The sequence below is a fragment of the Physella acuta genome, unplaced genomic scaffold (genome assembly GCF_028476545.2).
Source record: "Physella acuta isolate Inbredline_101_S28 unplaced genomic scaffold, ASM2847654v3 ptg000544l, whole genome shotgun sequence".
Lineage (NCBI taxonomy): Eukaryota > Metazoa > Mollusca > Gastropoda > Physidae > Physella > Physella acuta.
Window position 1 is genome coordinate 934,289 of NW_026732063.1, and position 288,358 is coordinate 1,222,646.

Sequence of the window (288,358 nt, forward strand, 5' to 3'; positions counted from 1 at the left end):
GGTTTTATAATTCTCTTCTTGTAGGGTAGATATCCGATCTGAATGTCTTTTAATTTCATCAGTTATACTGTCTGATTTATCCGTGTGATCTTGCATCTCTTTATTTAATGTGTGTAGGTTGTTTTCATATGTTTTTATATCTAGAGACAATTTCTCTAGTGTTTTGTTTGACTTGGTTTCTTTTTCATTTAAACTTTCAATTTCTTTGTTAAGCTCCTTTACTTTGTTATCCTGTTCATTCATTTGTTTTCTAAGATTTTAAAAATTCTGTTTCTGTTTTTTAGTCAGTTGTTCAATGTTTACCCCCATGTCACTCTGTTCTGTTACAAAGTTGTCTCTCCATTGTTTTATTTTTGATATGTCATCTGTAGACTTGTCATTGGCGTCTTGTAGAGAAGATGTGGCTGTCTCTATCTGCTCAAGTCGACTCACAATTTCTAATACAATAAAACAAACAAAAAAGTTATTCGTAAGTAGAAGAAAATAAGACATACGTTTTTACATTTTAAGTTTTAGAAAAACGTTGTTTTAGTTTTAAAATGGTGTTACCTGCTGTTGATGAAACATGTTTAGTAACTTGATGTTTTGATTCACGGAGGTCACGTTTTTCTGCTGCTGTAGTTTGTGGTATTGACTGAGATAATGAAGGCGTATATCCCTCGACATCTGTGTAGTCTTTATTTTCATCTTGATGATGTAAATGAACAAACTGATATTTTATTACATATTAAGATAATGGAATATTTCTTGTTTTATATTTGAGTCATTGTCTTTCATGTTTCATATCTTATTTATGATTGATGTATTGTATATTTCTTACGTTCTTTATGCTTTTCTTTTTCTAGGAGTAGATGGATTTAACATAGATACACAACTCTTACATTTATTATATTTATAGAAAATTTACTTACGATTGATGATGCCGCATTTAATAAACTTAAAGTAGCCGAGTCTAGCTCTTGATGTATTTCTATGTAGGTGGAGTAGGGATCTTCATATTCATCTTCTTCCATCCAAGTCTTACTTTTTTGTACCGCCTTCTAAAAATTGTATGATTTTGTTATGAAACGTGTTAAGCGTTTAATATTACTTAAACATATCCTTATAGTATAACAACATATGTAGGCTATGTCACCGCATGCATGCATACATATTTTCAAGTGCACATACACACATGTGTGCACTCATGTGCAAGCATTTATGTGTACTCTTGTGTGCATGCGTGAGTAAACATCAGACACAATATTTGGTTTAGCTAACACACACAAGATTTGGTTTAGCTCACACACACAAGATTTGATTTAGCTCACACACAAGATTTAGTTTAGCTCACACACACAAGATTTGGTTTAACTCACATACACAACATTTAGTTTAGCTCACACACATGATTTGGTTTAGCTCACTCACACAAGATTTGGTTTAGCTCACACACACAACATTTAGTTTAGCACACACACAGAAGGTTTGGTTTAACTCACACACCCGTTTGGGCAGACAATGCGGGTACTAAACGCTGTTAAAAATATAAAACAAATAGAAATAATTATGATATTTTTTAATGTAAAACAAAATACAACACAAGCTAAACTATTGTAACAAGAACGTTGTGTTCGCCAATGTGTAGCTAGATCCTTTCATATTTCCTTATAATTTTTTAGTTAATGAGCAGAGTTAGTCTGGGCAGATTTAACCTGAATTTTTTCATATAACTAATACATCGCCGTGTGTCAAAATGCTATGCGCTATATTGCACGATAAAACTGTGTACATCCTGCTTTTATTTCTGGCTTTGATTCCATAGCATTTGTTCATATAAAGAACAGAGTACAAGGCAGCACTTGTTTCATTTAGTAATTTTTCTCCTAGATGAGTATTTGTCCCTGGTTATCGAGCCTAATTTAGGAAAGGGACCGGAATCGCGACTTCAGTGAATGCAATAATGAGATCCATTACTTGAAAACGGGAAAATTACATAGGGGTGTGACGCCATAGACCCATTAGACATAGCGTCGTTTAATTTGTTTGTGTTTGGTATAGTATTAATTTTAAAATTAAAATGAAAATATCAAATAAAACAGACAAACATGATTTATATTTGTTGAAAGTCTCATCTAAAGTAGACTTATCGGAAAAACTTATATGATTGTAAACATTGGCTGTAGATTTGATTTTTACTACAGCTGAGCTTTTTGATTTTGCGATGTAAGGCTCTGTGCTAACATACATATACATACAAATACATATACATGAATATACACACACACACACACACACACACATATATATATATATATATATATATATATATATATATATATATATATATATATATATATATATATATATATATATATATATATATATATTTAAAATTTATTAATACGTATTTACTTGATAGCTAAATAGACGTTTTAATTATTATATGTGTTAATGTATGTTAATTTACAGACACAATGTTACTGAATACAAATTTAAAAAAAAATGATTCTAACACGGAAACTATTTTTTTTTTCAAATTAAAGGCAGTAGTGATCAAAATGACAACAGTTCTTTGCAGTATAATAATAAAAAAATTCTTTAAAATTTATAACAAATTAATGTTTTTAATACAAAATACAAATGTTAATGTTTGTTAAGTGAACTCATTCTAACAATCTTTTTTAAATAGTTCATAATCATGTAGTTCCAGGTATAAGTATATTTTTTTTAACAATTAACATGAAAATTATGATTAGACCATACACCTAGTGCTCACATACTGATAAAGATATTTAAACAAATCAATCTTATAGTCTATTAGAGATATGAACTTAGTGTCGTCAAGTATGACACATTACTGGTGTGCACATTGAATAAGCTAGAACTCCCAAATGATGACTAAACAAACAACATATAAACCACTTAAGTTTGTGCGGACATGTAGTCTACACACATTGTAAGATGTTAACGTGCGTATAACATGTTGGTTACATCTTTTATTGTTTTGAAAATTTACCATCCACCATGTTTACTGTTTTACTTCTATAAACGAACGATAGTAAAACTACTGTAGAGGGATAAAGCTGCGCCTTGATCTGCGTGATACACTTCAAGGTAAAGTTCTTGACCTTTCTTCATGTCAACAACCACTGACCCAGCAGCGCTAGTGTCGGCACATTTCACTTCTATAGACTTACACCACCTGCCTCCAGCCACCACACCAACTTTAATCATTTTATTTTGACATTCATGTAGAGTCACACAGACAAGATATAAACCATCATGTGGTGATAAAAATTTTCCTGTTGTTTGATCAAAATTTTGACCGTTAAATTCACGCACTTTACCAAAACTTGAAATAGTTGATCCATTACTGACAAGTGTGTGATCACCAAGCGCCACATGACAAGCATATCTGTTACATACACGTGACTCTGGAGATTAGAAAACATATGTTTGATAAACATGTTTAATGTTACACGTAGCCTACATGCTAAGCTCAGATTGTTAACATGCTTATTTGTTTTGGGAATTTTTACTGGGAGGGGGGAGGGGAAACTTAAATTAGTGAAGGATTGGTCACTCGCTAAAGCATTTATTTTCTGTGTAAATTATATAATTGTTTATTTCCGTAAGGAGGTGGGGGCGGATGATGTGCTTCGGTCAGTGCACCACCCGCCCCCCTTCAGAGAGATGCCTAAGCTAAACACTGAAAATACCTAAATGAATTAAAAAATGTTGCCAAAAACAGAAAACAAATATTAATCCATTTTATTTTATCAAAAGTTGAAGTAGGGATTATAATCCATTTATGTTTACATTATATCTATAAAAATACTATTTGAAATGATTAGTTTAGTACCGTCCTCAGTTATTCTCTTGTAGGCCTACTTGTCAGACTATAAAAACAATACCATACATTATTTGGATAATTAGTTTTTATTTTTTTAAATAATGGCATAATCAGGTGGATATGAAAAAAAACCCACAGAGTTACATTATCATTCATTTAGATTTAGTCCCTTTCTCTTATAGCACAAGTTCTTAATATAAGAAACATAATGGAAGAAGATGTGTTCATTAAAATTAGTTTTAAATAAACCGGGAGCGATCTCCCCTAAACTTTCTCGAATATTCTTCTATAAAAAAACAGGGGATTGAAACTCGGGATATAGACATGAATTTTAATCCATTTTAAATACTTAAACTTTTTAAAATAGAATAAAATATCGTAGAAAAAAGAATTGCACACCTGTGAACGCAAAATAAAACGTGCATAATAGTGCGCAATATTATTAGTACTTTTAAAATTTACATTCGTTTTTTGAGAAATCGGAAATAGCATAAATTAGTACTTTCAATCAACGGAAATTACTCTAAATTTGAAAGAAGCCAGAGAAATAGATCTTTTACTTGCATGTGAAATTTCATTTATCTATCTGAAACAGTATTCAAGTTATAGGCTTTTAAACAATTCAAAGTAGAAAAAATACCATTTCCAGTTATCGGAAATCACTGAAAAGTTGATACGGATCTACGTTTTTGACAAAATACGTATATATGAAATTTCATCAACCTAGCTGTAACGGTACTCAAGTTATCGTGTTTAAACACACACACACACAGACAACGGACAGAATTGCAAAGTCCAGTGTTTAAGACTAGATAACGCATAAAACTACAAAATGTTTATATACTTGTATTTATAATTTTTGCCTGATTAAAAGATGTCCTCTATACTCCGGATGTGATGAATGACTGAGGAGTAAAACGGTGAAAACTGTCAAAATTTCATGTTATTTTTGTGCACGATTACAATACTTTCTCTATACTTCGTATATAAGAGAAAGTAAAAGGGCTCTGTAAATGTCTTACTGTACTGTGGTAGACCACTGTAAGTCGACCCCCGACATACCAGGTGGTGTAATGTACCAGGTGAGGAAACAAACACCTGACGGAAACCCACGGGTCTAGAGACTGGCACTATGGGTGAGTGAAATGTTCCATTCTTTATCAGGTTATGGTCTGTCTGGCTAACGAACATCACGTTATGGTCTGTCTGGTTAACGAACATCACGTTATGGTCTGTCTGGCTAACGAACATCACGTTATGTTCTGTGTGCTAACGAACATCACGTTATGTTCTGTCTGGCTAACGAACATCACGTTATGGTCTGTCTGGATAACGAACATCACATTATGGTCTGTCTGGCTAACGAACATCACGTTATGGTCTGTCTGGCTAACGAACGTCACGTTATGTTCTGTCTGTCTAACGAACATCACGTTATGGTCTGTCTGGCTAACCAACATCACGTTATGGTCTGTCTGGCTAACGAACATCACGTTATGGTCTGTCTGGCAAACGAACATCACGTTATGGTGTTTCTGGCTAACGAACATGTGCAAGGCGGGTGGGGGGTAGGAAGTAGAGAAAGGAGAAATATTGAACAGAGGTAAGCAAAAGTAAATAAACTGATGACAGATCGGTTAGCATCGATTATTCTACATCAAATTAATAGTTCCGTAACATGTTTACCACAAATAGAAAACACTAGACTACCCGTTTTCTAGTTAGATAACGGTGTATTTCGGGGTCATCCATAAATGAAATCACGTCTGTCACTTTTCATCACAAAATAACCAGAACCCACATTAAAAAACGCGTCCCATCTCAGACGTTTTTGTCTTTTAAAAACACTGATTTCATCTAAGCATGGGTCTGACAACATTATCTCTTCATCTGATGAGGTCAACTTTACTTCACCTGCCCAGTGTCCTACCAACTCAGATCTATTTTTGTCTTTGAAAACACAGATTTCGGCTGAGCATGGGTCTGACCACACTATCTCTTCATATGCTGACGTCAAAGGTGAACTTTGCACCTACCCAACAGTACTAAAATATCAAACTATATATAGAGAAAAATGATAATTCCATGTAATTAAGTGATTAATTTGAGTGTTAAATAGTCTTTTAAGAAGTGCAAATCGAAAGTTTGATGGAGGGGGTGCAAATCTCTACGTCTATGGGGGGTGACACCATTAAATGCCGCAACAGGTGACACCCAACCTCGCTACGCCACTGCCTAATGTGCTAACCTCTTAGGTGTCTAGGCTCGTGCTCTCGAGTAGGATTAAAACTTATATATTTAACGTTTAGTCATCGTAAGAATCTACACCAATCGGCCCAAGAATTAGATCTATAATTATTTCAAATTAAATGTTATCTTAGATTAGTCCATTGCATAGCTAAACAAACAAAGATTTATATAAAATAATGAAAGTCTGAAATAGTTTAGTATAGAAACTCAGAAACTCGTTATTATCTAGATCTAGATTTCTAAGACTGGTTTGATTAAGTCTAGTTGTTTTTGTAACTCTTGCTAGATCTCTAGAGTCAACTCTAGATCTAGACCCTAGATAGATAGATACATCGCTTGTATTCTTAAAGCTAAACAGCATAGATTTATATCAAGTATTTAAGGATTAAAATAGTTTAATAAAGAAACTCAAAAATGTTATCTGATTTTAAAATGAATTGTATTTTTAAATAAACAATGTTGGTTTGACCTACATTCAAGGTCTAGTTCTATAAATAACTTTCTTCGACAGCTGATGCTTATAGATTCTAGATCTAGTGAAATTTATTGTATAGGTCTACTTAAATGAAATTTGTGTTGAAAATTGATATTAGTGTTGGAAGCTATAGAGCTATAGCCGACAGAAAATTAGTTTTAGAACGTCTTAAACGTTAAATTGGGCAATGAAATATTGTATTGAAGCTGCCGTTTATTGTACTAAAAAGTAAACAATTCATGTGACGTCACTACTCACTCTAAGTAAAGTAGTTGTTTTGAACTTTTAAAATTAATATGGTTAATCTACCAATGAATAAATCAATAAATTATTTAACTTCTTTAAATAAATGTGTGATTAACAGTCTGACAATTAAAATTGTTCTCTACCTACATACTATTTTACAGCTCTACACATAGTGCAGATTCTCTCTTGTAGCCAATCGGACAAACAAAAAAAAAGCAAAAAATAAATACTCAAACTTGTAAACAAACTTCAGTTTTAGTATTATATAGATAGATTTACCATTAATTCATTATTGTTTTAAAATAATTCTTTATTTATTTTCATATATTTTTTTATTTTTTAAAATCACACTTACCGATCAAATGAACATTTTTTGACTACTTTGAATTAGTATTTTCAATATTGTCAGCCTAAATTAAATACAATTAAAATTATATAAATGAAATAATCACATAGTTACGTATGACATACAATAGCTGAAAAAAATTGGAAATGGCTTGTGAGAATACAAAATAATTTAAAGCTATTTATAAATCTAAATTAATTAACGTAAACAGAGGGTATTGACTGGACAAATAATATAGTGTTAATAGCTTATGCATAGATTTATTAATGTTGCAAATAATTTTAAATAAATTTTTTATGAACACACCTTTTTTATTCTTTCTTCCCTAGCTTCAAATTTCTGGTTAAAGATTTGAATGAGTTTGTCAATAGGCATCAATCTCTGTTGTAGGAGTTTGTACATCACATTGTGCTAAATGGATTATTACAAATGTGACTACTTCTATTCCAGATTAAAATTGCAGACTTAAAATAAGTTTCAAAATCAAAAGTATTACTGGTGAGAAAATTCAATTAACTAACTTTTAATTACATGTTACAATTCGGTTATAATGTACGGAGTTGGTAAACCGTTAAGTAGGTGTATAATTGTTGACACGCTTAATTAGAAATTTAAATGTGTACCTTTGATTGTGTTTTATCTGTGTGATCTTGCATCTCTTTATTTATTGTGTCCACTTTGTTTTCATATCCTTTCATATCTAGAGACAGTTTCTCTAGTGTTTTGTTTGACTTGGTTTCTTTTTCTTTTAAACTTTCAATTTCTTTGTTCAGCTCCTTTACTTTGTTATCTTGTTCAGTCATTTGTTTTCTGAGGTTTTTAAAATTCTGCTTTTGTTTTTTAGTCAGTTGTTCAATGTTTACCCCCAAATCACTCTGTTCTGTCACAAAATTGACTCTCCATTGTTTTATTTTGGATATGTCATCTCTAGACTTGTCATTGGCGTCTTGTAGAGAAGATATGGCTGTCTCTATCTGCTCAAGTCGACTGACGTCTTGTAGAGAAGATATGGTTGTCTCTATCTGCTCAAGTCGACTGACGTCTTGTAGAGAAGATATGGTTGTCTCTATCTGCTCAAGTCGACTGACGTCTTGTAGAGAAGATATGGCTGTCTCTATCTGCTCAAGTCGACTGACGTCTTTTAGAGAAGATATGGCTGTCTCTATCTGCTCAAGTCGACTGACGTCTTGTAGAGAATATATGGCTGTCTCTATCTGCTCAAGTCGACTGAATACTTCTATAATATAATACATTTAATGTATTCAAAGTATTGATATTGTTTAGTTATTAAAAGAGCCTGGTACGTCGGACTCCCAAGTCCCCTACATATTAGCGTGGGGGAGGAGAGGTGCAAGACTGCCGGAAACTAATAGGGGTTTGCTCTCGACCCTAACCAGATATCTTGACTTTAAGCTGCGGCCTTCACGTGGCTTCGGAAGAGTACCACTAGTCGGACCAAGCTCATGACCTCCCTAGTGGGATGGCTAGTGGTAGCCAACAGCAGCTAGAGGTTTTTGATCTGGCCGAGTGGAACTGCTGTATGCGTTCGGCTCTTCCGAAGAGCCTGGTACGTCGGACTCATAAGTCCAAGACTGCCAGGAACCAAAACAGTCCGCCGCCAGATTCTTTTGACTTTAAGCGGAGGCCTTAACTGGGCTTCGGAATAATGCCACTGGTCCGACCACGTCCTCCCTAGTGGGTGCGGAATGGCCAGTGGCAGATAATAGCAGCTAGAGGGTTTTGATCTGGCGGAAAGCCCCCCACGATCAAGCTGGGTACCAGGCGGTAGGACGACGTCCCTCGTCTGGTGGGTGGGGAAGGAAATCCCGGTGAGAGCCCACGGAAGTAGCGACCGATGTGTGGGAAACTCTCTCGGGGTTTGCCACACTGAGGCCTGCCTGGCTAATGGAAGTGAACCTTCTGAGCCGGTCTCCGTATCAGGAAGGAAGTTATTAAAAAATACTTATTCTTTGAAGAAATTAAATTTTAAAAGCATTTTAATTTGTTTTAAAAATCGTTAATACCAGATTGTATTTGGTTTGATTCATTATGATCACGTTTTTCTGTTCCTGTTGTGTGTGGTGTTGACTGAAATAAAGATGGCGTCCCTTCCTCGACAATTACGACATCATCTGGTTGATACGGAGCAAACATGTATTGTATTATTAAGAAATCAATTATGTAATTAATTTGGTAACTAACTTTAAACTTGCTATTTTAGTTGAGTAATTTTGACATATATATATATATATATATATATATATATATATTGTCAGACTTATGTATGGTTTATTTATGTGTGCGTGTTTGCGTAGGTGTTAATTCACATACACTGTTACTCACTAGAATCACAAGAGCGGTTTTTGTTTCGAGAATAACTGTAATTTATTTATTTTTTACCTTGAAACAAAAGTTATTGGCAATATCTTTCAAAATATTTACAAATTCATAAGATGGATTAATTTTTTTTTAAATATATCTCACACATATTTAAGTTACCAAGTGAACTTATTATACTGTTTTAATAGTTCATTTTGTTTGTCCGAAAATGCGGATTTCAATTTTATAGTTTACCCACAAAAAACTAGGTTTTGTTTTTTAACAAATACAATGATACACATATACATTGAAACAAAAGATTTAAAAAAAAACAGATGTATCTTATGTGTTTATTGTGGTCACGTACAGCATGTTAATTGGTGATCACATTGAATTAGTTGGAACTGTATAATTATGACTAAAAAAACAACAATATACAAACTATTACATTTTTTATAGACATGTTGTAAGCTGTTAGCGTGTGCTTAACATGGTGATTATATATATATATATATATATATATATATATATATATATATATATATATATATATATATATATATATATATATATATATATATATATATATATATATGTGAATTTACCTTCCACCATGTTTTTTGTTGTACTTCTATAAACTAACGATAGTAAAACTACTAAACCAGGATAACTTTGCACCTTGATCTGTGTAACACACTTCAAGGTAAATTTCTTGACCTTTCTTCATGTCAACAACCACTGACCCTGCAGCGCTAGTGGCGGCACATTTCACTGCTATAGCCGTACACAACCTGTCTCCAGCCATAACACCAACTACAATCTGTTTATCTCCCCATTCATGTAGAGTGACACAGACAAGATATAAACCATCATGTGGTGATACAAATGTTCCTGTTGTTTGATTAAAATGTTGACCGTTATATTCACGTACTTTACTAAATGTTGAAATAATTGATCTAGCACTGACAGGTGTGAGATTATCAAGCTCCACATAACAAGCATATCTGTAACATACACGTGACTCTGTTGATTAGAAAACATGTATATGATTTACATGATTAATTACACAAATACTCTGACTATTTGGTCTATAATATTTGTGAATATTTTGTCTTATCATTAGTTTATGGTAAACAACCTAAACATAAACATAAACTCATTATATTACATTGTATGCAGTTCAGAATGTATGTAAACAAGGTAAACCGAAATCAAATTATTTTTAACAAAAAAAAATAATAAAAACGTTTTAAAAACAAGCTTTTATGTAATAATGCATTAAAAAGGAGAAAATAAATTATAGACTAATATTTAAATAACTATAAAGAAAGTGTTGTTCACTTTAGTATCTTCTAGCGTACCCGTCCCGTTGCGTTGCCGCGGGAACAGAAGAAAGACCGACGAAATATATAAGACGGGTTTCATCCATGCGTTACCAATCCTGTATTCTTAGACGCGTGACCTTGTTTTCTAAAAGTGAGTTATTTAAAATGTAAACAATGCCTGCGCTTGGATCATAAATATCGGGACACGGGTTTACCTACACTTCCGCATGAAAACGTTGAGTGCACATTTATCACTCATCGAAATAATAAGGTAGAACACACTTTTTAACGATAAACCCATACATTTAAAATGATTAGAATGATAGAATTCGATGATGTTTTTCAATATTTTAAAAATTTAAGTATGATTTAATTCAAGAATTGTGTTAATGTTTGTGATGTTAAAAACATATGTAGCCCATTGAACACCGCTGAAAAACTCGACTAAAACAAGTTCACTATTTCTTAAAATATATGTTTAAGAGGGAGCTATGTTTCCCTGAGTTGTAAGTCACAAACTAACATTCTCGACTACGGATACAAAATAATTTTTTTGTTTATGCTGAAGCACATTTTGATTCATTTTTTGGATTGTTTTATTTTTTTTGTTTTAAAATTCTACTCATATGCTGCTACAAATATCGTCTCCCTTATGTCGGAAGCCAATATGACGGGAGCCACTTTCTCACGAGCAAGTATGTCCTGAGACTATTTGTCGGGAACCAATATGTCGAGATTCAATTTGTCGGGAGCCTATATGTCGCAAGTCAAAATAATGGGAGCCCATTTGACGGGAGCTAATAAATCGGGGCCTTTTTGACGGGGCTTTTTTACTGGTTCGTTTTGTCGGGGGTCGATTTTACGGGGTCATATTAACGGGGCCGTTTTGACGGAGCCGATTTGTCCCGAGCCGTTTTGACAGAGCTACGTATTACACTTGTATTAAACTTGTTGGTCGGTAAAATTCTGTTGGGACCCTCCTTAAATCATTCTATAAAAAATGTAAATATCTTAATTTAAGTAATTTTTCGCACTCTTCGTATTTTACCCAATTTAAAAAGAAAATATATAAATAAATACTTTTTATTTAAAATTTTAAAAACGTCTTATAATGTTTTAGTTTTCATAGTAATACACAACCGTATGTGATTTTATATTTTCAACGGATTTCTTCTTCCAATTAAAGATAGTTAGTTATGTAAATGCATATGTTTAAAATATCAATTTTTTTTTCGTTTTGCATATGACCATGCTTATGTACTGTGTTGTAGCAACAAGATCATTTTTATTTTCTTACGTATTTGGCAATAGTTTAGCTACGGTAGCGTTTCATGGGGCAGTGGTAATGTGATGTCACAACAACATTCACTGCCGTTTTAATTAATAATAATCTTATGGATAAAGTGCTACAGAAGCCCGTTATAAAGGCACTATCGGTGAATATTAGAAATCAAATATGTATATTTTATGATAAAAGAAAGTGCGTATAATGATTTTATTTTTATTTCGGTATGCCCTATGTTAATTATAAATTTATATTACAGATGTTTTTAACTCCTGTCTTTCACCGAACTTAGTTAATTCGCCTTTTTTAAAATAAAATTAACCACGAGAACAGTAAAGTGAGATATGTGATATTTTATAAAAGCCCTGGACTGAAATGAGCTGAGTACACAATAAATCCATGTTTACTTCACCTGATCATTCTATCGAATAAAATAAAATTAAAAACGCAGTAGTGGTAATTTATTCTTGGTCAACGTTTGGAGGAAATGAACCGAGGAAATTGCCAAATTGGAAATAATCTGCACGAAATGAAATTTTGTTTTCGTTATTAAAACTATTTATTGAAAATAAAATATCTACACTTACTTATTGTTTTCAATTCGTTTGATCTAGTGATCATATCATTTTCTAACGTTGCAAGCTGAATAAAGAAAAAAATGTTAAAAAGACAGTTCACCAAAAGTAGAAAGACGAATATATATATATATATATATATATATATATATATATATATATATATATATATATATATATATATATATATATATATATATATATATATATATATGTTTTTTCTAAGTTCTGGTTAAAAGTTTGTATTAATTTACATAAGGCTATTAGTTATTTATACAGGTAAAACGCATTTCAGGATATATATATATATATATATATATATATACATATATATATACATATATATTTATATACATACATATATATATATATATATATATATATATATATATATATATATATATATATATATATATACATTTTTATATATATATATATATACATATATATATATACATATATATATATATATATATATATATATATATATATATATATATATATATATATATATATATATATATATATATATATACATACATATATATATATATATATATATACATATAGTGGACATATATATATATATATATATATATATATATATATATATATATATATATATATATATATATATATATATATATATAGTGGACAGTTGTGAGATGTGGGGCAACTCATTATTTTGATAATTTTGGACCATTAACTTGTCATTTTAACGGAATAATTTTCATCTCTACAATCAAGTAATTAAACTGCATTTTATTTAACCATGTTTTTTTTTACGTAATTACATGACAGTTCCACTTCTTTTTTTCACCGCCCCACATCATACCAACTTGAAGTCTTTACAATTTTGTATCAAAAACTTCTGTATTTCCCTTACCAATGTAATAACGACCGTGTAGAACCTTATACGATTATATACATAAGTGATAGGAAAAAGATTAGGTTTATTCTAGACAGATAAAAGAGAAACGTTTATATATATATATATATATATATATATATATATATATATATATATATATATATATATATATATATATATATATATATATATATAGAAAGTGTGTATGTAATAATTTAAAAATGTATTTGCTGTTAAAATACAGAGAAATTGTTAATTATTTTTTCCATATATCATACCATTGTCTTTAATTGTTCAATCTGGTTTTCGCTGCTAGCAACGTGTTCTTTTCCAACGTTTTGTAAAACACAAATCAATTCAGAATGGCTGGCTACAATTCTTGCAATATTATCTGACTCATCTGTGTTGACTTTCAACTTCTTCTCCATTTCATTCACATTGCTTTTGACAGTTTCTATATCAATATTAACTTGTTCTAGACTTCTGCAAGTCTTTGCATAATTTTCCATTAAAATCTCAATTAGCTGACTCAACTCACCAATTTTATTTTCATCTTCTGTGCACTGCTGTTTTAGGTTTAAATAATTTTCTTTTTGTTCATCGGATAGCTGTTTCATTTTGATCAATATATCACTTTGTTCAGATGTGGATTTGTCTCGCCAGTCGTTAATTTCTGGTAAGCAAATGCTTTCTTTATTTTGTAGCTCGTGAATTGTATCGTTCTGTAAATTCATCTTCTGTTGGAGGTTTTTAAATTTCTTTTTTGTTTTTTTCGTCACGTGAAGTATTTGCTTATCCATGTCACACTTTTCTGTTACAGACTGTTCTTTCATTTTTTCTGTCGCTTTTTGTAGAATAGAAATCATGTCCTCAATATATTTAATTCTATTTTCTAAAATGTTTTCTTTCCACTGTTTCATTTCTGAAAGGTCATCCTCGGTTTTTTGTTTTGTATCTTTGACTGAATTTAACTCTGTCTCAACATGCTCAATTCTCTTTTCTAAACTTGTGTTTTCCTTTTTATTTATTTCTGATTTTTCATTTTCGTTTCCTTGATGGTCGTTTTCAGCTGACGTACAAGTTGTGTCCGTCAGATTTAATTTCATTGTTAAACTTCGTCCACAGTCAACTTTTATTTTGAAAAAAAAATTATTGATCAGATACAGATGAGAAATGCATATATATATATATATATATATATATATATATATATATATATATATATATATATATATATATATATATATACATTGTATTTAAACGATGGTTGTTATACATATTTTTTTTATATTTGTTTTTAAAATGTAAGGTATATGTATATTTTATAAATCAATGGTTAAGTTTTATTGTGTTGTGTAGATAATGTATGCAAGCGTAACAAAATACAATTGTTTGTCATTATTATGTATGCAATCAAATAAACAATATTTTATTATTGTGTCTTACCTGCTTCATGTGTTGCTTGTCTTTTCTTTAGCTCATCAAGTTTCTTTTTTACATCTGTGAGTTGTTCCAAACATCATTGTATTTTATTTAAAAAATGAAACAGTAAAATGGTTAGACCTATGAATATATTATTGTATACCTGTATATTTAGAATACAATACTAATGTTTTTCGTGTATTTATCTCTATTGAGTGATTTTTTCAAGAATTACATTTCCACATTTTAATATAAAATTACCTGAAATAATTTTGTTATGGTCCAGCAGTGCAGAATTTGTTTTCCTCACCAGAGCAACCACTTCTTTTATTTCGTCTATGTTTCCTTGAGAATAATTTTTTATACATTCCTCTGTTTTCAAATTGACCTTAACAGAAGAGTTTAGCGCACAATAATGCAGAATTTGTAAATTTAGTTTTTAATTAAAAAAATAAAACCATGCTAAATTATTTTAAAATTAGTTAATAGTCGTATTACAATTATTAATAATCGTATTATTTGTGAGCAGCTATTTTGTTTAAACAACGAATAGCAAATATTGTTAACGCTGATGACCAAATTTACTATTTTGTGTAATATTATAATACACGCTCGTGTTCCCAGTGAATAGATAAGCTACTTCAACTAATATTATACGTACTAGGGTTATTTAAAAGCAAACCTGTTGATATAGTTTCCTTATTTTTCTTTCTAGCTCTTTATTTATGTCCACTAAATGTTCCAAGAGTTTATTTAGGTCTTTTTTAGCCTCAGCCATCTACACGAGTAAAATAAATATTCTTTATTATTTATGTGGATGATAGATTATAGAAAGCGATTCCTATTTAAAAAAAAACAAAATAAATATAAACGATTATGCTGTAGTATATTATTTTATAACAGCGTAATTTCCAATCAATTTAGGTGCTGCGTATATCTAATTAAATTAGTGATTAATTTTGTAATTAACTTAAATATAAAAGGAACCTACCGTTTGATTTTGCTGACCACAACTTGCAATTAAGTTCAAGTTTTGTCTAGTGTCGTTCTAACGTTTTACCAGAAACTATTATTCTGTCTGAAAAGTATGCTTAGTATTTTTATTGTTTTGTAAAATTTCTATACTATTTATCTTGATGATTGAAGTTGTTCAGTTTGAAACTTTAAAAATTACGGTTACATAAAATGTTTTTTGTGATATGTTGTACAAATGAAAAAAAAATAATACCACATTTAGAGTTGGACAAATACACTGTAAATAATTATCCGTACGAAAATAAATTTAAAAATCAATTTATAATGTATACACATCAAACTCTTCCTGTGTATATACTGCTTATACTTCAGCAGTGTTGAACCAACTAATAACACACAGCTAAATGTTGCAAACGAATGATCTAAAAAGCGCTATTGGCACGTATTCAAAGACCCTTGTCGATATTAAAAGTTATCGATTTTTTAAATGTATGGTATTACAGCTTAAGTTGGTCTGTATGAAATGTATTCTTTGTTGTTAAGACATGTTGACAAAGAACGCCTGAAACGTTGCCTGTAAAAACTAAGTAGGTCACTAGCCTATGCAATCCAAACAGCACAGCGTAGCAAGTTATGTATTTAGCTTAGAACTTGTTTTAACTAGTTAATACCGTAGTTAATGCTTAACTAAAATTAATATAATTTTAATGAAATAAAAAACGTGTTGATATGTGTGACGCTGCATCCAACCTTGCAGTGATAGTTGTTTCAAGTTACTTACAAGGCCATATAAGAGACTTCTTATAATTTTTAATCTTGTATCCAAGAGAAACATTCTTTCTGTCTTGTAGCAAATAAGATTGTTTTGTTAGCTTGGATTAAGGAACATTTAAGACAAAACATGTCGCGAATACAAATCGGCATAACTCGAATGAAAGGTTCCATAACACGTAACTGCTCTTAAAAATATATCCTGCAAACATCTTAGTACAAAGAGACATCAGTTTTTATAACAAAAAATACCTTTTTTCAACCCAAGAACTAAAAGACAGCCTGGTCGTAAAACATATAATTACTAACGCTTAAATACCCGAGCTTAGAAACCTGATCTAATTAGGCTCGTTAGAGACAGTAGCCATTCTAGGAACGATAACTCCCAAATTAAACAACTGCTGTCTTGTAGTTTGTTCTTGGTTTGAAAAAGGATTGGATGAAAATCCAGAAAAAACAAGAAAGCGCTACTCTGCCAGACGTGTATCTGTTGTGTTATATTGTTTTACAATTTTTAAACTAAGTTACAACATCTATAGTGTATAAAAAAAATTTTTTTTCCATAAATGTTATTTTATTGACTTACTGTTTTAGTACAAATAAAACCGATCTAAATGCGAGATTAGTCTATGTGTATATATGTTAGAAACGTTTTCGACGTCTAAATTTCACTAACATGTGATATGATGGTTTTGCAAACGCACATTATACATGATTTTTTAACTCATGTCGATAAAAATTATACACAGGTTTAGAATATAGAAAATGTATATTGCCCTATATTTAAATATACGTGTACGTCTTTATTTCCGAAAAAAATTCTGACAGAAATATGCCTTTTTAAAACTTGATAAGAAGTTGAATGTAACCCCTATTTACGTGTTACGAATCTAACTTTCTATTTCGTTTCTATTTCGTTTACAATTGTTAGAAAAGGCATAAGAAGAAATTTATTCTCGGTTTTGATTATATAATGGGACATCGTGGCCTAGCCGGTAGAGAGCTGAGACTATTAGCTTGAAAGTTCCAGTCAGTAGAACGTCCCCGATTCCACCTAACTGTGATGGGCAACTGACACACGTTAAGAAAGTAAAGGAGGCTGGTAATGTGTTGACCACACTAAACACTCACACTAACCGAGATCACAAAAAGAAGTGAAATCTACTTTATTTGCCTTATGGAACTTTAATATCTACTTACTTTTGTTACCAGAAACTATATGAAAAAAGTAGCCCTTCGTTGTTTTTTTCAAAGCTGTTTAATCCTTGAGATATAATGGCATCTAAACTACAATAATATTAGATAATGGAACCATTACATTACCAATAATAAGAGATAATCACATATTGTTACACAACTGAAGTTGAGACAAAAATATAAAAATCTGTTGTTATTCTGACGTGAATATTGGTAAAAATATATCAGATTCTTACAAAAAACGGGATTATAAGGTTGATATAGATTTCTAGTTTCTTAAAATAATCAAATAGGCCTACCATCTGTTAAAAAGCGATAACTACACCTGATAGAAAATATCTTGGACACACCTATACCCATGTGGGGGGTTAGCGGGCAGGTGTGCTGAGCAAGGGCAGTGGTCAGGATAAAAGGGACCAGCGATGGGTCTGTCCGATAAACTTTTAAGACATAGAACGAGTCACATGGTCGATCTAGCCCGACTAAACAGTCTAATGGTTGTGGAACTCCAGCTGACCGGGAGGGAGGGGAAGAGGCGGTGCACAGTTAGGGGTGGAGGTCGTAAACAATATGGCGATACAATAACATTAGTATCAGAACAAAATGTTTTAAAGGTTTAATAATACCGGTCTAGATGTAAATAATACGATAAAAAACTACGCCGAGCGTTATAATTATAAAACAAAAACATCGAAACGATGGAGACAGTACACTAAAGATTATTAGTGTGTTTATACAAGATAAGAACTCAATTTTACAGTCTGACAATAGAGAAGCCACTGGCTGCGTGTAGCATGGCTTCATCATCTGCTCCAGTCACTTTAAAATATAGCTCTTCCCCTTTCTTCATTGCAACAATGGTTGATCCAGAAGCCGAAGTAAAAGCTGATTTTACAAAAAAATCTTTCTGTAATATTTCTCCACTGAAGACGCTCACTGCAATCCGTTTATCTTCTTTCTCCTTTAATGTTACAATAACTAAATAAAAACCGTCATCTGGTGCTACAAGTTTTCCTGTTGATCTATTGAAATGGCTGCCGTTATGTTCCTTAACGCCATAGAACGTAGAAATAATTTCTCCAGTGGTTACTGGTGTGTTGTTGTTTAGGTGGATTTGACAGGAGTAAGGCTTGCATACTCGATCCCCTGTTAAAATTATGTATAACTGATTACTGCATTATAAAACGGCATACCGAATAAAGCTTATCCAACATCTTTTAACTAAATGGGTCAAATGCCCACATTTATAAAAATAGATGTTCTACATTTTCAAATATTTGTTAATGTATCTTATTTATCTTAAAATACATATTTTACTGAAGCATATGTAAAAAGATGAACTTTTGCAAGAATGGTTATTTTGATGTTATTGGTAACATTTAATAAATTACTGGAAACAATGATGTTTACCAATACTATCCCGTATATCAGATCATCGCTGTACTAATTTACGTCAGTAAGACACGTTTTAGTACTGGATCTTTTATTTTCTTATCACGATTTCTCCTTAGACAACACGATGTACAAAGTGTAGGTCAGCACGAGGGCATTGAGAAGATATCAAGCATTAACTTTAAAAAAATTAAATTGACAAAGCTAGGATAATTTTGGGAAATTGCCAACAACAGCTATAAACATTAACAATAACCCTAAGCCTGACACTGACCTTAACCCTGACCTTGGACTGACCCTGGACTGACGCTGACCATGACCTTGACCCCAACTATAACTCTAAGCCTAAAACAATCACAATCGCAATCCATATCCCTAACTATCCATAACCATATATGCCTACGAGGGTGGGATAATATATGTGGGTAATAATTTGGTGTCTAGTATAAAACAAAATAACCGGCGAGGTGGTTTGGGGGGGAGGGGGGGAGAAGATTGTTGATTGACACAGAGGCAATAACCAGCACACCGAAGCAGATAATTGACTTTAAATTATTGTATTTTCCTTAGAGTTATTTAAATTTAAATTTAATAAATATACGTACTGACTTCTCGCACGCCATTTGATTTATTCTCTAAAGATGCAAGCTATAATTAAAAATAATATGTTAATTGGACTGCATTTAAAAAGTAGAAACACACAATTTGAAAAAAAAATCAGTGACAAAATTTTAGACTCTCGCTATAAGTATTGGCAACATTTGCTAAAATCTAATATATATATATATATATATATATATATATATATATATATATATATATATATATATATATATATATATATATATATATATATATATATATATATATATATATATATATATATATATATATATATATATATACATATATATATATATATATATATATATACATATATATATATATATATATATATATATATATATATATATATATATATATATATATATATATATATATATATATATATATATATATATATATATATATATGTATATATATATATAAGTCAATTTTATAATACCTTACCATTGTCTTTAGTTTATGAAGTTCTTGTGTGCAGTTAGCTACGTTTTTCTTTTCTTCTTTTTCTAAAACAGAAATATCCTTAGATTGGCTGGCAGCTATTTGTGCAAATTTATCAATTTTATCTGAGTGGTCTTTTAATTTTTTATTCACGTCATTCATTAAATGATCAACTGATTCTGTCACTTTATTATTTTTTTCTAAACTGCTGTGTATTTGCGAATCTTGTTTTCTGGAGTTCTCCATCAGTTGATTGTATTCTTGCGTGTCTTTCATTGTTTTGATGTTATTTTCTTGTTTTTTATTGAGCAGTTGATTTATTTTTATCACCATATCACTTTGTTCAGGTATACATTTGTCTCTCCATTGCTTTATTTCTATTAATTCTCTATCTGCCGCCCGCATTGAATCGAGTAACAACGCCTGTGTTTCTTCAAGATGTTTTATTCTCTCTTCAAAATTTTTCTTTTCCCGTTTCTTTCTCTCGGATATGTCATGTTCTTTAGCCTGGTTTACAATTTCTGGTGAAAACATAGCGTCAAGAAAACGTTGTTTTGACTTTTCTAAAACGTTTTCTCTCCACTGCTTCATTAACGGTAAACAATCTTCAGTTTTTTGTATTGATGTAAACGGTATTTCAATATGTTCTTTTCCCTTTTTCAAACTGCCGTTTTTTAATTTATGTATTTCTGATGTTTCTTTTTCATTTTCTTGTGTTTTGTCTTTTGCTAAAATACACCCAAATATATATTGTCATTTTGTCCTGAGACAACAATTATTTTATGAAAACTAAAATCACTGTTGACAAGAAAGTTATAACGTTTTTTTTAAAAAAAAAGCTTGTTAAACGGACATTAACTTACGCATACACATATCTATACCATATCTAAACAATTAAGTACTATAGTTTTGTTGTTGTGTAAATGAAATTCGTAAATATAAGCGAAATGTAATTTTTTAACAATAGTGTTAGAGGTGTAATCCATCAAAACTCAACTCCCACGTTAGTCTTACCTTTTTCATTTGTTGCTTGAACTTTCTTTAGTTTATTGAGTTTCTTTTTTACATCTGTGTGTTATTAAAGAAAATTTTAGTATTTTATACGACCAATGCATCAATTATAAGCAGTGTTAACAAGAAGATGCTATGTAGTAGCCTATTAGCACAATCAGTAAAATGCTTTGTATTAATTAAGGGATTTAGGAATATACTTAATTTATGTCTTTATTTTTATTTTTTAATAAAAAATGAGAAACACTATTTCATGTAGTAAGTATATTATCATACAGATGTTTTGTAAGAATACGAACAACGTAAAACAAAGATTTACTATGATGGTTGTAAAATTCCATATTTAAATTTGAAATTACCACTAATTTTGTTTTTATGATCCAGCAGTGCAGAATTTGTTGTTCTCATCAGAGCAACCACTTCTTTTATTTCCTCTATATGTCCTTTAGACTGAGATTCAATACATTCGAATGTTTTCAAATTGACCTGATCAAAAGTGTTTAGAAGAACACATTAAATGAGATTATTTTCTACAAACCATTTTTGTTGGTAAATTGATCACTTTTTTATTTTTTAAAAATACGATTTTAATTATAAAATTGTATACATAATATTCATATGTAAAACATACACGTTTTGTGCTACATGGAATTAAATTGCTGCAACGAAAAATTGAGCTTTTAAAACATAGTTTTTAGCTAAATGAAAAGTGTATACAAAAGGTAGATATTGTTAACTCGAATAGTTAATTAACACCATTTTAATCTCATAAATTACCAGGATTTTCATTAAAAAAGGAAACGTTCGTAGATTAAAATTATAACGTATGCGGATTTAATTTTTTTAATGTTCATAAAAATAATTACTTGTTCATTTAATTTCCAAATCTGTTTTTCCAACTGCACATTTATCCCCAATAAATGCTCTAGCAGTTTTGTCAATTCTTTCTGTTTAGGTTTACCTTCAGCCATCTGCACTAAAGATATTAATTTACATGTGATAAAATGTGTATATTCTACAGGTTAACTAATAAGATAATTTTCTTTGTGATTTTAAACGTCAACCGGCTTTTGGAGGTTGTGGATTGTGTGTATGTGTGTGTTTGTGTGTGTGTGTGTGGTTAGGATGGTAGAGGTGTAGGAGTGATGGCTAGGATGTCGTGGTACAACTAAGATATACTCAACAAACACATAAGCTATGCATTAATTACATAACTCTATTAATTTGTCTATAACACTTTAATGTTGCATTGTTTTGACTTAAAACATATAAAGCATAGACGACATGTTATGGGATTTAAAGATGTTTAAGTGTGAGAAGTGGACTATGTTGTGTGAGTGGGCAGATGAGTGGTGGAGGCGTTAGGTGAGTGTTTTGGTTGAGCATGATTGAAATCGTAAGCATCAATATTTTACTGATATTCATAAATATAACAGTTATTTAAGAATGGAAGTGTCCTGACAGAGAGAGAGAGAGAGAGAGAGGGAGAAAGAGAGAAAGAGTGATTGTGTGATTGTGTGTGTGTGTGTTAGGGTGTGTGTATGTGCATGTAAACATTAGGGTCGGAAAGATATACTAGACGGCGGGCAGTCTATTTTTATTGTAGCCTTCATGACGGGAACGTCTATTATTGGCGTCTAATATGATGTAACATTACAGTGAAATCCAAATTTTCCAACTTTATGAGACGCCTGGACAAATCATGATCATGAAATGTGGAGCAGTCTTTGACTTATAAGTCAACTAACTCCTCTAAATTGTAACTAACAATTATTTTGTAGACAATAATATGGAAAATGAAATATAACAAGCGGGATATAATTCCCAATTTGAAACAAAAAAAAAACACCAATAAAACAATTTAATCAGCGCCTCCTATCGTCTTTGTTATATGTGAACTATTCATTACGGGTGTATGTTTTATATAATAAACTCTCTTTACAACTAAAAATAATTCATACTTTTTTATGATTTATATTGTGTAGTTATTTAGATTTTGAAAAAGCTAGAGTAATTGATAATTTACCAAATATAATGTATTGTTTTTACTAAAAATAAGTAAAACATTGCATGCAATAAAACAAATAAAAAATAACTGCACCTTAATTGCTTTATTCTCGTTCACTACTAGAGCACAGACGAACCTTCAAATACCAATACACACAATTTTGCCAATCTAAGTTCCTAATAATAAGAACTGGCTCGTATTCCAACTAGTTGGTCGATATTCAACTTATTCAAGAAATTATTGATTTTGTAAAGGGTAATACTGAAATACACCAACATGAAAAGTTTACCTGTACAGCCAAATCAGCGTTCCTAACATGAATAACATTCACAGCTAAAAATAAACTGGACTGTGTAGATTGTTTGGCTGTTTATACTAGACAGATTATACTGGGCTTTTTATATTAGACGGGTTAGACAGGGCTGTTGAGCTAATACTCTGGGCTGTTTAGAATATACAGGTTTGCCTTAGTTATTTAGAATATAGGCCTACATGTTAAGCCGGAACGTTTAGATTATTCAGGTTAAGCTGTTACTCTGGGCTGTTAAGATTGTACTTGTTAGGCTTGTATAATTAGGCTTGGCCTTTTGGATTATACATGTAGTTTTTTTCAATGTTAGCCTGTATCAACACAATAAACTTTCAAAAAGACCTACTCGCTAAAACGGCTGTCGCCCGGTGCGGCTCTTCGTGATGTCTACCCCCCCCCCCCACCCCCAAGAAAAAAGTATATAAGTATATATATATATATATATATATATATATATATATATATATATATATATATATATATATATATATATATATATATATATATATATATATATATATATATATATATATATATATATATATATATATATATGTGTGTGTGTGTTTGTGTGTATGTGTGCAGGTGTGTGTGTGTATATTGGCCTACAAGGGCTATAATTTAAATTTATGCCACATACGGGTACATGTATGTGTATAATCTTTATTCTCTGCAGATTTAATAATAACGATGTTTCTCTATAGTCTGCTAATAATATAATCTTTATAGTTAGCACTTTTGAGCCGTGGTGTCACTCCCTATCCTCTTGTAATAATTGTCGATTTGTACTTAAATGACTATTTAACGTTAATTAGTCTTTACATGATGTGGCAAAAATCCTTTTTACTTTCTCGTATATACGAAGTATAGAGAAAGTATTGTAATCGTGCACAAAAATAACATGAAATTTTGACAGTTTTCACCGCTTTACTCCTCAGTCCTTCATCACATCCGGAGTATAGAGGACTTATTTTAATCAGGCAAAAATTATAAATACAAATATACAAACGTTTTGGCGTTTTATGCGTTATCGAGTCGTAAAAACTGGACTTTGCAATTCAGTCCGTATGTCTGTGTGTCTGTCTGTGTGTCTGTGTGTAAACACGATAACTTGAGTACCGTTACAGCTAGGTTGATGAAATTTCATATATAAGTGTTTTATCAAAATCGTAGATCCTGAACAACTTTTGAGCGATTTCCGATAACCGGAAGTGGTACTTTTTCTACTTTGAATTTTTCAAAAGCCTATAACTTGAATATTATTTCAGATAGATAAATGAAATTTCACATGTAAGTAAAAGGTCTAATTCTCTATCTTCTGTCAAATTTTGAGTAATTTCCCTTGACAAAAAGTACTAATTTACGCTATTTCTGATTTCTCATAAAACGCATGTAAATTTATAAAGTACTGACAATATTGCGCACTAATATGCACATTTTGTTTTGGCGTTCGCTTGGTGCGCAATTCTTTTTTTTCTTCTAGAATTTATTCTATTTTTTACAAGTTTAAGTAAACAAAAATCATGTCTATATTCCGAGTTGCCATCCCACGTCGTGTTATATTAGAATATTCGAGAAAGTTTAGGAGAGATCACTCCCGGTTTATTTTTCCTAGTTCCACCACTGCTCTTCAACCTTTTCTTAGGATGAATAATGTTGCGGAATGTGATAGAAAAATTCTTCAATTTTTACTTTCTCGTATATACAAATAATAGAGAAAGTCCTGTAACCTGCTAAAAAAAAATCGAGATTTTTGCAGATCTCGACGTTTTACACCTTCCTGAGTCGGAAAAACATAGTTTTGCAATCTTGTCCGTATGTCTGTGTGTATGTATGTGTGTATGTCTTTGTGTGTGTTTGTGTGTGTGTGTGTGTGTAAACACTATAACTTGAGTACCGTTACAGGTAGGCTGATGAAATTTCATATATAAGTATAACATGAAAATCAAAAATCAGTTTCTATTTTCGGGCGATTTCCGATAACCGGATGTGGAATTTTTTCTACTTTAAATTTTTCAAAAGCCTAAAAATTTAGTAGGCCTACTATTTTCAGATAGATAAATGAAATATGACATGTAAGTAAAAGATCTAGTTCTCTGCCTTCTATCAAATTTTCAGTAGTTTCTGTTGACAGGAAGTAGTAATTTACGCTATTTCCGATTTTTAAAAAAAAAACGCAAATTTTATTTGGCGTTCTTTTGGTGTGCAATTTTTTCTACAAGATTTTATTCTATTTTATAAACTTTAAGTATTTAAAATGGATTAAAAATTATGTCTATATCCCGAGTTGCCATCCCCTGTTGTTTCATAGAAAAATATTCAAGAAAGTTTAGGGGAGATCACTCCCGGTTTATTTTTAAGGGTTTACAAAACAGAATAATGGAATATCAATTTTTACATAAAATAAAACTGATATACTTATGAGTGGACAGAGAAATTATATGCTTTTTACAAGCTTTTATTTAACTCACTTCCTCTGTCTGTCTTGACGGAAACGCAGGAGTGAAAATTCGGACAGTTCTACTTGACCGATACGATTCACAGTTGGCACGTGGGTCAAGACATGAAGACAATGCAATCTGAAACTAAATTTGACTTAATTGGATGCCTAATTAATTTTTTATGAATTAATAAAAATTTGGACCGAATTAGTAGGCATGTCTAGCCAACCACACCACACGCGTCATCACCTTCAATAGCTGCGCCATCACGTAATGGCTGCGTTCGAAAACCATTGCGCGCCTACTGAACGTGATGTTCCTTAACATTAGTAAAGGTATCCAATAGATACTAAAGTGACCCACGCTTTTCTTTATAGTTATTTAAATAGTAGTCTATAATTTATTTTCTACTTTTTAGTGCATCATTATGTAACAACATGAATTCTTTGTTGTTGTGGGTTAGCTTTCATACAGGAACACGAGCAACAGTGGCAACTTCAAATGACAACTTTATTTACACTATGTACAGATAAATCCGTGGTACATCCATATTTGAAGATCAACTGATATAGGTACAAATAATAATCACGACTCCAAGTCATGGAGACATCTTACATTCACTGCCATCGTTCCAGTCCCAAGTCCTAGCACACAACACCCGTTCACCTTTTGCTCTCCCTTTTATTCACAACTTTCTCTCCCCTTACGTACATGAGCGATCTCACCCAAAAACATGGATAAACACATGAGGATCGCTCAGACAGTCCTTCCGCTAGCCAGGTACTCTTCATTCATGCAACTTCATGTAAAACACAATATAATAAAGATACATAATAATACAGTCTGTGACACGTCCCCCCTTCGAATAAAATTTTGTGTAACAAAATTTATAAATACAATATTAGTAGGGCAGGATCATGTGCCAGACAACAAAAAAATTTTTATACATCTCAAAAAACATGGAAAAATACATTCTTTGTAGACTAATGCACAAGCTTTATGTGTAATATATTCAAATATGAGAAAGAAAAACATTTTAATTACCAAGTAATTGTATAAACAAGACAAATGAGTTTAGTGAATTACCAAACTATAATACATAGTTGAAATTATCAAAGACTTAATTCAACTCATGAATTAAATAATTATATCCTATGTAGTAAAAAAAAACTTCCTTATCATCAAGGCATGTTATTACGACGCATGATTAATATACTTTGTTGTCTCCCCTAGTTGACCCATTTCAGACAAATCTAGGTCACAACACAATCACATTCTTGCCTTACACAGGTATTGACTAATACACAATACATCATTGAGACTTCCGTCTTATTGTTATGCGGAATAAATAGTCTCTAACTTTTATTTATTTACTTTATTCACTGTTAATTAATAGTATAGAATAGGTTTAACATAATACAGTTTACAATCTTTTGAAATAGTACACAATTTATATTACTGATACAAATTGTTTGATATCCATATTTTACAGTTACAGACTGTATAATATTAATAAACTGTAAATTGATAATGTATTATTATCCCAATATTTTTATTATAAATGTTGACTTATGTGGTTTAGGGTAGGCTCAGTTTCTGTACTGTCAACATTTTGCCGAGACAAAAAATCTGCTACTACATTATCCTTCCCTTTTATAGACTTAATTTCATACTGAAAATCCAGCAGAATCAATAACCATCTGTTTATCTTGCTGTTGGCTATCCGTTTGTTGTTCATAGCTAACAATGGCTTGTGATCGGTGAGGAGAATGAATTTTCTTCCTAATAAGTATTTCTGCAGTTTGGTCATGGACCATACAATGGCCAGACATTCTTTCTCTACGGTTGAGTAGTTTTGTTCCGTTTTATTTAGTGATCTACTCAGATAAAATATGGGCCGTAGTACCTTTTCCACTTCTTGCATTAAACATGCACCCAATCCATAATTTGAAGCATCCGTTACCAGTGTTAGTGTCTTCTCAAAGTTAGGGGCAGTAAGCGTTACTTCATGTTCAAAGTACTGCTTTATTAGCTGTAAAGCATCCTGACATTCTTTAGACCAATTTATTGTTCTACTGCTGTCCTTGGTAATTAGCTGTCTTAGAGGTAGAGTTATATCTGAGTACTTGGGTATGAATTTGCTGTAGAAATTAAATAGACCCAATACACCTTTGACTTCTTTCTTGGTTTTAGGTATTTTTAAGTTGAGAATTTTATTTGTGTTTCCGTCAGTAGGTCTAATTTGATTTTTTCCTACTTTGAATCCCAAAAAATCCATTTCTTCATTTGCAAATTTTAACTTTTCAGGTGCAATAGTCGCGCCATGCTCCCTTAATTTTGTTAGTACCTCTCTAACTGACTGCATATGTGTCTTGATATCCTTAGAATGAATACGTATGTCATCTACAAAATGTACTACATTCTTTATATCTGCCAGCATTATTCTCATAAATCTGGAGAATGTTGCTGTTGAATTTACTAGGCCAAAAGGCATAACATTCCACTCAAATAATCCTTCATCAGTTGTAAACGCTGTGTATTGTTTGGATTCCTCATCCATACCTATTTGCCAAAAACCTCGGTTTAAGTCCAGATGAGTGAAAATTGTTGAGTTCCCTATCTCTTCCAATAGTTCATTTGTATCTCTCAGTGGTTCTGCGTCTATTTTCGCGATTTTATTCAAATCTCTATAGTCACAGCAAATTCTTACTTTTCCATTCTTCTTTTTTACTATCACCATTGGTGAAGCTACAGATGAATTTGAGCGTTGTATTTTGTTAGTTTCGATCAAATGATTTAATTCTTTCTTCACTGCTTCTCTGTATGCATAAGGTACTGCATATTGTTTCTTTTTGAAATTAGCATCCTTGTTTTATTCTATGACATGAGTAATTGTTCTTGTGTAGCCAGTATCTTCAGTAATGACATCTTTGAATTCGTTTAATAACTGCTGTAGTTCTTTTCTGTACTTCAGCGGAGTAATTTGCTGGATTTCTTCTTCTGTTTGAATTATGTTCGCTAAGGTAGGTTGTTCCTCTATAATTACTACGCTAGATTGTTCTTCTATTTGACGTTTTGGCAGTTCTTCATCACGACCAACTTCCTCATTTATGTCAGTGTCATGTGTATTAATGTCCTCCATCACTTGAGTTATCTGATCAGGCATGTTATCGTATTTCCTCAGTAGATCAACATGTACTATCTTTATTGTGCCTTTGATGTCCACAGCATAATCTACTTCGTTCACTTTCTTTTTAATCACAAATGGTCCCTGCCATAATTTGACCCCTTTTCAGGTAGGTAGCCAAACATAGACATTGTCTGTCTCCTTTAATTGCCTGAGGTATCTATTTTTGTTTTTCAATTTTCTCTGTCTACCTGCCTCTCCCTCCGCATTTTGTTGAGCAGATTGTAATCCATATACCATTTTGCTTTTCTTTTCAGTAATGAACTCAAAAGTATCTTGGTCAGTGATTTGAGTGCCAAGTAATCTATCATTTAGCAACGAAAGCGGCCCTCTTGGATTTGATCCAAACATTAATTCAAATGGCGAGTACCCCGTCGCGTCATGCACTGTTCCTCTATAGGCGAACAGTATCGCCGGAATATACTCATTCCACTCCTTAGGATGATCTTCTGTAGCTTTTGCTAGCATTACTTTGAGAGTCTTACTCCACCGTTCACACATACCGTTTGCTTGCGGTCTGTAGATGGTCGAGTGTACCTGAGTGATCTTCAGCAGCTTTGTTAATGCATTAGTCACATTAGAGGTAAATTGTTTGCCGTTGTCTGACAGCAGAGTTTCAGGAAAACCATATCTTGAAAAAATGTCTAATAATGTAGAACATATAGTTTCGGATTTTATATCCCTTAGGGGTATAGCTTCTGGCCATCTGGACGCCATGGCAACGTTCAGGGATTCACACCCCCATGAGCAGTTGTCGGCAGAGGAAAAGCTTGTTATTAAAACGTTTTTTATGAATTTTTTACATGGTATTTGCAATATCTGTTAACTAAAGTAAAATCTATTTTGCCGCATTTATTCTGTTGAAACGTGGGAATACGTAATAAACACGCTTTGATATTTAAAATTATAAAAACTATTAGAGTACTAACATAAAATATGTGACGTCACATCCAACAAGGCCGTGGCTGCGGTATCCAATTCTTGTAATTGCACGATGTAGCTGACAGATGATTGGTCAGTTTTTTCTTCTAGCCACGCCTTACTTTTTGCAACAACCTGGTGAAGGTAAAAAACGTGAATATTTTCAACTGGCCACGTGTTGTTGTGCTGTAGTTCGAAACTGGTTATTTTGTGTGCTGTAGTTCGAAACTGGTTATTTTGTGCTGTATTTTGAAATCGTTTATATTGTGCTGTATTTCTAAACATATCTTGTGATGTATTTCTAAACATGTGTTGTCATGCTGTATTTCTTAACATATTTTGCTGTACTGTAGTTATAAACATATGTTGTTATGCTGTATTTCTAAACATATCTTGTCGTGATATATTTCTAAACATGTATTGTCGTGCTGTATTTACAGTCTTCCTTGTGTTGTAATTCTTTGCAAATGCACTTCGTAAAACGCTTATCGTCACATGTCTACATTATCCTGTTCAAAATGCATTTACGCTTTTAAGTGTTACGATATTTTCTTAGTTGATATAAACTTACATTTTTCATATTTCCTATAACAGGTTCCAGAACTTGTATCTGTTCTTCCAAATATTTCACGTGTTCTGTTACAAGCTTGACCTGAATTCCTGAGGGCATCTAAGTAACAAACGTTTAATATTTCATACATTTTAAACTATGTAACAGTCATACAATTTAAATAATGATTTTTCATTTAAATCCAGCCTAAAAAGTGTTATAAATCAGTTGTTTGTGTCTATATTATCAACGGCTAAGAATAATAGCATCTGGTTAATTTACTTGAATTGCAACTATGTCTATGCCCATAAAGTTAAGTATATGAATACGTAAAAGAGTTTGTTTCGAATTCGTTTTGTTTGTGAAATTTGCATCAGCTAAAAATACTGTTCTATAACACCGATATGTGAGCTCTACTACAATATAATTTCCCGTTTTGCTAAAAATATACAGCTTGGTTTTCTCGAATTTCGGTTTCGATTGCTATCCTACAATTAAGTGACAAAATTTAACTGTGAATAGCGTAAAAACTCTATGGCAAAGTACTTTTGTACAAAAACGACTTGCGTATTTGTCAAATAAACGATTATAAAATTGAGGTTAATACATTTTTTTAAAATTTAGAGTACATTTTACACAAATGGGTTACTATAGGCATACATAAATATTCATAGTAGATTTTATGTTATTTAAATATAGTAACTTTATCCATCCGTTTTAAAACAAAATAGTTTGTTTGAAGTGTACTTCTTATTCCATGTAAAACTATGTAGATTAGCTTTACCTTAAAATGATAATTTTGACGAATCAAAGTAGGACTAAGTATCATGAGCAAAAACTCTTCCTTTTTCAAATAATATCGGGTGTTTGAAAGTTATCTCCCTTTTGTAAATGAATAAGCTACTTGTAGATCAGCCACAACAGAAAATCTATTTTATTGAAACAACATTATATCGATAGGTAAGGGAACAATTGTAGATAGATTTCACATTATTTTAATTATTTAAATATTTAGTCGATGTGACTAACGTAGATGAAGGTAACATGCGAACAAAAAACCGCGATATGTCGATTCGGGAAAATGCAACATTGAGTTTAAAGCTAAAAACTTCGTTTACGTGACATTTTTGTCTCACAGTTATAATATTTCACACTCTCCAGTGTTTTATTTCTGATATGTTATCTGGCGACTTGTAGAGAAGATATGGTTGTCTCTATCTGCTTAAGGCGACTCAATATTTCTGTAGCATGATAAAACAAAGTGACAATATTATCTACAAGATAAATGGCCAATTTAGGAAAAATTAAAATAGCGTCTTGGTTTTTGTTTTTTTCTGTAAACCGAACTCAAGACCAAAATCCACACAGCAACTTTAAATTTAATTGGAAACGAAAATGGTAATTGAAAACTGATTTTTATTCGGAATCAATATTTCGACCGGATCCGCTAATTTAGCCAGATACTGAAGGAGACAGAAGAAGGAGAAATTTAATCGGAGACACAATATAATTGGAGAGGGATTTTTATCCAGGGAGATATTAAACCAAATACGGAAATTGTACTGGACGGATACGGAAATTTACTCAGAAACGAAAATATATAATAATATACGGAACAATATCGGCACTTTTACCGGATCCTTAAATTAAGTCTGAAATCAAAATTTAGATCCTAACAGGTAACAAATATAATAGAAACGGAACTTTATCAGGAACCAGAATTTTAACTTAATCCGTACATTTAGCCGGAAAACAAAATTTAGCTGGAACGATATGTAACCTGAAAGTAAATAAAAAATATAAACAGCCATTTTATCCGGTAACGAAATTTAACTGAATACGGAACTTTATCCGGAAACGGAATTTTAACTTAATAGGATTTGACTAAAATCGGAGCCTTTATAGGTACGAAATTTATCTGGAAACAGAACTTTATTCGGTTGAGTGGAGGAAATTTAACCTGAAAAGAAACCCTAATAATCCAAACCTCAACCGTAATCCGAATACTAACGCTTATAATATATTACTTTTTCGGTATTTTTGTGCATCAATTGCTAAAAATAAAATAAAGTAAAATCCGATTTATTATTATTTGTATCCTTTTAAATTTTTAAATTATCTAATTTATTAATATTTTCCGCCCCCTTTTTATTTCAGACGAATAAATGAATACTAAATATTGAATGCATTTTATATATTTTAGTCATCAAAATATAAATTTATAAAGATTTCATAAACGAATTTAGGTTGGGTTAGTATTACAATATTCACAGTTGATTTTCTTTCTTGCTAAAGTAGAGTTAGGTCAGTTTAAATGGGTATTGTACAAAGTTTAGATTGAGATTGTGTAAGTATTATTAAACCTAGAAAAAGTAACTCAACGTACTTGTTTATTAATACTTTTTCTTTAAAAAATAATTTAAGGTATACACCCTTATATTTTATTTTTAAAAGTTGTCTTATTTAAAAAAATTGTTTAATACCATCTGTGTTTGGAACTAGTTTAGTGACTTGATTTGTTGATTCACTTTGGTAACGTTTCTCTGTTGCTGTAGTTTGTGGTGTAGACTGAGAGAAAGATGGCGTTGGTACCTCGACATCTAAAGGCTCTTTATTTTCCCCTGTTGAACATTATACCTAACTTTAATATTAGACTGAATTAATGCTTTAATTCTTGTTTGTGAATGCCATATTGGTGTAGTTTATATATTTGTTCGTGAAGGCGGACGATTGGAGTAAACATTTAATTTTATCTCTTAAAAGTAGTATATTAGGTCACTTTTGGAGCGTATTCCTGGCGGAGGTGGGGATGTGGAGGAACAATGACATATAGTAAAATACTCGGGAGCAGGATGCGCGGGATGCGCAATGACATATAGTAAAATACTCCCAGCCTGGCGCATCGGGATGTGGAGGGTGGGTGAGCAGGATGCGCAGGATGCGCAAAGACATATAGTAAAATACTACGCCAACTGGGGTTGGCGGAGGTGGTGGGGAAGTAGGTCACCTTTTGGTGACCTTGTGACGTAATTAGTAACATTATGACGTAATCATTGACCTAGTTACGTAATTTTAATGTGTTTTTAATGAGTTTTAATGAGTTTTTTAAATTTTTAATTAATTTTTGACCTAGTTACGTAATTTAATGCGTTTTTTAATGAGTTTGAATTTAATTTTGTAATTTTAATTAATTTTTATTAACGAGTTACGTAATTTGATTATTTGTTTACTTTTTAATTATTTTTATTTGTTGTTTACTTGTTGTTTAATTTAATTACTTTGTTTTTAATAAGTTTAATTAATTTGATTTTTATTTATTTTGTATCTAGTTACGTAATTTTAATTTTATTTTATAATTAGTTTGAATTTTTATTGACTAGTTATGTAATTTAATTACTTTGATTGTTTAATTACTTTGTTTATTTGTTTATTTAATATATTTCTTTTCTTTGTTGTTTACTTGTTGTTTATTTGTTTGATATATTTCTTTTCTTTGTTGTTTAATTTGTTGGTTTGTTTATTTGGTTGTATGTATGTTTTAAATAAAAGACTAACACTAGCGTGGACTTTGTATAGGGACCATTCAGCAACACAACGAACGGTTACCGAAAATAGAACATCCATTTAACCACATCTGTTACTTATCGATCCGGGATCCTTTGTTCTTATCAAACACTGGACAACGGGCGCGTTAATATTGATTCCACCCACGGACCATCAAATGATGGCCACGCTGCGCGGTTTTTAATGGGTATTATATCGATCGCAGCCGCTGGCCCATTACAGCTAATTAAATTGGTTATGCTTCACCGAGTTTCCCCGCTCGATTTGACGGGTCATGATGATTTATGTGGGTTCGCGACCCGATCACAGCAGGGGTTCCGCGTTTAATTGAAAGAGCTAAGTGGTTAACCACAAAGCCAGCGTTAAGTGTGGGAACACCTGTTACCACGTTAATCGATTTTTCCCCCGGTTGGGTCCCGTGCTTTTCACTAACAGTTATACGGACAGTATCATAGGTTTTTTGTTTTCACCTAGGCAATGTTTTGTTGTTGGTTGGTGTAGAGTTTATACCAGGGTCGGTGAAGTTTTCACCGAGGTTGGTTTTGAACTCGGACCATGCATGTTTAGGAATTGCTAGGTGTAGAGTTTATACTAGGGTGGTATGGTTTTGGTTTCACCATGGCTTGGTTCAAAGTTGATACATGTATGCTTTGGAGTTGGTAGGTTTCAAACCTGCCTCGGTGAAATTTTCACCGAGGCAGGTTACACAGTTGATACAGGTATGTTTTGGAAGTGTTAGGGGCCGAATCCATACTAGAGTGGGAAGGATTTTGTTTTCACCGAGTGATGTTGGTTCACGGATGTTTTGGAAGGGGTTGGTGTAGAGTCTATACTAGGGTCGGTGACGTTTTCACCGAGGCAGGGTTCGAAGCTAGACCATATATGTTTAGGAATTGTTAGGGGTAGAGTTCATAATAGGGTCGGGGGAGTTTTGTTAACACTGAGGCATGTTGGTGCATACATGTTCTTGGAATTGTTGTGGGTAGAATGTATACTAGGGTCGGTGAAGTTTTCAACGAGGCAAGATTATTTGTCTTTACAAGTTCGCTTTGTACTTGTGTGTGTGTGTTTGAGTGTGAGTGAGTGTGTGTGTGTGTGTTTGAGTGTGAGTGTGTGTGTGTGAGTTCATACTCAGGTCGATGAAGTTTTCAACAAGACAGGTTTCAAATTCGGTCCAGCCATGTCTTAGAGTCGGTTGGTGGCTGGTTTATACTAGGGTCGGTGAAGTTTTCCCGATGCAATCTTGTTTTTGTCTTTACAAGTTCGTTTTGTGATTGTGTGTGTGTGTGTGTGTGTGTGTGTGTGTGTGTGTGTGTGTGTGTGTGAGAGCTTTTTGGTTTGAGTGAAAAAGTTTGGTTTGCGGTGTATAACAGATACCGATGTTTTGACCGCGTAGGACTTCAAAGTTGGATGGGAAAGTTGTCACACCTTTTAATCAGCTATTACAATAAATCACAAAAGATCATTTAAATGAATTTAAAAATTTTATTTACTTAAAACAACTCCTGTGTGTGTGTGTGTGTGTGTGTGTGTGTGTGTGTGAATGTGCAGCCCGTACAAAAGGACAGTCTGGATAATGGCGTCGATGTTCTTCTTCTACCACATCACCCATTTCCCAACCCCTCAACGTATTCAAACAGAAAACACACTTGACAAGGTCGCCAGGTCCAATGAAGATAAAACCATTTTTAGCCAAACTGCTAGGGTCGACCGGGTAGACGTCGGACCAACACCCTGAAAATGTTTGCAACCTTTCCTCTTCATCATGGAACCTGATGTCACTGTCCCTGTCGGAAGTTGGGTTGGGTGGTGGTGGTGTCTCATCAAGGGGTTCAATAAAGGTTCCACCTATAGGTCGCTGTACAAACACTCTCTCATAACCTAGATTCATCTCCCCTTGATTAGTCTCATGAAAGGTACTGATCATCTGTACAGGATACAATCTCACTTCATCTGGCCCAATATCAAGACCCGTTTCCGTTTGATCCGCCATTCTCGTGCTCTCACTGGAATCCCATCCACAGCACTGAAGACAAAAACATTCACCGGACATGGTATAGGGTTCTTATACTGCGGTGTTTATAGTATTCCCTGAATACTGTTTTACCACAACTGGGTGGGCTACCGATCAATACCGTAAAGAGCTGTTTCCAACTCGGATCCCGTATTTTAAATGGTTCATTTTGATTCCAGTCATACATCTTATACACGATACCGAGTTACATAACTTTCAGGGACAAGTAACAAAACAATAACTTACATCAATCATTTAAAAAAGACCGTTTATATAATAAGTTTTTTATTGAATAAAAACAACCCCATCAGCATACAGTCATGGTTCTGTCTTATTTACATATTTACAGTAAAGTCTCGTTAAAGTCACGGTCGGTAAACTAAAGGTCTTATATGTCTAGGGGAGATGTTGTCACATTGTCTGCGTCTACTTGTCTTTTAATGTAAAAGTAAGAAAGTGAGTTTCTGTGTTGGGTGTAAGTATATATCCCCGTGTTGTATGCTCTGAACCCTGTGTTTGTCCCACCACTTGGTTCCTTTGTTGTGAGGACCTGCATGAAAGATTCTTTGCCTAGTGTGTTGTGATTTTTAGATAATCCCTTGGTTGATGTTTTATTATACTCGCCAAAACAGTGGTACGTCTTGCTACATAAAGATACCATCCCATCCCCTTCATATTCTAATTTAAACAACCCCGGTGTTCTCTTTTCATAAATTTTCCTAGCCCTACACTCTAGACAATGACTATCTACCGTGCCTTTGCCGCTTATAAATTGTGGTCTATGTGAGTCGCATACTTCTGAGGGGAACCATTTGTCGTAAATGTCAAAAAACTCGTGTTCTAGTCCCGGTCTTACGGCTTTTAACAAGTCATCGGTACTTAAGGCTAAGTATAAACTGTCCGTGTCCATCTCACATAGCTGAAAGTCGGTTCTATCTATATATTTGTCTATAAAGTCAAAATAAAATTCTAACATCCTAAGTTTCGCGTACTGATAAACGAAAAAGCCTATCTGAAGAGGGAGATCCCAAACTATCTTCTTTTTTAACGTTTCTACTTCGTAAACAGCGTCGGTAAGTTTTGTCATTTTTTTAAATCGCGGATTATTAATACAATCCCCTATATCCCTAGCCCTACAGTAGGTCATGTCCGCATGTCGTGTTTTATCCGTCAAAGTTTTACCGTATGCCGCGTTTCCTAACAATTTCATTGTTTCACTAGTTATCGCGTATTTGTCGTCTATGTCCCCCTTTCTTCGCGCGTCTGAAACTGTATCCCCAAATGTCTTAAAACATGCAATTGGATTATATTCAACGACTTGATAAATTTTACTGACTACCAACCCATGATTTAAATACCACTTTAAAAGGGGGGTCGCTAATAAAATTTTCTCCCCTGTAAAGCTACCGATTAAAGTCCGTCTACCGCTAGTTAATAAGTTGTTATCGATCGCGTATTGTCTCATAAAAGGTCCGATGTCATCGCGCGTAACGTCCGTATTTTTAAAAATAGGTGTCATCTCACTAAAATGTGCTCTTAAACTATCCGGTACTTTAATGTCGCATTCTATCAGTCCAAAACACGAGTCGTCTAAAACAGAATCGATGATCTGTTTTTCAGTCAGGGGCCATTTCTTACCATAGGTCGGTGTCGGTGTCTTTTGTGATTTGTCAATAGAGTTTAAATAGTCTTTAATAGTTGGGTTCATTTTTTTCTGGTTCCCCCACTCACATTCCCACATTTCTACGACTTTAACGTCAACAGTCTCGGTAAGGTACTTCGTAATTTCGTTTGTCTTTTTAAATAACTCAGTCAAGGGTCTGTTACTAATGGGGTTTACTGTTCTGTCTTTAGTTAAAGGGCAGTCAGGGTGTCCATGAAAGAGGCAGCCATGGAACTGATAAACGGTTCGAGTGTTCGCGTCCCACCCGTCTACTCTTATATGGCGAGATCCTAAGCTAACTTCGCCCCCGTTAAACGCGGTTTTTAAAGTTACCCCCTTTGTTTTTGAAACCCACGATAACCACTGAAAAGCCTGTTCCCCGTAATGATTCGTTTTACGCGGTCTAAACCCCTCCTCACTATTTCTAATAATCGGAAATCCCGTCGGCATTTTTTGCATTAAAGACCATAAATAAAGCGCGTTCGCATCGTACCCCTTAATTGCCTGTACCACCTTTTTACTATTCCCCCTAATGAACGTTTCACCCTTTTCGTGATGTCTATGAAAAATAATGGAGGGGCCCCCTACGATATTATTTCGGATTGTTTTATGTAACTCTGATTCGCGCTCGGAACACAAAGAAAAAGAAACGTTTTCGGGAAGTGTTTTGAATAAGTATTTTAAGGTTACCCCCGGGACAGAAATCGCGTCTTTAAAAATATCAACCCCTAAATTTTTGTAAAAATTAGTTTGCTGCTCGAGCGCTTCGATAAACGGTTTTACATCGATATTGTTATACCAAATAAGATAATCTTTAAACGTTTGCATCCCCTTCTCTACCCAAATTTGGCTACACGTCGCGTACTCCTCGTCTGAAATGTTACAATTTTTTAATGATGAAAAAAAGGCTGAATGCGGAGGTAAAGACGTTTCATCTAAGACGGCTAAATTTTTGACATATTCGTACGGAAAAAATCCCTTGGTCTCTTTAACATTATATGCGGCGAGGTATTTACTATAGCTAAACCCTGGTGCTAGATAATTAACTATATCTAAGAACTTTAATTTATTTGTTGATATACACATAAAATTATTATTTCTTTTAACTACATATTTAAACGGTGTTTGTTTATCTTCTACGTCGTCTTCGTCATCGTTACAACTAGCTCTAGGTCCCTCCTCTAACCCCTCTTCTGTGTTTGAATAAGCTAAAAAGTACTGAATAAAATACGGCTTAACGAGATTTATATCATATTTTCCTGAATTAAACCCTATAACCGGCATTTGTCGCAAATACTCGTCTAATCTACCGCTAAGAAAGCTATCAAACCCTTTGTCGTTCGACTTATTATCACTACCCCTAGCTTTAGGTGGAAATAACTTCCTGATTTGCTTAAAAACAGGCTCGAACTGTTTTTTCAAAATGCCATAAGCTGCCTCGGCGATTATGTGGAGTCTGTCAATAACTCTAGTCACTAATTCTTGAGGGTCACCAGTCGAAATAAAACAGATGGGTTCGACGAACCCATCTACGTTTGAGGCGACAGAGCAAGACAAAGGCACGTGTTTGGCTACGCTTTTTGTAACTCTACCTAACGGGGGTAACTCGGTATGGTCGAAATAGCATTCGAAATCGTAAGTTGCTCGGAAGGGATAAACAAAGTTACTATTTACAACTACCCCATAGGACGCTAAAAACTCCCAGATTGTTTGGTGTGTCTGATAAACCCCTCCCTTATACCTATCTACGGGTTTCCCCCCATTACACCCTTTCACGTGTCTGTTCAATTGTTGAACGGTGGGCCATAATTTGTTACACACAGAACACGCGAAAGAGTGACCCGCCCCACCTATATTATTAATGTACATAAACTGATTTTGAAAAAATAAAAGGTATACAGTCTCCCTAAACCTATCACTACTTCTAAGTTTCGGAGAAAGGATCTGGTCTTCGTTAAATTCAAAAATCTCGATATTTACACTAAAACATGACTCTAAGAGGGGAATTTCAACCAACCTAACCCCGCTAAAATTATCCAAGGTCCCGAGACCTTGGTGCGCTTGCCACTGTTTCGCGAGATTTAATGTTGGAATTCTAAGATCTCTTGTGGGTGCTCCTAAATGTCTGGCTAAACATCTAAAAAAGGAGAAGTTGTCTGTGTAGGGTTTTAAATTCGAATCCTTTTGTAACATGTTAATGGCGTGATTATGTTTAATAAAGTCAGGAATGTCTGTAAGAAGGCATGTGGTTGAAGGTTTGTCTGTGGTCGGGTGTAAGTCTACCGCATCTCCCCTAAGGTCGTCTACAGGAAAAATAGTGGTGTGTGAATTAAGGTTACTGTCATTGTTAGTCTTTACGCGTTTGTTGTTTGATATGTCGTCATACGTCGTGTGTCGTTTTAAGGAGTTAGTGTTGGTCGCAGTGTGGTCTGTTTGACTCGCTGATGGGGGTTGGACAGTATGTGTGTCGGTCACAGATGTGGGTTGGTGTGTTTGTCTATCGGTCACGTATAGTGGTTGTGGAGTTTGTCTAGCGGTTGCTGATGGGGTGTCGGTCGGTGATGTTTGGTTGCTGTGTGCTTTCTTAAAGTGTCTTGTTAAATTACTTAGTAGTGTAAATACTTTCCCGCAAGTTGAACAGGGATGTCTCTGACGACCGTGTGCAGAGTCGTGATGTCTTGTCAAAGCGTCTTTGCGAGTGAACACTCGGTTGCAGATCTCACATGAGTAACGAGTCATGGCTGGATGGCTGGTAGGCTGATCGGCTTCCATTATTGATGAAGTGTCTAGTGTGTGTGGATCAGTTGGCTGCTTGGGTAGGTCGCTGGCTGTAGAATAAAAAGAATTACATAAAATAAAATACATGAAATAAAAAACATACTTAAAACAAAATTGAAAATGAAAGGTACCTATGGGGTGGTTTGAACTTCTAAGCTGAACGTGAAGTTAACTGTATGTGGAGATCCGAAGTGGTGTAGTTGGATGTAGTTGGATCTTTGGTTCAGGGGATGCCTCGGGGCTGGGTAGGTAGCTCAATAGGGTCACTGGTTGTGTCGATGAGTCGGTTGTACACTAAAAAGGAATACAGTTGCCTGCTTATTTAGATACATATTTATTTAAAGGATATGTAAAAGATAATTCATACTATTAACCTTACCTCGGTGTACGATACAAAATTAAATTAATTAATTAAAAGGTATTTTAATAGGGTTAGCACCCATAAAACAAAAGTACTATTAACCTTACCTTTAATGTTAATTGCGAAGGTTCTGTAAACAGGCACACAGGTTGCGGTCCGTGTAGGGTTAGGTAGATGTGATGGTTGGTAAAGCTGGCGTGGGTTTAGTCTCAGGAGTCAACAGAGGTCGCAGGCTGGATAAGTCGCGGTGAAGCTTGATTTGAAGTCCGAAGTCGAAGTGTTTAGAACACAATTTTCGCGGTCATTTATACGATTGCTCAGCGTAATTACACCACCAGCTGTCGCACAACAGCTGTTGCATAATGACCTAAGTGCTTCGCGGAAAGCCACTTAATGTACGTCGTTAATTACCATACCCCCCGGTGGGATCGGGTCGCGAACCCACATAAATCATCATGACCCGTCAAATCGAGCGGGGAAACTCGGTGAAGCATAACCAATTTAATTAGCTGTAATGGGCCAGCGGCTGCGATCGATATAATACCCATTAAAAACCGCGCAGCGTGGCCATCATTTGATGGTCCGTGGGTGGAATCAATATTAACGCGCCCGTTGTCCAGTGTTTGATAAGAACAAAGGATCCCGGATCGATAAGTAACAGATGTGGTTAAATGGATGTTCTATTTTCGGTAACCGTTCGTTGTGTTGCTGAATGGTCCCTATACAAAGTCCACGCTAGTGTTAGTCTTTTATTTAAAACATACATACAACCAAATAAACAAACCAACAAATTAAACAACAAAGAAAAGAAATATATCAAACAAATAAACAACAAGTAAACAACAAAGAAAAGAAATATATTAAATAAACAAATAAACAAAGTAATTAAACAATCAAAGTAATTAAATTACATAACTAGTCAATAAAAATTCAAACTAATTATAAAATAAAATTAAAATTACGTAACTAGATACAAAATAAATAAAAATCAAATTAATTAAACTTATTAAAAACAAAGTAATTAAATTAAACAACAAGTAAACAACAAATAAAAATAATTAAAAAGTAAACAAATAATCAAATTACGTAACTCGTTAATAAAAATTAATTAAAATTACAAAATTAAATTCAAACTCATTAAAAAACGCATTAAATTACGTAACTAGGTCAAAAATTAATTAAAAATTTAAAAAACTCATTAAAACTCATTAAAAACACATTAAAATTACGTAACTAGGTCAATGATTACGTCATAATGTTACTAATTACGTCACAAGGTCACCAAAAGGTGACCTACTTCCCCACCACCTCCGCCAACCCCAGTTGGCGTAGTATTTTACTATATGTCTTTGCGCATCCTGCGCATCCTGCTCACCCACCCTCCACATCCCGATGCGCCAGGCTGGGAGTATTTTACTATATGTCATTGCGCATCCCGCGCATCCTGCTCCCGAGTATTTTACTATATGTCATTGTTCCTCCACATCCCCACCTCCGCCAGGAATACGCTCCAAAAGTGACCTAATATACTACTCTTAAATAACCACCCTTGCAAAACATTTAGATTGACACATATGACGATAGCATGTTAAAATATATTTTTTACTACAATAGGAGATAAAATACAAAAATGTAAATATATTTTAATCTTATTGTTGTCCAATTATTTACTTGTAATCTTTGCCGCTACATCCAACAAGGACAAGGTCGCTGATTCAAGTTCCTTGCATATCCCGATGTAGGTCAAAGAAGGGTTGTCATTTTAATCTTCTATCCAAATCTTACTTTTATCTACTGCCTGATGAAAGTAATGAAAATAGAGTTTTTAGTTTAAAATATCTGTCAGTCAATTGTATACAGGACATACCAGTTTAATTTTTTCACATATGTTTAAACTACAAACAACTATTGCTTTCTTTTTTCATACTTCCAATAACAGGTTCGACAACTCGTATCTGTTCTTCCAAATATATCATGTGTTCTGTTACATGTTCGACCTCAATTTTAGATGACATCTTGTAAATATATAGAACTCACTTTTTAATCTTTCCCACAATTATAGATGACATCTTGTAAATAGAGAACCCACTTTTTAATCTGTTCTTCTTTTGGGTACCAAGTACACAGTCGAGATTTGATAAATGTATTTCTTACAGAAGCCTCAAAATAATAGTCAACATATTGCATAGACATAACTGAACAGATAACTAGAACACAAACGTTTATTACTAATTTTTTCGCACTTGTCCTATGGTTTTCATTTTAGAAAACTGCCATAGAGATGAAGAAAAAGATTCAAATAAACACGTCCTGCTTATAGCTATGTTTAACATACCAGATGATAAAACGTAATTAAACACAATAAGAGCTTTAGTAAAAAATTATACTCAAAGCACATAAAACTTTAGTGACCAACATTCCGACGTAAAGCATTGTTGTGAATTATTTAATACGAGAAAAATGGCCCGTTGAGGAAGGATACACCGGGCGCTAGGTTGATAGTGCTGTCTCTTTTCTCTAAACTAAAACCAACCCCCCCCCACACACACACCACCCCCCCCCCACCCCCACCCCCCACCCCCCCCCCCACCCACCCCCACCCCCCAAAAAAACATGTCTACCGTCCCATTCAGCGAAATATAATTATATACTTTTTCCAGTGTCCGCCCCCTCCCCGAAAATTCTACCCCCGCCCCCGAAAATTTCAAGTACCCCACCCCTCTCCGGGGAGGAAAAAGTCTGAAAGAAACACTGGTGTCGCGCTTAGCCACTACGCGAAGAATTGCATTAAAGAAATTGCGAGAAAACCACTTTTAAGATTAGACACATTAATTAGGCGGTAATTTTATTATAGAGTATCGATGAGGAAACCACCCCACCCCACCCCCACACCCCCCCCCCCACCCCACACCCCCCCCCCTAACCCCACCCCCTACTCCCAAAAAAAACATGTCTACCGTCCCATTCAACGAAATATAATTATATACTTTTTCCAGTGTCCGCCCCCCTCCCCAAAAATTCTACCCCCGCCCCCGAAAATTTCAATTACCCCCACCCCTTTCCGGGGAGGAAAAAGTCTGAAAGAAACACTGGTGTCGCGCTTAGCCACTACCCGAAGAATTGCATTAAAGAAATTGCAAGAAAACCACTTTTGAGATTAGACACATTAATTAGGCGGTAATTTTATTTTATAGAGTATCGATGAAGAAATTTCTTTTGAGTTGGGAAGGGGGAGGGGCTCAGACGTTCTTACGCGGGGGGTGGGGCTTCGCCCCTACCCGAAGAATTGTATGAAAGAAACTATTCACGCAAACCACTTAGATAAGACAAAATTTCCTTTGTATTCAATGTTTACTCTCCGGTTTGAGATTATTTTCTACTCTGCTAAATGTGTCGACGTCATACTTCGTTTTTCGAAATACTATGCATGTTTTTAATTTCCTTGTGTTTTCTATAGAGCGTTCTTGTCAGACAGAGCGTTCTTGTCAGATAGACAAACAGACAGTGAAACTATTAGTATTAATTTTACTCTGGTGTATAGGCCTACATATCTGGGTAAAATATGTCTTTCAAACAGTTTATAAAAAATGTATCTTGATTGTTCAGGCAAATATGTGAAATGTAAAATCATAAAAGCGAGATTACCCTTTGTGCTGTGTTAGTTTCACTAGCAGTCCATAATTTAAATCAACACATGAAGTCACTAAACTAAGTCAGCAACAAGCGGGTATGGCATGTTAAAATTGAAATAGAAAAAAACTATTTACATTTCTTCAAGAAAATTATTCGATTTTAAAAAAAGGTTAACCTTTTTTTTTATATTAATTTTAAAATATATCACAGAAATAATCAGTCAACTGGAGCTTATAGAGACTACTTTAGTTTCTTAACAAGACACACAAGAAAAAGTTAAAGATGACATATCGGAAATAAAACAATGGAGGGACCACTTAAATAGAGAACAAAGTATCATGACTTCAAACATTGAACAGATAAGTGGAGAACAAAAACAGAACTTTAAAAAACATCAGAAAACAGTTAAGTGAACTACATAACAAAGTAAAGGAACTGAACAAAGAAATTGAAAGTTTAAAAGCAAAAGTCCAACAAAACAGTAGAGAAACTATCTCTAGATATGAAAGAATATGAAAACAACTTACACAAAATAAATAAAGAGATGCAAACTTACACATATAAATTCGACAATATAACACTAGAGATAAAATTCATTCTAAACAGATAGTTTCTTTACATGAAAATAATAAAACTATATCAGTATATTACAATCTAAGGTAATCATTAAATCAAAGGTAATTAACTTTGAAGCAAATTTACATATGTTCACCATATAACACATACTACCTTTCTCTCTATCTCTCTTTCTCTCTCTCTCTCTCTCTCTCTCTCTCTCTGTATATATATATATATATATATATATATATATATATATATATATATATATATATATATATATATATATATATATATATATATATATATATACATATATATATATATATATATATATATATATATATATATATATATATATATATATATATATATATATATATATATAGACATATATATGTATATATACATATACTTACGCAGAGATACGTTGAAACTCTCTTCTGGTTTGAAAAAATTGAGTTTTAAAATAGCTCATTTATGCACGCTGAAATTATGATTAGTGTACCTTCTTATCCAGCAAGTCGGTCAAAATATTATGAAACAGGAAAACGTGATGAGTCATGATTTCCGGTGTTCGTTTTATTCTTGTTGTTGTTACTTTCTCGTATACAAAGTATAGAGGAAGTATTGTAATCGTACCAAAAACTCGAGATTTTCGCAGATTTGGTCGTTTTACACTTTCCTGAGTCAGAAAAACATAGTTTTGCAGTTTTGTCAGTATGTCTGTGTATGTGTGTATGTGTGTGTAAACATGATAACTTGAGTGCCTTGACAGCTATGTTGATGACATTTCATATATAACTATTATTTTAAATTTGTACTGTTGTGTCAACTTTTCAGCGATTTCCGATAACCGGACGTGAATTTTTCAAAAACATTTTACTTGAGTACTGTTTTGTGACATCACAAAAAATGGTAAGTAACTGGTAAAAAGCGCCCCGACCTTTCCAAATCAGGGAGGTAGAGGCGCTTTTTTCTGCAACGCGAATAGCTATATATAGATCTAGGCCTAATTTGAGGAGGAAGCGAAAATTGATAGTTCGTCCTCGGCACCGAAATAGATCGCTATGCGTTTGTATATTATCATGTCTATAATATTATTACATTTATTAAATCATTAGGTACGAGCCGGCCCGCGGCATAACATACGCCGCTATTTAGTTGTTGTTTTTTTTTTTCTACTTTTCAGTAATACATAATTTGTGAATTCGACAGTACCAACGCTGCCACTGAAAATATTTCTTTAAAACACTATAAGTAGCTAGTTAAGGACGATAACCCTCCCCCCTCCTTCCACCCTCCCCCCTCCTTTAAAGTTAACTCCACTTAGTTACCCCCCCCCCCCCTACGTTTAAAAGCGTTTCAAACTAAATTATCTGCCCCTAATAGTCGTCACTAAACCCGGATATGTTTGTAAACATTTAGAGTGAACACAACTCACCAGACCATGTAGGGGTGGGGGTGGTAGGGAGCGCGTTTGCAGCTTGTTTTCTAGCGTCTCCCAGAAGAGAATTATATATATAGATTCTTAAAAATGGCAAATACACATTTTTGCGCCCCCTATGGATAGCGCCCTAGGCGACCGCCTAATTTGCCTTATAGGTAGCACCGGCCTTGGCTCTACCGCTAGACTACTCGATCCTATTACATGACGAGAGCAATTTTCTTTGTAATTGCCAGCAGTGATCTACACTAGCACAGTGATATATTCACATAGCTCTAGTTTATATTTCAGTGGGAGGTCGTTTAATTTAGAAAGTCAACAGAAAACTTGAATTGTTTGCCAACATTTTACCTGTCCATACTTGTCCATTTTAAGCAACCCAATTACACCCCCCCCCCCGCCCCCAATGTATGTAAGTAAATTTAATAGTTCTCTATAATACTAATTCATATTATTGTGTTTAAATATCTCTAACGCCATACTAATAATGTAGATACATACATATATATATATATATATATATATATATATATATATATATATATATATATATATATATATATACTAGCTGCATCCCGTGCTCCGCCACGGTAAATCTTTTTTAAATGTACCAACTTGGGAACAGAACAAAACTAAACACAACACAAACGAACGCAAAAAAAACAAACAAAAAAAAAACGAAAAAACAAACACAACACTCATAACATAAACACAATTTTAATGCAATCATAAAGGCATATTGCTCACAGTCTAGCCCGTAGCGCCAAATCGCGCCCTTTCCGGTGATTTGCACCCCCCTCAAACTTTCGATTTGCACCCCTGTTCCCCCCCCCCCCCGCCCTAAACCTTTCGATTTTCACCCCCCCCCCCCTCTCATGAAATTTTTTCCAACCCAATTTGGCGCCCCCTAAGGTCGGCACCCGGGGACATATGCCCTCCCCTCGCTACGCCTCTCGTATAAAACCCCTAGCTTGTCCTCAAACCGAAAGATAGAATAATAATTAGTAAACAGTATAAATAATAGGCAGTATTTAAAATATCCGTGTTTTACCTACAATATTTCACTTTATCCATTCACGCATTTTTTTTCCAGTACTTTAAATTTTAAAAATTTACAATAGAGATTCATAACTAAAACCATTGCGCACCTAATGAACGTGATGACGCGTCTATAATAGTGCTGAATAGTTGATTAAAAATTATAAGTAATAAACAGTAGGGCCTACATTCAGTGAATAAAATAAATAAAAGATTGCCTTTTATCAATCCATGCTAATTATAATTTTCTAACAATAATTTTCTCTTACACATCCACATAATTTGCATTCACATTTTGCTAATTATATTATTGCTACACTAATTCCTTCTATGACGAACGTATATTTGCATTCACATTTTTTATTAGCGTGAGTTTAATGTATTTTTAAATTACCTCCTTTGTCAAAATTAGAAAAGAGTTAAATTCATTTGATTTTTCTAACCTACAGTTATTATGTTATTAAAATGTATCCACTTTTTCTAGGAATATTAACGAAAACTATATTTGACATTGATCCTTTTAATATGTTTTAGCAATGTGCGTGTATTTAATATTCTCTTTACGTTATGCAAAATTGTACAAACAGTGGAAATTATAAAATAGCTCTATGCCACTATATAAACAAACCCTACTCTAATACTTATAATAAGACACTGCGGTGCACTGAAAAGCACAGCATGGTGCGCAGTTTACTTTTATAGTCCCAAAATCTATAGCGATGACGGACGGACGGAAGGAAGGAAGGAAGGACAGACACAGCCCGCTTATATTATAGACCTCCTGCATCCCGTGCTCCGCCACGGTAAATTTTTATTAAATGTACCAACTTGGGAACAGAACAAAACTAAACACAACACAAACGAACGCAAAAAAAAAAAAAAACCAAAAAAAAACGAAAAAACAAACACAACACTCATAACATAAACACAATTTAAATGCAATCATAAAGGCATATTGCTCACATATTGCACCCCCCTCAAACTTTCGATTTGCACCCCTGTCACCCCCCCCCCCCCGCCCTAAAACTTTCGATTTCCACCCCCCCTCGCATTTTTTTCCAACCCAATTTGGCGCCCCCTAAGGTCGGCACCCGGGGACATATGCCCTCCCCTCGCTACGCCTCTCCTATAAAACCCCTAGCTTGTCCTCAAACCGAAAGATAGAATAATAATTAGCCATTTTTTTTCCAGTACTTTAAATTTTAAAAATTTACAATAGAGTTTCATAACTAAAACCATTGCGCACCTAATGAACGTGATGACGCGTCTATAATAGTGCTGTATAGTTGATTAAAAATTATAAGTAATAAACAGTAGGGCCTACATTCAGTGAATAAAATAAATAAAAGATTGCCTTTTATCAATCCATGCTAATTATAATTTTCTAACAATAATTTTCTCTTACACATCCACATAATTTGCATTCACATTTTGCTAATTATATTATTGCAACACTAATTCCTTCTATGACGAACGTATATTTGCATTCACATTTTTTATTAGCGTGAGTTTAATGTATTTTTAAATTACCTCCTTTGTCAAAATTAGAAAAGAGTTAAATTCATTTGATTTTTCTAACATACAGTTATTATGTTATTAAAATGTATCCACTTTTTCTAGGAATATTAACGAAAACTATATTTGACATTGATCCTTTTAATATGTTTTAGCAATGTGCGTGTATTTAATATTCTCTTTACGTTATGCAAAATTGTACAAACAGTGGAAATTATAAAATAGCTTTATGCCGCTATATAAACAAACCCTACTCTAATACTTATAATAAGACACTGCGGTGCACTGAAAAGCACAGCATGGTGCGTAGTTTACTTTTATAGTCCCAAAACCTATAGCGATGACGGACGGACGGAAGGAAGGAGGGAAGGACAGACACAGCCCGCTTATATTATAGACTAGCTGCATCCCGTGCTCCGCCACGGTAAATCTTTTTTAAATGTACCAACAGAACAAAACTACACACAACACAAACGAACGCAAAAAAAAAAAAAAAAAAAAACAACGAAAAAACAAACACAACACTCATAACATAAACACAATTTTAATGCAATCATAAAGGCATATTGCTCACAGTCTAGCCCGTAGCGCCAAATCGCGCCCTTTCCGGTGATTTGCACCCCCCTCAAACTTTCGATTTGCACCCCTTCCCCACCCCCCGCCCCAAAACCTTCGATTTCCACCATCCCCCCCCCCCCTCGCAAATTTTTTCCAACCCATTTTGGCGCCCCCTAAGGTCGGCACCCGGGGACATATGCCCCCCCCCCTCGCTACGCCTTTCCTATAAAACCCGAAAGATAGAATAATAATTAGAAAACAGTATAAATAATAGGCAGTATCTATAATATATAGGCCTACAATATTTCACTTTATCCATTCACGCATTTTTTTCCAGTACTTTAAATTTTAACAATTTACAATAGAGTTTCATAACTAAAACCATTGCGCCCCTAATGAACGTGATGACGCGTCTATAATAGTGCTGAATAGTTGATTAAAAATTATAAGTAATAAACAGTAGGGCCTACATTCAGTGAATAAAATAAATAAAAGATTGCCTTTTATCAATCCATGATAATTATAATTTTCTAATTATAATTTCCTCTTACACATCCGAATAATTTGCATTCACATTTTGCTAATTATATTATTGCAACACTAATTCCTTCTATGACGAACGTATATTTGCATTCACATTTTTTATTAGCGTGAGTTTAATTTATTTTTAAATTACCTCCTTTGTCAAAATTAGAAAAGAGTTAAATTAATTTGATTTTTTTCTACCGTACAGTTATTATGTTATAAAAATGTATCCACTTTTTCTAGGAATATTAACGAAAATGATATTTGACATTGATCCTTTTAATATGTTTTAGCAATGTGCGTGTATTTAATATTCTATTTACGTTATGCAAAATTGTACAAACAGTGGAAATTATAAAATAGCTCTATGTCGTTATATAAACAGACCCTACTCTAATGCTTATAATAAGACAATGCGATGCACTGCAAAGCACTAAATGGTGCGATGTTTACTTTTATAGTTCCAAAATCTATAGCGATGACGGACGGACGGACGGACGGAAGGAAGGAAGGACAGACACAGCCCGCTTATATTATAGATATATATATATGTATGCATATATATATATATATATATATATATATATATATATATATATATATATATATATATATATATATATATATATTTATATTTATATTTATTTATTTATTTATTTTTCCTACGGAAGTTTTGGTGTCAGTATTTAATGTTTTAACCATAAAGCTTTTTAAAAAGTGAATGAAATGATTGTTATGTTAAACTAATGTTTAAGATGTATGCTTTAATTATTTTAGTGCATGTTTTTTAGCGCAATTTCCATTCTGGAGAATTGCGTTTATTAACTCGTCATTTCTGGGAATGGATGGATGAATAAATGAATGTATGGATGTATGAATGTGTGTCCGGGCTTTAAGTCGTATCTCCTCCTCAACGAAGCGATATCGATGACTAGTTCCAAAAGCAATTATGTTAAGCAAGTTACGAGAATAAACATAGGCCATAAAAATTCCGGGTTTCTTTCATGGATTTCCAGGAAAAGCCAAAAAACCTCGAAAAATTGCAGTTTTTTGCCCATATCTCGGCAACCAGACCACTTAGCGACTTGAAACATGTACCAATCGATTCCTGCCATAATTTAGAACCATATTGCCGAAGAAAGTTTTCAAAAATATCCTCTCGTTCGGTCACAAATTTTAAAATTACATAAACACCTACAAACCGATCGTTCTTCTAGCTTGAACGCACCCCAGCATTATACGTCAGAGCTATTTTTAGATAACATAAGGAAATTGCGCATAAATGTCACGAGACTTTTTTAATTAACTTGTTTTTGTTTAAATATTTCAATAAACCAAAGTATGATGGAACTTTATAAGTTGTCAGTTCACAACGAGTTAATAGAATTATGTTTTCCACATCAGTTGTTTACTACAGAGGTACCGTGACTTAATTGTATAGTGAACTAGCGCTTCGTATTGTTCTTACTTAAGTAGGGCCTACTTTTAAAGGACACGTTTTTGATGTACGTTTAATTTTTACTTGGTTTTTCCAAGGTGTTTCCATTTACGTGTAGACGTCACATGCTCCCGAAGTTAGATCTCCTGTGCACTTTATTTATTTTTTTAAAAACATGTGATTATGTATTGAGTAGAAAAGCAATTATTTCATAAAAGTAAGAGGTTATAAAGGGATCAAACATTTCATATAGTCAACACACCCTAATGTTTGTTCTACTCAACAGAGACACGTGTACGTAACAGGTACGCTTGCTGTATCACGCTGGAAGATCACACATCAGTTGAAGGATGTGAAGTATTGTCACACTTTGGTAAAGTACGTGAATATAACGGTCGGCACTTTAATCAAAGAAAATGAAAATTTGTCTCACCGCATGATGGTTTATATCTCGTCTGTGTCACTCTACATGAATGTGAAGGTCAGCAGGTTAAAGCTGCTGTGATGGCTGGAGGAAGGCGAAGGACATAAATCGAAGTGAAATCTGGCAGTACTAGCGCTGCTGGGTCAGTGGTTGTTGACATGAGGAAAGGTCAAGAACTGTATTTTTACGTGATACACGGTTATCAAGAAGCTACGTTGTCCTGGCTTAGCAGTTTTGTTATCGTTAGTTTATAGTGTTTATAGTGTTTATAGTGTTTATAGTGTTTATAGTGTTTATAGTGTTTATAGTGTTTATAGTGTTTATAGTGTTTATAGCGTTTATAGCGTTTATAGCGTTTATAGTGTTTATAGTGTTTATAGTGTTTATAGTGTTTATAGTGTTTATAGCGTTTATAGAGTGAGGTACCAGTAAAAAAAAAAAAACAACGGTTAACATTAACATGTTTTTCTGCTCCCGTTGATTCAACAACCAAGTAGTCTGAATGAATGTGTTGTGTGTCTCTGGATTCTTCCTTTCCATTATAATATTTCTATCCTGACTTATCATCGACTACTTAACCTTCGTAAGAGTGAGCACGAAACTATATACGTTTTAAAATTTAAAAGCAATCTAAAACAACACTTTTTTCATTTCACATTATTTTATTTAAAAATGAAAATTTCATTTATATTTGTTTTAGTTCTTACTTTCTCACTATTAAAAAACAATGGATAGGCTGCTCATTAGTGCATTTATATTTAAGATAAAGTAATCACTCCAAACTAGATAGTAATGTTACATTTTTAAATTATATTAATTAATTTCACTCGGTTTACAAATTCTGTTTTTATTACACTAATCTTCAACAATTAATCAGCACTATCAGCACAGTGAAACATTAAATAATTCAACAGACTTTGCAACTGAGATTGTAATAACTCTATTAACTAGTACCTCATGTAGCTAAACCATTAAAACTTCTAATATTATGTATTAAATCCAAAAGAAATGAAAATAAAATATCATTGTTTTTATTTTTAAACGAGGATTATGTTTATTATTCAAAACACTTGTAATGTTTTTTTTCTATTTCGCTAAATAAATGTCGGTTAAAATACGTCGGCTAAAAAAGGTGTTCAAAACTTACATCAAAAGAATGTTTAGGTACCGCCACCAACATCACTTTACATTTTTTAAAGAATAAATAATTTTTTTAAGGCAATTTCTCTTATAAAAAAATAAAAGCTAAATTTTAAAAAAATATAAACAAAGATGTTTTTATGCTTAAAACTGTGTTGAGTATCAAAATTTTCAAAATGGAATTGATTAAGAATGCCTATTTGGTTATATATTTTTAATTCAAGTGGCTTTCTGGCATTTGTCGAATTCGGGCAAGTGTCCATTCGGAAATTCGGCCTTCGGGCAAACGGCAGTCGGGAAAACATCCGGCTCCCGTCTAAAATTATGCACTTAAACATAACAATACCAGGTTTACACATGAAAAATATTAGGTACCTCAAAATGTGAGCACCTATACTTTACAATTAAAAACCTGGAAATCTAATGAGAAATGCACACGTAATCGGATATTGTGATTACAGCTTGTAGTAAATACCTCGGTAGTTGGTCCTTGTTCAACATACAACAAAACAGCTTAATTAATTATGTTTATTTACGTCTGGTTCATGGACCTAATCTTTAATTTTATAGCGACTGATTAGCGAAGCAAAAAGAAATCATATTCTAGATCTAGATGTCAATTCACAGTTTAGACATGTTGACGTTCGTGTTTCTTATATTAATTGTTGAACAGTGTCCATCTGAATAAGTAACAATGCTAGTATGCTTAATGTTATAATTAACTCTCTTGTGAATAATGTTGATAATTCCATAGTGAAATATATTTAATAAATAGTTAATGTCTGATAATTAATTAATCAACTAAGATATTGCTTTATAAACTTGTTATTAATGAGGAACAATAAATAGAAATTTTATATTTATGTGTTTAAACTAAAACAAATACTATTGAGGCTAATGTAAGAAAAACGTTGTTTCATTTTGCATTTAGTTCCTTTAAATGTCCGTATACTCCATAAATTAATTAACAGTCTTAGTCTTGGCAGATTTAACCATAATCTTTTTATACACGTGGCACAGTGGCATTCTGCGTTGTTACAGTAGAGGGTATGTCTACCCTCAGAATGTAGTATTGCTTGTGAACATGTTATCCGCTCTATCGTACGCCGAACTGCAGTTGTTTGATATTGGAGTTGTCTCTCCTAGAAGAGTGGCTGTCCCCAGCTAACGAGCCTCCCCTGCCCGAGGGTTCGAACTCGAGACTTTTTCGGTTTAGCAAACATGAGCTTTACCGACTCGACCACGCCGACCATCGGCTGCCTTTATTTCTGGATTTTCTACCCATAGCCTTTGTACATCCAAGAACAAACTACACGACAGCAATTGTTTCATTTACTAGTTTTCTAGGCTAGATTTGGCGTTGCCTCTGATTATCGAGGCTAATCTGGCAGAGGGACCAAACAACGGACCTTAGTGTAAGTGTAGGTGTCAGCTCTTACCTGAACACGGAAGTGGAGGTGTGACGACCTTGACCCATTACATATTATGTCGTTTAATTTGTTTGAGTTTAGTACAGAATCAATTTACAAATGTTAACACATTTTAACACATTTCACAAACTACTGTAGATCTGTATGTTATAAATGTTCAAACAGTTTAAAAAGTCGTATTATTTATTTTATTCGATTTTAAGGTTACTCGCGATGTATCTTTTTACCTGCCTTATGTTTCTTTCGTTTCTTTATGCTTGTGTAACTCAGGAGATGATGTATGTATAATTTAGATAAGTCAATCGATAGTATATAGATTCAAGTTGATTAACGGTTATGTTGTGGAGTTCGCAAATCAGTTATAGCAGTATGTCTAACATATATACTATGTATATATATATATATATATATATATATATATATATATATATATATATATATATATATATATATATATATATATATATATATATATATATATACTAGCTGCATACCCGTGCTCCACCACGGTAAATCTTTTTTAAATGTACCAACTTGGGTACAGAACAAAACACAATACATGATCAACAAAATTATGATTGAAATATCAAAACCAGACACAATAGTTTCAACTCTTAAGATCGGGAAGAGTGATAAGTGGGCAGTCGATTTCTGACCAAACGCTCCGTAGAAGGAGTTACCCCATTACAGTGATCTTGAGATCGGTGGGGAAACTTACACCTTGTTACTACAACTTAACGGTAGGAGATCTATATGCCCCGTGCGTGGCACGACCAACCACGGACCGGCCGCCTGCCGAAGTTCGTATGTAAGGTAAAGGGACAATATATCATTAGACAACGATGGTAACTATTTTGACAATGATCAACTTATAGACGACAGTGAATATGTGTCAGACGACGCCACAGAAATTGAACTAGCCCAAGAACCAGCCCAAGAATTAACCACGGTCATAGCCCCAACCACAGAAGTTGAATGGACAACAGTTCCGGGAAGGAAGAACAAGCCTCCACGGGAAACTAAAAAAGATAGTTTACGAAGCAAAGAAAATGAACACATTATAGAAACCGATACTATCCAGAGCCCTACACGGCCAACCCCAACCCAACATGCAAAGCCCGAAAGGACAGAGCCACGACAAAAAGGAAAACATTTACACCCCCTCCACTAATTCCAAAACAGACTAAGACGGACCAGGTATTAAAGCAGTGTAAGTATCCTTACAATAATAACCCTCAACATACAAAGCTCAAAATACGTAAGACAATTAATCGACAAACATAAACCTGACTTCATTCTATTACAAGAAACTAACTTTGAAAATAAATACACAGCAGACAAATTCACTCACAAATTAGGGTTAACTCAAGCACACCACAGCTACAGTCTACTTATCACGGGTAGCGGGTCAACAATTTTTAACACATCAAACAAGTTCAACATAACAGACACGCACGCCGACTCTTAAGGAAACTTTGCAATAGTTACAATCGACGGACAAGAGGGAAAACGATGCATAGTCAATGTACACGGGCCACATAGACCCAAAGACAGTAAATTTTATGAAAACCTGAACAATTATTAACTAACAGATACAACCAACATGACATAATTTTGTCCGGGGACTTCAATTTCTTGGAAGACAGATTAGACATTTTAGGACCAAAAGAAATAATTCGAAACCGCTTAACCGCAGACAAACCACACGCCGACTCAATCAACAAATTTAAAACATATTTCAATTTAGTCGACACATACAGAGCGCAATATCCACACACCATACAAAACACCTACGGAAGTAACACATCTGGGAATAGATTCCGTTTAGACAGAATTTACGCCCCATCGCACATGAAAATCAACAAAGTAAAACACGTATTCTCAACACTACAGTTTAGCGACAATACAGCAATTCTGACAACTTTAAAATATGAACAAACACAAAACAAACCAAAACACAGCACATACTGGAAATTCAATAATAATTTACTACTACTAGACGAGCGCTACATCAACACTATAAAAGACATAATACAACTTTACACGCAGTCATCACCAAGATTTAACAAAATCCAACAGTGGGAAGATTTAAAGCAAGACATTAAGCGGGTATACAGTATGCATGAAGCATCAATAGCGTAAGGGCCCACATAGAAAATAAACTAGAAAAAAAATAAGTATACTTAAAAGAATCAACAACAACAAAAAACAAATAGATTCAATAGAAGCGGAACTTTCTAAAATACAAGAGCACAAATATAGAGGAGCCCAAATTAGAAGTAGAATAGAACAAATAGGCTCAGAAAATCCCACACACCACACCTTAATTTTAGAACAAAGCTTTCAGAGGGCAAAACAAATCACACATCTCAAAGACAAAAATAACCAAGAGACGACTGACCCTGAAAAAATTCAATCAATGCTTAGAGACTATTATACGCAACTATACAAGTTCGAAGAGACAAACACAGACATACAAGACAAATACCTTAAGTTTATTAAACCCCTACTTGACAGCGACAAAATTAATATTGACACCCCTTTTCAGTCAGTCGACATAACCAAAGCCATACTCTAAGTAAATTCAAATAAATCACCTGGACCGGACGGCTTGACAAGCGTATTTTTTAAAGCCTTTTCAGCCTATCTAACTCCCCTCCTTTTAGCTACATTTAGAGATATGTTTCTGCTAGAACAATGCCACGAAAATGTCAACAGATCATACATAACATTAATACGCAAACTCAAAACCGATCCTAAACTAACCCAAAACTATAGACCTATTTCTCCCTTAAACACTGATTACAAAATCCTAACCAAAGCTCTAGTCTCCAAAATTGAACAACACTTGCATAAAATTATGCATGTATATCAACAATGCAACATCACAGGTAGGAACATACAAAATCACAATCACTTAATTTGAGACATCATCCACTACACACACGAGAAAAACACACAAGCATGCATACTCAGTTTAGATCACGAAAAATTCTTCGACCGGGTAGCTCACAAATACCTTTACAAAATCTTAGAAGCAAACAATTTAGGACAATACTTTACGACATGGATAAAAACAATCTATTTTAATGCACATAGTCACTTACTGATAAACCATAATATTTCCCAACCTTTTAGAATAAATAAATCAGTCAGACAAGGTTGCCCCCTATCTACTATCCTTTATATACTTACACTTGAACCCCTGTTAGAATGCATTAGAAACACTAGAGACATCAGAGGAGTCGACATTCCAAACCAATTAAACAAACAAATTCTAGCGTACGCTGATGATACAGCATTTACTCTCCAAACCGAAAAATCTATCATTCTAATAACAGACACTTTCCTCGACTTTGGGCTGGGTAGCGGGTCAAAAATTAACCTAATGAAAACCAAAATTTGGGACTTGGACGTTGGATTAACAAACCAAATTACCCACTTAACATGATAGGTACCAACAAACTAAAACTTTGCGGCATAACCCGCTACAACAACCCACACACCGATAACGATGATGAATGGAAACAAGTCTCAAGCAAAATTCAAAACACCATAGCACTTTATAAATTTAGCTCAAGAACAATTTTTGCTAGGTCATCTATAATTAATAGGTACGTAATCCCAAATATTACCTATACTATATAGCCACGGCTAAAACAATCCCAAAGCCAACAATTAAACATCTGAATAAAATCATTAGAGAGCCATATTTCAGACCACGATTTCAAACATTAGCCACATCACGTTAGTACAAAACAAACATTATGGAGGAATAAACCTGCACGATATACAGACCAAAATCAATACATTCAGACTAACACACATTAGCAGAATAAATAGTCAACCAAACTTTCACCCTTTAGCTGACTACTTTATAGGCATTCAGCTCAACAAACTTACAAAAATCAATACTACAACTACACATTACATAGGAGGAAAACACAGTCCCTTTTACACAGAATGCTTACAAATATTAATAAACCGTGAGTGATCTCCCCTAAACTTTCTCGAATATTCTAATATAACACTACGTGGGATGGCAACTGGAAATATAGATCTAGACATGATTTTTATTTACTTAAACTTTTAAAAATAGAATAAAATCCAGTAGAAAAAAGAATTGCGCACCAAGCAAAGGCAAAAACAAAATATGCATAATAATGCGCAATATTATTAGTACTTTATAAATTTACATGCGTTTTTTGAGAAATCGGAAATAGCGTAAATAAGTACTTCCGGTCAACGGAAATTACTCAAAATATGTCAGAAGGTAGAAAATTAAATTTCTTACTTACATGTGAAATTTCATTTATCTATCTGAATTAGTACTCAAGTTATAGGCTTTTGAAAAATTCAAAGTAGAAAAAGTACCACTTCCGGTTATCGGAAATCGCTCAAAAGTTTAAACGGATCTACGATTTTGATAAAATAATTATATATGAAATTTCATCAACTTAGCTGTAACGGTACTCAAGTTATCGTGTTTACACACACAGACACACACACACACTCACACAGACAGAGAGACACACAGACATACGGACAAGATTGCAAAATTATGTTTTTTCCGTATCAGTGAGGTGTAAAACGTCGAGATTTTTAAAAATCTCGATTTTTTTTTGCACGATTACAAGACTTTCTCTATACTTCGTATAAACGAGAAAGAAAAACAAAAGAACGAAAAACTTGTTCACGAAAATCACAATACATCTACAAAAAGTTAGTGCAAAAACTCTCAAACCCATCATACAATAGAATTCAATGGTGTAGGAAATTCGCTCTAACAGACACAAAAGACACCTCCAGGAACCTACACCTCAAAACCATCACACCCAAAGCTAGGGAAATAACAGACTCATTTGCAATTCAACACCCCTAGCAAACCAACAGAAACCCTATTGCCCACTATGCAAATAAAACACACCAGAAACCGAAACGCACATCTCTTTTTTTATTTAGAATGCCCCACCATACAAAACATGAAAAAGACGCTTGAAACCAAAATAACAAAAAAAAAAAACAAGTCTTTCAACATCGATATAGTTACAACAAAATGCCTAAACGACTCGACAATGACAACACTAAAACACATATACCATAATTAGCAACACCCCAACGTAAAGAACATATTACACTGCATTGGCCACCTGGCCCGCCTAATCTAACCGACACATCCCCTTTCATCACACCCTCCCCGCCCCCGCCCCTAAACCTCATGATCCCAATATCATATTGCCCCCATAACTGCATCCCCTTCGTCCCCTTAACCCCACCCCTGTGTTGAAATACTATGTTAAATACTGAAAATGACGTATTATCCAAATACATTTCTAACAACATTAATTTAACTCCCACCCTTCAACCCCCATGTCCCCATCTTGTTTCGCATCAATTATCATTTGTCATAAAGTTTCCTATTGTTGCTTTTTGTGTATTGTTTTTTTTATACAGCTTACAAACAAACATTGTAAAGCCATCATTTCTCTCTATTTTACTATTATCATATATGTAAGGTACTTTGGTCCACAACGTACAAAATGACCCCAATGACCCCTACTCTTTTTGTATTCATTTTGTTATCCCCAAATTAATACTTACAGTTGTTTTGTTAACTTTACTAACTCTTTTATGAGAACACTGTTAACCAATTTTTTACCTTTAAAACTCCACTGTATCCTCACACCGCGTGATTTGTAAAAATCTCGATTTTTTTTTTTGCACGATTACAATACTTTCTCTATACTACGTATATACGAGAAAGTAAAAACAAGTAATTTAAAAAAGTCTAGAGACAATTTTAGCGCAATTTCCTTACGTTATCTAAAAATAGCTCTGCCGTAGCGTAAATCAACAGCAGGGTTAGTAAAACCATTGGTTAGTTATTAAAACGTTTTTTATTAATTTTTTTTTCAGTATTTTACATGTTTTATTTACAATAGAGTAACATGACTAAAAACCATTGCGCGCCTAGCTACCGAGCGTGATGTCGCAGATATTGAACGTGATGGCGCAGCTATAAAACGTGATGACGCGTGTGGTGTGGTTGCATAAAATGCCTACTAATTCGGTCCAAATTTTAATTAATTCAAAAAATTGTTTGTGACCAAACGAAAGGATATTTTTGAAAACTTTATTCGGCAATATTGTACAAAATTATAGCAGAAATCGATTGGTGCATGTTTCAAGTCGCTAAGTGGTCTGGTTACCGAGATATGGGCCAAAAACTGCATTTTTTCGAGGTTTTTTGGCTTTTCCGGGAAATTCATGAAAGAAACCTGGAATTTTTATGGCCTATGTTCATCCTCGTAACTTGCTTAACATAATTGTTTTTGTAACTAGTCATCGATATTGCTTCGTTGAGGAGGAGATACGACTTAAAGCTGCGGACACACATCCATACATTCATCCATCCATTCCCAGAAATGACGAGTTAATAAACGCAATTCTCCAGAATGGAAATTGCGCTAAAAAATAAAGAACTCAAGTGTTCTAATGTTAATTACATATTTAACACGAATAATGTGTTTTATAGTTTACAAATCAAAACATATTCAAATAAAATGATATTGTCCATACAAATAGAGCAACGGTACATACAAATCAGAGTTATGCTATATTCTATAACGTTATTAATATACTATCGTTGTTGTCAAGTAGAACACATACATAGTGATAACAGTAAATCAATTGGTACTATTTATGATGATTAACCAAAACAAATCAGAAGAGTTTTTATAGACATGTAGTCTACACATATAGTAAGTTGTTTGCGTGTGTTTGGAGAATTTACCATCTACCATGTTTTGTATTGTGCTTCTATAAACTAACGATAGTAAAACTGCTGTAGCCGGATAAGGTTGCGCCTTGTTCTGCGTTAAAAACTTGAAAGTAAAGTTCTTGACCTTTCTTCATGTCAACAACCACTGACCCAGCAGTGCTAGTGTTGGCACGTTTCACTTCTATAAACCTACACACCCTGAATCCAGCCTTCACAACAACTCCAATCAGTTTGTTTTCGTTTTCATGTAGACTGACACAGACAAGATATAAACCATCATGTGGTGATACAAATTTCCCTGTTGTTGGATTAAAGTGTTTACCGTTATATTCATGTACTTCCTCAAAGTTTGAAATAATTGTTTTAATACGTACAGGTGTGGGATCAGCAAGTTCAATATAACAAGCATACTTGTTAAATACACGTGACTCTGGAAAATAAAATACGTGTATTATTGACATGTTCACACATACATGCTAAGCTCTGACTATTTGAACTTTATAATGTAACTTTGTCTTGTCATTAGTTTATGTTGTAACAGTATTTGTATTAGACAATTATACTACGAAAGGGGAGGGGTCTGTTAAATGTTTGGTATAAAAACAAAAAGGAATACAATAATATAGACATTTGATTTGTTGAGGAAGTTATAAAAATTCACATTAATATTTTACATCAAGTCAAATGTAAAAAACCTAATTTGGTTAAATAACACTAATGTTAAAAATAGCATTAGAGGGAAATAACTGTTTTGTTTTATGTTATCAGGCTTCATGAGTATATTGGGAAAACTATTTTTAAAGACTAATATACAGTGCATTTATATATATATATATATATATATATATATATATATATATATATATATATATATATATATATATATATATATATATATATATATATATATAGTTTTACTTTCTCGTATACAGAGTATAGAGGAAGTATTTTAATAGTGCACAAAAATCACTTGCAATTTTGAGTTTTCACCGTTTTACACCTCAGTAGGCCTACTTCATCATATACGGAGTATAGTAAACTTATTTTAATCGTGCAAAAATTAAAAATCCAGATTTATCAACATTTCGGCGTTATGTGTGTATTCGAATCGGAAAAGATGGGTTTGCAATTATGTCCGTGTTAGTGTGTGTGTGTGTGTGTGTTTGTGTGTGTGTCTGTAAACGCGATAACTTGAGTACCGTTACAGCTAGGTTGATGAAATTTCATATATAAGTATTTTATCCAATTTTGTAGTTCTGTATCAACTTTTCAGCGATTTCGGATAATCGGAGCTGGAACTTATTCTTCTTTAATTTTCCAAAAGCCTATAATTAAAGTAGGCCTACTGATTCAGATAGATAAACAAAATTTCACGTATAAGTAAAAGAACTAATTTTCTGCTACCTATCAAATTTTGAGTAAGTTCCGTCGATCGGAATTAGTAGTTTATGCTATTTTCGAATTATCAAAAATGTGAAAATTAAATTATAAAATACTAATAATAGTCCGAACTACTATGCAAATATTGTTTGCAATACATTTGGTGAGCAATTATTTTTTCTATTCTTTTTTTAAAAAGTTAAGTAATTGAAAATTGATTAAAAATTATGTCTATATCCCGTGCTGCAATTCCTCTTAGTGTTATATAAGAATACTAGGCATGCTGCCCAGCTTCGCTTAGGCTTTCGAAAACATTGAGAATTTGAATGCTTAATTAATTCGCCCGAAGGTCGGTCTACGACCTCAAGAGTTATGAAGAGGTTCCTCCGTGGACATTTTTTTTTCGATTTATAGCTCATATAAGGTACCGGTCAGTCGAGGTCAGTTTTGACCCCCACATCGTAGACTTTTCGGCCAACCGGCCCCCGTGTTCTGTCGCACCAAGGCAAGATCATGCCAAATTTGAAGCGCCTGCGGCGCCGGGAAGTTCCCTATCGGACACCCGACAATCTAGATCTAGATCTAGATTCCTAAAAGAATTTTTTTTTTAAAGTTTAGCCCGAGCATAATAAAAAAGAATAAAAAAGAATACATTAACCAAGTTGACTTGCTGTGTCTCGATCCCGCACCACCTGCGTGGTTTAATGTACACTAACATCTCCGCTATTAAGGCACCTTATAAAATACGGAGAATGAAACACGTATTTTAAAATCTTAAATTACGCGAATATGCATATTCTTTCAAATTAATTTTTTATCCCAAATTAGCCAGTTCCAAACAAAGATTTTGTATAAAATAAATAAGTCTTGAAATAGTTTAGTCCTAATATAGAAATTTATTTTTGGAATTGATTTTAGAGAAGTTAGAGTCTAAATCTAGATCTTAGCGTCTACGTCTAGATCTAGTTATTGCGTAGATTTAGATTTAGATTTAGTCTAGATCTAGAATCTCTAGATCTAGAATCCAAATACATAAAATAAATTTTATGAGTTTAGGCCGGAAAAATTGTATTGTATACATTTCATAGTGTACGTAGATCTAAATCAAATTTGAATGAAATAGTTCATTTCTTTTCATTCTAAACACGGCAGATGACGTCATTAGTTAATGTATAAGCAATAGTGACGTCACAGTTTTATGCGTTCTTTTTCACATATATTAATGCTTTTCCGGTTGCATAAATAATACTGTTTCTCTACATTCGAATACGCCTTTAATTTTTATTTTTCTTCTTTAACTAAAATTGTGGTTATACATTTAAAACATCTAACATATTATTTTCAACAAAAGTCCGTAAAAAGCTCTTCATATATCGCTGCCGATTCTGACGTGATGTCCGGCGAAAATATTTTGCGGACAGACAGAGAGAGAGAGAGAGAGATGTGCGAACGTGGGGATTTATATATTAGGATTCGAGGAGTTTTAGGGGAGATCACTACCGATTTCTTTCAGTATGTTGAAACTAAGAAATAATAATATAACTGTGCATAGTGAATATTTTTTGTAAACGAGAAGAATATCAGGTATGTCATGCTTTCAAACTGAGGTTGCTGTGCTGACTGATGTTGGAAATCAAGGGACTCGCATTTATGTGACACTCCACCAATGCAAACACTGCTAACTTAACATATCAAGTATGTTTCTGCCACTATTTTAAATATTATTATCTGTATGTATAATTACTTATCGGTTTATAAGGTATCTGATTTAGATTTCATTTTGAAGTAGAGTTCAACACCTCACGATTAAAGACTACAAGGTGGTAAGATTTTTACATTATTTACAATTATTTCAATAATCACATGAAACCGTAGTTATTAAAATAGTTGTAATTTAAAAACAACTCACCGAATTTTTCGAAATCTCCCGTTAAGTTCAAAACATCTTTTTCTAAAGATCCAAGCTGAAATACATTTTTTGTACAGTAACACGCTCGGGTCGAAAATAGATTAACCTTCTGTTATATTTAATATAATTTCAGTGTATATATAGATTAGGTTTTCATAAGATACCTTAAATGAGAATAAAAAGCATAATGATTAAGTGATAGATTTTTTTTACGTTAGTTAAAATATATATACAACCATACATTTTACCTTTTTAATATTTTTCGCTCTTATCTCCAAATTTTGGTTGAAGATTTTAATCAGTTTGTCAATGTGCATTAATCTGTTTAGCAGGAGTTTGTACATCACACTGTGCTAAATGACCAAACATTGAAATAGCCCATTTTCAAAGTTTATAAAAGAAGCAGAATGTGCAATAAAATGGTTTTAAAATCAGCATTAGAGTTAAACCGTATTTTACCTAACGTCGTCATGAAATTTGAATCATGTTAACAAGTATGTGATTAAGTGTATAATTTTGTACTAGAATAATTGACAATTTTAAAGTTTACCTTTGATTGCACCTTCTCAAGTTTGATTGAGCTTGCATCACTTTCCTCTTGTAAAGATACAATCAAATCAGAATGTCTTTTCATTTCTTTTGTTATACCGTCGGTGTTATCTGTGTAAAATTGCATCTTCTTGTTTATTTTTTGTAAGTTGTTTTCATATTGTTTCATATCTAGAGACAGTTTCTCTAATGTTTTGTTTGACTTGGATTCTTTTTCTTTTAAACTTTCAATTTCTTTGTTCAGCTCCTTTATTTTGTTATCTTGTTCACTCATTTGTTTTCTGAGGTTTTTAAAATTCTGTTTTTGTTTTTTAATCAGTTGTTCAATGTTTACCCCCATGTCACTCTGTTCTGTTACAAAGTTGTCTCTCCATTGTTTTATTTCTGATATGTCATCTGTAGACTTGATATTGGCGTCTTGTAGAGAAGATATGGCTGTCTCTATCTGCTCAAGTCGACTCACTATTTCTGTTGCATAAAAATATAAAGTTAATTGAAATATGAATTATTTTGTATTAATTCTTATATGCGTCTTCGTTGAAGAAATATTTTTAAAGATACACTAATATATTCTTCGTGTTTTTTTTCTACGTCGTTAATAAATAGATTCTACCGTCTGTTTGTTGAGCTTGTTTTTTCACTTGATATTTTGATTCAGTTCGGTCACGTTTTTCTGTTGCTGCAGTTTTTGGTGCAGACTGAGAAAAAGATGGCTTTGCTACCTCGACATCTACGGGCTCTATATTTTCACCTGTTATATATGTATATTAAATAAGGAAACTTTAGTATTTCACTTTTAAGTAATGGTTTAATTCTGGTTTTTTAATTACATGTTTGTGTATTTCATACATATTTACTTTTGTAAGCGGATGATTACAGCAGACATTTGATTTCATATAATAAATTATAACGCGTGCAAATCACTTAGAATGTCGTACATTCTGATAGCTAGTTAAACATTAAATTATGAGTTATACTTGGTCCCACATTAGGTGATCAAGTATTTACACGTTGTGACCATTTTTAAAAATTCTATTGTTGTCTAATCATTCACTTATAATGTGTGACGCTGCATCTAACATGGCAGTGGTCGCTGATTCAAGTTCCTGGTATAACTCGATGTAGGTGATAGACGGGTTGTCATTTTTATCTTCTATCCAAATCTTGCTTTTTTCTACTGCCTGATTAAATAGAGCAAATACATATTTTTAGAAATGAAATACTTGTTATTTCCTTGTAATATACCTTGTTGTAAACACTGAATATTTAAAAAAAAAATCATCGCTTACTCTTTGCAAAACTCCAATGACAGGTTCTATCAGTTGCATATGTTCTTCCAAACATTTCACTAATTCTGTAACATGTTTGACCTGAATTCTGGAGCGCATCTTACTTTTTAATTACTTTGTTGTTTCAGATATCTAGTACACTGTTGAGATATGTTACATTTATTTTACACATTAATCACAGTACGAGATTTAGCCAAGGTATTATAGTGAGAGAACGTGAAATATATAAAACATTGAGAAATATTTAGAACACATACGCCTAGTACCTTGCACATTATATTTAATTTAGTTGTATTTAATTTTAAAGCCAAAGAAAAAAGATGTTGGAAAACAAAAGGAAATACGGGTATAACACTGGCATTTTTAAGGACTCTCTAAATTAACTGATTTTAAGCTCCATATTTCCAAGAAGTTTCAGGTCTTACAAGAGCTAATAGAGAAAGAGACGATTGAGGAAAAATGGGAAAAAATAAAAACATATTTACATTAACATGTGAAGAAGTGCTAGGCCATATCAAACGGCAAAATAAGGAATGGATTTAGATACTCTGAATATAATTGAAGAGCGAAAAGGGAATAAGTCAACATTAAACAACAGTCGTACACAGGGCTGCTAGATTAAAAGCACTAGAAGAATACAATGAAACAAACAAAAGTGTCAAGAAATGCCTAAGGATAGACAAACGGAGTTATTTGGAACTTCTGGCAAGTGAAGCGGAAGAAGCACTGTACCATGGTAATATTAGGGACATGTACAATACAAGATATCTGGGCCAGAGAGGCTAGTGGAGATCAAAGATGGAAAGATAATACCTGATACGGAAGGACAGAGGAAGAGATGGGTAGAAAATTTTGAAAAACTATTGAATAGACCAATACCAGAGTGCACCTTAGGTATAGTACCAGCTATAAGTGATCCCACTATAGACTGTAACCCACCTTCGAAAGAAGAAATACCTACAGCTATAAAGCAATTGAAAAATTGGGTGACTCCAGGAATAGATGGTATACCGGCAGAAGCACTGACAGCAGATATAGAAACTAGCACCACGCAACACACTCTTCAAGAAAATCTGGGATTATAAACAATAATCAGAGGAATGAAATAAGGGACTACTCATAAAACTTCCAAAGAAAGGCGATCTTAGTGCATGCTCTAACCATAGAGGGATAACACGTTTGTCCATCCCATGCAGTCTTCAACATAATATTGTTAAACAGAATGAAGGAAGCGATAGACCCCCAGCTTTGAGATCAACAGGCGGGCTTTAGGAAAGAAAGGTCATGCGTAGACCAAATTGCTACCCTGCGCATCATCATTGAACAGACCCAAGAGTAGAACTTATCTCTATATTAATTTCATAGATTATGAGAAGCCCTTTGATAGCCTGGATAGACAGTCAATGTGGAAATTGTTGAGACACTACGGGGTGCCACAGAAAATAGTCAACATTATTATGTCTTCATACGAAGGTAAAGTATTGCCTTGCCAACAGACTTCGGATTCCTTTTCCAGTACAGACCGGAGTAAGGCAGATTTACCTACTTTCACCATTCCTGTTCCTGTTGCCCATAGACTGGATTATGAAGATGTCAACAGAGAAAACGCGAAACGTTATACAGTGGACACTGTGGAGCCAGCTGGATGACCTGCACTTTGCTGATGACCTAGCCCTTCTTTCTCGTACACAACAGCAAATGCAGGATAAAACCAACAGGGTTGCTAACTTTTCTACATGCCTGTGCCTGAACATCCACAGAGGAAAAAGTAAAGTTCTCAAAGTAAATGCATCAAACAGCACCCCTATAACATTGTCAGAACAAACCGTAGAAGAAGTGGATAGATTCCCCTAACTTGGAAGTATTTTTGATAAGCAGAGTGGGACAGAAGCAGAAATAAAAATAAGGATGGTCAAGGCAAGAGCAGTCTTCAGCCAACTAAAAAATGTTTGGGGTTCTGGTGATTTAATCCTTGGAATAAAAATCCGGATCATCAACATACTGATAAAACCTTTTACCCTATGGACCTGAGACATGGAGAATAACTTCAATAAATAAGAAGAAAATACAATCATTTATAAACGCATGCATCAGAAAGATCCTGTGAATTAGCTGGCCTAAAACCATCAGAAATATTGATATATAGCAACTGCTAGCTGAAGTAGAGATCCTCCAGATAAAATGGAAATGGATTGGCGACACACTAAGGAAGCCTGTATCCAGCATAACAAAGACAGGCCCTCACCTGGAATCCACAGGGCAGGAAAAGGAGAGGTAGACCAAGAAAGACCTGGAGACGTGACCTGGAATAAGACACCAAGAAGATTGGATACACCTGGGGACAGTTGGAGAGCCTAGCCCATGACAGATACGTCTGGAAAGCTCTTGTAAACGGCCCATGTCCCAGGATGGACGACAGGTAAACCTAACCTATTCTAATTTAGTTATATATATATATATATATATATATATATATATATATATATATATATATATAAATAAATTATTTCCTTTTTATATACTCCAAATTTGTCACATGACTTGCTCGTGTATACATTTTGTAAAAAAAAAAATACATTTGTTATTTTATAGGTTTTTTTTTCTACGTAATCAGTTGTTATCATTGTAGATCAACTGACAAGGACATGTTGTTAAAGTTCAAAATAAAAAATGTCCGGCCTTTTGTTCTAAATTACCAGTTTATTAAAAACTTTTTAGTCAAACTCACCAAAACAGAAGTGTTTCCCGATAAAATATACGGCTAGAATTAACGTACGTTAAAGTGCTAGTGATGCACCAGTTGTGTCGGTGTGTTAGTGATGTAAATTTTAATTGTTTATACTGTGGGACAGTGTGTTAATGACCAATACGATGTTAGTGTCTTTTTTTTCCCTCTGGAGGGTTATTGGCCAGTATTTAAAAATAAAACGTTATTGTTTTTTGTAAACTAAATAAACTTTAACTCAAATATTCATATCTCACAAGTTATATTTCAAATTATACTTACAATTTACAATTAATTATTTAAAACCTTGGAAAATCGTAACTCTCAAGTAGTAAATACAACAATTACAATTTGATTTTCTAGAAACATTTGTTACGTGTAAACACAGATAATATCGGGATTCTCCGTTAGGCAGCAGTCCACTGAGATCTGGAAAAACCGAACATAAAACTGAAAATGAAAACAACGAAACGAAAGGTAAGCTCAACGTAGGCCTACCAACAAAATAAATGATTAACAGCTGTAGCTGGTGTCAACTGTAGCTGAGCTATTGTTCAGCCAGTTGAATAGATAGGATGCAAATAATTTATTTTGAAGAAGTGATTGTGCAGGTATTCACATCAATCGTTGAACTAAATGAACGAATTTCTGGAAATGTAATAATTTCTGGTGCTTACACGATACTTTTTGCAAACTCAGAACGATCATTAACGTTAAATGAGAAATACAAATCAAGAGTTGATCTATAGCGAAAATACTACTTGTATCCATTACGTTTTCTTAGACAACGTGATCCATTTAACATCACTTCGTCCGATTTATTTCAATATATATCCAATAATATTGTACAAATAATGTGTGTTTTAGATTTAAAAAAAAAATTTTAAAAAATAGTTGCGCCTTTAAAAAGAGTTTAATTTAGTACTTATTATTATATAATAAGAAACATCTCAAATAAGGTTAGAATAATTTTACATCGTTACTATATGTAGGGAAATTTGGCCCAAATGGTACTATTGGTTATTGCCAGAAAGCATATTTTTTAACCAAAATTTACTATTTTATAACATTTGTGAAATAAGTACAAAATAACATCCGGTTTTACTAAACCCAGAAATATTCAAATACAAAATTACAAATAATATAATAGTAATTCACTAAACATTATTATTTTCAATCAGATTAGTATAGTCAGGGTGATGTGGTGAAAGGGGATGTTAAATTATTTAATATAAATTAAAAAAAACTAGGTTATATTCCATTGTAATAGCAAGTAAAGTGTAATTAATATCACCGTTTAAAAATAGGCCTAATCAGTCTAGATAGACCTCTGACTATGGGGTCATCTATTAACGATGTCACATTTTGTCCACCCCCCCCCCCCGGCCACTCTCTATGGTAACAAAAGCCAGACCTCCCCCCAATTCCCCAAAAAAGAAAACCTAAGCCAACAACCCACCCCCCCCCCCCGACAGACATACACACACACACACACACACACACTGCTACTTTGTTTTAAAAGCAGCGATTTTTAGAAAATGTTTAGACCTATCGGCTTTTCCAAAATTTAATGTAGGCCTATTGATGAATTATTTTATAACAATTTATAAAACTTAATGTTAATGCTGACCTTGTAAAGTGTTTAAAGTACCCACCAGAACTCTCTCGATTAGAGATGACGTAGTCGACTCTAGCCCGAAATCCGAACCCGACACTTTCAGGTTATCACATGACATTCCACACGACCACACCGTTCCAATGTTAAAGAGTGAAGGAGGTAACGGTATCGTTCAACCTTGGTGTGAGGTACTTTAATTTGTGCTTTCACTAAAGAAGCTACCAATGTATCTTTACTTGAGGCTAAGGGTGAAAATTGTATTAGTTAGCTAAATTTTTGAACCAGTTCCATGTTCACCTTAATTATGCTTCAGCTATGATTTTAATTAAAATGGAAATATCTTCTAACAAATCTACTATAAATCTAAGTTATATAACATATCTTTACAGCCGCTTTGTAGATAAGTTTGTCAGCTAATGCGGGAATTAAAAAAATATGTCGGAAATGTTTGTGTCATTGTCTATTTAAAAACAGATTTCATATATTAATATGTTATCAAAATCGTAGATCCCATATCAATTTTTGAGCGATTTCCGATAACCGGAAGTTTTACTTTTTCTACTTTGAATTTTTCAAAAGCGTATAACTTGAGTACTATTTCAGATAGATAAATGAAATTTCACATGTAAGTAAACAATTTAATTCTCTACCTCCCGTCAAATTTTGAGTAATTTCCGTTCACCGAAAGTCCGCTAATTCCGATTTCTCAAAATCTAAGAATATTGGACAAAGTTTAGGGGAGATCACTCCTGGTTTATTCATTAAAGCATTAAATCTTTCTCTTTAAAGCAGGTTCATTTTCTAGGGTATTTGAAACAAATCTGAATAAATTGATTGAAGCACCAAATGGGATTCAAAAGCCCAGAAATCTCCTCTTTTAAATTTTTATTTATCTCACAATCAGATTCATCTACCAAACTGCAGACATTCTCAAACATGGCAATATTTCAAAGATTTATTTTTCTTCGCCAATTTCGCAGTATTGATAAAAATGCCATAGATTATCATGAAAGGAGATAATATTTGTTCAATTTCTCTTAATTAAAGTTCAGGGTAAGCTTATATTGATGTTCAAATATATCTGCTATGTATGATACTCTTTCCAAGCACTCTTTGTCGATACATTATATCAAAAGTTCTTGCTTCCCTTGCACTTCCAAGAACAACCTGATTTCATCGTTCAATTCAAAAACACGATAACAACATTTCCTTTTGACAGCTAGTGTACTCTAGTGTAGAAAAACAAACCTTCGTGAGCTTTACTCATGTCTTTGCACAGTACTTGAAACAGATGGGTGTTAAGGGCTCCAGATTTAATATAATTTACGATTTTCATTATCGAATTAAGTGCCTCTAGCAATAGAGTCGGAAAAATCTTGCTGGCGATGGCATACCGATGAATAATGCAGTGAATTCCCTTTGGTTTGGGAACTAAATCTTTTACTTTTTTCTGAAAGCCTTATTTGGACCCAAACATAGATGACGCACCATCAATAAAAACACCACCGCTGTTTTCCCATTTTATCATCAAGTTTCAAAAAATGTATTTATTTTCTCCATTATATCTTCACAAAATTGCAACTCTTCTTTGCTATCGTCTGAATTTATAGATTTCACAAAGACAAGCAACTGCGAACAGCTTTTAATTCATCAACTTGAAAAACAATTAATGATGAAATTTTATTTCAATCAAAATTTGTTCTTTAACATTTACGGACATGTCTGCTATAAGCCGTTGAATACTATTATAAGACAGAGATATTTGTTGCATCTTTACTGCATTGGAATACCCGATAATTAATTTCACCATATTCAGCATACAGGATTCGATGACATTTTCTCCTATTGTGTTATTTTTTGCTTGGCATTTTCTATCGCGACTCCATATGATGCTTGCACTAATGCTGCGTTTCCTTGGTAAAAATTTATGTTCTATCAAGTCTCTGAAGTTTACAACTAGCTTAATTCCGATGGAAGAACGCCATATCTTTTTTGGTGTGCAAAGAACGACTCTTCTAAAACTAACGTTTTAGTTTTGAAGGATTAATAGATTCATGGCTGAGAACAACTATTTGCAGTATGCATTGTTTGTTCTCTATTCCATTTCTAGTGATGTTAGTAAAGCTAACAGTTTGAGAACGAATGTTCTATGGGGTCGTCCATACATGACAAGGGTAGTTACTATTTAAAAAATGTAAAACAATCATGTCTCACATGAGTGATATTTTGTACGAACACAATTTCTAATGCAATAACTTGTAAAGTGTACACACATTTTAGGTTGAAACTCGAGAAAGTTATGTTTTAAAGCTGTTGAAAGATTTCAAGACCATTGGTAAGTTGAATGATAAACATACACAAAATTGTGAACGGGCACACAGACACTAGTGCAAATGTTTATGATTAAACTCTTACATATACTTTCTAACAGAGAACCGAGTATGTCAGCCCTACATCTGTCACATTCACCTGGACAACAACACACCAGTAACTACTGGATCGATTCTTTCAATATTTTTCTGTGTGTGGGAACCTAACGGCAGCCATTTTAATAAAACCACAGGAAAACTTGTAGCACCAGATGATGGTTTCTATCTTGTAATTGTAACGCTGCAGGAATGTGAGGATAAACTGATTATAATGAGTGTGTACAGGGGTGAAGGATTGTATAAGGAAATTCTTGTCAAATCAGCCAACACATCTGCCGCTGGATCAGCTATTATAGACATGATAAAAGGCCAAGAACTTTACTTTAAAGTGGCCCAAGCTGATGATGGTGCCAAGCTACAGTTAGGAAGTGGATTTACTATACTTAGATTGTAAATTTAATCATGCTTATGAAACAAGTAGTTTATCATTTAATTCACGCCTCATCATTTTCGATTGTTTTTAATTATCCAATGTTCCTATATTCTATGCATGTGCATATCGTTTCAATAGGTAGGTTTAACTTTTTCTGGCAGACATATTATAGAGAAATGTGTGAACACACTGTATTATAATCTACACTTCATTTTTTGAAAACAAATGGTTTAACATCTTTTTCGGTTGCATTTCAAAATACATACAATTAAACATACAAAGAGTTTGTGTTTGATTGTTCTAACATAAATTAGTCTTAAGACAATATAAAGTAGCAATGAATCGCATGCCATTGTAAAATGAACATATACATCATAAAATATTATGTCTTGTCAATTCAGTACGTTTATGTAACATATAATGCTTGTCGCATATAGCTTGCAGCACCACTTTCTGTCATGGTTTAGTCATGTCAAGATTTAAAGATGTACATGAATATAATGGTCAAAACTGTAATCAAACAAGATGATAGTTTATATAAGTATAAGAGAAAGTAAAAATTGTCTAATTAATGCAATTGAACAATGTTGTTTTTTTTTTAAAAATAGACTAGTTTTTAATTAGTTTTAGTAGTTATTTTTACATGCTATAGAACGCTTTAGGATATGGGTTAGTACGAAAGTAATATATTTATATGTGTAGTGATAAACGCATACATACGTTGCAAAATGTTATTTTAAGACGTAAGAAAAAATAAGATGGGCGAAATATAAACCTAGCCCTATTAAAATCTCAGTATCCGCCTATGTAAAAGTTCAACAATCAGGTCCCTACATCCATTCCTGTATAATTTTTCAGATGATTTTATATAAAATGAACATGTATGAGTGTATGTTAATTTTGACCTTGTGAAGTGTTTAAAGTACCCACCAGACCTTTCTAGATTACAGCAGACGTAGTCGACTCTAGCCCGAAATCCGAACCCGACACTTTCAGGTTATCACATGACATACCACACGACCACACCGTTCCAATATTAAAGACTGAAAATGGTAACGGTCGACTTCAGCATTGATGTGAGTTACTTTAATTTGTTTTTTCACACGCGATGCTACAAATAGATCTTTATGTTTTAACTGGGGTTTATGTTACCCGCAGTTATGCAGTGAGAGGGTATACAATACTATTATGTTCCTCTCTAACCAATATTCGCTCGCATTTACATGCCTGATCAAACACATGACATAACACTTTACTTGAGGCTAAAATTGAACATTTTATTAAGTAGTTAAATTTTAAATTCAGTTCCCTTTTTTCACCAAAATTATGTTTCTACTATGTTATTAATAAAAATGGAAATATCTGTCAATATATCTACTATAAATCAAAGTTTTTAAATAGACCTCAATTACCGCTTTTAGTTAATTTTGTCAGCAAATGCGAGAATAAAAAAATGTCGGAGATGTTTGTGTTATTGTCTGTTTAAAAACATCGCTATGTATACTGCCACATTTTGGTGAAGTCAATTTCATCGCATCACCGATTACATGTACATAACCTGTAATATGTGCATTGACATATAAAAATATTCAAGATAAATCTGCCGAGCTAATCCTGCACTATTACATATTGATATAAAGTAAGAAGATTGGAGTTGGAGTGCAAGCAAACTTAACAAAACTATATATATATATATATATATATATATATCAGCCGATCAAACACTATTTTCTATGAAAGACTCAATGAAATTATCAATGACAGAGTCAATGATAAATACCGCTCTCCTGTATTTTTCTCTCGAGAAACTCAATGATAAAGCGTTAGTAGTTATAAAGAGAGAGAGAGAGTTTATCAAAACGGAAATAATTCAACTCGTTTAATTAATAAAGCGTTAAACGTAATTATTAATTGTTAATTTCTCAGCGATTGATACAATTGTTTAGGGACAGTTAAACTATTTTTTAAAAATATAGATCCTCGATCTTCATTCATAATTTATTAATTAAAATAAGATTTTTTAAAAATAATTAAAACAGGTCTTTGTACTATATTATTAAAAAAAAACTAATGAATATAATAAATAATTTTGACTATTTCTCTTTCTAAACCTATCGAATATCTTTTTTTTTTAAATGCAAGGTAATCTTTTATAGAACCTACATGATTAACTTTTCTTCTAATAATAAAAAAAAACTCTAAATAAAAACCATTATTCCTACAAATATTAGAGTAGTCTCCCTTGACAGTTTCTATTCGAATGTATTTTGTGTTAATTTTCGTTATGAAATAGTTGACTTTAAATTAATTATATAAGAAAACAATCTATCTCTGTGTATATTTATTTTAAAAATATTACAGTAATTAGAATAGGTGTTTCTGGTTAAATAGCAATTATTCTCATTCTAAATCTTTGGCTATCGAGTTTCATGGGTTTTTAAATTTAAGATTATGAACACATTGGCTTGACGAAAATGATTATATACACTTAAATACATACTAAAATTTACTTTTGTTAATAAACCTACACTATTTTATGCACACATACAAAAAAGAATATTTTAGCGGCAGTTACAACGTCAAAAAAAAAAGGAAACTCCTTTATACTGAATAGTTCTATGTAACAACAAAAATGTAAAAATACATAGTCCTAGGCAGGAATAACGGTAGGTAGGAAAGTAGGTAGGAAGGCAGCAGCGCAGGCAGGTTAGTAGATAGGTAGGTACGTAGGCAGGTAGTTAGGTATGTAGGTAGGTGGGCCTAGGTAGGAAGGCGCCTCACTCGGTATAGTGAGTGATTATAGTAGCACATCATATTCATAGCGTTTCGCAATTATTAAAACGAACAAAGTTACCATAGTACTCACGGGAAAACCCGGGGAGCTAAATAGAACCCTGCCGGGGCGCCACCAAATCGAATTTTTTTTTCGCAGAAACCACCACAGGGGTATTAGCATTCGCTTCTCAAATTTGAATGACAAACGAATGAGATCTTTGGTAATGCTTAAACAAACAAACCCACATATTCGTTTTTTGGGGCGCGGGTTTGTCCACACTGCCGCCTAGACGCACCAAGGCTCATTGTATGAAAGCCTTGAGTGTACGTTAATCAACCTCTGTAATAGTGAGGTAGAACACACATTGGCGACTGCCCATGTGTTAGAGACGCGTCCCTTGGTGCTCCAGGGAGCCACTGGTTATACTTCCGCAGGGGCGCCCCTAATTCGGTTTAATTATAAAATGCCGTGTGCCACCGTGTCCCTATTGTAGGGTGCTCTTTAAAGAGGCACTTTCGGTAGAGCCCGGAGCGCTCGCTGTCGCCAACTGCCAGGGCGCCGGTGCGCGCTCATTATTCTACTTAGTGAACATTTATAGTAACCCATCTAAACCGTAGTGTCGCCCGAGGTGGGTCTTGGCCGCTCTGGGCCATTCAACCGCCGGGGAGCTGGCGGTTGAACCTGGTGTAGTTTATCATTGAATCTCAGAGGCGTAGCACCATTCCTGGCGCCTGGGGAAAAATTTTCAATTTGGCGCCCCCCCCCCCTCCCGCCGGGGACAAACTTTCAATTAGGCGTCCCCCCCCCCCCCCGTATTTTTTAATATTTATAATGCAAAACTGTAGCTAAAATGAGCTTTAAAATTTTTCCCACCCATTTTGGCGCCCCCTAGGGTTGGCGCCCGGGGACATATGTACCCCCGGCCCCCTCGCTACGCCTCTGCTGAATCTAGTATTACCTATGACCGCAATTGGTGAGATAGCCCCTCTGGATTCCCCTCTGGATTCTGGGCTCACAGTCGTATAATGAGAAAAATCGAACCCTCCCAGGGTGCCACACTCAAGAATTGTTTTCTTTCTCGAAACCCTTTTCACCAACTCCCCAAAATTTTATGACTCTCGTACGAACAGTGTCAAATTGTATCTGGCTTTTATTTTTATGGAGAAAAATTGCATTGCTTCCTGTCAGAGACCCCAGATCGAATGGGGCGCCAAAAGGGGTAGACAATTTTTAAAAAATCCTCATTCTTCAGTAAAATTTAAGAAAACAAATTTATACATGACTGATATCCTCAATTATTTTATATAGGGGAGTGTATGTAGGGATGGGCGCCTTTTTGCCAGCGTTTGAATAGGGTTGGCACAACATTGATAGTTCGCCCCGGGCGCCGGAATAGGTTGCTACGCCTCTGCTTCCTGCTAGGGCGCCGCCCTGGCGAAATCTTTCCGGGGGGGGGGGGGGCGTGCGGACACTGTTAAAAGTATATATTTTTTTCTATATAAATTCCGTTTCGTTCGGGGGTGGGGGGCTCTGCTTCGCCCCCCCCCCCCCCCCCCCCCCCCCCCGAATAGATTCCTGGAAAAAACTCTGTTCACAAAGTTTTATGGCGATCCGATGAAAAAGATGTAGTAATTCATATAGGACAAACAGATATACATACTTTCATTTCTATAAATATAAATAGATATATACTTTAACTAGTGTCCGCATACCCGCACCCGGAAACATAGTCACAATTTTCTTTGTTACATTTGAACGCTTTAGGTTAATCAATATTAACTAAATTGAACAAGATGCAACAAATACAGTTAACCAAGAAATTGAACAAGTAAAATTCACGTTATCTTTTTATTGTTTTTAGATATAGAGTAGTAAAAGACTACTTACAGGTCCTAACTCGCGACGAGGTACACATTTGTAATAAAACACAGATGGGTTTTGCAGTACAGTGGTTTATTAAGTCGTGGACAAGTGATTGCGCTTATCTCTGTTGAGTAGCTATGTATTCTGTCCTATATTAGACACATTTGTAAATATCTGTCACAATATGGGCATAGAGATGATATAACGATAGCTTATCTTTGCAGACGACGCTTAACGTTGGCATCGACACCACGGCCTACAAGTTGTTTGAAGTCTCTAGATTAAAACTACTTTTCTCTTTTATGTGCCTACTAACCACATCACATGTATTTGTTCTGAAAGTCTAAAAACAGAGGCACCAATATATCGTCTAGACGTGTGATGTCTACAGATTAGGTATTTTGGCAGTTATCTAAGCCCTTGCCTGTTCTGACTCAAAGCCTTATTCTTTCTCTATCGACGCCTCGTGTAACATGAGATTGGGTTTTTAAGGCGGCCTAAAGCTTTATGTTGTTCCTTTTTGAGTATACTAGATTAAAAACTAACGTTTTCAGATGCCTAAAGATGTTTAACCACTAATTAATCAGAATAATGGGTCAAGATTTCAATTCTTGGTTTTGGGACACGTTAGTTGTCGGGGTTGAACTAATGTCGATAGCATAAGGACTGTACCTTGATGCGGGCGTTTTATTTGTTGCCCATCGTAATAATTGAATGGTTGATGGGACTTCTTAAAGGGTTTGATTTGCCGTAATGTTAATGATATCATGCATGTGAGGCTTTTGTAAGAAGAAAATGCGTTAAAACACTTTTTAGTTACGCTTTTTTAAAAATAGGCTTATATTTTACGACAACATAATCGTAATGAACAATAAAATGAATTTAAACAACTTTAGAGTACACCTGTTTCGACTAACATGAATGTTATTCTTCAAACTAGTAATGTTAAACGTGTCTTTTTCGCATTTTCGACTTATAAGCAATACACTAAATTCCGATAACGTCCATATGCATACAAGCAATGGCGTAGGCTAGGAGGGGTTTAATAGTGATTTAATAATGATACTTTCTTAACCCTCTACTAGACATCATGTTTGGTACCTTGCCCCCGGCAACTGGGTGGATTTGGATTACACCCAAGTTTTACTTCATAGTAAATGGCTTCAGTTTTAATTATTGGAGTTGGTAGCAACATTGACACAGTTGAAGGTATTCAGAACAAGGTGGCCAGGAGAAATCACATTAATTAGTATAAAATTTACCATTACTAACAATAGGCCCTACTTAATTGTTTAATGTTGCTGGATATTAAGCCTGGTAGGTATTTATGTTTATTAATTTGTACAGAAACAAAAAAAGGATTCCCAAACAAAGTTTTATTTTTCAGAAATAAAGAAAATGATACAAATCAATAAAGAACAGTTTTCAAAGAATTTGTATAAAAGTAATTATTATAAAATAGGAATATAGCATTGCATAGATAAAAATAAAATACTTGACACAAACAATATGAGGAATATTTTTTTATCAGAGAGGAGAAAAATATATGATGTAGTTTGAAAATAATAATGTACAGAATGTAGCTTTTGCAGATTAAAATGAAAATTCTCATGCCTATATAATTTATTGAGTAAATGAAGCAAGGCCCAAAACACTAGGCTAAATACTATGCATGGGACAGGCATTGAAAACTACAAATTGCACAAAGTGAAGGTTACCCTATATCCACAGTAAAGATTTATGGCTTTATTACCTGCTTGTAAAATTGTTAAGGAAAAAGTGAAGTATTGTTAACGGCACATGTTGCCATTTTGTGTGTTCTGGGAACATGTTGCCATTTTGTGTGTTCTGGGCACATAATGACATTTTGTGTGTTCTGGGAACATGTTGCCATTTTGTGAGTTCATGGAACATGTTGACATTGTTTGGCTGTGTTCTGGGAACATGTTGCCATTATTTGGCTGTGTTCTGGGAACATGTTGCCATTTTGTGTGTTCTGGGAACATGTTGAAATTATGTGGCTGTGTTCTGGGAACATGTTGACATTATGTGGCTGTGTTCTGGGAACATGTTTGTTTCATTTTTAAATATTATAATAAAACATTTTTAGAAATTCTATATTAGGAATTGTGTATATATATAAATTTATATATTTAATAAGACAATTGGAGGAATTATAATAAACAGCAAAAATGATTCAAATAAGTTTAGAAGTATTTGGCTTGATGTCCCAACAGTGAACTGTATTCCGAGCTTGTTTCCCTAGTGATAACCCATCTTTTTTGTGCCACCCTTCCAATCAAATATCCAGCTTTTTCTTGGCCTGTATCATAATGCTGGTTATAGACTTGCTTGATTTGTGTATCACAATATGATTTTGAATGTTCTTCTGTAAATGAAATAAAGACAAAATATTTTGAAATATTCTTTTGTGGAACTAGCAAGAGAAATACATTACAAATTTATATTACTATCTCTACTATTTCTTTACTATAACTAATTACTTTGAAAAGATAAAGCACTGAACATGATGAATAACAAGAAACAAACATTATCAGCAAATATTATAGATTTAAAATTGTGTTCATTCATATTGAAGATTAATGAAGTAGACTATCAATATTTACCCTCTTGATAGCTGATTATTTGATTTAATGTCTTTACTTTAAGCTTACACATCAGTCTCTGTGTGGTAAAATATGAAATAATATGCTTCAATAAAACTGTTTCAGTATATTAATTATATTAGATAAGTACATAGTTTTAAGCTCTATAACAATATGTGTTTCAATTATCATTCAAATATAATACCCTCTATGTTGTACAACTCACTGATTTATTAGAATTTAAGAAAAGACAATAATTAATAAAATATTTTGGATTAAAATCCATTATATTTATTTTAACATATAATGCTATCTCTTGCTATAATAATTACTTTAAAAAATGGGTTATGCCTATAGTACAGTTACCTGAGGATGAAACTAGGCACAGTGTATAGTCCACGGAGATTGATTAATATCCCTTGTAATTGAACATCAGTTGTAGTTATGAAATCTGGATGGCCAAACACACACTCATAGTCCTGAAAAGCAATTTACACATAGGTTAGCAAGAATATCTCACAAATTATTAAATTAAAGCTAACCCCTATTTAGTGCAATCCATCAAAGTAGTAGCATTTTTGTTAAGTTGTAGACAAAATACAAAGTAATGTTTGTTCTGTGATTTACATACTTTTATAAAATAGCAATATATATATATATATATATATATATATATATATATATATATATATATATATATATATATATATATATATATATATATATATATATATATATATATATATATATATATATATATATATATATATATATATATATTCATTGTAAATTTTAGTTATGTCTTGCTATTAAATTTATTTACTCGACTGATCTAAACTCACTTTATTTAAACATAATATAGTGGATAAGTATAGTGATTTTATTATTCAGCAATAAATAGCAGGCCTAAAAATTTTTAAATAGTAACGTTTGCGAATGAACACATTAAATTCTATGTATTTCCATTTCTATGTCTTTCCCAACTTGATGCATATTACTAACCAAGCATTAAACTATAGTCCTAAACCTGACTCTAATTATCATTTATCGGACAACCTGAACCTTTGCGATACCATGTTATAATATATTATTTTTAAAAAGAGCTTACCACTAATTACTAAAATCAATTGTTTTTAGTATTAACTGAGCCGCATACTATTTGCTCCTATTCTCATCACCAGAAATCCAGTATGTTGGCAAAGATTAGTCTCTAAGTTCCCTGCAACCTCCTTCCTCTTGAGTGCGGAAAACACTGAAATTATTAATCATTATTTCATTATGCCTAATAGTTTAAAGGTAGTATTAAAGTAGTACTAAATAGTACGAGTCTTAGTTACTATAGGTCTAATGATAATTATTATTGTGTATGCTTACATGCTTTAAGTTTTATGCACAATATTGGTATATAATATATAGTCTATAGTATATAGCCTAAGCTATAGAGTATATAGGCCTATAAGCCTAAATATAACAGCAGCTTGAATAATGCTCATTAGCATGCATTCACTATAAACTATAAAGATAAACAAATATTTCAATTTAATTTAATTATAACTAATAATAGTAAATAGGCTTTTTTCTTGTGGTAACAAATTTAAAGTATAGGGCAGTACAGTTATAGTATAGGCCTACTAGATTCTATATTTAAGTATGTGGGCTTTTCATTCCAATGCACCACAATAGATACCACACATGATCAAGCTGGACCTCTGATCTAAAGATTTAATAATTGGGCCTAACAAACAGTGAAACTACAATAAAAATCATGTAAATTACTAATTTAACCTTCTTACCTCCGCTTCTCTAGATCTAGATCTAGATACTAGATGGGTTTTCTTTTTATGCAGCCGTATGATTAGATTCTAGAATCTAGACTATATTCTAATAAACATGAAATAACTAATAACCAGAACACTAGATCTAAATTTCTATATTCTAAGAAATATGTATTAAACCTATAGGCCTAATATTTATTTTAAATTCCTATGCGATGTGTCGTGAACTGTAGGTTTCATGTTATTTTTGTAATGGCGGAAATCAGTTTAAAATTTCGTTTCCTTCCTTTTGTTATTCTATTTATAGATTCAAAAGTCGGAGCAATTATCATTGAGTTAGTCGGCTGATCCACACAGGAAGTGCGGGTATATCTATTAGTTACTCAGTGATCCGATCATTGACAGATACAGAGATAGCCATTCGCATGGGGTGATATATATATATATATATATATAGAGAGAGAGAGAGAGAGAGAGAGAGGCAGCCGATCAAACACTATTTTCTATGAAAGACTCAATGAAATTATCAATGACAGAGTCAATGATAACTACCGCTCTCCTGTATTTTTCTCTCGAGAAATTCAATGATAAAGCGTTAGTAGTTATAAAGAGAGAGAGAGTTTATCAAAACGGAAATAATTCAACTCGTTTAATTAATAAAGCGTTAAACGTAATTATTAATTCTTAATTTCTCAGCGATTGATACAATTGTTTAGGGACAGTTAAACTATTTTTTAAAAATATAGATCCTCGATCTTCATTTATAATTTATTAATTAAAATAAGATTTTTAAAAAATAATTAAAACAGGTCTTTGTACTATATTATTAAAAAAAAACAACTAATGAATATAATAAATAATTTTGACTATTTCTCATTCTAAACCTATCGAATATCTTTTTTTTTAAAATGCAAGGTAATCTTTTATAGAACCTACATGATTAACTTTTCTTCTAATAATAAAAAAAACTCTAAATAAAAACTATTATTCCTACAAATATTAGAGTAGTCTCCCTTGACAGTTTCTATTCGAATGTATTTTGTGTTAATTTTCGTTATGAAATACAGTTGACTTTTTAAATTAATTATATAAGAAAGCAATCTATCTCTGTGTATATTTATTTTAAAAAATATTATTACAATAATTAGAATGGGTGTTTCTGGTTAAATAGCAATTATTCTCATTCTAAATCTTTGGCTATCGTGTTTCATGGGTTTTTAAATTTAAGATTATGAACACATTGGCTTGACGAAAATGATTATATACACTTAAATACATACTAAAATTTACTTTTTACAAGCTTTTATTTAACTCACTTCCTCTGTCGACAGTCTGTCTGTCTAGATAGAAACGCAGGAGTGAAAATTCGGAAACTTCTACTTGACCGATACGATTCACATTTGGCACGTGGGTCAAGACATGAAGACAATGCAATCTGAAACTAAATTTGACTTAATTGGATGCCTAATTAATTTTTTATGAATTAATAAAAATTTGGACCGAATTAGTAGGCATGTCTAGCCAACCACACCACACGCGTCATCACCTTCAATAGCTGCGCCATCACGTAATGGCTGCGTTCAAAAACCATTGCGCGCCTACTGAACGTGATGTTCAGTAGGCGCGCAATGGTTTTTAGTCATGTAGGCCTAACTCTATTGTAAATAAAACATGTAAAGTACTGAAAAAAAAATTCATAAAAAACGTTTTAATAACAAGCTTTTATATAATGATGCACTAAAAAGTAGAAAATAAATTATAGACTACTATTTAAATAACTATAAAGAAAAGTGTGGGTGTCTTCCTTAACATTAGTAAAGGTATCCAATAGATACTAACGTGACCCACGCTTTTCTTTATAGTAATTTAAATAGTAGTCTATAATTTATTTTCTACTTTTTAGTGCATCATTACATAAAAGCTTGTTATTAAAACGTTTTTTATGAATTTTTTGTTAATAAACCTACACTATTTTATGCACACATACAAAAAAGAATATTTTAGCGGCAGTTACAACGTCAAAAAAAAGGAAACTCCTTTATACTGAATAGTTCTACGTAACAACAAAAATGTAAAAATACATAGTCCTAGAGCACACTAACACACATATATATACATATATATATATATATATATATATATATATATATATATATATATATATATATATATATATATATATATATATATATATATATATATATATATATATATATACGAAGATATATGTGTGTGTAAGTAGGATGTGTGGTGGGTAGACAGGCGGGGTGGAAGGAAAGCAGTTTGGCAGGAATAACGGTAGGTAGGAAAGTAGGTAGGCAGGCAGCAGCGCAGGCAGGTTAGTAGATAGGTAGGTACATAGGCAGGGAGTTAGGTATGTAGGTAGGTGGGCCTAGGTAGGAAGGCGCCTCACTCGGTATAGTGAGCGATTATAGTAGCCCATCATATTCATGGCGTTTCGCAATTATTAAAACGAACAAAGGTACCATAGTACTCACGGGAAAACACGGGGAGCTAAATGGAACCCTGCCAGGGCGCCACCAAATCGAATTTTTTTTCGCAGAAACCACCACAGGGGTATTAGCATTAACTTCTCAGATTTGAATGATAAACGAATGAAATCTTTGGTAATGCTTATACAAACAAACCCACATATTCGTTTTTGGGGCGCGGGTTTGTCCACACTGCCGCCTAGACGCACCAAGGCTCATTGTATGAAAGCCTTGAGTGTACGTTAATCAACCTCTGTAATAGTGAGGTAGAACACACATTGCGACCGCCCATGTGTTAGAGACGCGTTCCTTGGCGCTCCAGGGAGCCACTGGTTATACTCCCGCAGGGGCGCCCCTAATTCGGTTTAATTATAAAATGTCGTGTGCCACCGTGTCCCTATTGTAGGGTGCTCTTTAAAGAGGCACTCTCTGTAGAGCCCCGGGGCGCTTGCTGTCGCCAACTGCCAGGGCGCCGGCGGGCGCTCATTATTCTACTTAGTGAACATTTATAGTAGCCCATCTAAACCGTAGTGTCGCCCGAGGTGGGTCTTGGCCGCTCTGGGCCACTCAACCGCCAGGGAGCTGGCGGATGAACCTGGTGTAGTTTTATCACTGAATCTCAGAGGCGTAGCACCATTCCTGGCGCCTGGGGACAAATTTTCAATTTGGCGCCCTCCCCCCCCCCCCCCCTCCCGCCGGAGACAAACTTTCAATTTGGCGTCCCCCCCCCCCCCCGGATTTTAAAAATATTTATAATGCAAAACTGTAGCTAAAATGAGCTTTTAAATTTTTCCCACCCATTTTGGCGCCCCTAGGGTTGGCGCCCGGGGACATATGTACCCCCCCGCCCCCCTCGCTACGCCTCTGCTGAATCTAGTATTACCTATGACCGCAATTGATGAGATAGCCCCTCTGGATTCCCCTCTGGATTCTGAGCTCATAATCGTATAATGAGAAAAATCGAATCCTCCCAGGGTGCCACACTTAAGAATTTTTTTTTTTCTCGAAACCCTTTTCACCAACTCCCCAAAATTTTATGACTCTCGTACGAACAGTGTCAAATTGCATCTGGCTTTTATTTTTATGGAGAAAAATTGCATTGCTTCCTGTCAGAGACCCCAGATCGAATGGGGCGCCAAAAGGGGTAGACATTTTTTTTTAAATCCTCATTCTTCAGTAAAATTTAAGAAAACAGATTTATCCATGACTGATATCCTCAATTATTTTATATAGGGGAGTGAATGTAGGGATGGGCGCCTTTTTGCCAGCGTTTGAATAGGGTTGGCACAACATTGATAGTTCGCCCCGGGCGCCGGAATAGGTTGCTACACCTCTGCTTCCTGCTAGGGCGCCGCCCTGGCGAAATCTTTCCGGCGGGGTGGGCGTGCGGACACTGTTAAAAGTATTTTTTTTTCTATATAAATTCCGTTTCGTTCGGGGGTGGGGGGGGGGGGTCGATAGACTTTCTTCGGGGGGTGGGGGGGGGATCTACATGGACTACCTACAGGTCCTAACTCGCGACGAGGTACACATTTGTATTAAAACACACATCTAAGACTCAGTGTTTCTTCCAGACTTTTTTCTCCGGGGGGCGGTAGACTTTCTTCGGGGGGGGGGGGTAGACTTTTTTCTCCGGGGGGGCGGACACTGTTAAAAGTATATATTTTCTATATAAATTATATAAATTTCATTTCGTTCGGGGGGGGGGGGGGGGGCGGTAAAAAATTTTCGGGGGAGCAAAGGCTCCCCCCCCCCTGAAGAGATGCCTGGTAGAAACTCTGTCTAAGACATTTTCCATTTAGGTGGGTTTTGCAGTACAGTGGTTTCTTAAGTCGTGGACAAATGATTGCGCTTATCTCTATTGAGTAGCTATGTATTCTGTCCTATATTAGACACATTTGTAAATATCTGTCACAATATGGGCATAGAGATGATATAACGATAGGATATCTTTGCGGACGACGCTAAACTTTGGCATCGACACCACCGCCTACAAGTTCAAATTCGGTCCTTCAGAAATGTTTGAAGTCTCTAGATTAAAACTACTTTTCTCTTTTATGTGCCTACTGACCACATCACAGTCATGCATTTGTTCTGAAAGTCTAAAAACAGAGGCACAAATATATCGTCTAGACTTGTGAGGTCTACAGATTAGGTATTTTGGCAGTTATCTAAGCCTTTGCCTGTTCTGACTCAAAGCCTTATTCTTTCTCTATCGACGCCTTGCGTAACATGGGATTGGGTTTTTAAGGCGGCATAAAGCTTTATGTTCTTCCTTTTTGAGTACACTAGATTAAAAACTAACGTTTTCAGATGCCTAAAGATGTTTAACCACTAATTAATCAGAATAATGGGTCAAGATTTCAATTCTTGGTTTTGGGACACGTTAGTTGCCGGGGTTGAGCTAATGTCGATAGCATAAGGACTGTACCTTGATGCGGGCGTTTTATTTGTTGCCCATCGTAATAATTGAATGGTTGATGGGGCTTCTTCAAGGGTTTGATTTGCCGTAATGTTAATGATATCATGCATGTGAGGCTTTTCTAAGAAGAAAATGCGTTAAAACACTTTTTAGTTATGCTTTTTTAAAATAGGCCTATATTTTACGACAACATAATCGTAATGAACAATAAAATGAATTTAAACAACTTTAGAATACACCTGTTTCGGCTAACATGAATGTTATTCTTCAAACTAGTAATGTTAATCGTGTCTTTTTCGCATTTTCGACTTATAAGCAATACAGTAAATTCCGATAACTTCCATATGCGTACAAGCAATGGCGTAGGCGAGGAGGGGTTTAATAGTGATTTAATAATGATACTTTCTTAACCCTCTACTGGGCATCATGTTTGGTACCTTGCCCCCGGCAACTGGGTGGATTTGGATTTCACCCAAGTTTTACTTCATAGTAAATGACTTCAGTTTTAATTATTGGAGTTGGTAGCAACATTGACACAGTTGAAGGTATTCAGAACAAGGTGGCCAGGAGAAATCACATTAATTAGTATAAAATTTACCATTACTAACAATAGGCCTTACTTAATTGTTTTATGATGCTGGATATTAAGCCTGGTAGGTATTTATGTTTATTAATTTGTACAGAAACAAAAAAAGGATTCCCAAACAAAGTTTTATTTTTCAGAAATAAAGAAAATGATACAAATCAATAAAGAACAGTTTTCAAAAGAATTTGTATAAAAGTAATTATTATAAAATAGGAATATAGCATTGCATAGATAAAAATAAAATACTTGACACAAACAATATGAGGAATATTTTTTATCAGAGAGGAGAAAAATATATGATGTAGTTTGAAGATAATAATGTACAGAATGTAGCTTTTGCAGATTAAAATGAAAATTCTCATGCCTATATAATTTATTGAGTAAATGAAGCAAGGCCCAAAACACTAGGCTAAATACTATGCATGGGACAGGCATTGAAAACTACAAATTGCATAAAGTGAAGGTTACCCTATTTATTGGCTATATCCACAGTAAAGATTTATGGCTTTATTACCTGCTTGTAAAATTGTTAAGGAAAAAGTGAAGTATTGTTAACGGCACATGTTGTCATTTTTTGTGTTCTCGGCACATGTTGCCATTTTGTGTGTTCTGGGCACATAATGACATTTTGTGTGTTCTGGGAACATGTTGCCATTTTGTGAGTTCATGGAACATGTTGACATTGTTTGGCTGTGTTCTGGGAACATGTTGCCATTATTTGGCTGTGTTCTGGGAACATGTTGCCATTTTGTGTGTTCTGGGAACATGTTGCCATTTTGTGTGTTCTGGGAACATGTTGAAATTATGTGGCTGTGTTCTGGGAACATGTTTGTTTCACTTTTAAATATTATAATAAAACATTTTTAGAAATTCTATATTAGGAATTGTGTATATATATATAAATTTATATATTTAATAAGACAATTGGATGAATTATAATAAACAGCAAAAATGATTCAAATAAGTTTAGAAGTATTTGGCTTGATGTCCCAACAGTGAACTGTATTCCGAGCTTGTTTCCCTAGTGATAAACCATCTTTTTTGTGCCACCCTTCCAATCAAATATCCAGCTTTTTCTTGGCCTGTATCATATTGCTGGTTATAGACTTGCTTGATTTGTGTATCACAATATGATTTTGAATGTTCTTCTGTAAATGAAATAAAGACAAAATATTTTGAAATATTCTTTTGTGGAACTAGCAAGAGAAATACATTACGAATTTATATTACTATCTCTACTATTTCTTTACTATAACTAATTACTTTGAAAAGATAAAGCACTGAACATGATGAATAACAAGAAACAAACATTATCAGCAAATATTATATATTTAAAATTGTGTTCATTCATATTGAAGATTAATGAAGTAGACTATCAATATTTACCCTCTTGATAGCTGATACTTTGATTTGATGTCTTTACTTTAAGCTTACACATCAGTCTCTGTGTGGTAAAATATGAAATAATATGCTTCAATAAAACTGTTTCAGTATATTAATTATATTAGATAAGTACATAGTTTTGAGCTCTATAACAATATGTGTTTCAATTATCATTCAAATATAATACCCTCTATGTCGTACAACTCACTGATTTATTAGAATTTAAGAAAAGACAATAATTAATAAAATATTTTGGATTAAAATCCATTATATTTATTTTAACATATAATGCTATCTCTTGCTATAATAATTACTTTAAAAAATGGGTTATGCCTATAGTACAGTTACCTGAGGATGAAACTAGGCACAGTGTATAGTCCACGGAGACTGATTAATATCCCTTGTAATTGAACATCAGTTGTAGTTATGAAATCTGGATGGCCAAACACACAGTCATAGTCCTGAAAAGCAATTTACACATAGATTAGCAAGAATATCTCACAAATTATTAAATTAAAGCTAACCCCTATTTAGTGCAATCCATCAAAGTAGTAGCATTTACAAAGTAATGTTTGTTCTGTCATTTACATACTTTTATAAAATAGCAATATATATATATATATATATATATATATATATATATATATATATATATATATATATATATATATATATATATATATATATATATATATATATACATATATATATATATATATATATATATATATATATATATATTCATTGTAAATTTTAGTTATGTCTTGCTATTAAATTTATTTACTCGACTGATCTAAACTCACTTTATTTAAACATAATATAGTGGATAAGTGTAGTGATTTTATTATTCAGCAATAAATAGCAGGCCTAAAAATTTTTAAATAGTAACGTTTGCGAATGAACACATTAAATTCTATGTATTTCCATTTCTATGTCTTTCCCAACTTGATGCATATTACTAACCAAGCATTAAACTATAGTCCTAAACCTGACTCTAATTATCATTTATCGGACAACCTGAACCTTTGCGATACCATGTTATAATATATTATTTTAAAAAAGAGCTTACCACTAATTACTAAAATCAATTGTTTTTAGTATTAACTGAGCCGCATACTATTTGCTCCTATTGTCATCACCAGAAATCCAGTATGTTGGCAAAGATTAGTCTCTAAGTTCCCTGCAACCTCCTTCCTCTTGAGTGCGGAAAACACTGAAATTATTAATCATTATTTCATTATGCCTAATAGTTTAAAGGTAGTATTAAAGTAGTACTAAATAGTATGAGTCTTAGTTACTATAGGTCTAATGATAATTATTATTGTGTATGCTTACATGCTTTAAGTTTTATGCACAATATTGGTATAAAATATTTAGTCTATAGTATATAGCCTAAGCTATAGAGTATATAGGCCTATAAGCCTAAATATAACAGCAGCTTGAATAATGCTCATTAGCATGCATTCACTATAAACTATAAAGATAAACAAATATTTCAATTTAATTTAATTATAACTAATAATAGTAAATAGGCTTTTTTCTTGTGGTAACAAATTTAAAGTATAGGGCAGTACAGTTATAGTATAGGCCTACTAGATTCTATATTTAAGTATGTGGGCTTTTCATTCCAATGCACCACAATAGATACCACACATGATCAAGCTGGACCTCTGATCTAAAGATTTAATAATTGGGCCTAACAAACAGTGAAACTACAATAAAAATCATGTAAATTACTAATTTAACCTTCTTACCTCCGCTTCTCTAGATCTAGATGGGTTTTCTTTTTATGCAGCCGTATGATTAGATTCTAGAATCTAGACTATATTCTAATAAACATGAAATAACTACTAACCAGAACACTAGATCTAAATTTCTATATTCTAAGAAATATGTATTAAACCTATAGGCCTAATATTTATTTTGAATTCCTATGCGATGTGTCGTGAACTGTAGGTTTCATGTTATTTTTGTAATGGCGGAAATCAGTTTAAAATTTCGTTTCCTTCCTTTTGTTATTCTATTTATAGATTCAAAAGTCGGAGCAATTATCATTGAGTTTGTCGGCTGATCCACACAGGAAGTGACCGTATATCTATTAGTTACTCAGTGATCCGATCATTGACAGATACAGAGATAGCCATTCGCATGGAGTGAGAGAGGAGAGAGAGAGAGAGAGAGGAGAGAGAGAGAGAGAGGGGGGGGGGGTGACAGATAAAGATAGTTATATATAGTGTGTTAATTTACTGATTCAATGATACTGAATAAAAGAAAAAAATAGGTTTTCAATATAGAAAATATGTAATCTAATTTTTAATAGAACGAATGCAATAATCACAATAACAGTTGCAGTCAAAATAAATTTCAATTTTCTTTGCAAACTCAAAATTTGGATTAGTGATTTAATACGTAAAGTAAATATTGATTTTGCCTAGTAAACCAATTCAAACATTTTTATAAAGTTAATTTGATTTTTCTCAAAGTTCTAGATCTTAATTACATCTTCAACAACAAAAATACGTTTATGTTTAAAACATCAAATGTATGTATGTAAATTAATTTAAATGATTTTGACCATACACCTAACTCTTACATACCGGGAAGATGGTGCTGGCTTTTATTTATCTATTTATTTATTTATTTATTCAATTACGTTAACAATAGTAGGCACGAAGGCCTTTTTTCACATTGGCCGTTTTAGAATAAACAAATAAAACAACAAATTAATAACAGCAATTAAAAAAAGCTATTGCATAGTAACGACATAGCAGTAACATATCATTAATAATGTGGAATGAAGAAATAACATAGTTATAATAAAAAATGAGATAAAATAAGAATATAATAGATGAATGAGAAATATTTGCACTGAGTCAGTTAGAGAGGTCATTAAATAATTGCTGTTTTAGTTTAGCTTTGAATATATTTTCAGATCTAGATAGTTTTATTTTATTAGGAAAATTGTTCCACAAAATAGAACCAGAGTAGGCGAAGTTGTGATTTTGGAAAAAAAAGTTGTATATGGGATCGGTAAATTAAGACGGCGATTTAATTTTATTTTAAAAGAATATACGTCTGATAAGTAAGAGGGGGCTGTTTCGTGAAATATTTTGTATAAAAAATAGATTTAGTATATATTATCTTTTTATTTAATGAAAGTATATTAGTTGTAATAAAAGAATCCAGACTACTAGACAAGCCAGTAACCAGTTTTATTTTCCTTTTTTGTAATGCTAGAAGAGGACGCTGCTTAGTTATAAAGCTACCGCTCCACACTACAGAAGCATAATCCAACCTAGATTGAATAAAAGCTTCATAAAAAAATTACATAGAACTGCTTGATGATAAATAGACACATATCATATAAACCATTCAAGTGTTTGTAGACAAGTATTTTACAGACATAGTAAGTTGTTAGAGTGTGTTTAACATGTTGGTTACATATGTTATTTTTTGAGAATTTAGCATCCACCATGTTTTGTGTTGTACTTTATAGACTAACGATAGTGTTGTACTTTATAGACTAACGATAGTAAAACTACTGTAAAAGGATAAAGCTGCGTCTTGATCTGCGCGAAACACTTTCAAGTAAAGTTCTTGACCTTTCTTCATGTCAACAACCACTGACCCAGCAGCGCTAGTGTCGGCACATTTCACTTCTATAGACTTACACCACTCTTCTCCAGCCACCACAGCGACTCTAATCAGTTTATCTTCCCATTCATGTAGAGTTACACAGACAAGATATAAACCATCATGTGGTGATACAAATTTTCCTGTTGTTTCATTAAAATGTTGACCGTTATATTCACGTACTTTATAAAATGTAGAAATAATTAATCCAGCACTGACAGGTGAGTGATCAGCAAGCTCCACATGACAAGCATATCTGTTACATACACGTGACTCTGTTGATTAGAAAACATCTGTATGAATTACAGGTTTAATTTCATAAATGGTGTCATCCATTTATGACGTCCACAAAAATTTGGAATTTCAGCAATTTTTTTTTTACTGAAGATGCATTTGTGTCTGTCTAGCTATTAACGAATATATAGGTTAGGGTAAATTCACTAATCAACGTGACGTCATTTCATTACTCTAACACAACTTCACGCTACCCATGTTCCATAATAAACCACCTCCGCCCTTTAGTCCTAATTGCGCCGACCGTGAGCCCTACACAACTGACCAAGCGAGTATATTATACACATGCTATTATTTAAATATCTTACTGTAAAGTGATCATTTGTAGTTTTTTTAAATCTATCTATATATATATATATATATATATATATATATATATATACTAGCCGTCCCGGCCAGGCCCTGCTCTGGCATCTGTGAAAAACCTTTCTATTAAAGACCATTACCTGTGTGTTTAGTAATCATCATAAACCCGGCATTGCCCACCCAAACCACAACCAACCAAAACAACAAAACGCAAACATAACGCTAACACAATTACAAATACAAAAGAAAATAAAAACCTAACAACAAACCCAACCACAATCACAAACACCAATACAAACACAAATAAAAAACAAACAAAAAAGCAAACGAAAACAAAAACCTAACAACAAACCCAACCACAACCACAAACACTAATACGAACACAAAGAAAAAAACAAACGAAAAAGAAAAAGAAAACAAACCAAATCCAAACGCAAAACCAACCAAAAACACAAATACAAACCCAAAGAAAAAAACACAAACAAAAACGAAAAAAGAAAGAACAAAAACAAACCAAATCAAAACGCAACCACTAACGCAAACCCACCTAAACACAAAGAAAACACTAACGCGAACATAAACGCCCGGGGCGGAATCACCTGTTTTAGCTTAATGAACGACTATGGTGGCCGGAAAGAACCGCAACGGAAAAAAGCGCAACGGAAAAAAGCGCTTTTTTCCGTTTGCGCTTTTTTCTGTTTGCGCTTTTTTCTGTGTGCGCTTTTTTCCGTTTGCGCTTTTTTCCGTTTGCGCTTTTTTCTGTTTGCGCTTTTTTTCGTTTGCGCTTTTTTCCGTTTGCGCTTTTTTCCGTGTGCGCTTTTTTCTGTTTGCGCTTTTTTCCGTTTGCGCTTTTGTCTCTTTGCGCTTTTTTCCGCTTGCGCTTTTTTCTGTTTGCGCTTTTTTCTGTGTGCGCTTTTTTCTCTTTGCGCTTTTTTCCGTGTGCGCTTTTGTCTCTTTGCGCTTTTTTCCGTTTGCGCTTTTTTCTGTTTGCGCTTTTTTCCGTGTGCGCTTTTTTCTCTTTGCGCTTTTTTCCGTTTGCGCTTTTTTCTCTTTGCGCTTTTTTCTGTGTGCGCTTTTTTCTCTTTGCGCTTTTTTCCGTGTGCGCTTTTTTCCGTTGCGCTTTTTGTTTTGCGCTTTTTTCCGTTGCGCTTTTTTCCGTTGCGGTTCTTTCTGGGAACCAACGACTATAGTACCCCAACTTATTCATAGTCTTTTGCACTCACTTAAACGAACGCGCCTGTTTCAATTTAATGAACAATTATAATACTCCAAGCTTATCCGTTAAATACCTACAACATTTGCACTTGATCAATCCCCGCTAATTATGTAATTATTTTTTTTCCCAACACCAAAACAAAGTAATAAAAAGTAAATTCTTTTCCACTAATGCAATGGTTTTATAAAGGGAAGTAATTGTGTTTTCCTAATTTATCAAAGGGAAGTAAGTGCTATAGGACTAAAAAAAGAAATAATTAGAGATGATATTTTTTTAAAACTTGTGTTTAATGAACATGCCGAAAATTATTACTTTCAGTTTGATAAATGAAAATTATTTCCCAAAACTTTCAATATTAATTTTTTAACTCATAAATTTAGACCACAAGGACTTTAATTATCTAACACTTAAATCCATCGAAGTATGTCAACGACAAACAAACAAACTTATTACATGTTAGTTACATACAGAATTGAGCTTTATATATTAGATATATATATAAAGCAATGTATGTGTGTGTGTGTGTGTGTCTGTGTCTGTCTGTGTGTCTTTTATACACTTCCACGCCTCTTATCACATCGCCGTCGAACTTTGGGATGTTGTTGAGAATATTCCTGGGGAGGTTTCAGCGGGAAAAAAAAATTAAAATTCGCAAGGGTGGCGCCCCGGCAGGGAGCGATTTGTTTTTTCTCTATAAACGGTATATAAAAAAATAAGAGTCGATTGCAGATTCACACTGTTCATCCAATCGCCGTAAAACTTTGGGGAGTCGAGTAGAGCAATTCAGGGAAGGGTTCTGTTAAAAAAAATCATTTTTAATTTCGCAAGGGCGGCGACACGGGATGCTGCAATTTTCCTCTATATACGGTATATAAAAATAAACGTCGATTCCGGTTTCACAGCGTTCATCCGATCGACATCAAACTTTGGGGAGTTGAATAGAAAACTCCAGAGAAGGGTTCTGCAAAAATTCTTTATTAATTTCGCAAGGGCGGCGCCTCGGGAGGGTGCGATTTATCTCTACAAGTGGCATATAAAAATAGTGATCTTGCATCTCTTTATTTATTTTGTGTAATTTGTTTTTATATTCTTTTATATCTAGAGACAGTTTCTCTAGTGTTTTGTTTGACTTGGATTCTTTTTCTTTTAATCTTTCAATTTCTTTGTTCAGCTCCTTTACTTTGTTATCTTGTTCACTCATTTGTTTTCTGATGTTTTTAAAACTCTGCTTTTGTTTTTTAGTCAGTTGTTCAATGTTTGCCCCCATGTCACTCTGTTCTGTTACAAAGTTGTCTCTCGATTGTTTTATTTCTGATATGTCATCTGTAGACTTGTGTTGTGTGTCCTGTAGGGAAGATAGTGCTGCTTCAATATAGGCGAGTCTACGCTCTAGGTCAGGATGTTCTTCAACTGAGGATAGTCGCAAATATAAGTCTGTAATTTAAAATGTCCAAAAACTTGAAAATTAGGGTGTTAAAAACGAATTTAAACCAAAGTATCAATCGTACATTGGTTTACAAAATACAATACATGTACATATTTTAAAATGATATCCAGTATATGATGCTATTAAACGTGTTTTACCAAAACATGATATAATATACCAGCTGTGTGTTGAACTTTCGTGATGAGTTGTCTTGGTGATTATACGGATAGTAATTCTGCTGTTTAACTTGTTATATCAAACATAACTAAGACATATGTTTGTCTTTTGTTTTGAGTTGTCTTGTTGATTCTACTGTTAGAAATTCTGCTGTTTAACGTGTTATATAAAAAAAAACTAAGACATACCCGCTGTGTGTTGGACTTGTGTGATGAGCTGTCTTGTTGATTCTATTGTTGCTGTTGTCTGTGTGTCAGACTGTGGTAAAGATGGCGTTGGTTTGTTGACATCCACGTTAGCCTCGTCTGGTGGATTGGGGTTCAGAATTTTATTTTAGTTACAGTTCAATGAATAATGTTTAATTGTACATACAAAATTTCTAGTAAGCTGCAAAGTGTTTTAATTTTTTACAATAATTTTTTTTTCAAATTTAGACAATCAAATTTTATTGAAATTATAATTCGTTTAAACATCTAATCTCTTCCATCTGTTAAATTTTCCAGGTCTACATATTTACATAATAATTTATTTTAAATTAATTTACAAACTAATTTATTTTCAATTGAACTAAGAAGTAAAAATCTAATTTATAAATTGAAAGAGTAACATTAATTTTTAACCAAGGCGTTTAATAAAAAATCATATAACATTCTATTAAGTTATTTCTTTCTAACTCTTTTTATGAATAAATAAAGTACGACAGTTGATTTCAAATTCTAAATGTTTACCATATTATAAATTATCAATGTTAATAATGTGTTAGTGTTAATAACTTAGGCCGGATTTATCAACGTCGCAATTTAACTTTTAATAAAATTACTACACGTATACCTTCGTAATTCTTTTTTCCCTAGTTTCCAAGTTCTGGTTAAATATTTGAATCAGTTTGTCAATGGGCATCAACCTTTGTTGTAGGAGCTTGTACAACACACACTGCTAAATGAGCGACGATCACAATTGACAATGTATACATTTAACCATTTTTATTGCATAATAAAACTCACAGAAAATTAAAATTGAAATAAATGGTATTACTATTGCTATAATTAAAAATTTAAAGTACATTAACTACCCTTCAGAAAAAGATTAGTGTAGAAAATAATTAGCAATTTTAAAGTTTACCTTTGATTGCAACTTTTCAAATCCGGTTGATGTATTGACCACGATTTTATTATGATTTTCTTGTAAAGAAACAATCAAATCAGAAAGACTTTTAATTTCTGGAGTTATACTGTCTGTTTTATCTCTGTGATCTTGCATCTCTTTATTTATTTTGTGTAATTTGTTTTCATATTCTTTTATATCTAGAGACGGTTTCTCTAGTGTTTTGTTTGACTTGGATTCTTTTTCTTTTAATCTTTCAATTTCTTTGTTCAGCTCCTTTACTTTGTTATCTTGTTCACTCATTTGTTTTCTGATGTTTTTAAAACTCTGCTTTTGTTTTTTAGTCAGTTGTTCAATGTTTGCCCCCATGTCACTCTGTTCTGTTACAAATTTGTCTCTCCATTGTTTTATTTCTGATATGTCATCTGTAGACTTGTGTTGTGTGTCCTGTAGGGAAGATAGTGCTGCTTCAATATAGGCGAGTCTACGCTCTAGGTCAGGATGTTCTTCAACTGAGGATAGTCGCAAATATAAGTCTGTAATTTAAAATGTCCAAAACCTTGAAAATTAGGGTGTTAAAAACGAATTTAAACCAAAGTATCAATCGTACATTGGTTTACAAAATACAATACATGTACATATTTTAAAATGATATCCAGTATATGATGCTATTAAACGTGTTTTACCAAAACATGATATAATATACCAGCTGTGTGTTGAACTTGTGTGATGAGTTGTCTTGGTGATTATACGGATAGAAATTCTGCTGTTTAACTTGTTATATAAAAAAAAACTAAGACATATGTTTGTCTTTTGTTTTGAGTTGTCTTGTTGATTCTACTGTTAGAAATTCTGCTGTTTAACTTGTTATATAAAAAAAAACTAAGACATACCCGCTGTGTGTTGGACTTGTGTGATGAGCTGTCTTGTTGATTCTATTGTTGCTGTTGTCTGTGTGTCAGACTGTGGTAAAGATGGCGTTGGTTTGTTGACATCCACGTTGTCCTCGTCTGGTGGATTGGGGTTCAGAATTTTATTTTAGTTACAGTTCAATGAATAATGTTTAATTGTACATACAAAATTTCTAGTAAGCTGCAAAGTGTTTTAATTTTTTACAATAATTTTTTTTTTCAAATTTAGACAATCAAATTTTATTGAAATTATTTTCGCTTAAAAATCTAATCGCTTCCAGGTCTACAAATTTACATACTAATTTCTGTTAAATTGAAACAAGAAGTAAATACCGAATTTATAAATTGAAAGTGTAACATTAATTTTTAACCAAAGCGTTTAAAGAAAAATCATATAACATTCTATTAAGTTATTGCTAACTCTCTTTATGAATATATAAAGTATCACAGTTAATTTCAAATTCTAAATGTTTAAAATAATATCAATTATAAATGTTAATATTGTGTTAGTTCTTGGTATATGTCAATCTCTAAGAAAATAATATGTTGTGTGATAGTGGATTAAGAGAGAAATTATATCCCTTAACAATGTTATGTCCCATTTGTTTTAGTTAAATTGTAAGACAGTTTTTTGCGTTTTTCTCACACCAAACTTTTAAGCTACATGACAGCAGGCTTAGATATTTTAAATTATAAAGTGAATTAAAAAACTGACCTAAAATATGTGACGTCACATCCAACAATGCCGTGGCTGCTGTGTCCAGTTCTTGTGATAGCTCGATGTAGCTGACAGATGATTGGTCAGTTTTTTCTTCTAGCCACGCCTTACTTTTTGTAACAACCTGGTGATCACAAACGTAAACATTATTTCAACTAGCCACGTTTTGTATGGCTGTTTTATCAGAACATGTCAAACGTAAAACACTTTCAGAGGCGTATCCGGGTTTTCGTTGTAGGTGGAGAGAAAAGAGCACAAAAAGGCGCCGAATTTTTAACACGTTCAATATACGTATATTATATATATATATATATATATATATATATATATATATATATATATATATATATATATATATATATATATATATATATATATATATGTAATTACTAGCTATATGTCATTACTTCGCTATGATGTAAAATAAATTGAAAGTAGCACTCTGTAGAAATAAGAAAAAACACAATGTATGCCGACAAAACAAAAATTGTATCAATCTAAACAAACGAGAAAAATGGCCCGTTGAGGAAGAATACAACGGGCGCTAGGTTGATAGTGCTGTCTATGTTCTCGGTAATTTAATTTATACAAAATATAGTCATAGGCATATCCCTAAACCATGCACCTAATCTCATTCATGACAAAAGTCGCATTTAGAGTTTCTTTCAGGCAACTCTACTTGGGAGGAGGGGGCTTCGCCCCCTCCCCCCCCCCCCCCCACACACTCCAAAACATGTCTACCGTCCCATTCAAGGAAATATAATTATATACTTTTTCCAGTGTCCGCCCCCTCCCAGAAAATTCTACCCCGCCCCCGAAAATTTCAAGTACCCCCACCCCTCTCCGGGGAGGAAAAAGTCTGACAGAAACACTGGTCGCATTTGTAGATCATACAAACTAAAGGAAGAATCTGGGCGGGGCTTCGCCCCTACCGGAAGAGATGCTTGGAAAAAAACTGCACGCTAAACACTTTTTAGATTAGAAAAAGTTCCCCCCTCCGGGGAGGAAAAAGTCTGAAAGAAACGCTGGTGTCACGCTTAGCCACTACCCGAAGAATTGCATTAAAGAAATTGCAAGAAAACCACTTTTTAGATTAGACACATTAATTAGGCGGTAATTTTATTATAGAGTATCGATGAAGACATTTCTTTTGAGTTGGGGAGGGGGGGGGGGGGCTCAGACGCTCTTACGCGGGGATGGGGCTTCGCCCCTACCCGAAGAATTGTATGCAAGAAACTCTTCACGCAAACCATTTAGATTAGACAAAATTGCCTTTTTGTTCAATGTTTACTCGAGAATCAATGACGTCATATTACTGTGTGCACTCTCCGGCTTGATAATATTTTCTACTATATGACGTCATACTTCGTTTCCGTCTGACTGTTCATGTTTTTAAATTGCTTGTGTTTTCTCTAGAGCGTTCTTGTCAGATACATAGATACACAGATAGATAGATACACAGACAGCGAAACTATTAGTATTATTAATAAGTGAAATAGGGGAAGTAATCACTCTCTTAATATAAATATGTATATATCTACACATGTAATTATAAATGTCAAAACAAATAAATAATCACTTTAGAATATAATGAAATTGTTTAACACTATACGTGTTTTCAAAATGTTTATGTCTATAATCAAAATTTAATATATCGTCATCATAAATGCTAAGGTAATACAGCATAATGAAAGTTTTTAAAATAAGAGTTGGTATAAAACCACGCTTTTCGATAGAGTAGAAAAACATTCGGAATAACAGCCTACATTTAACTAACAATCGGTCTTTTAGTTCAGACCATATATTTTTAATTAACTACTCCTTGTTTGTGTTTTTTAAAGATCATTTTTAACATAGTGATAGGTATAGGTTATATCACTGTATTGATCACACACCTTTTTACTGGTAATTGCAAAAACAATGTTCACAGAGTTTTACGTTTAAAAAGCTAATTTTCTGGCGGCATAGTACTTAGGTACATGATTAAGCGTTTTTCTACATGTACTTAATAGATCAGTTCGGGGTGGGTTGGGGGTGGGGGTGGGTTTAACTTCATTCACCACTGTTCGGTCACTTTAGGTCAATTATCCAACTCAGTGTATACCTAGATGTGACATTAATGTCGCTCTACACAATTGTGGTGGTGAGGTGTGTATATGGGGGGGGGGGGGAGATAACCAACTCAGAGTGAACATGGCGTCAGTTTTTAGATGACTGTTCTAAACGTACATATATATTACACAAATATATATTACACAAATAAATATTACAGAAATACATTTAAATAAGTAGCAGTGGTATTATGACCATATTTGTTTTACAGAGAGGTCCATGGGGAGGGCGGGGGGTTGTAACTGTTTCATATACTTTGTAATCTTATTCACTATCGCCCAAACTGTAAGAATACTACTACTTCATCGTGATGACGTTGTTGGCCTTGTTAAAATTTCACCACCACTAAGCAGTTTGATCATAAGTAAATTTAAATAGAGGTGCCACATCAGTTGTATTTGTTTCTGTATTGTAAATTTTAAAAAAATTAATCACACGATTCAAACTGTATATATAAAGTAATTATGAGTGAAGTTTTATGTATAACATTTTCTAATTCAATTATTCGTAAGCAAATACATTACACAGTTGCCTTAAACTTAACACTCCTCTTGCCAAGTGGTACTACCCGTAGAGGTTTTTAAACATTGCAATGCATCGTAATGGTTATTTTTAAAATGGTAAACTGATGCAGCTGTTAATACGTGTTGTAAACGTAGACACTACTAGACTAGTACAATAATGCTTAACTGTTGCATGAAAAGAAATCTTGTGGTTTACATAGATGTGCCGACCAAAAATATCATTGTTTAAAACTTTGAGTTTAAAAAGTTTCCAAAAAGGCGCCACTTTGCTGAAAATGGCCAGAGGGGGAGCTGGCGCTCCCACTGCTCCCCCCTACGTACGCTACTGAACACTTTCTATCGTCTAAATGATATATTACTAAGTAGGCTTATATAATGTTTAAATCTTTAAATAGTATATTTAAAAACAATATATATATATATATATATATATATATATATATATATATATATATATATATATATAATTTAATGAAGATACTAGGGTAAGTTTATTTTACTTTTCAAAAATCTGTTTTGTGTAATTAAATTATTTAAAAAAAGTTGTTGTCTCAAAAGAGCACCCATTAATATTAAAATTAGTAGTAGCCTTAAAATGTTTTAATCTTACATTTTTCATACGTTCAATCACAGGTCCCAGAACTTGTATCTTTTCTTCCAAATATTTTATCTGTTCTGTAACAACCTTGACCTGAATTCGTGTAGGCATCTGGTTTAAAAATAGAATCTTCACTTTATACATTTTTTTGCTAGTCGCATAAGTCAATGTGATAAATCATAGATGACAGAGACATTTGGTTTACTAACAAGGGTTAAAGTGGAGGATATGTTTAGTCTCTTATGCTTATGACAGATGTGTTGAAATAATTTATGTTTCATGAAACATAATTGCATTGTAAAAAAGGGAGTAGAATGACGTTTATCCGTGGTTGTTACGATCGTTGATGCAGAGATAGGTGTAAACATTTGCAGACGTGTGTGTTAGCATCTGTGAAAATATACATTGCCACCCCCCCCCCCTACAGCATGACTGCTATAACACAGCAATAAAATATCAAGGTGTGATACCAAGGTGTGATACCAAGGTGTGATACCAAGGTGTGATACCAAGGTGTGATACCAAAGTGTGATACCAAGGTGTGATACCAAGGTGTGATACCAAGGTGTGATACCAAGGTGTGATACCAAGGTGTGATACCAAGGTGTGATATCATATTTAGATACCAAGGTGTGATACCAAGGTGTGATACCAAGGTGTGATTCCAAGGTGTGATACCAAGATGTGATACCAAGGTGTGATACCAAGGTGTAATACAAAGGTGTGATACCAAGGTGTCATACCAAGGTGTCATACCAAGGTGTGATACCAAGGTGTGATACCAAGGTGTGATACCAAGGTGTGATACCAAGGTGTGATACCAAGGTGTAATACAAAGGTGTGATACCAAGGTGTCATACCAAGGTGTCATACCAAGGTGTGATGCCAAGATGTGGTAAATTAATTTCAGCAGTTGTTTTACAAGCTATGGATCGCTAGCAGGATATGGGTTAGTAGGAAAGTAATATATTAATATTTGTAGTGATAAAAGGTGTACATTCCTTGTAAAATGTTATTTTAATACATACTAATACTACGGAAAATTATTAAAAAAACAGGAGTAAACTCCCTAAACATTAACGGTATATATTTGTATATTACCATAAGTCGGAAGGCACTTTCAGTGCAATCGGGCGTTAAAAAGGTTTTTAAAAATTTATTCTTAAATAACTAAATAGGCCCTACAGTATAACAGTAGAATTGTATCACAAAAGTGCATTTGCTCAACTATCTAGTCTGTAATAAGTCAGATGTCTAAAGTTTATCTATCAATAACTTTTGGTTTGCTAAATGTAAACTTACATTTGACTGAATAATCCTAAGTTCTAAGCTGTTTGACACTTGATTTATTCACTCCACTTAAACAACAAAAGTTGCAGCCACCGTGTAGTGTTGCCTGTTTTATTTGTACTTTGTAGTGACCCGTTCTTTGGCTTAATTTCTTATCATTTATCTTAGTTGAATATAAACACAAGAACATCGAATCGTGTTATTGTGCAATCATTGTCTGATTTTATCACTTACATCTGCTCTAGTTTAGTTATGATAAAATAAAACAGTATATGACTGGTTATAGTCTGTTTATAAACTAAATTGGTTGTATGTCAGCGATACATTTCTCTGCATTGTACAAAGTCAGCGTAGAGTAAATAACAAGCAAATAAGATGGGTGAAATATAAACCTCGGATCTAGGCCTTTTAAATATCAGTGGACGCCCATGTTAATGACGAACCATTGATATGAAAATTGCTAAAAGCGATACCAATTTAACTGGGTATTTCTACAACAAAAGAGACAGCAATGGCTATTAATAAATATACAATTAGAGATAAAGTTTATTAGGCTCACCGTGAATAATAAAAAAAATATTTCCAAAACAAATAAAAATGTTAAATTTGCAAAATACAATTATATGTATCAAGTATAGAGCAATATTTGTGATTGTCAAATCAGTTTTACTGCATCCATTTTTTAATATTTTCTTATTAAGGACTAAATAATATTACAAATACACATTGGAGAACTGAAGTTTAAAAATATTTATGCGGAACCTGCAGAGGCGTAGCGATGGGGGGGAGGGGGGTACATATGTCCCCCGGTCGCCAACCTTAGGGGGCGCCAAAATGGGTTGAAAAAACAAATTAAAATGTTATTTTAGCTTCATTTTTGCATTATAAATAGTTTGATGGGAGGGGGGGGGGGGCGTGCAACATCGAAAGTTTTAGGGGGGGGTGCAAATCGAAAGTTGAGGGGGGGGGGTGATAATTGAAAATTTGCTCCCGAGGGGGCGCCAAATTGAGAGTTTGTCCCCGGGCGCCGGAAAGTGTCGCTACGCCTCTGGGAACCTGATAATATTTCTGCTTCCGGATCAACTGTAGTTTCGTTGAAGAAAGGCCAAGAACTAAATTTTCAATAATCAAAATCAGCATCTTTCCTGCAAAAAAAGAAGCGTTTTCACTATTTTAAGAATTTAGCTGATAGGAATATAGTTGTTTTTATAAACCAAAAATTTAAAATCGAAATATAAACGGCATCAGTTGTACATTACCATTAGGGTTGATTCACACTATGAGCTTAAAATGATCTTTATTCACTGAAGAGGTAACGGCGTGGCTATGCGATAGAGTAAAAAGCTGATAACTCGAAAGTCTCAAGATAAAATCTGGATCCAGTAAGTTCAGCGTCCCTGATTCTGCTTAGCTCTGATGTCCACCTAACGCTAAAACTAAATCGTTTTTACATATGCCGAGGTCAAGAAATATAAGAACTCTACTTTGTCGGCCAAATGGATCGCTATGTGTGAAGATTATTTACTTTATACACTAAATATAACATGGTTGTTTAATAACTCTACATAGCATTACTTTTACTGCATATAATATTAATAATGAATATGGTCTGTCTGGCTAACGAACAACACGTTATGGTCTGTCTGGCTAACGAACATCACGTTATGGTCTGTCTGGATAACGAACTTTGTTTAACAAGTTGTTATGTCCATGTAATGGAAAACCAGAGAGTGAAATATTTAGATAAATGTGAGAGATTGAGGGTAGAATATTGAACAATGGTAATAAAACAAATAAAACATTTAACGATTAGTTATCATTGCGAATTATATAATAGCTTTTACTATTGTTACATTTAAACGAGAAAATCAAAAGGTAGAATTGTCATTAAATTACAATTATTATATACATATGTTTTAAAATATTTTGTTTTCAAAGCAAACTTACCGATGAGATGAAAATCGTTAGATTACTTTGAAATAGTATTTTCAAGTTCACCCAGCTAAATAAAAATAAAATATATAAATGAAAGAATCACATATCTACAAAGGCTATCATACACAACTGGTCTACCGATTCCATAGATTATGACAACTTGTAAGAAAAGAAAATGATTAAACGTATATATAAACGTATTTTCTTATTTTAAGTATTAAAATTATTTTTCTGCAAATTAAAAAAAATAAAATAATGGACATATAATAACAGACTTTAACTGAGTAATGTAGGACTGATCGGTGTTGTAATTTATTGTTTATATCCCAGGTTCTGGTTAAAGATCTAAATCAGTTTCTCAATGGGCATCAATCTTTGTTGTAGAAGTTTATACACAACACTGTGCTAAATAGATGATTTATACATTTAACTATTTTATTGTATATTAAAACTCACATACAATTAGCGTTTATATAACCTTTATGATCATAAGTTAGGTTAGTCAATTTTAAAATTTACCTTTGATTGCAACTTTTCTAATTGGGTTGATGTTTTCACAAAGATTTTATTATTTTCATCTTGTAAAGAAGCAATCATATCAGAATGGTTTTTAATTTCTTCTTTTATAACGTCTCTTACATCTGTATTAGCTTGCATCCCCATATTTATTTTGAGTAATTTATTTTCATATTCTTTCACATCTAGAGAAAGTTTCTCTAGTGTTTTGTTTGACTTGGATTTTTTTCTTTTAAAGTTTCAATTTCTTTGTTCATCTCCTTTAATTTGTTATCTTGTTCACTCATTTGTTTTCTGATGTTTTTAAAGTTCTGTTTTTGTTTTTTATTCATTTGATCAATGCTTACCCCCAAGTCATTCTGTTCTGTTACAAAGTTGTCTCTCCATTGTTTTATTTCTGATATGTCATCTTTAGTTTTTAGTGTTGTGTCTTGTAGACAAGATATGCTGTTTTCTAGAAGACCCAGTCGGGTTAAAAAATGTAACAGCAATGGTTCAAACAGAATAGAATAAGATTAATGTTTGTACATTTCTTATTCTATTTTAAACGTTTTAACTTAGCAAATACAAAATATTTTATACCAGCTGTTTGTTGACTTAGTTTAGTGACTTGTTGAGCTGATTTATTTTGGTCACGTGTCTCTGTTGCTGTAGGCTGTAGTGTAGACTGAGATATAGATGGCGTTCTACCATCTACACCGCCAGGCTCTTTATTTTCACCTTTTGGTAAAAGTATACATAATAAGTTGAATTTAAATTACAATTATTTTCTCTTTTAAAACAGCAATTGAGATTCTGGGGACATATAATAGGAAACAAATTACGTCAATAATATATTTCTCGAGCTTATATTAGATAATTGGCAATATATAATATATGATCTTATATTTTATACTGGAAAAGTAAATAAATTCGTATATTTATCTAGAGATGGTATGGGAACTCTCGCTTTAAACTAGTTCTTTAGTTCATAACTGATAACATAATTTAGACAGACTTATTGTATTCAATGTTTACTTAAAATGTTTGAAGCTACATCCAACAAGGCCGTGGTCGCTGATGCAAGTTCTTGGCAAAGCTCTATGTATGTGATAGACGGGTTGTCATTTTTATCTTCCATCCACGTCTTGCTTTTTTCTAATGCCTGATGATATAAAAATTGTCAAAGTAGTTAAAACTATGTGGCTGCTAAACGTAACTTACTACTACCTACATGCTAATACACGAAACAACATTAAAACAATTCAACTGTAAAATATGAATAATGGCTCACATTTTTCATCAAGCCAATAACAGGCTCCATCAATTGCATTTGTTCTTCCAAATATTTCATCTGTTCTCCAACAAACCTCAGCTGAATTCTGGGACGCATCTAAATAAAACAAATATAAGATTAGTGTCTTTAACTGTCAGGTTAAGTGGGTAATTTGGTTTGTCGATCCAACGTCCGAGTCACATGCTTTTGGTTTTCATTTGGTTAATTTTTGACCCGCTAGTCTGCCCAAAGTCAAGGAAATTGTCTATTATTAGAATGATAGATTTTTCGGTTTGGAGGATAAAGGCTGAGTCATCAGTTTACACTAGAATTTTGTTTGTTTGTTTAGTTTGGTATGTCCATTTCTCTGATATCTATTGTTTGTCTAATGCATTCTAACAGGGGTTCAAGTGTTAGTATATAAAGGATTGGAGATAGGGGGCAACCTTGTCTGTCTGATTTATTTATTCTAAAGGGTTGGGAAATATTATGGTTTATCAGTAGGTGACTATGTGCATTAAAATAGTTCATTTTTATCCATGTCGTAAAGTATTGTCCTACACTGTTTGCTTGTAAGATTTTGTGAAGGTATGTGTAAGCTAACCGGTGGAAATTTTTAAAGTCTAAACTGAGTATGCATGCTTGTGTGTTTTTCTCGTGTGTAGTGGATGATGGCTCAAATTAAGTAATTGTAATTTTGTATGTTACTACCTGTGATGTTGCATTGTTGGTCTGCATTTATTATTTTAAGCAAGTGTGGTTCAATTTTTAAAGATTAGAGCTTTTGTTAGAATTTTTTTATAATCGGTGTTTGTAAGAGAAATATGTCTATAGTCTATAGTTTTGGGTTAATTTAGGATCGGTTTTGGGTTTGCGTATTAATGTTTGGTATGATCTATTGAAATTTTCGTGGCATTGTTCTAGCAGAAACTTCTTCTTCTTCTTCTTCTTCTTCTTCTTCTTCTTCTTCTTCTTCTTCTTCTTCTCCTTCTTCTTCGTTCTTAAATGAGAATATGGTGGAGGATTTAGACAACATGTCCAACTTCCTGAATAAACCGGACTGTGGTCTCCAGATCAGCAGGTGCCCCATATAATTTTTCCCTGAGTGGGGTGAGCCGGGGCCAGTGTCTGACTCGCGCCTGGCTATATAAATGGCATTCCATTTCTCTAAAGATAGCTAAAAGAAGAGGAGGAGGGGAAGTGGGGGGGGGGGGGGTGTTAGGTCGGCTGAAAAGGCTCTATAAAATTTGCTTGTCCAAGTGAGTTGTTTGCGTGCAACTTGAGTTTTGTTTTGGCTATGTAGTCTTTCTAAAGGGAGTTTCAATGTTAATTTTGTCGCTGTCTTTAAAGGGTTTTATAAACTTAATGTATTTGTCTCGCGTAAATGTGTTTGTCACTTCGAACTTGTATAGTTGCGTATAATCTTATATGTATATAATAAACCGAGAGTAATCTCCCCTAAATTTTCTCAAATATTCTTATATAACACTACGGGGGATGGCATCTCGGTATATAGACATGATTTTTAATCAATTTTTAATTACCTAAACTTTTTTTAAAAAATTGAATAGAATCTCGTAGAAAAAGAATTGCGCACCAAGTGAACGCCAAGAAAACTTTGTATAATGGTGCGGAATATTATTAGTACTTTATAAATTCACATGCGTTTTTTTGAGAAATCGGTAATATCGTCCTTTAGGCGGAAATTACTTACATTTTTACAGAAGGCCAAAAATTCAATCTTTAACTTACATGTGGAACTCCATTTATTTATATGAAACAGTACACAAGTTATAGGCTTTTGAAAAATTTAAAGTAGAATAAGTTCCACTTCTGGTTACCGGAAATTGCTGAAAAGTGGATACAAAACTACAAATTTGATTTAATACTTATATATGAAATTTCATCAACCTAGTTTTAACGGTACTCAAGTTATTGTGTTCACACACATACACACACATACACACACACATACACTCATAGGCCCTACTCACACAGAGACATACGGACACGATTGCAAAAGTATATTTTTCCGACCCAGGGAAGTGTAAAACGTCGAGATTTTGCACGATTAGAATACTTTCTCCATAATTCGTATACGAGAAAATAAAAAGCAATGTATGTCTCTGTGTCTGTCTTTTATGCATTACTTTACCTTTCCTCAGCTCGCCATAAAACTTTGGAAAGTTGTTGTGAAAAAAATTTCAAACTCGCAGGGATGACGCCCCGGCAGGGCGCAATTTGTTTTTTTCTCTATATACAGTATATAAAAATAAAAGTATAGTGCGGTTTGACACCGTTCAACCGATCGCCGTCAAACTTTAGGGAGCTGATTAGAACACTCCAGGTGAGTCTTCTGTAAAAACTCATTTTTAAATTCGCAAAGGCGGGGCCACGGGAGGATGCAATTCTTCTCCATGTACGATAAATTTAAAAAAAAAATATTAAAAGTCAGACACGGTTCGACACTGTTTTTCAGAGTGCCATAAAACTTTAGGGAGTTAATGAATACTCCCAATGTGGTTTCTGGGGGGGGGGGGGAGGATTTAAATTTCGCACGGGCCGCTCCCGGTAGGATGCAATTTGGCGCGTTGGTCTTTCTCGCGAGTGCTTTGGCGACCACGTTCGTTCTAAACAGTGTGATAGACAATGGATATGATGGGGCGTTACAGTCGCTCACTAAATTGAATCAGGTGTGTCCCCGGCGCGATGTTAGGGTGCGATTTGGCTGCGAAAAAAAATCCAGTTTCTGCCCCCAAAGGCTAAAGGCCCTGTGATAGATTTTTAAAAATGTGTTTACTTTTAAATAAAACACTTTTAGAACATAAAATGACGCGTCTAAGAATATAGGATTGGTAACGCATGGATGAAACCCTTCTTATATATTTCGTCAGACTTTCTTCTATTCCCGCGGCAACGCGCGGGGACGAGTACGCTAGTTGTCTATAAATATTGATTGAATATTTTTCGGGACAGTTGTCTCTTGGTTATTGATGTCTATGAGATGTGTGATTTGTTTTGCCCTCTGTAAACTTTATTCTAAAATTAAGGTGTGGTGTGGGGAGTTTTCCGAGCCTTTTTTTCTTTTCTACTTCAAATTTGTGCTCCTCTATATTTGTACTCTTGTATTTTAGAACGTTCCGTCTCGATTGAGTCTATTTGTTCTTTGTTGTTGTTAATTCCTTTAAATATACTTTTTTCTAGTTTAATTTCTATGTGGGCCTAACGCTGTTAATGCTACAAGCATATTGAATAGCTATACGCTTAATGTCTTGTTTAAAATCTTCCCAATGTTGAATTTTGTTTGATTTTGGTGCTGATTCTGTGTACAATTGGATTATGTCTTGTATAGTTTTGATGTAGCGCACGTCTAGTAATAGTGTATTATTGAGTTTCCAGTATGTGTTGTGTTTTTTTTTGTGTTTGTTCTTTGTTTAAAGTTGTCAGGACTACTGCATGGTCGTTAAACTGTAGTGTTGAGAATAGGCGTTCTACTTTGTTGATTTTCATGTTCACTGGGGCGTAAATTCTGTCTAGACAAAATCTATTCCCAGATGTGTTACTTACGTGGGTGGTTTGTAAGATGTGTGTATATCGTGCTCTCTATGTGTCGACTATTTTAAAGTATGTTTTAATGTTGTTGATTAAGTAAGTGTGTGGTTTGTCTGCGGTTAAGCGGTTTCGAATGATGTTTTTTTTTGGTCTAATTAAAGTCCCCAACCAAAATAATTTTTCCAGGTTTTTATAAAATTTACTGTCTGTGGGTCTATGTCGTCCATGTACGTTGAATGGGTTTAGTTATCCCCTTGTCCCTCGATTGTAACTATTGCTAATTTTCCTTCAGAATTACTTCACTATATAAAAAAATACAACAGCGGGAATTTTTTTTTTTACTTTTTAGTACTTTGTTGAGGTATCGCGAAAAAATGATTACATAAATAGCGGGGATTGATCAACTGAAATGTGGTAGGTATCATAAATACTGCCTTTCATTTATTTTAAACACTGAACGTACTGTTTACTAATTATTATTTTTAATCAAAGACAGTTGACGTAACAAAAGACATCTTTATTCGGGAACTGGAATACCCGCTGGTTGTAAATGTGTCTTTTTTTGCGCACTTAGAGGAATTTGTTTTTGTCCGTCGCACCAAACATGATGAACGTCGTCTTTTCTTTACCTACCATAGTGCGTACGATTTTAAGCAGACATTTTAACAGTACTTTAGCAGTTCAGTTTTTACAACGTTTTCGATTGTAAAGGCAAGATCGAAAAACAATTTATTTTAAGAGCTATGTTTATGTTTTATAGCTTCAACGTTACCATAAGATGACATTGCTTTGCACTGCAAATAATTTTTAATCAATAACAGTTTGGAAAAAAAAACTCCTAAAGTCCTCTGTGTTTACTTTTTTCTTTCCGTTTGCAGATAAGCTTGGGGTATTATATTCGTTTATTAAAATGAATCAGACACGTCCTTCGGCGCCCGGTAGGGTTCGATTTGGCGCCTTGTGCTATTCTGTTAGCGCTTTGGTGCATAATTTCGTTTTTAATAGTGCGATAGACCATGGGTAAGAAAAGTTACTATATTCTTTAAGTGAATCGAATCTGGACAGGGTGCTACTTGGCGTCCCAGGCTTCTTGTGTGTGCTATGGCGCCGACGTTCGTTTAATTGAGCGCATACAACTAAGAATAAAATTGCTTACTATAGTCTTTTACTAAGCTGAAACAGTCGGTTTTGCCGGAGCTCCAGAAATGTACGATTTAGCGCCCAGGTCTGAACTATGAGCAGTAAGCTTTTATGTTTGCATTTAAGTTTGTGTTTATATTTGCGTCTATTTCCATTTTTCTGAGTTATGTTTGCGTTTAGTTTTGCGTATGTGTTTCTATTTGTATTTGTGTTTGCCTTTTTTGTTAGCGTTTGTGTTTTTTTGTGTTTGTGTTTGGCTTTGCGTTTGTGGTTTTGTTTGTGCTTTGCGTTTCTATTTGTTTTGTTTTTGTGTTTTTGTTTTCTTTATGTTTGTGTTTGCGTTGTGGTTTAGTTTGCGTTTGCGTTTTTGTTCGTGTTTTGTTTGTGTTTGTTTTTGTGTAATCTTCTTTTGTGTTATATTACTGTTTTTGTAATTTTTTTAGGTGGTTGTCGTTAGGCTTAATTCGAAAAGTAATATATTTCCTAAATCCGAAAAATGCCGGGTACATGCTGATTACTAACCACACAAGTCATGGTCTTTTACAGATACGTTTTTCATAGCATAGAGGCCAGTACAGGGCCTGGCCGTGACGGCTAGTCAATATAATTATAAAATTATATATATATATATATATATATATATATATATATATATATATATATATATATATATATATATTGTTACGACTGTGGGGGCGTATATAGCAGGTGTAGGGTTGACAACAGACGTGACCCAAATTGAACAGGTCTAGATGGAGACAATCAACGAGGCACGTGTTAGAATTAGATTACATTTACGGACGACGGCATCAATGGGGGTAGGTGTAGAAGACACGTATCTAGTTGGCCTGGGTGACCGAAATGGGGATAGTTTATTAGCAGGGTCTGACAATTTAATCAGGTACCCCAGACCTGTTGGCGAAATGTAAATTAGGTTAGGCTTGAGTGGGAAGTGTTGGTGCATAATTAGCCCCGCACCTGGACATTCGTAGTCCCTTATTTAAGGAGGGGGAGACGGCAGACTGGGAAAACTCACGGACACTCACGAGTCACACACGGACTGTCTCGGATAGCTAGGTTTAGAGGAGACAGACATGGGTCCTATCTGTGAGCTAGTGAAAAGCCACGACATGTATTAGACCTAGGCTAGGCTAGACAGTTAGGGACAAGTAGGGTAGTCGTACTAAGGACTTTAGTTGTTGTAGCTAGTTGTGTATATTTCTGATTGTTGTACTTTGGTGGCGGGTTAACTCTAAGTGTTGTAATGTGTGGCAATAAATAGAGATCACCGAAGTTGGCGTTTATTTATTTTTATTTTCTTCTTCTTATTTACGATTTCCTGACTAGTTCGAAAAGATTAGAGAAAGGGGTCGTAACAATATATCTATATCTATATCTATATCTATATCTATATATATATATATATATATATATATATATATATATATATATATATATATGGAATCTAAGACTTGATTTATTTAAACATTATTTGTAAGCAGTTTATTTAGGAGCATTTGCATTTAAAGGACATTGACTCAACCTTATATTGTTTATGATTTTACAGTTGCCTAACCAATATATCTTTGTAAAAATAAAGCTGGTGTTAAATTATGGTGTTATGATAAACGTTACTATTTTAAAATGTAAACTCAATTTTGACTGCAAAATAAAACAAAGATCTCAGTTGTTTTTCCCTTTGTTTTAGACACTCTAGTTCCAGTAGTAACAAACTGTTGCTCCGCTTCAATGAACAAAGTGTCACGTCAAGAACACAAGTTACCTCTACTGTGTAGTGATGCCTTTGTTTTATGTTTACTTTGTACTGACCCGTTCTTTGGCTTAATATCCTGTATTTTATCTTCCCAACTGTCACAACAAACGGTACTTAACTTTATCTCATAGATGCAGTCATGAAAACCAACCTTCACAAAAGACGGTGTGATGGATTATATCTGGTAACTGCCACGTTACAGGAGACGGGAGATAAACAGATTCGAGTTAGTATGTTAAAGGGAGATAACACCTTGCAGAAACAAGATTTTGTAAAATCTGCGTACATATCTGTCTGTGGCTCATCTGTAATTTGTGTTAACAAAGAAAGGAGACAAATTATACTTTAAAGTTTCTCAAGTAGAAGTGGTAACTACGCTGCATTCACCTAGTGACTTACATATTATTTTATTGTTAAACGTTAAACCGTCTTCTTAAGTGAACAAAAACTAATGTGTGATAGACAGCTTCAGTGTTTTATATGGGAGTTTTGTAGATTGTTTAGGGCTTAGTATTTGATTGTCAAAAGTAATGGGTATAGGTAAATGGAAAGGTAAAGATAGTTATCACATAGACATAACAATAACTGACAAGCTCAGAATTTATGGAATAACCTATACCAGCGATCCCACAAAAGACGACCAGGAAACTTGGGCCACACTGAAAACAAAATAAATCAAAATCTGGAAAAACACCAATACTGCAATGCAACCATTTTTGCCAGAGCTGCAATAGTAAACAGATATATCATTCCAAAAATAATTTTCATAGCGACGAACTCTACAATAACCAACTCATTTTAAAAAAAAAAACACATTAGAGAGTTCATTTTCAAAAACACGATTCGAAATATTAGCCACATAGTTTTAATACAAAACAAATTAAATGGAGGTATATGGCTACACGATATTCATACTAAAATAAACACCTTCTGATTAAAACGTCTGGATATAATAAGGATAGAACCACATTATCATCCATTAGGACAATACTACATAGGGTTAAACATAAAGAGCATTTTAAAATTAAATTGGAACAAAAAGTGGTGTAAGAGGGATGATTCTGAACAAAGTAAGGCACAATATTTTATGGCTAGTGATGGGGATGGGGAATTGAATGACTTACAGTTTGCTCTAATGACTTCTGCCGATGGAATTGAGACAATTAAAATTAATGATCCAAATTGTGTTTGGGCTGACATATTTAGAGCGAATTTTCCTGATGCTAGTGATTGATTTTTAAAGAAAAATAACTGAGGTAATTGTCAAAGAAACGACTCTCTAAGATAAGATATGTATATATCTATATATATATATATATATATATATATATATATATATATATATATATATATATATATATATATATATATATATATATATATATATAGATAGATAGATATATAGATATATATATATATATATATGTTGATGAGCCATGTTGATGGTACTGTGAGGGGGTTTGTTTTATTAATATAAGTGGGTTGAGGAAGCTTTGACATAACAATTCCAGAGATATTATACTTATGATAATGATAAGTAATGATAATATGATACGTTCTTTTGATGTGGCATGATGATTACACTGATATGATACATTCGTTTGATGTGGCATCACACTAATGTTATGAACTAATGATTTCTTTAATTACTTTGATGGGTTTTGATTGCTTTGATATAGTATGTTTTGATGTGATTATGTTGATACTTCTCTAGGTTGATGAGAATCTTAATTTGACCTGATCCATGATGTGGAAATACTATGTTTTACTATGATAATACACTGAATTGATTTTATTCTAGGTTGAGAGAAGTCTTTATGCAATGTTGATTTGCCTATATCATGTGTTGATAAGACTTTATCCTAATGTTGTATTACAGGAGCTGTGGGATCCAGTGCCATGTTGATTAAGCTAGTTATATTATATGTAAAGATGGGAACAACCACAGATGTCCACTAAATGGTGGCACTGGGGGCTCTGTTCGCCATTGCAAGTTGTGTTGGTTTATAACTAATGTGGTGTTTGATTGTTTTATTATAGCAACTTATGGGAAGAAATGGACTATGTTAATGTGACAACCTAGATAGATTTCTGAATGTGATGATGGAGAATAAACTAAGTATCAGTTGGACAGAGATTCCAAGAGAAACTATTAGTTGAATGTCAGTGATTAAAATAAAGTTGTGCGGGAGTAAAATTACAAGATGTAATGTATTAATTAATTAGGACTGGGAAATAGAATGAATTTCCATGTATATAGTACCTAGCTGATATTGTTAGTTTAAAAATATGTCTGACTTTGTGAAAGTGTTAGAAGCTAATGGGATTAGCTTCAATGGGAGGGGGGTAATGTTATGATGAATGTTTTAGATCGATATTAGCGAGAGTGCAGGTTGGTGCGAAGAGGATATTGAACACATTGGAATGATGACACAGCTTGAAAGATAGTGACGTATTAGGGTAGAAACTTGGTTGCTTGGTGTATGTGTGTGAGTTAGTCTTATCTTGATCGTCGGTGAGAAAGGACGTATGCTGACTGGTATGATTCAAGTTGGGATATAGATTCGTGAGATATAAATGTAGACACTAGAATAAAGAATAGGAAGAAGGAGTTATTGAGTTCGTCTTATCTATGAATGCCATCTAGTCGTCTGAATGTGAAATAGCCTCATGGTTGCTTAAGGTTGTAACCTCTCTACATGGTGGTGCAGCTTAATTAAATGGTATTGAATCGAATCAAGTGACTCAAACCACTCACTCGGCGTAACATTTTTTTGTTACGCCGAGTGGCAACTGTTTCTACCGCTGCTCCGCCAAATGTTTTATTTATAATAGAGTTACATGACTAAAAACCGTACATGTCTACGAAACGTATCTGTCAGTTAGAAGTGCCTGCAAGTTTACACGGGCGTTTCGATCTAGACAGACTGACAGAGGAAGTAAGTTAAATAAAAGCTTGTAAAAATAGGACCTATTCGCGTAAAGGGTATCTAATTTTACATTGGTTAGTCTGTGCCAATATAGCTAAAATTGTAGTAGAATGGCTACCATGCGGGTGGTACGGGATCGAGACACACCACGACAAAGGTATTATTTTTTTGTTTCAATTTTTTTTTCTTAAACGTGAATGATGAAGTTGGCTATCGGGACCTCGCGGGACACAGGGCAGGTGAAGTAGAGTTCACCTGGGTTTTTTTTGTCCTCAGCATATGAATGGACAATGTGGTCGGAGACATGCTCGGCCAGAATCGGCCGATAATTTTATAGGATTACTACAAGTTTGACTATTTCTTTTGGAGATTAAATTGCAGCAATAAAAACTGCTTTAAGTATAGTTTTAGAATTAATGGTCTTACTGTTGCAAAAATTAATAAACTGACTTTTAATTTAATGTACAACTTGTTTATAAAATGTGTAGTATATAAACTTGTCAGCAAATGTACACCCAATTAATTAACAATCTTAATGTTTACCTTGAATTGTAACTTCTCAAATTTGGTTCATGCATTTGCCATGGTTTTATATAATCCTCTTGTAAAGAAACAATTAAATCAGAATAACTTTTTATTTCTTGTATTATACTTTCAGTTTAATCTGATTTTGCATCTCTATAGTTTTTTCGTGTAAGTTGTTTTCATATTCTTTCATATCTAAAGACAGTTTCTCTAGTGTTTTGTTTGACTTGGTTTCTTTTTCTTTTAAACTTTCATTTTCTTTGCTCAGATTCTTTACTTTTTTATCATGCTCGTTCATTTGTTTTCTAATGATTTAAAATTATATTTTTCTTTTTTAGCAAGTTGTTCAATGTTGTCTCTCCATTGTTTTATTTCTGATATGTCATTTGTAGACTTGTCATTGGCGTCTTGTATAGAAGCTATGGCTGTCTCTATCTGCTCAAGTCGACTGACGTCTTGTAGAGAAGATATGGCTGTCTCTATCTGCTCAAGTCGACTGACGTCTTGTAGAGAAGATATGGCTGTCTCTGTCTGCTCAAATCGACTGACGTCTTGTAGAGAAGATATGGCTGTCTCTATCTGCTCAAGTCGACTGACGTCTTGTAGAGAAGATATGGCTGTCTCTATCTGCTCAAGTCGACTGACGTCTTGTAGAGAAGATATGGCTGTCTCTATCTGCTCAAGTCGACTGACGTCTTGTAGAGAAGATATGGCTGTCTCTATCTGCTCAAGTCGACTGACGTCTTGTAGAGAAGATATGGTTGTCTCTATCTGCTCCAGTCGACTGACGTCTTGTAGAGAAGATATGGCTGTCTCTATCTGCTGAAGTCGACTCAATATTTCTATAGTAATACATGATAAACAAATTAAATTATTCTACGTATTAATTGTGTTTAGTAAATCATACATACTTTATTTGTTAAAGAAGCTAAGACATATTTGTTTACATCTTAAGAATTAGTTGTTTTAGTTTCTAAATATTCCATACCCGCTGTTGATTGAACGTGTTTAGCGACTTGGTGTTTTGTTTCACTATGGTCACGTTTTTCTGCTTCTGTAGTCGGTGGTTTAGACTGAGATAATGATGGCTTATATCCCTCGACATCTACGTTTTCTTTGTTTTCATCTTGGTGATGTAAATGAACAAAATAATGTTTTATTACAGAACGTGATAATGGGATATGTATTGCGTAATATTTGTGTCTATTTCTTTCACGTTTCATATATTACTTTTGTTCGGTGTATGATATATTTCTTACGTTTGTTTATGTTCTTTCCTTAGGTTAGTAGTAGATAGATTTAATATAGATTCACAACTCTTACATTTATTATAATTATACAGCCTTGTAAAATAAATTATGATTTTGTAATGAAACGTGTAAATCGTTTAATTTTAACTTATATAGAACTGTCCTTTAACTACTTTTGATCTTAATTTATGAATCAATAACATCGCGTTTTCGCAATGTGCCGATTACGCGCTAAAGGCACATATCAATAGCACTGGTCATTTCATCTGAGCGATGTATGCTAAGTTATTTCCGTTTGAACGACGCGCATTGTGAATTTCTCATACTTGTGGATTTCGGCTACTTTTATCAACCGTACCTAGTAAAGTTGAGGTAAGTTGCTACTACAAGAAATATTTTTAGTTGATTAATTATTTCTTATTGTATATACACAATAAAAATTACATGTGAGTTTTACTTTGGAAAATATTAGCAAATTACGGTTTGTCGCGATTTCGCGACATCCGGCATTATTGCATAAAATAGAGCTTTTTTGTAAAAACTGGTGTTACTAAAAAAGGGTTGATCCCAATGTACAAATGACGATTTATCTTATCCAATGTGAATTTCAACATATTTGGATTGCATATATGCAATATATATACTATCTAGTGGTGTTTATTTTGGTGGGAATTTAGAGGGAATTTGGAAAATTTGGTGGGAATTTCGAAAATTTGGCATATACGCATAATCATTTGTTGATTCCAGTTGTTTGAGTCATTTTAATTTTTTATAAAAAGGAACTACTACATTCCTAATTGAGATTTTTTACTTGTAGGAACAAAAAATTAAGCCATCATTTTTTTTATTGTGGACTCCAAACTAGAGCACCGCCATTTAAAAGTGATGACAGCTGTCTTAGTGACAGTGACAGTGAAGATAACAGACCTAAACCAGGCAACTACTCAACTGATGACAGCAGTGGTGATGAGAGTACGCATGTCATAAATAGTGATGATGATTCTGACAGCAATAATGATGCACTAAACAGCAATCATGGTTTAGCCTACACAAATCGTTGTGTAGCATCCACCAATCATGGGGCATCTATCACCACTCATTGTGCAACTGCCATCGATATTTGTGCAACCGCCATCGATCACGCGCAACAACCAGCACCAGTGCTACACGTGCAATTGTTCAACATGCTGCTAAAGCAAGGGGGGTGGGGAAACGGCAGACCTTGCAATGGAAGACTGTACGGCAACAAAACTCTGAAAAAAAAGTGTTCCAGCATGGCTAGGTGCACTTCCAAATGCTGATGGTATCAAACATCCAGTTCAGTATTTCAGAGACTTTTTCGATGCTGACCTTTTGGACATTATCGTTGTAAAAAGTAATCTGTATTGCAATCAACTAGACCCCCAACACGTCACTAAAAAATAGATCACTCCAATTCATTGGGATAGCAATATATATGAGCATCATACACATGCCTAGATCAAGAATGTACTGGTCTAGTGAATGTCGTGTGGCACAAGTTACCGATGTGATGTCACGAGACAGAGGTGAGCAAATTAAAAAATATATTCATTTCAATGACGACAACAACTTGGCTGCAAACTATAACGCTAACAATGATAAATTGTTCAAAATCAGGCCGATAGTTGATGCCCTTCTACCAAAATTTCAACAACTCCCACAAGCTCAGATGCTTTCCATTGATGAGCAAATGGTGCCGTTCAAAGGGAGATCAAGCTGGTTCTCTTCAGTTAATCTTTTTGTAAGTTTTGGGAACGATGCAGCATAATCGCGTGTTCAGCACAGACTTAGAAATGAGAAAGAAAGGAAGGGGTACACACGAGGAGAAAACTGTTGTTGTAGAAGATGTAGAAATCAGGGCAGTAAAATGTTTTGACAAGAGACGTGTAAACATTGCAAGTACCTTTGCCAGTGCACAACCAACTTCAATTATTGAAAGATGGGACAGAAATTGAAAAGAAATGTTGTCATTGAATACCCCAACATATATCAAGCTGAAATACACGTTTATGGATGCCCTTGATGCACTCATTGCTTACTACAGAATACACATACAATCTGAAAAGTACTACCACAGATTTTTTTTCCATTTTGTTGATATGGCCATTGTAAACAGTTCGCTATTATATCGAGGGGACTGTGATTCATTGGGTATTGTTGTGCAAAAACAAAATATTTGCTTTCTTTCAGATCTGCATTTGCGCATGCCCTTTGCATGCCAGGCAAAGACATGTCAAAAAGAAAAGGGGGAGGCCATCATTTGACCTTGAAAGGGAATTTGAAAAAAAGAAACACAGAGGACCAGCAAAGCCTATTCCTCTTTAGGAGGTTCGTTCTGATAACATGAGTCACTGGCCAGTAGTTGATTCTGCAAGGCAACGATACAAACTCCCAAACTAAAGAGGTCAAACAGTCAGAAAATGTGCAAAGTGCAATGTAAACTTGTGTTTGAGCAAATATAAAAACTGTTTTCTTGAATTTCACAAGTGATTATTCATCGACATGTATGTCCATTTGTTGCTTGTATTATTTTCTATTGTTTTTGTAATCATTTGATTGAGTAGTATATGTCAATAAAAAATCCACATATTATTTTGTTTTTTTTTTCATCAAAAGGTCCATTTGTGCCTGATGTCGCGTTTTCGAGACATACCCAAAACTACATCGAAAACATGCACAATCTTCAAATCAACTATTTCACATAAATTCAGTAACCATTTGATATATAAACACGGCAAAAAAATTCTAAATATATTCAGGCATAAAGGGGTTAATAATCAATTGCTAGATTCATAACATTCATGACAGGTTCCAGAACTTGTATCTGCTCTTCCAAATATTTATTGTGCCGTGTAACAAGTTCAACTTGAATTCTGGGTCGCATCTAACAAAATAATTCAAAAATTATGATCGATATATTGACTAATTATCTTGATTAACACGACAATTGTAAAACAATGCAAAAACTAAAACCGTTTAGAAAACGTTTATAGTTTAAGTCTAAGTAGATTTAATTTTATAGCATTATTATTCACAAAACAGCTTCATTTTGTCAAAGGCTTTCTTGCTGATTAAATATCTGTTTAAACGTATTATTCTATCATACGTATTTCTTTGATAATCATTGTTAACTTACTACATAAAATTAAATTTCACTCTTTACTAAATAAATGTAAGCAAGTATGCCTATTTAGTAAAATTTAAAAAAAAAAGAATATAATGGGAATACCCGATGTTATAAAAATACTTTTGTTAAAGTAAAAAAGATGGCGTCAAGAGACGACACGTACTTGAGATAAATTTAATTTATCAAAAAATCACATCTATTTATCTGTAGCACTTAGAATGTCATAATTATCTCAAACGAAGTATTAATCTATATTTTTTTAACTGAAACAAATATATTATATACGAGCCGACCCGCTGCGTATCATACGCCGCTATTTAGTTTTTTTTTCTACTTTTCAGTAATTTATAATGTGTGAATTCGACAGTACCAATGCTGCCATTGAAAATATTTGCTTAAAAACACTACCCCCCCCCCCCCCCCCATGTGAAAGCAGCTTCCTCTTAGTTACCTCCTCTAAGTTTAAAATCGTTTCAAACTAAATTATCTGCCCCTAATAGCCGTCACCAAACCCGTCTCTGTTAATTTAAAATGTAAACAGAGTGAACACCGCTCACCAGATCATGTGGGGGTGGGGTGGGGGTGGTAGTGATAGTGATAGAGAGAAAGAGAGGGGACTGCAAAGGCGCGATTGCAGCTTGTTTTCTAACTGATCCCAGAAGAGAATTAATTATATAGATATTCGTCTCATATTTAATTTAAGACAAGTAGTTTAAATAAAATGTGCTGCTTATTCTAAATAGTTTTCATGTTTCTTGTTGCCGTTACTGTGTATAGATAAATTTGATTTTATGTAGATGATATTTTTACACTTACTTTATAACTTTTGGAATATGTTTAGCTTGCAATAAAATCGGTCTTAAATTGAAAGTTCAAAAAAGGGAAATCCTAATATTGCCTAATACGCTGACGTCACTTTACAATTGACAGAACTGTTGTTTCTCTACTTTGTTAACACATTTGTTTAGGCAACATTTGTTTTGGTGCACAGAACATCTCCTGCTATATAGATCTTAGTCGTCAAATGGTTATTAAACTTATTCGGATTGGAATTTGTGTTGGGTAGAAAATAAAGTCCAGGAAAATGTCAGACATAAAATCTATTGTAAGGCTGGCATTTTATGCTAATGCTATCGTCAGATCAATATTGTTTTAATAAATGGTTGAGAAATGTGTTAAAATATGCTATAATTATTCAAGATTAATCAAGATTATTGTATATCTATGCTTGCTTTGAAATATATTTTGATCATAGTGAATATTTAACCTGTAATCTGACAGTAGGGACTATATGTGTCATTTAGATCTTAGTGATATATGTCTTGCTGTACTCTGTGTTGTTTATATCTATTTACTAGTCAAACGATATACAATTATAATTACGACAATTAGGGGTTCTGTTCTAAGATTGTATAACCTAAAAGATGATGTTAATGGTGGTGCCGAGAAATTGCTGGTAAGTTCAAAAATACCCTTACCACAATATGCAATTTCTGATGGGACAACCAATTTTTCCGATTACAATACGGAAACTCAAATGTATGTGTATTTATAATCAGCTAAACAATGTCACTCTAAGGTGGGTAGAAGGTACTGTTTGTAGTAGTGTAGCAGTGTACATTTTAGACTCTGTCAAGTACACCAAAAAATCAAATAACGCAACTAATTTAAGTCTACAAAATGAACAAAGAAATCACATAACATATTTTAGTTCTAAATAACGCAAACGACAGTGTTGGTACTGTTTTATCTGAGATAAAGTATTAAAAATGATGTGTTTAAATATTTAATTTCTAGTGCTTGGATGCATGTCGAATGCTGATTGGCTCAAGGTGACTGCTTACGTGCTTGTTATCAATGTTAAGTGTAAAAGTAAGTTCACTTTATAGAACTGTAGAATAAAAGGGTTATAGTTTGATTGCATAGGGATATTTGTTGAACGTGAACTCTTTATACCTTTTGGTACCTATATGAATCGTCTTATTAGACTCTACGGTAGTGCTATATTGACGCACCTGCGAGTAATTAGTATCGTTTGTGGATTTTCCCTTAATTACTGTGCTTTTCCTTTTAACAATCGCTTCATGAAATGATGTTGTTTTCGTTTTGATTTAGATTATAATATAAATAATTTCAAAGTAAACCTTAACTGCTTTTGGCTTGAAGGTTTTGGCTTTGAAGGTTTTTCTGAGGAGTACAAACTACTTAATCACTTCAAAGCAAATTACGACTAAACTTAATTTTTTTTTTAATTGTGAATGCTAAAATAAAGAAATTATAACAAGATTGAAATTAATTATGATGGATTTAATGTTATTCCGAATTTTTAAAAATGCACAACAATATTTTTGTAACCTGAGTTTTATAATCTTTTATTTAATTTTTCGAGGGATTAGGGCACATCGTTTTAACTCAGTTTTGACAAACGTGTAATGCAACGACTATGTTGTCGCACATTCATATAGCGTAATTTGGACTATCTATTATCACCTTATTTTGATCTTGAATTAATTAGTTAAAAGTAATTAAGTTTATCGAATTAATAAAAAGGGAGATAACAACACAGCTTTGGCAACCGATTCTAGCGCTTGAGGTTAACTATCTGTTCTGTTCCCCTCATTCTAAAAAATAAATTCTTTAGTGTATTTAAAGTGCCGTTTACTAGTTACTGCCCCTGTAACAAAACCACATGAGGCAATATTTAAGTCTATATGTAAAGACTTGTAGCAGAGTATTTTATTATACAATTATCTAGGGTCGCTCAGGAGCTTTTCGTTTTTTTTTATCCCACCCGCTTCCCGTTGCTATGTATAGCTGTCATTAAGGTAAATCTGTCAATAACGAATCGCAAGCTATGAGAGGTTTTAATGCAAACGTTTGTAGTTGTAGGCACTATGCATTGTTTACATTATGAAGAACTAACAAATACTGTAGGTCTTAGTAGTGCCGCTCGTGAGCGTTTCAACCCCAGCTTTCTTTTCTCCACCATCCCCACCCCTAATCACAATACTTAGTAGTCAATCGTAACATTTCATGACGTATGTGTGTCTTAGATGCAATGTCCACTGACAATTGTTAGCCTGGCCAATTTTGTCTTTAGTTATTTTAACTTACATGTATGAAGTATTTCAGTGTAATGCTGTATGTGCATTGGCATTTTACTTTGTTTTAATAAGAAACTAATTTTTCTACAGGCCAAAATAGTGCGTGCATTTAATGGTTACTGAGGCTGATCTGGTTACTTTCGGTTAAATTATTGTTATGAACGTGGTTCAGCAGAACAAATATTTTGTAATATCATTTCTTCTGTTGACAATAATAAGCTTTTAATTTTGAAGTGAAAATAAGAAAATAAATCAAACGTGCTTATTTCAATAAAAGCAATGGTCGGCCCCCTAAATGATGCGATTTGGCGCCCTGGTCTTTCCGTGAGCGCTATGGTGACTAAGTTCGGTCTAAACAGTGAGATAGACAATGGATAGGATGGAGCGTTACAAGCGCTCAATAAATTAACTCAGGCGTGTGCTCTGGCGCCCTGGTAGGGTGCGATTAGGCTGCAAACAAAAATGTCTGTTTCGGCCCCCAAAGACTCACATGGGCCGCAAAGGCCATGTAATACGTTTTATTTTAATAATAAGAAAAATTAACCAATGTTAGATTATCAACTGGGATGTTTCTTTTTGCCCGTAAAAAAATCCAGTTTCGCCACTTTGCGAATGATGCAATTAGCATCTATTTTTAGATAATCAAATCAGAAATTGAGATCGAGCATCTAAGAATAGACCATTAGTAACGCTAACATATTGTACCAGTCACACTGATGTTTAAAACACGTCAAATAATTTGTTCACGTGTTAAATAACAAATTCTGTTCATTTGTGTCACTTTAGTGAATGACGCAATCTGCATAATTGTTACCAGGATTCAATTTGGCACGATGGCGCCTGTTAGTTTTAAGGAGCCACGGGTCGTACGCCACGTCTATGCGGTAGTGTAATCGAAAGGGGGGCTCCTGACAGTGCCCATCTACTTCTCTGACACATGGGCGGTCACCGAAGTGTATTCTTTCATATTATTTCGGTAAGTGATTAATGTACACTCAAGGTTTTCATGCGGTAGTGTAGGTAAACAAGCGCAGGTATTGCTTACATTTAAATAACTCACTTATAGAAAACAAGGTCACGCGTCTAAGAATATAGGATTGGTAACGTGATTTTCTTACAGTTTCTAATACTGTTGACTCTCTACAAGCTCCCTAATAAAAGTCAATAGTATTATCTAATCAATAGTAATATAACTTTTACTTCGGCGCCCCACGTTTTTGATCGCTTATAGTAGAGTGATCGCTTGCATTATTGTGATGTATAGCATTTATTTTCTATTTTTTAGTTCAATCAGAAAACGTGGGTTTTTAAAAACTTTTTTAATGATTATTATTTTCTACTTTTTAGTCTTTGTCTGTTTGCATTAAAATCTTGCTATCGATTTTATCTTTTCACTTTCTTTTGAGTAAACGAAGACAACTCGTAAAAAACACGTTGTGTGAATACGTTACTGACTAGAACACATAGATTTGAACCCGTGTCGAGTGGGATAGCAATCGTGTGCCCAACCACTCGACCATATCGTCTCCCCCATACTGGCCACCAGTTGTTACGGTTGTTTGTACACAAGCACCGCGTGAACACTACTCAGTAAGCAAAGAGGGAGAGTACCGAACTTTGTTTTCATCAAATTACAGTTACTGGGTTATGTCCCTTTTCCCCCCACGTTTTTACTACAATTATATAGCACCCTAAAATGCTCAATAAAATGTTTCCATGGATCAATTTAGTAATAATAACAATTGAATATTCTAATGTCATCCAAAACAAAGCTTCCCTGAAAATTTCAGCGCGCTAGCTAACTGGGAAGTGCCAGAAATTTCGATCGCAAGATTTGATTGGAAAGACAGAGACGAAAGCAAGTTAAAGAAAACGTGGGAAAATGGTTGAACTTCCTTGAATTTTTCGCTATTAGAGTCACTATGTTTTAACCAATGTCTGCAACACGGCGAGTAATTGTATTTGCATACAAAGCTACATTTTCAAATAGCTTCGAATTTTCTGTGCAAAGCTCCTCAGCCACCTCCATCAAACATTTATTCAGTGGACAAAAAGATCGTCGCGGGCCGGATAAAATGACCTCGCGGGCCGCACACGGCCCGCGGGCCATAGTTTGGAGACCTCTGGATTAGATCAGTCGGTTGGATTAGGGACAGGTAATAATTAGATCAATCGGTTGGGTTAGGATTTAGTTGATTAAATACCTGTTTTCCATTTTAAAAACGGCTACATTCGAGTACCTTTTTATATTTTACACCTTTTTTTATGGAGACATTTTCTTTACGGAAACAAGATATTTCAAGTTAACATTTACATCTGTTCGCCACCAATGTCAATAAAGACAAATAGATGATGTGAAATCAAGTCTAAGTCCACATGTTTACAATCATTGAAGTAGTTCTGTCTTCTTTAGTGTATGTTACCCGTGTGTCTTTTTTAGCCTAGCTGCAAATGTAAATCATTTTTGTCTTTTTTATTTATCATGGATCTTAAACTATTATTGAAATTATTAGTATTCACTTATATAATTTAATTTTAATTTTAAAATTTAATGCTACACCAAACACAATCATTATACAACACAATGTCTAAGGGGGCTATGAAGTGACACATCCACGTCATTGTCCCCGTGTTTAGGTCCATTTTCCAGATTAGGCTCGTATCTTGCACTGGGAATCCAGAAAAAATATCAGGATAAACCAAATTTTAGCCGGCCATAGAGCGCATAGCATAATTACAAGTAATACTAAGTGATGTTGAAAGACACACACTCTAACTTACCAACGAATAAAGCCGCTGTGTGAAGGGAATTTCAAAGATTTTAACTTCAAAATGACTAACACAACTTTCCTCTTACATTACTTGAGCTTTAATAGTGCTTAGAGCCAGCGTTGTCTTCCAACACGTGTGTGAGCTAAAGCAAATCGTGTGTGTTTGAGCTAAACCAAATATTGTGTGTGTGAGCTAAACCAAATCTTGTGTGTTTGAGCTAAACCAAATCTTGTGTGTGTGAGCTAAACCAAATATTGTGTGAGTGAGCTAAACCAAATATTGTGTGTGTGAGCTAAAACAAATCTTGTATGTGTGAGCTAAACCAAATCGTGTGTGTGTGAGCTAAACCAAATCTTGTGTGTGTGAGCTAAACCAAATCTTGTGTGTGTGAGCTAAACCAAATCTTGTGTGAGTGAACTAAACCAAATCTTGTATGCACGCAAGCGGTGACACACATATGTTGTTATACTGTAAGCAATGATTAGGTGCAGTATTCTAGACGGAGATATAAGCAATGTTTGTACTTTGTATACATGAGTAGTATATTAGGTCTCTTTTGGAGCGAAGGCGCAGGCGCAGGCGGATGCGCAAAGGATATATAGCAAAAAACTCGGATGCGCAGGCGCAGCCTGGCGCAATGAGATATAGTAAAATACTCGGGATGGGGATGCGCAGGCGCAGCCTGCCGCAACCTGGCGCAATAAGATATAGTAAAATACTCCGGATGGGGATGCGGATGGGGATGGGGATGGGGGTGCGGATGGGGACGGGGAGGATGCGCAGGGATGCGGATGGGAAGTAGGTCAGTAAGTCAGTAGGTCACCGCCGGTGACCTTGTGACGTAATCACCGCAGGTGACCTAGTTACGTAATTTTAATGAGTTTTTTTATTAGTTTTAATGAGTTTTTTTTTAATTTTAATTAATTTTTGACCTAGCTACGTAATTTTAAATATGTTTTTTAATTAGTTTTAATGAGTTTTTAAAATTTTAATAATTTTTTTATTAACGAGTTACGTAATTTGATTATTTGTTTGTATTTTGTATGTTTATTTTTAATTAGTTTAATTTTTTAAATTTTAATTTTTAATTAGTTTTGTATTTTTTATTAACTAGTTACGTAATTGGATTTTAATTTTTTAAATTTTTAATTTTTTTTTTTTTTTTTTTTTTTTTTTTTAATTTTTAAATTTTGTAATTTTTATTTTTATTAACTAGTTACGTTATTTGATTATTTGTTTGATTTCAAATTGTTTAATTTGATTGCTTACTTGTTGTTTATTTGTTTGAAATTCATTTTATGTAGTTTGATTTTAATTTTGTTTTTTACTTTAATTACGTAATTAGTTTGATTTTTAAAATTTAAATTTGATTTTAATTTTTTAAATTTTTTAATTTTTATATTTTATTTGTTTATTTGTTTATTTGTTTGAAATTCATTTTAATTAGTTTGATTTTAATTACTTTGTTCAATTTATTTATTTGATATATTTCTTTTCTTTGTTGTATGGCGTTGTTTAAAATAATCTACTAACGCTAACAAAAATTGAACATTCTTTCTCTCGACTACAAACATCCATTACCAACACCTGTTACTTATCGATCCGCCCGTTTTTGACAGCTCAGTTTGATTAATGGCGGGTTCACCGAAGCGACCACACCAGGGGGTCTGGCTAATGCTTCCCGGCGCTGCGTGTTTTTGAATGGGAATGTATTGATCGACCCGTGTCGAATGCGTGTATCCATTAACCATCAGGCGACAGCTGTGCATCAGTTGTGCAACAGCTGGTACCACACTTTCCACTAACACTTAAACGTACAGTGTCATGGGTTTTTGATCGAGTAAAGAAATAATATTGATCGACCCGTGTCGAACCCGTGTGTTGTATGTAGTTGGTATATCCATGTTTTGTTGTTGGTTGGTGTAGAGTTTATACGAGGGTCGGTGAAGATTTCACCGGGGCAGGTTACAAACTAGGACCATCCATGTTTTGGGGTTGGTTGGGTTAGAGTTTATACTAGAGTCGGTGAAGTTTTCACCGAGGTTGGTTTTGAACTCGGACCATGCATGTTTAGGAATTGCTAGGTGTAGAGTTTATACTAGGGTGGTATGGTTTTGGTTTCACCATGGCTTGGTTCAAAGTTGTTACATGCATGCTTTGGAGTTGGTAGGTTTCAAACTAGGACCGTGTATGCTTTGGAATTGAAAGGGGCCGCGTCTATACTAGAGTCGGTGAAGTTTTCATCGAGGCAGGTTACAAAGTTGGGACATGCATGTTTATGAATTGCTGGGAGCAGAGTTCATATTAGGGTCGGGGGAGTTTTGGTTTTACCGAGGCAAGTTTTAAAGTTGATACAGGCATGTTTTGGAAGTGTTAGGGGCCGAGTCTATACTAGAGTGGGAAGGATTTCGTTTTCACCGAGGCGTGTTTCAAAGTTGTTACATATATGTTTAGGAATTGTTAGGGGCAGAGTTCATACTAGGGTCGGGGGAGTTTTGTTAACACCGAGGCATGTTGGTACATACATGTTCTTGGAATTGTTGTGGGTAGAATGTATACGAGGGTCGGTGAGGTAGGGCCGGGGGAGTTTTGTTAACACCGAGGCATGTTGGTACATACATGTTCTTGGAATTGTTGTGGGTAGAATGTATACGAGGGTCGGTGAGGTAGGGCCGGGGGAGTTTTGTTAACACCGAGGCATGTTGGTACATACATATTCTTGGAATTGTTGTGGGTAGAATGTATACTAGGGTCGGTGAGGTTTTCACCTAGGTAGGTTTCAAAGTTGTTACATGTATGTTTTGGAGTTGGATGAGGGCCGTGTTCATACTAGGGTCGGTGAAGTTTTCAACAAGACAGGTTTCAAATTCGGTCCATCCATGTTTTAGAGTTGGTTGGTGGATGGTTTATACTAGAGTCGGTGAAGTTTTAAACGATGTAATATTATTTTTGTCTTTACAAGTTCGCTTTGTGATTGTGTTTGTGTGTGTGTGTGTGTGTGTTTGAGTGTGAGTCTGTGTGAGTTCATACTAGCGTCAGGGGAGTTTTGTTTTCAACAAGACAGGTTTCAAATTCAGTCCATTCATGTCTTGGAGTTGGATGAGGGCCGTGTTCATACTAGGGTCGGTCAAGTTTTCCTGATGCAATATTATTTTTGTCTTTACAAGTTCGTTTTGTGATTGTGTGTGTGTGTGTGTGTGTGTGTGTGTGTGTGAGAGAGAGAGAGAGAGAGAGAGAGAGAGAGAGAGCTTTTTGGTTTGACTGAAAAAAGTTTGGTTTGCGGTGTATAACAGACACCGATGTTTTGACCGCGTAGGACTTCAAAGTTGGATGGGAAAGTTGTCACACCTTTTAATAAGCTATTACAATAAATCACAAAAGATCATTTAAATGTATATAAAAATTTTATTTACTTAAAACAACTCCTGTGAGTGTGTGTGTGTCTGTGTGTGTGTGTGACTGTGCAGCCCGTACAAAAGGACAGTCTGGATAATGGCGTCGATGTTCTTCTTCTACCACATCACCCGTTTCCCATCCCTTCAACGTATTCAAACAGAAAACACACTTGACAAGGTCGCCAGGTCCAATGAAGATAAAACCATTTTTAGCCAAACTGATAGGGTCCACAGGGTAGACGTCGGACCAACACCCTGAAAATGTTTGCAACCTTTCCTCCTCATCATGGAACCTGAAGTCACTGTCCCTGTCGGAAGCTGGGTTGGGTGGTGGTGGTGTCTCATCAAGGGGTTCAATAAAGGTTCCGCCTATAGGTCGCTGTACAAACACTCTCTCATACCCTAGATTCATCTCCCCTTGATCAGTCTCATGAAAGGTATTGATCATCTGTACAGGATACAATCTCACTTCCTCGGGTCCAATATCAAGACCCGTTTCCGTTTGATCCGACATTCCCGTGCTCTCACTGGAATCCCATCCACAGCACTGAAGACAAAAACATTCACCGGACATGGTATAGGGTTCTTATACTGCGGTGTTTATAGTATTCCCTGAATACCACGCCTGGGTGGGCTACCGATCAATGCCGTAAAGAGCTGTTTCCAACTCGGATCCATCGTTTTAAATGGTTCATTTTGATTCCAGTCATACATCTTATACAGGATACCGAGTTACATAACTTTCCGGGACAAGTAACAAAACAATAACTCACATCAAAAATTAAAAAAGGACCGTTTATATAATACGTTTTTATTGAATAAAAACAACCCCATCAGCATACCGTCATGGTTCTGTCTTATTTACATATTTACAGTAAAGTCTCGTTAAAGTCACGGTTGGTAAACTAAAAGGTCTTATATGTCTAGGGGAGATGTTGTCACATTGTCTGCGTCTACTCGTCTTTTAATGTAAAAGTAAGAAAGTGAGTTTCTGTGTTGGGTGTAAGTATATATCCCCGTGTTGTATGCTCTGAACCCTGTGTTTGTCCCACCACTTGGTCCCTTTGTTGTGAGGACCTGCATGAAAGATTCTTTGCCTAGTGTGTTGTGATTTTTAGATAATCCCTTGGTTGATGTTTTATTATAGTCGCCAAAACAGTGGTACGTCTTACTACATAAAGATAACATCCCATCCCCTTCATATTCTAATTTAAACAACCCCGGTGTTCTCTTTTCGTAAATTTTCCTAGCCCTACACTCTAGACAATGACTATCTACCGTGCCTTTGCCGCTTATAAATTGTGGTCTATGTGATCGCATACTTCTGAGGGGAACCATTTGTCGTAAATGTAAAAAAACTCGTGTTCTAGTCCCGGTCTAACGGCTTTTAATAAGTCATCGGTACTTAAGGCTAAGTATAAACTGTCAGTGTCCATCTCACAGAGCTGAAAGTCGGTTCTATCTATATATTTGTCTATAAAGTCATAATAAAATTCTAACATCCTAAGTTTCGCGTACTGATAAACGAAAAAGCCTATCTGAAGAGGGAGATCCCAAACTATCTTCTTTTTTAACGTTTCTACTTCGTAAACAGCGTCGGTAAGTTTTGTCATTTTTTTAAATCGTGGATTATTAATACAATCCCCTATATCCCTATCACTACAGTAGGTCATGTCCGCATGTCGTGTTTTATCCGTCAAAGTTTTACCGTATGCCGCGTTTCCTAACAATTTCATTGTTTCACTAGTTATTGCGTATTTGTCGTCTATGTCCCCCTTTCTTCGCGCGTCTGAAACTGTATCCCCAAATGTCTTAAAACATGCAACCGGATTATATTCAACGACTTGATAAATTTTACTGACTACCAACCCATGATTTAAATACCACTTTAAAAGGGGGGTCGCTAATAAAATTTTCTCCCCTGTAAAGCTACCGATTAAAGTCCGTCTACCGCTATTTAATAAGTTGTTATCGATCGCGTATTGTCTCATAAACGGTCCGATGTCATCCCGCGTAACGTCCGTATTTTTAAAAATAGGTGTCATCTCACTAAAATGTTCTCTTAAACTATCCGGTATTTTAATGTCGCATTCTATCAGACCAAAACACGAGTCGTCTAAAACAGAATCGATGATCTGTTTTTCAGTCAGGGGCCATTTCTTACCATAGGTCGGTGTCGGTGTCTTTTGTGATTTGTCAATAGATTTTAAATAGTCTTTAATAGTTGGGTTCATTTTTTTCTGGTTCCCCCACTCACATTCCCACATTTCTACGACTTTAACGTCAACAGTATCTGTAAGGTACTTCGTAATGTCGTTTGTCTTTTTAAATAACTCAGTCAAGGGTCTGTTACTAATAGGATTTACTGTTCGGTCTTTGGTTAAGGGGCAGTCGGGGTGTCCGTGAAAGAGGCAGCCATGGAACTGATAAACGGTTCGACTGTTCGCGTCCCACCCGTCTACTCTTATATGGCGTGATCCTAAGCTAACTTCGCCCCCGTTAAATGCGGTTTTTAAAGTTACCCCCTTTGTTTTTGAAACCCACGATAACCACTGAAAGGCCTGTTCCCCATAATGATTCGCTTTACGCGGTCTAAACCCCTCCTCACTATTTCTAATAATCGGAAATTCCGTCGGCATTTTTTGCATTAAAGACCATAAATAAAGCGCGTTCGCATCGTACCCCTTAATTGCCTGTACCACCTTTTTACTATTCCCCCTAATGAACGTTTCACCCTTTTCGTGATGTCTATGAAAAATAATGGAGGGACCCCCTACGATATTATTTCGGATTGTTTTATGTAACTCTGATTCGCGCTCGGAACACAAAGAAAAAGAAACGTTTTTGGGCAGTGTTTTGAATAAGTATTTTAAGGTTACTCCCGGGACAGAAATCGCGTCTTTAAAAATATCAACCCCTAAATTTTTGTAAAAATTAGTTTGCTTGGTTTCCCTTGGTCTCTTTAACATTATACGCGGCGAGGTATTTACTATAGCTAAACCCAGGTGCTAGATAATTAACTATATCTAAGAACTTTAATTTATTAGTTGATATACACATAAAATTATTATTTCTTTTAACTACATATTTAAACGGTGTTTGTTTATCTTCTACGTCGTCTTCATCATCGTTACAACTAGATCTATGTCCCTCCTCTAACCCCTCTTCTGTGTTTAAATAAGCTAAAAAGTACTGAATAAAATACGGCTTAACGAGATTTATATCATATTTTCCTGAATTAAACCCTATAACCGGCATTTGTCGCAAATAATCGTCTAATCTACCGTTAAGAAACCTATCAAACCCTTTGTCGTTCGACTTATTATCACTACCCCTAGCTTTAGGTGGAAATAACTTCCTGATTTGCTTAAAAAGAGGATTGAACTGTTTTCTCAAAATTCCATAAGCTGCCTCAGCGATTGTGTGGAGTCTGTCAATAACTCTAGTCACTAATTCTTGAGGGTCACCAGTCGAAATAAAACAGATGGGTTCGACGAACCCATCTACGTTTGAGGCGACAGAGCAAGACAAAGGCACGTGTTTGGCTACGCTTTTTGTAACTCTACCTAACGTGGGTAACTCGGTATGGTCGAAATAGCATTCGAAATCGTAAGTTGCTCGGAAGGGATAAACAAAGTTACTATCTACATCTAACCCATAGGACGCTAAAAACTCCCAGATTGTTTGGTGTGTCTGATAAACCCCTCCCTTATACCAATCTACGGGTTTCCCCCCATTACACCCTTTCGCGTGTCTGTTTAATTGTTTAACGGTGGGCCATACTTTGTTACACACAGAACACGCGAAAGAATGACCCGCCCCACCTATATTATTAATGTACATAAACTGATTTTGAAAAAATAAAAGATACACGGTCTCAATAAACCTATCACTACTTCTAAGTTTCGGAGAAAGGAAATGATTTTCGTTAAATTCAAAAATCTCAATATTTACACTAAAACACGACTCTAAGAGGGGAATTTCGACCAAACTAACCCCACTAAAATTAGCCAAGGTCCCGAGACCTTGGTGCGCTTGCCACTGTTTCGCGAGATTTAATGTTGGAATTCTAAGATCTCTTGTGGGTGACCCTAAATGTCTGGCTAAACATCTAAAAAAGGAGAAATTGTCTGTGTAGGGTTTTGACTGTGAATCCTGTTGTAACATGTTAATCGCGTGATTATGTTTAATAAAGTCCGGAATGTCTGTAAGAAGGCATGTCGGTGAAGGTTTGTCTGTGGTCATGTGTAAGTCTACTACATCTCCCCTAAGGTCGTCTACAGGAAAAGTAGTGGTGTGTGAATTAAGGTTACTGTCATTGTTAGTCTTTACGCGTTTGTTGTTTGATATGTCGTCATACGTCGTGTGTCGTTTTAAGGGGCTAGTGTTGGTCGCTGTACGAACTGTTTGGCTCGCTGATGGGAGTTGGACAGTATGTGTGTCGATCACTAATGTGGGTTGGTGTGTTTTTCTATCGGTCACTAATGTGGGTTGGTGTGTTTGTCTGTTGGTTGCTGATGGGGTGTCGGTCGGTGATGTTTGGTTGTTGTGTGCTGTCTTATAATGGTTCGTTAAATTACTTAGTCTTGTAAATACTTTCCCGCATGTTGTGCAGGGATGTCTTTGTCGTCCGTGTGCAGAGTCTTGATGTCTTGTCAAATCGTTTCTGCGGGTGAATACCCGCTCGCATATGTCACACTTGTTACGGGTCATGGCTGGGTGGCTGGTAGACTGGGCGGCTTCCATTATTGACGAGGTATCTACTGTGTGGATCAGTTGGCTGCTTGGGTAGGTCGCTGGCTGTAGAATAAAAAGAAAGTAAATACATAAAATAAAAAATCATAAAATAAATAAAAAAATAATAAAAAAAAAAAAAAAAACATACTTAAAACAAAAACTAAATTGAAATTGAAACGTACCTCTGGATTTGAACGTCTAAGCTGAACGTGTAGTTAACTGTATGTGGAGATCCGAAGTGGTGTAGTTGGTTGTAGTTGGAACGTTTGGTTCAGTGGATGCCTCAGGGATGGGTAGGTAGCTCAATAGGGTCAGTGGATGGTTAGTAGGGTCGGTTGTACAGTAAAAAGAAAATTCAATTGACTACTTATTTAGATACATATTTATTTAAAGGGTATTTTAATGGGGGTAGTTTCCTTAAAATAAACGTAATATTCACCTTACCTCGGTGTACACCACAAAAGTAAAGTAAATAGATTCTAATAAGATTTGATTAAAGGGTATTTAATGGGGTTAGCTCCCATAAAGCAAAAGTAATATTAACCTTACCTTTAATTGAATAAACACGCACAAAAGATGTGGTCCTTGGAGGGTTAGGTAGATGTGATGGTTGGTAAAGCTGGCGTGGGTTAGTCTCGAGGGTCAACGGTGGTCTCAGGCTGGATAAGTCGCGGTGATGCTTGGTTTGACGTCCTAAGTCGAATTGGTTTAAAACAAAATTTTCGCGTTCCTTTATACGGTTGGACGGCCTAATTACAGCACCAGCTGTCGCCACACTTAACGGTGGCTTCGCGGATACCCCTTGTGGTGTTCGCTTCAGTGAACCCACCATTAATCAATGGTGCGTGACAAATTTAATTAGGTGGGCTACCATAACGGTGGCTTCGCGGCTGCGATCGAGAAAACCGATTAATCACTGGGTGGTACCTGTCAAAAACCGGCAGCGCCGGGAAGCATTAGCCAGATCCCCTGGTGTGGTCGCTTCAGTGAACCCGCCATTAATCAAACTGAGCTGTCAAAAACGGGCGGATCGATAAGTAACAGGTGTTGGTAATGGATGTTTGTAGTCTAGAGAAAGAATGTTCAATTTTTGTTAGCGTTAGTAGATTATTTTAAACAACGCCATACAACAAAGAAAAGAAATATATCAAATAAATAAATTAAACAAAGTAATTAAAATCAAACTAATTAAAATGAATTTCAAACAAATAAACAAATAAACAAATAAAATTTAAAAATTTAAAAATTTAAAACATTAAAAATCAAATTTAAATTTAAAAAATCAAACTAATTACGTAATTAAAGTAAAAAACAAAATTAAAATCAAACTACATAAAATGAATTTCAAACAAATAAACAACAAGTAAACAATCAAATTAAACAATTTGAAATCAAACAAATAATCAAATTACGTAACTAGTTAATAAAAATTAAAATTTAAAAATTTAAAAATTTAAAAAAAAAATTTAAAAATTAAAAAAAAATTAAAATCCAATTACGTAACTAGTTAATAAAAAATACAAAACTAATTAAAAATTAAAATTTAAAAAATTAAACTAATTAAAAATAAACAAACAAAATACAAACAAATAATGAAATTACGTAACTCGATAATAAAAAATTACACAATATGAACAAAGTAATTAAAATCAAATTAAAAGTTTTAAAAAATTAAACTAATTAAAATAATTAAAATTAAAAAATTAAAAAATAAAAAAAAAATTAAACTAATTAAAAAATAAACAAACAAAATACAAACAAATAATCAAATTACGTAACTCGTTGATAAAAAATTTATTAAAATTTTAAAAACTCATTAAAACTAATTAAAAAACACATTAAAATTACGTAACTAGGTCAAAAATTAATTAAAATTTAAAAAACTCATTAAAACTAATTAAAAAACTCATTAAAATTACGTAACTAGGTCACCTGCGGTGATTACGTCATAAGGTCACCGGCGGTGACCTACTGACTTACTGACCTACTTCCCATCCGCATCCCTGCGCATCCTCCCCATCCCCATCCGCATCCCCATCCCCATCCCCATCCGCATCCCCATCCGGAGTATTTTACTATATCTCATTGCGCCAGGTTGCGGCAGGCTGCGCCTGCGCATCCCCATCCCGAGTATTTTACTATATCTCATTGCGCCAGGCTGCGGCAGGCTGCGCCTGCGCATCCGAGTATTTTGCTATATATCCTTTGCGCATCCACCTGCGCCTACGTCTGCGCCTTCGATAAAAAAGGGACCTAATATACTACTTACATGTTTGTGTACCTGTTTGTGTACATGTTTGTGTACATATTTGTGTAAATGTTTGTGTACCTGTTGGTGTAAATGTTTGCGTATCTGTTTGTGTACATGTTTGTGTACATGTTTGTGTACATGTTTGTGTACATATTTGTGTACATATTTGTGTATACATTTGTGTACATGTTTGAGTACAGGTTTGTGTACATATTTGTGTATATATTTGTGTACATGTTTGAGTACATGTTTGTGTAGATGTATGTGTACATGTTTTGTACATGTTTGTGTACATGTTTGTGTACATGTTTGTGTACATGTTTGTGTACATGTTTGTGTACATGTTTGTGTACATGTTTTCGTATCTGTTTGTGTACATGTTTGTGTACATGTTTGTGTACATGTTTGTGTACATTTTTGTGTACATGTTTTGTACATGTTTGTGTACATGTTTGTGTACATGTTTGTGTACATGTTTGTGTACATGTTTGTGTACATGTTTGTGTACATGTTTGTGTACATGTTTGTGTACATGTTTTCGTATCTGTTTGTGTACATGTTTGTGTACATGTTTGTGTACATGTTTGTGTACATTTTTGTGTACATGTTTTGTACATGTTTGTGTACATGTTTGTGTACATGTTTGTGTATATGTTTGTGTACATGTTTGAGTACATGTTTGTGTAGATGTATGTGTACATGTTTTGTACATGTTTGTGTACATGTTTGTGTACATGTTTGTGTACATGTTTGTGTACATGTTTGTGTACATGTTTGTGTACATGTTTGTGTACATGTTTGTGTACATGTTTGTGTACATGTTTTCGTATCTGTTTGTGTACATGTTTGTGTACATGTTTGTGTATATGTTTGTGTACATGTTTGTGTACATGTTTGTGTACGTGTTTGGGTACATGTTTGTGTACATGTTTGTGTACATGTCTGTGTACATGTTTGTGTACATGTTTGTGTACATATTTGTGTACATGTTTGTGTACATGTTAGTGTACATGTTAGTGTACATGTTTGTGTACATGTTTTGGACATGTTTGTGTACATGTTTGTGTACATGTTTGTGTACATGTTTGGGTACATGTTTGTGTACATGTTTGTGTACATATCTGTGTACATGTTTGTATACATGTTTGTGTACATGTTTGTGTACATGTTTGTGTACATGTTTGTGTACATGTTAGTGTACATGTTTGTGTACATGTTTTGGACATGTTTGTGTACATGTTTGTGTACATGTTTGAGTACATGTTTGTTTGCCTGTTTGCGTACATGTTTGAGTACATGTTTGTTTGCCTGTTTGTGTACATGTCTGTGTAAATGTTTGTGTACATGTATATAATGTGTGCAAGATTTGCGTATGACAGTCCAATTCCTGTACCAGGCTAGTGTAGGTAAGTTCTGTTCTGTTTACTTTTATATAGCCACTAAATGTTAGTTTGTGTACAAGTTTGAAATTTAGAATCGCCTGTGTTTGTGTACATATTGCAGATATAATACAACTGTCTTTAGTGTTAATGAGCGTGTGTTTTATTTATTCTTATGTTCTGTAACCCGTTTGAGTTTGTCTTTACGTTGTGTGACCCATTTAATTATCTGCTACGGCGTATCACTGTGTTCACAAAAGTGACATATTATGAAAAAAGTGTTACATTATGTGAGACATTTAAAACATAACTTTCACGGTTTACATACACACTAGTAGCTGTAGGAATTACCAAGGATAGACACACCTCGGACGTAAAAAAAATATTACGACTTTAATACCATCAGGCTTCCATGCCATGTGTCATCTACATTTGTTGTTATCTTTGTTCTGCAAATTTATCTCTGGGTAAGTCTCACGTTTATAGCAGAGTATTAGGCAGGCATATGTACAAGTGGGCTGGGGGCAGTACCCTCAAAAATTTCCCCCTGAAGAAAAGTATACCCTCAACACCCCACCACCTGTCACACACCGATGGTCGAAATTTACAAAAATAAGTTTTATATAGAAAGTATGTATGTACGTAAACCTGTGCCCCCGCCCCCACCCCAAGAATTTTCAGAAATAAATTTGAGATTTTTTATGATTTTTTAATGATTTTTTATACACTTTTGTACAAAATATATCTTACATAGTTGTACATTTTCTATGTAACTAGAAAGTGTATGCAATTTAAACTTGTTTCACTATGATAAAGGTGTTTGTTACTATAGGAATGTCAAATTTAGGTTAAAACCATCTACAGCTAACAAGTGAGCAAACAATCTAATAATGTGTCTACCGGGAAAACCAACTGTTATAAAAATATCTTTGTTCCATCAATAAAGATGGCGGAAACCCAAGAGATGAACTAGACTGCTGTCTTGCATAGAACTAAAACACAGTTAATTCAGGTAAACTCACAATATATATTGGTCTTTAGTCATAAAGAAAATCAGTTTAACATCTTTATAACTTCAAAATGTATTGAATAAATACTTGTTAATAAGCTTAACAGTATATATAAGAAATAAAGTAAAGCATTAAGATTATTAAAGTAACCAAAGTAAAGTTATTTACAACAAGTTTGTGATTTTTTTTATAACCAGATACAAATACTTTCGATTGTATGTCTATTATTTGTTTATCGCATATTAATTTATTCAAAGTATTTTGATTTTTTTGACTGGTAGTCGTTCAACTAGCACTAACATTTTCTTGAAACTTTAAGCAACTACTTGGCTGTTGTGAAACAGAAAGTGATATACGGGAAATCCCGGTGTTGTTAAGCGGACTTGGTGTAACAAATTAAATAACAAAAGGGACATAACTGTTTCTGCTCTTGTTGTCTAGCCCACTATAAAGGTAACAAGTACCTGCAGTTTTTACCTTTCACAACTAAAGGTCATATTTTATGTTTGATTTCGCCTGACCAATGTGTTTCGGACAGATTTATCCATTAGGCATATTGGGCACTGAGCCTACGAACTTTTAGGGCCTATGAGTTTTTATCACAAAAATAATTAGCGAAAATATAAATATAAAGTAATGAATTTTCGACTCAAGAAATCTTGAAATTATATCCGCCTAAAGGCAACAATTAACACAGCTATTAAAGGATCTGGAATACGGGTCGTGGCCGAAAGTGCTAATGGAGGTGAGCGAGTTGACAAGAATCCTTCCATCATGTTGTTGACATGGAATAAAAACGTGCCCTTTTAGATTTAGCAAACAAAGCGACCGTAAAATAAAAATAATAAAAAATAAAAACTTAACTCTTAACAGACTAAGGGTTTTTAGTGATATTTTCAGTAGCCGGCAGTATGCTAGCTTCTTTTGACCATAAGTAAAGTTAGAACATCAGCACACACATGTGTTATATATCATTGTGTAGGTATTTGATTTGCCTTTAATATCAGAGAAGGGATTTAGGTGTTAACTGTTTGTCTTAGTTTTGTAGCCTAAAATCTGATGGTTTAGTTTTTAAAAAAACATAAAAAACACTTAAAATCAACAGTCCCAAAGAAGAAAAAAAATTAATTGATAAGAGCTATAGGGTTGATTTGTATATTTTATTGTACAACAACCATATATGTACAATTATGACAATTTTGAATGCACGGAGTCTAGAAATGGATTTTTCACAAATTAAATGACATTATGATCATTTTTTCACAAATTGGTCCTTCAGCAAACACTTTTTACACTACAAGTGGCAAACATAGGTTAACATGGAATCAAACATACACACAAGTAAATCTAAAAAAAAGATCAAACTGAAATATCTGCAGTACTTCTAATTAAATTAAAAATAGATGCTTTTTTGATCTTCAATTGATAAATAATGTGAACATATGTGATAACTACACAAACAATTTCCTTCTTTTTGTAAACTATATAGTACCGCATACACTTATCGACACTTAACTTTTATTCTTTTAATTTTTTATTAATCAATACAATAACAATTTAAAAACTTTATGCTAATCTGATATACTATGCATGGTTTATAGAATGGTTGGAAAATAATGGTGGATTATAATCCAAAGAAACAGGATGGATAAGTGAAATATTATCTAACACTCAAACCAACTCATGAAGAGTGTAATTGGCAATACTTTGTTGGAATTTTTATTTCTAAGATATCTGGATTCTTTTCTCAATAATCTTGAAATTAAATATAGAAATAAAATCTATTCAGAATAATTTAGAATTAATGCTATAAAAGTTCCAAATCCAGTGAACTTGAAAAATAATTTGTTGAGTTTACGGCTACATTTATTTTTATTTTCATCAAGCCTAAGTTATAACCGGATGTTTCACTTTCGTAAGACAAATATTGATTGGCTGTACAGGAACTCCGTGATCGCTAACTATTTGTTTACAAAATTTTGCAGATTATGTTTTTAAATAACAATGCAAATTTGAACACCATGACCCAGTGTTCCTTTTTTCGCTTACAATGTGTACAATAAAATTTATTGCAGCATATATATAGCTGGATGCCATAGTTTATATCGCCATTACACGTGAAAACCAAATTGTTTTGATTTTTTTTAATTTTTTAGTAAGTTACCAGAAATATTGAAAACATCAAATAGGCCTACATCCAATCTTTAGTATTGTTAAAGTCCGTAAAAAACAGACAGCCAGGGTTTTATAACCATATTAATTGTAACTACTTCATACATGATTTTTAAATTTTTTAATGGGCCTCTCGAATAATTTCGCTCGCGTACATTACGTCTATTAGGGTTTAATGCATAAAATGTCAAGGAAATCTTTAAATTGGCACTCAATATATTAGCGTGGAAGAGTGGCCAATGTTGAAAAGTTATATCTGATGTAAATTTGTGAATGTTTATGTTTGCTTCAAAATAAGTGTTTGACAATGGAAAATAAATACCATTTAATGGAACAACATCAGGTTCATACACATTTCAGCGAATGGGGTTGTCTTGCAAATTGTTTTGATTTTTAAAATTGTCTAGTGAAAAAGAACAAATTAGTGAGTGACCCTAACTTTAGAACGCTAATGAAGTAGATTTATGTTGGTTTCTAGCTACTTTTTTCAAGCATACAGTTACCCTCGTATGTCAGTACCTTGCCTCAGCAACAAATAATGAAATAATTTGAAACTTGACATTTCCAAGAAAAAAAATGAAAATAATTAATCGATGTTAAGTAATTGTTAAAAACATGAACCAACAATACAAATCGTGACGAAATAATACTAACAAAAAAAGCAACCTAACAATATTGTTAGTGGAATACTTAAATGCATTAAGCTTATATATGTTTAATTTCAGATGCGGCCAAAAATTCAAGTCAAGCTTGTTACTGAGCACATGAGATATTTGGAAGAAAAGATTCAAGTTTTAGAACCTGCTATTTCAGTGATCAAAAAGGTATGCAATCGTTAATGAATACGTTGTACCTTCTATTGTTATATTCACTATTCACAAGACTTACATCATAACTAGTAGAAAAGTTGTTTTTTAACTAGACATGTGTGTGTAATATCATCAGGCATTAGAAAAAAGTAAGACTTGGATAGAAGATAAAAATGACAACCTGTCTCTTACCTACATCGAGCTATACCAGGAGCTTGATTCAGCGACCACGACCATGTTGGGTGCAGCGTCACAAGTCATGCGTAAATATATTTTCTTAATAGTGCTTTATTGTATATTGAACACGCAAGTAATTATATATTACACTCTAATTACCATTTTCAAAATAAATTATAACAGTTGTAAATGTAGATAGTTAATTAGGTGCGATTTTCCAAATAAATAGAACATTATCCAACACAAATGAAAAGTTTTAAATATGTCAGACACTTTAATTACATAATTGATTTGTATCAACCAGATGAGTATCAACATAACGAAGACGTCGAGGACAGAACGCCATCTTTACCTCAGTCTAGACCACAATCTACAGCAACAGAAAAACTCGACCTAAGTGAATCAAAACAAAAACAAACTGGTATTAACGATTACATTTTATATAAAATATGTCTTCAAACGTTAAAAGTTACGATGCTTAATTAAACTTCATCAAGGAATAAGTATATTTAAAAAATAATAATACTTTGCATACATAAATTTACTATATTATAGAAATATTGAGTCGACTTGAGCAGATAGAGACAGCCATATCTTCTCTACAAGACGTCAGTCGACTTGAGCAGATAGAGACAGCTATATCTTCTCTACAAGACGTCAGTCAACTTGAGCAGATAGAGACAGCCATATCTTCTCTACAAGACGTCAGTCGACTTGAGCAGATAGAGACAGCCATATCTTCTCTACAAGACGCCAATGACAAATCTACAGATGACATATCAGAAATAAAACAATGGAGAGACAACTTTGTATCAGAACAGAGTGACATGTGGTTAAACATTGAACAACTGACTAAAAAACAAAAGCGGAATTTTAAAAATATCATAAAACAAATGAGTGAACAAGATAACAAAATAAAGGAGCTGAACAAAGAAATAGAAAGTTTAAAAGAAAAAGAAACCAAGTCAAACAAAACACTAGAGAAACTGTCTCTAGATATGAAAGAATATGAAAACAATGCACACAAAATAAATAAAGAGATGCAAGATCACACAGACAAAATAGACAGTATAGCACAAGAAATTGAAAGACATTCTGATCAGATCGTTTCTTTACAAAAAGATAATAATAAAATAATGGTAGATTCGTCCATCAAACTTGAAAAGGTGCAATCAAAGGTAGGTAAAGAGTTAAAAGGCTAATTAATTGGGTTTACCATTTTACACGTACTTGCCTGTTTACTTCCTCCAAATTGTAGTAACATGTTTTCAAAATCAGCTAGTAAATTTCTCCAACAACAATACTTTCGAATTTGAAGCTAATTTGAAGGCACACCACACGTAGGCCTATAAGCCTGCAAACTCATATGCAATAGAAATAGTCATATTTGTTATAATCCATTTAGCAAAATGTGATGTACAAACTCCTACAACAGAGATTGATGCCCATTGACAAACTGATTCAAATCTTTAACCAGAACTTGCAAACAGGGGGAGAAAGATTACAGAAGGTATGTAATAAATGTATTAAAATGTAATAATTTAATCATGGTCTAAAAAGCTGAAAATAAACGATTTTCTTTTAACATATAATAACACACTACTATTTAAATAAATATAAAGAAAAGCGTGGGTCACTGCGTCATGTCTTCGATATCTTTACTAATATTTAGGAAATTTACTTCATTTATTTTATTTAAACTTTATTTTTATTTAGCTTGAAAATATTGAAAATACCATTTCAAAGCTGTCCAAAGAATTTCATTTAATCGGTAAGTTTTCTTGGAAAAAAATAATTAAAGATACTTCATTCAGACTTATCATAAAGCAATGCTGATTTAATGGTAAGTTTTTTTTTCTCGTGAAAAAGTACCAGATACAACGTATAGTTATCAACGATAACTAATCGGTACTCAGTTTATTACTTTTTCACAACTCTGGTAAATATCTGTCAATCGGTATGTTAAATAGTAAACATACACATAATTGTGAACAGACACACAGACACTTGTGCAAAAGTTCATGATTAAACTCTAACATATACTTTCCAACAGAGACCCGTGTATGTCAGCCTTACATCTGTCACATTCAATTGCAAAACGACACAACAGTAACTACTGGATCAACTCTTTGTACGTTTAAAAAAGTTTGGGAACCTTACGGCAGCTATTTTAATAGAACCACAGGAAAACTTGTAGCACCAGATGATGGTTTCTATCTTGTGATTGTAACGCTGCAGGAATCGGAAGATAAACTGATTAAAATTGGTGTTTACGGGGATGACAGATTTTATAAGAACATTTTTGTCAAATCAGCCAACACATCTGCCGCTGGATCAACTATTGTTGGCATGAAGAAAGGCCAAGAACTTTATTTTAAAGTCGGTCAAGCTGATGATGGAGCTAAGATACAAGGAGGAAGTGGATTTACTATACTTAGATTATAAATTTTATCAAGCTTATGAAATAAATAGTTTATCGTTTATTTCACGCCACACCATTTTCGATTGTTTTTAATTATCCAATTTTCCTATATTCTATGCATGTGCATATCGTTTCAACAGGTAAGTTTCAATCTGTGAACATACTGGATTATGATCTACACTTCATTTTTTGAAAGCAAATGGTTTAACTTCTTTTTTTGGTTGTATTTTAGAATACATACAATTAAATGTACAAAGAGTTTGTGTTTGAGTGTTATAACATAAATTAATGTTAAGACAATATAAAGAAGCATGCTTCTAGTGCCATTGTGAAATGAACATATACATCATAAAACAATTTGTCTTGTCAATTGAGTACGTGTATGTAACGTATGCTTGTTGCATATAGCTTGCAGCACCACTTTCCGTCAGGGTTTAATTATTTCAAGATTTAAAGATGTACATGAATATAATGGTCAAAACTGTAATCAAACAACATAATAGTTTATATAAGTATACGAGGAAGTAAAAATTGTCCAATTAATGAAATTAAACAGACTAGTTTTTTATTTGTTTCAGTTGTTGTTTTAAATGCTTCAGAACCCTTAAGGATATGGGTTAGTACGAAAGTAATATATTAATATTTGTAGTGATAAACGCATACGTACGTAGCAAAATGTTATTTTAAGCCGTTCTAATACTAAGAAAAAAGAAATAAAAGAGGAGTGATCTCCCATAAATTTTAACGGTATATTCGTATATCACCATAAGTTGGAAGGCACTTGTTTTTAGGGTTAGGGTTAGGGTTAGGATTATATATTTCCAATACAAATAAAAATGTTAAATTTGCAAAATACAATTATATTTATCAAGTATAGAGTATAATATATGATTGTCAAATTATTTTTTTTGCATCCATTTTGTGATAGATTAGAATCACTGACGAGAAGCCACATTGGTTGTTAACAGTAGTTTATTCACACCATGAGGGGAGAGAGAAAGGGCGGAAGTGACGAGACACTTATATACATAACATGTAAGGGACATCACTCAAGATAACAATATAAATATAATACTAATACAGAAGAGTGAGTTCCCTTGACCTCACAATTATCTCAATCTATTACATCCCTTTACCCTTAGAACACAATAACACATCTCTCAATAGAACAATTGACAGTATCTTAAAATCACCAATATATTGCAACATGAACATTATGGTAGATTACACCCTTACAAACAATGCACAATATGTTACAACATAATTAAGATACAAAACAATGATGTCAAAGTCCTTTTGACCTTTAAAATCATAGGTCTAACTTATTTGGGACTTTGATTGTCCTGCTTGACCTTCTCAGTGGCTTTTGATTTGGTGACTCAAGATTCTGACCATCTGGATTCTCTATCTCAGGAGGTCTAGGATTTAAATCATTAACTCCAGAATTTACATTTTCTGACTCCAGACTACTTGGTTCACTCATATCAACAGAACTTGGTTGTGGAACAAACTGAGTTGGTGTGAACTGTTCAGATTTGGTGGGATTGACAGATTCACACTTATTATCTGCACAAGTTATTTTTAACTGGTCTGCATGTCTACGGACAATAAGTCCATCATTTGTTTTACTTTATAAGACACAGGTCCTGTACATTGAACAATTTGACCTGGTATCCATTTTTCCTTTCTCCCATAATTTCTTAGATACAAATTCTCATTAACACCAAATTCTCTTTCAATGCATGTTTTGTCATGATTTAATGGAACTATTTTTGAATTGGCATCTGAAAGTATTATGCTGTTATTCAGATCCTTAACTGACATGGATTTCTTTGATTGATCAATTTTCTCAGGTAATCTGATAGTGCTTTCCTGGTAACCAAAAATACTGTTTAAAAGTACTATCCTGGACCATATCACTTTGCAACTGTGATCCAGTATTTGAAGTGGGTGTACTAAATGGCAAAAATCTTTTTTTCTTTTGATGTTACCCTTTTAGTTTCTGTAAGTGCTAATGATGTTAGCAAAGTTGTTTGATGATCACATTCCTTCTTACTAATGTATTCTCTTTAAAACATTTGAAATTGCCATATCACCATAATCATTTATTAAGTTACAAATACTTTGTTTAGGTAACTCTGACTGATAATGGACTGGATCTTCTCCATCTTTTAGACTTAATTCCATTTTTCTTATTCTATATGGCCTTAAGTCATCATTCACAGACTCTTCAGGCCAACCATTCTTACAGTAATCATATACTTTTATTAAGCACTCATCTTTTTGTGTTTCTCTTTTAATATCATTCACATTTTGATTGGAGTTATCCATGATAGTGAAGAGAACAAATACATCTTCTGGTACATAGCTAAGGCTTTGGTTTTTTAAAGGTAATCTACTAAGACTATCTGCACTATTCTCAGATCCAGGTTTGTATTTCAATTCATAATTGTATGCAGTTAGTGTGATAGCCCATCTTTGAATTCTTGGTGAGGCATGCTCAGGTAGGGTTTTGTTTTCTCCAAATAAACCTAGCAATGGTTTATGATCTGTAAATATGGTGAACTTCCTACCAAACAGAAACTTATGAAATTTCTTAACACCAAAAATGATGCCTAAGCCTTCCCTATCTAACTGAGAATAATTTTTCTCAGCCTGGTTCAAAGATCTACTGGCAAAAGCAATGGGTCTGTCACCCTTCTCATCCATGTGGGACAAGACTGCTCCTACACCATCTGGTGAAGCATCACATGTTAATATAAGTCTTTTCCCTGGGTCATAGTGAGTTAGTAAGGTGTCAGCAGCCAAAGCTTCTTTTGCTGTATTAAAAGCAGTATCTTGTTGTTTACCCCAGTGCCAAGTTGCATTTTTCTGTAGCAGCTTGTACAGTGGTGATAGTTTACCAGACAGATTCCCTATGAACTTTGCATAGTAATTTATCAAGCCCAAAAAAGCTCTTAGTTGTTGGGTATTTTCAGGTTTGGGTGTTTCTTTAATGGCTTTTGTTTTCTCAGGTTGAGGTCTGATACCTTGCTTGCTCAATATATAACCAAGAAAACTAATTTCTGTCAGCATGAATTGACATTTATCTTTGTTTATCTTTAAACCTTTTTCACCAACTACTTTCAATACTTTATCAAGTGTTTTAAGATGTTCAGTGTCATTCTTACCAGTTATGTACACATTGTCAAAGTACACACAAACATTTGGAATATCCTTAAAAATATTGTCTATGACAGCTTGGAAAATTCCAGGGCTAGATGATATGCCAAAACATAGTCTTTCATATTGGTAGAGTCCTTTATGTGTGTTTATTGTCGTATAGACTTTTGAATCTGGATGCAGTTCTAGTTGAGTGTAAGCATGACTAAAGTCTAATTCAGTGAATTTGTCTCCTCCTGCCAAATTCAAAGAAATTTCCTCAATGTTAGGAATAGGGTACCTATTTAGCTCTATTTGCTTATTCAGTGTAGTTTTATAATTTCCACAAATTCTTATAGAACCATCCTTCTTTAACACTGGCACAATGGGCGTTGCCCAATCGGAATAGTCTACCTTCTTTATGATGCCATTAGATTCCAATCTACTTAGCTCATTTTCAATTTTATTCCTCATTGCATAAGGTGGAACTCTAGCTTTGCAGTATCTTGGATTTGTGTCTTTAATGCTTATCTTCACTGTTCTATCATTTAGTAAACCTGAATTGCCAAAAACACTTTTATTTTCAGATATTACTTTATCTATTGAAGTAAGACTAGATTCTCTTACATTCTTCAATGAACATATACTCTCCCAATTTAACTTAAGATCACTTAACCAGTTCCTACCTAGTAATGGTGGTCCATTTCCTTCAACCACAAGAAGAGGAAGTTTAACACTTTGACCATTATAACTTACATGAACCATACACTCTCCTATTACCGGAACATTGTCACCAGTGTATGTTGTTAGACACTTGTGACATGTCTGTAGAGGCACTGATCCTCCTGTGACAGCGTCAAAATCTTTCTTTGTTATGACTGTTAGAGATGCTCTTACCGTTGATATTAACTTGTACATTGATGGGAGCATGACTTATTGATTTCACAGAGAATAGGTTGAAATCCGGCTGCGAATCAGTTTGAGCATTTTCACAGGTAGAGTGGTTCATTGGTTGAGTTAGGTAGTCTTGGTGAGAGTTAACATAGTGCTGCCTTTGGTTGCGGTACTGTCTTGACTGGCTAGATTTAGCAACAGACGAAGACTTTGCAAAGCAGGCCTTGGCAATGTGACCTTGCTTACTGCACTTATAACAAGTTGCAGACTTGAACTTGCACCGATGAGATGCATGGGGACCTTTGCATCGATGACATTTTTGATAATTATTACTAGATTTAGATCTAGGATTTGAACGTGCAGGCTGTTTAGCATAAGTTGGAATGCTCTGATGGGGTTGGTGTTTGTTGACTAACCTGCTGTTTACTGCATGGATCTCTGAAGGTGCTAGAGATCTCGCCGCCTCGGATGACTGCTGGAATGAAGTTGCGAGTTGTATTGCTTTTTCCAATGTTAGATCTGATTCGAGCAGCAACTTTCTTTGAACATCAGGACTGTTTACACCTGTCACAAACTTTTCACATAGTCTGTCAGACAGCGTTTCTCCAAATTCACAGAATCTACTTAAATGACGTAAAGCAGCAACATATTCTGATATTGGCTCGTTTGGTTGACGAGTCCTACCGTCAAATCTAGCTCTACATAGAAACTTTGATGGGGTAGGCGCATGGTGGTCTGTTAGCAATTTGCTCAGCTCGTTAAAGCTCTTGGTAGTTAGACTAGCTGGTGCGCATAAGTCCTTTAGTAGCCTAAATTGTTGAGGCCCTATGACTGTTAACAAAACAGCTCTCTTTTTGGCTTCTATCGTCACGTCGTTTGCTTCAAGGTAAAAGCTTAACCTCTCTAGATAATCCTGAATGATTTCATCATTCGAATCAAATTCTTTTATTTAGGCATACAGCGCCATTATTCTAGAAATACTTAGCTAATATGCTCTAGCAAACCTCTTTTTTGCGTAAGTAGGTGCTCTTTCTAGTGGATTATTTATCCTTCGTCGCCAATGTGATAGATTGGAATCACTGACGAGAAGCCACATTGGTTGTTAACAGTAGTTTATTCACACCATGAGGGGAGAGAGAAAGGGCGGAAGTGACGAGACACTTATATACATAACATGTAAGGGACATCACTCAAGATAACAATATAAATATAATACTAATACAGAAGAGTGAGTTCCCTTGACCTCACAATTATCTCAATCTATTACACATTTTTAAATATTTTTTTTTAAGACTTAATAAAATTACAAATATACATTCTTAATATTATATGCAGTAAAAGTAATGCTAGGTAGAGTTAGAAAAAAGTCATGTTATCTTCAGTGTATAAAGTAAATAATCCTCTTCATACCTAGCGATCCACTAGGCAGACAAAGTAGAGTTCTTGTGTTTCTTGACCTCGGAATATGAAGTTTTAGTTAATGAGTTAGGTGGACACCCGAGTTAAACGAAATCAGGGACGCTGAACCTGCTGGATCCAGATTCTATCTTGAGACTTTCGAGTTAGCAGCCTTTTACTCTACCGCATAGCCACGCCGTTACCTCTTCAGTGTACGAAGTTTAAAATAAGCTCATAGCGAGAATGAACCCTTATGGTAATGATCAACTGATTTTTTATTTATTTTTTATTTTTGGTTTACCAATACAACAATAATTATTTCAGCTAAATTCTTAAAATAGTGAAACCGCTTCCTTTTTGCAGGAAAGACCCTGATCCTGATTGTTGAACTTTAAAATATAGTTCTTGGCCTTTCTTCAGCGTAACTACATTTGATCCGCAAGCAGAAATATTGTCAGTTTTCGCATAAATAGTTTTATACTTTAGTTTTCTAACTTTTTTATGACGTCACACTCCGTTGACTCAAGCACACGGACAAAAATTGTGTCTTCATGAATTCAGCCCACTTATAATGATTATTATTACTAAATGAATAGTCAATTTAAGCTACAAAAATGCTAATAGTTTTATTATTCACTATTTTATGTGTATTAACAGTTTATTTCACATATTAGAATAATTGAAGAAGCTATCTTTGGGTTACGTTTTTGCGACATCAGCAACAAGACATAAAATTGTACTTGGGTGCCAAGCAAGTGCACAGGAAAGTGATGTTTCGCGTAGCTGTCGTTGCTTCAAGCTCTAAATAAGGAAGGATGTTAATATAGGCTTCTCCTTTATATATAATGTACACTTTCGAACGTTACGGTCCATGCGGCGGGTGAGGTAGAGTTCACCTGTTTCATTGACCTCGGTATATGGACAGAACGATGCTGAAATAATGTGATCATGCTGCTGGGTACAATATAAAAAATTTCGATTTGAAATAGCATTGTAAAATATGAGAAGAATATAAAAAACGAAATACGACAACAGGAAGTGAGGTGGTCGACCACTATCCTGGATTCCACTAAAGATAGGTCTTCACAGTGACCATGACAATAATAACACAATAGAAGTACTCCTCATGATCAAAACAGTAGCGTTAAATGCTGACACATATGCCCACTCCAGTGCTGTTGAGTACCCACATCAATGGCATTATACAGGCATCCAGTACTGACAACATAGTTATTAAGTACCCAGCTTCAGCATTGAGTACCCACTTTAGTGACTCTGAGCACCTACAGATTAAGCACTACGTACCCACTGGCTAGTCAAATCATATATTACGCGGTAATACAATTGGATTTTATTCAAAGAGTTATAATGATTGATCTACACACTGTTCCGATATAAATCATCCCTATTTATCTTGGCAAAAAGCGACGCACCCCTACCACTTTTTTCTTATTTTATCGTTACACAATACGCTTGGTTTCTTTTCTAAATGTTACAAGAGTCATCTACATACCAGTCTAGGGTAAATCCTTCCGATTTTAGTCGAGAAAATTGCTAATTCTGCCTACTATCTTGAAAAAATGATGGTAAACGATCTTTTCAGGTCTCTGGTTCTTAAGAGTGTACTTCACATTTACCCAAACTATGCAGAAAGCAGTTGAATAAAGACATGTATCTATTTAATTTCTTAACTTGACCGTTTATAATTCAAAACTTCAGGTTATTAAAAACTTCAGCTTAAAATAGACTTTTACCGCTTTTTGTGCTTCCCTACTGTCGGCAGCGGACTACCCCACCCGCTGCCCCTCTACATCAACTAGACCCATGGGTAGCCTACACTAAGGTAGACAGGCCCCATGCTACTTCACTGATAGTAATTATATAGCTGTAGACGTGTTTTGTATTAAGATAGTATACAAGTACAGAAAGCAAATCAAACTCTTGCGAACATATTAAAAACCAGCAATCAAACAGCCACAACAAATAAAGCAATCATAATTAACTTAATTAACACGACTAGACAAAGAACAGAAGACGAAAACAGACTAGAAGCAACAGCTACTTATTAATCGACTATATTGGAATATATATATATATATATATATATATATATATATATATATATATATATATATATATATATATATATACGAGAAAAATGGCCCGTTGAGGAAGGATACACCGGGCGCTAGTTGATAGTGCTGTCTCTTTTCTCTAAACTAAAACCAACCCACCCCCCCACCCCCCCAAAACACACCCGCCCCCGAAAATTTCAAGTACCCCCACCCCTCTCCGGGGAGGAAAAAGTCTAAATTAAAACCACCCCCCACTCCCCCCCCCCACACACACCCCCCCACCCCCCACCCACCCCCTCTAAAAAAAACATGTCTACCGTTCCATTCAACGAAATATAATTATATACTTTTTCCAGTGTCCGCCCCTCCCCAAAAATTCTACACCCGCCCCCGAAAATTCCAAGTACCCCCACCCCTCTCCGGGGAGGAAAAAGTCTGAAAGAAACACTGGTGTCGCGCTTAGCCACTACCCGAAGAATTGCATTAAAGAAATTGCAAGAAAACCACTTTTTAGATTAGACACATTAATTAGGCGGTAATTTTATTATAGAGTATCGATGAAGAAATTTCTTTTGAGTTGGGGAGGGGGGGGGGGGGGCTCAGACGTTCTTACGCGTGGGGTGGGGCTTCGCCCCTACCCGAAGAATTGTATGCAAGAAACTCTTCACGCAAACCATTTAGATTAGACAACATTTCCTTTGTATTCAATGTTTACGCGATAATCAATGACGTCATTATATTACTGTGTGCACTTTCCGCCTTGAGATTATTTTCAACTCCATGCTAAATGTGTCGACGTCATACTTCGTCTTTCGTTTCACTGTGAGAGTTTTTAAATTGCTTGTGTTTTCTCTAGAGCGTTCTTCTCAGATTGAATTTTTTCTTATGTTTTCTCTAGAGCGTTCTTGTCAGACAGAGCGTTCTTGTCAGATAGATAGATACATACACAGACAGCGAAACTATTATTATAGATATATATATATATATATATTCCATATATATATATATATATATATATATATATATATATATATATATATATATATATATATATATATATATATATATATATATATATATATATATATTCCATATATATATATATATATATATATATATATATATATATATATATATATGGAATATATATATATATATATTTGATTCATAATATTTGTGAATTGTCATTTCATTAGTTTATGTTATTAACTCTAAACATAACCTCATTATATGTGTTTTGTATGCTGTTCAGAATGTAAGTAAAAATGACAAACACAAATGAAACAATTATTTTTCAAAAAAAAAATTGTGTATAATAATCCTTAAAATTTACATAATTTTGTCTAAGACCACAAATTAAAACACTAAACCACCACTTAAGTACGGTCCTCAGTTTTAGTGGTGTTAGTTTATCGTGTCCTACGTATTGAAACTACGAGTGTAGTAGGTAATACCACACTAAATGTACAACAAATGTTATATGGATTATGTTAGAAGCATTCAGTCAATATATGATCACATTATAGTTTAGGTATATAAGGTTTATCTATCAAAACAAGACTTACTAGAACTAAAGTTATTCTCTTAAACTTATGAAAAGGTAATAAAACTGATGACGAGATTGGCACAATTAACCTTTTGTATTGCTCATTTCAGGTGCTAATGGATGTAACAATTATTAATGTTTTCTAGTTATTATTTCATATTTAACCCCTGGCTCTCCTTAGACTACGTCTTAATATTAGATATTAAATATTAAATTTCTTACTGTACTGGGTAGACCGCTGTAGGTCGACCCCCGACATACCAGGTGGTGTAATGTACCAGGTGAGCAAACAAACACCTGACGGAAACCCACGGGTCTAGAGACTGGCACTATGGGTGAGTGAAATGTTCCATTCTTTATCACATTATGGTCTGTCTGGCTAACGAACATCACGTTATGGTCTGTCTGGCTAACGAACATTACGTTATGGTCTGTCTGGCTAACGAACATCACGTTATGGTCTGGCTGGCTAACGAACATCACGTTATGGTCTGTCTGGCTAACGAACATCACGTTATGGTCTGTCTGGCTAACGAACATCACGTTATGGTCTGGCTGGCTAACGAACATCACGTCATGGTCTGGCTGGCTAACGAACATCACGTTATGGTCTGGCTAACCAACATCACGTTATGGTCTGTCTGGCTAACGAACATCACGTTATGGTCTGGCTGGCTAACGAATATCATGTTATGGTCTGTCTGGCTAACGAACATCACGTTATGATCTGTCTGGCTAACGAACATTACGTTAGGGTCTGTCTGGTTATCGAACATCACGTTATGGTCTGTCTCGCTAACGAAGATCACGTTATGGTCTGTCTGGCAAACGAACACCACGTTATGGTTTGTCTGGCTAACGAAGATCACGTTATGGTCTAACAAACGAACATCACGTTATGGTTTGTCTGGCTAACGAACATCACGTTATGGTCTGTCTGGCTAACGAACATCACGTTATGGTTTGTCTGGCTAACGAACATCGCGTTATGGTCTGTCTGGCTAACGAACATCACGTTATGGTCTGTCTGGCTAACGAACATCACGTTATGGTCTGGCTGGCTAACGAACATCACGTTATGGTCTGTCTGGCTAACGAACATCACGTTCTGGTCTGTCTGGCTAACGAACATCACGTTATGGTCTGGCTAACCAACATCACGTTATGGTCTGTCTGGCTAACGAACATCACGTTATGGTCTGGCTGGCTAACAAACATCACGTTATGGTCTGTCTGGCTAACAAACATAACGTTATGGTCTAGCTAACAAACATCACGTTATGGTCTCTCTGGCTAACGAACATCACGTTATGGTCTGTCTGGCTAACGAACATCACGGTATGGTCTGTCTGGCTAACAAACATAACGTTATGGTCTAGCTAACAAACATCACATTATGGTCTGGCTAACGAACATCACGTTATGGTTTGTCTGGCTAACGAACATCACGTTATGGTCTGTCTGGCTAACGAACAGCACGTTAAGGTCTGTCTGGCTAACGAACATTACGTTATGGTCTGTCTGGCTAACAAACATAACGTTATGGTCTAGCTAACAAACAGCACATTATGGTCTGGCCAACGAACATCACAATCTGGTCTGTCTGGTTGTATGATTTGTTTTAAAAACTTACCTATTAGATTCAAATCTTTGGACAATTTGGCAAGATCATCTTCAATATGTTCCACCTAAAATAGATATTTTATAAAAAATGAATGAAGAAGTCACATAGTTACGTAAAACATACAATTGCTACAATGACAATAACTTTGGTACGGCAACTTGTAAGAATAGAAATAATTCAAAGCTTGTTTTTTTTTAAAATTATAAATGTATCGCTTAATTTACGAAAAGATATATTATTAACTGGTTTATTAACAGAGTTTTAATGTTTAATACCGGATTTATCAACGACGCAATTTAATTTTTAATAAAATCACATATTCATATACCCTCGTTTTTCTTTCTTCCCGAGTTTTTAAGTTCTGGTTAAAGATTTTAATCAGTGTGTCAATGGGCATCAATCTCTGTTGTAGTACTGTGTATATCACACTGTGCTAAAGAGCAGATTATTCAATTAATGCATTAAAATTTTGATTATTTTTACTGCACATTAAAACTAACATACACATGTGTTTTAAATCTTGTAATAATATTAAAGTATAACTGGCGATAAAGCTACTATGTTGTGTTTTGATTTAACCAGGTTATTAAATGTGAAATAATTTATCGGGCCAGCATGTGTAAAATTGTGTACACAAATAATTAGCAATTTTACCTTTTCTAATTGAGTTGATGTATTCAGCATGTTTTTAGAACTCTCTTCGTGTAAGGCAGCCATTTGATCAGAAAGTTTTTTAATTTCTTGTGTTATACTGTCTGTTTTATCTGTGTGATCTCGCATATCCTTATTTATGTTGAGTAAATTGTTCTCACATTCTTTTATATCTAGAGACAGTTTCTCTAGTGTTTTGTTTGACTTTGTTTCTTTTTCTTTTAAACTTTTAATTTCTTTGTTCAGCTCCTTTACCATGTTATCTTGTTCACTTATTTGTTTTCTGAGGTTTTTAAAATTCTGCTTTTGTTTTTTAGTCAATTGTTCAAAGTTTACCCCCATGTCAATCTGTTCTGTTACAAAGTTGTCTCTCCATTGTTTTATTTCTGATATGTCATCTGTAGACTTGTCATTGGCGTCTTGTAGAGAAGATATGGCTGTCTCTATCTGCTCAAGTCGACTGACGTCTTGTAGAGAAGATATGGCTGTCTCTATCTGCTCAAGTCGACTGACGTCTTGTAGAGAAGATATGGCTGTCTCTATCTGCTCAAGTCGACTGACGTCTTGTAGAGAAGATATGGCTGTCTCTATCTGCTCAAGTCGACTGACGTCTTGTAGAGAAGATATGGCTGTCTCTATCTGCTCAAGTCGACTGACGTCTTGTAGAGAATATATGGCTGTCTCTATCTGCTCAAGTCGACTCAATATTTCTATACCAGAATGAAATTAAGTTACTGGCAAATTTATAGTTAATAAATACTCTTTCTTTAAAAGATTAAAAAATTTAAAGTACAAACCTTTACATTTTAAGTTTTACTATAGTTGTTTTAGTTTAAAAATAATGTATACCCGATATTTGTAGAACATGTTTAGTAACTTGATGTGTTGATTCACTATGGTCGAGTTCTTCTGTTGCTGTAATTTGTGGTGTCGGCTTAGAAAAAGATGGCGTTCCTTTATTAACATCTACATCTTCTTGATTCTCATCTGTTGTTATAAAAACCAAATATATCATTTTGTGTTTTATTATTATTTTAAGTAATGGTTTATTTTTCATTAATATTTTGATGGTACAAAAGATATTGTAAATTTTCATTTAAAAAAAAAAATCTTCGAATATATTTACATTTAACTACAACAGTGGTTACAACAAATCATATTTTTCTTGTATTTTACCATATGTCATGAAGAAATAAATATATTTAAAAAATATTCTATCTAATAAAATTGTTAAAATATTTACCTATTATTTGTGACGTTGCATCTAACAAGGCCATAGTCGCTGATTCAAGTTCCTGGTACAACTCCATGTATGTGACAGACGGCTTGTCATTTTTATCTTCTATCCAAGTCTTACTTTTTTCTATTGCCTGATAAAAAATTTGATGATAGTCATATAATGTGTGTCAATTTATCAACACAACATAGTTGTATTTAGTAAACTGTGCTAGCTTTATTAAGAAACTTTTTGTTTTTGGTTAGCTGTAAAAAATATCTTACAATTTTCATAGCTTTACGGGCAGGTTCAATTGCTTGTATCTGTTCTTCCAAATATTTCATGTGTTCTGTAACATGTTTGACCTGAATTCTAGATCGCATCTTAGTAAATATAGATCTCACTTTTTAGTCTTTCTCTTGTCGAGATTGTTCACTGAAATATGTGTAGAATTATTAGCACAAACTTAGAAAATGTTCTAATTAAAGAGAAATAAAGCTGATTAAAGCAAGTTGAGTTGTAATTAGAATAGGCCTATATGCCTAATACCAAGCACATTTTTTTTAAATTATTAAGTATTGAACTACACTTATGTTTTTTCTTTTAAATATTGCTTTATATCACGAATACGATTCTCTCTTATAGACATTTTTTTGTAAACAGAGTAAAATATATAAAAACGACATAAATAATTTTAATTACTGCGAGGACCGTTACGTCGTTGTCGTTTTATGATTTTTTTTATAGTTACCTGTGGTTTTCTTCATAAATCTACAGAATTACACATAATGGAGTGAAAGTTGCTAAAACATTTTATCAAACACACCGTCAAGAAGAATATGGAAATATAAATACAAACTCCCACTTGGGGTGTGTTACTGTGCTTGTCTCTCGGCTGTTTGTGCTGTAGGGTTATTGATACAGCTGTTCTGTGTTGGTGTCAGTGACCTACATTTTTAGTGTTAGTGTGCTAGTAATGTTTTCATTTGGTGTGTAAGTGACATACATGTTGTGGTTTGGTATGTAAGTGACATACAGGTAGGTTAGTGTCTACATTTTAGTTTTCTGGTAGGTCAGTGATATATAATTTGACATAACGTTTTCAAGATTTGTATGAATAACATAATATGTAGCTCATAGAAATGTTTCTTAGTTACACATTACATTTCAAATCGTACTTACAATTTAAATTATACATAAAACTGTGAGTAATATGTTACTTTCAATGAAGTAATATAAATATAACGTATATTTTCTGATCAAATGTGTTATGTGTAAAAACAGGTAATATCGGGGTTTCCCGTTAAGTTGTTTCAGTTTCGCTCTGAGTCACAGATGTCCGGACACACCGAACTAATAAATTACTGTCATTAAACGGACACAACTAAAGTACTGAGGTAAAATTAACGTACGTAAACAATACATAATTTGTGTCATAATCAGTGGCGGGACTAGAAAAAATGGACCACCCCGCAAAAAAATGGATATAGATATATAAGAAAATACAAAAATACGAGCAAATAATACTTATTTCGGGCTTGTTTGAGTTTTGAAAAGAAATTAAAAATTATTGTGTGTGTGTGCTCTTATTCTGTTTTGAAAATAATCTCTGTTTCAATATATGTCTGCTATAATGCTTCCTATAAGCAAGTCGGTCAAAAGTATATGATGCATAAAAGCTTTGTATGTGTAATAGTTTCTCACGTTATGTTTATTTTTATGTTTTTTTGTGTAATTTATATTATTAGATTTAAATACATTTCATTTTTTATACTATGTTGTTCTTTTTTATGTATTTTAAACAAAAAATAATTAAGAGAAGTAATTGCTTTCTAGTTTGTTTAGTGCAAACCTGTTAAAATGGGCTTAAGAGCACACATATTTGACTATTTAAAAAAGGGTTATAAGGCATTGAAGCGGTCTGAACGTTTGCCTATCTTTCACACTACAACTCATGCATATGTTTTTTTCTTTTATGTAACATCGTGTGTCAGCTACTGTAGAGCATCACTACTGTAATAGATTTTTTTTTTACAAATCCAATATCAAGGTTTACGCTGATTGTTACGCTGATTGTAAAAGAAACACCCATCGACGACATCCTTGGTACCAGAGGCTCTTGGGACACGACCCCCGGCGGAGGCCCCTAATGCAGCGAGACTGATGATTCAAGTAGTACACCTATCCCTCTGTGCAGGACACCCAATAAGCGGACCCCTGGTGCTTAGATAGTCACTGGGGATCTCGGGGCGCTCAACTACACATTTTAAACAAATGTTAGGTCTATGAATACTCAAAACTTTTCCAAATGTTATCGAAGTTGGGATGGTCTCAACTACTTTTCCTAAAGGCTATTGTGAAAAACTCAAGACGTTAACTATCGTATTTGTTTGTAAAACGAAAAGAAATAAACGTAAATAAAACCGAAATAGTACAGAACAGTAGATCTACCAATACAATTAACAAATGTTGTACATTATAAAATCACAATGCATTGTGGGCCCCTAATCAATGCTATAAAGAAACAAAAGTTGTTTCAATATCTAGCGGCCTCTCGCGCGATAGACTTTGATTTACTTTCAAAAGAATTTTGCCGACAACAGCGTGTGTTTGATTGTAGGAGAAAGAGGACTCGGGATGGTGTCTATAGAAGAAAGGTAATCCAACCGCAGCTACAGTATTCTTTTTACAAAACAACCATGAAGTCAAAAATGTAAGAATATTATTTTTTCTTAACTATAAAAACTGATTATGATCGGCTGTGGGCCCCTAAACTGCCTGCACCCACCGCCCCCCCCCCTCGCATTGAGGGGTCTGGCGGCACTGTAGTTCCCCCCCCCCTGGTCATAATCAAGTATGTAACTCTATAAAGAATATTCGATCCATACACCCATACATCATTACATTATTATAACTTCCGTTAATAAAAAACGATGTCGTTCATTATAACTGTATTAACTTTGTTAGAAATGTTGAAGACATTTTGTTTCTGATGGTTGGAGTAAAAATACATAAGAGTAATATTTTGATTGTTAATAATGTAGGTAGGCCTATACAGAGAAGGATGTAGCAGGTAACAAAGACAACTTGACTATTCTCTGATCCTGACATATACATTTACACTCAGATTACCCAGCACCATTGTACATGCGTCGAATAGCCAATAATATAACAGTTGCGGATGAAAGTTGCTTAACTTATATTAGTTTAAATGTGTACATTTATAAAATATGAACACGTGTCAGACTAGTTTTTAAATAGTAGGCATTATGTAGAATATATTAAAAGGCACGTTTTAAAATCCACGAACCTCATTTTGTTTTGTTTAAATGCCTCATAGAATTAAGATAAAACTTGTTGGAGAACATGTGAAATATTTGGAGGAAAAGATACGAGTTATGCCCTTGAAATTATGAAACGTGTATGAAATCAGTCCTTTTTTTAATTGAAAGATGAAATCAGGTTGTTCTGGAAGTGCAAGGGAAAGAGGACCTTTTGATATACTTTAAGGACAAAGAGTGTTTGAAGAGTTTCATTCCTAGCAGATATATTCTAACATCAACATAAGCTTAACTTGAAGTTTCAGGAAAAACGAACGAATATTATCTCTTTTCATGATAATCGCGGGTCATTTTTATCAAAGCTGCGAAATTGGCAAGAAAAATAAACCTTGGAAATATTGCCATGGTTGAGAAACTCTGCAGTGTGGTAGATGAATCTTAATGTGAAATAAATAAAAAAAATTGAAAGAGGATTCTGGGCTTTTTTAATTTCATGAAAACGAACTGCAACATTATTTTCCCCTGAGCTAAAAAAAAAAGAAGAATCTGCATTGAGTCGTTACCCACTCTCTGCATCCCATAATGTTGCCAGCATTCTTCATAAATTAAAAGATTAAATCTTAGATTTGTGGAATGACTCTTAACTTACCGTGTTAAACACAACTTTGGTATAGAATGCACAATTTATACGAAAACGTTAAGTTGATTGTCTTTCGAGTTTTAGTTCCTTTTTAATCTAAACCGACATATATTCGTGAGAATTGACTTTCAAAACTTCTCCAATTAAAAACAAAACAAAGAAAGAAATTAAATACTGATAATGACGTGAGGTTGGCATTAACAACAACTCAACGGCAAACGTTAAGGCTAGACATTAGCATGCAATTTCATTCATGGTATTAAAAAAAAGTTATCAAGAATAATTCATATTTAAAGTCTAATTAAAAATCTTATTTTAGTGCTTATTAATTCCCTTACTAATATTGACTTTTTAATTCTGTGGGAGTCGCGGGTGACTTACTTTTCATAAAAAGGGTTTCTTCCAGGCATAAACGGAATTTATATAGAAAATAAATACTTTGTATCACATCACGGGCTACATGTATTCATAACCTGTTATATGTGTATTGACATATAAGAATATTCAAGTGAAATCTGCCGAACTAACCCTACCCTATCACATATTGATTATACAGGAAGAAGAGGGGAGTTGGACTGTAACTGTAAGCTAACAAAAATATATATAACACAATTTTAAGATACATATTTATACATGCATGCATATATATATATATATATATATATATATATATATAGAGAGAGAGAGAGAGAGAGAGAGAGAGAGAGAGGGGAGAGAGAGAATGAAAGAGAGATAGTTATGTGTTGAGTGTTAATTTACTAATTCAATAATACTGAATATATGAAAATAGTGGTTTTTTAATACAGAAAAAATGTAATCTAGAGTTTTTTAATTGAATGAATTCGATGATCAAAATAACAGTTATTTGCAGTATAATAAAACATCTTTTTTTTCAGTTACAAATACATTATTAGGATTAGTATTTTAAATACATAGAGTAAATATTCATTTTGTATAGAAAACATATTCAGGCATTCGTTTTTTTTTAAAGTTCATTTTATTTGTGTCAAAGTTCTAGATCTTAATTACATTTTCAATTAGAAAAATACGTTCATCTTTAACACATAAAATGTAGGTATGCAAATTTAACAAAAGATTTTGACCATACACCTAGCGCTTACATACCAGGAAGATGGTGATGACGTTGAATTAGATGGAACTGTTTAATTATGACTTAACAAATTAAATAACATATAAACCATTAAAGTTTCTTTTAAAACATGTAGTCTGCACACATAGTTAGTTATTAGCGTGTTTAACATGGTGGTTAAACATTTTAATTTTTTTGCGAATTTACTATCCACCATGTTTTATGTTATATTTCTATAAACTAACGATAGTAAAACTACTGTAGCAGGATAAAGCTGCGCCTAGCCCTGCGAGAGTCACTTTAAAGTAAAGTTCTTGACCTTTCTTCATGTCAACAACCACTGACCTAGCAGCGCTAGTGTCGGCACATTTCACTTCTATAGCCGTACAGCACTTGCCTCCAGCCATCACACCAACTACAATATGTTTATCTCCCCATTCATGTAGACTGACACAGACAAGATATAAACCATCATGTGGTCATACAAATGTTCCTGTTCTTTGATTAAAATGTTGACCGTTATATTCACGTACTTCCCTAAATGTTGAAATAGTTGATCCATCACAGACAGGTGTGTAATCAGCAAGCTCCACATGACAAGCATATCTGTTAGATACACGTGATGCTGTTGATTGGAAAACATGTATGATTTACATGTTTAATTTCATACCTGCTCTGACTGTTTAATTCATACAATGTGGGCTACATTTTCATTTACCTTTAAAGTTGTTACATACTTTTCTCTAAGACTATTAATTTCAACAATTACTTTAGTACCGCCCTAAGTTGTAGTGTTCTTAGTTTATCATCTGACGATTTAAAACTATTAATTTTAAACAAGTATAGCAGGTCATGTAAAATGTTGCCAAAAGTAAAACAAGTGGATTATGTTCCGTATGTGTTCACATTGTAGCTTAATTATAGAAGGCTAATTAATGAAAACCAAAAATCACCTGAACTATAGTTATTCTGTTTTACAAAACAGACTTAGATAAAACGAATAACAAGATACGCACCATCAAACTTTACTATTGTTTATTTCGCGTTAATTTAAATTAATTAGATACTGAGATGTAAAAATGTAATATTTGTTTTGTTAAATAGTTATAATTTTGTTTTCGATTTAAATCCTGGATATAATGCGACGCAGTTTTAATTGTAAAAACAATGAAGGGATGATGTGACGTTAATTGGAACTAATAAATAAATTAATTAGTTAATTTTAAACTGCAGCTCTGTAAATGTATTACTGTACTAGGGAAGACCGCTGTAGGTCGACCCCCGACATACCAGGTGGTGTAATGTACCAGGTGGTGTAATGTACCAGGTGGTGTAATGTACCAGGTTGTGTAATGTACCAGGTGGTGTAATGTACCAGGTGGTGTAATGTACCAGGTGGTGTAATGTACCAGGTGGTGTAATGTACCAGGTGGTGTAATGTACCAGGTGGTGTAATGTACCAGGTGGTGTAATGTACCAGGTGGTGTAATGTACCAGGTGGTGTAATGTACCAGGTGGTGTAATGTACCAGGTAGTGTAATGTACCAGGTGGTGTAATGTACCAGGTGGTTAAATGAAATGTACCAGGTGAGGAAACAAACACCTGACGGAAACCCACGGGTCTAGAGACTGGCATTATGGGTGAGTGAAATGTTCCATTCTTTATCAAGTTATGGTCTGTCTGGCTAACGAACATCACGTTATGGTCTGTCTGGCTAACGAACATCACGTTATGGTCTGGCTAACGAACATCGCGTTATGGTCTGTCTGGCTAACGAACATCAGGTTATGGTCTGACTGTCTAACGAACATTACGTTATTGTCTGGCTAACGAACATCACGTTATGGTCTGGCTAACGAACATCACGTTATGGTCTGTCTGGCTAACGAACATCACGTTATGGTCTGTCTGGCTAACGAACATCACGTTATGGTCTGTCTGGCTAACGAACATCACGTTATGGTCTGTCTGGCTAACGAACATCACGTTATGGTCTGTCTGGCTAACGAACATCACGTTATGATCTGTCTGGCTAACGAACATCAGGTTATGGTCTGTCTGGCTAACGAACATCACGTTATGGTCTGTCTGGCTAACGAGCATCACGTTATGGTCTGTCTGGCTAACGAACATCAAGTTATGTTCTGGTTAACGAACATCACGTTATGGTCTGTCTGGCTAACGAACATCACGTTATGGTCTGTCTGGCTAACGAAAATCACGTAATTGTTAAAGCGCATTTACCGATCAGATGAACTTCTTTGGACAACTTTGAAATAGTATTCTCAATATTCTCAATCTAAATAAATACAAAGTATAAATTATATAAATGAAATATTCACATAGTTACGTTTAACATACAATAGTTCCATCGAAAATAATTGGAAATGGCATCGTGTAAGAATACAAAAGAATTTAAATTTAAAGCTGTTTTATAAACATAAATTAATTATCGAAAACAGAGGGTATTTATTGGACTTATAACATATTGTTTGTACTTAGTGCATTGCGATTTGTTTTGTAATAATTTTATTACAAACATACCTTCTTTATTCTTTCTTCCCTACTTTCCAAGTTCTGGTTAAAGATTTGAATCAGTTTGTCAATAGGCATCAATCTTTGTTGAAGGAGGTTGTACATTACATTGTGCTAAATAGATTATTACAAATTTGACTATTTCTATTGCAGAATAAAATTGCTGATATTAACGTGTGCCTTAAAATTAGTTTAAAAAATCAAAAGTATTACTGGTGAAAAATTTAATCAACCGACTTATAATTAGATGTTACAATTTGGTTCTAATATATGGAGTTGTAAACTGGGAAGTAGGTGTATAATTGTGTACCCAATTATTTATAAATTTGAATATTTACCTTTGATGTATCGACTAAGATTTTATTATTGTCTTTTTCTAAAGATAAAATCTGATCTGAATGTTTTTAATTTCTTGTGCTATACTTTCTGTTTTATCTGTGTGACATTGCATATCTTTATGTATTTTAAGTAAGTTGTTTTCATATTCTTTCATATCTAGAGACAGTTTCTCTAGTGTTTTGTTTGACTTGGATTCTTTTTCTTTTAAACTTTCAATTTCTTTGTTCAGCTCTTTTACTTTGTTATCTTGTTCACTTATTTGTTTTCGAACATTTTTAAAATTCTGCTTTTGTTTTTTAGTTAGTTGTTCAACGTTTACCGTCTTGTCACTCTGTTTTGTTACAAAGTTGTCTCTCCATTGTTTTATTTCTGATATGTCATCTGTAGACTTGTCATTGGCGTCTTGTAGAGAAGATATGGCTGTCTCTATCTGCTTAAGTCGACTGACGTCTTGTAGAGAAGATATGGCTGTCTCTATCTGCTCAAGTCGACTGACGTCTTGTAGAGAAGATATAGCTGTCTCTATCTGCTCAAGTCGACTGACGTCTTGTAGAGAAGATATGGCTGTCTCTATCTGCTCAAGTCGACTGACGTCTTGTAGAGAAGATATGGATGTCTCTATCTGCTCAAGTTGACTCAATATTTCTATGGCAATATAAAATTATTATAATATACTACACTTCCTTTAAGAAAATATATATGAATCATTCACCGTAAAAATATTAATTTTACTATATTTTTTGTGTAAAAATATGTGTGTATAGATACCTGATGGTTTATAAGTTTCGTTAAGGATTTGATCTGTTGACTGCCTACGGCCATATTTTGCTGTTGCTGTTTTTTGTGATGTAGACGTAGATGAAAATGATTTTCCATCTTCTACACTGTCGTTATTTTCGCCTGGTAAATTTTAGTGAACAGAAATTATTTTAAATATAAATAATAATAATCCACTTGTAGTTTTACTCAATGTTGAATCTTTCTTAATTAAATTGTTTTTTTTTGTGTTAAATTTGTATGCATAATATATTCTTTTAAAATTATTTAATTTGAAAGTATTATTTTTATTACATTATTGCTATTTAACTGATACTCCAGAATATAATCAAAATAAACTACACTTAAATTTAAAATACTTACTTAAGATAAGCGACGATACATCCAACAAGGCCAAGGTAGCTGACTCAAGTTCTTGGCTTAGATCACAGTATGTCAAAGATTTATTGTCACTTTTACCTTCTAACCAAGTCTTACTTTTTTCTGCAGCTTGACACATTAAGCATTAAGTTCTATTGTTAAAATGAGTATCAGAATCATATTTGAGAACATTGGGTTTTATTTTAAATATTTTTTTTGTACTTTATAAATACTATACTAAATCTTTATCATCAACAAACTCAATATAAAAAGCACAAATACAATGATGAAAGCAGGGAGAGACAATAACCACTTACAGCTTGCAAAGCTTCAACCACAGGTTTAATGACGTGTATCTTTTCTTCTAAATACTTCATGTGTTCTGTAACATATTTGACTTGCACTCTAGGACGCATCTGAATAAAACAAAAATAGAATGCACAAATTTAAACGTACGTATTAGGGACTGAGTGGTCTAGTGGTAGAGAGCTGGACTGCTAACCCGTAAGTCTCGAGTTCGAATCCGTGTTTAAGTCAGTAGACCGTCCCTGAGTCCACTCAAATCTGATGGGTACCTAACTCACGTTACATATGACGAGGTCACAGAAACATGGAACTGTACTTCACTTGCCCCATAGACCGCCTGGTTTGAAAGGGAAACTTTACTTTACTTAGATTTATAATGACTTTTCACTTTCTCGTATATACGAAGTAGGCCTATAGAGAAAGTCTTGTAATCGTGCAAAAAAAAAAAAATCCAGATTTTTACAAATCTCGACGTTTTACACCTCACTGATACGGAAAAACATAATTTTGCAATCTTGTCCGTCCGTCTGTCTGTCTGTCTGTCTGTCTGTCTGTCTGTCTGTCTGTCTGTCTGTCTGTCTGTCTGTCTGTCTGTCTGTCTGTCTGTCTGTCTGTCTGTCTGTCTGTCTGTCTGTCTGTCTGTCTGTCTGTCTGTCTGTCTGTCTGTCTGTCTGTCTGTCTGTCTGTCTGTCTGTCTGTCTGTCTGTCTGTCTGTCTGTCTGTCTGTCTGTCTGTCTGTCTGTCTGTCTGTCTGTCTGTCTGTCTGTCTGTCTGTCTGTCTGTCTGTCTGTCTGTCTGTCTGTCTGTCTGTCTGTCTGTCTGTCTGTCTGTCTGTCTGTCTGTCTGTCTGTCTGTCTGTCTGTCTGTCTGTCTGTCTGTCTGTCTGTCTGTCTGTCTGTCTGTCTGTCTGTCTGTCTGTCTGTCTGTCTGTCTGTCTGTCTGTCTGTCTGTCTGTCTGTCTGTCTGTCTGTCTGTCTGTCTGTCTGTCTGTCTGTCTGTCTGTCTGTCTGTCTGTCTGTCTGTCTGTCTGTCTGTCTGTCTGTCTGTCTGTCTGTCTGTCTGTCTGTCTGTCTGTCTGTCTGTCTGTCTGTCTGTCTGTCTGTCTGTCTGTCTGTCTGTCTGTCTGTCTGTCTGTCTGTCTGTCTGTCTGTCTGTCTGTCTGTCTGTCTGTCTGTCTGTCTGTCTGTCTGTCTGTCTGTCTGTCTGTCTGTCTGTCTGTCTGTCTGTCTGTCTGTCTGTCTGTCTGTCTGTCTGTCTGTCTGTCTGTCTGTCTGTCTGTCTGTCTGTCTGTCTGTCTGTCTGTCTGTCTGTCTGTCTGTCTGTCTGTCTGTCTGTCTGTCTGTCTGTCTGTCTGTCTGTCTGTCTGTCTGTCTGTCTGTCTGTCTGTCTGTCTGTCTGTCTGTCTGTCTGTCTGTCTGTCTGTCTGTCTGTCTGTCTGTCTGTCTGTCTGTCTGTCTGTCTGTCTGTCTGTCTGTCTGTCTGTCTGTCTGTCTGTCTGTCTGTCTGTCTGTCTGTCTGTCTGTCTGTCTGTCTGTCTGTGTATAAACGCGATAACTTGAGAACCGTTACAGCTAGGTTGATGAAATTTTATATATAAGTATTTTATCAAAATCGTAAATATGTTTCAACTTTTGAGCAATTTCCGATAACCGGAATTTGTACTTTTTCTACTTTGAAATTTTCAAAAGTCTATCACTTGAGTACTATTTCAGATAGATAAATGAAATTTCATATGTGAGTAAAAGATCAAATTCTCTACCTTCTTTCAAATTTTGAGTAATTTGAGTTGACAGGAAGTACTAATTTACGCTATTTCCGATTTCTCAAAAAACGCATGTAAATTTATAAAGTACTAATAATTTTTTCTATGAGATTCTATTCTATTTTTAAAAGTTTAAGTAATTAAAAATCATGTCTATATTCCAAGTTATATAAGAATATTCTAGAAAGTTTAGGGGAGATCTCTCCCGGTTTATTTAAACAACGAATCTTTCCTCGGCATCAAATAATCAAGCAATTTTTACACACTAGACACATCGAGTCAAAGACATGATTAATTTAAACATTACTTTTCACTAATCAATTTCCTGATTATTTGAAGGGCATTAGCTCACGTTTGTAGTTTTGTAAAAATAAAGTTATGGAAATGATACTGTTGTGTAATGCATGGATTTTACATTAACGTTACTATTTTGAAATGTAAACTCACATTTGACAGTGGAATAAAACACTGTTTTCAGTTGTTTTGTCCTTTGTTTTAGACACTCTAGTTCCAGTAGTAACAAACTGTAGTTCCGCTTTAATAAACAAACTGTCAATAACACAAGTCACCTCTACCTTGTAGTAATGTCAGTGTTTTATGTGAACTTTGTACTGACCCGTTCTTTGGCTTAATTTACTATCATTTATCTTATCAATAAACATATAAAACATTTAAATTGTGTTATCATCAATTTTACACATTAAGTGATTTTATCAGTTATATCTACTGATTGAAGGTGTATTCAAATCATGCCGAGTAAATGCCGGCTTATCGTGTATGTGTAGGGATCTGTACCCGAACATTCTTATTTGTATAAAAAATTACTTACTCAGCGTGAAGTAAATTGCAGCATTGAACATGGGTACATTTGGACAGGTACACAATAAAAGATCAGAGGTGGGTGGGGATGGGCCGTACCGGTAGGCGCCTTGTATGTGTGGGGTGAGCGACTGGTTTTGTTTCAATACGATCAAAGGCAATGTTCAGTACTTTTATTGTTTTCGTGTTCACATAGCACACAGTGCTGTCTTATTCGCTTGTCTCTACCATAAAGCCCACTAGCAATCGTTAACTCCTGCTTTAATACACGAATTCTACCTTTGGGTAACAATACATAAACACCCCGAGGTAAACTAATCTCACACACTCCTCTCTTTTAAAATGTAAAGGATTCTAACTTATTGTAATCTAAACCACAAATGGCCCACACCAACACCATTTTTTTGCTAGCTGCATTACGTTGTATACAAATCGTATAAAACTATTGTTATTATCTGTGCGTATTTTTAAAAAAATACCATTGGGGGAGGGGGGGGGGGGGGGGAATGGATACCAACTGAAAATTTTGCAAAGTTTAGTGGTAAAAAAATGTTAGCAATAGATGAATATAATGAGAATACATGTGCATATTGACATCAACAATATTTGTACTTCCGTTTGCTGGGGTATAATGTGTCCATACAACAGTCTTTGAATATATGGCATACACACACACACGTTTTGCTATGATTTTTTTTTACTTCTGCTATTATTTATGTTAAATCTACCGACACTGGCCTCGCTAAATCATTTTAAATTGTAATGAAATATCTGAAAATGTAATTACTATTTTGTAATACATACGTATCTAGTTCGTGTAGGTTAATGTTAAATAAGCAATACACGAGTTTGATGGTGCTAATGTTACCATGGTGTTTATTGGAGTGTTACAATTATTACAAAATAACTAAGGATGGTAATAAATTTACAGGTTCAAACTATCCCGTTATAGATGATTGTGTAAAAATAAATGAATTATAATTCATACTTTAATTTTTTGTTTAAACAAAATGGTTTGATGTTTTTTGTTGTTCTATTTTTCGTCATATTTGTAGGCCTATACACATACAATAACTCATACAAAGTATTTGTCTTTAGGTGTTATCGCTATCTCTTTTAAGGCACCTCTCTGAGTGGGTGGGTTCATTGAAGAGCTTGATGATCCCACACTTGTCTGTGACAATTTGAACTTTTGATCAGGTACGTGGATGCTATGGTCTTATTTTATCGAACCCTAGGAATATTTGTATCATCAGACGATGGTTTTTATCTTGCCTGTGTGACACTTGATAAAAGCACCGATAAATTCATTGGGGTTGGTCTGTGGTCTGGAGACAGGTTTTGTACGACAATAGAAATATAAATTAAGTGCACCTAAACTAGCGCTGCTGGGTCAGTGGTTTATGACATGAAGTAACATCAAGAATTTTTCTCAGACCAAGACTCAATTTTATCCCACTGCAGTAGTTTTACTATCGATAGTTTATAGAAGTACAACACAAAACATGCTGCATGGTGAACTCACAAAACAACAAAACATATAATCACAAAAGTCAAAAACAAGACACTCACTTTGACCTGTTATTATTTGTATTTATATAATTACAATAAACACTTAATTTTCATAAAAATAATGTGTTAAGTGTTAGAGACTGCATCAACAGGACTAAAATCTTTAAGAGAAAGTTGCTGTGATGTTCTTTTGTTTATATATTTTATTCACTAAAACATACATTTTACACTTTCTAAGATCATATTTAAATGATAATTGCACTAAGGGACATAACCAATAAAATATATTTCAAAGTATACATATCTTGATAAGTTCCCTTGAAGATTTCCTTACATTTTTTTTCTGTTAATAACTCCAGGGTTTTCCGCTTGAAAGCGAAATATAAGGACAATGGTTATTAATCTTTAAGATTGCATATTTAAACAAATATTAAAAAAAAAATTTAAATATATAGATTTAACTATATTCACAAAAGAATGTTAAAATGTTTGTATATGTCTAGATATCTGTGTGAGTAGGCTCACACAATCTAAATACAAACAAACAAACACGACTCACAAGTAACAAAACAAAAAACTATATAAACCACAGGCTCATCAACGCTAGAGTTTTATTATATCTGCAATATCTACACAAACACATGGGAAGAAATTTTGACTGATAACTTCAATATACGTCGACCCTATTGCGACTAATACATTTTAAAATCGTAGATTCCAATAAAGATCTGAATCTAGGATCTCGATCTATTAGAAGCAATGGCAGATTCAAGTCTGGACGACTTTTTTGCCAAAAAAGACAAGAGTAAAATGAAATCTAAACCAAAATCTGGTGGTGGTGATGTGGAAGCAAATACGAATACATCAATGAAATCTATAAGTAAAAAGACTAAAGATAAAAAACGAAAAAACTAGTGGAACTAAATATTTTGACATATCAACAGGAGGATGAGGAATGGAAAGATTTTGAGGAAGAAAAAGATAAAGACTTCTCAGGTCTCCCCATTCAAAATTTGCAGATAACTAAAGAACAGGATGATAGAGAAGCAGCAGATTATATCGACAATGGTGATGATGATGTTAGAGATAACAAGGACAGGCGAGATGGGGCATCTGGGGCATGGAATAAATCAAACACACTTTCAACAACAGCACCAGTCCAAGAACAAATCCACCATCATGAGCCAGATAGGGAAGAAACAACGCCTAAACTCCTGCAAAATATTCTTCAGTAAATACACCTAATTTCCCTTCATCTCGTAAGAAAAAAGAGGCACCAACTGTCAATAGTGAAGAAGATTTTCCTACCTTGGGTGGTGCATCTACTACTGGAAAAAGCCTTCAGTGCAGTAATAGAGCCTCTTCAAACATCATTGAGAACTTTTAACACAGAAAAAGTGTAATCCTGACACTGGAAAACAAATTTTCAGCATTGCAAGATTGATTATTGTACAATATAATAAAAGTGTACTACTGTGTTAAACCAGCGTAAATTAATTATAACATAGCTTATTACATTGTGGACTATTATTTCTATTTTATTTTTTTCTTTCTTTTAATAAAAAAAAATTCTGACAAGCAAGCTCATGATGCTCACTTAAATTAAACTTGAATTTTTAAAAAGACAGTATAAACATGTACAACTAATCGTACTTTTAGAGGAAAAAATTTAGTCAAATATATTGATTTATTTTTGTAATTAAATAAAATATTAATGGTTAAAAAAAATCTACACAAACATAGGCGATTCAAAATTTGAATCTTGTACACAAACTAAGATTTAGTGGCTATATAAAAGTAAACAGAACTAACCTACACTAACCCGGTAGAAGAACTGGAATGTCATACGCCGTACTCGCACACATTATATACATGTACACAAACAGGTACACAAACAGGTACACAAACAGGTACAAACTAACTATAATTACACCAGTTACTCCAACAGTCACTGATGCCAGTGTGATTTTATAAAATGTCATCTACTATTTTTTTTTAAAAGTGAATATTTTGTCAAAGCTATATTAGTTACATTCATATTAAATACTTTTAAAATGTTTTTTGTTACGAAAATAAAAGGTGTACCTATTTACAAACACTTAAAACAATTTTTTTCCATATCTCCGTCTAGAATAGTGCACTTACACATATCCTTACAGTATAACAAGTGTCACCGCATGCATGCATACATATACACATGTGTGTACGTATGTGCAAGCATTTATGTGTACTCTTGTGTGCATGTGTGAGTAAACATCAGACACGAGATTTGGTTAAGCTCACACACAAGATTTAGTTTAGCTCACACACAAGATTTAGTTTAGCTCACACACAAGATTTGCTTTAGCTCACACACAAAATTTGGTTTAGCTCACACAAAAGATTTAGTTTAGCTCACACACAATATTTGGTTTAGCTCACACACACAAGATTTGGTTTAGCTCACACACACAAGATTTGGTTTAGCTCACACACACAAGATTTGGTTTAGCTCACACACACAATATTTGGTTTAGCTCACACGCACAAGAGTTAGTTTAGCTCACACACAAGCTTTGGTTTAGCTCACACTCACAAGATTTGGTTTAGCTCACACATACAAGATTTAGTTTAGCTCACACACACAATATTTGGTTTAGCTCACACACAAGATTTGGTTTAGCTCACACACACAAGATTTAGTTTAGCTCAAACACAAGCTTTGGTTTAGCTCACACTCACAAGATTTGGTTTAGCTCACACACACAAGATTTGGTTTAGCTCACACACAAGATTTGGTTTAGCTCACACACACAATATTTGGTTTAGCTCACACACACAAGAGTTAGTTTAGCTCACACACAAGATTTGGTTTAGCTCACACTCACAAAGATTTGGTTTAGCTCACACACAACATTTGGTTTAGCTCACACACACAATATTTGGTATAGCTCACACACAAGATTTGGTTTAGCTCACACACAAGATTTGGTTTAGCTCACACACAATATTTGGTTTAGCTCACACACACACAAGAGTTAGTTTAGCTCACACACAAGATTTGGTTTAGCTCACACTCACAAAGATTTGGTTTAGCTCACACACAACATTTGGTTTAGCTCACACACACAATATTTGGTTTAGCTCACACACAAGATTTGGTTTAGCTCACACACAAGATTTGGTTTAGCTCACACACACAATATTTGGTTTAGCTCACACACACAAGAGTTAGTTTAGCTCACACACAAGATTTGGTTTAGCTCACACTCACAAGATTTGGTTTAGCTCACGCATACAAGATTTAGTTTAGCTCACATACACAATATTTGGTTTAGCTCACACACACAAGAGTTAGTTTAGCTTATACACAAGATTTGGTTTAGCTCACACTCACAAGATTTGGTTTAGCTCACACATGCAAGATTTAGTTTAGCTCACACACACAAGATTTGGTTTAGCTCACACTCACAAAGATTTGGTTTAGCTCACACACACAATATTTGGTTTAGCTCACACACACAAGAGTTAGTTTAGCTCACACACAAGATTTGGTTTAGCTCACACTCACAAGACTTGGTTTAGCTCACACATACAAGATTTAGTTTAGCTCACATACACAATATGTGGTTTAGCTCACACACACAAGAGTTAGTTTAGCTTATACACAAGATTTGGTTTAGCTCACACTCACAAGATTTGGTTTAGCTCACACATACAAGATTTAGTTTAGCTCACACACACAAGATTTGGTTTAGCTCACACGGTGTGTTAATCAATATGTAGTTAGATCCGTTCATATTTCCTTTTAATTTTTTATTTTTTAGTTAATGAGCAGAGTTAGTCTGGGCAGATTTAACCTGATTTTTTTCATATAATACATCGCCGTGTGTCAAAATGCTATGCGCTATACTGCTCGCTAAAACTGTGTACATCCTGCTTTTATTTCTGGCTTTGATTCCATAGCATTTGTTCATATAAAGAACAAAGTACTAGGCAGCACTTGTTTCATTTAGGAGTGTTTCTCCTAGATGAGTATTTGTCCCTGGTTATCGAGCCTAATTTAGGAACCCGCGACTTCAGTGAAAGCAATAATGAGATCCATTACTTGAAAACGGGACAATTACGTAGGGGTGTGACGCCATAGACCCATTAGACATAGCGTCGTTTAATTTTTTTGTGTTTGGTATAGTATTAATTTTAAAATATCAAATAAAACAGACAAACATGATTTATATTTGTTAAATAGACAGATCGGAATCAAGGATTGTACACATTTGGCTGTAGATTTGATTGTCACTACTGCTGAGCTTTTTGATTTTGCGATGTAAGGCTCTGTGTTAACATACATATACATACAAATACATATACATGAATACACACACAAACACACAAACATATATATATATATATATATATATATATATATATATATATATATATATATATATATATATATATATATATATATATATATATATATATATATATATATATATATTTAATTATTTATTTATTTATATTTATACATATATACTTGATAGCTAAATAGATGTTATAATTATTATAGGTGTTAATGTATGTTAATTTACTGACACAATGTTACTGAATACAAACCAAAAACAAAAATGATTCTAACACGGAAACAGTTATTTTTTTCAAATTAAAGGCAGTAGTGATCAAAATGACAACAGTTCTTTGCAGTATAATAATTTTAAAAAATATTTTTTAATGTTAATAACAAATGAATGTTTTTAATACAAAATACAAATGTTAATGTTTGTTAAGTGAACTCATTCTAACAATCTTTTTTTAAATAGTTCATTATCATGTAGTTCCAGGTATAAGTTTTTTTTTTAACAATTAACATGAACGAACATCACGTTATGGTCTGCCTAGCTAACGAACATCACGTTATGGTCTGTCTGGCTAACGAACATCACGTTATGGTCTGTATGGCTAACGAACATCACGTTATGGTCTGTCTGGCTAACAAACATCACGTTATGGTCTGTCTGGCTAACGAACATCACGTTATGGTCTGTCTGGCTAACGAACTTTAATTAATAAGTAAATTTTTTCGTGTAAGACAGGGGTCTCCAAACTTTTCAGTCCAAGGGCCGCATTAACTATCAAATTTCAGTTCGAGGGCCAGTTTCTTCCAGGCATGTCTTTGATTTTTCTGGACAAAGTTCCTCAGCCTAGTGCTCACATACTGATAAAGATATTTAAACAAAGCAGTCTTATAGTCTATTAGAGATATGAGCTTAGTGGCTTCAAGTATGACACATTATTGGTGAGCACATTGAATAAGCTAGAACTCCCAAACGATGACTAAACAAATAACATATACACAACTTAAGTTTGTGCGGACATGTAGTCTATACACAAAGAAAGTGGTTAGCGTGTGTATTACATGGTGGTTACATATTTTATTGTTTTGAGAATTTACCAACCACATGTTTGGTGTTGTACTTCTATAAACTAACGATAGTAAAACTACTAAACCAGGATAGCGCTGCGCCTTGATCTGCGTGATTCGCATAAAAGTAAAGTTCTTGACCTTTCTTCATGTCAACAACCACTGACCCAGCAGAGCTAGTGCCGGCACATTTCACTTCTATAGACTTACACCACTCGTCTCCAGCCACCACAGGAACTTGAATATGTTTATCTCCCCATTCATGTAGACTGACACAGACAAGATATAAACCATCATGTGGTGATACAAATGTTCCTGTTGTTTGATTAAAATGTTGACCGTTATATTCACGTACTTCACTAAATGTTGAAATTGTTGATCCAGCACTGACAGGTGTGGGGTCAGCAAGCTGTACATAACAAGCATATCTGTTACATACACGTGACTCTGTTGATTAGAAAACATATGTATTATGTACTTGTTTAATTTTATACATGCTCTGACTATTTGATTCATAAAATGTGCATTTACATTTTCAAAAATTAAAATGTGGATGATCATTTATCTATTAAATTTACATAATTCTATCTAAGACTACACATTTCAAATATTAGTTTAGTATCGCCGTGGGTTAGTTTAGCGTTAAGTACGTGTGTTTCACGTCACGTAATATGTAACTAGCATAAAACAAACGGCAACTCTGTAAATGTCTTACTGTACTAGGGTAGACCTCTGTAGGTCGACCCCTGACATACCAGGTGGTGTAATGTACCAGGTGAGGAAACAAACACCTGACGGAAACCCACGGGTCTAGAGACTGGCACTATGGGTGAGTGAAATGTTCCATTCTTTATCACGTTATGGTCTGTCTGGCTAACGAACATCACGTTATGGTCTGTCTGGCTAACGAACATCACGTTATGGTCTGTCTGGCTAACGAACATCACGTTATGGTCTGTCTGGCTAACGAACATCACGTGATGGTCTGTCTGGCTAACGAACATCACGTTATGGCCTGTCTGGCTAACGAACATCACGTTATGGCCTGTCTGGCTAACGAACATCACGTTATGGTCTGTCTGGCTAACGAACATCACGTTATGGTCTGTTTGTCTAACGAACATCACGTAATTTTTTTTAATAAAATTTTCAGGCAAACCTACCTAAAAGATTCAAATCTTTGGACAGCACTGAAATAGTAGCTTCAATAGTTTCAAGCTAAAAAAGATTTTATAAAATGAGTGAAAAAATCACATAGTTACGTACAACATACAATAGCTGCACTTATAAAATAATTTAAAGGATGTGTTTTTTTTTTAAATTAAAGATGTATTACTTAATTTAAGAAAACATGTATTAACTGCTCTATTGACATAGTGTTAATAATTTAGGCCGGATTTATCAACGTTGCAATTTAATTATTAATAAAATTACTACACGTATACCTTCGTAGTTTTTTCTTCCCTAGTTTCCAAGTTCTGGTTAAAGATTTGAATCAGTCTGTCAATGGGCATCAATCTTTGCTGTAGTAGTTTGTACAATACATTTTGCTAAATATCAGAAGATTATATAAAGGCATTTTAATTTTGATTATTTTTAATGCAAATTATATCTAACATAAACATGTGTCTTAAAATTAGTAATTATATTAAAGTATAACAGCTGATGAAGTTACCAAGTTTTATAAAAATTTAACTTGGTTATAATAAACTATCTGGCGATTATGTGTAAAAGTGTGAATACACATAATTATCAACGTTACCTTTTTTAATTGAGTTGATGTATTACACAAGATTTTATTACACTCCTCTTGTAGGGCAGCCATCAGATCCGAATGTCTTTTAATTTCTTGAGTCATACTGTCTGTTTTGTCTGTGTAATCTTGCATATCTTTATTTATTTTGTGTAAGTTGTTTTCAAATCCTTTCATAACTAGAGACATTTTCTCTAGTATTTCGTTTGACTTGGATTCTTTTTCATTTAAACTTTCAATGTCTTTGTTCAGCTCCTTTACTTTGTTATCTTGTTCAATTATTTGTTTTCTGAGGTTGTTTTCATATCTTTTCATATCTAGAGACAGTTTCTCTAGTGTTTCGTTTGACTTGGATTCTTTTTCATTTAAACTTTCAATGTCTTTGTTCAGCTCCTTTACTTTGTTATCTTGTTCAATTATTTGTTTTCTGATGTTTTTAAAATTCTGCTTTTGTTTTTTAGTCAGTTGTTCAATGTTTACCCAATTGTCACTCTGCTCTGTTACAAAGTTGTCTCTCCATTTTTTAATTTCTGATATGTCATCTGTAGACTTGTGTTGTGTGTCCTGTAGTGAAGATAGTGTTGTTTCAATATAGGCTAGTCTTCGCTCGAGGTCAGGATGTTCTTCAACTGAGAAAAGTCGCAAATATAAGTTTGTAATTGAAAATGTCTGGAACCTTGATAAATAGGTTCTCAAAACAGCGTTAAACGTAGAAACGTTAATATAAAATATTTTAAAAATTAAAATAACACAAAATGTTCAAGTTTTAACATTTCATACAATATAGTATGCTGCTGTTTAACTTGTTATACCAAACAAAACTAAGACATACCCGCTGTATGTTGAACTTGTGTCTTGAGTTGTCTTGTTGATTCTCCTGCTAGAAATGTTGCTGTTGTCTGTGTGTCAGGCTGTGGTAAAGATGGCGTTGGTTTGTTGACATCCTTGTTGTCTTCATCTGGTGGATTAAAGTTTAGAATTTTATTTTTGTTACAGTTTAAGGGATAATGTTTAATTGTACATACTATATTTCTAGTATGCTACAAAGTGTTTTAATTTTTACAATATTTTTTTTTCAAATTTAGGAAACCAAATTTTATTGAAATTATAATACGCCTAAACATCTAATCTCTTCCTTCTGTTAAATTTTCCAGGTCTACATATTTACATACTAATTTATTTTAAATTGATTTACAAAATAATTTATTTTCAATTGAACTAAGAAGTGAATATCCAATTTATAAATTGAAAGTGTAAAATTGATTTGTAACCAAAGCGTTTAAAGAAAAATCATATAACATTATATTAAGTTATTGCTATCTAACTCTCTTTATGAATAAATAAAAAATTATAAATGTTAATTATGTGTTAGTTTGTTCCTGTATGTCAATCTCTAAGAAAATAAAAAGTAGTGTAATAGTGGATCCAGAGTGAAAATTAATCCCTTAACAATAGTATGTCCCATTTTATACGGTAAATTGTAAGGTTCTTTGCATTTTTCTCAAACAAAACTTTTAGGCTACATGACAGCAGGCTTAGATATTTTAAATTATAAAGTGAATTTAAAAAACTGACCAGAAATATGTGACGTCACATCCAACAAGGCCGTGGCTGCTGTGTCCAGTTCTTGTGATAGCTCGATGTAGCTGACAGATGATTGGTCAGTTTTTTCTTCTAGCCACGCCTTACTTTTTGTAACAACCTGGTAATCACAAACGTAAACATTATTTCAACTGGCCAGGTTGTGTATGGCTATTTTATGAGAAAATGTCAAACGTAAAACGCTTTCTACCGTCTAAATGTTACTTTGTTGGTTTTCAAATATTAATAAGTATATTAAGTTTAAATTTCTCTTTATATATATATATATATATATATATATATATATATATATATATATATATATATATATAATTAGCTTTATTTTACTTTTGGAAAATGTGTTCAGGGAAATTTAAAAAAAAATAGTGTTATAACAGAAGAGCGTTATAAAATTACCAGTTGATTTAAAATGTTTTTATCTTACATTTTTCATAAGTTCAATGGTAGGTTCCAGAACTTGTATCTTTTCTTCCAAATATTTTATCTGTTTAGTAACAACCTTGATCTGAATTCGTGTAGGCATCTGGTTTAAAAATAGAATCTTCACTTATTACATTGTTTTGCTAGTCTCATAAGTCAATGTGATAGATCATAGAGGACAGAGACTTTTGGTTTAATGCTAATCCTTAGTCTCTTTTGCTTTGGACCGACTTGTTGTAATAATTCATGTTTCATTGAACATAATTACACAGGTAAAATAAGAGTAGCATGATGTATAATCGTGTTACGGTTGTTGATACAGAGAGACAAGTGCAAATATATGTAGATCTGCAGACGTAGCATACGCCGCTATCGACAGTACACCACCCCCTACATCCCACCTAAACTCACCCCGCCCAGTGAAAGCAGCCCCTTAGTTTTAAATCGTTTAATACTAAATTATCTGCCCCTAATAGCCGTCACTAACCCGGCTCTACGATTGTAAACATTCGGAGTGAACTGGAGCTTACCAGACAGGTGGAGATTGAGGTGGTGGCTAAGCTGTGTGGTGTTTTCTATGGTCTCCATGAAGAGAATTATATATAGATATAATGATTTAAATACACATCTACATAGAAAAATGTAAAGTAATTTGTTTGGTTATTTTTAAGATTTTATCGGATCATTTTTCTTTATGGATACTTTATTTGAGGGGAGGGTCGTTGTCCAGAATTTTTTTCGCCAATATTTATAAGCAGATAGGACTGGTGTCCAAGTAGATACTTGAAGTGAGGATATTTTAAACGTGTTAACAATGTAAACAACTACCTCAGTTTGGTTACTGCCTGTGTTTGAAAACATAAAATACATAACACTTTTACAACGTATCGAAACTTGTCAAATGTTGTCTAATTGACTTAAACTGAAATGAAATTACAAACCATTCCATAAATAAAATGACAACAATCACACCGATAGTTTTACAAAACATTCTCACACGAATTATATTTTTAAAGCATTCATTGCAGCTGTTACCCTCTCTACGAAACGCGTTTTTTTCATTAAATAATTATCTAGCTGTTAAACTATAAAAATAATGCTTTTGTATTTATATGGTACCTCATTAAAAGTAGAACGGCGAAACTGAAAGTTCTTAACGGAAAAATCCGCTACTATAAATATGTCATCTACCAGGTTATAAAGATGGCGACAACACAAGACACGTACTAGAGCTGCTGTCTTGCCTTCAACTAAAACATATAATTTAGGTAACACACAAAAATTAAACACACTGTCTTATTATCTAATTATCTGTAGTGAGTGTCATTTTAATGCTTTTAAACTATCTCAAACGAAATAGAAATTAACGTACATTTTAAAATTATATAAAAAAAATGGCCGATTCTAGTCGGAATAAGATACGCATGCGATACGCATGCGCAATGGAGAGAAACTACGACTTAGCGGCGATGTTTTCGATGGTACTGCGCATGCGTGTGTTTACAACCGCAGAACCCTAATACCAACCCTAATCCTATCCTTAACCCTATCCCTAATCCTATCCCTAACCCTAACCCTAACCCTAGCCCTAATCCTATCCCTAACCCTATCCCTAACCCTATCCCTAATCCTACCCCTAACCCTCATTCTAGCCCTAACCCTAGCCATAGGTCACTGCGCATGCGCAGAACTATCTTTTGCCGAAAAATCTTATTCCGAGTAGACACTTCGAAAAAAAATATTACGCTTCATAAAACATATTATATTTTTAATAAATAAAACATACACTTTATTACATTTTTCTTTGTTTATTGTTATCAGTAATGTATACATATTTATTTAATGGTATGTAAATTATATGTTTACACTTACTTCAAAGATAACTGCAGGAAATTTTCCAGCTAGTCTAGATCTAGATTCTCTCTAGATCTAGATCTAGATCTAAAATCGTTCTACAAACTGCTACGCTGCTCATGAAACCGAAATAACTGAACGGGAAATCCCGGTATTATCTAAAGAGTTGACGTCACGTTCCAAGGGACAGAACTGTCGCTGTTCACATTTATCTAGCTGGAACTCATCAAGGTAACTCACATTCACAATATACAGGAGTGGAACTATCATACCGAAATACGGTTGGGGGGGGGGGGGGGGAGTGGGATGGGAGGCATATTCCGACCAAAAACAACACATTTGTTTTTTACCTTTTTTAACATATCTATTACAGCAGTGGATGTTCTTCAGTATATAACACACACTGTCGCATAGAAAAAAATCTACATTAGCTACTGTTTGAAAGTTTAGCAAAACTTCAAACCACTTCCATAACTTATCACTCCGCTGTAAATAGTATAATAGGGGTGTCAAATGTGTCTAGTTTTGTACTTAACAAATAGCTATTTCTTTAATTCATTACCATTTAAATAAGAAACAATAAAGACTGAATCAGACATGAAAATGGTATTTGTTTTACATCTTTTAGTTATTAAAGCTTTTATTAGAGAAAGCGAAGTAATTTTATATTTTTATTTTTTTTTTAAAAACGGCCGGGTGAAAAAAGGTCTTCGTGCCGACCGCTGTTACCCTTATTGTGAACCCAATAGGTGATGTTTTATTGTGAGCCCCAGCTGTTGATGTTTTATTGTGAACCCCAACAGTTGATGTTTTATTGTGAACCCCAGCTGTTGATGTTTGATTGTGAACAGACTGTAAGCAGATCAGACATTAGGGAATGTTCTGGTACATGCTAACTATAGTTGTTCATTCCACAAGTAGAGGCCGTCTTCACCTAGGAAAATAAAGCATACAAAATATAGACATTATTTCCAACAAAAATTTAAACTTCACCTTGCATGTCACATTATATGATTTATTACATTAAGATATTCTATCAGAAATTCGCTGAGGTAAGAAAACTTAATTTTAATTATATAATTTTATATTTATGCACTACCCATCTCATCAACATTAAATCAGATCCGTCCTTTAAAGACAAGTTTTTTTTAAAACGTATTGTGTTTTTTTTACCTTCACCGTTAAATGTGACACATAGAAATTTTTAAAGTCGTATCTTTACATGTAACGTGTTAAGACAACTCTGATTAGCTATAATAGTTCTTGGTGTTAATTTATTTAGCAGGATACAACTAACAAAGCTATTTTTAGCTTATTTTGTCTTGGTTATCACAAAAACTAATTATTGCTAAAATACAGTATATTCTACACATTGTCTATGTAAATGTAAATGGACTGGTGGGTTCACCTATATGTTTTGATAATAACATATCTAATTATAAAGAGTATATTCCAAAAACACAATTTTCATTAAAATTAAATTAGTTTATATTTTCATACAGATGGCCGTATCGATTCCTATAAAGAACCAATTAGCACAACTATTGAACAATCTGACAGAGATAAATAGTTTGCTGAAAAATAATTTAAGTGACTTTGATCAGCAGGTAAGCACATCGCATATAGCATTGTATTCGCAAGACTTTAACTTATCTAGAACATTATTAAGCTGCTTAAGAAGTACAAACGCCAAAGCTTTTTACTAAGAGCTATTTATTAATGCAAATGATTTGCAAATGGGCAGAGGCGTAGCGACCCTTCCCGGCGCCCGGGGACAAACTTTTCGATTTGCACGCCCCACCCTCAAATTTTCGATTTGCACCCCCCTGAACCTTTCAATTTATTTTTCCAACCCATTTTGGCGCCCACTATGTCCCCCGCCACCCCCCCCCCTTGCTACGCTACTGCTTATGGGTGATATGAAAATTCATTTTCTATCCAAATTCCTTCTGTAAATAGATGTATACATGGTAGTGGAATTACTTAAAACACCCAAAACAACAATAATGAATATTTCGTCTTTCCTTTTTTTTTGCTTTTAAAATAATTAGCACCTAAATGTTTAAATATTCCGTTCCTCATCTATAGTATGTCATATCTAGCACCTCAATGTTTAAACACTTCAATCCTCGTCTATGTTATGTCATGTCTAGCCCCTCAATGTTTCAATATTTCAATCCTCCCCTATGTTATGTCATGTCTAGCACCTGATTGTTTAAATATGCCAATCCTCGCCTCTGTTATCCTATGGCCAGGTAAAACAAGCAACACTGGAATGGTTTGACAATCCCTCAGATGCGAAAATAGATTTTAAAGAAGTGGTTTCTATAGTAACAACAGTAAATACTGCCCTACTTGAACTTAAACAAATGATTTCTGGTAATATTATAATATGTAGTGGAGTTTTACTTTTTGTTTTTATTTAATAAATTTGATTAATAATTTAGAACGATCAAACATTCGACAAATACAGTAAAGATAACGATACATCACTAAAGTTTAATTATTATACATTTTGTCTTCATTGACTACGTCGTCCATTTAAAATCACTTCATCCTATGGATTTTAATATACATCTATATTTGTAAAAACTATTGTTTATTTTTTTTTATTCAAAATATTCTTATTGGAAACATAACGTTTAAAATCCGTTGATTTTTATATTTTAAATTGTGTGCTTTTGAATAAATTTGCATTCTTTTCAAATATATTTACATTATTACTATTGTAAATCGAATCCTTAAAACATATTTGTTACACATGTCTAAAAGTTTCCTGCACCAAGTATCAAGCAATGGCTGCTGGAGATAAGACAACACAAGAGAATAAAAGTGTTGACTCTGTACACGATGGAAATTATTCTGATCTTCCTATGTCAGGTATTGCTTTAATTTAGTTTAGCGAAAAAAAAGGCAAATAATTGTAAAAGTTATTGTTATGCGTACCATATACTTATAATATATATATATATATATATATATATATATATATATATATATATATATATATATATATATATATATATATATATATATATATATATATATACATTTATATATATATATATATATATATATATATGTATATTATATCAGTTCACCACTTCTTCATTGCATTCATTAGCATAATCCGCACCACGTTTAAATGTAATAACTTTACTTTTGTCTTTAGTTTGATATATTTTGTGGCCCTCTCCTAGAATATGCTAACATAAACACATTTTACAAGTTGCAGCTGATTTAAGTAACAAACTTGAGCAAAGAGTAGAACGTCTTGAAACAACGCTATTGTCTCTGCAAATTAGGAGTAAAAAAACTGAAGTTGACGTGACAGATATAAAACAATGGAGGGACACATATATAACAGAACAAAATAATATGAATGAAGAAATAAAACAATTGGCTCTAAAGGAAAAGCATAATTCCAAGCAATTCAGACAGCAAATAAATGAACAAAAAAGTGTAACAGATGAGATAAATCAAGAAATTAAACAATGGAGAAAAACACTTATATCCGAACATAACATTATGGCGAAAAAACTTGAAGAACTATCTCAGAAACAAATAGATTATAAAGAAAATATCAAACAGCAAATGAGAGAAGTCAAACACCGAATAAATGAGTTGAATAAAGAAATGGAGACCCTCAAAAAGAAAGAATCAAACGCATGTCAATTATTAGAAAACATAAATAAAGATATAAAAAAAATGACATTATTTTGAACACAATAATGGAAGAAATGGAAGTTCACACAAATAAAACAGAGAAATTGCAACAAGATATTAAAGAGCATTCTGATGTCATATCTTACTTGAGGGAAGAAGGAAATAAAAACAAAAATACGGAAACCAAAGTAGAAAAGTTAATTTCAATGGTTTGTACCTTTTTTAGTTTTTGAAAAGATCTATTTTATTTAAATGGATTTGATTGGTTGTATTATGTTTGTTAATAGCTACAAACTGTAATAACTACAAACAGGCTCACGTGCATTTTGTTTCCTTCTCATTTGTGAAAAATTTAAAATAACATGAATATATTTTAATTATTATTGTATGTATTATTATGTAATATTCTACTTTTAGCATAGCGTCACTTTCAAGATCCTTAACCAAAGGTTGATGCCCGTTGAAAATTTAATTCAATTTTTTAATCAAAACTTGGCAAGTAGGCAGATGAACATACAAAAGGTAACATGTTTAGTACCTAACGCGACTGTTCCCTTTGAGAGTCTACAAAGCCCACACAATCTATCGACATGCTCTCGTGACAGGAGTATTGTTTGAGACCATTATAAACAAATTAACAAAGCTGCTTTCGTTCTTTACAACATTAAAAATAAAGATAATCACTTTTCTTAGGTTCAATTTGCTATCTTGTTGTTTTTTTCTGTAAATTTAGAAAAAAATAAGTTGTAAAAAGTATATGACACTATTTTGAAATGATGAGATGTCATCTACTGTTTTTAGCTTGCAACCCTGGAAAATGATATTTTGAGAATGTCAAATGATGTAGATTCACTTAGTAAGTATGTTATCTATAACTTCTTTTATAATAATCACAAGCCATCGGTACCCGTTAAAAGAGAGTTAAAGTGACCCAATCATTTTATTTAATGTCGTTGATAACGGATGTTAAAAACAGGACAAGACATCAAAAGCCACTCTGTTGTGACTTTAACTCTACAAGATGAAGGGAAGAAAAATATGGCCAATACTACAGACCAGTTAGTAGCTTTAACTACAAAGGTATCCTGTTTATCAGATACGATTGATATATTCCCTTGTTTTTTTAAGCTACTAATACTTAATTTATTCTTGCTTACATAATGTAAAATATAGGACCTACACTATTGTTGAGGCTAGTTAATTTTGAATTTTGTTTTGCGTGGCATTTAAACGAAAATAATGTGATTGCTATTTTAAGAATGTAAGACCATCATATTTCATATGTGTGAATGTTTTTACGAACATAATTTCTTATGCAATAACTTGTAAATTGTAAACACATTTTAGGTTGAAACTCGAGAAAGTGATATTTTAAAGCTGTTACAAAATTTTAAGAAAATGGGTAAGTTAAATAATAAACTTACACATAATGGTAAACAGCAATACAAACACACCAGCACATTCAAGCTTATCTTCAGAGTTTCTTCCAGGCATCTTCCCAGTTTCTTCCCCCCCCCCCCCCCGCCCCGAAAAAATTCTACCGCCCCCCGAACGAAATGAAACTTATATAATTTATATAGTTAATATATACTTTTAACAGTGTCCGCCCCCCGAAGAAAGTCTACCGCCCCACCCCCCCCCCATCCCCCCCCACCCCGAAAATTTCAAGTGCCCCACTGCTAATCTTGATGTATAAACTCTAACATTTACTTTCCAACAGAGACCCGGGTATGTGAGCCTTACATTTGTCAAATTCACCTGAAAAACGACACAATAATAACTACTGGATCAATTATTTCTACATTCCATTTCGTGTGTGAATCTAACGGCAGCCATTTTAATAAAACCACAGGGAAGCTTGTAGCACCAGATGATGGTTTCTATCTTGTGATTGTAACGCTGCAGGAATTGGAAAAGAAACTGATTATAATTAGTTTGTACAGGGATGACATATTGTGTAAGAGCTTTGTTGTTAACTCTGCCAACACATCTGCCGCTGGATCAGCTATTGTTAATATGAACAAAGGCCATGTACTTTATTTTAAAGTCCATCAAGCAAATGACGGAGCCAAGCTACAAGCAGGCAGTGGCTTCACTATTATTAGGTTATAACTAATGTAAACATGCTCATGACATAACGTTTTATCACATAATTTACACCACAGCGTTGTCAAATGTCCTGGTTATTAAATATGTCTTTATTGTGTTTAATGTAGTCATACGAGTACAATCATGATTGTACATTAGTAATACAAACTGTACTGCGTACTAAAATAACTTCGACTAACACCCATATACTTATGCTGCATTTTAACAACAAAAAATTCTTTGTAAAAACCTAATTAACAAAATTAAAAAAAATAAAAAAGAATACGGAGCCCATGCAACTCCAATATTAAACAGAAGCATTAATATATGTTTAGCGTAGGCCTATTCGACCTTAGTTCGCTAATATCATTGCCCTATTCCAACCATAACTATACAACTAATCTAAAAGAAACAATCATAATCATGTCCTTTCCCTAATTATAATCCATAACTTGATGTAAAAAAACAACTTTAAAAGTTAATATAAATAAAGAGAGCAAAAACAAACAATTAAACAACAAACAAAAAACTTGATTGAAACTGAGATTAGACAGATAGGTAGTTCAAATTAACGGAGCTGAGTTTTTTGTATGTTGTGCTTTGAGTAGTACATAAATAGTGTTATCTGCCTCTGCGTGGTGCAGGAGTGTGTTAGTTTACACTTTCAAGACATGAACTCCATGAACAAAGACAGCTGGGAGGGGGTGGAGGGAAAATCATGTAATATGTTATAGCTGTTGAGTCCCTGACATATATCTTCCCCTGATCCGGGGGCGGGACTACCATGACGCCAGACCCCGCAATGCAGGAGGGTCCAGGACGTTTAGGTGCCCAGTTCCGAACAAAAAAAAAACTTTTTTTCAGAAATTATACTTTCATGCATCTTGAAAGTGAATTAATAAAAAAAACACGTCTACTATAGCAGAGATTGTTCTACAGTTACTATCACACACTGTTGCTTAGAAAAATATTTTAAAATGTACAAGAGCTGGTTTGAACGGAAGGCAAACGTTCACACTACTTCCATGACTTACTGCTGATCGTTAAATTAGGGGTGCCCATGAAGCTCATTTAAATAGTTGTGTACTATGTAAATTAAAAAGCTATTGATTCTCTAAATTGGTATAGTACTAATTTTAAAATTAAAATGAACATATAAAAATGATTTATATTTGATGCAAGGCTCAACTAAAGTAGACAGATGAGAGAAAATTTAATGATTGTAAACATTTGGCTGAAGACTTGATTTTCACTTCAGCTGAGCTATTTGGTTTTGCGATGCAAGGCTGTGTGCTAACATATTTATACATACAAATACATATAAATGAATACACACACACACACACATATATATATATATATATATATATATATATATATATATATATATATATATACTTGATAGCTAAATAGATGTTTTAATAAGTGTGTGTGTTTAGCATGTTAATTTACAGACACAATGTTACTAAATACAAACAAAAACAAAAGGATTCTAATACGGAAACATTTTTTTAGCGCAATTTCCATTCTGGACAATTGCGTTTATTAACCCGTCATTTCTGGATGGATGAATGGATGGATGAATGTATGAATGTGTGTCCGCAGCTTTAAGTCGTATCTCCTCCTCAACGAAGCAATATCGAGGACTAGTTCCAAAAGCAATTATGTTAAACAAGTTACGAGGATGAACTTAGGCCATAAAAATTCCGGGTTTCTTTCATGGATTTCCCGGAAAAGCCAAAAAACCTCAAAAAATGCAGTTTTTGGCCCATATCTCGGCAACCAGACCACTTAGCGACTTGAAACATGTACCAATCGATTTCTGCCATTAGTTAGAACAATATTGCCGAAGAAAGGTTTCAAAAATATCCTTTCGTTCGGTCACAAAACATATTTTGAATTAATTAAAATTTGGACCGAATTAGTAGGCATTTTTATCCAACCACACGTTCAATAGCTGCGCCATCACGTTCAATGGCTGCGTCATCACGTTCAGTAGCTAGGCGCGCAATGGCTTTTAGTCATGTAACTCTATTGTAAATAAAACATGTATTTTAACCAATAGTTTTACTAGCCCTGCTCTTGATTTACGCTACGACAGAGCTATTTTTAGATAACATGAGGAAATTGCGCTTAAATGTCATTAGACTTTTTAATTAACTTGTTTTCAAATTAAAGGCAGTAGTGATCAAAATGACAACAGTTCCTTGCAGTATAATAAAAAAATGCCTTAACAAATTTATAACAAAATAATGTTTTTAATACACAATACGTTTTTTTAAAATAGTTCATAATCATGTAGTGCCAGATACACGTTTATTTTTAACACAATAAACATACGAACATTGAATTATATGATTTTGACTATACACCAAGTCTCACATACAGAGAAGTATAAAAATTATATAAACATAGCTATCTTATAGTCTATAGAGTTAGAGATATGAGTTCGATGTCATGAAGTAAGACAAATTATTGGTGAGCACGTTAAAAAACCTAGAACTCCCAAACGATAACTAAACAAATAACATATAAATTACTCAAGTTTGTGTAGACATGTAGTCTACAAACATAGTAAGTTGTTAGCGTGTGTTTAACATGGTGGTTACATATTTTATTGTTTTGAGAATTTACCATCCACAATGTTTTGTGTTGTACTTCTATAAACTAACGATAGTAAAACCACTGTAGCCGGATAACTTTGCGCCTGGCCCTGCGGGAGACATTTTAAAGTAAAGTTCTTGACCTTTCTTCATGTCAACAACCACTGACCCAGCAGCGCTAGTTTTGGCACATTTTACTTCTATAGTTTTACACCATATGTCTCCAACCATCACACCAACTCTAATCAGTTTATCTCCCCATTCATTTAGAGTGACACAGACAAGATATAAACCATCATGTGGTGATACAAATTTTCCTGTTGTTTGGTTAAAATGTTGACCGTTATATTCACGTACTTCACTAAATCTTGAAATAATTGATCCAATACTGACAGGTGTGTTATTAGCAAGCTCCGCATGACAAGCATATCTTTTACCTACACGTGACTCTGTTGATTAGAAAACATGTAAGATTTACATGTTTAACTTCATAGATGCTCTGACTATTTGATTCATACAATGTGCATTTACATTTTAAAAATAATTAAAATGTGGATGATCAGTATCTATTACATTTACATAATTGTATCTAAGACTACAAATTTCAAATATTAGTTTAATATCGTCTTAGGTTAGTTTAACGTTTAGTAAAAATTTAAAATATTAGTTTAGTACCGCCATAGGTTAGTTAAACGTTTAGTACGTGTGTATCACGTAACGTAATATGTAACTAGCATAAAACAAACGGCAGCTCTGTAAATGTCTTACTGTACTAGGGTAGACCGCTGTAGGTCGACCCCCGACATACCAGGTGGTGTAATGTACCAGGTGAGGAAACAAACACCTGACGGAAACCCACGGGTCTAGAGACTGGCTCTATGGGTGAGTGAAATGTTCTATTCTTTAGCACGTTATGGTCTGTCTGGCTAACGAACATCACGTGATGGTCTGTCTGGCTAAAGAACATCACGTTATGGTCTGTCTGGCTAACGAACATCAAGTTATGGTCTGTCTGGCTAACGAGCATCATGTTATGGTCTTGCTAACGAACATCACTTTATGGTCTATCTGGCTAACGAACATCACGTTATGGTCTTCCTAACGAACCTCACGTTATGGTCTGTCTGGTGGTATAATTTGTTTAAAAACGTACATATTAGATTGAAATCTTTGAACAATTTTGAAATGGCATCTTCAATATTTTCCACCTAAAATATATATTTTATAGATTTGAATAAAGAAGTCACATAGTTTCATAGCACATACAATTGCTGCAATGAAATTAACTTTGGTATGGCAAATTGTAAGAACAGAAAATAATTTGAAGCATGTTTTAAATTATAATTGTAAATGTCTTGCTTAATTTAAGAAAACATATCTTATTAACTGGTTTATTAACAGAGTTTAAATATTTAATGACATATTTATCAAAGTCGCAATTTTATTTTTAATAAATCACTATACATATACCCTCGTTTTTCTTTCTTCCCTAGTTTCAAAGTTCTGATTAAAGATTCGAATCAGTTTGTCAATGGGCATCAATCTTTGTTGTAGTATTGTGTACATCACACTGTGCTAAAGAGCAGAAGATTCAATTAATGCATTTAAATTTTGATTATTTTTATTGCACATTAAAACTAACATAAACATGTGTTTTAAATCTAGTAATAATATTAAAGTATAACTGGCGATAAAGCTACAAAGTTGTGTTTTGATTTAATCAGGTTATTAAATGTGAAATAAGTTATCTGGCCAGTATGTGTAAAATTGTGTACATGTCATTAGCAATTTACCTTTTCTAATTGTGTTGATGTGTTAAGCATGGTTTTATAGCTCTCTTCTTGTAGGTTGGACATCTGATCTGAATGTCTTTTAATTTCTTGTGTTATACTATCAGTTGTATCTGCGTGATCTTGCATCTCTTTATTTATTTTGTGGAAGTTGTTTTCATATTCTTTTATATCTAGAGACAGTTTCTCTAGTGTGTTGTTTGACTTGGATTCTTTTTCTTTTAAACTTTCAATTTCTTTGTTCAGCTCCTTTATTTTGTTATCTTGTTCACTCATTTGTTTTCTGAGGTTTTTAAAATTCTGTTTTTGTTTTTTAGTCAGTTGTTCGATGTTTACCCCCATGTCAGTCTGTTCTTTTACAAAGTTGTATCTCCATTGTTTTATTTCTGATATGTCATCGGTAGACTTGTGTTGTGTGTCCTATAGTGAAGATAGTGTTGTTTCAAGATAGGCGAGTCTACGCTCTAGGTCAGGATGTTCTTCAACTGAGAATAGTAAAATATATAAGTTTATAATTTTAAAGGAATGAAATGTTTAAAAAAAGTAAGTTCTTAAAAAAAGAATACACAACAAAATTAAATTAGTTTTCTTTTTTAAAATTAATAAGTATCAAGCCGTACAGGTTTTAACATTATTTTCGGCTTATAATGCAGCTACTTAACTTGTTATACCAAACAAAACTAAGAAATACCAGCTGTATGAGTGACTTGTGTCTTGAGTTGTCTTGGTGAGTCTACTGTTAGAAATGTTGCTGTTGTCTCTCTGTCAGAATGTGGTAAAGATGGCGTCACTTTGTTGACACGCATGGTGTCTTCAGCTGCTTGATTGGGATTTAAAGTTAACAATGATTTTGTGGTGTATACAATATGTTTTACTAGTTTAGCTAGTTAAAATTATAATCTATATACTACTAAAACTCAAGTTTGTTTACATGTTTGAATATTTATTTGTTTGTCTGATTTCGTACGGTAAAGAAACTGCTCTATATGGGGGGCTGTAAAATAGCATGTAGGTAGAGAACAGTTTTTGTTTGCAGACAGACTGTTAATCACACATTTATTTAAAGACGTTAATTAATTTATTGATTTATTCATAGGTAGATTAACCACATTAAGTTTTTGAACAATGGCTTAAGTTTGACTGAATAGTGACGTTTGATAACTCATTTTGTTTGTTTGTTTGTTTTTTGATTTGTTATTGGGGAGAATCTGCAATATGTGTAGAGCTGTAAAATAAGATTTTGGATGGTAAATATTGTTCTTTCTTAAACACACTGTTAATTACAAACTAATTTAAAGCAGTTAAGTAATGTATTGATATATTCATTGGTAGATTAACCACATTAATTATAAAAGTTTAGAACAATGATTTTAGTAATAGTTAAAAGATTTTGTTTTTTACAACAATGTTTTGAATAATTTTTCTTAAGGCCTATATGTGAATGATACGGTTGACTATCAGGACCTCGCGGGGCACAGGGCAGATGAAGTAGAGTTCACCTGTTTCTATGTTCTCAGCATATGAAGGGATAGTGTGATCAGAGCCATGCTCGGCCGGAATCGTTTTTTTTTTAATAAAAACATTTCTGAGACTTGGCGGGGCACTGGGCAGGTGAAGTAGAGTTTAGTAGAGTTTTTAAAATATAAAAAACGTTTTTTTGAATGTTGGATCTGGTTATTTTGGGATGATAAGTGCTGACAGACGTGATGTCATTTATGGATGACCCCCCGAAACCCACAGTTATCTAACTAGATAACGGGTAGTCTAGTTAATCTATAATCTAATGAATACTCTGATGAAAAAAAACTTTGAACATGAGCCAAATGTTTAGAAAAAAAGTCTTTTTAAACGTATAATATATATATATATATATATATATATATATATATATATATATATATATATATATATATATATATATATATATATATATATATATATATATATTACATATGCTGGGTTTTTTTTACATGAATAATTAACGAATTTATAAGTAACATGTGTTAAATTATTACTTTACCAAAGGTGTTTTAAAAAACATACAGCATTCTATATTCCTTTAAGGCTCTTAATAGGGGCGGAACTATCATGCTACCAGACCCAGCAATTCGGGGTTTGGGTGCAGGAAGTTTAGGGGACCCAACTCCGACCAAAAAAACAATACATTTTCTTTTCATTGATGTTTTTTGTGCACTTTGATGGTGGTTTTGTAAAAAAAAAAAGGTCTACTATAGTTCTAATTGTTCTACAGTAACCAACACACACTGTTGCGTAGAATTGTTTTTTATAATCTTCAAGAGCTGGTTTGAAAGATAGGCTAATGTTTACACCACTTCCATGACTTACTGTCCTTCTTTAAAATAGGGGTGCTTATAAAGCTCATTTAAATAGTTCTGTACTATGTAAATTAAAAAGCTATTGATTCTCTTGAGTATAATTTAAATAAGACATACTAAAGAATCGTATATCTATAAAATGAATGCTTTTAAAATTAATAATATAAGTCCAAAAAATTATAAAAATTAACATAACGCGAGAAACCATTGCACAAATAAAGCTTACGTGTTTATGTTCTTTTGACAAGCTACTCTGCTTTGCTACTCTAACAATTATAAAACACGTTTATTTCATGCCCGAAATTATTTTGGGCTTAGGCCTAATTTTGTCTGGTTTGGTGTCTCAGTGTGGTAATACATTGTAATGAAATAGTTAAAATCACTCAGGAAATAGATTTCTTAAAATTTAATGAGGCAGGCTTCCAATGTTTATATATATATATATATATATATATATATATATATATATATATATATATATATATATATATATATATATATATATATATATATATATATATATATATAAAATAAAGTTGTCGGGTGCTCGATAGGGCATGTCCCGGCGCAGCAGACGCTTCAATTTTGGCATGAGTCTGCCTTGGGGCGATAGAACACGAGGGCCGGTGCCGGTTGGCTGAAAAACCATGAAGAGGGGGTAAAAAATGACTTCAACTGACCGGCGCCTTATATGGGCTAGGCCTGTATCACGAAAAAAAAACTTTCGTCCAAAGACCCCACTTGAAATTTTGTGAGGCGGTAGGAGAACGCCTTGGGGTGTCACAAAAAACTCGCCATGTCCGGGAAAAAATCGGGAAATGTGTAAAAACTGACCAGTCGTATTTTCCTATATTATCGATGTATTTTATGGAAAAAACAGAGGGTAATTTCAAAACGGATTTTAGGGCACTTACCGTCTTTACATCTGGCTAATTTTTAACATGCTAAAAAGTGACCGCGAGAGAAATTCTCTTTGTATGAGCTCTATTACGAAAAAAAACTTTTGTCCGACGAACCCCCTTAAAATTTTGTGAGGCGGTAGGAGAACGCCTTGGGGTGTCACAAAAAAACTCGGCATATCTGGGAAAACTTCGTAAAGGGGTCAAAACTGACCAGTTGTATATCCCTATTAAATCTTTATATTTTATGGGAAAAACAGAGGGTCATTTCAACGCGGATTTTAGGGTCCTTAATCTCAGTATGTCTGGCATTTTTTTTTTTGTATGCTCATATGCAAATGGCTTGACCTTTAGGGAAAACTGTCGGTTTTACTCAAAGCACTCGACGAGTCCACGAGGGTTAAAAGATGACCATTTAATATTATTTGAGGTCGTAGACGACCCTAGAGGGTAACAAGAAAACTTTATTCCCGTTGGAAAAAGCCATTATAGTCGTTAAATACTTCCAGATACCGTATTTTCTTATATAAGCATAGCAACTGTTTGTTTAAAAAAAGTAAACAAAGACATAAGTCATTCGTTCAATTTTAAAGGGAGGTAACTTTTTAAAAATATTTATTTTTCAAGCAAGTGTATACTATTTTAAACATAAACAGAAAATGACGAAGTATAGCATTCGTTTCAGTAAAAAATTAAGTTGTTAATTAAGGTACGTATCCTAATTAAATAAGTGAATTAATTTTAAAAGTCAATGTAATATAAATTATGAAATATACTGTTCATGGAACCTCTGTAATCTAGTTCCATTTTAGTCATACATTTCGAACTTTCCAATATTTTCTATGACAATTGACTTTAAGCAACAGAGAACAACAACATTTTCTCCAAAATTAGCATTACTGTTTAAATTTAAGCACTTCACACCTCAGCCGTCACTAAATAATTAAGTATTCAAATTCTCAAATGTTTTTGAAAACCTAAGCGAAGCTAAGCAGTATGCCTAGTATATATATATATATATATATATATATATATATATATATATATATATATATATATATATATATATATATATATATATATATATATATATATATATATATATGGGGGATGGGGGGGGCAAAAATCTTTTTGCATCGGAGCCTTATTTTGACTAGTTCCACCACTGCTTTTCAACCTTTTCTTAGGATGAATAATATTACGCAATTTTTTTTAGGATTTACAAGACAGAATAAGGGGATATCAATTTTACATAAAGTAAAACTGATAGCATATGAGTGGACTGTGAAATTATTTCCTTTTTACATAGATTTTGCAATATCTGCAACTAAACTAAAAATCAATTTTGTCGCATTTATTCATTTGGAACATGTGGATGCGTAAAAAACAGGCTTTGTGATCACAGACTTTGAGATTTTAAATTATAAAAACTATTAGGTATTAGAGTACTGACATAAAATATGTGACGTCACATCCAACAAGGCCGTGGCTGCTCTGTCCAGTTCTTGTGATAGCTCGATGTAGCTGACAGATGATTGGTCAGTTTTTTCTTCTAGCCACGCCTTACTTTTTGCAACAACCTGGTTAAAGCAAACAACAACATAATTGTCAATTGGTCACGTGTGGCAGAGCTTTATTCCTAAACACGTGTTGTTGTTCTGTGTTTTTTAACACATGCACTTCGAAAAACGCTAAACCTACATTATCGTGAATAAAATGATTTTTACATTTTAAGTATAACGAAGACTTTTTAGTTTGTAATGACTTACATTTTTCATATTTTCCAAAACAGGTTCCAGAACGTGTATCTGTTCTTCCAAATATTTCTTGCGCTCTGTAACACGCTTGACCTGAATTCTTGAAGGCATCTAAATGTTAATAACACTAAATCTTAAAAATATGTTAACTCTGTCATCATCACTAAACAAATCTAAAGCAGTGTTTCTTCTGGCAGATAAGGCTCTATCCCTGTCAACACTAAATATTAAGAGCGAAGAAGAAGAAGTGTTTCTTCAAGGTACCCCCCTCCCGAAGATAGTCTACCGCCCCCCCCCTAACGAAATATCGAAAATATATATACTTTTAACAGTGTCCCCCCCCCCCCTGGAAATTTTAGTTCCGTAGGGGGGATAATTAAAGCAAAGTAATAACTGCTCATTAAAATAGTTAGTCCAGTGCATTTGTCATCAATATCCGTCAATATGTAGATGACCATATCGTAAAGTATTCTTGAATAGGATCTGATGGTGGAGTTACTCTTAGCATAACGTATTTTTTTAATGACTAAATCTTAATCCTCTGCGCTCATCCGTCAGAGTTAAATCCCTTAGCTACTGAAGGTACTTATAAGTAAGCCTAGCACTTTAGTTATTATTTTAAGTTCAAGTTAATCTTTAAAATCATTTATATATTTATAATCTTCCTTGAGTCACGGATAAGTTTAGTGTACCAAAACAATATAATAATTTATTGTTGAAGAAAAATATTTCATCCAGAAATTAATTCAGTAAATAAAGAGTTAATTATAACAATGAAATAAAATCTAATAAATGAGTCATAAAACTACCAAGACTAAGTTGTTGTCCTAAATTATTAAACTATAACTGGCAATCCACAATTAAATGAAAACTACTTTAAGTATTGTTATAGCTTTTATAGATCTGAATACTAAAGTCACAGGTAATTATGTAGTACATATTAGAAAAAATGCGATAGTTTTCCTTGGCTTCACTTATGTAATTTCTGCTTGCTAAAATTATACACCTGGGTATTTCCAATTTTCACTTTCATTATCTATCCAGCGTTGTGATGAACTATTTCATAATTTATATGTGAATTGCCTAAACCTACAGTAATAAAATACATCTTTTTATAAAACAGTCTACATACTTTTCAATTAATTAGTATATTTTATGGAAATAATGTAATATCAAAACTTATACTTAAGACAATATAATAACTGAGTTAGAATTAAAGAAGTAGAAGTGCTTTTTAATTTGTTTAAAATTCATTATTTTTAGGTTGTTTGGTTACACTAAAAGTAAATGCTATTTTTAAACAGATTAAATAGACTAAAGAATAGAAGTACCTCAAGTAGTGCTAGTCGTGTTGTGGGGCGAATCAAAGGACCAGAATTGTGTAGAGTAGTTGAACTTCCTCCGTTAAATAATAGCGGGTTTTCCCGATCGCGTTGATATTATTAGAGTTATCTCTCTTGTAGTGATGATTTAACTACGTGTAGATCAGCTACAACAAGAAATCTATATCATCAACAACTTTCGATCTAAATGTAAGTAAATAATTGTAGATCTCAAACACATCGTTTTAATTATTTACACAGCCACTAACGTGGGTTAAGTTAAAATGCAAAATTGAAGCACGATTTGTCATATGCAAGCTTGAGCTGAAAGTAAAAAACATCATTTAAGTCAGGGGTCTCCAAACTTTTCAGTCCGAGGGCCGCATTGACTATTAAATTTCAGTTCGGGGGCCAGTTTCTACCAGGCATGTCTTTGATTTTTCTGGGCAAAGTTCCTCAGCCATCACCCAACTAACGTCTTTTCTGTGGACAAAAAGATCTCCGCGGGCCGGATGAGAGGACATAGCGGGCCGCATTCGGCCCGCGGGCCGTAGTTTGGAGACCCCTGATTTAAGTCACATTTTGTCTTGCAGTTTAAAATTTAACTGGGACTATTGAATCTGCAGTCATTTGCTATCAGAGGCGTCGCGACCCAAGCCGGCGTCGGGGCGAACTATCTATTTCTCCCCCTAACTCTAAAATCATAATTATTGATGTTAGTGAAAAATAACCCCCCTCTCCCCCCCTCCCCCTCCCCCACCGCAGCAGAGGCGTAGCGACCCCTCCCGGCGCCCGGGGCGAACTTTCAGTTTGGCGCCCCCCATATATATATATATATATATATATATATATATATATATATATATATATATATATATATATATATATATATATATATATATATATATATATATATATATATATATATTGCGTGTGTGTTTGTGTGTGCGACAGTCAGGAAAAAAAATTAACAATTACGCTTATTGTCGTTCCCTAAAACTTCACTGGACGCCAATTAAATTCCCATTAAGATGCCGAAACGAATAAAAAGTAGAAAATCAAAAGAGCTTAGAACAGTGGGCTCCATCGAACCCGAGAGGTTTGGTAATTCAGTCTTAGGGCTTCCGCGGAGGTCAAGACACACAGCCGACTCAAATGATTCACGATCGGATTTTGTCAGTGTGGACGATACAACTATAAGAAGGGTTCGGTGATTGCGCATATGAAACTGGTGGGGTTCGGTACTCCAAAAAGTTAAGAACCACTGCTTTAGAGTGTATTTTGTAGAAGGTGCAAGCCTTATTTGGTCTACTTTTGGTCGTGTCTTTAGAACAATTTCGATAATAGTAGGCCAATATTGCAATTTAGAATTATCAGTTAGGTTAAACAAAGTAATAATCAGTACAATATACTAATTTTCTTCTCTCATAACATTTCGGCAAAGAGTGTCGCTTCCCATCCATCCGCTCCGACAGTCTGCTATTTTACTGATCGGATAGCGATACAAGAATCCGTGATATTTATTTCTCTTTAATGCAGTGATCCAGGCAAGATGTAATGCAATCAAGTAAAAGTATCTGATCTCTCACGATCAAGTTGAGAGAACCGTAAGAATCGTACAAAGAACTAGTCGCGTTATTACTTAGCAAAACTGGGTAGTGAAATCGTATATTAAGTGTTAATAAGTTAATACAATTGATTTCTATTCTGAGTGTTAAAAGAGTTATCTAGCAACCGATCCAGTACAAATCCTGCGGTTTTTTTTTTTTGGTGAAAAGGCACACCACCATCTTGGACAAAAATGGTAGAGCGGAATTTTAAACGTCACTAACTCTTTTTTATGTTACACAATCGTAAAATACGCTTTAGTTCAATGGGTTTCTTTTCTGAGTGATATCGGTTATTTATTCCTTAATCCGGTGTGATATTTTTCCGATTTTAGTCTTCGAAAAAGCGCCCCCCCCCCATCTAGGAAAGCTGGAAAGCGTTTTTTTCCGGTCACGGTTTCTTAAAGATATACGTTTTACAGTTACACAATCAAGGTAGAAAGCAGTTAAATCAGTATGCAAAGGCTCTCAGTCGTTAAATTTCTTTACTTTGACTGTTTATTAATCAAAACTGCAGCTTAAAATGAGCTTTTAATTTTTTTTCTATCCCTTTTGGCGCCCCCCGTAGGGTCGGCGCCCGGGGCGGCCACCCTCCCCGCCCTCCCCTAGCTACGCCTCTGCACCGCAGCACCAGTTGAAAAGGTTGGTACGCTTTAAACAAGTCACTACTTTTTTTTGGTGTGTGCATTTCAATACCTCAGCTATCAATGCTTTCTACCCGATTTGACGCCCCATTAATTTCGGCGCCCTGTGCGGCCTCTCCACCCACCCTCCACTAGCAACGCCACTGTAATTTTAAAATGAAGCCTTATTTAGCCTATTTATTACTTACATGTAGATGTTACTTTAAAATGAACATTTATTTAGCCTATTTATTACTTACATGTAGATGTTACTTTCAAATGAACATTTATTTAGCCTATCTATAACTTACATGTAGATGTCTGAGTACAGCCCCACCCATGAATCTTTGAACATTTTGTTGGAACTGTTAGAGAAGATGCATGTTCATCTACATCAGGGGTCTCCAAACTACGGCCCGCGGGCCGTATGCGGCCCGCAAAGTCCACTCATACGGCCCGCGGAGATCTTTTTGTCCAGGGAAAAAAATGTCTGCTAGAGGTGGCTGAGGAACTTTGCCCAGAAAATTCAAAACAATTTGAAAATGTAGCTATGAGCTATGGGTGCAATATACTTTTGCACACCGTGTTGCAGACATTGGTGACTCAAATAGTGAAAAATGCAAGCACGTTTCACTATTTTTTTTATTGCAATGGATGAGTTGCTAGACAGTTGTTCCACCTCTCAACTGCTTGTGTTCATTAGGGGTGTGGATGTAGACATGAACATAACACAAGAGCTGGATTTCCTACATAACATGTATTTCACTGTTACCGGAGAGGATATATTCAATGAGTTAAAGAAAACATTTGCTGATTATAACTTGGACTGGACTAACCTCAGTTACCTGACTGTTGATGGGGAAAAGTACATTAGTGGCATAAAAAAAAGTCTTGGTTGGACAAGCGAATGAGAAAAATATTCTACAACCAATGCTCCTGCACTCTATTATTCATCAGCAAGCTTTAAGTGCTAAATATATGGACATTAGCGATGTGCTGAATCATGTGATGAAGATGGCGAATTTAATAAGGTCACATGGGCTCAACCATAGATATAGAATACGTGAAGAATAATTTGAGAGCAAACTTGGACCTCGAGTGTGTTGTCGGTCCCCGACAGTGTTTCTTTCAGATTTTTTTTTCTCTGGGGGGGGGGGTGCGGCACTTGAAATGTGTATATATTTCTATATAGACTATATTTTGTTGGGGGGGGGGGGGCGGTGGAGGTTTTTTTTTTGGGGGGGGGGGGCCTCCATAACACCGAAGATATGCCTTGAAGAAACTCTGGCCCCCGAACTTATATTTGATAGTCAATGCGGCCCTCGGTCTGAAAAGTTTGGAGACCCCTGATCTACTTAATACTTTCAGTGACTAAGTCACACAGGTACGTCAAATTATTATCTAATTATTTTTAAAAATACTTTCTAAAATTCTAAATCGAACTTATGGGAATTATACAACTGTATTTTAAATAACTCTGTATGTTCTTGTATGGTTATCGTCATTGCTAACGTTAAGAGCGGTTATTTTAACTTAATTACTAATTAATGTATCTATCTAAGAAAACTATTTACCCACTATTCTACTTATGCAGGGGCGTAGCGAGGGGGGGGTGCGGACCGCACCGGGTGACACCATTTAGGGGAGTGACACCAAGGCAAAAAATAGCAAAATATATAGAGAAAAACTTGAGGGGGGGGGGGGGTGCAAATCGAAAGTTTGGCGGGGGGGGGGGGTGCAAATCGAAAGTTTGAGGGGGGGGGGGGTGCAAATCGAAAGTTTGAAAGTTTTGTCCCCGGGTAGGGTCGCAACGCCTCTGAGGGGGGGGGGGGTGGCCATTAAGTGCCGCACCGGATGACACCCTACCTCGCTACGCCACTGTACTTACGCTAATTAATTAATTCGAACTAAAACCAGGAACTGAATGTATAAAACGTCTGACACTGAAATGACATTTAAAGATGTAGTTGCCATGGTAACATGCGCGAATGCTACATAGATAGAACATGTAGATATTATAGCTGGTAAACTGAACATTTGTATCTTGCTTTTAGAATTGGCAGCTACATTGATATGTTCAACCTTACTAAATTAAATTATATATTCTTACCAACGAAATACTTTTTATAAGTTTAAAATAGCCCATCTTTAGACCAAACCATATTTTTACAGAATACAACATGCAGTCTACTAAGACAGTTGTACAACACAAGACACCTGGTGTAACAGACACCAAGGTATCTCAAACTGATGAGAGGGGTTTCTGAAATTAAGAACAAATATTAGCTTAATAGGTGTTGAAACTATTGTCGTCTAAACAGTTATTAACTGTTTAAATTTAAAGGAGTTGTTATAATACACTAGTTTAAAATTATTTTGTTGTTGTTAGTCTATGGAAGTATCTCTCAGGTAAATGTTTATTTAAATTTGATATCAAATTATATTGTAATCAGGTCTTGCATCAATTTGGTGCAGGACTAAATCGCAGCTACTCCCGACGTGTGTGATAGTTACCTTTAAAGTATGTTATTAAGGGCATCAGGTAGTATCCCTGACCCTTTGTGCAGGACGCCACTCAACAGATCCCTGACCCTCTGTGCATGACGCCACTCAACAGATGCCTGGTGCTGAGATAGTGGCTGGGGAACACTGGGAGCCCGATCACACCCTTTTCTCTGTGGTTTTCTTGTACTGGGCGTGTTGTAAAACAAAATATCACATCCACCAGTACCCAACCGGCAGTACATTTATAGGCTTACGTTCATGTATTATAACTAAAGTCGTCTGTTTAGTGTCATGTGCACTTTAGGCTACATGCAGAGGTATTAATAAATGTGTTTTTAAAAATATTTTAATAATGACCATTTATCACACACACAAGCCGCCTATTCAAGCCACACAGATACACATGTGGACTCACACATGGTTAAAGATTACATGACTAATATCATCTATCAACAGAGGCCATCGAGTGTAAGCCTTACATCTGTGACATCTACATAGACAACACACCGGTAACTGCTGGATCAATTATTTCTACTTTTCAACTTGTGTGGGAACCTAATGGCTATCAATTTAATCAGACAACATAAAAACTTGTAGCACCAGATGATGGTGACTATCTTGTTATTGTAACTTTACAGGGGCGTGAAGATAAACAAATTACAGTTAGTGTTTTAAAGGGAGATAACGAATTGCAAAAGCAAATTTGTGTAAAGTTTGCTTTTTTCTCTGCTTGTGGCTCAACAGTTGTTGCCATGAAGAAAAGAGAGACACTTAACTTTAAGGTGCATGAATCAGATGCAGGACAGTGGGTTCAGTATTGTTAGATTGTGACTTAGTGTTCTTATGTAAACAAATAAATATTTCTCCTGTTTTATTGTTTTAGATAATTGCGTGAAGCCATGCTTCATGCTGGGAGTGGGTTCAGTATTGTTAGATTATAAAATTGTGTTCTTGTGTAAACAAATAAACCTTTCTCCTGTTTCAGTGATTTAGATAATAACTGTGTAGTCAGTGCTTGGTCTAGATTTATATGTGTTGTTTCCTTCTAGAGCAGAGTCATGATGTCTTCAACAGATTGTGTGTGTTACTAGGTGTCGTGTAAAGTTGTCTACAGTTTTGGTTATTGATAGAGTTTGATTACATGAGAAAATGGCTTCGTGAATTCAGCTTACTTATATTGATTATTATTACTAAACGAGAAAAATGGCCCGTTGAGGAAGGATACACCGGGCGCTAGGTTGATAGTGCTGTCTCTTTTCTCTAAACTAAAACCAACCCACCCACCCCCACACACCACCCCCCACCCCCACCCCTCCCACCCACACCCACCCCACACACCACCCCCCAACCCCAACCCCACCCACCCCCACCCCACCCCCACCCCCCACCCCCACCCCACCCCCACCCCCCACCCCCACCCCCAAAAAAACATGTCTACCGTCCCATTCAACGAAATATAATTATATACTTTTTCCAGTGTCCGCCCCCTCCCCGAAAATTCTACCCCCGCCCCCGAAAATTTCAAGTACCCCCACCCCTCTCCGGGGAGGAAAAAGTCTGAAAGAAACACTGGTGTCGCGCTTAGCCACTACCCGAAGAATTGCATTAAAGAAATTGCAAGAAAACCACTTTTTAGATTTGACACATTAATTAGGCGGTAATTTTATTATAGAGTATCGATGAAGAAATTTCTTTTGAGTTGGGGAGGGGTGGGGGGGGCTCAGACGTTCTTACGCGGGGGGTGGGGCTTCGCCCCTACCCGAAGAATTGTATGCAAAAAACTCTTCACGCAAACCATTTAGATTAGACAACATTTCCTTTTTATTCAATGTTTACGCGATAATCAATGACGTCATTATATTACTGTGTGCACTTTCCGCCTTGAGATTATTTTCAACTCTATGCTAAATGTGTCGACGTCATACTTCGTTTTCGTTTCACTGTGCAAGTTTTTAATTTCCTTGTGTTTTCTCTAGAGCGTTCTTGTCAGATAGAATTTTTGCTTATGTTTTCTCTAGAGCGTTCTTGTCAGACAGATAGATAGATAGATAGACAGACAGCGAAACTATTATTATAGACAAGACTGGTGTACAACTACTTCCCCAACAAATGAAGTTTCACACACACACCACCCCCCCACCCCCACCCCCCCCCCCTCCCACCCCCCAAAAAACATGTCTCGTTGAGGAAGGATACAACGGGCGCTAGGCTGATAGTGCTGTCTCTTTTCTCTAAACTAAACCCCCCCCAACCCCCCCCCCCACCCCTACCCCCCCACCCCCCAAAAAAACATGTCTACCGTCCCATTCAACGAAATATAATTATATACTTTTTCCAGTGTCCGCCCCCTCCCCGAAAATTCTACCCCCGCCCCCGAAAATTTTAAGTACCCCCACCCCTCTCCGGGGAGGAAAAAGTCTGAAAGAAACACTGGTGTCGAGCTTAGCCACTACCCGAAGAATTGCATTAAAGAAATTGCAAGAAAACCACTTTTTAGATTAGACACATTAATTAGGCGGTAATTTTATTATAGAGTATCGATGAAGAAATTTCTTTTGAGTTGGGGAGGGGGGGGGGGGGGGCTCAGACGTTCTTACGCGGGGGTGGGGCTTCGCCCCTACCCGAAGAATTGTATGAAAGAAACTCTTCACGCAAACCACTTAGATTAGACAAAATTGCCTTTGTATTCAATGTTTACTCGAGAATCAATGACGTCATATTACTGTGTGCACTCCCCGGCTTGATATTATTTTCTACTATATGACGTCATACCTCGTCTTTCGTTTCACTGTGAGAGTTTTTAAATTGCTTGTGTTTTCTCTATAGCGTTCTTGTCAGATAGAATTTTTGCTTGTGTTTTCTCTAGAGCGTTTTTGTCAGACAGATAGATAGATAGATAGATACACAGACAGCGAAACTATTAGTATTAATAGGTGCTATGCGCTTTATTTCACGCTATAACTGCATTCAGCCTTCTTTTATTTCTGCATTTTCTTCCATAGCCTGTGTCCATCCAAAAATAAAGTTCAAGACAGCTGCTGTTGGGAGCCGGACGTTTTCCCGAAAGACACTTGCCCGAATGCCGTTTGCCCGAAGGCCGATTTCCCGAATGGACACTTGCCCGAATGCGACAAACGCCCGAATGGACACTTGCCCGAATGCGACAAATGCCCGAATGGACACTTGCCCGAATGCGACAAATGCCCGAATGGACACTTGCCCGAATGCGACAAATGCCCGAATGCCACTTGCCCGAATGCGACAAATGCCCGAATGCCACTTGCCCGAATCTCGCAGACAAATTAATTGCACACCAAGTGAACGCGAAATAAAAAAGCGCATAATAGTGCGCAATATTATTAGTACTTTTAAAATTTACATTAGTTTTTTGAGAAATCGGAAGTAGCGTAAATTACTACTTCTGGTCAACGGAAATTACTCAAAATTTAACAGAAGGTAGATAATTAGATCTTTTACTTACATGTGAAATTTCATTTATCTATCTGAAATAGTACTCAAGTTATAGGCTTTTGAAAAATTCAAAGTAGAAAAAGTACCACTTCCGGTTATCGGAAATCGCTCAAAAGTTGATACGGATCTACGATTTTGATAAAATACTTATATATGAAATTTCAACAACCTAGCGGTAACGGTACTCAAGTTATCGTGTTTACACACGGACACACAGACAGACACACACACACACACACAGACATACGGACAAGATTGCAAAATTATGTTTTTCCGTATCAGTGAGCTGTAAAACGTCGAGATTTGTAAAAATCTCGATTTTTTTTTTTTTTGCACGATTACAATACTTTCTCTATACTACGTATATACGAGAAAGTAAAAAACACTAGAATCCATAATGTTTACATAACTTTGTCAAAGACCATAAATTGAAACACTAGACCACTAGTTTAGTACTGTCTTTAGTTTGTGTGGTGTTAGGTTATTATTTCCTACGTATTGACACTACCAGTTTAGTAGGTCAATTAAAACGTTACAAAACGTACAACACATGTTATATACGTTATGCTAATACCGGGTCTACGACAAATTCCTGAAAGACACTTTCCCGATTGCCGTTTGCCCCAAGGCCGATTTCCCCAATGAACACTTTCCCTAATGCGACAAATATCCGAATGAACATTTGTTAATATCAAATAGACATTCTTAATCAATTCAAGGGCATAAAAAACAAATTTGTTTATATTTTTTTAATAAATCGAGAGTGATCTCCCCTAAACTTTCATGAATATTCTTATATAAAACAACAGGGGATGGGAACTCGGGATATAGTTATGATTTTTAATCCATTTTAAATACTTAAACTTTTTAAAATAGAATAGAATCTCATAGAAAAAAGAATTGCGCACCAAGCGAACGCCGAATAAAGATGTGCATAATAGTGCGGAATATTATTAGTACTTTATAAATTCACATGCATTTTTTGAGAAATCGGAAATAGCGTAAATTAGTACTTCCGGTTAACGGAAATTGTTCAAAATTTGACAGAAGCTAGAGATACAGATCTTTTACTTACATGTGAAGTTTCATTTATCTATCTGAAATAGCACTCAAGTTATATAGGCTTTTGAAAAATTGAAAGTAGAAAAAGTACCACTTCTGGTTATCGGAAATCACTCAAAAACTTATAACTATCTACGATTTTGATAAAATACTTATATATGAAATTTCATCAACCTAGCTGTAACGGTTGTTTTACACACACAGACACACACACAGACACACAGACACACAGGCATACCGACAAGACTGCAAAATTATGTTTTTCCGTATCAGTTAGGTGTAAAACGTCGAGATTTGTAAAACTCTCGATTTTTCTTTTTTGCACGATTAGAGAGAAAGTAAAAATGTGTATACTTTTAAAATTTAACATTTAATGTTTGGAAATTGAGAAATTGCTGTAAAAAACTTTATTCTTTAATAGTGTAATGCTATGTTGGCGGCGGTGTTTTTATACTCTCTTGATGCAAGTTTTGAAAACCTTGTTTAGTCGACGTGCTGCGGCGGTTATATAGCGTTTATGACACGGTGTAGTCGGCGCGGCGTCTCTTTACCAGTGTTTCTTCCAGACTTTTTTCTCCGGGGGGCACTTGAAATCTTCGGGGGGGGGGGGGGGCGGTAAACTTTCTTCGGGGGGGTGGAGACTGTTAAAAGTATATATTTTTTATATAAATTATATAAATTTCATTTCGTTCGGGGAAGAAACTCTGCTCGTTACATTGAACAGAGACGCGTTTGTTTGATTTATTGTGTTATGCTTAACGTGTGTGGTGACTATTTCACAATTGAATAAAGTGCCTTAGGCAGCGAATTTAAAAACTAAAGGTAGTCGATTATATTTCATCTTCATTTAATGCACCTTGTTTAGATAATGTGTTGAAGCTATTACTTAATACAGAAAGCGAGAATCATTTAAAAACATCAGATAAGTGAAAATTATATTTTCATCTTGTTTTATAGATAGCAAATAATGTAGGCCCTACACTTTCTTTAATATAGGAAATACTAATTAATTCATAATGCCTGCTTGAAGATATTAAATAGTATTTTGTTCCCTTTCAATTTGGTTAGACATTTATTTAATTATCAAATTTCAAATTTAAGTTGATTAAGAATGACTATTTGGTAATCTGTAATGTTACCATTTTTCGGGTAAAGGCCTTCGGGCAGGTGTCAATTCGGGCATTTGTTGCTATCGGCAATTGACCAGTCAAGTAGTTTAAATGTATATGGTTTATCTATCGAAACAAAAATTAATAGAACTACAGTTCTTCTGTTGTTTTTAATAATGACCGATAACAAGAGCTGCATAATTCACCTTTTGTATTTTTCATTTCAGGTTGCAGTCAATTAATGAGATATTAAAATGTTTGAAATGTGACAATTATCAATGTTTTTAAGTTATTATTTTATTATAGATTCAATCCCTGTCTCTAATGGGGCATCGTCTTAATATAAGAAATATAAAGGGATGACGTGACGTTATTTGAAATTAGTTTACTTAAACTGCAACTCAGTAAATATCGAACGGTACTGTGGTAGACCGCTGTAGGTCGACCCCCGACATACCAGGTGGTGTAATGTACCAGGTGGTGTAATGTACCAGGTGGTGTAATGTACCAGGTGGTGTAATGTACCAGGTGGTGTAATGTACCAGGTGAGAAAACAAACACCTGACGGAAACCCACGGGTCTAGAGACTGGCACTATGGGTGAGTGAAATGTTCCATTCTTTATCACGTTATGGTCCGTCTGGCTAACGAACATCACGTTATGGTCTGTCTGGCTAACGAACATCACGTTATGGTCTGTCTGGCTAACGAACATCACGTTATGTTCTGTCTGGCTAACGAACATCACGTTATGGTCTGTCTGGCTAACGAACATCACGCTATGGTCTGTCTGGCTAACGAACATCACGTTATGGTCTGTCTGGCTAACGAACATCACGTTATGTTCTGTCTAACGAACATCACGTTATGGTCTGTCTGACTAACGAACATCACGTTATGGTCTGTCTGGCTAACGAACATCACGTTATGGTCTGTCTGGCTAACGAACATCACGTTATGGTCTGTCTGGCTAACGAACATCACGTTAGGGTCTGTCTGGCTAACGAACATCACGTTATGGTCTGTATGGCTAACGATTAGGTTTTTAAAATTAATTGTTTAAGGCAAACTTACCTATAAGATTCAAATCTTTGGACAATTTTGAAATAGCACCTTCAATATTTTCCAGCTAAAATAGTATTTTATAAAACAAATGAAAAAATTCCATAGTTTCGTACAACATACAATTGATGCAGTGATTTTAATTGACTAATACATATTGTAAGAATAGAAAAAAATTTAAAGCTTGTGTTTGTTTTAAATATATGTTATTAACTTGTCTATTTACATAGTGTTGATAATTAATGCATGATTTATCAACGTCGCAATTTAATTTTTAATAAAATTACTTCTTATATACCTTCATTATTCTATCTTCCTTTTTCTCCAACTTCTGGTTAAAGATTTGAATCAGTTTGTCAATAGGTATCAACCTTTGTTGTAGGAGCTTGTTCATTAAAATGTACTAAAGAGCAGAAAATTGAATAAAAGCATTGCAATTTTAATTATTTTTACTGCACATTTTAACTATCAAAAACATGTGTCTTAAAATTAGTATTGTATTTAATGTATAACTGTTGATACAGTTAATACGTTGTCTTTTGATTTAATCAGGTTATAAAATTTGAAATAAGTTATCTTACCAGTATGTGTAAAATTGTGTACACACATAATTAGCAATTTTACCTTTTCTATTTGAGTGGATGAATTAAGCTGGATTTTATAACTCTCTTCTTGTAGAGCAGCTATCTGATTTGAATGTCTTTTAATATCTTGTGTTATACTCTCAGTTTTATCTGTGTGATCTTGCCTCTCTTTATTTATGTTGTGTAAGTTGTTTTCATAATCTTTCATATCTAGAGACAGTTTCTTTAGTGTTTTGTTTGACTTGGATTCTTTTTCTTTTAAATTTTCTATTTCTTCGTTCAGCTCCTTTAATTTGTTATCTTGCTCACTCATTTGTTTTCTGAGGTTTTTAAAATTCTGCTTTTGTTTTTTAGTCAGTTGTTCAATGTTTACCCCCATGTCACTCTGTTCCGTTACAAAGTTGTCTCTCCATTGTTTTATTTCTGATATGTCATCTGTAGACTTTTGTTGTGTGTCAAGTAGTGAAGATAGTGTTGTTTCAATATAGGCGAGTCTACGCTCTAGGCCAGGATGTTCTTCAACTGAGGATAGTCGCAAATATAAGTTTGTAATTTAAAATGTCTGGAACCGTGATAAATAGGTTCTCAAAACATCGTTAAACGTAGAAACGTTAATATAAAATATTTTAAAAATTAAAATAAAACAAAATGTTCAAGTTTTAACATTTCATACATTATAGTATGCTGCTGTTTAACTTGATATACCAAACAAAACTAAGACATACCAGCTGCGTGTTGAACTTGTGTCTTGAGTTGTCTTGGTGATTCTACTGTTAGAAATGTTGCTGTTGTCTGTGTGTCAGGCTGTGGTAAAGATGGCGTTGGTTTGTTGACATCCTTGTTGTCTTCATCTGGTGGATTAAAGTTTAGAATTTTATTTTTGTTACAGTTTAAGGGATAATGTTTAATTGTACATACAATATTTCTAGTATGCTACAAAGTGTTTTAATTTTTACTATATATTTTTTTCAAATTTAGGAAACCAAATTTTATTGAAATTATAATTCGCTTAAACATCTAATCTCTTCCTTCTGTTAAATTTTCCAGGTCTACATATTTACATACTAATTTATTTTAAATTGATTTACAAAATAATTTATTTTCAATTGAACTAAGAAGTGAATATCCAATTTATAAATTGAAAGTGTAACATTGATTTGTAACCAAAGCGTTTAAAGAAAAATCTTATAACATTCTATTAAGTTATTGCTACCTAACTCTCTTTATGAGTAAATAAAAAATTATAAATGTTAATTACGTGTTAGTTTGTTCCTATATGTCAATCTCTAAGAAAATAAAACGTAGTGTAATAGTGAATCCAGAGTGAAAATAAATCCCTTAACAATAGTATGTCCCATTTCTATAAGGTAAATTGTAAGATTCTTTGCATTTTCCTTAAACAAAACTTTTAGGCTACATGACAGCAGGCTTAGATATTTTAAATTATAAAGTGAATTAAAAAACTGACCAGAAATATGTGACGTCACATCCAACAAGGCCGTGGCTGCTGTGTCCAGTTCTTGTGATAGCTCGATGTAGCTGACAGATGATTGGTCAGTTTTTTCTTCTAGCCACGCCTTACTTTTTGTAACAACCTGGTGATCACAATTATAAACATTATTTCACCTGGCCAGGTTTTGTATGGCTGTTTTATGAGAAAATGTCAAACTTAAACACTTACTACCGTCTAAATGTTACTTTGTTGGTTTTCAAATATTAATAAGTATAATAAGTTTTAATTTCTCTTTATATATATATATATATATATATATATATATATATATATATATATATATATATATATATATATATATATATATATATATACTAGCGTACCCGTCCCCCGCGCGTTGCCGCGGGGATAGAAGAAAGTTTGACTAAATGTATTAGATTCTAATCGGCAACCTTTTGAAGCGGAAGAGCCAAAAGTTACAATTTTCAAAATTTCCCTGGTTTTAAAGAGCCACTAACATTTTTTTGATTTCAAATATTTTATTTTGTATTAAGATTATTAGTATTTGTTCAAGGAGCTGGAGAGCCGCATCTTGATATCAAAAGAGCCGCATGCGGCTCGCGAGCCGCAGGTTGCCGACCCCTGTATTAGAAAGATTTCACCAACACGTTACCAATCATATGTTCTTAGACGCGTGGCCGTCTTTTCTAAAAGTGAGTTATTAAAATGTAAACAATGTTTGCGCTTAAATCATAAATATCGGGACACAGGTTTACCTACATTACCGCATGTAAACATTGAGTGTACATTAATCACTCACCGAAATAATATGGTAGAAAACACTTCGGTGACCGCCCATGTGTCAGAGACGTACAGGGGCGCTCTCAGGGCCCACAGCCCCCGATTACACTACCGCATAGGCGATGCGTACGACCCCTGGCTCCTTTAAAGTAATAGGCGCCATCGTACCAAATAGCATCCTGTTAATAATGATGCAGATTTCATCATTCGCTTAAGTGCCACAAATGAACAGGCTTTTTTTTCTTTAACACGTAAAAAAAGTATTTGACATGTTTTAAACATCAGTGTGACTGATGCGATATGCTAGCGTTACTAATGGTCTATTATTAGATGCTCGATCTCAATTTCTGACTGGATAGTCGAATAGTAGATGCTTATTGCATCATTCACAAAGTGAAGAAACTCTACATTAGGCTCCTCATATTCAAAAAGCTATTTTTTCATCTTTGGCAAAGTGACGAAACTGTACAGAAGGATTTCCTTGCGTTACAAAGTTATTTTTAGAAGACTGTTGTAGTTCTACCGCTGAATATAGTAGTACCCCTTACTCGCTATGCAGGACGCTCGATTAACGGATGCCAAGTGCCAACATAGTCGCTCTAAAACTCTGGGCGCCAAACCGTGTATTGACGAAAGTTGTACCCTATATGGCGCCGCCCATAAGAAACTTTAGTTTTCTTTTTCGCTGAAATATTCTCGGGAGTATTCTCATCTACTCCCTAAAGTTTCATGGCACTCGGATGAACCGCATCCGAGTTTTATTTTTTATATACCGTGTATAGAGAAAAAAATCGCCCCCCTGGGGGCGCCGCCCTTGCAACATTAAACAATATTTTTTTTTACAGAACCCTACCATTGAGTGATCTAATCATCTCCCCAAAGTTTCATGGTACACGGAGGAACGCTGTGAAACCGAAATAGACTTTTATTTTTATAAAACGTATATAGAGAAAAATTGCAGCCTCCCGTGGCGCCACCAATGCGAAATTAAAAAAAGGATTTTTTTTACAGAACCCTTCCCTGAATTGTTCTAATCAACTCCCCCAAAGTCTCTTGGCTATCGGATAACGGTGTCACACCAAAATCGACTTTTTAAAAAATATACCGTATATAGAGAAAAATCGCACCCTCCCGTGGCGCCGCCCTTGCGAAATTACAAAAGATTTTTTACAGAAACCTTTCCTAGAGTTTTATAATGACCTCCCCAAAGTTTCTTGGCTATCGGATGAACGGTGTCACTGCAATTCACTTTTATTATTTTTATATACAGTATATTGAGAAAAATCGGACCTTCCCGTGGCGCCGCCCTTGCAAAATTAAGTTTTTTTTTTACAGAACCCTTCCCTAGAGTGGTATAATGAACTCCCCAAAGTCGCATGGCTATCGGATGAACGATGCCAAACCAAAATCGACTTTTATTTTGATATACGGTATATAGAGAAAAACAAATCGCGCCCTGCCGGGGCGCCACACCTGCGAATTTGAAATTTTTTTTTTCGCAGAAACCTCCCCATGAATATTCTCAACAACTTCCCAAAGTTTCACGGCGATGTGATGAGAGGTGTAGTAATGCATAAAGGACAGACAAACACACATACATTGCTTTATATATATATATATATATATATATATATATATATATATATATATATATATATATATATATATACAATTAGCTTTATTTTACTTTTGGAAAATGTGTTCAGAGAAATTTAAAAAAAATAGTGTTATAACAGAAGAGCGTTATAAAATTACCAGTAGATTTAAAATGTTTTTATCTTACATTTTTCATAAGTTCAATGGTAGGTTCCAGTACTTGTATCTTTTCTTCCAAATATTTTATCTGTTTAGTAACAACCTTGACCTGAATTCGTGTAGGCATCTGGTTTAAAATTAGAATCTTCACTTATTACATTGTTTTGCTAGTCTCATAAGTCAATGTGATAGATAACAGAGGACTGAGACATTTGGTTTAATGCCAATCCTTAGTCTCCTTTGCTTTGGACGGACTTGTTGTAATAATTCATATTCATTGAACATAATTACACAGGTAAAATAAGAGTAGCATGATGAATAATCGTGAATAATCGTTGATGCAGAGAGACAAGTGCAAATATAATATGTAGATCTGCAGACACGTGTGCTAGCACCTGTGCAAATATTTATGTACACCTTTCTCCCCCCCCCCCCCTCCACCTACCGTATGACGGCTGCAACACAGCAAAAAAAATATCAAGGTGTGACCCCAGAGTTGCAAGATTTATGTAGAAATGATTTTGTTTGCAGTTTATAACTAAATATAAAGATTTAAATACACATTTATATAGAAAGTAAAATAAAATGTAACGTACTTTGGTTATTTTTAAGATTTTAGGGATATTTTTCGTTGTGAATACTATATTTGAGGGGAGGGGCGTTGTCAAGAATTTTGTTCGCGAGTATTTGTAAGCAGATACGACTGTTGTCGATGTAGATACTTGAAGTGAGGATATTTTAGACGTATTAACAATGTAAACTAATACCTCAGTTGGCTACTGCTTGTGTTTGAAAACATAAAATACATAACACTTTAACTACGTATCGAAACTTGTCAAATGTTGTCTAATTGACTTAAACTGAACTGAAAATACAAACCATGCGATAAATAAAATGGCAACAAATCACATCGATAGTTTTACAAAATTGCCTTACACGAATTAAATTTTAAGACAGTCATTACCCTGTCTACGACACGCTTTTAATTATTTTTATTAAATAATTACCTATTACAGCGTTTAAACGTGTTATTCTATGAAAATATTTCTATTATATATATATATATATATATATATATATATATATATATATATATATATATATATATATATATGTTACTTTATACATTACTTATTACACGACAGTAATTACATATTTTTTACACAAACCTACAATTATAAAAGGTAGAAAGGTGAAACTGAAAGTTATTAACGGGAAAATCCGCTATTATAAAAATACCTTCCTTCAGGTTATAAAGATGGCGACAACACAAGACACGTACTAGATCTGCTGTCTTGTCTTCAACTAAAACATTTAATTTAGGTAACACGCACAAAAATTAAACACACTATCTTATTATATATTTATCTGTAGTAGGTGCCATCTTAATGCTTTCACAACTATCTTGAAAGAAAGAGAAATTCAAGTACATTTTAAAATTATTTTAAAAAAATATTACGCTTCATAAATGTATTAGTACTATTAGACTAGTAGTATTATATTTTTAATAAATAAAACATACACTTTTCTACATACTTTGTACCTTTATGGTTATCAGTAATGTATACATATTTTTAATGGTATGTAAATTATATTTTTACACTTACTTCAAGGATAACTGCAGGAAATTTTACAGCTAGATTCTAGATCTAGATCTAAAATCCTTCTACAAACTGCTACGCTGCTCATGAAACCGAAATAACTGAACGGGAAATCCCGGTATTATCTAAAGAGTTGACGTCACGCTCCAAGGGACAGAACAGTCGCTTTCACATTCGCCTGACCCAAACACTTTAAGGTAATTCACAATATACAGGGGCTTAACTGTCATACCGCAATACGGGTGTAGAGGGGTGGGGGGGGGGCGTATTCCGAAAAAAAACAACAAATATATTTTGCACCTTTTTTTAACATATCTACTACAGCAGTGGTTGTTCAACATTATGTAGCACACACTGTCGCATAGAGAATAATCTAGATTAGTTTTTGTGTGAAAGTTTGGCAAACGTTCTAATCATTTATATAACTTATCACTTTGCTTTAAATAGTATAATAGGGGAGTACAATACAAATTAAAAAGCAATTTCTTCACTTAATTGTTAGTAAAATAAGGAATACTAAAGACTGACACAGACATAAACAATATTTTATATATCTTTATTTAGTGAGAACAAATTTTATTATAGAAAGCAAATTAATTATTTTTTTTTAAACGGCCAATGTGAAAAAAGGCATACAAGCCTATTGCTTTTACCTTTATTGAATACATTATTTTCTTATTTACAATATATTTAAAAGCTTGTTGTTAATGTTTTTAAATCTTTGTTTATTTGTTTAAAATGCATCAACTATCTTTCGTATTTTCTCTCGATGAGTGCCACGAATACAATCAATTTTCTGACTACCAGCTAAAAACATTAAGTTTGTTGGTCTTGTCATATTTTAAGACGGTACAAATCAAAATTTAGTCTCCGAGTCGATGTTCCATAATCTATTGTGAACCCCAACAATTGATGTTTTATTGTGAACCCCAACAGTTGATGTTTTATTGTGAACCCCAACAGTTGATGTTTTATTGTGAACCCCAACAGTCGATGTTATATTGTGAACCCCAACAGTCGATGTTATATTGTGAACCCCAACAGTCGATGTTATATTGTGAACCCCAACAGTCGATGTTCTATTGTGAACCACAACAGTTGATGTTTTATTGTGAACCCCACATTAGGGATTGTTAAGGTGGATGCTAGCTAGAGTCGTTTATTTTAAAAGTAGACACTTTCTTCACAGGGCATACAAAACAGGAATTATGTTAATAATTTAAATATGACCTTGCCTGTCTAAGTTTAGTATGATTTATTACCTTGAGATATCCTATCATAAATTCATTGAGATAAGAAAAAAATTATTTTTAATTATATCATTTTGCCTATTACAGTTTACATTGAGACATTTGATCAGATATTCTAAAACTAAAAACATCATTTTAATTACATCATTTTCAGCGTCACAGTTTACATTGAGATACTCTATCAAATATTCTATGAGGTAAGACACTTTTAATTATATACTTTTGTTTTTATGCACCAACCTGCTCACCAACATTAAAATTAGATCTATACTTTGAACACCAACCTAGTGACAAACAAAAGGATAAATCATGTTCACAAGTTTGATGAAATGTGTTATGTTATTTTTATGTTTTTGCCTACACTATAGTCTACACATTGTCTATGTGCATTTTAACGGACTAGTAGGGTCATCAATATTGTTTAATAATAGTAGATCTATTTATAAAGAATATATTCAAATGACACAATTAAAATAAATTAGTTTATATTTTTATACAGATGGCCGTATCGATTCCTATAAAGGAGCAATTAGCTCAACTGTTGAACAATTTGGAAGAGATGAAAAGTTTGTTAAAAAATAATTTAAGTGACTTTGATCAGCAGGTAAGCACATCCCATATAGCGATGTATTCTCAAGACTTTAACTTATCTAGAACATTATTAAGCTGCTTAGCTTAAGAAATACAAACGTTAATGCTACTATAGGGCTATTTATGAATGCACATATTTTCGCAAAATGGTGATATAAAATTTCAATTTCTATCCACATTCCTTCTGTAAATAGATTTATACATGGTAATGGAATTACTTTATTAAACACCCAATACAACAATGATGAATATTAATATTTTAGATTTCTTTCTTTTTATTCTAAATTAAATAGCACATTAATCTTAAAATATGTCAATCCTTGTCAATGTTATATCATGTCTAGGTAAAACAAGCAATACTGGAATGGTTTGACAATCACTCAGATGCAAAAATAAATTTTAAAGAAGTTGTTTCTATGGTAACAACATTAAATACTGCCCTACTTGATCTTAAACAAATGACTTCTGGTAATTTTATAATATTATTATGTGGTAGAATTTTACTTTTTTAAAAATATAATTCGTTGGATTATTAATTTACAACGATCAAAGACATTCGACAAATATGCTAATTAAAAAGATACATCACTACACTTTAATTAATATACGTTTTGTCTTTATTGACTACATCGTTCATTTAAAATCATTGCATCCTATGTATTGTAATATACATCTATATTTGTAAAAAAAACTATTGTATGTTTTCTAAAATTCAAAATATTCTTATTGACAAGATAACATATCGTTTAAAAGCCGTTAATTTTTATATTTTAGATTGCGTGATTTTAAAAACATTTGCAATGCTTTTCAAATATTTTTACATTCTTACTATTGTAAATCGAATCCTTAAAACATATTTGTTCCACATGTCTAAAAGTTTCCTGCACCAAGTATCAAGCAATGGCTGCTGGAGATAAGACAACACAAGAGAATAAAAGTGTTGACTCTGTACACGATGTAAATTATTCTGATCTTTCTATGTCAGGTAAAACCTTAATTTAACATAGCGAAAAAAAATGAAATGGTTGTAAAAAGTGATTGTGCTAAGTAAAATTGCTTTATATATATATATATATATATATATATATATATATATATATATATATATATATATATATATATATATATATATATATATATGCCAATGCACCGTTGCTGTAATGTAATTACTTTACTTTTGTCTTTAGTTAGAAATATTTTGATTCTATAGCCTTCTCCAAGAATATGCTAACATAAACACATTTTACAAGTTGCAGCTGATTTAAGTAACACATTAGAGCAAAGAGTAGAACGTCTTGAAACAAAGCTAACTTCTATGCAAAGTTGGAATAAGAAAACTGAAGCTGACGTGACCGAAATTAAGCAATAGAGGGATACTTATAAATCAGAAGAAAGTAATATGAAGGAACACATAGAACAATTGGCTATAAAACAAAAACATAATTCTAAGCAATTCCGAAAGCAAATTAACGAACAGAAACATATGACGGATGAGATGAATGAAGAACTGAAACAATTGAATGAATTAAAACAATGGAGGAAAACACTTATATCAGAACATAACATTATGGCGAAAAAACTTGAAGAATTGTCTCAGAAAGAAATAGATAATAAAGAAAAGACTAGAGAACAAATAAAAGAAACCAAAACCAAAATAAATGAGTTGAATAAAGAAATTGAGACACTAAAAGAAAAGGAATCAAACGCAAGACAAGCTCTAGAAAACACGAATACAGAGATGAACAAGTTTGACATTATATTAAACAAAATAAATGAGGAATTAGAAATTCAAACAACTAAATCAGAGAAATTGCAACAAGATATTAAAAAGCATTCTGATGATATTTCTCACTTGAGGGAGGAAGGAAATAAAAACAAAAATACGGAAACCAAAGTAGAAAAGTTAATGTCAATGGTTTGTACCTACTTTTTTTAAACCCTTATTTTACTCTTTTAAAATGGATTTCTTGGTTTGTATTGTATTAGTTCATAGCTACACACTTTAATAACTACAAACCTGCTCACATGCAATTTGTCTCGATTACATTTGCCAAAACTGTTAAGACAACATGATTATATTATTCTACTTCTAGCATAGCGTCACGTTCAAGATCTTACAACAAAGATTGATGCCCCTTGAAAATTTGATTCAAATTTTTAATCAAAACTTGGCAAATAGGCAGATGAACAAACAAAAGGTAACATATTTAGTACCTAATGCGACTGTTCCTTTTGAGAGTCTACAAAGCCCACACAACCTACCGACATGTTCTCATGACAGAAATATTGTTTGAGACCGATGTAAACAATTAATTACCAACGCTGCTTTTGTTCTTTGGTAGACACAATTACAATATTAAAAATATAAATAAACACTTTTCTTACGTTTAGTTTGCTATCTTGTTTTTTTTCTGTAAATTTGGAAAAAATTAGTTGTAAAAAAAGAAATATGACACTATTTTGAAATGATAAGATGACATCTTTTGTTTTCAGCTTGCAACCCTGGAAAATGATATTTTGAAATTCTCAAGTGATGTAGATTCAATTAGTAAGTATGTAATCCTTAACTACTTTTATAATAATCACAAGCCATAGGTACTGGTTAAAAGTGTGTTAAAGGCCGATATTTAAAAAAATAATTATACTTGGTTGATGTGATGGGGGGGGGGGGGGTTATAAGTATTATGTATGAGACTTCATCTATAATCTATATCCTGAGTACTACTATTATTAACACTGCAATTAAAAGCTTGTGAAGGAGGACGGGAAACACTCTTATTTTCCGCAGACACTAATTAACAATGTCAACAACTTCGTTTATGAAATAACATTAACTTTATTATCACACACTTATAGATCTATTTCACAATATCAAAACACGTCCGTCTTCTACTACATCTAACCCCCAACTATTTCACTGCTGCGTCTTACGTCATCGGTACATTGTCGCGTCATGCTCACGTCACACTCACGCCACAAATATTTTATTGAACACGCGCACAATACTCTCGCACCAAATCGTCTACCGTCAAGTTCACACTGTCCTCAGTAACCTCTACTAGTCTACGCTATGACAGTTGATAATAATATATTTATATATAAAGCAATGCAAATGTGTGTTTTTCTGTCTTAAAATGGCCTAATCATAGAAGGGTTTATTGTTGAGAAAGAACATAACAATTGGGCTGAGAACAAAAACAAAGCTTCAAACAGGAATATTTGCTGGAGCTAAGAGGCGTACACATATATACACATACACATACACATAGAAAAAAAGTCATCGTCACACGCATTGCAAATACAGACAAAACAAACACACAAACAAAAGCGTGTTTCAACATATTATACAATATTGTAAGTGTATATATCGTGTTACTGTTAATAGAAGAAGAAAATAAAAACACATGCTCTGTAATCGTACGGCGGTCAAATGATACTCGCCCTTTCATTCCTAAGTCTATTTGTCCCCTCCCCCCCCCCCCCCCCCCCCAACCCTGTCATGTGTTATCTAACGATTACTTAAAATTGACTTGTATACGATATTTAACACAACAACATTTGGACACAACGTTCAACAATCTATGAGGCCTAGCACCAGCCTTTATGTGGAGACTAAAATATAGTTCTTGGCTTTTTTTAAAAACATGTTAATTTCTATTAACGTACTCTCAGGAAACATGTATAAAAAATCGTGTTAATTGTATCACACCTATGATCAAAGCCGGACACAGCGCTTATGATCAAACACCAGTTGATAGACCACCTGTGATCAAAGACCCTCTGCTGAGAAAACACCCGTGGTCAAACCCCCTATGATCAAACCCCCTATGATCAAACCCCCTATGGTCAAAGCACCGCTATGGTCAAAGCCCCGCTGTGGTCAAAACCCCTATGGTAAAGCCCCTATGGTCAAAGCTCCGCTGTGGTCAAACCCCCTATGGTCAAACCCCCTATGGTCAAACCCCCTATGGTCAAAGCACCTGTGGTCAAAGGTCCTAGGACCAATATAAATAATTAGAACCACATTTTATTAGGCACAACGTGACTAATCAAAAATATGTTTCCAATTAAAATAAAATTGTTAATATTGCAAAATACGGTATATATGTATCAAGTATAGAAAAATAGTTATTATTGTCAAATCTATTTTACTACATCCGTTTTTAATTGATTTCTTATTTAGGACTTAATTGTAGAGTTATATAACAGCATAATTTGGATTATCTTTTTTAATACTTATGATAAATATTATTTTGTCTAGTGAACGTATTCAAGCCTTCGTTTTTTAAATAGTTAATTTTATTTGTGTCAAAGCTCTATATTTCAATTACATATTCAACAAGAACAATACGTTCATCTTCATAAAATGAAGGTATGCAAAAACAAAAGATTGTGATCATACACCTAGCGCTCACATAAAGAGAAGATGATGATGGCATTGAATTAGATGGAACTGTGTAGTGATGACTAAAGAAATAACACATAAACCGTTGACGTTTGTGTAAGCATGTAGTCTACACACATAATAAGTTGTTAGTGTGTGTTTAACATGGTGGTTACATATTTTATTGTTTGAGAATTTACCATGTTTTGTGTTGTACTTCTATAAACTAACGATAGTAAAACTACTGAGCCAGGATAAAGCTGCGTCTTGATTTGCTTTACACACTTGAAAGTAAAGTTCTTGACCTTTCTTCATGTCAACAACCACTGACCCAGCAGCGCTAGTGTCGGCACATTTCACTTCTATAGACTTACACCACACGTCTCCAGCCATCACACGAACTATTATCCGTTTATCTCCCCATTCATGTAGAGTGACACAGACAAGATATAAACCATCATGTGGTGATACAAATGTTCCTGTTGTTTGATTAAAATGTTGACCGTTATATTCACGTACTTCACTAAAGCTTGAAATAATTAATCCAACACAGACAAGTGTGGGATCAGCAAGCTCCACATAACAAGCATATCTGTTACATACACGTGAATCTGTTGATTAGAAAATATATGTATGATTTATATGTTTGATTTTACGTCATCCATTTATGACGTCCACATCAATTTGGAATTTTATACCCCCTCCCCCATCCACACGCGTCCACTGTCAACGAACCCTCCCCCTCCTCAAATGTGGACGCCCTCGTAAATTTAGAATACCGCTCGAAATATGCTGCAAAATTATTGATACATTAACATGTAATTTGTTCATTGCTACATTATTAATGAAATATTGGTTTTTGTATTTTCGGTAACATCTATTGCTAGGCCCTAATAATAAGTAGATTTTTTTCGCATGGACGTCATAAATGTATGATCCCAATCCTCTGACTATTTGACCCATAATATGTGCATTGTCGTATTATTAGTTTATGTTACTAACCCTAAACATAAACTCAGTATAAGCGTTTTATGTAGTTCAGAATGTAAGTAAAATTGGCAAACCCAATTCAAATCATTTTAACAAAGAATAATGTGTGATTAATAATCCATAATGTTTAGATAACAAATTGAAACACTAAACCATTAGTTTAGTAAGTTCCTTAGTTTTTGTGGTGTTAGTTTATCGTGTCCTACGTATTGAAACTACGAGTGTAGTAGGTGACGTAATACGTCACTAAGGGTAGAACAAATGTTATATGCGTTTTGCTTATTTTATAGTTCAACTATATATCAAGAAACAAGAATTACCAGAACTAATGTTATTCTGTTGTACCTATAAAACTTTAATAAAACCGGTGGTAAGATCTGCACCATCAACATATTGGGTTGTTCGTTTCACATAAGAGTAAATTAATGTGAACATTTTTAATGTTTTTAAGTTATTATTTTATTTTAGATTTAACCCCTGGGACTCCGTCTTAATATTAAAAACATGAAGGGACGATGTGACTTAAATTGGAATAAATTAATTTTAAACTGCAACTCTGTAATGACTGTACTAGGGTAGACCGCTGTAGGTCGACCCCCGACATACCAGGTGGTGTAATGTACCAGGTGAGGAAACAAACACCTGACGGAAACCCACGGGTCTAAAGACTGGCACTATGGGTGAGTGAAATGTTCCATTCTTTATCACATTATGGTCTGTCTGGCTAACGAACATCACGTTATGGTCTGTCTGGCTAACGAACATCACGTTATGTTATGTCTGGCTAACGAACATCACGTAATGGTCTGTCTGGCTAACGAATATCACGTTATGGTCTGGCTAACGAACATCACGTTATGTTATGTCTGGTTAACGAACATCACGTAATGGTCTGTCTGGCTAACGAACATCACGTTATGGCCTGTCTGGCTAACGAACAGCACGTAATGGTCTGTCTGGCTAACGAACATCACTTTATGGTCTGTCTGGCTAACGAACATCACGTAATGGTCTGTCTGGCTAACGAACATCACGTTATGGTCTGTCTGGCTAACGAACATCACGTTATGGTCTGTCTGGCTAACGAACATCACGCTATGGTCTGGCTAACGAACATCACGTTATGGTCTGTCTGGCTAACGAACATCACGTTATGGTCTGTCTGGCTAACGAACATCACGTTATGGTCTGTCTGGCTAACGAACATCACGTATAGTCTGTCTGTCTAACGAACATCACGTCATGGTTTGTCTGGAAAACTAACTTAGTTTAACAAGTGGTTATGTCCGTGTAATGGAAAGGCAGAGAGTGAAATATTTAGATAAAATGTGAGCGATTGAGAGTAGAATATTGAACACAGGTAATAAAACAAATAAAACATTTAACGATTTGTTATCATTTATTTGACAGCTTTTACTATTGTTATTTTTAAGCGAGAAAATGAAATAGGTAGGATATTCATTAAATCACTACTGTTAAATAAATATGTTTCAAACTATTTTTTAAACAAAACTTACCGATAAGATCAAAATTGTTGGACAACTTGGAAATACTATTTTCAATTTCACCCAGCTTAATTAAAATAAAATAAATAAATGAAAGCATCACAATATATTTACATAAGCTATAATGTAGGAATGGTACACTAAATTCAATAATGTCAACTTGTTAGAATATAAAATGATTAAACGTACATTCTCATTTAAGTTTTTTTGCTCTGTAAATACTAAATAGTCTAATAGCAGACTTGTCTTGAGTAGTGCAGGATTTATCAATTTTGTGAATAATTTTTGTTTTATAAAGTCATTACAAACACACCTTATTAATTCTTTCTTTCCTAGTTTTCAGGTTCTGGTTAAAGATTTGAATCAGTTTGTCAATGGGCATCAATCTTTGTTGTAGGAGTTTGTACATTACACTGTGCTAAAGACGGACGATCATAATTGAAGATTTATACATTTAAATATTAAAACTCACATAAAATTAGTATTTATATAAAAGTTATGGTCATAGGTTAAGTTAGTCAATTGTCTCTTAATTAAAATTTTGAAGTAAATTAACTGGCAAGTAAGAATAGAACTGCGTACAAAATATTTAGTAATTTTAAAGTTTACCATTGATTGCACATTTTCAAATCCGGTGAATGTTTTTATCAAGATTTTATTATTTTCATCTTGTAAAGAAACAATCAAATCAGAATGGCTTTTAATTTCTTCTTTCATACCATCTCTTACTTCTGTATTAGCTTGCATCTCTTTATTTATTTTGTGTAATTTTTTTTCATGTTCTTTCATGTGTAGAGACAGTTTCTCTAGTGTTTTGTATGACTTGGTTTCTTTTTCTTTTAAACTTTCCATTTCTTCGTTCAGCTCCTTTATTTTGTTATCTTTTTCACTCATTTGTTTTCTAAGATTTCTAAAATTCTGTTTTTGTTTTTTAGTCAGTTGTTCAATGTTTACCCCCATGTCACTCTGTTCTGTTACAAAGTTGTCTCTCCCTTGTTTTATTTCTGATATTTCTTCTTGAGTTTTTCGTGTGGTGTTTTGTAGACAAAATAAGCTGTTTTCTAGAAGACCCAGTCGAGTGAATACTTCTGTAATGTATAACAAATAATTTAATAGCATTGTTTCAAGTACAATAGAATATGTGTAATTTTTTAACATTTCTTATTCTGTTTAAAAAAAAAACATGTTATACCTTCTAAATTTTGTTTAGTCATTTGATTTGTTGATTCACTTTGGTCATGTTGCTCTGTTGCTGTAGGCTGTTGTCTAGACTGAGATAATGATGGCGTTCCATCATCAATATCTACAGGTTCTTTATTTTCGCCTTTTGGTAAAAGTATACATAATAATTTGAATTAAAATTCTTCTCTCTTTTTAAACAACAATTGCGAATGTGTGTACATACTACAGGAATAAAGTTATGTCAATAATATATTTCTCGAGCTTTTTAGCCTATATTAAATAATTGTCAATATACAATATATAATCTCATGTTTGATACTGGAAATGTAAATAAAATCGTACCTTTATCTAGAGATGGTATGGGAACTCTCGCCTTCAACTAGTTCTTTAGTTCATAACTGATTACATAATTTAGATAGACTTATATTATACAATGTTTACTTAAAATATTTGAAGCTACATCCAACAAGGCCGTGGTCGCTGATGCAAGTTCATGGCAAAGCTCTATGTATGTGATAGACAGGTTGTCATTTTTATCTTCCATCCACGTCTTACTTTTTTCCAATGCCTGATGACATAAAACATGTTGAAGTTGTGGACATTATGTGGCTGCTAAACGTAACTTACTACTACCTACATGCTAATACCCGAAACGACAATAACACAATTCAACAGTAAAATATGAATAATCGCTCACATGTTTCATCAAGCCAATAACAGGCTCCATAAATTGCATTTGTTCTTCCAAATATTTCATCTGTTTAGTAACAACCTTCTGCTGAATTCTGGAACTCATCTAAATAAAACAAATGTAAGTTTAGTAACTTTAAATAATTGCCTCTATGCTACGTTTAGAACTTTCAAGTGTTTTTTTCTCTCACTATCTGGAGTGCACGGGCTTCAAATGTAATAACTAAAATACAGAACAAACTGCGGCCGCACTTGTATATATCTAGGACGTGCTAATGAACATCGTCGTATACAATATTCACAGTGTATAATATCATCGGCCGGAGCCCATGAAACTTCGAGAGGCGATCACGCGATTCTAGTAAAAATAGTTGCCTTTCCAGGAATATACGTTTCAGAAGTCGCAACTGGCCAGAGACCGGAAGCCGCGATTATCTTAAATTATTGCATGAAGTTTAATTAAACTAGTTTGAGGAGATGCTATTCTTTCAAGACCGTTGTCTAAATACAATTTTCACAACTCTTAGCTCTACTCAATATACACTTAATTCTATTTTCTTCTATCCGAACCAAAAAGCAAATGTAGACAAAAATAATAGCAAAATAAGTTTACCAATGTCCCTGATTTGTCAATTTAGACTTAGAGAATAAGTATACACTTTACGTATGTCTGTGATGATAAAAAAAAATTTATTTTTGAAAAACTTAACGAACCAGTTTTCAACCCGTCGATATTGAAAAACAAAACTCGTAACAGCACCCAAATCAGATAATGCTGACTTTGTGCTTGCTACATGATTTCCTTTAGAAAAATATACATCTAATTCATTTGAAAACTTGGTCTTCCCTCTTGCATGTAAATCGGTCTTGGGAATGTCTGAACTACACTAATTTATGTTAATTCAAGAATTACAGTTCTAACATATGTATGTGTGAAACAATCTAGCTATTCAAATATAATAATACTATAATGAATAACATAACATCACATTTAACCTAACTAACCATACCATTGCAGGAGTAAGCTATAGAAACCGTGATAAGACTTAACAAACTAAAATCAAAAACATGATGAAATGAAATTACTTTATCGCCCACACTATCTAAAATAATGTTGCGTATGACTTAATTTTACCTCATAAATTGTAGATCTAGTGAAAAACAACAACACCAGCTTGACAACTGCAATAAATGTGTCATTATTCTCGGAATTTAAAAATAGATAATAGCGGGATTTCCCGTAAGTCGCTTTCATTTTCAACTCCAGTTTAAATGTTCAGAGACAGCCATTTAAGTTTTCATTGATTAAATTTAGTTAGCTACTACCGAGGTGAGTTAAACATATTTTATTTTATTTTATACAAACTAAAACATTTTTAGAGCATGGACCTGTTCAATGAGAAAATGGTTTATAGATTTTTAACAAAAGCCTACCGAATTGAAAATGTAAGAAAAAGTATGAAAAACACTTTAAATCTGTTCTCTGATCTGTTACATTTGGGGTAACCCTCTATAGTCTATAGTCTTGTGTTCCATTAATGTAATGTAATTGTTGTCAATCTAATATTTAAATCATTCAACATAAATGCGTGACTAAATAAACCGTTGCATAAAACTACTTAATTTATATTATTTTCTTAAACTATGATATATTCATATTGTCATTTTTGATTTTCCCGATTGTACGTAAGTAAGGCTGTGTCATTTCTAAAAAAAAGAAATACCTAGAAACAGATTTTAAAATACTTCTAGTGCTAGGAATTTGCTTTTTGAAAAAATTCCTCTTATTGCAACACTACATTTTAAGGTTAGAAATAGTGTTAACATTTCCAATTGTTTTGTAATATTTTTTTTTACAGACGATTCAAAATTTGCTTATGATGTTAAACATATTAAAATGATTCAAAGTTCAAATCTAATCATATACAATAACCATTACGTTTCGCAATAATTATTTTTTGTGAATGAACGTTTTATTTATGTTTGATAGGTATTTTATGTCTCTGCTAGGTTGAGTATGTGTATAATAAGTCTTTAAGTGTCTGTAAGCTGTGTATGTGACGAGCGTGTTAAGTATGAGACGTTTTGTATGTGTTTATATGTTTTGTGTGTTTGATACATCCGTGTATGTATTTTACGTTTGTAATGTCTGTTGTAAGATAAAGTTAGTTTAACATCATGTGGCTAATAAAATCCATACTTAATAGATTTAAAAGTTAATTTCATTTCGTATATTAATGATCGTTTAATATTTTAATATTTTCACAACGATTAATATAATTTATAAAAAATGATAATGGTATTCAAATAATTTGTTTGCTGAAATTTTTAATTTTCTACTATGGTTCCGGAAGGACATTATGTAAAGCAAACATGTTTTAAGAACTATAGTTTTTATAGTAGAAAAAAAATATAAAGGCGGCCTTAGGCTTACTGTATCTGAGTGTCTGTCATGATAATCAGTAATGACGTTGAGAGGCGACCTTTGGGTTAGTTTTATTTCGTGACGTTCGTTCTTAAGACTGAATTTTGTGGTCGAGGCTAATGTTACGTGGAGGTGAGATATGTTTAGAACAGTTGATGTTCTATTGTCAACCAGAACAGTTGATGTTTTATTGTGATCATTCTGGTAGATGTTTATATTCCAAGTAGACACTGTCTTTATCTAGGAAGGCAAAGCATCCAAAATCTTAGACATTATTTCCAACAATAATTTACATTTCAGTTTGTTATATCACGTGTTATGATTTATTACATTGAGACATTCTATCATAAATTCACAGAGTTAAAAAAATAATTTTATCATGTTGGATGTCACAGTTTAAATTGAGAAATTCGATCAGATATTCTAAAACTAAACACATAATTTTAATTATATCATTTTGTATTTATGCACTTCACATGGACACTACCCTGCTCACGAACATTAAAATTATATCCGTTCTTAGAACACCAACCTAGTGACACACAAAAAGTGTATACACACGTTTGTTAAAGGTAGTTTATTTTCTCTTGCCAACACTATTCAATGTGGCACATACGCTTTTCATTTAAAAGTCGTATCCGTACATGAGAAGTATGTAGACAACTCTGATTAGCTATAATAATGTTTGAGTAAAATTATTGTGCCGAGAAACAATTATCAAAGCTATTTTAGCATATTTTGTCATGGATATCACGTAAAGCAAATACTGTTAAAATATAGAATACACATTGTCTCTGTAATGATACATGGACTGGTAGGGTCATCTATATATTTTGATATTGTTAGATTATAAACAGTTGCGTAGCTAGATATTTGGAGCCCTACGCAAAACTTATCAGTGTACCCCTTTGTCAACCGTTTATAGGCTACAAACGAGTGAAAAAAAGAAATCAAATTCTACTTCTGATGTAGGCCTACAATCACGTAGTTTTGTAAAAATGTTACAGGCATCTGGGCAAGTGCCTATTCGGGCATTTGTCGCAATCAGGCAAGTGTCCATTCGGGCGTTTGTCGCATTCGGGCAAGTGTCCATTCGGGCAATTGTCGCATTCGGGCAAGTGTTCATTTGGTAAATCGGCTCTCGGCCAAACTGCATTAGGGCAAGTGTCTTTCGGGGAAAACGTCCGGCTCTCAGTCAAAGAACGCAATTGTCATTAAAATAAGTTAGTTTATATTTTAATACAGATGGCCGTATCGATTTCCATAAAGAAGGATTTAGCTCACCTGTTGAACAATCTGGAAGAGATTAATAGTTTGCTGAAAAATAATTTAAGTGACTTTGATCAGCAGGTAAGCACATCTAATAGTACAATGCACTCACCGGGATTTTAATTATCTAGAACATTATTATAAAAAAGGCAAAACCTATTACTAAATGCAATTTATTAATGCATATATGTTTGCTAATGGTTGATATGAACTTTCATCTTCCATGCTTATTCATTCTGTAAATAGATTTACACATATATCTTAGTGGAATAACTTTAATGAATATTACGTCTCTAGATAATCTAGATAATGTTTTCTTTTCTTTTAAATTAATTAGCACCTGAATGTTTAAATATTTCAATCCTCGCCTCTGTTATCGCATGGCCAGGTAAAACAAGCAACACTGGAATGGCTTGACAATCCCTCAGATGCAAAAATAGATTTTAAAGAAGTGGTTGCTATGGTATCAACAGTAAATACTGCCCTACTTGAACTTAAACAAACGATTTCTGGTAATATAATATTTGGTAGTGTTTAATTTTTTATATACTTTGATTAAAGAAAATTATAACAATCTAGGACATATGCTAAATAAAACGATTAATCACTATACTGTAATTAGTATACATCTTGTTTTCATGGACTACGTCGTTCATTTAATAATTTTATCCCGTGTATTTTAATGTACATCATCGATATATTAAAAGTATTGTGTTTTCAAAACATGTTGTTTAACAGCCGTTATTTTTATATTTTAGATTGTGTGCTATTTGAAAACATTTTTACCGCACTTGTATTTAATTATAAATTTGTTCCACATGTCTAAAAGTTTCCTGCACCAAGTATCAAGCAATGGCTGCTGGAGATAAGACAACACAAGAGAATAAAAGTGTTGACTCTGTACACGATGTCAATTATTCTGATCTTTCTATGTCAGGTAAAACTTTAATTTAGCTTAGCGAAAATAAAATAAAAGGTAAAATATTGTAAAAATGTATCGTGGTACGTTACGTAATTTTATTATAAATAAACACACACACACACACACACATATATATATATATATATATATATATATATATATATATATATATATATATATATATATATATATATATATATATATATATATATATACAGCATTGCACCTATGCTTCATTGCATGCATTAGATTATGTTTACATAAACAAATTTTACAAGTTGCAGCTGATTTAAGTAACAAACTGGAGCAAAGAGTAGAACGTATTGAAACAGCGCTAGCTTCTATGCAAAGTAGGAATAAAAAAGCTGAAGCTGACGTGACTGAAATTAAGCAATGGAGGGACACTTATAAAACAGAAGAAAGTAATGTGAAGGAACATATAGAGCAACTGGCTATAAAACAAAAACATAATTCTAAGCAATTCCGAAAGCAAATTAACGAACAGAAAAATATAACAGATGAGATGAATGAAGAATTGAAACAATTGAATGAAATAAAACAATGGAGGAAAGCACTTATATCGGAACATAACACTATGGCAAAAAAACTTGAAGAATTATCTATGACACTAACAGATAATAAAGAAAAGACTAGAGAGCAAATACAAGAATCCAAAACAAGAATAAATGAGTTGAATACAGAAATTAAGACCCTTAAAGAAAAAGAATCAAATACAAGACAAGCTCTAGAAAGCACGAATACAGAGATGAAGAAGTTTGACATTATATTGAACAAAATAAATGAAGAATTAGAAATTCACACAACTAAAACAGAAAAATTGCAAAAAGAAATTAAAAGTCATTCTGATGTTATTTCTCACTTGAGGGAAGAAGGAAATAAAAACAAAAATACGGAAATCAAAGTAGAAAAGTTAATGTCCATGGTTTGTACCTATTTTACGTTTGGAACACATAAATATTTTATTGAATGGATTTGGTGGCTTGTATTCTATTAGTTAATGCCCAAGCACTTTAACTTATTAGTTAATGCCTATGAACTTTAAACTTCTAACATGCATTTTGTTTCGATTTCATTTGTGAAATAATTAAAGACAACTTGATTTTTATCATTCTACTCCCTAGCATAGCGTCACGTCCAAGATCTTACAACAAAGATTGATGCCCGTTGAAAGTTTAATTCAAACTTTTAATCAAAACTTGGCAAATAGGCAGAAGTGCAAACAAAAGATAACAAGTTTACTACCTAATACCATTGGTCCCTTTGAGAGTCTACAAACCCACGTGTGACAGGGGTATTGCTTGAGACCAATATTAACATATAACCAAAGTGGTTTTCTAAGTTTGGTAGACATAATTATAAATTTAAAAATAAATAAATGGATCTCATAGGTTCATTTTTTTTATTTTGTAAAAAGTAAATAATAACAACAAATAATGATACAATTTTCAAATGATGAGATGATATCTTTTGTTTTAAGTTTGCATCCCTGGAAAATGATGTTTCGAAATTGTCAAATAATGTAGATTCCATTAGTAAGTATTTTAGGATTAACTCATTGTATTATAAATGATTAACCTGCACAATCTATGTTTTAAGTATTAGCATGTTTACGTAATGTTGTGTGGTATAAAACCATGCTTGTTTTAAATAGATACTAGTAACCCATGTTTAGTTTTAACAGTAAACAACAATTTTAAAATAACCTATGTTGTTTACTGATGTACATTAGCTTTTTTTTTTTAGAGAATAGCAACCATTAAGATTATTTGAATGCTGAAAGTTTTTAATAAATGGATACGTTAGAAATGTATCAATAATATCTAAAGCATAAAGTACAAGGCCATGTGCACATTTAGAGGATCAGAAGTATAGGACATATTGTTTTAAAACGGCTTACCAATATAAGAGCTTAAGGAGGGCTATTGTCTAGATAGTACACAGCAAGTGGGGGGGGGGGAAGGATAATGAAACTTCAAACAGGAACATTTCCTGGATCACAGAGAAATTATATAAGACATGTATTACAATACACGCAGAGACACACAAGCAAACACATACACATAAACAAATAGAAAAAAACGGCACATAAAACCAGTCATCACTCAAACCGTATATTTCAACATATTATGAAATCTTGTGTTTCGGTCGTGTTGCGGCTAATAAAAAAAAAACACTAATAAAATGTTTTTTTTTTTCCTTATAGTTAGGCGATTAAATGATACTCGACCCCCCCCCCCCCCCCCCATCCTGCCATGTTTCAACTAACGGTTTATTTAAACTAGACTAGTAATACATCAAACTTTGGACACATAGTTAATCAGTATAAACATGAGTGTATCATTTTGTTTAATGTTATTCAAAACGAATGTTAAAAAAACAGGACAAGAAATTAAAACCCACTCAACTCTACAAGAAGATGGGAAGAAAAATATGGCCAACACTACAGATATGTTAGTAGCTTTAACTACAAAGGTAAGCTTTTATCAGTTAAGATTTTTATATTATTTTCTTTATTTAACTACTGATGATTATTTTATTTTTCCTTAAAATAATGTGAAATAGAAGATACTGTTCAGACCAAATACTTTGAATATTATTGTGTGTTCTCTTTAAATAAAAACAGGGTAGTTACTATTGTAAGGATGTAAGACAATTATGTTTCACATGTGTGATTTTTTGTACGAACATAATTTCTGATGCAATAACTTGTAAAGTGTAAGCACATTTTAGGTTGAAACTCGAGAAAGTGAAGCTTTAACGCCGTTGAAAGATTTTAAGTCTATTGGTAAGTTGATAAAATAAACATACACATAATTGTGAACAGACACACAGACACTTGTGCAAAAGTTTATGATTAACTAACATATACTTTCCAACAGGGACCCCGTGTATGTCAGCCTTACACCTGTTAAATTCACCTGGCCAAAAACACACCAGTAACTACTGGATCGATTCTTTCAACATTCCTTAGCGTCTGGGAACCTAACGGCAGTCAATTTAATAAAACCACAGGAAAGCTTGTAGCACCAGATGATGGTTTATATCTTGTGATTGTAACGCTGCACGAACGTGAGAATAAACTGATTAAAATATGTGTGTATAAGGATGACTCAGTGTATAAGAGGCTTTTTGTGAAATCTGCCAACACATCTGCCGCTGGATCAGCTGTTATTTACATAAAGAAAGGCCGAGAACTTTATTTTATAGTTGAACAAGCTGATGATGGAGCCATGCTACAACAAGGAAGCGGCATCACTTTTTTCCCTGAACATTAACGGTATATTCGTATATCACCTTAAATCGGAACGTAATTGGGCGTTAAACATGTTTTTTTCTTAATTATGTTTAATTAAATACAGTACATCAGTATAATTGTATCATTAAAGTGCATTAGCTCAAAAATCTACTCTGTGATAAATTTAAACTTATATTTGACTGAATAAATAATCCAACGTTTTAAGCTGTTTGGAACTTGATTTATACACTTTAGTTCCAATTTACAAACAAATTGTGGCTTCACTTAAACAACAATGTGCGACGTCATGAACACAAGTTGCATCTAAGATGCCTATTTTATGTGCACTTTGTACTGACCCGTTCTTTGGCTTAACATTTCTCTGCATTACACACAGTCAGCGTTGAGTAAATAACAAGCAAATAAGATGGGTCAACTATAAACCTCGGATCTCGGCCTTTTAAAATCTCAGTGGACGACCAATCAAAAGACGTGCCATCGATGGCCAAATTAAAAGTGTTGTCTTCACGCTGATAATTTCAAGTTTTCACAACCAAGAAATCCCCCCCCCCCCACCTTCTTGAAATTATGTGTTAGTGCAGTGCTCGCACATGAAGAAATTGACATTATATTACGATATGGTTTAGAGATGTTAGCTTATCATCTGTCTATGGTGAAGATAGGTTTCATACACATACTATTGCTAAAAGCGATACCACTTTACCTGGGTTTTTCTACAACACATGAGACAGCAATAAGTATTTACCAATTTACAATCACAACCAAATTTTATTAGGTTCATTGTGAATAATAAAAAATATGCTTCCAATTCAAATAAAAATGTTAAATTTGCAAAATAAAATTATATGTTTCAAGTATAGAATAATATTTATGATTGTCAAATCAGTTTTACTCTATCCATTTTTAATTATGTTCTTATTAAGAAATTAATAATGTTACAAATATACATTCTTAATATTATATACAGTAAAAGTAATGCTAGGTAGGGTTATAAAACAGTCATGTTATCTCCAGTGTATAAAGTAAATAATCCTCTTCATACCTAGCGATCCATTAAGCAGATGAAGTAGAGTTCTTGTGTTTCTTGACCTCGGCATTTGAAAATAAGTTTTAGTTATAGAGTTAGGTGGACATCAGAGCTAAGTGACCTTTGGGGCGCTCTACTGGCCTGGACCCGGAATACAAGCTAACATAACTATACATATAACACAATTTTAACAGATATAAAGATAGTTACATGGGTTTTGTGTGTTAATTTACTGATATAACGATACTTAATAAAAAAAAATAGGGGTTTTGTAATGTAGAAAAATTGTAGTCTTTTTTTTTAAATTTTAACGAATGTAATGATCACAATAACAGTTACTTCCAGTAGACCTATAGCAAAAACATTTTTTTCTTGACAAATTCATAATTTGGATTAGCTTTTTTAATAAGATAAATATTTAGTTTGTCTAGTAAACGTATTCAAGCCTTCGTCTTTTAAATAGTTAATTTTATTTGTGTCAAATTTTTAGATTTTAATTACATATTCAACAAGAACAATACGTTCATCTTAACACATAAAATGTAGGTATGCAAATCAAACAAAACATTTTAATCATACACCTAGCGCTCACATACAGAAAAGGTGATGGTGGCATTGAATTAGATGGAAATGTGTAATGCTGACTAAACAAATAACATATAAACCATTATAGTTGATGTAAACATGTAGTTTACATACATAATAAGTTGTCAGCGTGCGTTTAATATTCTGGTTACATATTTAATGTTTTGAGAATTTACCATCCACCATGTTTTGTGTTGTAGTTCTATAAACTAACGATAGTAAATCTACTGTACCATGATAAACCTGCGTTTTGATCTGCTCGAAACACTTTAAGGTAAATTTGTTGACCTTTCTTCATGTCAACAACCACTGACCCAGCAGCGCTATTGTCGGCACATTTCACTTCTATAAACATACACCACCTGCCTAGAGCCCACACACCAACTCCAATCCGTTTATCTTCCCTTTCATGTAGAGTGACACAGACGAGATATAAACCATCATGTGGTGATACAAATGTTCCTGTTGTTTTATTAAAATGTTGACCGTTATATTCACGTACTTCATGAAAAGTTGAAATGTTTGATCCAGCACTGACAGGTGTGGGATCAAGCGTCACATGACAAGCATATCTGTTACATACACGTGACTCTGTTGATTAGAAAACATATGTATGATGTACATAATTAATTTCACGAATGCTTTGACTGTTCGATACAAAATATTTGTATATTTGTGACTTGTCGTATCGTCAGTTTATGTTAATAACCCTAAATAAACTCATTATATGTGTTTTGTATGTAGTTAAAAATGTAAGGTAAAATGACAAACCCAAATAAATCACTAGATCCACTACATTAGTACGGCCCTATATTTTAGTGGTGTTAGTTTGTCGTGTCCTACGTATCAAATCTACGAGTGTAGTAGGGAATTAATACGAAAACAAAGGCATAACAAATATAATGGGTTTTTGTTAAAATCATACATTATGTTTTTGTTCACATTATATATTAATTATGTAAGGTTAATTTATCGAATTAAGAATTTATAGAACTAAAGCTATTCACTTGTAATTATGAAACTCAAGTAAAACCGATTACAAGATCTGCACCGTCAACCCATTGTATACTTATTTCACGTTACAGTAAACCAATTATATATTAAGATGTTACAAAAGTTTAAAAAAAATAAATGTTTTCAAGTATTAGTTTATTTCAGATTTAATTCTGACTCGTATGGGCATCGTCTTAAAAATAGAAACATAAAGGGATGACGTGACGTTAATTGGAATTAATTAATTGATTATATAGTTAACTTTTAACCGCATTTATGTAAATGTCTTTCTGTACTGTGGTAAACCGCCGTAGGTCGACCCACGACATACCAGGTGGTGTAATGTACCAGGTAAGGAAACAAACACCAGACGGAGACCCACGGGTCTAGAGACTGGCACTATGGGTGAGTAAAATGTTCCATTCTTTATCACGTTATGGTCTGTCTGGCTAACGAACATCACGTTATGATCTGTCTGGCTAACGAACATCACATTATGGTCTGTCTGGCTAACGAACATCACGTTATGGTCTGTCTGGCTAACGAACATCACGTTATGGTCTGTCTGGCTAACGAACATCACGTTATGGTCTGTCTGGCTAACGAACATCACGTTATGGTCTGTCTGGCTAACGAACATCACGTTATGGTCTGTCTGGTTAACGAACATCACGTTATGGTCTGTCTGGCTATCGAACATCACGTTATGGTCTGTCTGGCTAACGAACATCACGTTATGGTCTGTCTGGCTAACGCACATCACGTTATGGTCTGTCTGGCTAACGCACATCACGTTATGGTCTGTCTGGCTATCGCACATCACATTATGGTCTGTCTGGTTGTATGATTTTTTTTAGAAACGTACCGATTAGATTCAAATCTTTGGACAATTTTGAAATGGCATCTTCAATATTTTCCACCTAAAATATATATTTTATAAAATTAATGAAGAAGTCACATAGTTTCGTAGAACATACAATTGCTGCAATAACATTAACTTTGGTATGGCAACTTGTAAGAATAGAAAATAATTTAAAGCATGTTTTTGAACAGAGTGTTAATATTTAAATACCGGATTTATCAACGTCGCAATTTAATTTTTAATAAAATTACTATGCATATAGGCCTACCCTCGTTTTTCTTTCTTCCCTAGTTTCCAAGTTCTGGTTAAAGATTTGAATCAGTTTGTCAATGGGCATCAATCTCTGTTGTAGGAGTTTGTATATCACACTGTGCTAAAGAGCAGAAGATTCAATTAATGCATTTGAATTTTGATTATTTTTACTGCACACTAAAACTAACATAAACATGTGTTTTAAATCTAGTAATAATATAAAAGTATAACTGGCGATAAAGCTACTAAGTTGTGTTTTGATTTAACCAGGTTATTAAATGTAAAATAAGTTATCTGGCCAGTACGTGTAAAATTGTGTAGGCCCTACCCACATAATTAGCAATTTTACCTTTTCTAATTGAGCTGATGTATTCAGCATGTTTTTAGAACTCTCTTCTTGTAAGGCAGCAATCTGATTAGAAAGTCTTTTAATTTCTTGTGTTATACTATCAGTTTTATCTGTGTGGTCTTGCATATCTTTATTTATTTTGTGTAAGTTGTTTTCATATTTTTTCATATCTAGAGACAGTTTCTCTAGTGTTTTGTTTGACTTGGTTTCTTTTTCTTTTAAGCATTCAATTTCTTTGTTCAGCTCCTTTACTTTGTTATCTTGTTCATTAATTTGCTTTCTGAGGTTTTTAAAATTCTGCTTTTGTTTTTTAGTCAGTTGTTCAATGTTTACCCCCATGTCACTCTGTTCTGTTACAGAGTTGTCTCTCCATTGTTTTATTTCTGATATGTAATCTGTAGACTTGTCATTGAAGTCCTGTAGAGAAGATATGGCTGTCTCTATCTGCTCAAGTCGACTGACGTCTTGTAGAGAAGATATGGCTGTCTCTATCTGCTTAAGTCGACTCAATATTTCTATAGTAATACGTGATAAACAAATTAAATTATTTTACTTATTAATTTTGTTTAGTAAATCATAAATACTTTATTTTTAAAGAAGCTAAGACATATATGTTTACATCTTAAGATTTAGTTGTTTTAGTTTCTAAATATTCCATACCCGCTGTTGATTGAACGTGTTTAGTGACTTGATGTTTTGATTCACTATGGTCACGTTTTTCTGCTGCTAAAGAATGTGGTGTTGACTGAGATAATGATGGCGCATTATCCTCGACATCTACGTAGTCTTTATTTTCATCTTGGTGATGTAAATGAACAAAATAATGTTTTGTTACATATTGAAATAGTCGAATATGTATTTTTGTTGTTTGAATAATTTCTTTAGATGGAACTACTGTATTTATTTTTCATAGATCCTCAATTTAACATTATTACAATTATTGAAAAAAGCTTTACTTCTGATAGATGTAGATGCATTCAACAAACTCAATGTAGCTGCCTCTAGTTGCTGGCAAAGTTCGCTGTAGGTGAGAGGCGGGTTATCAATTTTATCTTCTATCCAAGTTTGACTTTTTTCTATAGCCTTGTATAAAAACATTTTTGAATGTACCGTGTATTTTTCTTTTGAAATTATTCCTGAACTACTTTTTTCTACTTAAGTTATTGCACTATTTAAAATGTATGAACAAATAACAATATGATTAATCGTTTACGTTTTTCATAATTTCCAAGACAGGTTTCAGAACTTGTATCTGTTCTTCCAAATATTTCTTATGCCGTACAACAAGTTCAAGGTGAATCCTGGGTCGCATCTAACAAAATAATTAAAAGATTTGGTCGAGATGTCAACTAATTAACTTGAAAAATCAGAAAACTGTAAACCAATTAAGAAAATCAAAATATTTACATTAAAATAATTTTAAAAAATCACATATAATTTACATTTTTAACATGGCTAAATAGCAAGCAAATTTATTGATAGACTTTTAATATGTGTTTATTTAGCACGTTATTCTACTATAAATTTTGAATATTATTATTTTTCTTCTCGCATGAAATTGCACTCTTTACATTTACATCCAACAAATGAAAATAAATGTGTCCATCCGGAAAATCAGCTTTTATGAAAAAAAATATTCCATTAATAAACATGGCCAGCAATACAAGAGTCGTAGGCTGCTAGATCTGTTTTTTTGCCGCCAACTAAAATATTTTGTCCAGGTAACAACCACGAATCTGTGTATTTAGTAGGTCATTCAAATTGTTTTATGTCGAAGAAACTATTATCTGATTATATAATCATGTTCCTCCATCTTTAACATATCTTAAAATAGGTACTATTTGTATTCGAAAAATTCAAAGTAAACGACACATTATATGATCCACAATTGAATACAGGTTTTATTACTAAATTAAGATACATGTATAATCTCTAAACCATTTGATCACACTTACTTTAATCTTGACTTCTGGTATTCTTTTGACGTGTAAGTAAAACGTTATCAAACTATTCCACTGCTTCTATCCTGCTCGTGAAACTGAAAGTAATAAACGGGAAATTCCGCTATTATCTATTACGTTGAAACCTCAGTATAAAGTACACAAAAACTCAAGGGACATAACTGTGGCTGCTCTTTTTTTTTTGTTGCAACAACACATTGAGTTAAAAGAAGGTAACATAAGATACTGTTTAATTTCATTACATATGCACTTACATATAAGCCTACATATGTGATGAATGTATATTGCTTATTATATGCAGATAGACGTTTATGGTTAAATTTTGTGTTAGGTCTAGAATTAGGTTAGGAAAATGAATAAGTCCAGTAAAAGTTCAGATATTATCAACTCATGAAGAGTTCACGTTAAAATAACTACTATCGAGAAAACAAATGAATGAGAGTTTATGACAGAATATTCAATGCAGAAGAAAACTAAATCCTGTTCGACATCATTATTCGTGTGGATAACGTGTGGTGGCTATAACCACAAGTCTTATCAGTGCTCGTTTGACGTCGTTTTATATCGAGATTATTCTACGTTAACGGTTGTTTTGTAACTAATGTGTAATCGAATAATATTTGCGTGATTCAGATATCATTCATTGTGGGCGTGTTGCCAGTTATGGTCGTATAGATATCTTTAATCGTGGTGTTGTGATTAGTTAACGGTCAATGATAAAACTGAAATAGTTAATTTTTATTATCAATGGTCCAGATGTACGTTTTTAGGGTGGAAACGATTTTAAATTGTATAATGATTATTCGCACTATATACTGAATTAGATCCGAAGCAAAATAGAGTTGTTATTTTTAAATTTCGTCTGTATAAGTTATATATTAAATCTACTTATGTTTTATTTTAAAATATGTCTACCCTTTACATTAAAAAATAAACTGAATTTTTTTTTTAGAATAATTTTATAAAAAATATGTAGGGTTTATTAAGTATTAAATGTTTCCTAACTTTTCCTGCATTTAGTACCTACAGTGGCGTAGCGAAGTCGGGTGTCACCCGGTGCGGCACAAATGGTGTCACCCACCAGAGGCGTAGCGACCTTTCCCGGGGACAAACTTTCGATTTGCACCCCCCCCCTCAAACTTTCGATTTGCAACCCCCCTTCCTCAAATTTTTCTCTATATATTTTGCTAATTTTTGCCTTGATGTCACCCCCTAAATTGTGTCAACCGGTGCGCTCCGCACCCCCGCCCTTCCCCCCACTTGCTACGCCTCTTAGAACCTATAACAGTTTTTGTTTTAAAACAAAAATTAAATTATAAAAACTAATTTAGCTGAAAGATACTGAAATTATTGGCCTAAGTATCAGGTTTGTTATTTTACGTAGTTCAGCTGTTATAATATCAGACCGTATTTTGAAATGCACATCTTACCATTATTACCTTAAATCCGAATTCTATATAAAACAAACTAGCACTAAAATATTTTCTACTTTATTATGACCTCTAGCAAATTGTAGTCACTTATCTGTTTCTGAACAAAAAAGAAAATAAATTTTATATATATATTTTTTAATGAACACGACTATTTATTTCGTATTTCTCCATTTGTAAAGAATGCAATCAACTTTTGTAAGGAATCACGGTTAGAATTTTCTCACTACGCACTTTATTAAACATTAAGATTGTAGGTAATAAAATATTTTAAGACGAAACAAATCAACGATTAGTACCCCGGTATCTGGTTACAATAATTGGCTACACTCAGGGACGCCTTTTCTGTTATGACATTAATACTAATAGTTTCGCTGTCTGTGTATCTATCTATCTGTGTATGTATGTATCTGACAAGAACGCTCTAGAGAAAACACAAGCAATTTAAAAACTTTCACAGCAAGACGGAAACGATATATGACGTCACATTTAGCATAATATAGTAGAAAATAGTTTCAAGCCGGAGAGTGCACACAGTAATATGACGTCAATGATTCTCGAGTAAACATTGAATTATAAAGGCAATTTTGTCTAATCTTAAAAGTGGTTTGCGTGAAGAGTTTCTTTCATACAATTCTTCGGGTATGGGCGAAGCCCATCCCCCGCGTAAGAACGTCTAAGCAGACCCCCCCCCCCCCCTCTTCCCCCAACTAAAAAAAAATGTCGTCATCGATATTCTACAATAAAATTACAGCCTAATTCATGTGTCTAATCTAAAAAGTGGTTTGCGTGAAGAGTTTCTTTCGTGCAATTCTTCGGGTAGTGGCGCGACACCAGTGTTTCTTTCAGACTTTTTCTCCCCGGAGTGAGTGTTTAGCGTGCACAGCTCTTTTCATGCATCTCTTCCGGTAGGGGCAAAGCCCCGCCCAGGTTCTTCCTTTAGTTTGTATGATCTACAAATGCGATCAGCATTTCTTTCAGACCTTTTCCTCCCCGGAGAGGGGTGGGGGTACTTGAAATTTTCGGGGGCGGGGGTAGAATTTTCTGGAAGAGGGCGGAAACTGAAAAAAGTATATAATTATATTTCGTTGAATGGGACGGTAGATATGTTTGGGGTGTGTGTGGGGGCGGGGGGGGGGGGGGGGGTTGGTTTGAGTTTAGAGAAAATAGACAGCACTATCAACCTAGCGCCCGTTGTATCCTTCCTCAACGGGCCATTTTTCTCGTCTCTTATATAGTCTGATACAGTCTTCTTCTTCTTCGTTCTTAATTTTTAGTCTTGGAAAGGATTGAGCCTTATCGGACAGAAGGTTCGAACTCGAATTTAACAACCATGAGCGTTGCCGACTTGACAAACACAATAAAGTATACAGTTCAACTGGTTTTGGATTTGCTTCCATAGCCTATGAACAAATTACAAGGCAGCAATTGTTTGCTTTTGGAGTTGTCTCTTCTAGAAAGCTAACAAGCCTCATTTGCCCGTATAAAGTCTAATCATGTTTGCTTTTCGATTGTGTTTGTATTATTATTTAACTACAATTTCTTCGTCGAGGTTATTTTTAAGTGGAGGTGAGATATGTTTAGAACAGTTGATGTTTTATTGTGAAACCCAACAGTTGATGTTTTATTATAAACAGTCTGTAAGCAGATCAGACATTAGGGAATGTTTTGGTAGATGCTAACTATACTTGTTAATTGCAAAAGTAAACACTTTCTTCACCTACAAATACAAAGCATACAAAACAGAGGAATTATGTTAGTAATTTAAATATGACATTGCCTGTCTAAGTTTATGTATGATAATGACATTGAGAATATCTATAAAAAATTCACTGAGTTAAGAAAACCTAATTTTAATTATAGCATTTTACATAAATTTAGATTGAGACATTTGATCAGATATTCTAAAACTATAAAGATCATTTTAATTACACCATTTTCTACGTGGCAGTTTACATTGAGATACTCTATCGAAAATTCAATGAGGTAAGAAACTTTTAATTTTATAATTTTGTAATTATGGACTACCCTGCTCACCAACATTAAAATTAGATCCGTACTTTGAACACCACACTGTGACACACAAAAGTATATATCATGTTCACAAGTTTGTGGACATGTGTTATATCATTTTTATGTTTTTGACTACACTATATTCTACACATTGTCTATGAACATTTTAGTAGGGTCATCAATATTGGTTTAATAATAGTAGATCTATTTATAAAGAATATATTCAAAGGGAATAATAAAAATAAATTAGTTTATATTTTCATACAGATGGCCGCATCGATTCCTATAAAGGAGCAATTAGCTCAATTGTTGAAAAATCTGGACGAGATGAATAGTTTGTTGAAAAATAATTTAAGTGACTTTGATCAACAGGTAAGCACATCTCATAGTACGATATATTCACAGAACATTAACTTATCTAGAATATTATTAAGCTGCTTATAAAATACAAACGCCTAAGCCTGTTACTAAGAGCTATTTATTATTTGTGTTGATTTTCTCTCATCATAACTGACACTGAATTTCAGGTATATAGTTGTTTTTAAATTTGGACTTATTTTTTATGCAAATTACAGTATGTCGCGAAAACGCGACATCGGGCACTTACGGACCGAACAGTAATTTTTTTTTTTACTATTTTTACTGTCACGTGTTTCTCTAAATATCCACGCACAAACAATAGAATATAACAAACTAAACATACGTACATGCAAGGAGATGTAGAATCACTTGCAAAATGTACGAAAACTATACTTTATTAGCTCAGGCATAGAGTTACATAACTCTGCTGCACCTGCTCACTGTCTAACTCTTATGAAAGGGTATTTCGAAGCCTTGCTGTCGTTGTTCTACTACACTTCAGTAACACACTTCATATGAAAGGACTTCCTTCAATGTGTAGAGCCTTAGTTGTCCCCGGTTACGTCATTTTCGTGAACTCTTATTCAATGTCAACTAATAAAGACGCATATTTCTCATTTGACCTATATTTGGTGTACACACAAAGCACGTGAACAAATATTGTCATAAATGACAGTGTTCAGCTTTTGTATATTCGTCCATGCTCAATGCAGCTGCTGTGGGTACTTAGTGTCACTGCTGTGGGTACTCAGTGCCACCGGTGTGGGTACTCACTGCTATTGTTGTTGGTACCCTATGTTTCTAATTCGTGCTACGGCTATTGTTCTCGACTGATTCTGATATTGATTACCAATGACAGTGCGGTAGCTACATAATGCCACTGGTATGGGTACTCAATGCTGAAACAGTGGGTACTGAGTGTTGAAGCCATGTGTACTGAGTGCTGAAGCTGTAGGTATTCACTGTTGAAGCTGTGGGCACTCAGTGTTACTGCAGTTGGTTCTTGATGTCACTGCTGTAGGTACTCAGCACTGCAGCTGTTGGTAAGTGATAACGTTGATGTGGATACTCAGCCTTAGCAGTGGGTACTCTGTATCACTGCTGAGTACTTAGTGCTCAAACTGTGGTTGCTCAGTGTCAATGATGCTGCTACTAAGTGCTGAAGATGTGGGTACTCAATACCACTGCAGTCGGTACTAAAAGCCAGTACAATGCAACTAATGTGGATATTCAATAGCACTGCAAAGGGTATGTTTGTCAGTATTCAACCTTACTGTGTTTATTACGAGGTGTATGTCTATGCTCAGTGTTATTATTGTCAAGGTCACTGTAATGACCTTTCTTTGGTGGTATCCAGGATAGTGGTCCACCACCTCACTTCCTGTTGTCTATTTATTTTTTTATGTTCTCATATTTTACAATATTATTTCAAAGCTAAATTCGTTATCTTGTACCCAGCAACATGATCACATTATCCCAGCATCGTTTTCTCTCCATATGCTAATGTCAATGAAACATGTGAACTCTACTTCACCTACCACATGGACCGTAACTTTCTAAAGTGCACATGTATATATAGACAAAGACTATATTGTAAATCTCTAACTTATTTATAATCTTACTTGAATAAATGACAGCTTGGCGATGCATCGTGTTTCGTTATACCTGTTTGGCACCCAAGTTCCATTTTATGTCTTATTGCCGGATGTCGCGAAAACGCGACAACCCGTAATTAGCAGATAACTTCAAAAATCATTATCATATGTGATTTATACTGTTTACATACATAAAAAGTGAATAATAAAGCTATTAGTATTTTTATAGCAAAAAAGAATCACCCGTTTAGTAACAATAATCAATGTAATTAGGCTGAATTCACGAAGTGAAAAAAATTACGATGCAGCAGTAGGATAAATGTACCTATGCACAAATGCTAAGCGCTAAATCGGTATTAAAAGTTAATGCATATATTTTTGCTAATGGGTGATATGAAATTTTATTTTCCATCCACATTCCTTCTGTAAATAGATGTATACATAGTAGTGGAATTACTTTAAACACCCAATCCAAAAATGATGAATATTTTGAATTTAGATTTTTTTTTGCTTTAAATTAAATAGCACATTAATATTTAAATATTTCAATCCACGTCTCTGTTATGTCATGTCTAGGAAAACAAGCAACACTAGAATGGCTGGATAATCCATCAGAAGCGAAAATAGATTTTAAAGAAGTGGTTTCTATGGAAACAACAGTAAATACTGCCCTATTTGAACTTAAGCAAACGATTTCTGGTAATATTATAATATGTAATAGTGTTTTACGTTTTGTTTTTATTTACTATTTATTTGATTAATAATTTAGAACGATTAAAAACAATTGACAAATACAGTAAAGATAACGATACATCACTAAACTTTAATTATTATACATTTTGTCTTCATTGACTACGTCGTCCGTTTAAAATACTTTCATCCTATGGATTGTAATATACATCGGTATATGTAAAAACTATTGTTTGTTTTCTAAAATTCAAAATATTCTTATTGGAATGATAACACATGGTTTAAAAGCCGTTTTAATATTTCGCATCCTTAAACCATATTTGTTACACATGTCTAACAGTTTCCTGCACCAAGTATCAAGCAATGGCTGCTGGAGATAAGACAACACAAGAGAATAAAAGTGTTGACTCTGTACACGATGGAAATTATTCTGATCTTTCTATGTCAGGTAGAACTTTAATTTTGCTTAGATAAAATAAAAATAAAAGGTAAATAATTGTAAAACGTTATTGTGATACGTTACGTAATGTTTTTATAAATAAATAAATAAATAAATAAATAAATAAATAAATATATATATATATATATATATATATATATATATATATATATATATATATATTTATATATATATATATATATATATATATATATATATACAGCAATGCACCAATGCTTCATTGCATGCATTAGAATATGTTAACATAAACACATTTTACAAGTTGCAGCTGATTTTAGTAACAAACTAGAGCAGAGAGTAGAACGACTTGAAACAACGCTAACTTCTATGCAAAGTAGTAATAAAAAAACTGAAGCTGACGTGACCGAATTAAAACAATGGAGGGACACTTATAAAACAGAAGAAAGTAATATGAAGGAACACATAGAACAAATGGCTTTAAAGCAAAAACATAATGCTAAGCAATTCCGAAAGCAAATTAACGAACAGAAAAATATAACGGATGAGATGAATGAAGAATTGAAACAATTGAATGAAATAAAACAATGGAGGAAAACACTAATATCAGAACATAACACTATGAAGAAATATTGAAGAATTGTCTAAGACACTAACAGATAATAAAGAAAAGACTGGAGAGCAAATACAAGAATCCACAACCAGAATAAATGAGTTGAATACAGAAATTAAGACCCTGAAAGAAAAATAATCAAATACAAGCCAAACACTGGAAATCACGAATACAGAGATGAACAAGTTTGACATAATATTGAACAAAATAAATGAAGAATTAGAAATTTAAACAACTAAGACAGAGAAATTACAAAAAGAAATTAAATGTCATTCTGATGTTTTATCTCACTTGAGGGAGGAAGGAAATAAAAACAAAAATATGGAAACCAAAGTAGAAAAGTTAATGTCAATGGTTTGTAACTATTTTATCTTTTGAACACATATTTTACTTTTTTAATGTGAATTTCTTGGTTTGTGTTGTATTAGTTGATAGCTAAACACTTTAATAACTATCACACTTTGTCTTGATTTCATTTGCCAAAAATGTTAAGACAACATGATTATATTAATCTAATTCTAGCATAGCGTCACTTTCAAGATCCTTAACCAAAGATTGATGCCCGTTGAAAATTTAATTCAAATGTTTAATCAAAACTTGGCAAATAGACAAATGAACAAACAAAAGGTAACATAATTAGAACGTAATGGGATTGGTCGTTTTGAGAGTCTACTAAACCCGTTTATATTCCAACATGCTCTCCTGACAAAAGCGTTGTTTTAGACCGATTTAAATATATTAACAAAGTTGTTTTTGTTCTATTTTAGACCTAATTACAACATTAAAAAATAAAAATAATTACACTTCTTAAGTCCAAATGTTGTTTTTGTTTGTAAATTTTGTAGAAAGTCAATTTTTAAAAAATGATGATACAATTTTTATAATGACCTGATGTAATCTTTTGTTTTAGCTTGCAACTTTGGAAAATGATGTTTTAAAATTGTCAAGTGATGTAGATTCAATTAGTAAGTATTTTATCATTACAGCCCGTACATGAATTATTAATATCCTGGATTTCATCTACTTTAGGTATAGGTATGTTTACCTAATGTTTTCTGACATAAAACCATGATCGTTTTAAATAGATACTAGAAATTCACATTCCGTTTTAGGAGTAATTAATAATTTTAAATTACCTATGTCGTTAATCACGACCAGTTTACTGGTGTTTTCACGTGTTATATTTTATAGTGGTCAAAGTTATTTAAAGGACAACAACAAGCCAGTTTATCAACGCTGAATATTTTTAAATAAATTGATAAGTAAGGAATATATTAATAATAATTATTGCAATCCGTACAAGCTAAATTGCTCATTTAGAGAAATAGTTGTATAGGACAAATTGTTTAACAAATGGACTCATGGTACAAGAGTTTAATGAGTGCTATTGTCAAAATAGATTACATTAAGTGGGTTGCCCACGAAAAAAATACTTCAAACAGGAACATATTTTCATGGAGCACATACACATACATACAAAAACACAGAGAAACACACAATCAAACACACTCTTACGCAAATATAGAAAGCGGAACAGAAAAACAGTCAATGTCGCTCTCAAGTCAAATAGAGACAAAGCTAACACACATTAAACCATAAGTTTCACATACTATGAAATATTTCAAGTGCATCTGTCCTGTTGCTGCTAATATAAGAAAAACAAAAAAAAAAGTATGTAAACCTCAGGTGATTGAATTATACTCTCCCATTTATTCTTTAGCATTTATGCCACAACTCCCCCACCCCTTCATGTTTTAACAAACGATAGCTGAAACTGAATTTATACAATTAAACACAACAAAAGTAGGACACATAGTTAAGCAGCAATAAACATGAGAGTATCATTTTATTTAATGTCATTGATAACGGATGTTAAAAACAGGACAGGACATCAAAAGCCACTCTGCTCTGATATTAACTCTACAAGACGAAGGGAAGAAAAATCTGACCAGCACTACAAAATTGATAGGGAATTTAACTACGAAGGTATCATGTCGTTAGTTACGATAGATATATTAATTTCTATATTTAAATACTGATGATTATTTTAAACTTGTTAAAATAATGTGAACTAGTATTTGGACAAATTAGTTTGAATTTTTTTTTTTGCGTGCTAATTAAATAAAAAATAAAGTGTTAACTATTTTAAGAATGTAAGACATTCATGTTTTACATAAATGAGTTTTTGTACGAACATAATTTCTGATGCAATATCTTATAATGTGTACACATATTATATGTTGAAACTCGAGAAAGTGATGTTTTAACGCTGTTGAAAGATTTGAAGTCTATTGGTAAGTTGAATAATAACATAGACATAATTATGATTAATCATGATTAAACTCTAATTTATACTTTTCAACAGAGACCCGGGTATGTAATCCTTACATCTGTCAAATTCACCTGGACAACAACACACATGTAACTACTGGATCAATTCTTTCAACATTCCTTAGCGTGTGGGAATCTTACGGCAGCCATTTTAATAAAACAACAGGAAAACTTGTAGCACCAGATGATGGTTTCTATCTTGTGATTGTAACGCTGCAAGAATGGCAAGATAAACTGATTGAAATCTGTGTGTACAGGGATGACACATTTTATAAGAGCATTTTTGTCAAATCAGCCAACACATCTGCCACTGGATCAGTTGTTGTTTACTTGAATAAAGGCCAGGCGCTTTATTTTAAAGTGGACCAAGCTGATGATGAAGCCAAGCTACAAGGAGGAAGTGGCTTCACTATACTTAGATTGTAAATTTAATCATGGTTATGAAATAAGTAGTTTTTCATTTATTTCACACCACATCAATTTCGATTTTTTAAATTATCCAATGTGTCTATATTGTATGCATGTGCATATCGTTTCAATAGGTAAGTTTCGCTGTTTCTGGCAATCATATTATAGAGAAATATTTGAACATACTGAATTATAATCTACACTTCATTTTTGGAAAACAAATGGTTTGATTTTTTTTTTCGGTTGCATTTTAAATACATACAATTAAACATACAAAGAGTTTGTGTTTCAGTGTTGTAACATAAATTAATGTTAAGATAATATAAAGTTGCTATGCTTCGCATGCCATCGTGAAATGAACATATACATAGTAAAATATTATGTCTTGTCAATTCAGTACGTTCATGTAACATATGCTTGTCGCATATAGCTTTCAGCACCACTTTCCGTCATGGTTTAATCTTGTCAAGATTTAAAGATGTACATGAATATAATGGTCAAAACTGTAATCAAACAATAAGATAGTTTATATAAGTAAACGAGAAAGTAAAACTTGTCCAATTAATGCAATTGAACAATGTTGTTTTTTTTTTAAAAATAGACTAGTTTTTAATTAGTTTTAGTAGTTTTTTTTACATGCTATAGAACGCTTTAGGATATGGGTTAGTACGAAAGTAATATATTTATATGTGTAGAAATAAACGCATACATACGTTGCAAAATGTTATTTTAAGACGTAAGAAAAAATAAGATGGGCGAAATATAAACCTAGCCCTATTAAAATCTCAGTATCCGCCTATGTAAAAGTTCAACATCCAGGTCCCTACATCCATTCCTGTATAATTTTTCATATGATTTTATATAAAATGAACATGTATGAGTGTATGTTAATTTTGACCTTGTGAAGTGTTTAAAGTACCCACCCGATCTGTCTTGATTAGAGATGACGTAGTTGACTCTCACCCGAAATCCAAACCCGACACATTCCGGTTATCACATGACATACCACACGACCACACCGTTCCAATGTTAAAGAATGAAAAGGGTAACGGTCGACTTCAGCCTAGGTGTGCGTTACTTTAATTTGTGTTTCCACACGAGATGCTACAAATGGATCTTTATGTTATAACTGGGGTCTATGTTACACAGCAGTTATGCAGTGAGAGGGTACTCAATACCATTATGTTCCTCTCTAACCATTCAGTATTTATTTCTAGAGTTTAAACATAGAACATGACGACATTAACGTAGATATATGATTCGACAGGATGACAGCAGTTCACTTCAATATTTTTTACACTATAAAAATACATAGGACGGCTTGAACAAACGATACTGAGACTTGGCTACACTACGTTCTCACCCTAATACATATTCATGCGTTAATTATATCTTTCGCACCAATATTCGTTCGCATTAACACGCCTGATCAAACAAACATCATAACACTTTACTTGAGGCTAAAAGTGAAAATTTTACTATGTAGCTGAATTTTAAATTCAGTTTCTTTTTCACCTAAATTATGTTTCTGCTATGTTATTAATTAGAATAAAATTATCTACTATAGATCGAAGTTATAAAATATACCTCAATTACAGCTTTTAGTTAATTTTGTCGGCAAATGTGAACATTCAAAAACAAAATGTCGACGATGTTTGTGTTATTGTCTGTTTAAAAACATCGCTATTTATACTGCCACTTGATGGTGTATTCCATCTCATTGCATCACGGACTACATGTACATAACCTGTTATCTGTGTATTGACATATAAAAACATTCAAGATAAATCTTCCAATCTAACCCTGCCCTATCACATGTCGATTATAAAGTAAGCAGTTGGGAGTTGGAATACAAGCTGACATAACTATACATACAACACATTTTTAACACAATTTTAAGATATATATAGATAGTAATATGGGTTGTTTGTTAATTTACGGATACAACGATACTTAATAAAAAAACAATTGGGGTTTTTAATGTAGAAAAATCTTTTTTTTAATTGAACGAATGTAATGATCACAATAATAGTTACTTACAGTAGGTCTATAGCAAGATCATCTGTTTTTCTTGACAAGTGCCTAATTTGGATTAGCTTTTTTAATAAGATAAATATTTAGTTTGTCTAGTAAACGTATTCAAGCCTTCGTCTTTTAATAGTTAATTTTATTTGTGTCAAAGTTCTAGATATTTTAATTACAGATTCAACAAGAACAATACGTTCATCTATAACATAAAATGTAGGAATGCAAATTGAACAATATATTTTAATCATACACCTAGAGCTCACATACACAGAAGATGATGATTGCATTGAATTAGATGGAACTGTGTAATGATGACTTAATAAACAACATATAAACCATTTTAGTTTGTGTAAGCATGTAGTCTACATTCATAATACGTTGTTAGCGTGTGTTTACTATGTTGGTTACATATTTTATTGTTTTGAGAATTTACCATCCACCATGTTTTGTGTTGTACTTCTATAAACTAACGATAGTAAAACTACTGTAGCCGGATAACATTGCGCCTCGCTCTGCGTAATACATTTTAAGGTAAAGTTCTTGACCTTTCTTCATGTCAACAACCACTGACCGAGCAGTGCTACTGGCGGCACGTTTCAGTTCTATAGTCGTACACCACTCGTCTCCAGCCCACACACCAACTCTAATCAGTTGCCCTACACATTCATGTAGACTGACACAGACAAGATATAAACCATCATGTGGTGATACAAATTTTCCTGTTGTTTGATTAAAATGTTGACCATTGTATTCACGTACTTCACTAAATGTTGAAATAATTGATCCATAACTGGCAGGTGTGTTATCAGCAAGCGTCACATGACAAGCATATCTGTTACATACACGTGACTCTGTTGATTGGAAAACATATTTATCATTTACATGTTTGATTTCACGAACGCTATTTGACTATTTGATCCATTCTATTTTTAAATTGTCGTTTCATTAGTTTATGTTATTAACACTAAACATAAACTCCTTATATGTGTTTTGTACGCAGTATATAATGTAAGGTAAAATTGACAAACCCAAATCAAACATTTATTTTTCAGAAAATAAACTAGAATCCATAGTTTACATAACTTTATCAAAGACCATAAATTGAAACCCTAGACCAGTATACAAAACGTACAACAAATGTTATATACTGCTATGCTAATACCGGGTCTACGATACATTCTCGAACAACACTCGACCAAATGCCGTTTGCCCCAAGGTCGATTGACCTAATGCGACAAATATCCGAATGGACATTTGTTCATATCAAATAGACATTCTTAATCAATTCAAGTTTGACATTTTGATAACACAGTTCTGGGCTTAAAAAAACAAATTTGTTTATCTGTTTTTAAAAATGCGTATACTATTAAAATTTAACATGTAATGTATGAAAATTGAAAAATTGCTGTAAAAAGAACAACATTATTCTTTAATAATGTAATGCTATGTTGGCGGCGGTGTATTTATACTCTCTGGATGTAAGTTTTGAAAACCTTGTTTAGCCGATGTGCTGAGGCGGTTATACAGCACATATGACACGGTGTACGCGGCGCGGCGTCTCGCAACATTGAACAGAGGCGCATTTAATTGATTTATCGTTTTATGCTTAGCTTGTAGGGTGATCATTTACAACAGAACGAGGCACGGTCAAGGCAGCGAATTTAAAAACTGAAGGTAGTCTATTATATTTGATTTTCAATTAATGCACCTTGTTTAGATAATGTGTTGAAGCTATTACTTAATACATAAAGTGAGAATCATTTTTAAAAAACTCAGATAAGTGAAAATTATATTTTCGTCTTGTTTTATAGATAGCAAAAGATGTAGGTCCTACACTTTCAATAATATAGCAAATACTAACGAATTCATAATGGCTGCTTGCAGATATTAAATAGTATTTTGTTCCCTTTCAATCTGGTTACGACATTTATTTGATTATCAAAATTTCAAATTTAAGTTGATTAAGGATGACTATTTGGTAATCTGTAATGTTACCATTTTCCGGGCAAACGGCCTTCGGGTAAGTGGATTTTGGGCATTTGTCCCATTCGGGCAAGTGTCGCATTCGGGCAAGTATCCATTCGGGCATTTGTCGCATCCGGCAAGTGACCATCCGGGTAGTTTAATTGTATATGGATTATCTATTGAAACAAGAATTACTAGAACTAAAGTTGTTCTGTTGTACTTAATAATGACCGAAACAAGAGCTGCATATTCTACCTTTTGTATTTTTCATTTCAGGTTACAGTCAATTAATGAGATATTAAAATGTTTAAAATGCGACAATTATAAATGTTTTCAAGTTATTATTTTATTTTAGATTTAATCCCTGTCTCTAATGGGGCATCGTCTTAATATTAGAAACATAAAGGGATGACGTGACGTTATTTGAAATTAGTTTACTTAAACTTCAGCTCTGTAAATATCGAACGGTACTGTGGTGGACCGCTGTAGGTCGACCCCCGACTTACAAGGTGGTGTAATGTACCAGGTGGTGTAATATACCAGGTGGTGTTATGTACCAGGTGGTGTAATGTACCAGGTGGTGTAATTTACCAGGTGGTGTAATGTACCAGGTGGTGTAATGTACCAGGTGGTGTAATGTACCAGGTGGTGTAATGTACCAGGTGGTGTAATGTACCAGGTGGTGTAATGTACCAGGTGGTGTAATGTACCAGGTGGTGTAATGTACCAGGTGGTGTAATGTACCAGGTGGTGTAATGTACCAGGTGGTGTAATGTACCAGGTGGTGTAATGTACCAGGTGGTGTAATGTACCAGGTGGTGTAATGTACCAGGTGGTGTAATGCACCAGGTGGTGTAATGCACCAGGTGGTGTAATGTACCAGGTGGTGTAATGTACCAGGTGGTGTAATGTACCAGGTGGTGTAATGTACCAGGTGGTGTAATGTACCAGGTGGTGTAATGTACCAGGTGGTGTAATGTACCAGTTGGTGTAATGTACCAGGTGGTGTAATGTACCAGGTGGTGTAATGTACCAGGTGGTGTAATGTACATGGTGGTGTAATGTACCAGGTGGTGTAATGTACCAGGTGGTGTAATGTACCAGGTGGTGTAATGTACCAGGTGGTGTAATGTACCAGGTGGTGTAATGTACCAGGTGGTGTAATGTACCAGGTGGTGTAATGTACCAGGTGGTGTAATGTACCAGGTGGTGTGATGTACCAGGTGGTGTAATGTACCAGGTGGTGTAATGTACCAGGTGGTGTAATGTACCAGGTGGTGTAATGTACCAGGTGGTGTAATGTACCAGGTAGTGTAATGTACCAGGTGGTGTAATGTACCAGGTGAGGAAACAAACACCGGACGGAAACCCACGGGTCTAGAGACTGGCACTATGGGTGAGTGAAATGTTCTGGCTAACGAACATCACGTTATGGTCTGTCTGGGTAACGAACATCATGTTATGGCCTGTCTGGATAACGAACACCACGTTATGGTCAGCCTGGCTAACGAACATAACGTTATGGTCTGTCTGGCTAACGAACATCACGTAATGGTCTGTCTGGCTAACGAACATCACGTTATGGTCTGTCTGGCTAACGAACATCACCTTATGGTCTGTCTATCTAACGAACTTTGTTTAACAAGTGGTTATGTCCGTGTTATAGAAAGGAAGAGAGTAAAAGATTTAGATATAATTTGAGAGATTGAGGTTGGAATATTGAACGAAGGTAATAAAACGTATAAAACATTTACCAATTTGTAACCATTATGAATAATGTTATAGCTTTTACTATTATGCACTTAAAAGATAAAATCAAAAGTTAGATTTCCCATTAAATCTACCATTGTTATGTAAATAGGTTTTACATTTTTTTTAAACGTACCGATGAGATGAAAGTTGTTGATCAACTTTGAAATAGTATTTTCAAGTTCACCCAGCTAAAATGAAATAAAATAAATAAATAAAATAATCGCTATGATGTGGGACTGGCCCGCTAATTTAAAAAAATAATGTCAACTTGCTAGAATTTAAAATAAATCAAAATATTTTATTATTTTATTAAAATTATTTTTCTGTAAATTAAAATAAATAATGGACATATTATATAGACTAATAACAGACTTTTATTGACTAATTTGGGATTTATCAGTGCTCTGGATTATTTTAATACAATCATTACAAACATACCTTATTTATTCGCTCTTCCCTAGTTTCCAAGTTCTGGTTAAAGATTTGAATCAGTTTGTCAATAGGCATCAATCTTTGTTGTAGGAGTTCATACATAACACTGTGCTAAAGACCGACAATCATAATTGAAGATTCATACATTTAAATATTTATATTGTATATTAAAACTTACATAGCATTTATATAAAAGTTATGATCATATGTTAAGTCAGTCGACTGCCTCTTAATTAAGAATTTGAAGTTAATTACCTGGCAAGTAAGAATAGATCTTTGTAAAAATAAGACTGCAATTTTAAAATTTACCTTTGATTGCAACTTTTCAAATTGGGTTGATGTTTTGACAATGGTTTTATTATTTTCATCTTGTAAAGAAACAATCAAATCAGAATGGCTTTTAATTTCTTCTTTCATACCGTCTCTTACATCTGTATTTGCTTGCATCTCTATATTTATTTTGTGTAATTTGTTTTCATATTCTTTCACATCTAGAGAAAGTTTCTCTAGTGTTTTGTTTGACTTGGTTTCTTTTTCTTTTAAACTTTCAATTTCTTTGTTCAGCTCCTTTACTTTGATATCTTGTTCACTTATTTGTTTTCTGAGGTTTTCAAAATTCTGCTTTTGTTTTTTAGTTAGTTCTTCAATGTTTACCGTCACGTCACTCTGTTCTGTTACAAAGTTGTCTCTCCATTGTTTTATTTCTGATATGTCATCTGTAGACATGTGTTGTGTGACCTGTAGTGAAGATAGTGTTGTTTCAATATAGGCGAGTCTACGCTCTAGGTCAGAATGCTCTTCAACTGAGAATAGTCACAAATATAAGTTTGTAATTTTAAAGGAATGAAATTTTGAAAAAATAGGTTCTTTATAAAATAAACCGGGAGTGATCTCCCCTAAACTTTCTCGAATATTCTTATATAAAATAACAGGCGATGGGAACTCGGGCTATAGACATGATTTTTAATCCATTTTAAATACTTAAAAGTTTTAAAAATAGAACAAAATCTCGTAGACAAAAAATTGCACATCAAGTGAACGCCAAATAAATAAACCGGGAGAGATCTCCCCTAAACTTTCTCGAATATTCTTATAAAAAATAACAGGGGATGGGAACTCGGGCTATAGACATGATTTTTAATCTATTTTAAATACTTAAAGTTTTAAAAATAGAATAAAATCTCGTAGACAAATTAATTGCACACCAAGTGAACGCTAAATAAAAAAGTGCAAAAGATGTTCATAATGGTGCGCAATATTATTAGTACTTTATAAATTTAGATGCGTTTTTGAGAAATCGGAAGTAGCGTAAATTAGTACTTCCCTTCAACGGAAATTACTCAAAATTTAACAGAAGGTAGAGAATTAGATCTTTTAATTACATGTGAAATTTCATTTAACTATCTGAAATAGTACTCAAGTTATAGGCTTTTGAAAAATTCAAAGTAGAAAAAGTACCGATTCCGGTTATCGGAAATCGCTCAAAAGTTGATACGGATCTACGATTTTGATAAAATACTTATATATGAAATTTCATCAACCTAGCTGTAACGGTACTCAAGTTATCGTGTTTACACACACACACACACAGACACACACACACACACACACACAGACACACAGACATACGGACAAGATTGCAAAATTATGTTTTTCCGTATCAGTGAGGTGTAAAACGTAGAGATTTGTAAAAATCTCGATTTTTTTTTTGCACGATTACAATACTTTCTCTATACTACGTATATACGAGAAAGTAAAAATGCATAATAGTGCGCAATAGTATTAGTACTTTATAAATTTACATGCGTTTTTTGAGAAATCGGAAATAGCGTAAATTAATACTTCCGGTCAACGAAAATTACTCAAAATTTAACAGAAGGTAGAGAATTAGATTTTTTACTTACATGTGAAATTTCATTTATCTATCTGAAATAGTACTCAAGTTATAGGCTTTTGAAAAATTCAAAGTAGAAAAAGTACCACTTCCGGTTATCGGAAATCGCTCAAAAGTTGATACGGATCTACGATTTTGATAAAATACTTATATATGAAATTTCAGCAACCTAGCTGTAACGGTACTCAAGTAATCGTGTTTACACACACACACACACAGACACACACACACACACAGACACACAGACATACGGACAAGATTGCAAAATTATGTTTTTCCGTATCAGTGAGATTTTTTTTTCACGATTACAAGACTTTCGCTATACTTCGTATATACGAGAAAGTAAAAATACACAACAAAATTAAAGTATTTTTCTTTTTTTTAAATTAAAAAGTATCAAACCGTACAGGATTTAACATTGTATACGGCTTATGATCCAGCTATTATTAACTATTTATACGAAACAAAACTAAGACATACTCGATGTATATTTGTCTTGTGTGATGAGTTGTCTTGGTGATTCTACTGTTAGAAATGTTGCTGTTGTCTGTGTGTCAGGCTGTGGTAAAGATGGCGTTGGTTTCTTGACATCCTTGTTGTCTTCATCTAAGGGATTTGGGTTTAGAATTTTATTATAGTTACATTTTAAGGAATAACGTTTTATTGTAAACACAGTATTTCTAAAGACTTTAGCTAGTTTATAATACGCTGCAAAGTGTTTTAATTTTTTACAGTAAATTTTGTAAAATTTAGGAAATCAAATTTCATTGAAATTTTTATTCGCTAAAAAAACCAATCTCTTCCTTCTGTTAAATTATCCAGGTCTACATATTTACATACTAATTTATTTTAAATTGATTTACATACTAATTTATTTTACATTGATTTACATACTAATTTATTTTAAATCGAACTAATAAGTGTATACTGAATTTATAAACTGAAAGAGTAACATTAATTTTAAACCAAGGCGTTTAAAGAAAAATCACAAACTATTCTATTAAGTTATTGCTATCTAACGCTCTATATGAATAAATGAAGTACAACTGTTGATTATAGATTTTACAAGCTAACCATATTATAAATTACACAATTGATTAAAGAATAGTTGTTGGTATATGTCAATCTCTAAGAAAAAAATATGTTGTGTTATAGTGGATTGAGAGTGATATCATATCCTTTAACATTAGTATGTCCCATTTCTTTAAGTTAAATTGTAAGAGGGATTTTTGCATTTTTCTCGGACCAAACGCTTACTCTACTTGACAGAAGGGTTAGAGATTTTAAATTTTAAAGTGAATTAAAAAACTGACCAGAAATATGTGACGTCACATCCAACAAGGCCGTGGCTGCTGTGTCCAGTTCTTGTGATAGCTCGATGTAGCTGACAGATGATTGGTCAGTTTTTTCTTCTAGCCACGCCTTACTTTTTGCAACAACCTGGTGATCACAAACGTAAACATTATTTCAACTGGCCAGGTTTTGTATGGCTGTTTTATGAGAAAACGTCAAACGTAAAACACTTACTACCGTCTAAATGTTAATTTGATGGTTTTCAAATATTACAAAGTAAATCAATTTTGAATCTTTTAATATATATATATATATATATATATATATATATATATATATATATATATATATATATATATATATATATATATATATATATATATATATATAATTTAATAAAGCTAGTTGGAGAAGTTAATTTTACTTTTGGAAAAAGTGTTTAGAAAAATAAAAGAAAAAAATTGTTATAACACAACAGTGTTACAATAATCTTTTTAAAAAATTAGCAATTGATTTTAGATGTTTTAAACTTACATTTTTCATAAAATTAATAACAGGTTCCAGAACTTGTATCTGTTCTTCCAAATATTTTATCTGTTCTGTAACAACCTTGACCTGAATTCGTGTGGGCATCTGGTTTAAAAATAGAATCTTCACTTATTACATTTTTTTGCTTGTCGCTTTAGTCAATGTGATAGACAATAGAGAACAGAGACGTTTGGTTTACTGAAAATTGTTTGTCTGTTTTGCTTTGAACGGACTTGTTGCAATAATTCATATTTTATTGAATATAATTACACAGGTAAAATAAGAGTAGTATGATGTATAATCGTGTTACGGTCGTTGATGCAGAGAGACAAGTGCAAATATCTGTAGATCTGCAGACACGTGCGCTAGCACCTGTGCAAATATACATGTACACCCTTCTCCCCCCTCCACCTACCGTATGACGGCTGCAACACAGCAAAAAAATATCAAGGTGTGACCCCAGAGTTGCACGATTTAGGTAGAAATGATTTTGTTTGCAGTTTATAACTAAATATAAAGATTTAAATACATATTTATATAGAAAGTAAAAAAAAATGTAAAGTACTTTGGTTATTTTTTAAGATTTTAGGGATACTTTTCGTTATGAATACTATATTTGAGGGGAGGCGCGTTGTCCAGAACTTTTTTCTCGGGTATTTGTTAGCAGATACGACTGGCGTCGAAGTAGATACTTTAAGTGCGGTTATTTTACCCGTGTTAACAATGTAAACAACGATCTCATTTTGGTTGCCGCCTGCGTTTGAAAACATAAAATACATTACACTTTAACTACGTATCGAAACTTGTCAAATGTTGTCTACTTGACTTAAACTGAATTGAAAATACAAACCATGCGATAAATAAAATGACAACAAATCACATCGATAGTTTTACAAAACTTTCTTAGACGAATTATATTTTTAACGCAGTCATTGCAGCTTTTACCCTCTCTACGAAACGCTATTTTTTTCATTAAATAATTATCTATTACAGGGGTTAAACATGTTATTATATGAAAATATTTCTTGTGTATGTATATGTTACTTAATTAAAGGGAGAAAGGCGAAACTGAAAGTTCCTAACGGGAAAATCCGCTATTATAAAAATATTTTCTTTCAGGTTATAAGGATGGCGACAACACAAGACACGTAATAGAGCGGCTGTCTTGCCTTCAACTAAAAACTTTAATTCCTTTAACAACTATTTTATTATCTAATTATCTGTAGTAGGTGCAATCTTAATACTTTCACAACTATCTTAAAAGAAATAGAAATTAACGTATATTTTTAAAATTATTTTTAAAAAATATTACGCTTCATGAATATATTATATATTTAATAAATAAAACATACACTTTTCTACATGCTTTTATGTTTATTGTTATCAGTATTGTATACATAATTTTAATGTTATGTAAATTGTATGTTTACACTTACTTCAAAGATAACTGCAGGAAATTTTACAGCTAGAAGTAGATCTAAAATCGTTCTGCAAACATTCGGCAACAGCTACGCTGTTCATGAAACCGAAATAACTGAACGGGAAATCCCGTTATTATCTAAAGAGTTAACGTCACGTTCCAAGGGACAGAACTGTCGCTGTTCACATTTATCTTCGCTAGAACTCTTTAAGGTAACTCACAATATACAGAAGTGGAACTATCATACCGCAAAGGTGGGGGGGGGGGGGGGGGGGCAGATTCCGACCAAAAACAACAAATATATTTTTTGCACCTTTTTTAACATATCTACTACAGCACTGGTTGTTTTTCAGTATGTAGCACACACTGTCGCATAGAGAAAAATCTAGATTAGCTACGGTTTGAAAGTTTGACAAAACTTCAAACCACTTCCATAACTTACCACTCCGCTTTAAATAGTATAATAGGGGTGTCAAAAGTTAATGTGTCTAGTTTTGTACTAAACAAAAAGCTTTTTTTTTTACTTAATTACCATTTAAATGAGAAACAATAAAGACTGACACAGACATGAAAATGATATTTGTTTTACATCTTTTTGTTACTAAAGCTTGTATTAGAGAAAGCAAAGTAATTTTTTTTAAACGGCCGGGGGGGGGGGGGGGGAGTGGGGGGAGGTCTCCGTGCCTACTGCTGTTACCCTTATTGTAAACCCCAACAGTTAACGTTTTATTGTGAACCCCAATAGCTGATGTTTTATTGTGAACCCCAACAGTTGATATTTTATTGTGAACCCCAACAGTTGATATTTTATTGTGAACAGACTGTGAGCAGATCAGACAATACGGAATGTTCTGGCAGATGCTAACTATAGTTATTCATTCCACAAGTAGAGGCTGTCTTCACCTAGGAAAAAAAAGCATACACAATATAGACATTATTTCCATCAATAATTTAAACTTCACCTTGCATGTCCCATTTTATGATTTATTTCATTAAGATATTCGATCAGAAATTCGCTGAGGTAACAAAACTTAATTTTAATTATATCACTTTGTATTTATGCACTACCCTGCTCACCAACATTAAATCAGATCCCTCCTATAAACACCAACCTAGTGACACACACATACACGTTAATCTTGTTGAGTTTTTTCCTACCTACACTGTTAAATGTGAAACAGAGACATTTTTTTAAGTCGCATCTTTACATGTGACGTGTTAAGACAACTCTGATTAGCTATAATTGTTGTTGGTGTTAATTTATTGTGCTGGATACAACTAACGAATCTACTTTTAGCTTATTTTGTCTTGGTTATCACAAAAACTATTTGTTGCTAAAAATACAGTATATCCTACACATTGTATATGTACATGTAAATGAACTGGTAGGGTCACCTATGTGTTTTGATAATAACATATCTAATTATAAAAAGTATATTCCAACAACACAATTTTCATTAAAGTTATTAGTTTATATTTTCATACAGATGGCCGTATCGATTCCTATAAAGGAGAAATTAGCTCAACTGTTGAATAATCTGAAAGAGATAAACAGTTTGTTGAAAAATAATTTAAGTGACTTTGATCAGCAGGTAAGCACATCTCATAGTACGATGTACTAACAGGGCTTTAATTTATCTAGAACATGATCGTATTAAGCTGCGTAAGAAAAACAAACTCCAAAACCTGTTAGTAAGAGCTGTTAATTAATGCAAATATTTTAAAACTAATGGATATTATGTAATTTCATTTTTCCATGCACATTCCGTCGGTTACATAGATTTGCACATGGTACTATATGGTAATGTAATTACTTTACACACCCAATGAAAGAATGATAAGTATTAAGGATTTAGAATTTATTTTGCTCTTAAATTAATTAGCACCTGAATGTTTAAATATTTCAAACCTCGTCTCTGTTATGTCATGTCTAGGTAAAACAAGCAACACTGGAATGGCTTGACAATCCCGCAGATGCAAAAATAGATTTTAAAGAAGTGGTTTTTATGGTAACAACAGTAAATATTTCTCTACTTGAACTTAAACAAACGATTTCTGGTAATGTTATAACATTATTATGTAGTACAGTTTTACTTTTTATTTTAAAATATTTCGTTGGATTAATAATTTATAACGATAATATTCGACAAATATGCTATTTAAAAATATACATTACTAAACTTTATATATTATACATCTTTTTTCCATAGACTACGTCGTCCATTTAAATTTATTTATCCTATGTATTGTAATATACATCTTTATTTGTAAAATTATTGTATGTTTTCTATAATTCAAAATATACTCATTGGAAAGATAACATATCGTTTAAAAGCCATTGATTTTTATATTTTAGATTGTCTGCTTTTGAACATATTTGCAATGCTTTTTAAATCATTTTACATTCTTACTATTGAAAATCGAATCCTTAAAACAAATTTGTTCCACATGTCTAAAAGTTTCCTGCACCAAGTATCAAGCAATGGCTGGAGATAAGACAACACAAGAGAATAAAAGTGTTGCCTCTGTACACGATGTAAATTATTCTGATCTTTCTATGTCAGGTAGAACCTTAATTTAACACAGCGAAAATAAAAAAAAGAAATGGTTGTAAAAAGTAATTGTGCTAAGTAAAATTGCTTTATATATATATATATATATATATATATATATATATATATATATATATATATATATATATATATATATAAATGCACCGTTGCTGTAAAATAACTACTTTACTTTTGCCTTTAGTTTGAAATATTTTGATTCTATAGCCTTCTCCGAGAATATGCTAACATAAACAAATTTTACAAGTTGCAGGTGATTTAAGTAACAAACTGGAGCAGAGAGTAGAAAGTCTTGAACTAACGCTATCTTCTATGCAAAGTAGGAATAAAAAAACTGAAGCTGACGTGACTGAAATTAAGCAATGGAGGGACACTTATAAAACAGAAGAAAGTAATATGAAGAAACACATAGAACAATTGGCTATAAAGCAAAAACATAATGCTAAGCAATTCCGAAAGCAAATTAACGAACAGAAACATAAAACGGATGAGATGAATGAAGAACTGAAACAATTGAATGAATTAAAACAATGGAGGAAAACACTTATATCAGAACATAACAATATGATGAAAAAACTAGAAGAATTGTCTCAGAAAGAAACAGATAATAAAGAGAAGATTAGAGAGCAAATAAAAGAAGCCAAAACCAGAATAAATGAGTTGAGTAATGACATTGAAACCCTCAAAGAAAAAGAATATAATACAAGCCAAGCACTAGAAAGCACGAATACAGAGATAAAAAAGTTTAATATTATATTAAGCAAAATAAATGAAGAATTGGAAATTCACTCAAATAATACAGAGATATTACACACAGAAATTAAAAGTCATTCTGAAGTTTTATCTCACTTAAGGGAAGAAGGAAATAAAAATAAAAATACGGAAACCAAAGTAGAAAAGTTAATGTCAATGGTTTGTACTTATTTAAATTTTTGAACACATATGATATTTTTATTAAATGGTTTAGTTGTTTGTATTATATTAGTTAATAACTACACATTGTAATAACTACAAACCTGCTCTATTGCACTGTGTTTCCATTTCATTTGTGAAAAGGTTTATGACCACATTATTGTATTATTCTACTTCTAGCATGGTGTAATGTCCAAGATCTTGCAACAAAGATTGATGCCCGTTGAAAGTTTAATTCAAAAGTTTGATCAAAACCTGGCTTGTGGGCAGATGAACAAATAAAAGGTAACATGTTTAGTACCTAATGCGATTTTTTCCTTTGAGAGTCTACAAAGCGCATGCATCTACGACATTCACTTGTGACAGGAGTATTGTTTGAGACTGATATACATAGATTAACAATGTTGCTTTCGTTCTGTGGTAGACTCAATTAGAACAATAAAAATATAAATAGTCACTTTTCTCAAGTTAAATTTGTTAATTTCTTTTTTTTTTTTTGTAAATTCGTAAAAAGTCAATTGTACAAAAAAAGGTCGGCGTGGTCGAGTCGGCAAAAGCTCACGGTTGCTAAACCGAAAAGTCTCGAGTTCGAACCTTAGGGTAGATTAGGCTCGTTAGCTGGAGACAGCCACTCTTCTAGGAGAGGCAACTCCAAAATCAAACAACTGCTGCGTTGTAGTTTGTTCTTGGTTGGACAAAGGCTATGGAAGCAAATCCAAAAAGAAAAGCAGGCTGAAATCGGAGTATATAGCCTCAATGGTGCATAGCCAGTTGACACTTATCCTTTATTGTGATTGAGGAATGGTCGAATCGGCAAAAAGCTCATCGTTGATAAATTTGAAAAAAGCCTGGAGTTCAAACTAACTGCCAGATAAGGCTTCTAAAAATTAAGAACGAAGAAGAAGAAGAAGCAATGATAGAAAAATAATGATACCATTTTTATAATGGCTTGATGCCATCTTTTTAGCTTGCAACCCTGGAAAATGATATTTTGAAATTGTCAAATGATCTAGTTTCAATTAGTAAGTATGTTACGATAAACTCCTTTTACAAAAATTACAAGCCATTGGTACCCGTTAAACGTGAGATATAGGCCTATATTATTTAAATGCTATACTTGGTTGAGACTTGTATATATATATATATATATATATATATATATATATATATATATATATATATATATATATAAAGCAGTGCATGTGTGTGTTTGTATGTCTGTCTTCTATGCATTACAACATCTTTCATCCAATCTACATGAAACTTAGGGAAGTTTTTAGAGGGAGGTGTCTGTGAAAAAAAAAATCTTTAAAATGCACAAAATTTGCGCCCCGATAGTACGCGGCTTTATTCTTCTCTATATACGGTATATAACAATAAAAGTCGATTGCGGTTTGCCACCGTTCATCCGTTCGCCATGTATCTTTGTGGAGGTGGGGGGGGGGGATATGGGAGAATTATGCAAATTATGGCACCCTGGGTTATCATTTTAGCACCATTGTGCCTACGTTATTTTTAAAGAGCCAGGGGCCTACGCAGTGTAATCAAAAGCGCCCTCTACGTCCCCTACACTTGTGAGGTCAGTGATAAAAGATGATATTACGGTGAGTGATTAATGTACATTCAGGGCTTTCATATGGCTTGCTAGACGGTAGTGTCGGTAAACCCGTGTCTAGATAAATATGATGAAAGCGCAGGCATTGTTAACACTTTAATAACTCAGTTTTAACAAAAAAGGTAAGGCGTCTAAGAATATAAGATTGGTAAAGCATTGATGAAACGCTACTAATATATTTTGTGAGATTTGTGTTTGTCTTTTATGCATTACTACACTTTTCATCAGATCGCCATAAAACTTTGGGAAGATGTTGTTAATACTCCTGTTGTGGTTTCTGCGTTTAAAACGTTTTAAGTAGGGCTATTGTCGAGTAAGAACATAATAAGTGTCTGGGAACGAGAACAAAAATTCAAACAGGACTAAAGAGACGTACACGCAGACACACACAAAGACACACACATAAATAGAAAAAAAGTCATCGTTACACACAACACAAATATTGACATAACAAACACAAACAAAACGTATGTTTCAACATATTATACAATCTTGTAAGTGTATCTGCTTAGTTATGGTTGATCCAAGAATTTTTTTTAAAAAGGTTCGTAATTGTAAGGCGATTGAATAATATTCGCGCTTTTTTCTAACTCTCTTTGTCCAACGATTACTTAATTACTTAAAAAGTGACTTGTATACTATACTAAACACAACAACGTTTGGACACAACGTTCAACAGAAATAAACATGAGTGTATAAATATGTTTATATTTACTTTATGTACGGTGATTGAAAATGCATGTTAAAAACAGGACAAGACATTAAGATTTTAAGTCTATTGGTAAGTTAAATAGTAAACACACATAATTGTGAACAGACACACAGACACTTGTGCAAAAGTTTATGATTATACTCTAACATATACTTTCCAACAGAGACCCGTGTATGTCAGCCTTACATCTGTCAATTTCACCTGGATAACAACACAGCAGTGACTACTGGATCAATTCTTTCAAAATTTAATCGCGTGTGGGAATCCTACGGCAGCCATTTTAATAGAACCACAGGAAAACTTGTAGCACCAGATGATGGTTCCTATCTTGTGATTGTGACGCTGCGTGAACGTGAGGCTAAACTGATTAAAGTTGATGTGTACAGGGATGACACATTTTTTAAGAACATTTTTGTTAACTCTGCCAATACATCTGCCGCTGGAGCAACAGCTATTTACACGATGAAAGGCCAAGAACTTTACTTTAAAGTTGGCCAAGCCGATGATGGAGCCAAGCTACACGGAGGAAGTGGCTTTACTATTCTCAGATTATGAATTTTGTCATGCTTATGAAATAAGTAGTTTATCATTTAATTCACATGACATCATTTTCAATTGCTTTTGATTATCCAATGCGCCTATATTGAATGCATAGATAGGTAGATTTCACTGTTTCTGGCAGTCCTATAATAGAGGAATATGTGAACATACTGAATTATAGTCTACACTTCATTTTTTGTTTCAGCGAATGGTTTGACTTCTTTTTCGGGTTGCATTTTAAAATACAACAATTAAACATAAAAAGAGTTTGTGTTTGAGTGTTCTAACATAAATTAATGTTAAGACAATCTAAAGTAGCTATGCTTCGCAGCCATTGTGAAAAGAACAATGACATATACATCATAAAATATTATGTCTTGTCAGCTGAGTACGTTTATTTTACATAACATGAATATAACTGTCAAAACTGTATTCAAACATCATCATAGTTTATATAAATATACGACAAAGTAAAAATTGTCCAATTAATGCAATTAAACATTATTGATTTTTTAAAAATAGACTACTTTTTAATTAGAAACAGTAGTTGTTTTATATGCAATAGAAATCTTTAGGATATGGGTTAGTATATATATATATATATATATATATATATATATATATATATATATATATATATATATATATATATATATATATATATGGGGGGCCCAAAAATTTGTTTGCCAGGGAGCCTTTTTTTCTAGTTCCGCCGCTGGTTTAATATAAACATGTAACATCATATCGTGTTATCATGCAATCATTGACTGGTTTTATCAGTTATATCTGCTATAGTTCAGGTATGATCAAACAGAGTTTCTTCCATGAAGAAAGTCTACCCCCCCCCCCACCGAACGAGATGGAATTCATATAGTAAACATATTCTGTGTCCACCCCCCCCCCCCCCCCTGGGAAACGAAGACCGCACCCCCCCTCCCACCGATCATATCAAGTGCCTTCCAATGAGAATAAAAATCTGGAAGAAACTATGTGATCAAATCAAACAGTGTACATTACTGCTTATAAACTGCTTATAAACTAAATTGTATGGCTGCTTATAGACTGTTTATAAGCCGAATTGTTTGTCAGTGATACCTTTCTTTGTATTACACAAAGTCAGCGTAGAGTAAATAACAAGCAAATAAGATGAGTGAAATATAAACCTCGGATCTCGGCCTTTAAAATCTCAATGCTAGAGACGAACCATTGATATGAAAATGATAAATGTTCTCTTCATGCTGATTATTTCAAGTTTTCAAAACAAAGAAACCCAACTACCTTCTTGAGAAATTGTGTTAGTTAGTGTAGTGTTAGACGCATATTAAAGAGTGAAGAAATGAACATTATATTAGGTCATGGTTTTTGAGATGTTTGCTTATCATCTGTCAATAGTGAAGATAGGTATCATACACAAACTATTGCTAAATGCGATACCACTTTAACTGTTTTTTTACAACACATGAGACAGCAATAGGTATTTACCACTTTAAAATTAGAGCCAAATTTTATTAGGCTCACCTTGAATAATAACAAATATAATTCCAATACAAATAAAAATGTTAAATTTGCAAAATTCAATTGTATGTATCAAATATAGAGTAATATTTATGATTGCCAAATCACTTTTACTGCATCCATTTTCAATTATTTTTTTATTAAGAACTAAATCTTATTACATATATACATTCTTAATATTATATGCAGTAACAGTAATGCTAGGTAGAGTTATAAAACGGGTCTACGACAAATTCCCGAAAGACACAATCTTAAGATACATGGATATATATATAGATAGTTATAAGTGATGTGTTAGATTACTGATACAATCACACTGAATAAAAGAAAATAGGATTTTTTCATACAGAAAAAAATATAATCCACATTTTCTTAATTGAATGAATGTAATGATAACAATAACAGTTACTTGCAGGTTAATGAAAACATTTTTTTTCTTCACAAAATCATATGTTGGATTAATATTTTTAATACAGAAGGAAAATATTGATTTTGTCTAGTAAACGTATCCCCGCATTCGTTTTATCAATAGTTCATTTGATTTGCCTCAGAGTTCTAGATCTGAATTACATATTCAACAAGAACAATGCGTTTATCTTTACACATAAAATGTATAAATGCAAATAACTAACTGATTTTTAATTATTCACCTCACATACTAGCAACATGGGAATGGCATTGAATTAGATAGAACTGAGTTTTTGTCGACATGAAATCTACTCACATAGTAAGATGTTAGCGTGTATTTAACAAGGAGGTTACATAATTTTATTTTTTGAGAATTTACCATCCACCATGTTTCGTGTTGTACTTCTATAAACTAACGAAAGTAAAACTACTTAGCCCAGATAACATTGCGAGTTGATCTGCGTGAAACACTTTAATGTAAAGTTCTTGACCTTTCTTCATGTCAACAACCACTGACCCAGCTGTGCTAGTGTCGGCACATTTCACTTCTATAAACGTAAACCACACGTCTCCAGCCATCACACCAACTCTAATCTGTTTATCTTCCCATTCATGTAGAGTTACACAGACAAGATATAAACCATCATGTGGTGATACAAATGTTCCTGTAGTTTGATTAAAATGTTGACCGTTATATTCACGTACTTCTTTAAAGGTTGAAATAATTGATTTAGTTCTGACAGGTGTGATAGCAGCAAGCGTTGCATAACAAGCATATCTGTTACATATACGTGACTCTGTTGATTAGAAAACATATGTTTGATTTACATGTTCAATTTCCCGAATGGTGTCATCCATTTATGACGTTCACAAAAATTTGGAATTTAAATGTCATTTGTAATGTCATTTGTATCTGTCTAGCTGTCTAGCTATTAACGAATAAATGGGTTAGGGTAAATTCAGCAAATCAACGTGACGCCATTACATTACTCTAACACAACTTTACGCTACACATGTTTCCATTACAAACCTCCCCCTCCCTTTAGTCCTAGTCGCTCCGACTGTGAGCCCTACACACCTGACTAAGCGAGCATATTATACGCGTGCTGTTGTTTAAATATCTATCTGTAATGTATAGTTTTTTTACTTGAAGAAAAATCACTAGGTCTCCGTCGTCTTAGGCTTTGACAATTAATGATGTAGACCTACTATGATTTAGTTACACAATCAATCAGAGCCAAATCTTATTGTTTTTAAAGTTAAGCTTTAATAGTTTGAAATGTTTAAAAAAATAAACTTGAAATATCGTGAGTGAAAGTTAAGATTTTATAGTTTGAAATGTTTAAAAAAAAACTTGAAATACCGTGAAATATTTTAGATAATTGTAGCGGTCATTGCCCCTTCCCCCTCCCAAAAATTAAAAAAAATGTCCGCTTATTTTCCTAGGTTGGCGGTATACAGTGACATTTTGGCTACATTTATTTACCAGTTGTGCTGGGGAAATTCGACACGAGAACTGCCGATTTAATGTATAACCTACATTTTATATGCATTTTTTAAAAGTATGTTGTTGTTAAATTCTACATGTGGACGTTGATAATGACTCGACCCCCCCCCCCCCTCCAGTCCACATGCGTTTACAAAAGTATATTTTATTCGATCCACCTCCCACCTCCCCCGTGTGGAAGTAATAAATGGATGATCCTCATGCTCTGATGATTTGATCCATAATATGTGCATTGTCGTATTGTCGTATTATTAGTTTATGTTACTAAATTTAAACATAAACTAATTATATGTGTTTTGAATGTTTGTTCAAAATGTAAGTAAAAATGGCAAACCCAAATCAAAAAATAAAAAAAAAATACTTTGTGTATAATAATCCATAAAATTTAAATAATTTTGTCAAAGATCACAAATTGAAACACTAGACCATTACTACTAAAAAAGGTTATATGCGCAGAGTTTCTTCAAGGCATCTCTTCCCCCCCCCCTCCCGAAAAAGTCTACCGACCCCCCCCCCCCCCCCAGAACGAAATGAAATGTATATAGAAATATATAATAGAAAACATATAGATGATATACTTTTAACAGAGTCCGTCCCGCACCCCCCTCCGAAAAAAGTCTACCCCCCCCCCACGAAAATTTCAAATGCCCCCTTTCCCCGGAGAAAAAAGTCTGGAAGAAACACTCTATATGCGTTATGTTACAATCAATCAGTCCGTATAGCTTAAGGGAACAAGATACCCATGTTTTCGATAAAATGTTAATTTTGCTACCCAAAATTTTTATTTCTTAATTCGATACTAATACCTTTTATCTATCTAACCCGAACATTTCGGACTTCTACAGCTTACGGTTATTCGTTTATTGCGATGTGAAACATGGTACCCCCCCGGCAAGTTTTCACACTACTACGCGGACAGCGGCTATCTTCGAGCGGGTATTACATCATTTATTGCCCGCGAGGCACCATAAACTTTACATCAATCTAAGGGCAAAGCACTCGTGTACCCGCTGGTGTAGTGACATTTTCTTTTGTTCTAAAAATAATTGGGATAGAAGTTGTTTTCTTCAAAGTAAAATTTTATATTAAACTCCATATAAGGGCATGCGCGTAAAATTTATGAATGGGAAGAGTTTCATTGATACGCTTGACCAATCATATTATAGTACAGTTTATCAAAATAATTCACGATAGATTGCAACTAACCACGTGTGCTAGGCAGCCATCTTGTTTCTAGATAAACAAAACAATCGCCTGTCTCGTTTGTTTACCTCATTTGCGTATACTCTTCTATTTGTTGTTTTAAAGTTATACAACAACATTAAGTTTAATAATTGAAACTTTGCCTAGAAATGTACTGTTGATTATCACTGGAACAATATTAAACACTGTTTCGTACGCTTTATACTAAGCTGAAACAATGCGTCATGGACATGACTATCAGTTTGAAGAATGTGCTGTCCATCCCCTTTACCCCCTTCATTCCCTTCTCGCCATTCAACCAACGGCCGGTTTATAATCTTGTTACGGCATGCTGTGATAGGCTTGAACGCGTTTATCAGGCTTTACACCGGACTGTATACGACACATGTGTTAATGTGTATGCCCATCTCTCCGTATAGGGCTTGCTAGCAACGAATGTAAATACTAGATAGTAGTAGATAGGATAGCTGGGAAGCATTCACTTAGGCCCTGTACTTGACCCTATCTACACAGATGTGTTATTCAGGGTTAAATAAACATTGGTAATCTATGGCTCATCGGTTCCTCACGCACTATCCAGCGGTGGGATGGGGTGGAGGGGCGTGTCTAGCCTCCAGCGTTGTACCCAGTGTTGTGTTGTAGGCTATTATCATAAGGCAATAAACTTGTGTAAGCTACAATTTAAGTAGGGATAGACATTGTATTGAAGTGAGAAGACCGGCTAACAAACAAAACTTGATCTGGTTTGATGATAGCTGTTCCGAGAATACCGCTCAATTGATAGGATGTGTAATACTTAATAGTCATACATTACATTCATTACCTGTTGTATACATATTTTCTGCTTACATAGAAAAAATCTATCTAAAGCTTACAACATAAATCAAAGCGTATTTTATTAGACAAATGGTTCTTCCACATATAACAATACGTTTTTTTCTGTTTTCTATAAGAGAAAACGCACCATGCCTTTTCCCGCTCTTCTTTTCACGTTTTCTCAACTTTGAATTTTTACTCAAAATTCAACATTCAAATCGCTAAGGCTTTGGAACCCTTTGTCATACAAGAATAAAATATTCCATGTGCATTCAGCATAATACTATCTACAAAACTACGTTTGTACATTAAGTTTACTACAATACTTTAGGAAATATTGCTATTTATGTAACACCACCCCCTAATTTTTGTACATAAATTTACGTAAAAATTTGTATAAAAAATTGAGGACAAGCTATCGCAATGAGTAAACGTAGAAATGTATAGTTTGGTTTGAGAAATCTAAATATTTCATCCGCTTTTTAAAATCTCTTTTGGGAACAAAGCCTTAGCGATTTGAAAAGGTGTTAGTTTTCACACCTTTTCGCTGTTTCCATGGCAACCAGTACTGCTATTGATGGCTATATATTATTTTTGTCTATAGTTTAACAACTATAATTATATGAACTTATTAAACAACCAGAAGTGTGTTAAATAAAAAAAAATTGTATCCGTGGTGCCTATATAAGGTTAATTTATCGTAACAAGAATCTCAGGAACTAAATTTATTATGTTGTAATTTTGAAACTCTAATAAAACGATTGACAAAATTAGCATCATTAACCTATTCTATAGCGCATTTCATAATACAACAAATTAATTTGATACTAAGATGTTAATAAACCAGCTAACATATATATATATATATATATATATATATATATATATATATATATATATATATATATATATATATATATATATATATATATATATATATATATATATACATATATATATATATATATATATATATATATATATATAACAAACAGCCCATATAAATGTACACATATATACATACATTATTTTTTAACATACCAGTAATATAATGATAGTGAAGTTATTCAAATATTCGTCATCTACATGGTTCGTATAGTTTGTCTCAAAATAATGGATTTAAATTTAATGCTTAACAAAACAAACGGTTATATTTTAACACACGAATCTTTATACATAGTGCTCTTATGCAAAAAAAAAAAGATATGTAAAATAGAGATATATGTTTAGTCGAATACACGTATTAATTGGTGATAACATTGAGTTATTTGTAGTCTACACACATAGTAAGTTGTTAGCGTGTGCTTAACAAAGTGTTTACATATTTTATTATTTGAGAATTTACCATTAACCATGTTTTGTGTTGTACTTCTATAAACTAACGATAGTAAAACTACTGTAGTAGGATAGCTTTGCGCCTTGTTTTGCGTCATACACTTCAAAGTAAAGTTCTTGACCTTTCTTCATGTCAACAACCACTGACCCAGCAGCGCTAGTGTCGGCACATTTCACTTCTATAAACGTATGACACTTGCCTCCAGCCACCACAGCAACTCTAATCAGTTTATCTTCACATTCATGTAGACTGACACAGACAAGATATAAACCATCATGTGGTGATACAAATGTTCCTGTGGTTTGATTAAAATGTTGACCGTTATATTCACGTACTTCACTAAATGTTGAAATAATTGATCCAGCACTGACAGGTGTGAGATCATCAAGCTCCACATGACAAGCATATCTGTTACATACACGTGACTCTGTTGATTAGAAAACATATGTATGATTTACATGTTCAATTTCACGAAAAGCGTCATCCATTTATGACGTCCACAAAAAGTTATTAATTTTAACACAAATGTTTATTGAAGATGCTGTAGACCGAACATCGTAATGTCACTTGTGTCTGTCTAGCTTTTAACGAATAAATGGGTTGGGTAAATTCAGCTAATCAACGGAACGTCATTCCATTACTCTTATTTAACTTTACGCTACACATGTTTCAATAACAAACCTCCCCTCCCCCCCCCCTTTAGTCTTAGTCGCGCTGACCGTGAGCCCTACACACCTGACCAAGCTGTTATTTAAATATCTTACTGTAACGTGATAATTTGTAGTTTTTTTTACTTGAAGAAAAAATCACTAGCCCTACATCGTCTTAGAGTTTGACACAAATCAATGATGTAGGACTACAATGATTTAGTCACACGATCAATCACAGCCTAGATTTGTTTTCAAAAGTTAAGCTTTAATTGTTTGAAATGTTTAAAAAACAAACTTGAACTATAGTTAAATATTGTAGATAATTGTTGCGGTCGCTGCCCCCTCACCCTCCCGATTGTAAATTAATCTCCGCTTGTTTTCCTAGGCTGGCGGTATACAATTACATTTTGGCAACATTTATTCACCCGTTGTGCCGGGGAAATTCAACACGAGAACTGCCTATTTAATGTATAACCAACATTTTATGTGCATTTTTAAAAAGTATTTTGTTGTTAAATTTAACATGTGGACGTTGATGATGACCCGACCCCCCCCCCCCATTCCAGTCCCCATGCGTTTACAAAAGTATATTGTATTCGGAACCCCCCCACCCCCCCGTGTAGAAGTCATAAATGGATGATCCCCATGCTCTGAGTATTTGATCCATAATACGTGCTTTATCGTATTATTAGTTTATGTTACTAACCCTAAACAAAAACTCATCATATGTGTTTTGAATGTTGCTCAAAATGTAAGTAAAAATGGCAAACCCAAATCAAACAATTTTAAAAGAAAAATACATTGTGTATAATAATCCATAAAATATACATAATTTTGTCCAAGACCACAAATTGAAACACTAGACCAGTAGTTTAGTACAATCCTCAGTTTTAGTGGTGTTAGTTTATCGTGTCAGACGTATTGAAACTACGAGGGTAGTAATTCAATTAATACCTCTCAGATAGTACTACAAAGGTTATATGCGTTATGTTATAATCATTCAGCCCGTATAGTTTAATGTATTAGTATTTGTATTTTGTATTTTATTATGTATTTAATGTATTAGTGTAATATTTTTTTTGTTTAATAGTTATTATTTTGTTTTTGATTTAATTCCTGGATTTAATGCGTCGCAGTTTTAATCGTAAAAAATTAAGGGATGATGTGACGTTAATAGGAACTAATAAATAAATTAATTAGTTAATTGTATACTGCAGCTCTGTAAATGTCTTACTGTGCTGAGGTAGACCGTTGTAGGTTGACCCCCGACATACCAGGTGGTGTAATGTACCAGGTGAGGAAACAAACACCTGACGGAAACCCACGGGTCTAGAGACTGGCACTATGGGTGAGTAAAATGTTCCATTCTTTATCACGTTATTGTCTGTCTGGCTAACGAACATCACGTTATGGTCTGTCTGGCTAACTTCACGTTATTGTCTGTCTGGCTAACGAACATCACGTTATGGTCTGTCTGGCTAACGAACATCACGTTATGGTCTGTCTGGCTAACGAACATCACGTTATGGTCTGTCTGGCTAACGGACATCACGTTATGGTCTGTCTGGATAACGAACATCACGTTATGGTCTGTCTGGCTAACGAACATCACGTTATGGTCTGTCTGGCTAACGAACATCACGTTATGGTCTGTCTGGATAACGAACATCACGTTATGGTCTGTCTGGCTAACGAACATCACGTTATGGCCTGTCTGGCTAACGAACATCACGTTATGGTCTGTCTGGCTAACGAACATCACATTATGATCTGTCTTGCTAACGAACATCAAGTTATAGTCTGTTTGGCTAACGAATTTTAATAAATAAGTAAATACTTTCGTGTAAGAGAATGAGAGAACCTAGAGCTGGGTGGGGAGGGGTGTAGGATTGACAGATATTGAACAGAGTTATGCAAAAGTAATAAAGTGAGTACCGATAAGTTAGCATCGATAACTATACCTTGAATGTGTTACTTTTTCACGAGAAAAAAAATTAACCATTATAAGTCTTAATAAAGTTTTTTAATTATTTTTTTTTTCAAAACACACTTACCGATTAAATGAATTTCTTTGGACATCTTTGAAATGGTAATTTCAATATTTTCAAGCTAAACAAAAATAAAAGTTTAAATGAAATAAATTGAAATAAATTTCCTAAATATTAGTAAAAGATACTGAATAGATGATGCAGTGTCCAACGCTTTTCTTTATATTTATTTAAATAGTAGTGTGTTATTATATGTTAAATGATTGTTTTTTCATCTTTTTAGAGCATGATTAAATTATTACTTTTTTAATACATTTATCACATACCTCCTGTAATCTTTGTTCCCTTGTTTTCAAGTTCTGGTTAAAGATTTGAATCAATTTGTCAATAGGCATCAATCTTTGTTGCAGAAGTTTGTACATCACATTGTGCTGAGTGAATCATTAAAATTAGACTATTTCTATTGCAGATGAAATTGCAGACTTTAAAGTGTGCCTCATCATTAGTTTCAAAATCGTAAGTATTACTGGTGAAAAAACGAATCAACTGAATGTTAATAATATTTTAAAATTTTGTTCTTAAAATTGGAGTAAGAAATGGATTTACCTTTGATTGCACTTTCTCAAGTGTCATTGTTGTATCGACCAAGATTTTATTTTCTTCTTGTAAATAAACAATCTGATCAGAATGTCTTTTAATTTCTTGAGTTATACTGTCTGTCTTATTTGTGTGATCTTGCATCTCTTTATTTATTTTGTCCAATTTGATTTTATGTTCTTTCATATTTAGAGAATGTTTCTCTAGTGTTTTGTGTGACTTGGTTTCTTTTTCTTTTAAACTTTCAATTTCTTTGTTCAGCTCCTTTACTTTATTATCTTGTTCACTCATTTGTTTTCTGAGGTTTTTTAAATTCTGTTTTTGTTTTTTAGTCAGTTGTTCAATGTTTACCCCCATGTCACTCTGTTCTGTTACAAAGTTGTCTCTCCATTGTTTTATTTCTGATATGTAATCTGTAGACTTGACATTGGCGTCTTGTAGAGAAGATATGGCTGTCTCTATCTGCTCAAGTCGACTGACGTCTTGTAGAGAAGATATGGCTGTCTCTATCTGCTCAAGTCGACTGACGTCTTGTAGAGAAGATATGGCTGTCTCTATCTGCTCAAGTCGACTGACGTCTTGTAGAGAAGATATGGCTGTCTCTATCTGCTCAAGTCGACTGACGTCTTGTAGAGAAGATATGGCTGTCTCTATCTGCTCAAGTCGACTGACGTCTTGTAGAGAAGATATGGCTGTCTCTATCTGCTCATGTCGACTGACGTCTTGTAGAGAAGATATGGCTGTCTCTATCTGCTCATGTCGACTGACGTCTTGTAGAGAAGATATGGCTGTCTCTATCTGCTCAAGTCGACTCAATATTTCTATAGTAATACATGATAAACAAATTAAATTATTTTACGTATTGATTGTGTTTAGAAAATCATAAATACTTTATTTTTAACGAAGCTAAGACATATATGTTTACATCTTAAGATTTAGTTGTTTTAGTTTCTAAATATTCCATACCCGCTGTTGATTGAACGTGTTTAGTGACTTGATGTTTCGATTCACTAGGGTCCCATTTTTCTGCTGCTGTAGGATGTGGTGTTGACTGAGATAATGATGACGCAGTGTCCTCGACATCTACGTAGTCTTTATTTTCATCTTGGTGATGTAAATGAACAAAATAATGTTTTGTTACATATTGAAATAGTCGAATATGTATTTTTGTTATTTGAATAATTCCTTTAGATGGAGCTACGGTATTTTTTTTCATAGATCCTCAAGTTAACATCATTACAGATATTGAAAAAAGCTTTACTTATGATAGATGATGACGTATTCAACAAACTCAATGTAGCTGCCTCTAGTTCCTGGCAAAGGTCACTGTAGGTGAGAGGCGGGTTGTCAATTTTATCTTCTATCCAAGTTTGACTTTTTTCTACAGCCTTGTATAAAAACATTTTTGAATGTACCGTGTATTTTTCTTTTGAAATTATTCCTTAACTACTTTTTTCTACTTAAGTTATTGCACTATTTAAAATGTATGAAGAAATAACAATATTATTAATCGTTTACGTTTTTCAAAACTTCCAAGACAGGTTCCAGAACTTGTATCTTTTCTTCCAAATATTTCTTATGCCGTACAACAAGTTCAAGGTGAATCCTGGGTCGCATCTAACAAAATAATTAAAAGATTTGGTCGAGATGTCAACTAATTAACTTGAAAAATCAGAAAACTGTAAACCAATCAAGAAAAACAAAATATTTACAATAAGATAATTTTAAAAAATCACATATAATTTACATTTTTAACATGGCTAAATAGCAAGCAAATTTATTGATAGACTTTTAATATGTGTTTATTTAGCACGTTATTCTACTATAAATTTTGAATATTATTATTTTTCTTATCGCATGAAATTGCACTCTTTACATTTACATCCAACTAATGAAAATAAATGTGTCCATCGGGAAAATCAGCTTTTATGAAAAAAAATATTCCATTAATAAACATGGCCAGCAATACAAGAGTCGTAGGCTGCTAGATCTGTTTTTTTTTGCCGCCAACTAAAATATTTTATCCAGGTAACAACCACGAATCTGTGTATTTAGTAGGTCATTCAAATTGTTTTATGTCGAAGAAACTATTATCTGATTATATAATCATGTTCCTCCATCTTTAACATATCTTAAAATAGGTACTATTTGTATTCGAAAAATTCAAAGTAAACGACACATTATATGATCCACAATTGAATACAGGTTTTATTACTAAATTAAGATGCATGTATAATCTCTAAATCATTTGATCACACTTACTTTAATCTTGACTTCTGGTATTCTTTTGACGTGTAGGTATAACTTTCTTACACTATTCCACAGCTTATATCCTGCTCGTGAAACTGAAAGTAATAAACGGGAAATTCCGCTATTATCTATTACGTTGAAACCTCAGTACAAAGTACACAAAAACTCAAGGGACATAACTGTGGCTGCTCTTTTTTTTTTGTTGCAACAACACATTGAGTTAAAAGAAGGTAACATAAGATACTGTTTAATTTCATTACATATGCACTTACATATAAGCCTACATATGTGATATATGTATATACGATATATTGCTTATTATATGCAGATACACGTTTATGGTTAAATTTTGTGTTAGGTCTAGAATTAGGTTAGGAAAATGAATAAGTCCAGTAAAAGTTCAGATATTATCAACTCATGAAGCGTTCACGTTAAAATAACTACTATCGAGAAAACAAATGAATGAGAGTTTATGACAGAATATTCAATGCAGAAGAAAACTAAATCCTGTTCGACATCATTATTCGTGTGGATAACGTGTGGTCGCTATAACCACAAGTCTCATCAGTGCTCGTTTGACGTCGTTTTATATCGAGATTATTCTACGTTAACGGTTGTTTTGTTATAGGTTTTTCGATCACTAACTGATGTGTAATCGAATAATATTTGCGTGATTCAGATATCATTCATTGTGGGCGTGTTGCCAGTTATGGTCGTATAGATATCTTTAGTCGTGGTGTTGTGATTAGTTAACGGTCAATGATAAAACTGAAATAGTTAATTTTTATTATCAATGGTCCAGATGTACGTTTTTAGGGTGGAAACGATTTTAAATTGTATAATGATTTTTCGCACTATATACTGAATTAGATCCGAAGCAAAATAGAGTTGTTATTTTTAAATTTCGTCTGTATAAGTTATATATTAAATCTACTTATGTTTTATTTTAAAATATGTCTACCCTTTACATTAAAAAATAAACTGAATTTTTTTTTTAGAATAATTTTATAAAAAATATGTAGGGTTTATTAAGTATTAAATGTTTCCTAACTTTTCCTGCATTTAGTACCTACAGTGGCGTAGCGAAGTCGGGTGTCACCCGGTGCGGCACAAATGGTGTCACCCACCAGAGGCGTAGCGACCTTTCCCGGGGACAAACTTTCGATTTGCACCCCCATCCCCCTCAAACTTTCGATTTGCAACCCCCCTCCCTCAAATTTTTCTCTATATATTTTGCTAATTTTTGCCTTGATGTCACCCCCTAAATTGTGTCAACCGGTGCGCTCCGCACCCCCGCCCTTCCCCCCACTTGCTACGCCTCTTAGAACCTATAACAGTTTTGTTTTAAAACAAAAATTAAATTATAAAAACTAATTTAGCTGAAAGATACTGAAATTATTGGCCTAAGTATCAGGTTTGTTATTTTACGTAGTTCAGCTGTTATAATATCAGACCGTATTTTGAAATATACATCTTACCATTATTACCTTTAATCCGAATTCTATATAAAACAAAATAGCACTAAAATATTATCTACTTTGGCCTCTACCAAAGTGTAGTCACTTATCTGTTTCTGAACAAAAAAGAAAATAGATTTTGTATTTATATATTATTAATGGACTCGACTATTTATTTCGTATTTCTCCATTTGTAAAGGATGCAATCAAATTTTGTAAGGAATCACGGTTAGAGTTTTCTCACTAAGATTGTAGGTAATGAAATCTGTCTGTTCTGTCTTTACTTGGACTATATTCTGTACCTTTGTCTACCCTTGGCGTTGAAATATCACTTTATGTTTATATTGCTAATCTTTTAAGACGGAACAAATCAACGATTAGTACCCAGTTTCTGGTTACAATAATCGGCTACGCCCCAGGACGCCTTTTCTGTTATTGTCATCGCTTATATAATCTGATACAGTCTTTTTCTTCTTCGTTCTTAATTTTTAGTGTTGGAGAGGAATGCGCATTATCTGACAGGGGTTCGAACCCGAATTTAACCACCATGAGCTTTGCCGACTCGGCCATGCCTCCAACACAATTAAGTATACATTTCAACTGGTTGTGCGACAGTAACACCGATTTCAGTTTTGGATTTCCTTCCATAGCCTTTGAACACATTACAAGGCAGCAATCGTTTGCTTTTGGAATTATCTCTTAATTTGCCCGAAGGTTCGAACTCGAGACTTTTCGGTTAAGCAACAATGAGCGTTACCGACTCGACCACGCCGACCCTCTTATATAGTCTAATTATGTTTGCTTTTCGGTTGTGTTTATATTATTATTTAACAACAGTTTCTTCGTCGAGGTTATTTTTAAGTGGAGGTGAGATATGTATGGAACAGTTGATGCTTTATTGTGAAACCCCACAGCTTATGTTTTATTATGAATAAAAAAAGTTATTGTTTCATTTTAAATCCCAACAGTTGATGTTATATTATAAACATTCTGAAAGCAGATCAGACATTAGGGCTTGTTCTGGTAGATGCACACTATAGTCGTTTATTTCAAAAGTTAACACTTTCTTCACCTACAAATACAAAGCATACAAAAGAGAGGACTTATGTTAATAATTTAAATATGACATTGCCTGTCTAAATCTGTGTTTGATTATTTCATTGAGAAATTCTTTCATAAATTCACTAAGTTAAGAAAACATAATTTTAATTACACCATTTTCTACGTCGCAGTTTATATTGAGATACTCTATCAAATATTCACTGAGGTAAGAAACTTTTAATTATATAATTTTGTATTTATGCACTACTCCGCTCACCAACATTAAAATTAGATCTGTTCTTTGAACACCAACCTAGTGACAAACAAAAGGATAAATCATGTTCACAAGTTTGATGAAATGTGTTATGTTATTTCTATGTCATTGTCTATGTGCATTTAAATGGACTTGTAGGGTCATCAATATTGTTAAATAATAGTATATCTATTTATAAAGAGTATATTCAAATGACACAATTAAAATAAATTAGTTTATATTTTCTTTTAGATGGCCGTATCGATTCCTATAAAGAACCATTTAGCTCAACTGTTGAACAGTCTGGAAGAGATGAATAGTTTGTTGAAAAATAATTTAAGTGACTTTGATCAACAAGTAAGCACATCTAATAGTACGATGTATTCACAAGACTTTAACTTATCTAGAACATTATTAAGCTGCTTAAGAAATGCAAACGCCAAAGCCTGTTACTAAGAGCTATTAAGTAATGCAAATAATTTGCTAATGGGTGATATAAAATCTCATTTTCAATCCACATTCCTTCTGTACAGAGTTTCTTCCAGGCATCTTTTCGGGGGGGGGGGGGGGGGGGGAAGGGCCACTGCCCCCTCTCCCCAACCAACCCAGAAGAAAGACTACTGCCAACCCTCCCCCCGAACGAGATTGAATTTATATAGAAAACGTATACTTTTACAAGTGTACCCCCCCCCCGTAAAATGTCGACCGCCCCTTCCCCCTAAAATATCAAGTGCCCCCCCCCCCCCCGGAGAAAAAAGTCTGAAAGAAACACTGCTTCTGTAAATAGATTTATTTTTACTTTAAACGCCCAATACAAAAATTATGATTTTTTTGAATTGAGATTCTTTTGCTTTTAAATTAAAAAAGCTTATTAATCTTTAAATATTTCAATCCTCGTCTATGTTATGTCATATCTAGCACCTCAATGTTTAAATATTTCAATCCTCGTCTTATTTTTTTTCATATCTAGCACCTCAATGTTTAAATATTTCAATCCTCGTCTTATTTTTTGTCATATCTAGCACCTCAATGTTTAAATATTTCAATCCTCGTCTATGTTATCGCATGGCCAGGTAAAACAAGCAACACTGGAATGGTTGGACAATCCTTCAGAAGCTGCCCTACTTGAACTTAAACAAACGATTTTTGGTAATATTATAAAGACATTCAACAAATATGCTAAATAAAAAGATACGTCACTAAACATTAATAATTATACATCTTCCATTTAAAATCATTGCAACCTATGTAAACTAACATACATCTTTATATGTAAAAAACAATTGTACATTTTCTAAAATTCAAAACACTCTTATTGGAAAGATAACATCAATTAAAAGCCGATGATTTTTATATTTTCGATTGTGTGCCTTTGAACATATATACAATGCTATACAAATCATTCTACATTCTTACTATTGTAAATCATTTCCTTAAACCATATTTGTTCCACATGTCTAAAAGTTTCCTGCACCAAGTATCAAGCAATGGCTGCTGGAGATAAGACAACACAAGAGAATAAAAGTGTTGACTCTGTACACGATGTGAACAATTCTGATCTTTCTATGTCAGGTAAAATCTTAATTTAGCAAAGCGAAAATAAAAATAAATGAAATTGCTTTAATATATATATATATATATATATATATATATATATATATATATATATATATATATCAATGTAATGTAAATACTTTACTTCTTTCTTTTGTTTGAAATATTTTGATTTTATAGCCTTCTCCAAGAATATGCTAACATAAACACATTTTCAAGTTGCAGCTGATTTTAGTAACAAACTAGAGCAGAGAGTAGAACATCTTGAAACAGCGCTAACTTCTATGCAAAGTAGGAATAAAAAAACTGAAGCTGACCTGACCGAAATTAAGCAATGGAGGGACACTTATAAAACAGAAGAAAGCAATATGACGGAACACATAGAACAATTGGCTTTAAAACAAAAACATAATGCTAAGCAATTCCGAAAGCAAATTAACGAACAGAAACATATAATGGATGAGATGAATGAAGAAATGAAACAATTGAATGAAATAAAACACTGGAGGAAAACACTAATATCAGAACATAACACTATGGCGAAAAAACTTGAAGAACTGTCTAAGACACTAACAGATAATAAAGAAAAGACTAGAGAGCACATACAAGAATCCAAAACCAGAATAAATGAGTTGAATACAGAAATTAAGACCCTCAAAGAAAAAGAATCAAATACAAGCCAAACACTGGAAAGCACGAATACAGAGATAAACAAGTTTGACATAATATTGAACAAATTAAATGAAGAATTAGAAATTCAAACTACTAAAACTGAGATATTACAAAAAGAAATTAAACGTCATTCTGATGTTTTATATCACTTGAGGGAAGAAGGAAATAAAAACAAAAATACGGAAACCAAAGTAGAAAAGTTAATGTCAATGGTTTGTACTTATGTATATTTTTGATGACATATGATATTTTATTAAATGGTTTAGCTGTTTGTATTATATTAGTTAATAGGTACACATTTTAATAACTAAAAACCTACTCAATTGCATTGTGTTTTCATTTTATTTGTGAAAAAGTTTATGACAGCATGATTATATTATTCTACTTCTAGCATGGTGTGATGTCCAAGATTTTGCAACAAAGATTGTTGCCCTTTGAAAGTTTAATTCAAAAGATTAATCAAAACCTGGCTAGTAGGACGATGAACAAACAAAAGGTAAAGTGTTTTGTATTTTAGCGATTTTTTCCTTTGAGAGTCTACAAAGCACATGTATCTACGACATTTACGTGTGACAGGAGTATTGTTGGAGACTGATATACATATATTAACAATGTTGATTTTGTTCTGTGGTAGACACAATTACAACATTAAAAATATAAATAATCCATTTTCTTAAGTTCAATTAGCTAATTTCTTTTTTTTGTAAACTCGTAAAAAGTCAATTAAAAAAAGGGGGTCGGCCTGGTCGAGTCAGCAAAAGCTCATGGTTGCTAAACCAAAATGTCTCGAGTTCGAACCCTCGGGCAGATGAGGCACGTTAGCTGGAGAGACAACTCCAAAATCAAACAACTGCTGTCTTGTAGTTTGTTCTTTGTTGGACAAAGGCTATGTAAGCAAATCCAAAAAGAAAAGCAGGCTGAAATCGGAAATGTGATGGAATAAAGCTTAAAGTTGATAAATTCGAAAAAAGTCTCGAGTTCGAACCCTATGGCAGCTAAGGCTTGATCCCTTCTAACACTAAAAATTAATAACGAAGAAGAAGAAGAAGAAATTGTAAAAAATAAAGATACTTTTTTTAATAGCTTGATGCCATCTTTTGTTTTTAGCTTGCGACCCTGGAAAATGATATTTTGAAATTGTCAAATGATGTAGATTCAATTAGTAAGTATGTTACGATTAACTCTAAAATAATTACAAGTTATAGGCCTATACTTTTTTAATGTTATACTTGATTGAGAATTATATATATATATATATATATATATATATATATATATATATATATATATGTCTGCCTGTCTGTTTTTCTTCTATGCATTACAACATCTTTCATCCAATCTACATACAACTTTGTGAAGTTGTTCAGATGGAGGTGTCGGTGAAAATAAATGTTCAAATTCACAGGAATGGCGCCCCGGCATTGCGCGATTTTATTCTTCTCTATATACGGTATATAAAAATAAAAGTCGATTGCGGTATGCCACCGTTCATCCGATCGCCATGTATCTTTGTGATGGTGAGGGGGGATATGGGAGAAGATTTCTGCAAATTTTAGAACCACGGGGTTATTATGATAACACCATGGTGCCTACGTTATTTTTAA

At 33.6% G+C, this 288,358-nt stretch overlaps 23 protein-coding genes and 2 long non-coding RNA genes across 34 annotated transcripts in view; 9 read left to right on the plus strand and 16 right to left on the minus strand.

Annotated features, from left to right (window-relative positions):
* Positions 1-281: 281 nt before the first annotated feature.
* On the minus strand, positions 282-16,065 carry LOC131946114 (early endosome antigen 1). Of its 3 annotated transcripts, XM_059306758.1 has the most exons (10): positions 15,941-16,065; positions 15,632-15,727; positions 15,211-15,337; positions 14,974-15,027; positions 13,806-14,656; positions 12,669-12,723; positions 3,325-3,416; positions 912-1,040; positions 550-687; positions 282-437 (listed from the first exon to the last, which is right to left on the minus strand). In XM_059306758.1, exons 2-10 carry the CDS (start codon positions 15,725-15,727, stop codon positions 429-431), a joined length of 1,551 nt encoding a protein of 516 aa, XP_059162741.1. In that variant the 5' UTR covers positions 15,941-16,065; the 3' UTR covers positions 282-428. The 3 variants fall into 3 exon arrangements, 2 of the variants coding, with proteins under 2 accessions (XP_059162741.1, XP_059162740.1); XR_009387655.1 differs by lacking the exon at positions 282-437 and having other exon boundaries at positions 588-687; positions 3,330-3,416; XM_059306757.1 differs by lacking the exons at positions 282-437; positions 550-687; positions 912-1,040 and having other exon boundaries at positions 2,531-3,416.
* Positions 16,066-18,646: 2,581 nt separating this feature from the next.
* LOC131946093 (putative autophagy-related protein 11) lies at positions 18,647-23,493 on the minus strand. The gene is made up of 7 exons (XM_059306735.1): positions 23,465-23,493; positions 22,230-22,334; positions 21,723-21,849; positions 21,367-21,420; positions 20,356-21,080; positions 19,890-19,932; positions 18,647-19,038 (listed from the first exon to the last, which is right to left on the minus strand). Exons 2-7 carry the CDS (start codon positions 22,332-22,334, stop codon positions 18,647-18,649), a joined length of 1,446 nt encoding a protein of 481 aa, XP_059162718.1. The 5' UTR covers positions 23,465-23,493.
* Positions 23,494-35,779: 12,286 nt separating this feature from the next.
* Positions 35,780-36,337, minus strand: LOC131946094 (baculoviral IAP repeat-containing protein 3-like). The gene is made up of 2 exons (XM_059306736.1): positions 35,994-36,337; positions 35,780-35,783 (listed from the first exon to the last, which is right to left on the minus strand). Exons 1-2 carry the CDS (start codon positions 36,335-36,337, stop codon positions 35,780-35,782), a joined length of 348 nt encoding a protein of 115 aa, XP_059162719.1.
* A 25,226-nt stretch (positions 36,338-61,563) lies between these two features.
* LOC131946115 (uncharacterized) lies at positions 61,564-66,912 on the minus strand. Its single transcript, XM_059306759.1, has 7 exons — positions 66,775-66,912; positions 66,540-66,666; positions 66,099-66,236; positions 65,487-65,953; positions 65,185-65,289; positions 64,937-64,991; positions 61,564-62,077 (listed from the first exon to the last, which is right to left on the minus strand). Exons 1-7 carry the CDS (start codon positions 66,871-66,873, stop codon positions 61,686-61,688), a joined length of 1,383 nt encoding a protein of 460 aa, XP_059162742.1. The 5' UTR covers positions 66,874-66,912; the 3' UTR covers positions 61,564-61,685.
* A 22,361-nt stretch (positions 66,913-89,273) lies between these two features.
* LOC131946116 (uncharacterized) lies at positions 89,274-91,732 on the minus strand. The gene is made up of 5 exons (XR_009387656.1): positions 91,577-91,732; positions 90,892-91,035; positions 90,171-90,283; positions 89,826-89,883; positions 89,274-89,587 (listed from the first exon to the last, which is right to left on the minus strand). It is a non-coding gene; the product is annotated as an uncharacterized LOC131946116 (long non-coding RNA).
* Positions 91,733-93,663: 1,931 nt separating this feature from the next.
* LOC131946098 (leucine zipper protein 1) lies at positions 93,664-168,091 on the minus strand. The gene is made up of 6 exons (XM_059306739.1): positions 167,956-168,091; positions 167,584-167,715; positions 166,815-167,460; positions 166,486-166,590; positions 166,186-166,240; positions 93,664-93,730 (listed from the first exon to the last, which is right to left on the minus strand). The coding sequence occupies exons 1-3, from the start codon at positions 168,089-168,091 to the stop codon at positions 166,853-166,855; spliced, it is 876 nt and encodes a 291-aa protein (XP_059162722.1). The 3' UTR covers positions 93,664-93,730; positions 166,186-166,240; positions 166,486-166,590; positions 166,815-166,852.
* LOC131946124 (uncharacterized) lies at positions 96,235-104,238 on the minus strand. Of its 2 annotated transcripts, none has more exons than XM_059306773.1 (8): positions 104,144-104,238; positions 102,854-102,952; positions 99,605-99,731; positions 98,872-98,988; positions 97,997-98,490; positions 97,706-97,807; positions 97,063-97,179; positions 96,235-96,681 (listed from the first exon to the last, which is right to left on the minus strand). In XM_059306773.1, exons 2-7 carry the CDS (start codon positions 102,950-102,952, stop codon positions 97,105-97,107), a joined length of 1,014 nt encoding a protein of 337 aa, XP_059162756.1. In that variant the 5' UTR covers positions 104,144-104,238; the 3' UTR covers positions 96,235-96,681; positions 97,063-97,104. The 2 variants fall into 2 exon arrangements, with proteins under 2 accessions (XP_059162756.1, XP_059162754.1); XM_059306771.1 differs by having other exon boundaries at positions 97,706-97,810.
* On the minus strand, positions 106,412-108,028 carry LOC131946095 (uncharacterized). Its single transcript, XM_059306737.1, has 5 exons — positions 107,856-108,028; positions 107,600-107,726; positions 107,165-107,302; positions 106,586-106,782; positions 106,412-106,471 (listed from the first exon to the last, which is right to left on the minus strand). The coding sequence occupies exons 1-5, from the start codon at positions 107,952-107,954 to the stop codon at positions 106,412-106,414; spliced, it is 621 nt and encodes a 206-aa protein (XP_059162720.1). The 5' UTR covers positions 107,955-108,028.
* On the minus strand, positions 121,800-132,001 carry LOC131946097 (E3 ubiquitin-protein ligase XIAP-like). Its single transcript, XM_059306738.1, has 2 exons — positions 131,507-132,001; positions 121,800-121,913 (listed from the first exon to the last, which is right to left on the minus strand). Exons 1-2 carry the CDS (start codon positions 131,999-132,001, stop codon positions 121,800-121,802), a joined length of 609 nt encoding a protein of 202 aa, XP_059162721.1.
* On the plus strand, positions 140,746-146,805 carry LOC131946120 (chromosome partition protein Smc-like). 2 transcript variants are annotated; one of them, XM_059306766.1, is made up of 9 exons: positions 140,746-140,806; positions 141,124-141,257; positions 143,702-143,800; positions 143,922-144,048; positions 144,267-144,383; positions 144,518-145,140; positions 145,368-145,472; positions 145,679-145,733; positions 146,016-146,805. In XM_059306766.1, the coding sequence occupies exons 3-9, from the start codon at positions 143,702-143,704 to the stop codon at positions 146,405-146,407; spliced, it is 1,518 nt and encodes a 505-aa protein (XP_059162749.1). In that variant the 5' UTR covers positions 140,746-140,806; positions 141,124-141,257; the 3' UTR covers positions 146,408-146,805. The 2 variants fall into 2 exon arrangements, with proteins under 2 accessions (XP_059162749.1, XP_059162750.1); XM_059306767.1 differs by lacking the exon at positions 141,124-141,257.
* Positions 168,092-173,110: 5,019 nt separating the features above from the next.
* Positions 173,111-173,586, plus strand: LOC131946099 (protein CDV3 homolog). The gene is made up of 2 exons (XM_059306740.1): positions 173,111-173,194; positions 173,296-173,586. The coding sequence occupies exons 1-2, from the start codon at positions 173,111-173,113 to the stop codon at positions 173,584-173,586; spliced, it is 375 nt and encodes a 124-aa protein (XP_059162723.1).
* Positions 173,587-177,133: 3,547 nt separating this feature from the next.
* Positions 177,134-182,079, minus strand: LOC131946119 (repetitive organellar protein-like). Its single transcript, XM_059306765.1, has 8 exons — positions 182,058-182,079; positions 181,532-181,630; positions 181,081-181,207; positions 180,338-180,463; positions 179,515-180,134; positions 179,198-179,302; positions 178,916-178,970; positions 177,134-178,199 (listed from the first exon to the last, which is right to left on the minus strand). Exons 2-8 carry the CDS (start codon positions 181,628-181,630, stop codon positions 177,808-177,810), a joined length of 1,524 nt encoding a protein of 507 aa, XP_059162748.1. The 5' UTR covers positions 182,058-182,079; the 3' UTR covers positions 177,134-177,807.
* Positions 182,080-182,721: 642 nt separating this feature from the next.
* Positions 182,722-187,104, plus strand: LOC131946100 (repetitive organellar protein-like). The gene is made up of 6 exons (XM_059306742.1): positions 182,722-182,795; positions 183,407-183,612; positions 184,884-184,988; positions 185,637-185,760; positions 186,154-186,261; positions 186,617-187,104. Exons 3-6 carry the CDS (start codon positions 184,884-184,886, stop codon positions 187,102-187,104), a joined length of 825 nt encoding a protein of 274 aa, XP_059162725.1. The 5' UTR covers positions 182,722-182,795; positions 183,407-183,612.
* A 50-nt stretch (positions 187,105-187,154) lies between these two features.
* LOC131946127 (uncharacterized) lies at positions 187,155-189,171 on the plus strand. Its single transcript, XM_059306776.1, has 5 exons — positions 187,155-187,256; positions 187,465-187,903; positions 188,024-188,127; positions 188,395-188,449; positions 188,768-189,171. The coding sequence occupies exons 2-5, from the start codon at positions 187,879-187,881 to the stop codon at positions 189,157-189,159; spliced, it is 576 nt and encodes a 191-aa protein (XP_059162759.1). The 5' UTR covers positions 187,155-187,256; positions 187,465-187,878; the 3' UTR covers positions 189,160-189,171.
* Positions 189,172-190,238: 1,067 nt separating this feature from the next.
* Positions 190,239-217,561, minus strand: LOC131946101 (filamin A-interacting protein 1-like). Its single transcript, XM_059306743.1, has 9 exons — positions 217,481-217,561; positions 215,902-216,000; positions 213,333-213,459; positions 212,590-212,715; positions 211,905-212,386; positions 211,579-211,683; positions 211,293-211,347; positions 192,096-192,187; positions 190,239-190,265 (listed from the first exon to the last, which is right to left on the minus strand). The coding sequence occupies exons 2-9, from the start codon at positions 215,998-216,000 to the stop codon at positions 190,239-190,241; spliced, it is 1,113 nt and encodes a 370-aa protein (XP_059162726.1). The 5' UTR covers positions 217,481-217,561.
* On the plus strand, positions 217,132-221,450 carry LOC131946129 (uncharacterized). 4 transcript variants are annotated; one of them, XM_059306782.1, is made up of 7 exons: positions 217,132-217,196; positions 217,487-217,671; positions 218,812-218,921; positions 219,224-219,328; positions 219,660-219,783; positions 220,193-220,300; positions 221,409-221,450. In XM_059306782.1, the coding sequence occupies exons 4-7, from the start codon at positions 219,224-219,226 to the stop codon at positions 221,411-221,413; spliced, it is 342 nt and encodes a 113-aa protein (XP_059162765.1). In that variant the 5' UTR covers positions 217,132-217,196; positions 217,487-217,671; positions 218,812-218,921; the 3' UTR covers positions 221,414-221,450. The 4 variants fall into 4 exon arrangements, with proteins under 4 accessions (XP_059162765.1, XP_059162762.1, XP_059162763.1 ...); XM_059306779.1 differs by lacking the exon at positions 221,409-221,450 and adding an exon at positions 220,566-220,921; XM_059306780.1 differs by lacking the exon at positions 221,409-221,450 and adding an exon at positions 220,572-220,921.
* Positions 221,451-223,530: 2,080 nt separating this feature from the next.
* Positions 223,531-227,051, minus strand: LOC131946126 (uncharacterized). Its single transcript, XM_059306775.1, has 4 exons — positions 226,804-227,051; positions 226,508-226,612; positions 226,207-226,261; positions 223,531-224,310 (listed from the first exon to the last, which is right to left on the minus strand). Exons 1-4 carry the CDS (start codon positions 227,044-227,046, stop codon positions 223,919-223,921), a joined length of 795 nt encoding a protein of 264 aa, XP_059162758.1. The 5' UTR covers positions 227,047-227,051; the 3' UTR covers positions 223,531-223,918.
* Positions 227,052-229,867: 2,816 nt separating this feature from the next.
* On the plus strand, positions 229,868-236,110 carry LOC131946123 (microtubule-associated tumor suppressor 1 homolog). The gene is made up of 10 exons (XM_059306770.1): positions 229,868-229,873; positions 231,737-231,841; positions 232,149-232,272; positions 232,590-232,697; positions 232,961-233,625; positions 233,825-233,926; positions 234,178-234,235; positions 235,084-235,175; positions 235,434-235,488; positions 235,583-236,110. The coding sequence occupies exons 2-10, from the start codon at positions 231,737-231,739 to the stop codon at positions 235,672-235,674; spliced, it is 1,401 nt and encodes a 466-aa protein (XP_059162753.1). The 5' UTR covers positions 229,868-229,873; the 3' UTR covers positions 235,675-236,110.
* A 1,496-nt stretch (positions 236,111-237,606) lies between these two features.
* LOC131946102 (putative leucine-rich repeat-containing protein DDB_G0290503) lies at positions 237,607-242,032 on the minus strand. The gene is made up of 9 exons (XM_059306744.1): positions 241,983-242,032; positions 241,241-241,339; positions 240,984-241,110; positions 240,688-240,825; positions 240,028-240,542; positions 239,695-239,799; positions 239,430-239,484; positions 238,074-238,162; positions 237,607-237,630 (listed from the first exon to the last, which is right to left on the minus strand). Exons 2-9 carry the CDS (start codon positions 241,337-241,339, stop codon positions 237,607-237,609), a joined length of 1,152 nt encoding a protein of 383 aa, XP_059162727.1. The 5' UTR covers positions 241,983-242,032.
* Positions 242,033-247,991: 5,959 nt separating this feature from the next.
* LOC131946128 (kinesin heavy chain-like) lies at positions 247,992-249,416 on the plus strand. 2 transcript variants are annotated; one of them, XM_059306777.1, is made up of 3 exons: positions 247,992-248,085; positions 248,417-248,524; positions 248,799-249,416. In XM_059306777.1, exons 1-3 carry the CDS (start codon positions 248,034-248,036, stop codon positions 249,128-249,130), a joined length of 492 nt encoding a protein of 163 aa, XP_059162760.1. In that variant the 5' UTR covers positions 247,992-248,033; the 3' UTR covers positions 249,131-249,416. The 2 variants fall into 2 exon arrangements, with proteins under 2 accessions (XP_059162760.1, XP_059162761.1); XM_059306778.1 differs by having other exon boundaries at positions 248,805-249,416.
* Positions 249,417-254,668: 5,252 nt separating this feature from the next.
* LOC131946131 (uncharacterized) lies at positions 254,669-258,108 on the minus strand. Its single transcript, XR_009387657.1, has 3 exons — positions 258,030-258,108; positions 257,725-257,779; positions 254,669-254,725 (listed from the first exon to the last, which is right to left on the minus strand). It is a non-coding gene; the product is annotated as an uncharacterized LOC131946131 (long non-coding RNA).
* An 89-nt stretch (positions 258,109-258,197) lies between these two features.
* Positions 258,198-263,264, minus strand: LOC131946103 (uncharacterized). Its single transcript, XM_059306745.1, has 6 exons — positions 263,175-263,264; positions 261,745-261,843; positions 261,231-261,357; positions 260,398-260,523; positions 258,333-258,826; positions 258,198-258,251 (listed from the first exon to the last, which is right to left on the minus strand). Exons 2-6 carry the CDS (start codon positions 261,841-261,843, stop codon positions 258,198-258,200), a joined length of 900 nt encoding a protein of 299 aa, XP_059162728.1. The 5' UTR covers positions 263,175-263,264.
* Positions 263,265-268,057: 4,793 nt separating this feature from the next.
* Positions 268,058-269,522, plus strand: LOC131946104 (uncharacterized). The gene is made up of 2 exons (XM_059306746.1): positions 268,058-268,073; positions 269,131-269,522. Exons 1-2 carry the CDS (start codon positions 268,058-268,060, stop codon positions 269,520-269,522), a joined length of 408 nt encoding a protein of 135 aa, XP_059162729.1.
* A 6,728-nt stretch (positions 269,523-276,250) lies between these two features.
* Positions 276,251-281,954, minus strand: LOC131946105 (leucine zipper protein 1-like). The gene is made up of 9 exons (XM_059306747.1): positions 281,790-281,954; positions 281,046-281,144; positions 280,789-280,915; positions 280,494-280,631; positions 279,537-280,348; positions 279,257-279,361; positions 278,997-279,051; positions 276,392-276,719; positions 276,251-276,260 (listed from the first exon to the last, which is right to left on the minus strand). The coding sequence occupies exons 2-9, from the start codon at positions 281,142-281,144 to the stop codon at positions 276,251-276,253; spliced, it is 1,674 nt and encodes a 557-aa protein (XP_059162730.1). The 5' UTR covers positions 281,790-281,954.
* The window catches only part of LOC131946118 (kinesin heavy chain-like), a 9,778-nt gene continuing 2,980 nt past the window's right edge, over positions 281,561-288,358 (plus strand). The window contains exons 1-9 of one of the 2 annotated variants that reach the window (XM_059306763.1): positions 281,561-281,668; positions 281,853-282,007; positions 284,467-284,501; positions 284,781-284,885; positions 285,602-285,677; positions 285,993-286,100; positions 286,308-286,966; positions 287,146-287,250; positions 287,862-287,916. In XM_059306763.1, coding sequence (XP_059162746.1) covers positions 284,781-284,885; positions 285,602-285,677; positions 285,993-286,100; positions 286,308-286,966; positions 287,146-287,250; positions 287,862-287,916 — 1,108 coding nt within the window. In that variant the 5' untranslated portion in view covers positions 281,561-281,668; positions 281,853-282,007; positions 284,467-284,501. Of the gene's footprint in view, positions 281,669-281,852; positions 282,008-284,466; positions 284,502-284,780; positions 284,886-285,601; positions 285,678-285,992; positions 286,101-286,301; positions 286,967-287,145; positions 287,251-287,861; positions 287,917-288,358 lie in introns of those variants that run through there. The other variant, XM_059306764.1, reaches the window with a different exon arrangement.

Bases quoted from the DNA above. Each gene is read 5' to 3' on its own strand.
- LOC131946127 (XM_059306776.1), top strand. From the start codon at position 187,879: ATGTCAAATGATGTAGATTCACTTA. The intron at 188,128-188,394 runs GTATCCTGTTTA...AACACATTTTAG, and splicing joins TAGTAGCTTTAACTACAAAG to GTTGAAACTCGAGAAAGTGA. The intron at 188,450-188,767 runs GTAAGTTAAATA...ACTTTCCAACAG, and splicing joins ACAAAATTTTAAGAAAATGG to AGACCCGGGTATGTGAGCCT.
- LOC131946120 (XM_059306766.1), top strand. From the start codon at position 143,702: ATGCGGCCAAAAATTCAAGTCAAGCTTGTTACTGAGCACATGAGATAT. The intron at 144,384-144,517 runs GTATTAACGATT...ACTATATTATAG, and splicing joins ATCAAAACAAAAACAAACTG to AAATATTGAGTCGACTTGAG. The intron at 145,141-145,367 runs GTAGGTAAAGAG...TAATCCATTTAG, and splicing joins TTGAAAAGGTGCAATCAAAG to CAAAATGTGATGTACAAACT.
- LOC131946105 (XM_059306747.1), bottom strand. From the start codon at position 281,144: ATGCGACCCAGGATTCACCTTGAACTTGTTGTACGGCATAAGAAATAT. The intron at 280,916-281,045 runs GTAAACGATTAA...TTTTTATACAAG, and splicing joins TCTTGGAAGTTTTGAAAAAC to GCTGTAGAAAAAAGTCAAAC. The intron at 279,052-279,256 runs GTATGTGATAAA...ATTTTTGTTTAG, and splicing joins GGGAACAAAGATTACAGGAG to CTTGAAAATATTGAAATTAC.
- LOC131946115 (XM_059306759.1), bottom strand. From the start codon at position 66,873: ATGCGCTCCAGAATTCAGGTCAAACATGTTACAGAATTAGTGAAATGT. The intron at 66,237-66,539 runs GTGAATGATTAG...CATATATAACAG, and splicing joins TGCAGCGTCACACATTATAA to GTGAAAATATAGAGCCCGTA. The intron at 62,078-64,936 runs GTGAGTTGTTTT...TTTATTTTCCAG, and splicing joins GGGAGATTTCGAAAAATTCG to AGTCACGTGTATTTAACAAG.
- LOC131946129 (XM_059306779.1), top strand. From the start codon at position 219,224: ATGGCCGTATCGATTCCTATAAAGGAGCAATTAGCTCAACTGTTGAAC. The intron at 219,329-219,659 runs GTAAGCACATCC...TATCATGTCTAG, and splicing joins TAAGTGACTTTGATCAGCAG to GTAAAACAAGCAATACTGGA. The intron at 220,301-220,565 runs GTAAAACCTTAA...ACATTTTACAAG, and splicing joins TTCTGATCTTTCTATGTCAG to TTGCAGCTGATTTAAGTAAC.
- LOC131946095 (XM_059306737.1), bottom strand. From the start codon at position 107,954: ATGCGTCCCAGAATTCAGCTGAGGTTTGTTGGAGAACAGATGAAATAT. The intron at 106,783-107,164 runs GTATAAAATATT...ACAAAACACTAG, and splicing joins ACTAAGTCAACAAACAGCTG to AGAAACTTTCTCTAGATGTG. The intron at 106,472-106,585 runs GTAAATTTTAAA...TCATCTATTTAG, and splicing joins TAGAAAAGTTGCAATCAAAG to CACAGTGTTGTGTATAAACT.
- LOC131946128 (XM_059306777.1), top strand. From the start codon at position 248,034: ATGGAAACAACAGTAAATACTGCCCTATTTGAACTTAAGCAAACGATT. The intron at 248,086-248,416 runs GTAATATTATAA...CATGTCTAACAG, and splicing joins ACTTAAGCAAACGATTTCTG to TTTCCTGCACCAAGTATCAA. The intron at 248,525-248,798 runs GTAGAACTTTAA...ACATTTTACAAG, and splicing joins TTCTGATCTTTCTATGTCAG to TTGCAGCTGATTTTAGTAAC.
- LOC131946124 (XM_059306771.1), bottom strand. From the start codon at position 102,952: ATGCCTACACGAATTCAGGTCAAGGTTGTTACAGAACAGATAAAATAT. The intron at 98,491-98,871 runs GTATGTCTTAGT...GACTATCCTCAG, and splicing joins ACAAGTCCAACACACAGCGG to TTGAAGAACATCCTGACCTA. The intron at 97,811-97,996 runs GTAAACTTTAAA...TCGCTCATTTAG, and splicing joins TTGAAAAGTTGCAATCAAAG to CAGTGTGTGTTGTACAAGCT.
- LOC131946102 (XM_059306744.1), bottom strand. From the start codon at position 241,339: ATGCGACCCAGGATTCACCTTGAACTTGTTGTACGGCATAAGAAATAT. The intron at 239,800-240,027 runs GTAAAATTGCTA...TCTGCTCTTTAG, and splicing joins CATCAGCTCAATTAGAAAAG to CACAGTGTGATATACAAACT. The intron at 239,485-239,694 runs GTAGGCCTATAT...TATATATTTTAG, and splicing joins GGGAAGAAAGAAAAACGAGG to GTGGAAAATATTGAAGATGC.
- LOC131946094 (XM_059306736.1), bottom strand. From the start codon at position 36,337: ATGGCGGATCAAACGGAAACGGGTCTTGATATTGGGCCAGATGAAGTG.
- LOC131946098 (XM_059306739.1), bottom strand. From the start codon at position 168,091: ATGTGTCAAGCTGCAGAAAAAAGTAAGACTTGGTTAGAAGGTAAAAGT. The intron at 167,716-167,955 runs GTAAGTATTTTA...AAAATTTACCAG, and splicing joins TGTATCGTCGCTTATCTTAA to GCGAAAATAACGACAGTGTA. The intron at 167,461-167,583 runs GTATCTATACAC...ATATTGCCATAG, and splicing joins CGAAACTTATAAACCATCAG to AAATATTGAGTCAACTTGAG.
- LOC131946100 (XM_059306742.1), top strand. From the start codon at position 184,884: ATGGCCGTATCGATTCCTATAAAGAACCAATTAGCACAACTATTGAAC. The intron at 184,989-185,636 runs GTAAGCACATCG...TCCTATGGCCAG, and splicing joins TAAGTGACTTTGATCAGCAG to GTAAAACAAGCAACACTGGA. The intron at 186,262-186,616 runs GTATTGCTTTAA...TACAAGTTGCAG, and splicing joins TTCTGATCTTCCTATGTCAG to CTGATTTAAGTAACAAACTT.
- LOC131946093 (XM_059306735.1), bottom strand. From the start codon at position 22,334: ATGGCTGAAGGTAAACCTAAACAGAAAGAATTGACAAAACTGCTAGAG. The intron at 21,081-21,366 runs GTAAGACTAACG...GGTGTATTTTAG, and splicing joins TCAAGCAACAAATGAAAAAG to CAAAAGACAAAACACAAGAA. The intron at 19,933-20,355 runs GTAAGGTATTAT...TTTTAATTATAG, and splicing joins TTCATAAACTAAAGACAATG to CTTGCATCTTTAGAGAATAA.
- LOC131946123 (XM_059306770.1), top strand. From the start codon at position 231,737: ATGGCCGTATCGATTTCCATAAAGAAGGATTTAGCTCACCTGTTGAAC. The intron at 233,626-233,824 runs GTTTGTACCTAT...TCTACTCCCTAG, and splicing joins TAGAAAAGTTAATGTCCATG to CATAGCGTCACGTCCAAGAT. The intron at 234,236-235,083 runs GTAAGTATTTTA...TTAAAAAAACAG, and splicing joins AAATAATGTAGATTCCATTA to GACAAGAAATTAAAACCCAC.
- LOC131946114 (XM_059306757.1), bottom strand. From the start codon at position 15,727: ATGGCTGAGGCTAAAAAAGACCTAAATAAACTCTTGGAACATTTAGTG. The intron at 12,724-13,805 runs GTATGATATATG...TTCTTTATTCAG, and splicing joins TTGAACAATTAAAGACAATG to CTTGCAACGTTAGAAAATGA. The intron at 3,417-12,668 runs GTAAGTGTAGAT...TCTAATCTCCAG, and splicing joins AAACGAATTGAAAACAATAA to AGTCACGTGTATGTAACAGA.
- LOC131946099 (XM_059306740.1), top strand. From the start codon at position 173,111: ATGGCAGATTCAAGTCTGGACGACTTTTTTGCCAAAAAAGACAAGAGT. The intron at 173,195-173,295 runs GTGGAAGCAAAT...ACATATCAACAG, and splicing joins CAAAATCTGGTGGTGGTGAT to GAGGATGAGGAATGGAAAGA.
- LOC131946126 (XM_059306775.1), bottom strand. From the start codon at position 227,046: ATGGAAAGTTTAAAAGAAAAAGAAACCAAGTCATACAAAACACTAGAG. The intron at 226,613-226,803 runs GTAAACTTTAAA...GTCCGTCTTTAG, and splicing joins TTGAAAATGTGCAATCAATG to CACAGTGTAATGTACAAACT. The intron at 226,262-226,507 runs GTGTGTTTGTAA...ATTTTAATTAAG, and splicing joins GGAAAGAAAGAATTAATAAG to CTGGGTGAAATTGAAAATAG.
- LOC131946119 (XM_059306765.1), bottom strand. From the start codon at position 181,630: ATGCCTACACGAATTCAGATCAAGGTTGTTACTAAACAGATAAAATAT. The intron at 180,135-180,337 runs GTATGTCTTAGT...GACTTTTCTCAG, and splicing joins ACAAGTTCAACATACAGCGG to TTGAAGAACATCCTGACCTC. The intron at 178,971-179,197 runs GTATACGTGTAG...AATCTTTTTTAG, and splicing joins GGGAAGAAAAAACTACGAAG to CTTGAAACTATTGAAGCTAC.
- LOC131946097 (XM_059306738.1), bottom strand. From the start codon at position 132,001: ATGTCCGGTGAATGTTTTTGTCTTCAGTGCTGTGGATGGGATTCCAGT. The intron at 121,914-131,506 runs GTACGGGCTGCA...TTATTTTGTTAG, and splicing joins ATTATCCAGACTGTCCTTTT to ATGCGACCCAGAATTCAAGT.
- LOC131946101 (XM_059306743.1), bottom strand. From the start codon at position 216,000: ATGCCTACACGAATTCAGGTCAAGGTTGTTACTAAACAGATAAAATAT. The intron at 211,684-211,904 runs GTAAAATTGCTA...TCTGCTCTTTAG, and splicing joins CATCCACTCAAATAGAAAAG to TACATTTTAATGAACAAGCT. The intron at 190,266-192,095 runs GTACGTGAATAT...TTTTAAAATTAG, and splicing joins TTATTTCAAGATTTAGTGAA to TACTATACCAATTTAGAGAA.
- LOC131946103 (XM_059306745.1), bottom strand. From the start codon at position 261,843: ATGCCCACACGAATTCAGGTCAAGGTTGTTACAGAACAGATAAAATAT. The intron at 260,524-261,230 runs GTCAGTTTTTTA...CAAATCCCTTAG, and splicing joins TGTGACGTCACATATTTCTG to ATGAAGACAACAAGGATGTC. The intron at 258,827-260,397 runs GTATGTCTTAGT...GACTATTCTCAG, and splicing joins ACAAGACAAATATACATCGA to TTGAAGAGCATTCTGACCTA.